This window comes from Miniopterus schreibersii, assembly GCF_964146895.1.
Source record: "Miniopterus schreibersii genome assembly, chromosome: 18".
Lineage (NCBI taxonomy): Eukaryota > Metazoa > Chordata > Mammalia > Chiroptera > Miniopteridae > Miniopterus > Miniopterus schreibersii.
This window is the reverse complement of record NC_138121.1, coordinates 7,152,766-7,429,748: the sequence shown is the minus strand read 5'-3', so window position 1 is coordinate 7,429,748 and position 276,983 is coordinate 7,152,766. Positions and strand designations below refer to the sequence as shown.

Below are 276,983 nucleotides of genomic sequence, written 5' to 3'. Positions count from 1 at the left end.
TGTTCTTTTTTCTCAGATTGCTTTAGCTAATCGGGATCTTTTGTGGTTCCATACAAATCTGATGACTTTTGTGGTTCTAGTTAACTTAAAAACACCATTTGGATCTTGATAGGGATCGTTTTGGGTAATATGGACATTTTCTCTATGTTGATTCTTCCAATCCATGAATATCGAATGCCTTTCCATTTTTGTGTGTGTCTTCTTTAATTTCTTTTAATAATGTCTTGTAGTTTTCAGTGTATAGGTCCTTCACATCCTTCATTAAATTTATTCCTAGGTATTTATTCTTTTTGTTGCAATTGCAAAAGGAATTGTTTCTTTAGATTTCTTTCTCTAAAATTTCATTGAAATTATATAGGAATGCAATGGATTTTTGTACATAGATTTTGTATCCTGCAACTTTGTATTTGTTTATTATTTCTAATAGTTTTTGGTGGAGTCTTTAGGGCTCCTTATGTAAAGAATCACGTCGTCTGCAAGAAGTGACAATTTTCCTTCTTCATTTTTCGAGTGCTGCAGCATTTTAGTAATTAGTTTATGTGTGCTACGAAATGAAAAAGGCTGAACATCGCTCTCCTAGGTGGGTAAAAAGAAGTCTTTCTCTTGTTTTCCAGTTGGTGGCACTGAAGCACAGGTTTTTAAGTTTCTCTTGCACTGCTCTGGCTTCTAGGATCTCTTCAGGGTGGTGGAAAATGCCCTTTATTCCCTGGGGAGATGGTGTCTCCTCTGTGACCAGGTCACTTCCATCTCAGGACAGCCCCCTCCCGTGGGAGAATGTTCTGGGCAATGGGGTTCCAAACCTCTGAAATCCAAGCACTGTCCCCTGCAACCGGATACGAATACCATGGACAATCAGCCATGATGAGTGGGAGTGGGGTGAACTGGGAGAGGCCGGCTGGTGCCTTTGTGGCTTTGTCTCCTCCCAGTAATGGCAACTGCCAGACCTCAGCTGTCTCAGCTCTGTATCTCCACCCCTGTCACTGGGATTGGCCACAGTGCGACCCCCTGCCGCTCAGGAAAAATGGCTTCTGTTGCTCCATTTCTCAAGGTTGCAGATATTGTGCTCTAGAGCCCAGCACTCACTGCTACAGCTCCTTCTGGGGCCTGCTGCTAGCTCTGGTGGTGGTGGTGGTGGTGAGGGGGTCAGGCTCAGTGGCTTTGTTTTTCTGCCTGGCAATGGTGGCTGCCAAGCAACCACAGCTGCACCTGTGCACTGCCTTTCCACCCGCCGGTCCCGGGGCTCAGCTGCAGCCTGTATTGATCACTCCAGCAGGGGAGCTCACCCTCTTTGCTCCCATGGGCTCAGGGAGTGCAGGAGGCCACCTGATTCCTCACCTCTCAGGTAAACTCCAGGCTCCATCTGTGGCACCTGCCTCCACTCTTCTCTCTTCCCTCCTCCCAGGCTCGCCCCCCTCTCCCTCCTTCAGATGTTTCCATGTGTGGATCTCTCAGACATGCTCGTGTGTTGAGCAGAGAATCCTTTGTTGAATTATAGCTGTCCATATTGTTTTAACTCCAAGGGGAGAGATCAGGGGAACCTCTCACACGCCATTCCTCTGATGTCACTAAGAGTAAATCTTAGAAGTTCTCATCAGAAGAAAAACATTTTTTGTAACTATGTGAACTAGATTTATTGTAGTGGTCGTTTTGCAGTATATGCAGCTATCAAATCGTTATGTTGTACACCTGAAACTAATATAATGTTATATGTCAATTTCAATTTTAAAAAATCATAGAATGAGAACAAGAGAAAGTTTTGAGATTTGACTGTGACATGTGCCATATGGGAGCAGAAGCAGCCCCGGACTCCTCTTCCCCCCATAGATACACTAATTCAGCACTAACATAAGAATGAATTCCTTTTGTGAGAAACCCAGAAACTAGTCGAGAGGCTCCTGTACTCTGGGTGAGTGTGAAACCAATCTCATTGAGAATGATAGAAAAACTGGAAACACCGTCTTCCCACAATCCCCAATCCTGGCTCAGTGCTGTAGGGTCACGAGGGAACCCTTAGTTCCAAGGACAGAAGCTGAACCACAAAGCTACTGTGCCAACTTTTGTCAGTGCTCGCTGAGGAACTGGCTTCTGTTTCACCTGTCTCAGAACATTCCCTTGGCCCGACATACACTAGTCCTCCAGGGGTTGCAGAGAACACAGTGGTGATTTGAACAAGTGCATGAGTGCTCACCACAGCTCCTCCCCCAGCTCAGCGCAGAGAGTGGGCAATAAACTCCAGCTCCCAGCTTCTCCCAACGAGGGAAGGGATTCGATCACATATCTAACATGGAAAAATGTTTAAATTTATTTTTAATTATAATTGACATACAATATTATATTAGTTTCAGGTGTACAACATTGTGATTCAACATTTATATACCTTACAAAGTGATTAACATCCTAACTTTTCTGGCTGTTACCTGAAGGACTGGCCTACAGAAAGCAAAGGGGTGGTTTGAATTAGAATGCAGGTCCCCACCACATCCAACTCATCACAGAGTGAGCGGGTGGTAAATCCCAGCTCTCAGGTTCTTGTAGAGAAGGGAAAGAGCTGGAGTGTACATCTAACATCCCAACTTCTCCTTCAGTGCTACCCAAAGACTGGCTTTTATGTCACCTGTCACTGATGGGGCCCAGTGTGCACTAGCCTCCTGGAGGCTACAGAGAGCAAAGTGGCAGTTTGAACAAGTGTGTGTGCACACATGCAATAAGGAAAAGACAGTCTCTTCATCAAGTGGTGTTGGGAAAACTAGGTATCTACATGCAGCAGAATGAAATCGAACCTTTATCCTACACCATACACAAAATCGACTCAAAGTGGATTAAAGACTTAAAAATAAGACTGAAACTATAAACTGCTAGAGGAAAACATAGTGGACGGCTTCATGATGTCGATCTTGGCGGTGAGTTCATGCATGTGACCGCAAAGCGTAAGCAACGAAAGGGAAAATGCACAAGTGGGACCACATCAGAGTAAAAAGCTTTTGCTCAGCAAAAGAAACAATACAAAATTGAACAGGCAGCCCAAGGAATGTGAGAAAATATTTGCAAACCATATATCTGATAAAGCGGTAATATCCAAAATATGTAAGAAACTCCTACGACTCACTGCAAAAAACCCCAAATGACCTCATTTTAAAATGAACTGAGTGCTTAAATAGTGTTTTTCTACAAAGAAGACATAAAAATGGCCAACAGGTACATGAAAAGATACTCGACATCACAAATCATCATGGAAATGCAAATCAAAAACAATAAGACATCCTCTCAGAACTATTAGGATGATTATTAACAAAAGAGCAAAAAGACAAAAAGAGTCAAACATGTGGAGAAATTGGAACCCTTGTACATGGTTGGTGGGAATGTAAAATGAAACTGTTATGGAAACAGTATGGGTAAAATCCTGCATAAATTAAAAATAGGATTACTATATGATCTAGCAATCCTACATCTGGGCATGTATGCAAAGGAACTGAAATCAGGAACTCAAAGAGAGATCAGCACTCCCATGCTCACTGCAGCACTATTCACTTTTTAAGGTTCAAAGTTTCTGCTTAAAGATCTGCAGACTTTAGACTTTTATAGTTTCTACATTTGTCTCTAGATATTAGGAACCACATAAAACTATAATCGCTATATTGTCCCAAACATGTTTTGCAAATGGGCTTAGGGTGGCAGGCTCTATGGGATGAGAGGAAAGGATTGGGAAGGAGAATGGTACCTGGTGCATCCTGACGAGGAAGCAGTCAATGAAGTCCCGAGGGTTCTGTGGGTCGAGGGATTCCTCGTTGACCTTGACCCTAGAGGCAATGAAGTCCTTGAGCTCCTCTACCAAGTGGTAGATGCGATTGTGTCTTCCTGGCAAATACTGCATGATTCCAGAATACATGTCATAGAGCTGTGGGGAACAGGCAAAGGCGGTTGGTTCGTCAGTGATGGGCACCTGGGGTCAGCATGGGCTGAGTCTCTAGTCAGACAGCTGTTCTTAACATCCAGTGCCAAGTCTGAGAATTGGGTAAGTCCATTTGCTTTTTTTAAAATTTATTATTTTTTAATTTTTTTATAAATATGTCTTTATTGATTTTAGAGAGAGGAAGGGAAAGGGGGAGAGAGAGAGAAACATCAGTGATGAGGGAGTCACTGATCAGCTGCCTCCTGCAGGCCCTCTCCTGGGGATGGAGCCCGCAACCTGGCATGTGCCCTGACCGGGAATTAAACCCCGATCGCCTGGATCCTAGGTCGATGCTCAACTGCTGAGCCATGCTCGGCTGGGCTCCATTTGCTTTTTAGAGACTCAGGGCACATTGGTACTTTCTTCTTGATGTCGTGAGGGGAATTAAGTGAGGTATAGGCATGTGATTAATTATCTGAGGCTGGTGGTGGGTAGAGAGGGGACAGGTGGACACCTGTGTCCAGGGCGAGTTCATCTCAGCGAACCTCTCGTTGATCATCTGCAGCAGCTTCAGGAACTGCTTGTCCTTATAGTCGAAGCGGCTTCCAAAGAGAATGGAACTGATGACGTTGGAGACACTGCGGCTCAGGAAGAAGGTGGGTTTGATGGGGGCACCTGGGTGATAGAAATTGTCTATGTTGGAGGCAATGATTAGGAGCATGGGGTGTGGAATCACTTGGATGTGGATATGAGTAATGGCTCTACTTAATAGCATGAGTCATTTCATTTTTTCCTGTTGCATCTAGAAGCCCCACATTTCAGGTTGGATTAGTGTCCACTTCCTTGGTGGAAAAGGATCCTTATGTGTGTAAAATGCTTAGCCCAGTCTCAACACATGTGAGTGGGGATTATTGATATTTTTATTATTTATACGTGTTTGTGGGAAAGAATAACATATTTGGGAAAGAAATTCTAGGCAATAACATAAAAAATAAAAAAAAAGAGTGCCTAATTTCTGCATCTAATGTCTTTGGGGGAATTAGGAAAATCCTTCCCTAGGCATCAGTTGCACCGCCTGTAAAACAGGACGCTGGTGTTAGCTCAGTGCATTGGAAACGATTTCCCCCAAATACTGCAGACATTCACAAATATACAGTTTTACAGATGAACGCTGTGTGTACACGGGCATCCAAACCTTCTTAAGTGAACACTGTTACACATCCACAGAGTTCAGGTGAGACATTTTTTATTTAGAGAAGGTTATTTCATCGATTTATTGATTTGTCTCTATTTCTCAATCTCTGTGCCTTTTCTCTGTAGATCCCAGTGGTTCTTAAACTTATCATTGGTTAGGGAGTGAAGGTAATTCAACTTTGATCCAATCTCCACAAAAAAGTACAAACTCACATGTTGCCAAAGTCTACATGCAATTTCTGGGCTCACAGACTCACTGCCATGCACTGATTAGAGTTTCTGGACAGAATAATCTTGACTGGTCTTTCTTGTTAACTTCTAACATGGACCCTGATTGGGAAAATATGTGAATCCTACAATTAGTCTTTGTTCATCCTCTCACACCGTAACTTTCTCCTACTGAGACCTTTGCTTTGGCAACGGAACTCACTGCAACCACACAGTCCCCTTGTAGCCCTGCCCCTTTTTGCATCCATACCATTGGCCTTACGAAATTCCTCCAGTAGAAAGCTGATCTCCTCCTGGATCTGCTCCTCAATGCTCCGCCTTCCCATCCCGAAGTCCCAAAGGATGGTCAGGCAGAAGCGTCGGAGAATCCTCCATTGGTCTCCATTAGCCAGAACTACACCTGCCAGAGTCTCAGTGTCAGCCTTCTGCCTCCCCTCCGCTTTGTTCCCAACTCTGTGTTGGACCAGGAGGTGGCAGAATCTAAAAGCTTTAGACTGTGCTCTCAGGGAAGCCTCTCCCAGCCTCCCAGGCTCAATGGGGAGACCAAGCTTCCCTCTCTACAGACTAGGGCTGAGGTGAAGAGATAGGGAATCGGGCACAGAACAAATAACACCAGGGAGAGCTTACCGGAGGGCAGATTACGAGCTGGCTGGCTAATGGCATGGATGCGTAGGAAGGTGGAAGGAGCGATAGATACTACTTACACTCCCCCCGACAGGTGCATGCATGATTACACGAGATCGCACCTGGATAGCAAGCTAGCTACACTATAGAATTTCCATGTAGTAAGAAACATTTAAAAACTGCCAAGTTGTGGGGATGGTTCAGTGGATATTTGAAAATTAGTGAAAGGGTGGGTAGAATGATGAATGCCAGTGAGACTTTATGACTGGATTGATGGACAGACAAATTAATAAAGGGGTAAACAGGTGGGAGGAGGAGAAATGGGTACAGTGTTTGAGAAGGGGATCAATGGAAGGTTGGAAGAATAAGTGGATGGAAAGATTAATAAGTTGGCTGATGAATGAATGGATGGAAGAATTATGAATAGATGGAAGGACAGAGAATGGTGTGAGAGTACTTGGAATTGCAGGATGTGGGCTGTTAGGGTTGGATGTATGGGTAACATTAATGCCTAAATGGAGGAAGTAGGGGCCTATGTGTTGGGTATGTGTGTTTGTGGAGGAAGGTTTGAAGTAAGGTTGCCTATGAGGGTTTGGCTGTGTACACAAAGCATGTAGTTAACCCGTTAAAAGTGAGAGCGGGTGTAACACAGCAGGCACTCTGGAGTCGGATGGTTTGGGTTCAATCCTGATTTTTTTTTTTAATAGAGAGTGGAAGGGAGGGAGGGGAAGAGAGAGAGGGAGAGGGAGAGGGAGGGAGGAAAAGGGAGAGAAACATCAATGTGGGAGAGACACATTGGTTGGTTGTCTCCCGCATGCACCCCGACCAGGGCTGGGGATCAAACCTGCTACCCAGGCACGTGTCCTTGACCAGAAATCGAACCCGTGACCCTTCAGAGTGCAGGCCATGCTCTAACCACAGCCACACCTGCCCAGGCTGATCTCTCCTTAACACCTCCTAGCTCAGCAAGGCAGCCTCCACCCCAGACTTCTGCACTAGAACACGGGGCTCCCTCACCTCCAGGTGCCAGTCAGACGGCTTTCTTCCTGGTGATACAAAAATTCCTTTAAATAATGCCACTGAATTCTATGGAAATCCTCTAAGGGGCAGGGCCACAAAAATCTCAGATGTATGTCCCTACAGATATTTCCTACTGTCTTAAATTCACCTCTGCTACCACCATGAAGGGTACAAAGAAAGCAAACCCTCTATTCTGTACATCTAAATTGTCACGTGTTCAAAATACGCCTTACTACTTTGGAAGCTTCTTTCGAGCACCACAATTCCGCCTGTCCAAAGGCAGCCCTTAAGTTGGTCAGCACCTTGAACTTCATTGAGCTGAGTCGTGTGTATTTGCACGTTTGTCGGTGGCAGGCACAGAGACATGACACTCACACCTTCCTTTAAGAAAGAACTTGCCATTTAGCTGCAAGGAGTGCAGTGAGCTGACAGCCTCCAGCGGCAGCACCTTCAGGATCCACTTCAGCTTGGAGCAGAGTCCATGCTCTTCCAAGGAAGCCCTAGCCAGCAACTGAGAACAGCCGGGGTCAAGGGCATGGCCACTTCTTGCCCAACAGGGGACACCCCTCACAGCAATCTTCACCCCAGAGGAACCATTAGATAGCCTGCAGCTCTGCACGGTGGCCTGAGTCTCTCCCTGCCTAATTCTGCTTCTCTCCCTTCCTTTTCTGGGTATCAAACCTGCATCTTGGTCTGAAGGCTTTTTCAAACCCACTCTGCTTCCTTCCTCCATCATATTTAGCATACATTATGCACTCGTAACTGCATCCAAGCCTCCCCTTCCCCCGGCACCCAATTCACATAATGAGCATCTTGGCGTTTGCTGTTTGCTTCGTTCTCAGCCTCAAAACTCTCTTCCAATTTTGGAAAATCCCCTGTTGTGTGACTCTTCATTGGTGGAAAGTCTTTGCCTCCCACCACAGACGTTGAAGGGGCCATTGACCCTTTGGGATCATTCAGTTTCACCAGCACACCCCGAGACCTAAGGTTTTAGCATCTGGCAATGGCTTGGCCACTTGGATCATCATTTATGGGACTATGAATGTTGTTTGAGGAAGTGACAACAAAAACACAGAAACAATTAGGAAGTTGTCCGCAAGGGCAGCAATGGGTCAAGAGCCTATGGCAGTGGCATTCCGGGCCCCAGGTGGGGGCGGGGAGGCAATGGCAGCAACAGCCTGCGGCTGATGGTTCTGGTGATTATCTTGGTTATCTTGACCAGCGTCCTCCTGGCGCTCTCTCTTTTTTCCTTCTCACATTCTTATCCTGACTTCCCATGGATTTTGTGAGCTAGCCATTCTCTTTCCCACAGCCAGCAGCCTTTCCTGCTGAAAAGAGCCAAAGCTATTTTGTGTTGATAAAAACATTGTCGTAGCCCACTTGGTCCTTTCTTCTGTCTCACCACTTCCTTCAGTATATAACAGCCAAAGCGAGCCATTTAAAACATTTCAGTAAATGTCATCTATGCTCATTCCCACCCAGAAACACCCTCCATCTCACTCAGGTTCCCATTCAGTCTGGCACTTGAACTCTCCCCCCCGTCTCCTTTACTCCTACAGACTGTCTTCCTCCTGCACGCCACCCACGCGAGTCTCCGCCCGGGTTCAGGCCCACAGCCTCTGCTTAGACTCTGCTCTTTTTAATGGTCTCCCGGGCACTCTCGCTCCTGGAGATCTGTGTGGCGTTTTCTTCATTGCCTATGCAACCCCAGGGCCACCGATTTAAAATTCTGTGTACTGCTTCCCTACTTTGCTTTTCTAACATATCGTTTATTTATTTATGACGTTTATTTTTAATTATCTACCTTCCCTATTAGAACCTAAACGCCATGAGCGCACAGTCTTGTCTGTTTTGTTCACTGATAGGTCCCAAGTACCTGTGGGACCCACAGGCGCTGGCCCACCTTGGATATTCAATAAATGTTGGTTCAATAAAATGAGTGATGAGGGAAAGCTTTAAACACTGAGTGAGTTGGTAGAGCTGAGAAATGGAGTAACAGAGCTCTGGGCCATTTCACTGCTTTTCAGAGTGCGCTGGAATTGAACGTGACGATGACAGGGAAGCAGGTTGAGAAAGAGATGATGGGGGAAGGAGAGGTCATGAGCCAGCAGATGGCTGAGGCTGGGGAATTACAAGGGGAGCTCCACCACTGGGAAATCTCTGGCGGAGAGCTGGAAGAAAAGATGCTTCATAACAAGATGGTACAAAAGGCCATTTTAAGTTGTTTGCGGTGGCCTATTGATGTCACACACACAATACACAATAAACATGCCACACTCAACAGTATTGAACTCCTTGATGCCTTTTTTGCGGGGAGGGGAGGGATAAAAGAATCGAGGAAATGGGATGTGACCCACATTTTGGTCATGATCGGGGCAAAGACAAAGGAACACCGTAAAGACGTGGAATCTACAACAAGAATTTGATATAGATGCAAACCTAGCCGGAGGTGATCAAGTGAAGGAAAAGTCTGCAGGCTTTTAATGAAATGTCAAACAGGACAAGGCTTTTCTACTGATGTAGATGTGCTACCAGTTTACACGGCATGTTTTCAGGTGACCCTCGCTGACCCGTGGCCCACAGCAGTAGTAACAGTGCCTTCTCTTAGGGTTGTTGAGAGACTTTTGGGAGATGTACATCTGGGAAGCGCTCCGTTCTCTGACGGTTTCTTCCGCACCCAGTAGGGGGCGCTCAGCGGGGCACCAGGCAGAGCTCATAGGTTGGGGGGATGTTGCCAAAGCCTGAGATCTTGGGGGTGATATCGATGTCAGCAGGAGGCACCAGCGGGTGTAGGGAGAAGTTCTGAAGGATGGAGGTCAAGTAGAGGAAGAGTTCCATGCGGGCCATGGCCTCGCCCAGGCAGATGCGCTTTCCTGTGAGCACATTGGAGGAGAGGAGGGTGGGTCACACTTGCACTGGGATAGCAGTCATGGGGAGCCTTCTGACCCCACCACCCACCTGAGTCTCAGCTACTTCCTCAGCATCTCTGGGGTCATAACACTGGCTTTATAGGGTTATTACAAAGACTCAGTGGGTTCCTAGAGATAGTGCTCAGCTAGGGTCTGTTAACACATGGCAGCTACTTCTCTGATGACTTGGATTCCATCAGATTCCAAGAAGGAATGGTTATAAAGGAGCCTCAAATACAAAGATTCTGTGCATTTCAGTTTCTTAAATGTTTATCAGAAGCCTAATTGGTGCCAGATACTGGTAAGGGGAAAAAACCCCAGAAGCACACACTTAAATAGTGTCAGCCACCCTTCCAATGGTTTGGAGAAATTAATCTCCATATTACGGACAGGGAGCTGAAGTAACTCCCCCATTGGGCCCACCATCTGTAAGTGGTAGAGTTTCATCCTATTTCCTAGTCACAATCACTTTTGTGGTACAGTGGTGTATGTGACTAATTCACACTGCATATTGTGGTACATAATATGGGGGAGAAACCATATGACTGGCAAAACCTAAAGTAGTTTCTGTTTGGTCCTTAGCAGAGTAAGTTTGCTGACCCCTATATAGTGCTATTACTCTTCTAATTTTGAGTCAATAATTCTAATAGTCTATGATTCTAGGATTCTTTGAAATAGCACTCAACTTCCCAGATGTGGACCAATGGTTGTGGGACATATCAAGCATGTCCCTGGGGGGCACTCAGACCACAGAAACCTACCAGAAGAAAAAGGCACAAAGGCTTCATTCTTCTTGAAGCGGCCCTGCTCATCCAAGAAGTGCTGGGGATAGAAGGCATTTGGGTAGCGGAAGTATTTGGGGTCTTTGAGGACTGAGCCAAGCAGAGGAAACACATCAGTGCCCTGGGGTGAAAATAGGGAGAGTTAAGAGAACTCGGTGCTGGAATTTGGAGGAAGGAACCAGGAGAGGAGAGGGGTGCAGTGGAGGGAGAAGGGGTGCCAATAAGGGTGCACTCCACCTTGGGCAGAAGGTAGCCTCGGAAATGAGTGTCCCGAACGACATTGTGTGGAATACCCATGGGCACAATATCTGTCAGTCTCTGTATCTCATGGATCACAGCATCTGTGTAGGGCATCTTGACTCGGTCGTCCACACTTGGTATCCGATGTGGTCCAATCACCTGGTCAATCTCTTCATGGATCTTTGCTGGAAGAGGCCAGAAACCGTAACAGACAAGGGCCCAGGATGTGTTTCTAGGGGACGGGGTGGGCCATGTGAACCCTGAGGGAGCAGGCCACCTGTGTTCAGATTGCCTCTTTATGTACCACAAGTGACACACTGGCGGGGTTAGTAAATACTCTTCAGATCCTGGGGAACGCACATAGTCTGGAGCCTTGAATGCCATTTGTGACATTTGGTCTTCATCTTGAGAAGACCAAGGAGCCATGGAGGCTGATGAGTGGGCAGTGCCCTCCTCCCGGCTGGGCTTTCATACCCAGAGTTTGACAGGATGGGAACCAGTTCAGTCAGGATGGAAGTAAATGACAGGCATTATGGGACAGTGATTAAAAACACTTGGCACAGTCACCCCTCTCTGCACTTCCTGGATGAGTAACATTGGGGCAAATGACTTTACCTTCTGAGATTCTCTTTCTTCACCCTTCAAGTAGATGTGACAAGCTCTTAAAATTGTAAAATTTACATAAAATCCATTATGTAAGTGACTAGGACCGTTCCCAGTACATAGAAAGTGTCCATTACCTACGGGAATTCTTAGATTACTAAAAGACGACTTGGACAAGGGAGGAGAAGCTAAGAGAGTTTGAGTGGAAACAAGTTAGTCTTTCCCTTTGTCTGTAGTAGAAAACATTTGTTGGCTTGTGAACTGCATTAGAAGGAAGAGGGGCCAAAATTGGGGATTTTCCTTAAGCAAGTAATGAGCTCCTCATTGCTGGAGCCACTTAGCCAGGCCAGATTCCAATTAACTGGGGATGGATTCTAGTTGATTCTGGCACTATAGTCAACTAAATAATGGCCATCAAAGATATCCATCTCTTGATGCCTAGAACCTGTGGATATGACTTTATTTGACAAAAAAGGACTTTGTAGATCAATTAAGGATGTTGAGATGTGGAGATTATCCAGAATTATCAAGGCTGGCTCTAAATATAATCAGAAGTGTCTGTCGTAGAAGGAAGCAGTAGGGTCCGAGTCAGAGAAGGAGACATGACAACATAACCGAGAGAGATGTGAAGATCTTTGCCTCTGGTTTTGAAGATCAAGGGAAGATCATGAGATCATGGAACACAAGGAGTACAGCTCTAGAACCTGGAAACAGCAAGGAATCAGGTCCCCTCTTGGTTCATCCCAGCGAAAGCCTACTTGAACTTCTGCACTCCCGAACTGTATTAAAATAGATTGATGTTGTTTTAAGCTTCTAAGTTTCTGGCAGTCGATGACAGCAGCCACAGGAAACTAACACAGGCACCAAGTAGAGAACTAAATCAAGTGGCCTTCCAAGACTTAGATCCCAAGACTCTGTGTCCTGAGGTTCTAAAGTGAAGAGTCTAGAGCCACAGGGTGCTAAGGTTTCAAGGTTATGTCTTCTTTCCTGGCGGGACTGGGAGTCACCAGGTAAGCAGCTCAGGTGGACACTCACCTTGCACCTCAGGGTGCTTCATCAGCATCAGAAATCCATAGCGTAGTGTAGAGCTCACAGTCTCTGTGCCAGCAAAGAAGAGGTTGAGAGTGGTGAGGACCAAGTTCTTGAGGTTGAATTCTGTGTGTGGATTATTTTTATCCTGAAAATGAGAGGGATAAGAAATAGAATCACCCTTTTCTGTCTTTATCTTCTTATTTTTTCCTTTGGGTGTGGTAGGCCTTTGTGAAAACACAATAGATGGGACAACCAAGTGGGTATCTGGGAAGGGAAACAGCCAGAGCAAAGGCCCTGAGGCAGGAGCGTGCCTGGTGTGGAAGAGGACAGCAAGAAGGAAGCCAGTGTGACTGGAGTGGAGTGAGCAGTGAGGAAAGTGGGAAGAGACGAAACGAGAGATTGCCTTGTTAGATTAGAATGTCCTATGACATTAGGGTATATGGTTTTAAACTTTCAAGTGCTGCTGTTTTATATTAAAATATCTAGTTCTGAGAATCTATGATATAGAAGTATTAAGCTTCTAGCTTCTACATCTCTATGACTTTTCAGTTTAAAAACTTTAACTAAGCTTCTCAAATTCTAAGGCTCTAAAGACTCCTCTTACTTTTCTACAGCTGTAAGTCCCTGGTGGTTGTAATCATACATGATTAGAAAGCCGTTAAGGGTTTAAGTTTCCATGTTCTTAAAATGTTTAGATTCAAAGTTTACTTTTATAAGTGTAAGAGTTTATGCTTTTACAGTCTTTAGATCTCTATAAACAAAAATACACCATGTGAAACGATGCTTCCTTTTTTTTTTGTCTCTACCATGTGTAGAAATGAGTTTAAAGTTGCAGATACTAGGGATCGAGGAGATGAGGGGAAAGGGTTGGGGGAAGGAGAATGGTACCTGGTGCATCCTGACGAGGAAGCAGTCAATGAAGTCCCGAGGGTTCTGTGGGTCGAGGGATTCCTCGTTGACCTTGACCCTAGAGGCAATGAAGTCCTTGAGCTCCTCTATCAAGTCATAGATGCGATTGTGTCTTCCTGGCAAATACTGCATGATTCCGGAATACATGTCATAGAGCTGTGGGGAACAGGCAAAGGCGGTATGTCAGTGATGGGCACCGAGGCCAGCCTGGGCCGAAGCTGGAGTTAGATAGCTGGAGTTAGATAGCTGGACTCAACATCCAGCACTGGGTCTGAGAACTAGGTGAGCCCATTTGCTTTTGGGAGACTCAGGGCACATTGATACTTGCTTCCTGGGGTTGTGGGGCATATTAAGCAAGATAGGCAGGTAATTAGTTGTTTGGATTGGGGATGGGCAGAGAGGTGGCTGGTGGGCACCTGTGCCCAGGGTGTGCTCATCTCAATGAAACTCCCGTTGATCATCTGCAGCAGCTTCAGGAACTGCTTGTCCCCATAGTCGAAGCGGCTTCCAAAGACGATGGAACTGATGACGTTGGAGACACTGCGGCTCAGGAAGAAAGTGGGTTCGGTGGGGGCACCTGGGTGATAGAAATTGTCTATTTGAAGGCAATAATCAGGAGCACAGGGTGTGGAATCATTCAGTCATGGATATGAGTCCTGGCTCCACTGCCTAAAAGCACATGTTAGCTATTTCATTTTTGTATTTTTGAGGATGTATTATATTTTAGTAACCATTTCACTGGTTCATGAAGATTCAATATAATTATCTATGTAAAATGCTCAACACAGGTTTTCCCATGTAGCAAACAGTAAGAAGATGCTGCTGGACCTCAATCACTACTTTTTGCCATTAGTATTTAATTGCATTTGTGCTGGAGACTCACAGATTTGGGAAAGGAGTTGAAGTAAGAGATATTTTTTAAAAATGGGTGGCTGGAGTCTGCCTGTCTCTCTCAATGATCCCATTTGACCTATTAAGAAAATCCTTCCCTTGGCCTCAGCTGCACCATCTATAAAACAGGATGCTTGTTGGGATAGTGGATTTGGGGATGACTTCCCCAGAACAGTGCCCATATTCACAAATATACAATCTTGGAAGTAATTTCTGGGGATACATGGACAGTTAAAGCTTTTATGTAGACTAACATGCATGGAGTCCAGGTGAGGGATCGCTGACTTATGAGAAATCATCACTGATCCTGTCTCTTAACTAATCATCTTTGTTTTTCTCAGCCCCTGTGTTTTATTTCTCTGGACCTCAGTGCTTCCAGATCTTATTTTTGGGTGGGGACCAAATCCCTTAAAAAGATAATGAAACAGGTATAGAGTTTCACATTCTCAACATGACAAATTTCTAAAGCTCTGTTTTATATCATGTGAGTATATTTAACATTACTGAAAAGGACCCTTAGGAATGGTTAGGATGGTAAAATTTTATGTGAAGTGGTTTTACCACAGTTGTGTGTGTGTAATTACATTTGGCCATGTCCCTAGGAAAAGGCACAAACTGACCTTGCCAAAGTCTGCATATAATATGAGGAGCTCACAAGCTCCCTGAGATCCACTGATTAAAGTTTCTGGACCATGGTCTCTAGTGCTCCTTCATGTTAACTTTTGAAGTGGAACCTGGCTGGAAATTCTTAATCTGTTCCATTCTCTCCCTTTCCAGGGCTTTATTCTCATGACTGAGCTCTCTACAGCCACCCACTCACCTTGTAGCCCCCCCTTGAGGCCCCCATACCCTTGGTCTTCCGTAGTTCCTCCAGCAGGAAGCCAGCCTCCTCCTGGATCCGCTCCTCAACGCTGCGCTTTCCCATCCCGAAGTCCCGAAGGATGGTCAGGGAGAAGCGCCGGAGAATCCTCCATCGGTCTCCATTAGCCATAGCTACACCTGCCGGAGTCTCGGTGTCAGGCTTCCGCCTCCCCGCCCCTTCCTGTGTCCAACTCTTTGTTAGACAAGGATGTGGACTGATCATGAAAGCTCTAGAATCTGCTTTTAGGGAAGCCCCTCCCAACCCCCCAAGCTTGATGGAGAGACTGTTTCCTACATACAGGACCCTCAAAAACTGTCTAGTGCTGAGGTGGAGGAAAGGGAAGCAGGCGAGGAGTGACTGAGGAGATCAGGAGAGTTTCCTATGGGATAAAGGCCTGGACCTGGATGAGTGGGATGGATGCATAGGAATGGGGAGGGAAGTGTAGACAGAATGCCATGTAAGTACCCTGGAATGGGAAGACTGCTTCTGTTTTCTATATACCATTTGGATTCTTTAGAAACACACATACATGTACACAGAAGCTCACATCTGTCCATCACTATACCTACACAAAAGAGTTATCTTGTAGTAAGAAATATTTAGAAATTATCAGATGTGCATGGGTTGCTGAATTAGTGTTTGGAAATTAAATGTAATGATTTTGGTGGATTAATGAAAGGAAGAAAGAGTTTATGACAGGAATGACTGACGGATGGATGGTTGAAAGACTTAATGCATGAGCGAAGGGTTTATGGATGGTCTGAGGTGGATGGATAAATGGTTGGAAGGATGTATGGACAGAAAGATTAATAAATGGATGAATGGTGGAAAGGTTAATTGAGTGGATGGGATGGAATGGTGGATAGATGGGTAAACGGAAACTTAATTGATAGACGTATAGATAAATTGGATAGAAAGATATTTGTATAGAAAATTGAACTAATGAATGAACTTTTTAGTAGATAACTGGATCAATGGAAAATGGATGAATGGAAGGCAAAGTATCAGGATAGATGGATGGATGGAAAGAGTAGTGTGAGGCTCTTAGAATTGAAAGGTGTGGGCGGCTGGAGATGGACATATAGGCAACACTAGAAAGGTACCTAACCAAATCTGGGAGGCAGAGACCTATGGGTTGGGTCGTGTGTGTGTATGTGCAGGAAAATTAGAAGTAAGGTTGGCTGTGAGGGCTTCAGTGTGTACACAGTGTAAACGAATCCATTAAAAATAAGAACAGAATTAACGCAGCAGATACTCTAGAGTCGGATGGTTTAGGTTCAAAAGAAAATGGTCCTACTACTTACCATGTGGTATTACCTAACCTTTCTCACCCTCACCTTCCTCATTTGCAATATTAGTAAGACATTAAAAGTTCGCTGAAAGCAGTCAATGCAATAATTCAGGAGGCGTACTTATCAAAGAACCCGGGGCATAGGAAGTACATTACTATTATTCTGTATTCATTGTTATGGTTGTTGTTGTTACTTACCATGACCTTGGAAGTTTCGCTCTATTGAAGCCAATTCTCCGCGGCCACTGAACTCATCTGCTTGGTCTACCAGAGCCTCCTTCACTGCTTCATGTCCACATAAAACAACTACTGGCCGGGAACCCATGTACACAGTGAAGACTGGGCCATATTTCTCCCTAAGCTGGGGGTGAGGGAAGACACAAGAGGATGGGGCTGACACACCCAGCAAGGATTTTAGGAAATAGAGATTTCAAGGAAATACAAATGTGCGAATAACAGAGAAAGATAAGTCCTGGGCTTGGAAGGACTGTTGAGAAAAAGGCACAGATACCTTGGCTCTTGTGATCCTGGGTAAGCCTTAGTTTCCTCATCTGTGAAATGATGGACCTGGGTGAAATAAACCCCAAGCTCCATACTTCTCTCTCTGAAATGCTAAATTTCTAGATCCTAAGATTTCATGACATTCAGTCCCAAAGTTCTAAGATAACTAGACTGCAAGAATTATGGTGTTTAAGGACATAAGGTACTGTGAGCCCAAAGTCCTGAGGCTGTGAGAGTCTTAAGTTCCAATGTGCTAGGAATCTGTCTTTCCAAGAGTCTAAGATTCTGAAATGTCAGGATTCTGAGGTTCATAGAGTCTATGTTTCCAAGAGTCTGTGTTTTAGAAGTTAGAAGGTTTTACATGTATTTGTCTATAGAATTAGTTGCTTCCAGCTCTAAGAGAAGAGGTAGACAGACTCACCTTCATGAAAGACTGAAAGGTGGCATCCGTACGGATTTGTAACAGGTTCCCCAGGAAGGGTATCGGCGTGGGGCCTGGAGGTAACTTTCCCCCCTTGTTGATCCGCTTCCAGGCAGTGAGTATGAGCAGACAAGACAAGCAGAGTGCCAGGAAGACGGTGAGGGCCCCTCCCAGCTCCATGGCACTAGGCAGAGCGGTTGTACCCGGGGCCTCAGGTCCTGCCTAAATATGTTCTGGGAAATCGGCGGTGCAGAAATCTGAATACCTTCGGGTTCAAGTTTTCCGGGTATGGATACCATCAGGGAAGGGATTGCTTTATTGGGAGGGGCAGTTGTATAACCGATAATCTCCCCCATGAATAAAGGCAGATTGAATTCACCTGGGTAAGTCCACTGGGAACATTCCTCTTTCTTCATGTTTCCAGTGCCTCAGTTGTCCCTCAGCTCAGCCTCATCCAACATGTCTTGATAGGGTGTGGGAAGCACTGAACGTTGTTTTTAGGTTACTGCATCCAGGAAGCAAATGTCTCGGTTCAAATTTCAGCTCCGTCTTTTCTTCATTGGGCAAGAGACCTAACCCTGTTTGCCTTAGTTTCCCCATCTGTCAAAAAGGGTAACCGAACTGCTTTAGAAAGTCTTGATAGAGAACAGGGATGACTCTTTTCTCTTTGCCAGACCCTTAGTAGTCAGTTTTTAAAACTAACAAAAGCAGCAAGATGAAGATTTTGAGTAACAAGAGAACGAAGTTGAAAGGGTTTTATTTATCGAGTTCTCTCGTGTATGTGTAGCCCGAGTCTCTAGAGAAGACCACTATAGAGGGATGGCCTAGGGACTGTTTTCTGTAATAATCTAAATAAATGGTTTTCAACACTTTTTGTACCAGATATTTGTAAATCTTTACTGTCCTGAAACAGAATTCCTGAGATTTATATCCTACTCATACATATTATTAAACAAAACCCAGTGCCCTTCTCATGTGTCTGGATTTTCAGACTCAGAAACTGAATCTCTCGGGGAACTCATGGGTTTTGAAATAAGGCCTGGCTGGCTGGACTGAGGCAGCCTGTGTCTAGAAATGGTGGGAATTCTGGGAAACCGAATGACTGCCAGAGCACCATCTTCCGGATCTTGGATCTCCTGCTAGGATGTCTTTCGTGGAGTAAGAGGCAGCTCTAGGCTGCCTCCTTTGACTCTCCCAGCCGTCATCTCTCTCTTCCATTCTGACCCCCCACCAAACACACAACCCATTCAGAACTAGTCTTTTAATTATCCATGATGGTGCAGAAAAGGAGAGAGAACGTTTCCTTAGAACAGTCCCTGTCACCATCTCACTCCAGGCACAAAGCCAGGAGTGCAGGCACAAAAATCTGTTGCTTCCCACAGTTCCTATGAGCTGATGTAATTTAATGGCATGATCTATGTACTCACTGGGAAGCCTCCCTGGTCCCTACATTTACCCCCAGCTTCTTTTCCACATCTCCTCTCATTCTGAGGCTCCAGCTTGGTGTTCCAGCCTAGAACCACACCATGTCAGAGCTTGAAGAGGCCTTAGAAATATTTCTAGCTCAGAATTCCATCTTTAATCTCAAATGTGTAAAGGAAAGTACAAAACTGTCATTATCTGGGGCATTTGAGATTTTTGTCTTGCTTCCCAGCAACTGTCAGGGGCACCATGGTGACCAAGAATGCCAAAAACAGGGGTGGGTAGTAAAACACTTTCTTCACAACCCGTGCTCCTGAGAAGTCTCAGTTTTGGCTTTCAGACATTGGATGTCCCAGGCCTCTGAATTGGTAGTTTCCCAAAGTTTCCATTAACACCTCGATTCCACTGCTTTGCATCTTTTCTAGCTGCTGGGGGGGGGGGGGCGGGTGCTGCGGCTCGTGCCTGCCTGTCTCCTCTGGGAAGCTCTCCCTGACTGCAGCCTCTGTCTCCTTGTCTATGACGCCCATTCTCTCTGGTCCTGAACTGTTTATCTCTGGCCTGAACTATTTACACAGCCTCCAGGTGAGGGACACAGGCATCTGATCTCTGGGAAGAATGGAGCTGGGAGAGGCATCCACGAGGTCAGGTTGATGAACTGAGGGAGAGAGGGCTAAGAAGGGTGAGAGGGGAGAATTGGCCTCCCCCCCACACTCACACCCCACTGTATTCACAACAAGCAGTTATATAATGAGCTCTGTCCCACCCCTGCCCGGGGCAGTGAGCCAGAAGGGGCGGTGCGAGCAAAGATCATGTGTAAGTAAGGCAGGAGCGAGGGAACGGGTTTCAGGGTGACAGAAAACAAGAGAAAGAGCCGCACTGGGCGGCAGAGGGTGAAGGGGCCAGGGAGCCACAGAAGGAGACAAAGAGTCAGAGAGATGAAAAGAGAGACGTGGTGAGAGGAAGAGAGGGAGGGAGGGAAAGTGGGACCCAGGGAAACGGAGAAGGAATCAAAGAAAGACACAGGACACAGGTAGAGGAAGAGACCGAGCCTGGGATGGAGAGAGACAGATGCAGAGGAAGGAAGAGACAGCTAAAGAGAGACTCTCCCTCGGAGGCGAGAAACAGAGACAGCCTGAGAGAGACATGGAGCGAGACCTAGGAAGCCAGGAAACAGAGATTCAGAGGAGAGAGCCAGAGAAATACAGACAGCCTGAGACAGAAGGTCAGAGAAAGGGGCAAAGAGACACAAAGGGATGTAGAAACAGCCGGGTGAAGGGCACAGAAGTCACCCCCTCAAAGCCCTGCCTGCCCGCCCAGTCTACAGCAGCCGCCCATCCAAGGCCGTCCTGTTTCCCTGTCGCCGGCGGAGGTCATCCTGTTTACTCAGCGTGCTGTTTGCTTGTAGCCGGCCTTGCCCTAGATTTTGCAAGCTCCATGAGGGGGGACTTTGGTTTTTGGGTCCTCTGCCATAGCCCCTGTGCCCCCGTTAACGGGCAGTGTGCGCTCGCTAACCCTTGCTTATCGGAATGAACTCACTGTGCCCCCTCGCTGTGCGGCCCTCGGGGGAAGGGACTGTGGGATCGTCAGGGGGTGTGAAGCCCAGCACAGGGGCCACAGCCAATAAAATGGCAAAACTAGGTACGGTGTCAGTGGGGTCCTGGGCTTCCAGGGCCAGATCACATCGGAAGTTATATAAGTGTCTGATCACTGTGCCGCACACCCGAAACTTAGATAATATTGAGTGTCAATTAAAACTGAAAAACAAATTTAATGATAAGAAAGAGAGGGTTGGTAGCTGTGCCACTCCTGCCCCCCAAATCCTGCGCGTCATCACTCTGGCTAAGTCTAACCTAGAACCGCGCGGGGAGGTGAGACCAGGTAGGTAAACGCACAGCGTAGGAATAAGCGCCCTGCGCTCCGAGAGGCAGAGCAGGACAGAGGCACTCGGTCCCTGAAGAGTCCACGGAGCTGCCATTCTGGCCCCGGCCTGTCTACCTCCAGACAGCCTTAGTGGGGGAGAGAACTGAAATTTCAAGCCATTCTTATTTTGTTTTTCTGTGACAGGCAGCTGACACAGCAGTTTCTTTCTAATGCATCATTTTTCTTGTCTTCGTCAGCTCACTTTGGCCTCTTATCACTTGAAATCCAAATATTAACCAATACAGTCCTACATCAGGGCGACAGGAGCAAAATCAGTAGGATGAGTGGGGCTTACTACACGATGGGCACTGTTTTCAGTTGAGATGTTAATTTTGATCTTATTGAGGTAAAAGTCCTGTAACATAAAATTAAGCATTTTAGAGTGAACTATTCAATGGAATTTAGTATATCAACATAAGAAACGTCCCGTAGAGAACTGTTATGTTTGTTTGAGCCAAGCTGGTGACAATGGTCACAAAGCAAAATCTCAACAGACTGAGAAAATGATCTAGAGAAAGGTAGTTTTGCGATTTATTTTATACATTACAATCAAAAGAGGAGGCATAAGGAGGGTTACATGAAATTCATTGGTGATAGATTGGTGAGGCGGGAGAAAGCAAAGGAGGGAAAGAGTAAAATAGAGGCAAATGCTTCTTTACCTTGGTGGGTACAGGGTAGCTGTTAACATTTACCGCAGAGTTGGTACTCCCCAGAGCAGGATAACAATGGGGGCTCTGTGGTCTCCTGTTCTGGTGGGAGACTGTGCCCTGAGGGGGTCTGGAAAAAAGGGATCACCGGCTTTCCGAAGGGACGTTATCTTAGATGCAAAGTCAACAGACGGGCTCAGGTAAGGCAAAGACTGACCTTTGTCAAGAAAGATCCCACCTAGGACTTGACTACCCGCCGTGATTTGTTTTTACCTATAGTTTCAATTTCAGACCATCCTATGTGGTGACGTTAGGTCTCTGCGTTTGCAAGGTTTGCCATGCCGGCCTCCCCTGAGCTTGTCCGGTTTAGTACCTGGCCCCTTTCCGTCCACAGTATATTCACAATGTTGTGTAATGTCCACCTCCATCTAGTTCCAAAAATTTTCATCGCCCCAGAAGGAAGCTCTGTATCCGTGAAACAGTCATTTCTCACTCCTCCGTGCTTCCTAGCGCCCGGCAGTGAAGGCCCTGCCTGTGTCACCGTCGATGCCTTTGCTTCTCATTACCTTTCTTTGATTCTCTCCCAAACCTTTTTTTAAAATTATTTTTTCATTGAGGTATAGTTAACATACATCATATTAGTTTCAGGTGTACAACATAATGATTTGATATTTGTATATATTCCAAACTGATCACCACAGTAAGTCTAATTAACATTCCTCATAATACATTATTGTTACAGAATTAGTTTTTTTCTTGTGATGAGGACTTTTAAGATTTACTTCTCTTAGCAACTCTCAAATATGCAATGCAGAATTATTGACTGTAGTCACCATGCCGTACATCACATCCTCATGACTTATTTATTTTATAACTGGAAGTTTATGCCTTTTGGGCCCCCTTCACTCATTTTCCATACCCCCAACCCCCATCTCTGGCAACCACTATCTTCTCTCTGTCTATGAGGTTGGGTTTTGGTTCTGTTTTTGTTTTTCAGATTCAACAGGTATAAGGGCTCTGTCCCACGAGACTACCCCTTTATTCCTTTGACTTACAATTCCAGCTCCTTTCTGTGAACGTGCACTGTGACGGAGTAGGGCAAGCAGGAGCAGTCCTACTTGGAATCCTCAGTTCCAAGTTTGGCGTCCATCAGTCTCCTCTGAGACATTGACTATCCACCTCCCTTCTTAGACCTTAATCTCCTGATTAAGAGGAGAGGTGGGGTTGGACTAGTTAACATCTTCCAGAACCAACACTAGTTTATTATATTGACTCACCTCCCAAAGTTAATTAAGAGTCAAGTGTGTTGCCTGGCTGGCGTGGCTCAGTGGTTGAGCATCGACCTAGGATCCAGGAGATTGAAGTTCGATTCCCGGCCAGGGCACATGCCCGGGTTTCAGGCCTGATCCCCAGTGGGGGGCGTGCAGGAGGCAGCCGATCAATAACCCTCTCTCATCATTGATGCTCCTATCTCTCTCTCCCTCTTCCCTCCTCTCTCTGAAATCAATAAAAACCATATTATTTTTTTTAAAAGAGTCAAGTGTGGTGATGACTTCCAAAGCGCTTTGTAAATAGGAGAGCACACTGCAGGTAGCTGATTGCATGGGAAAGGATTATTGCACTGCTCTGTACCTGAGCACGCTCCGAACAAGCTCCCCAACCCTTCGTGGCCACCCTCTGTCACTGCCACCCTGCCCTCTCCCCACAGCACCGATCGCTGTCTGCCATTATCTTGTTATTTTCTCTCCCACCCGATGTGAGTTCCGACGGGCAGGACGTCTCCCTGGTCTGCTGCCTCATCCCCGTCTCAGCAGGTGGCCTGACCCACCGCAGACGCTCGGTGAGCAGTTCTCCAGGGAGCCCTGGGCACTCTCTCGGCTCCCGCCCGGTGGTTGGGGAACATTCTAGCCGTCAGTAAGCGCTGTTCTATTTTGATGCTTTCTGTAGGTGGAAAGTAAAGGTCTTCTTCACAGCAACTTCTTTGTGAACGCTACAAAAGAATTAATAAAAGATGGGGTTATTTTGTAATATGAGAAATCACTTCATAACAATGCATGCGCTAAGATGTTTGGAAACAGAAGTGGTATAAGTTGGGAAACACTTTGTTAAACCACAAAGTGATTATAAATGCTTATCCTGCCTCCCATCTAAAATCTTTGTACAAAATGTTCTGTAAACAAGGAGCTTTTATATCACAGGATACTATGTAAACAGAAAAAGGGTTTTGCTCAGGGCAACACATTTTATAAATTGGGAATTACCTGTCTACATTGAATTGTTTTGTAATTTTAAAAAGCTCTTAAACTCCAAAACACTTTATATGATGTGGGACAACAGATCGCTATATGCTTTATAATAAATTACTTACAAGGGGAAAGGCTCTCACATAGGCAGTAAGCCCCTCCTCCCACTCGGCCCGGCCTCCCTTCTCCTGCGCACCGAGCCTAGCACCCGCCGCACTGCCTGGGGATAGGCAGAGCCGGCAGGAAGGAGAGGGGAGGGGGTTACTTCGGCTGCTTGGCAGCCCCATCCCCACATCGATCCTCCCAGATACAGGGACCATCTGTCTCTCCCACCCTTCACCGAACCAACCTCGCTCTGGACGCGCCCTGCCTGGGCCCCTCAGCAGGGGGTCGGAGGAAAACCAGGGCGCCGGCTGATGGGACAGCCTCCCCTCTCCGTGGCACCCCCGCCTTCCCACCCTATGGGACTGTGCCGTTCATGCCTAAGAGCTCGGCCTGGCAAGTCATCAGGCTCAGATGCCACTGTTCTAGCAACTTTATCCGTTCTGTCCTTTACTCTTCACACTACCTGTGAAGAGCATCTGAGAGGGGTGGTCTGGTCCCATCCTTCCAGATCCTCGGGTCTGAAGGAGGAGACGGAAGAGCCCCTCCCATTACCCCAGCGAAGCGAAGGAGAAACGCAGAACCAGGGCCACCTGTGCACAAATGCCAGCGCAGCTCTGCTCCCGATAACCACGAGGTGGAAGCAACCCACGGGTCAGTCGGCTCCTGACGGGATAAAAAACGTGGTCTTTCCGTACAGTGGAATATAATTCAGCCATGAAAGGAATGAAGCAGCGATACATGCTAGAGTGTGGATGAACCTTAAAATGGAATTGGGAGATGGGGGGAGGTGAGGCAACATCTTTCCTGAGCTGTCAGACAAGCCCCTTCCTGGACCCAGGACCCTGACCCTGGTAGTTGAATCATCCACCTCTGACCCAGGAGGAGGGGACAGACAATCCTGACCTCTTGAATTCAGGGGTGGGACCTGCACTTTCTTAACCTTGGAGGGGTGCCACCATTGACTTACCTGACCCAGGTCCTGGCTCCTACCGAGCTGTGTGATCTGGCCCCCAGTTTAGGCCCTCACTCCAGCCCAGGAATCGCTGATGGGGGAAGTGTAAAGTGCTTTCCCCAGAGTAATTCACTCAGCCCTCACCCCCACTTTATAGATGGGGAGAGTGAAGCATAGAGAGGTTGAGACCTTGACCAAGTCTAAGTAAAAATCAGGTGTCAAAGCCAAACAGTCTAGTTCCAGAACCTGCTGTTTCACCCGCTTCACTGTGCTGCCTTCTGAGAGAGGCAGAGACACGCAGAGAGATGGCAGAGAATGGGAGGCAGACAGAAAAAGCTGTAGAGAGGCCCTAGCTGGTTTGGTTCAGTGTTAGAGCATCAGACCGGGACTGAAGGGTTGTGGGTTCGATTCTGACCAAGGGCACATACCTCGGTTGCAGGTTCAATCCTCGGCCCTGGTCCAGGTGCATGCAGGAGGCAACCATTGATGTGTGTCTCACATCGATGTTACTCTCTCTCCCTCCCTCCCACTCTCTCTGAAAAGCAATGGAGAAAATATCCTCAGGTGAGGATTTAAAAAGAGAGAGAGAGAATGCAGGGCAGAAGAGGACAGTAAGTTCTGGGGAAAGGGGTTCTATGGATAAGTAAGCAACCAAAAGACTGGGTTAAACAAAGGCAAACTGGTATATTTTCTGCAGGACTTCTCAGGGCATTTAGAATACTAATGTGCTCTGTAAATAACTCACCAAGAGGGGAAGGGAGTTGACAGCAGATCCCAGCTTTCTTTTTTGTGGGGGTGGGGGACCCATCACCATCTCCCAGGTCTATGGCTCTGAGGAAGTGCTGTGTGAGAGTAAAGCACTAATTTTTGGACTCAGACTGACTCAGTATCAGATCTTACCTTTGTCATTTATTTGTCATGCCAAAGACACTTGCGCAATTGTCTGTCCCTCTTTGAGCTTCAGCTTTCATCACCTGAAAAATGTGGATATCTAACCTATAGGGTCATTGTGAGGATGGAAATGAGACCCAATATACAAGGGGCTTGGCGCATAGCAAGTGCTCAGTGAATGAATGCATAGCAGCCACAGAGAGAGACAAACTGAGAGACTGAGGATGGGACAGACACGTCCAGAAAGACAGACTCGTGCCGTGACCGAGACAGAAAGAGAAACTCAAGACAAGGTGATCTAAAATAGGTGGACATTCTCACAAGGGCTGAAGTTTGTTTTTGTGGTCAGAAGTGGTGTAACAAATGCCAGGGCGGCCACTAGCCCTCATGGTGCACCTTTGTGAGAATAAAAAAGTTGTTGAGGCAAGTGGCCTGTTGACTGCTTGGTGTGAAGACAAGGGGCCCTTCTTGGATTTCAGTCCTGCTTATGCAAGGCACAACCGTCGTGACCTCAGGTGGTAGCCCTGGTAATAATAACAACCATGTATTTGTTACTGGTGGGTCGAGGCCCTCGCCCCCACCTGTTGCTCGTGGGAGTGGGCTTCTTGCGATGTCCCGAGAAAAGGAACTTTCTGACACTCGCGGGGGGGGGGGGGGGTGTGAAATATTGTAGAGTGCTTCATCTCTGTGGAATGACACCCTGAGCTTCCCTGGTCCCCCTTCCCTTTGTTGGACGGAGGAAGGAGTCCCATTTTGCCTTTAGCGGGGCTAAAATTAGAGCCAGTGTCCAGAGCTCCCGTCCCGTGTCGCCGCAGCCATCCAATCCAGCGTCGGGCTGGCTTCGTTTGTGACCCCACTGCACCGCACTGTCCTCCACGGCCCTGGCCAGTTCGAAGAAGCCTGAGAGGTCCCTGGACGCCAACGGAGTCTTTTGGGGGAGCTGTGCCTCTCTGCCCTTCTCTTTAGTCAGCAGCCAGGCTTTTTTCCGGGGCAGGGACTGTTGTGTGGCTCCAGGGAGGACGCCTTCCCTCTCCGCCCCTCCTTTAACATAGGCAAGTGGGTTTCTGATCACTGGTTTGGGGGACAGATGGGACAGACCAGGCTCGGGTGAGGAGGGCGGATGGGGAGTGCAGATACACCCCAACCGCTGTTACTCCTGAGATTAACCCTCTCTCAGGTGCCAGGCCTGTGAAACACAGACACACAGACACACAGACACACACACACACACACACACACACGAGTGTGTGTGTTTTTAATTTACTATTTGCCAAAAAAAAAAAAAAAATTTAAAAAACCCCCCTAATGCTCTAAATTCTAGATAAAATAAGCAGCAGATTTAATACTGAATACTTTTTAAATCATCACTTTCATTACAGTTATCTAAAAATTAGACAGCTATGGAAACACTGGCTGATGTTTTTTATTTAAACCAGTTTTTAATTATAGTTGATGAAAACACTTGGTAAAAACAAAGTCAGGCGGAGCAAGGTTACAAAGGGAAAGCCAAGTCTCCCTCCCCAGCCGCGCCCGCTGCCGTCCTGCCCCGGCGCGAGCGCGGGCGCTTCTGGGCTTGGCTGGCGGGCGCGAGCGCGTTTTACATACACGGGCGACCCGCGTGCCACCGCCGGCCCCTTTGGTTTCTCTGGCCACGCACCTGTGTTCCCCGCGCACGCGGAGTTCTAAGTCACCCTTCTCAGTGGCCGGGTGGCGTCTCATTGCTGGCGGACCCTAAGGTTTTCATTCATTCCCACGCTCGTGGGCACGCGGGTTGGTTCCCGTTTTCGCGTTGCTCTGCTGTTTATTGTTCTGCGGCGTCTGGGGCCACATCTGGGAGTGCTGGGCGCAGTCCCTAGGGGGGAAGTCCTGGCTCACATACGTTTATTGCAGAAGCTACCGCCCGATCGCACGGGCTGCCATCCAAAGGCCCAACGACGCAGACCCAAGGATGGTCGAAAGCAGGGCTCATCCGCCGTTTCCGTCTGACTTTGCGGCATATTTGAAACGTGGCGCATTCCGGGGTCTTTGAAAGCCACAGCCCTTCAGACATGGTCACTCTGGGAAGATACTGAAAGTGCCACAGTCTGTCCCCTCCTTGGACCAAGGGGCAGCTTCACTTCTCAGAGGGAGCCGGCCACAGACTCTAAGAGGACCACCTAGGATATACCTGCAGGCAGACAAGAGTCTGTGCACCTCGGCTTACGGGAGAATGAAGGGAGACGTTCAAAGAGGAAATCAGGAAAGATGGAGCTGGAATCACAGTTTTACTTAAGACTCAGACATTGGCTCAGGAGTCATCCGTGATCTATTCCCCCTCCCTGTCTCTAGGGGTCCTCTCATCTCTGACCTGTCCCGCCCACCCCCTGCTCTGCCCTCTGTAACTCCCTGCTCCCTCTAGCTGCACACCTCTGACCTCAGGCAGCCCTGGCCTCTGAGGCAGGTTCAGACGGGGGCCTGGTCCTAGAGGTCATTTTATCCAGCCCCACGCAGGAGCGGGTTCCAGGACTGGATTCCCACTCACGCCCTTGCCTCTGAGACGTGGAGTGTACAGGGGAAAGGGCTCAGCACTTTCACTGTTTTTTTGTGTAACTCTCAGTCCTTGAGTAAAACCAGTTGTGCAAATAATGAATCCCATTTTGTAACAGCCCAAAGGTTCGCTCTCTGCCGCCCTTCTATGGAGCGGTGAGTTACGTAAAGCAAGGATGACCCTTGGCCCGGATTGCCTGGGGACAGTCGGGCTGATGGCTTGTGTCCGTGTTTAATTATTAGTAGCACCTCTCAAAACAGTCCTGGTGTGGACAGTGAATGACATGGTCTCTAGTTAAAATGGACTTTGATTTACGTCCCAGTGTCTGGAAAATGGATTTAGAGGCTTTAAAGAGTAAATAGTTAACATCATAAATAGGTCGAACTCCCCAATCCTCCTCGCCCAGCCCCTGAAACCACCTTTCTACTTTCCATTTCTATGAATTTGACTACTCCAGGGACCTCATAGAAGAAGAATCATACAGCACGTGTCCATTTGTGACCGGCTTATTTCATTTAGAGTAATATCTTTAAGGTTCATTCATGGTCTAGCATGTGTCAGAATCTCCTTCATTTTTAAGGCTGTACCGTATTCCATTGTATGGACATCCCACACCGTTTATCCACTCATCCCCCATGTCACATTTATTCAGTCACCATTCACTCACTCAACACATTTTACTCACGTACGTAGCCCAAAAGCTTTAAGAACTGACAAAATTCCCTCCCCTCAAAGTATTGACACTCTCATGTGTTTGGAAACAGATAATAAATAAACAAGTAAAATATATGTTATAGCAGATGGGAATAAATGCTCCAGTCAAAAATAAAGGGTGAGGGCAAAGGAAATGCTAGAGAGAAGGGAGGTCTTTCTGGGAAGGAGAGTATTTGGGCAAAGATCTAGAGGAAGTAAGGATGGGAGCCATTTGGATGTATGGGGGAAGAGCATTCAAAGCAGAAGACCAGCCAGTGCAAAGGCTCTGCGGTTGGTGGGCCTGACAGGAAGAGCAAGGGAGTCACCGGGGTTGGAGTTGAGCGAGCAAGAGGGGAAGAGGTAGGTAAGGGAAGTGAGACTCAGAGGCCAAAGACCTTTCTCAAGGTCACACAAAAGCAACTCTCCCACAGACTACCATAAATTCACTGGCCCGTCCAACTTCTACAGCCGAGTGAGAATTTAAACCACTGTCTACACACCTATCGCCGAGTTTGTCGATTGCCTACACCACAGACATTCCCATTCTCTTTCTTCTGACTGCAAGGGCCTGTGTCCCAGAAAAAAAGTTTGGAAATACTCGCTTTCCCAGCATTCCTTGTGGCTAGGTGTCTCCATGTGTTGAAATTATAGTCAATGAGACATACGGGTATGGTGCCCTCAAAATATTATTCCCCCTCAGTAAAGAGAGAGTGGAATGTGAGGCAAGTCCTCCTGAAGTGCAGGCTGCCCCCTGCTTTCTGTCTTTGGAGAGGGTTATGCAGAGGTATGATGCCTGGAGCAGTGGCAGCCACCTGTGAGCACAAGAGGCCTGAAAGTCAACCAATGAGATAGGGAGCAAAAGAACGCAGTGTGCTGGGCTTTTAGTGCCCTGTGAATTATTGAATAAGCTCTGGCACTGTTTACTTCCCGGCTTGTTGCTTTAGAATTTAATTAAATATCATAATTGTTCACCCAAGATTCTTGCCTCATTGTTTGCTGGGTGACCAAGTTGTGCAATCAAGGTTAAAAGTAAATAAATGCTACCCAGGGAAGAGATTAGCGCATGATTCAAAGTTGCTGGGAACAGACAACAGACACACCAGGCTCAAGTGGTTTCAGTCTTGTGATCCATCCGTCCCCCGCCCGGCCGATCTACTCCACGGCCGAGCTGGCCACATAACTGTGCACACCCCACTTCAGGCTTCAGTGGCAGGCCCTGGACCCCTCCCTCATGGGGTCTGAAATTCAGAAATCTGCAATATACAGATGATGTATTATAGAATTGTCAAAAGAAAAAGAAGAAATAGAAGAGGAGGGGGAGGGGAGGGGGGGAGAACTCTCCAGGTGCACGCCTGAAGGTCATGGACACGTGCATTTCTGCAGAACTAGAGAGTGTTCGCTGAGTCTGAAACAGGAATATTCTCTCCCGTGGCCGGGAGCCCAGCACAGGCTGTGAGGGCCCCTTACCTCTTGGCGAGGAGGTGTTCCAGGCCCAAGGCCCATTCTAATGCAGCCAAGCTGGGCTTGGAAGGCCCGCGCATGAGGCACCTTCCCCAACAATTCTGCCACTTGCAGAAAGCATTCTAGCTGCCAACATCTGGGCAGTGCAGGGACTCCCTTTGACAACCCACATGGCTGCTGCTAATCAGACTCTGAAAGTTACTTCTCTACCCTGTCCCCTTGTCCAGCCGGGGGTGGGGTGGGGGGGTTGGAGGAGAATTTCCCTTCTGGGATTGTGCTGCTTGATTTCTGGTTCCGGGGCCTTACAGTCAACCACAGGCCAGACTCAGGGTCTCTTTGGACAACTCCCTTAAATTAAGCCCACATTAGGAAAATGCTTCAATTCCCAGGAAGTCCACGGAGGTTGTCCATAACACCAGAAACCTTGACAATTCTTGGTTCATGAATCTGAACTCAGGGCCAGCCTTGTGTGATCAGAAAAAGGCCCCCCATCTAGATGGGTGAATTGAAAAAAGGATCTTGTCTGGGCTGATCCAGTCCTGTGTGCAAAGCTCGATGAGTTTAATGTTGATGGCAGCTGCTATTTGTTTACGTCTTGTATTAAAGGTTTAACCTACAATAGCACATTGAATCCTTGTGATCGGTGTATTTTATAGAGAGATACTCATTCTATAAAGGAGGAAACAGAGGCAGACTGATAAGGTCATGTAGGTTATAGGTGATAGAACGAGAATTGAAACTCGGGTCTGACTCACATAACCTCAAATCTTGATCACATCTCAAGAAAACTTGATTTCTAATAGTTCCTCAGTCTCCTGTGAAGACGGCGCCATCTAGTGGCTGAAGGGCTGACCTGAGATTGGTTTGGATGAGGCTGGGGCAGGGAAGAAAGCTCCCTCTCTGCAGCCACTTTGGATTTTCATGATTCTTTGGGCAGTTGGGAGAATCCTCACAGGAAAGAGGAGGAACGCTGGGCCCAGAGGCAGATCCTGAGAGAGAGGTGTCCAGAAAGGTACGCACCAGGTACTACATCAGGCACATCTTTACGTCATTGTGTCTGAATCATCCTAACAACTCAGAATGGATACACTTGCTGTCCCCATTTTAGAAATGCATAAAATATGCCAACCAGGAAGTGGCAGGACAGGGTTCAAACTCCGGGGTAAATTGTGCCTGGCTCCTTATGGATCTGGATGTGGGAGACAGCGCCACCTATTGGTAACTTGTTTAACCTTCTTCTCAACTAGAACAAGATAAAAACTAGTAGCAAATACAGAGCATTGACCGTGTGTCAGGCACTGTTCTAAATGCTTCACCTAGGTTTAATATAAATTAATTTGCTTAACCCCTCCTCCTAACAACCTTTCTGAGGCAGATAATTAATAGCCTCCACCCCTCCCTGTTTTTATTTTATTTTACTTTTCTGTCTTTGAAAAAAGAATTTTACTGTGGAAGACTTTAAGCAGACACAAAAGTAGATATAATGATATATACACTATCCATTTTCAACAATGATGAACTCATGGCCAATCTTGTTCCATCTATACTTCTAACAATCCTCTGCCCAACAGCCCCAAATAACCAGGATTCTTTTCAAGGAAAGTCCAGACATTGTATCAATTCGCCTGTAAATGTGTTCCATTGAGTGTATATACCACTGTTGTGAAATGAAGGTCTGTGTCCCCCCAAAATATATATGCTGAAATCCTAACTGCCTACGTTATGGTATTAGGAAGTAGGGCCTTTGGGAGCTAATGAGGTCATGATGGTGTAGCATACTTATAAAACACACACACACATATATATAATTTCATTTATGTGAAGTTTTAAAGCAGACAAAAGTACTCCAGATGACAAAGGTCAGAACAGTGGTTCCACTGGGGGTTATCAGCTGGAGAGGTGGCAGGACAGAGCCGTCCAGGGTACCAAAAAAAAAATTCTGTATCTCTTCCGAACATGTCTCCTTAAGTTGTATGCTTGAAAGCTTTGCACTTTACTGTACGTAGATTATACCTACATAAGAATGAAGGCAAAGTAGCAGAACAGATGAGTTTCATGAACATGCTCATGAAATGGAAAATGAATGAAATACAGCTCTAAAGGATGAATCTCAAGAACATAATTTTAAGCAAAGGAGCCAGATACAAAACAATATGTATTATATTAATGTTCCATTTATGTAGAGTCCACCACAAAAAAAGACATTTGAGGATGCATGCTTAGGAGGTAAAATGCTAAACACACACATGAAACACTAAAACGCCATGAAAGTCAGGCAGTGCTTTTTGGGGGAAGGAGAGAGGTAGTGGTCATGGGAGGAGCAGTAGAGGGGCTTCCAGGATTCAGGCAACATTGCGTCTCTTCCCCTGGGTTTCACTTTGTAATAATTCATTGAGCGATACTCACTTGTGTGTACTTTACATATGTGTTGAAATGAAATATACATAACTTGCCATCACATCTAAATCATGAGATACTATGGGATACATTTAATAAAATATATCTCACAACTGAAGAAGACCCCACCTGACAGCTGGCCCTGCACAGACACTGGAGATCTTAAAATCAAATGACCTAGAAAGAGAAGCAGCCGACATCGATGTAGACTGCTTCCACCCACACGCTGGATGGAGACTCTCTAGCTGAGCTAAACACAAACCCTGTCTTTTCTTTCTTTCCTTGATGATTCTGTCATTGGCCTGGAAAGATAATGCCGTTGTCTGTATCTCCCAGACCATTGCTAAGAGGGGTAACCTCTGGAATTTAGAACAGTTTTTTATTTCAGGCTAGGAGAAAACCTAACAAATCCTTGCTTTGAATGGACAAATGCGCCCAAACAGGATTTATCCCTGTCTGCAGTGCTTACCATTCTCCTTGGGCCTATGATGCTTAGATTGCCGATGCGCAGCTGGGCGATGCCTCCTGGATGATCTAACTGTGCCCCTAACTGTTCTAGAAATTACCTACCAAGAGGTTTCCACAATTCAGGTTCGCTAACTTTGGTAGAACTGTATTTTCCTGGTTAGGAATAGATACTAATAGGAATATAATCCAAACCCCCTCAACCCTTGGAGACACTGCGGGTTCCATTACTAAGGCCTTCGCTGCCCAGCAAAGATCCTCAGTCTCTGACCATAGGTGTTCTTGATAATAGAATAGCCCTCGATTATCTCCAGTTGAGCGTGGAGGTGTCTGTGCTGTGGCCAACTGTATCTGGATCAGTGTTACTGGGGAAGCTGAAACTCAGTTACATAAGATCATTGAGCAGTCACTTGGCTTAAAAAGATGCCTCCTTCACTGGGTCTTCCTTTGATTGGTTTGGGTCTTGGGAACTATGGCTCCAAAGCGCACTCCAGGCATTGGGAGTTATCCTGCCTGTTGTTATCATGATAATCTCCCTGGCGTGTTCTCTCAAAAGCTTGAAATGCATGTTTACAGCCACTGACTGCCAAGCAAAGGACCTCCCTAAAACTGGAATGTCAAGGAAGGGTGTGAAAAGGAATGGGCGATTTAAGGATTGTAAACCTGGAACCATGACCTGTGCGTGCCACAGAGATTAAGCAGAAACGGCATGCCACGCCCAGGGTCAACAGAGCTGCTGAGGGGAACTGACAGTCACCTAATGCCTAGATTTTTTTTTTAAATCACATCTTTCAGTTAAGGGGGGTGTTGTTAAACACAAAACCACAGGCCCAAAATGGTGTCACTTATGCTAAAGGCCATGAAACCAAACCTAGATTTAATACCTGACCTAATGGCTGTTGCAAGCTCCTTCAGGAGCAGAATCTTAATCGACCAATCTGGAATTTTCCGTTCAACACCAGTGAGATCATCTGTCACAGCGACCCTGGAAGAGAACCCAAGAAAGAAGGGACAATCTACATGATAAAAGCCCTCACCATTTCCTTCCCCCCAAAAGATGTCCTGGTCTAGAAATAATCTTTTCTTTTTCATTTTCTTTTTCTGTTTGGTTCATAGCTCCCTTGCCCCACCCTTCTTTCTATAAAAACCTTCCATTTTCCACAATCTTTTGGAGTGTCTTTCTAGCTGCTAGATGGGATGCGGCTCAATTCATAAATCACTCAATAAAGCCGTTTAGATCTTCAAATTTAATCGGTTGAATTCTGTTCTTTCACAGCAGCAATGGAAAACTAACACAGCCAAGTATCAAGTCCCTGTGATAGGGGAGGAAAGGGAGATTCGTTCCTGAAGGAGCCCCAGCCTCAACCCCCTCCCTCCCACACATTTGCAGTGGATTTTGTGGCAAAAAAAGAGTTGAGGAGTCACTCTGGCTTAAACAGCCCAGTCCCCCCAATCAGACCACATATGTCTCACCTCCTGGTCTTTGTCCCAGGCTCTCCCCCTCCCTGGCTTTTCCCCCCATGGTTGGATTTAGGGTTCAGTGGAGAACCAGGGTTCAGGTTCATTCTGAGGCCTGAATCAGCAGTCAGTGTGTTGGGACTCTGCTGATTCATACTCTCCTGAAGTGTCTACAAATTATGTGAGATTGTCCAACCCCTGCGCATTTGGACCCTGGAAGAGATTCCAAGCTGCTGTAGCATCTGGTTTGGGCTTTCCCTGAAGTCATCTCAGCCACGGCCCTACCTCTAGGAGAAATTTCTCAAAAGATTAAGGCTGTTGCCATAGGTGTTTATCTTCGAAAGAAACTGCCAAAGTCCTTGGTATCAGAATGTCAACAGGGAGAGATTCCCACCAATGGCTCTGGCTTCCCCACCTTGCACTTTGCACCTGTAATACATGGGTGGGTGACCTTTGCAAGCCACTCCCCGATTCTGCCCCAGGCCCTCCTTTGCAAAACAAAGGTGTTGGATGGGAAGGTCTCCACTTGGGTGTGTGGGGGTTTGTCAAAGGTTAAAATGATACAGTTCCCTGAGGCTAGAGTCTCCGGGGCAGTGTGGCACAGGCTTTGGATTCAAACACACCTGAGTTCGAGCCCTAGGTCTGCCAGTTGTTGATTAAAGTGCTTCATTCATTAAATCACTTCATTAATCAAGTGCTTCCTTAGATTAAATCACTTCATTAATTAAATCCCTTCATTAGAATGCTGGGTTAGATTACAGCACTTGGTTAGGTTAGAGCGGGTAATGTGTCTCTCTCGAAATGATGTTTCTCCCTCTCTCTCTCTCTCTCTGCCCCTTCCACTCTCTGAAAAGCAATGGAAAAAATACCCTTGGATGAAGATTAGAAGAAAAAAAACTTAAACAAAAGAGACAGGGACTACCAGACTTTTTTTTTTTTTTTTTTAATATGTCTTTATTGATTTCAGGGAGAGGAAGGGAGAGGGAGAGTGATAGAAACATCAGTGATGAGAGGGTTGCCCCCTGCACGCCCCCGACTGGGGATCAAGCCTGAAACCCCAAGCATATGCCCTGACCGGGAACCGAATCTCGATCTCCTGGATCCTAGGTCAATGTTCAACCGCTGAGCCACACCCGGCCGGGCACTACCAGACTATTTTGTACCAAAACATTTTTTAAAAAATAAATTAAGTGGACAAATTCCTAATTTAAAAAATAATACAACTTGCCAAAATTGACACAAGAAGAAATAATAAATATGAATAGTCCTATAACGATTAAGGAAATTGAATCTACGATTAAACACTTTTCCCTCCAATGATTCTGAGAGTTTTACCAGTGACTTTTACCAAAAAATTAGGGAGAAAATAATGCCAGCCTTATACAAACCCTTTCAGGGAACAGGAAAAGAGCGGCTTTTATGAAGCCAGCAGAAATTTGATACCAAAGCCTGCCTTAGACAAAAAAACTACAGGCCAATTTTACTAATAAACTTAGATGTAAAAATCATGTCAAATATCAGGAAACAGAATCTTGCAAAATATAAAAAGTTCATACAGTTTAGATGCCTTTAAGAAGAATGACTTGCCCGGCCTCCCGTGGCTCTGCTTGAGCGTCGACCTAGGATCCAGGAGATTGAGGTTCGATTCCCGGTCAGGGCACATGCCTGGGTTGTGGGCTTGATCCCCAGCAGGGGGCGTGCAGGAGGCAGCTGATCAATGACTCTCTCATCGTTGATGTGTTGATGTTTCTATCTCTGTCCCTCTCCCTTCCTCTCTCTGAAATCAATTAAAAGACATTTTTTAAAAAAAGAATGACTTAACATTAGAAAATTATTCAATGTAGTTAACAGATTAAAAGAGAAAATTGATACAATGATCTCAGTGGATCTGAAACATAATTTGACAAAATTTAACACCTATTCATGGTTTAAAAGAGAAACTCCTAGCAAACTGAGAATAAAATGCCTTCATCTGGTAGTTTCCTGCAGCAAACTTCATACCTAATAGTGAGATTGGCGGCCAGACAAGGAAGGCTACTCTCACCACTTCTCTTCAACATGCGCTGCAGGACTCGGCCTCTGTACTAAGGCAAGGAAATAAATAAATAAATAAATAAATAAATATAGATAGATAGATAGATAGATAGATAAATAAATAAATAAATAAATAAATAAATAAATAAGGATCGATGAGGAAAAGGCAAACCTGCCATTACCTGCAGATGAGAGAATTTGTGGTTGTAATCCAAAAATTAACAAGTGAGCATAGAAAGACTACCGGATACAAAATCATATCGAGTTTATAGATGAAAGCAACAATTAGCAGACAGCATTTTAAAATAGCGTTTAAAACTACCAAATACCTAGGAAGTTATCTAACAAAAGATATGCAAAAACACTACAGAGAAAAACAGTGAAATCGTATTGAGGTCAATTTTAAAAGGCAAATCCGTGGAGAAAGAAACCCTGTGCCTGAATCCTGCGATGCCCGCGGCCCCTCCGAGGGGGGCACTGGCGTCCCCCGGCTCGCTGCTGAGAAGCCTTTGATCGTTACGGGTCCCTAGGGGCGCGCACAGCGTGAGCCCCATGTACAGTGGGGGAAACTGGGCGGTTGCTAACAGCAGTCACTCTGGGAGGAGAGGTCGGGGGTCCCACAGCGTGACCAGCGAGTTGCCAGGGGCGGAAAGGCCCCCCGGGAGCAGGTCCGGCGCTGGTTTTGCCCGGTGCTGGCACCAGGGGCTGTCTGCCCTTCTGTCCCTGGCTGTACATTGGCCATTTTGTTCAACTGTCTCAGTCCCCTGTTCCACTTGCCCAGGGATTTTCCTAGCTTCTTGTTCACCTGCCTCATATCCACACATAATATTTGGGAAGGTGCTCTTTTGCAGGTTTAAAAACTTTATACACAGGGCGGCACACAGCACAAGCCTATCTTTCTGCATCTGGCCCCTTTTCTTCAGTTTTTGAGATTGTTCAGATCCATGCATGTGGCTAGGGGTGTTTCTTTGGATTCCTGGGAGGTAGTTCACGGAATGACTTCGTTGCATCTCCATCTACTTCCCCTATGGACTGATCTCTAGGTTTGAAGGTGGGTTTTTTTTTCCTCTTAGAGACAGCACTGCATCTTCCTCTGGTGGAGCATTTCCTCATTTCAAATGCCTGAGTCACGGGGCTTCTGGCTTTGAGGCTCCCTTGTGCCCTCTTCTGGGCTCCAGCCCAGTCTTCCCCAGGAGCCCCTGCCCCCAGGTCTGCAGGCTCACTGCCCCCATCCACCGTCCCTCGAAACCAGGGGGTGGGGGGGGGTCTTTCCCTTTGTCTGCCGCTGGCTGCACCTCAGCCCTGGGTGCCATGCCCCACACCGCACCTGGGGTGACACAGACATTAAGTGAAATGAAAATGTTCAGTCTCAGAAGCTGGCTTCGGAATTCCCACAGGGCAAGAACTGTCTTGTTTTATAAAAATATGTGGCTTAGCTGGCTGGTGGAGTGGAAGAGGGGTAGAGGAAGCATCTTAGGAAATGGTTGGCAGGAGCCAGAGCAGCTTAATGGTTCTGCATTCAAATGGAACAGAAAAAGTTTGGGAGATGGGAGGGAAAGGTGTGAGAGGTTCGAGTCTGAGCTCTAGAGGATGCTGCCTTGGGTTTGGAAACAGTCATTACCTGAATCCAACTTTGCCCTGCCACCGCTAAATCTATATTGGGAACCTCTCAATCTTTGCTCTTTATATTTGAAAATTTGGAAACCTTAACTACTTTTTAGATAAATTTGAGAGACTAGCAAATTGTATCATTTACTTAACAAAATATTTATTAAGCATCTACTATGCGCCAGACAGTGGGGACACATCAGTGAGCCAAATAGCCAGAAGCCCCTGCCCCCGTGAAGAGAACATTCTGGTGGGGAAAGGCAGAATAAAAATGTAAATCAATATGTAAGATGCTTTCAGGTGGTGATAATGAGACTATGAAGAAAAAGTTTTATGTATTTAACAAACATTCCAAGCTTACTCTATGCCAGGCACTATTGTAAGTGCTTAAAAATATTAATTAGTCTAATATTTATATAGCATCTTATTTAATAAATAAAAGCAGTGTCTGGGATGGGGAGAGATGCTAATTCAGTTTATGTGGTCTGGGGCAGTTTCTTCTGGAGGGGACAGGCATTTGAGCCTGGGAACAGAAAATGAGCGAACCTCAATCTCCAGGCCAAGCATTTCGGGGAGAAGGTTAGTGCAAAGGCCCTGAGGCTGGCTTGGTGCTTCAGAAAAATGTCACCATAAGTGGAGCATTGTGAGCAGACATTAGAGTGGACCAAGATGATGTCAAATTCAGCAGCCACTGGACAGATCCCGAAGGGCCTTGTAGGCTGCCATGAGTAGCTTGAATTTTATTTCCAGGGTAGTAGGAAGCCTTGTCTTGGAATCTTTAGAATCTTAAGAATGTTTCAGTTTTCATATCTATAGGATCTTGCAGTCATGGTCATCCTTTTTTGTTTGTTTGTTTTGTTTTGTTTAAAATCTTACAGATGTCCCTTTTTCTCCCCCATGACCTGTCGTGTCGTCCCCCCCCCCGTTCCTTCCCCCTTCCCCAGTCACTCTCCCCACCATTGTCCGTGTCCTTGGGTTGTGCATATCTGCATATAAATTCTTTGGTTACTCTCTCCCCCTCCATCCCTCTGACATTCATCAGTCTGATCTATGGTCATCTTAAAACATTAGACTCTTTGCAATCTTGTCATTTTTATTCTAGGCCAGAGCTCCATCCCTCTAAACATGGCTTGAATCTTCCCTGAAGCCTCCTCTGGTCTTGATTCTAGCCTCTGCCATCGCAGGGGGGTGTGCCCTGAGACCGGGCAGGGAGGCTGGCTACTCTTTGTTGTCACGACGGAGGACAGAGGTGCCAGTTCTTAGTTGTCCTTTGTTTGTTCTGGAGGGTGCTAGGAGGTTCTAAATCCAAACTCTAATCCAAACTCCTGGGACATCTAAAAGCACCTCACACTTCCTGGGGCCAAAAAAGAAATCCTGGCTCCCCTCCTTCCTGCAAAACCTGCTCCACCAGCTTCCCACCCTGGCTGGTCCTCATGCCTCCTCCTCCCCCCTCCTCACCTCTGTAAAAGGCACCACCTTTCCACTTGCCAATGTCAACGTAAGAAGCTGTCCAAAGCTGTAAGAATTTGTATGAGTTTATTTGAGCCAAACTGAGGACAACTGCTGGCAAGGAAAATCTCAACAGGTTGAGAAAGTGCTCCAGAGAATGGCAGTGCTGTGCCTTGTTTTACACGGTCCAGTCAAAGGCGGAGGCGTTAGGGGGGCGCCGGGAAATCCACTGGTGATAAATCGGGGGGCGGGAGAAAACCAAGTGCGGAAACCTCTGGGATTGGATTAAAAGTAAAATGATGGACACATACATCTTTTATTAGGTGGGTGCCGGAGAGTTAACAGTCACAATTAACATGATAACAGGAGAGGATTTACGGTCTGGCCAGTGGCTTTTGTCGTGCCCCGAGGAGCCGGAAAAGGGTAGTTACCCCGACATTCCAAAGGGTTATTGTCCTAGACATGGAAGACAATAGACAGGCTCAGTTAAGGTAAAGATTGACTTTTGCCAGGGAAGATTCTAGCCTAGGCTATGACCACCTGCCACAAACTGCTTTTAGTTAAAAAGCTTTAATTTCAGACCACCCTTTGTGGTTACTTTGGGTCTCTGAGTTTGCAAGGCCGCCAGGCAGGCCTCCCCTGAGCTTGTCAGGTTGGCACGTGGCCCCTTTTTGTCCACAGAACTGAGGTAGCCTGGCTTCAGGCAGGATGGTCCTGACCAGTTTACATCCTGCTGAATAAATGAATGATTCGGCCAAGCGTTCAAACGGGCCTGAGTTCAAATCCCAGCTCTGTCGCCTGTTCGCTGTGTGGCCTAGAGCCAACCGATTTACCTCTCTGAACCTCAGGTTCTTTTTTGTTAAAGGTCAGGTCCCTCCTCCTAGTTCGTGGTAAAGATGTCAGGCGCTGGAGGAAATTGGCGCAAAGACACCACCCGGGCGCGCACGGGCGCACCCCGGGGAACGCGCACCCCGATTCCCCTGCGGAGGCAGGTGGGAGCCGGGAGCAGGGCGGGCGGCGCGGGGCGGGCGGGGGCCACGCCGGGCTTGGGGTGTGGCCTCTTGGAGGCTGCCAAAGTCTCCCTCCCGCTTCAGGTTCCTCCAGTTTGTTCACGCCCTGCTGGGGGCCCAAGGCGCTGCCTCCGCGCCCCTGGAACTGAGCGACCGGCGAGAGAACCTTTGGACCGCGCGCGCCCGACCCCGGCGGCGGCCGTCTGGGGGAGACACCGCCCCCGCCCGGTTTCCCGGGGGCAGGGCCGCGGGGAGCGCCTGGGGGAGACACCGCCCCCGCCCGGTTTCCCGGGGGCCGGAGCAGGTGCCGCCGGCGGGATGGAGGCGGCCGGCGCCTGGGCGCTGCTCCTGCTGCTCCTGCTGCTCCTGCTCCTGCCGCTGCTCCTGCCGCTGGCGCTGCCCGGGGCCCGCGCTCGGGGCCGCCTGCCCCCCGGGCCCGCGCCGCTGCCGCTGCTGGGGAACCTCCTGCAGCTCCGGCCGGGGGCGCTGTACGCGGGGCTCCTGCGGGTGAGGCGCGGGGACGCCCCGGGAAGGGGCAGCGCGGGCCCCGGGGCAAAGGGCTGCGGGTTTCCCGGGGGGGGGGGGCGGGAGCCGGGGGCCGGCGGGGGGGGATGGGGGGGCAGGGCCTGGATTGCGGAGTAGGGTGAAAGCAGGAGCCAGGGGGGCCCAGGGCAGAGGAGCCCACAGAAGCCCGGGGGCCGGGGGGGCTGAGCGGGACGGGTCGTGGAGCCGGAGGGAAGCCGCTGCTGTGACCGCGGGGGCGGGGGGGGCAGACACCGCTGAGCTCTCTGGGGACCCGCAGAGCAGAGGAGGGGCCTGGGGGAGTGGGGGCAGAGGCTGGAGGGCGCCGGGACCCCTCTGCGGGGAATCTGGAATAGGGGGCAGGTGGCGCCGGGAGCTCCCGGGACAGAGGAGGGAAGGAGAGCAAGGAAGAAGGGGAAGCGGTCCCAACCTTTGGGGGCTGGGGGCGTGAAGAAGCCAGGGGTTCCCCATTCCACAGGAGCCTGGGGGACTCCCAGGGCATGGGGGTGTTTCCTGGGGAGGGGTGGCAGACGCTCAGCGGTGTGTGCTTCAGAATCTGAGGACTTAGCGGTGCTTGAGAAGGGTGGCGAGTGGGGCGGGGGAGGCTGAGGAGCTGGGGGAGACCCAGGCGGCAGCTCCCCATTTTTGCTGCCTCCTGCCTGAACTGGGAGGGGAGGGGTGGGCTCTGGGTGGTCCCCAGGTCAGAAGTTAGGGCCACGCAGGAGGTAAGAGGATAGGGTGCTGGGGAGGGAGCTGGGGACATGCGGGTGGTTTCTCGGTGGCTCGCCCAGCGACAGGGACGCGAGGGAGAGGGAGCCTGGACGACAGGGACGCGAGGGAGAGGGAGCCTGGACGAGTGCCGCCCCTTCTCCCCTGCCCCAGCTGAGTGGGAAGTACGGACCCGTGTTCACCGTGCACCTGGGACCCTGGCGGCGCGTGGTGGTGCTGGTCGGGCGCGAGGCGGTGCAGGAAGCCCTGGGGGGCCAGGCAGAGGAGTTCGGCGGGCGGGGGACGCTGGCAACTCTGGACCCGACCTTTGACGGCCATGGTGAGTCCCGAGTGGGGCGGCCCTCGGAGCCTGCTTTGCGTACTCGTGTGGGACCTGTGTGCGGGCCTAGTGTCACTGGGCCTGTTTCCTCATCGATAAAATGGAATGATCGTTGTGCCTGTGCCTGCACACAGCGTAGTGAGGCCTGGGCCTTGCACAAAGCAAGCACTGGGAGTCACCAGGGCGCAGCAGTGTCCCCTCTGGTCCAGGCAAAGCCCCAGGGCTGGGAGGGAGGCGCAAGCTTTGAAGGCACTGGGCACTAACTGAGGTGCAAACACAAAATCTAGAAACGATTCTCCCTGCTAAGACCGAAAGCCAGAGTCCCACACAGCAGCGACTAAACAGTCCCCTCTGGCCCTCCCTCAGTGCCTAGACCTGTGGGGAGAAACACCGGTCACCAGACAGTGACAGTCTGGAGAGGTCAGGAATGAGAGACGGACTGGCAGAGGGGTCAGGGCCAGGATGGGGGAAGTCCTGAGACTCTAGGAATAGGAGGAGGGTCTTCACCCAGCCTGTTTGCTGGGAGGTGTCCAGGAACCTTTCCTGAAAGATGGGGTATCTGAGCTGTGACAGAAGGAGCGGGGAAGGTGTTCCCGGCAGAGACCAGCAAGTACAAAAGCATGGAGGTGAGACCAAGTATTCATTCATTCAACTGACAAGTTTGCATTATGCCTGGCCCTGCGCTGGGTACTGGGGACACAGGTAACCGAGACAGATGTGGTGTCCTGTCTCACTGTGGGAGAGGTGGGTTTGCAATAAGACAGTGAGGGGAGAGAACAGAATTCTAAAATGAGGGGTACAGCCTTGAGAGCAGGACATGGGACCTGTACAGGCCTGGGGATAGAGTGGGGGAAGAATGGGAGAAATCTGGAAAGGCTTCTCAGAGGAGATGACATTTGAGTTGTGATGTGAAGGATGAGTGGAGTTAATTCAGGGAGAATGGAGAGCTAGCTGAGTGATCCAGGCAGAGGGAACAGGCCTAGAGGGGGAATCCTGACACCTCTGAGGAAGTGAGAGAAGGCAGTGATGGAGTGGGATGAATCATAAAGTCGAAGTTGGCAGCGCCTGGTCAGGGGGGCCTGAGTCACACAGTGTTTGGCCTTTGGGTGTTCTGGGGAGTGGTAGATATTAAGCAGGGAAAAGGTACAGAGTTAGAAAGATCCCCTGGTTGGGAGCTGTGTGGGAGCCCAGGGAGGGGACTGGGCTGGACCAGGGCTGGGGCCTTGGGTTTGGAAGGGAGGCGGTTTGGAGAGGAATCCACAGCTCCAAGTGGGGCAAAGGGTGGTGGGCTGAGAACAGGGAAGAAGAGAGATGTTGAGGCGTTGGGGACACAGAGGAGGGCCGGGTAGGCAGGGGACACCTGGAAGGAGGCATCCAGGGGGCCACTACAGGCCAAAATTCTACAAGTGGGAAGGAACACTGAGCTCAGAGCAGGGAAGGGTCCGTCCGGAGCGGGTGTCTTGGATCGAGGAGGAACACAGTGCAGCTCCACCTTCTAACTCCCTGTTCAACCTTCAAACAACCTCCCCTGGGGCAAGGGACCAGGTAGTGCTCCATAAATGTTGGGGTGGAAGGAAGGAAGGAAGAGGGGGGAAGGGGACGGGTATGGGTGAGTGAAAAGAAAAATAAAAAGCTGTATGGAAGGAAGGAAGGAAGGAAGGAACCTTCACTCACCTGGTTAATTACAGAACAGGAGCCTGGCTGACCCGTTACCAGCTCCGCAGGAGAATGTCACCCTCTGGCCCGGGGTTAGGTATTTGTTAAGCACCCACGGAGCCTCTGCCCTGGACTGGGCAGGTGTGGACTCAGGACAGGGCCTGAAGAGCCCCCTCAGGGCACCTCACTGGGGGGAAGGCGGTGGTCCTAGGGGATGGGGACAGGAGCCGGCCCTCCTTGAGTCCAGCCTTCCGCGCAGGGGTCTTCTTCTCCAACGGGGAGCGGTGGAGGCAGCTGAGGAAATTTACCACGCTCGCCCTGCGGGACCTGGGCATGGGGCGGCGGGAAGGCGAGGAGCTGATCAGCGCCGAGGCCCGGTGCCTGGTGGAGGCCTTCCAGGGGACAGAAGGTCAGCAGGGCAGGGCAGCCAGGGCCCTGGGGTCCTGCGGGTGCGGGGAGGACCCTCCCACGGTGCCTGGGCTGGGGCTCTATTCACCTCCCCCCTCACCTCTGTCACTGCCCTGCTGTCTCCCCGAGAGTCTGTATTGTCACATCACTTTCTGCCTCTTCTCTCGTTTTCTCTCCTGTTTGTCTCTGTCTCTCCTCCCTATTTGTCTCTGTCTCTCTTCTCTTGTCTGTTTCTCTGTCCCTGTCTGTCTGTCTCTGGCTCTGTGCCTTTCTCTTTGTGGTTGCATCTGGCCCCATGGAGCCAGTCCTCTCCGACTCCATCACCACAGTGCCCCTTGCCTCCTTCCCACCAGGACAGCCATTTGACCCCTCCCTGCTGCTGGCCCAGGCCACCTCCAATGTCATCTGCTCCCTCACCTTGGGCCTCCGTTTCCCCTACGAGGATGAGGAGTTCCAGGCTGTGGTCCGGGCTGCTGGCGGCATCCTGCTGGGAATCAGTTCCCCGTGGGGCCAGGTAAGCGGGTGACACCCCTCTCCAGCCACTTCCCTCAGGAGCTCCCGCCTCCCTCTTCCAGGTGACCCCCGGAGCACCCCATCCACCTGCCCCTCCACCTTGGCGCGGGGCCAGGCCCCCCTAGGAACAGCTGCCCTTCTCCCCACAGGCCTACGAGATGTTCTCCTGGCTCCTGAAGCCCCTTCCGGGACCCCGCACCCAGCTCCTCGGCGACTTGGGCACCCTGGCCACCTTTGCCATTGAGCAGGTGCAGCGGCACCAGGGGGGTGTGGACACCTCAGGCCCTGCACGTGATGTTGTGGATGCCTTCCTGCTGAAGATGGCAAAGGTGGGCAGGTTGGGGTGCAGAGGGGCTCCTGAGCGGGGCTGGTGGCCTGGCTGTCTTCCACCCGGGTGTGGCCGGGAACAGGTCAGGCCATTTCTCTCTCTCTCTCTCTCTCCACGTCTTCATGAATCTGCCTGCACACGTGTGTGCACCTCTCTTCTTTCTGGTACAGTTCTCTCCGCCCCTCCCCACCCCCACCTAACGCGTGGCTGAGTCTCTCGCATCTCTCCTCTCTCTACTTCCTCCAACCTCAGCCCCGTGCCCAGTGACCTGCCACCAGCAAGGCCACCATCGTTGCACCCTGCTCCTCGCTCCCCCTGCCCACACAGGGCACCTCCTGTGACTTAGCCATTTCCTTATGAAACCTTGCAGTAGCAAACTGTGCTAATAAAGTCTGCTTTATTAATTATATAAGAGCAGTATTATTATATGAGAATTAAGGTGACTCCTGTAGAAATAACTAGCTTTGCATTGTACAAACTCTGGAATTATGGAAACTACTCAGGGCCACATCCTTTGAATAAATGCAGCCACCTTGTTCCTGGAGAGAGCATTTTTTCTTATCCGTGTGGCCCCATTTCTTTTCTATTTTTTTTAAATAAAAAAAAATAATTGTAGCCCGGCCAGCACGGCTCAGTGGTTGAGCATAGACCCATGAACCAGGAGATCCACGGTTCGATTCCCGGTCAGGGCACGTGCCCAGGTTGTGGCTCATCCCCAGTCGGGGGCGTGCAGGAGGCAGCCGATCACTGACTCTCATCGTTGATGTTTCTCTCTCTCTCTCCCTCTCCCTTCCTCTCTGAAATCAATGAAAACATATTTAAAGTAATGACGATAATAATTGTAGTAAAATACACATAACATAAAATTCACCATCCTGACCATGTTTGAGCGGACACTTCAGCGTTAAGTGTGTTTCCGCCGCTGTGGAACCCATCTTCAGTGCCCTTGTCAGAGCTAAAGTGCCAGACTCTCAAGGCTGCTCCCCGAGCCCCACCCAGCCCCTGGCGGCACCCGTCTATTGCGTCTTCATGCATTCGCCTGCCCTGGGGACCTCATGTAAGCGGAACCTCACAGTACGAGCCCGTTTTGACTAGTTTATTTCATGGAGCGCTGGCCTCGCGGTTTCTCTACGCTGCAGCCTGTGGTGGGGTGTCTTCCTCTTCAGGGCTGAATTATACTCCATGGGATGGATGGGGCACATTTCATGTATCCATCCATCCATCCATCCATCCACGGGCGCTTGGGTTACTCCCCCCCGTGGCTCTTGTGGTTGACACCACTACGGACATGAGTGCACAAATATCTCTTCGAGACCCTGCTTTCACTTCTTTTGGAGATAAGCCCAGTGGAATTGCTGGATCATGCAGTGATTCTATTTTAGTTTCTCTGAGGAGCTGCCATGCTATTTTCCAGAGCAGCTGCACCATTTTACATCCTCACTAGTGGGGACAGTGGTTCCAGTGTCCCCACATCCTTACCAACACTTGTCATTTTCTGTTTGTTTGTTTATAGTGGCCATTCCCTTTCATTTTTAAAAACATTTCAACCAGAGAGAGTAATGTGAAGAGTCCACTTCCTGACTTTCCCAAACATTTCTTTAAACTCCTTGACAAAGCTTGACCCGGCCATGCTGCACCCCAAGCTTGGCTGCGCGGGGCCCCTGCTCCCTGCAGGTTGTGCTCTCTCTCTGAGCCCCTCTGCCCGGTCTCTTCTCCCAGGACAAGCACGATCCAAACACAGAATTCACTGACAAGAACTTGCTGATGACTGTCATTTATCTGCTGTTCGCCGGGACGGCTACGGTCAGCGCCATGATCCGCTACACCCTCCTGCTCCTGCTGAAATACCCTCAGGTCCAAGGTAGGAGCCATTTTCCACCAGCCAGGCCCTGGGAACAGAAGCGGGGGCTGGAGAGGAAGAATGTTGAGGAGGGTGGACAGGCTGAGCCAGAGCCAGGAGGTGACCATGAGCCCAGCACCTGGGGGCCTGAGGAGTGAGAAGTGAGGGATTGCTGGTTGCCACATGAGGCATAGTGAGAAATGAGGCAGGAGATGTCTCGGGGCCTTGTCACCTAATCCTGAGCAATGGGGAGCCATGGAAGGATGTTGAGTGAGGGAGAGCGGGGCCAAATTAGCATTTTAGAAAAATTCTTTGGGCTGCCATGAGGTGGTAGATTGTAAGGGGTGACAGGGGATGCCAGGAGCCCAAGGAGGGAAGACTGGGTAGGGACCTGGGTGGGAGAGGACTGGGCTGGGTCAAGCTGTAGGGAAAAAAGAAGGGGCCAAGTAGGCAGGTGGTGGAGAATGGTGGGGGAGGGAGACATCCAGGGTTCTGGCCAGGAACTGTGGGAATGTGGGGCTACCCCAAGATGGAGGCAGAAAGGATGAGAGGCTGTTTCACGGGAGACACTGAGGCCAGTTTGGGACACTTTGAGTGTAAGGGGCCTGGGGCCACCTGTGAGGAGGCATCCAGGAGGGTCGGGACTAGAGATGAAAAACAAATTGTGGTCCTGAGAACACAAGAAGGAACTGAAGCTGGGATGGTGGGGGACGGTGCAGGGCTGGTAACAAGCCCCAGGGAGCTCCAGCATCTCACGTCAGGCAGGGAAATGCTGTCGAGCCAGTGCGGTGGGCTGACCTGGAAGATGGGACTTGGGGTGTGGTGGCCTTGGTTGAATGGAGTCAGCTGTGACGTCAGCTCTGTGGGCCTGTTTCCTCATTTGGGAAATGGGGACAGATACTGATACCTAGCTCACAGGATTGCTGCGAGAGTTAAGAGAGGAGAGAAGGAATGCCCAGCACACAGAATGTGTGGGACCCAGGCTTGGCGATGGCTGGGAGACTGTCCTCCTCCCTGCCCACCAGCCTCACCCCTAACCACAGCTGCTCGAGAAGATGGGGCTTCCAAGGAGAGGTCCCCACCCCTCCTCTGGCCTCACTCCTCCTCTTCTTGGGGGCAGAGCGCGTGCAGGAGGAGTTGACAAGGGAGCTGGGGGCTGGCCGGGCGCCAGGCCTGGGGGACCGAGCTCGCCTCCCATACACGGACGCGGTTCTGCACGAGGCGCAGCGGCTGCTGGCACTGGTGCCCATGGGGATACCCCGCGCCCTCACGAGGACCACCTGCTTCCGAGGGTACACCCTGCCCCAGGTAGGTCTGCGGCGCAGCTATGCCCAGCAGTGTCTCTGCCTTGGGCCTGAGTCTTGCTATCTGTGTTTCTCTGACTTTTTCTGGATCTTGGTCTTTCTCTCATATCTCTCCCTCTCTGATCTCCCCCCCTCCCCTCTCTCTCTCTCTCTCTCTCTCTCTGTCTGCATATCTCTTACCCTTTGACTCTGACTCTGGGTCTCAGTTTCCCCATATGTCCGTGGATATCCTAATTCTATCTTGTTCCTGGGTGATTGGGACCATCAGAGGAAGTGACAGGCAGGGAAGCAATTTGAGGACTGAGGGCTAACAGAGGCCCTGACTCTCAGCCCCTGCTGCAAACACACAGTCTCTTTCCTCCCTCTCCACACACTCCCCCCCTATCTGCCCCTCCCCTTCTCTCCTCCCCACCCCTGTTCCTGCCCCTTCGTTGGAGAGCAGCTCTGAGCCAGTACCACCAGGGGGCGATGTCTTCCCAGAAACCCAAGGCACCTTCCCACAAGCTGCTCCCTCCTTGAGCTTCACTGTAGCAGAATCAACCCCATGGCAATTAGAATCCAGTCTTTCAGCAGGGGCCTTGGGCAAATTGCTCTGCCCTCTGAGCCCCCATCCGCCCTCTTCTAAATTGGGAAAGATAATAGTATTAGCCAGGATTGTAGGGAATCTACGAGGCAATGCTTGTAAAACACCACTTGGCTCTCAGTACCAGGTGGGGGTCCTGTGTCCAAGGCAGCAGCAGCCACTATTGTTAATGCAGTGACTGTGCAATGACAACCACTACTGATGGTCACAACAGTAATAACAGGCACCAGTGATTGAGGACCTGCTCTGTGCCAGGTTTGAAAACAAAATGTAAAAATAACAAGCTATGTCCAATGTTGCCTCAGGCAAGTTGCTTAAGTGCCCTGGGCCTCAGTTTTCCCATCTTTAAAATGGGGATCATATTAGCAGCTGCTTCCTAGGCTTGTTAAAATATTTAGTGAGTTTATGTGTGTGGAAGGCATGCACCTGTTACATGTGAGGTAATATACATAAAATGCTTAATAAACTGCTGGCCCGTAATAAGCTTGTTACGTGTCAATGCTATTATGTGTTGTGAACTGGCGTCCACGACAGTGCAGATGCTTGTGTTCAGCCATAGGGACTTGGGCAGGGAAGGGAAGGATATTTGTGATTTTATTGTGACTTCCCCTCAGGGTACTGAGGTCTTCCCCCTCCTGGGCTCTGTCCTGCACGACCCCGAGGTCTTCGAGCAGCCAGAGGAGTTCAACCCAGGCCGATTCCTGGATGCAGATGGAAGGTTCAAGAAGCAGGAGGCATTCCTGCCTTTCTCCTTAGGTATTTGCTGGGCCGTCCCTGCCCACCCCTGGCTGGGGTGTGAGGAGGGCTGGCCCAGCACTATCTCCCTCTCCTCCAGGTAAGCGTGTCTGCCTCGGGGAGGGCCTGGTGCGAGCGGAGCTCTTCCTCCTTGTCACCGCCATCCTGCAGGCCTTCTCCCTGGAGAGCCCGTGCCCGCCAGCTGCCCTGAACCTCCAGCCAGCTGTCAGTGGCCTTTTCAATATCCCCCCAAACTTCCAGCTGCAAGTTCGGCCCCGCTGACCTCCACCCCACCCCATCACGTGGACCAAATAAAGGAGGGGGCTTTGGGAGGTGGTGTCCTCAACCTTGGGCATGGACATGGCTGTGTCCAAAGCCACAAGTCTACACCACAGGAAACCACATTCACACAGGGTCACACTCACAGAGCCACACTCACCGGCCCACACAGCTGTTGAGACATACAACTGTTACATACCCATACACAACCACGAGGCAACTGGGCCACACAAACTTTCTAAAAACATGAGCTTAGTCTGTCTGGAATCACAACCATGTGTCCAGATAACCCACCAACTCCCCTGGACTCACAACACATGTGTGGGACTTCAGCTGCCACCAAAACAGCCACCCTATTCACGGCCTGCACGCCCTCATCACCCACCAAACTTAACTACCACCGTCTCTGGGAGCCTGGTGCAGAGAACATGCACCTTCCTGGGTCATGTCACCTCACAGAGAGGCTGTCCTCGGCCCTTGAGTGACCACACCACTATCCAGGCACGTGACCATCACCAGCCACGCTCCCCCGACCACTGAAACACAGCCAGCTCACACGCGGCCGCGTCCTAACTCCTAAATATCTTCCCACTGAGATAGAGTCACAGCCTGGCCTCCTCGCACCTTCGCCTTTGAGGACGTACCCCTTTCCGAGGATCCTGATCCCCAAATTCTCCCAAATATGGATATACCCCCCCATTGTGCGGTGGTGCACACAGGCCTGGGAACCGAGTAAACTAGGACACACAAGGACCCTCACACCAGAGGGAGCCCCACCCGGGCAAACACATACACACCCCCAGCTCATATACTGTGTTGAAAGCCTCCTGCCCCCTCAGCACACACTGACCCACCGTCCCTACTCTAAGACCCAAGACGACTCGGGAAGGGGCCTAGAGGACCAAGTAGGGGCCAGATTCCAACTCCCCATGTCAGGGAAGAGGCCAGGTCTGCTGGCCTTGTGACTGGAAGGTCCCTGTTTTGCAATAAAAGTTTGTTTCTGGCCTGCGGGCCAGCTCTGTGGCAGAACCTAGTGTGTGTGACAGTGTCTGAGATTGTGAGTAAGGGGTGGGGATGGGGGTGTCCACCCCTCCCTGGAGGCTGGGTGGGAGCTGAAAAACACACGGCCCCCGCCCACCCTGGCTGTTGACATCAGTACCAGATGTGGGGGGGAGGGGCCTGGCCTGGGCTCACTTCCGGTGGGACTGGGGGGGGGCAGGGAGAAGGTAACCGCAGAGCAGCTGGCCTGGGGGGGGCTGGCCAGGGAAAGCCTGAAAGGGACCCATCCAAGCCCTGGGAACTCCCAGTCTGAAAGCAGAGGCTGAAACAAACCCTAACCCCACTCCACCCCTTTCTCAGCCTCTCCTCCTGCCTTCTCTAAGAAAAGAAACCAGAAGCATCGCTTTCTTCGTCAGTTAGAAGGAAGTTTTCAAACGCAAAAGCAGACTAGTTCAGTCCCTGGCCTCATTTGATAACCACCCCTCCCTCCCTGCTAGTTTTACTTCATCTACTTTTCTGCTAGTTTTTGTGACAATTTTCAAAATTCCAAATGTGCAGCCACATTGAGGGAATTACTCGGGAACCCCTGTGTGCCACCGGCTTCAGTTCACTTCAGCACATTTCTATCCACCTGTCCATGCGCCTCACTTTTCTAGGAGTTTCTCTAAGTTTACAGATGTCAGTTTATCTGGCCTTGAAGGCTTCGGCGATGCATGTATGCGTTTTTTTGGTGTTTTTTTTTTAAAAATTGATTGTAGAGAGAAAGGAGAGACATCGATTTGTCCCACTCATTTATGCATCATTGATTGATTCTTGTATGTACCCTGACCAGGGATTGAACTCACAAACTTGGTGTATCAGGACAACGCTCTAACCAACTGAGCTACTCAGCCAGGGCCTAAAGTTTTTAAAATTTTTCCATGTTACCACTTTATTTTTTGGCTTAAGTTCTATAGAGGTAGCCCAGAACAGTGATATAAGAAAGAACTGAAAGATGAGATTGGGATCAGATCCCAACTTCACCGCTTTCCAGCTGATCACAGCCTGACTGAGGATATAGCATCTTAAAGACACTAAATTTCAAAGAGGAAATGTGGAAAATTCTGGGACTTACTAGGAACAAAATATAAGCTAAGTTCTGGGATTTACTATCCTTGTTTTTTCATACATCAGTGTTGTGGACAAAAGAGGGGCCACATACTAAACCTGACAAGCTCAGAGGAGGCCTGCACGGCGAGCGGCCTTATAAACGCAGACGGAAAGTAAAAAGTCCTGACCAAAAGCGGATCGTGGCCTGTTGTCCTGTGCTGGGCCTGTAGCTTCCTTGGCAAAGGTCAACCTTTACCTTCGTGAGCCTGTCTTTTTGCATCCGAGCTAAAGTACCTTCAGCCTCCTCCCCCGACCCTCAGGGCACAGCCATGCAGGGGCGGGGCGCGGAGCCCTTGCTCTCTCGCCTGCCCAGCCGCAGGCCACCCCTCTGCCCTGCCGCAGGCCACCCCTCTGCCGCAGGCCACCCCTCTGCCGCAGGCTGCTCCTGGAAAAGTACTCTCCGCTTAGCTCTTCAGCCAATCCCAGAGGTTAGCTCCCCCCCCTGCCCCCCTCACCTCCCCCTTTGCTTTCTCCTGCCCCCCAAAATCTGCCACCAATAGGCTTCATGCAACCCACCCTACATCTGCTCTGATTCTAAGGCATAAAATAAGCTGCAAAACTGCCATTCTCTGGAGCTTCTCTCAACCCGTTGAGATTTTTATTCCTGGCAAAAGTCATCAGTTTGGCTCAAACACACTCACAAAAATTCTCTACAGGTTTGGACGTGTCTTATGTCGACCGTGTGATGTGGAAAGGAATGAATGATGTTTAAGGTTTTCTTTTTTTTTTCTTTAACCCTCACCCGAGGATATTTTTTTCCATTGCTTTGAGAGAGAGTGGAAGAGAGAAACGCTGATGTGAGAGACACATCGGTTGATTGCCTCCCGCACAGGGGATCCAGCCTGCAACGGACGTGCGTGCCCTTGGCCGGAATCCAAACCCGGGCCCTGCCGTCCGCCGGCCGGCGCTCTAACCACTGAGCAACCAGCCAGGGCTAACTTACTTCTTTAAGGAAGGATGGGCCTTGCACTGCATCAGTGTGAAAGGTGACGTGCATTAGGATGATTTCAGTCACAGGCAAAAGCAAAGATAAACTTAAAATGGCTTAAGCAATAAAAATATTTAGAATTAGTGTAGCCTTCAGTTTGGGTATGTGGTAAAATATGCATAACAATGTTTATCATTTTAACCATAAGTGTACAATTCAGTGGCATTATATACAGTCACAATGTATCTCTATCCAAAATTTCATTATCTGCAACAAAGACTCTTTCCAAAACAATAACTCCCCCCTTAAAATTTGTGTTTTAAAAGTTGCAACCCCAGGCACTCTCCCTCCAGGGAAGAGCCATTCCCTTTCCCCTCTCCTTCCCCCACAGGCACTATCCCCTAACCTCTAAGGGACCCCAGGAGGCTTGCAACCAGGGGAGCAATGGGCAGTGGCAGCTTGCCCTGGGCTAACCCCGAGCCTGTCCCCAAGGCCCCCTCTCCTCTGACTCCGCAGTGACCCAGGCAGCCCAGCCAGGCTCTCCTCTTGCTTCCTCCATGCCCTTCCTTGTTTCACAGTCCTCACTATGTTTTTGCCGCAGCCGATAAATTCGTACTTGCTTTTCTACAAACAAAAAAGAAAGAAAAAAGTTACAACCACAATACCTATTTTCACACCTATTACAATTAGCTTTTCTGCAGTGTCAGTGTTCATGTTTCCCTGACAGGCTCATAAATGTAATTTATAGCTGGGTTTGTTCAAACAAGAACCCAAAGCCTCACCACACAGTGACTTCGTTTAAACCATCTCAGGTTTTAAATCTTCAACCATTCCCCAACCTTTTGTGTGCCATTTATTTCTTGAGGAAGTGCGTTCTTTGCCCTGTACGATTTTTCTTTTTCTCTTTTAAATTTTATTTTATTATTATTTTTTATTTTTTATTTTTTTAATATATTTTTGTTGATTTCAGAGAGGAAAGGAGAGGGAGAGAGAGACAGAAACATCAATGATGAGAGAGTCATTGATCAAGCTCGCAACCCGGGCACGTGCCCTGACTGGGAATCGAACCCCGATCGCCTGGATCCCAGGTCGACGCTCAACCGGTGAGCCATGCCCAGCCGGGCTAAATTTTATATTAGAGAGAAAAGAAGGGAGAAGGAGGGGGAGGGAGAGAGAGAGAGAGAGAAACATTAATGTGAGAGTGAAACAGATCGATTGCCTCCCACACGTGCCCCGACTGGGGATGGAACCCGCAACCTGGGTATGTGCCCTGACTGGGAGTCGAACCCACAGCCTTTTGGTGCACAAGACGATGCTCCAACCAACCGAGCCACACTGGCCAGGGCTGTACAATGCTCCAGATCCTGGATTTGGCTGATGTCATTTTTGTGGTGCTGCTCAAGATACCCTTCCAGTCCCAGGAATCTCCTGTAAACTGGGGATGAGGCCAGACGCTGGCTCATTCTGTCAAGGGCTCCTCGCTGGCGGTGCTGACCCTTCTGGGAGCGTCGCATCACGGTAAACAATGGCCCCGGGTAGTGCGTCCGGGTCCTGATCTCTGGTAGAACTTTTCTGTCAACCTCTCACTTACTGGCCGTGGCAGAGGGACCCTTTAGAACCAAATCCAGTCAGGTGTCTCTCTGCTCAGAGCCAACCAGTGGGGAAGCTGTGCCCTCTTGGTGGGGGTGTAAATGGGTGCAGCCACTATGAAAAACTGTGGAAGTTCCTCAGAAAAGCGAAATATGGAATTACCATCTGACCCAGCAATCCCACTCCCGAGTGTGTACCTGAAACAAAAGAACTCAGTGTCTCGAAGAGGTATCTGCACCCCCATGCTCATGGCAAGGTTATTCCCAGTAGCCGAACAGCAACAGCCTAAGCGCCCTAAGCAGATGAACAGATAAAGAAATGTGCCATACGATGGACTCTTTTTTAAAAATATATATTTTATTGATTTCAGAGGGAGGAAGGGAGAGGGAGAGAGAGAGAAATATCAATGATGAGAGTCATTGATCGGCTGCCTCCTGCAGGCCCCCCACTGGGGATCGAGCCCGCAACCCGGACCTGTGCCCTCACCGGGAGTTGAACTGGGATCTCCTGGATCCTAGGTCGATGCTCAACCGCTGAGCCACGCCGGCCGGGCATAACTGACTCTTGAACAACACAGGGTCTAAGTGAGCTGACCCCCACACACAGTCAAAATCCTCATATAACTTTTGACTCCCCCAGAAACTTAACTGCGAATAGCCTAGTGTTGACTGGAAGCCTTACTGATAGCATAAACAGTTGCTTAACATGTATTTTGCATGTCATATGTATTATATACTGTATTCTTACAATAAACTACAGAAAATAAATGTTATTAAGGAGATCATGAGGAAGAGAAAATACCTTTACAGTATTTATTGAAAAATATCAGTGTATAAGTGAGCCTGCACAGTTCAAACCCGTGTTGTTTGAAGGTCAAATATATATAATGGAATATTATTCACCCATAAGAAAGGAAACCCTGCCACTTGTGTCACCATGGGTGGAACTTGAGAGCATATGCTAAGTGAAGTAAGTTAACTACAGAAAGACAAATACTGCATGATCTCACGTATATGTGGGATCTAAAAAAGCCACACTCGTGGAAAGAGACCGATGTAATGTACAGCATGGTGACTATAGTTAATAATACTGTATTGGATATTTGAAAGCTAAGAGAGTAGATTACAAGAGACAAAAATTTTGTAATTATGTATGGTGATGTATGTTAACTAGATTTATTGTGGTAATTATTTTGCAATATATACAAAAACTGAGTTTCTATATTGTATATCTGGAATTAATATAATGTCATATGTCAATTATATTTCAATAATTAATTAATTAGTTAATTAAAAAGAAATAGGAAGCAGAATGGAGGTTGCAGGGGGCTGGGCATTGGGGGAAATGAGGAGATGTTGGTCAGGGGTATGAACTTTCAGTTATAAAATGAATAAGTCCCGGGGATCTAATGTACAACTTGGTGATTATAGTTAATAATGCTGTATTGCATACTTGAAATTTACTAACAGACTAGATCTTAAATGTTCTCACCACACACAAGAAATGGTCACTATGGGAGGTGATGGATGCCTTAACTCACTTTCTTATGGTGATCATTTCACAATATATTTGTGTATTAAATCATGTTGTACACCTTAAATTTATACAGCTTTATTGGTCAGTTATATCTCAATAAAGCTGGGGGAGGGGGGAGTAGTCCCCCAGTGGGTTACGTCATAATTAACGTAGCCAAGGCCAAGGTCCTCCACGGCCTTACCTACTCCCTGACCTCCACTCCTTACGGCAACGTGGGTCTCCTTGAAGTTCTGCACGTGCTTCCAGGCCTTGCACAGTCTGTTCCCTCTGCCTGGAATGCCCTTCCGTCCGTGACTCACCTGATCGTAACTTCCTCCCCTGCCGCCCTCTGAAATGGCGCTCCCGCCCTCGGCTACTCCCTCCCCTGCTTTATTTCTCTTCACTGCCCACGTTGCCTCCTGATAAGCGCTTATCTAGCTGTTGTTTCCCTTCCCCTTGAGATATGAGCTCCATGAGGGCAGAGGTCCGTCTTGCTCACTGTAGAATCTCCAGCCCCTGGCACGGGGAACGTTTCTATCCACCTGGCCATCTCACTTTTTAAATACATTTGAAAGGAAATTGCAAGCACATGGTAAGTGCTCAGCAAATAGTTCTTGAGGGAACAAACGCAGGTTCCAGCTGACCAAGCGCACAGCCAGGCGCACTGAGCCCTAGATATGTAGGCCCCCGAATATATTCAAACAGGTGGGCAGACCCTTACACATATTTGCACCCCCAAAATGCCATGATAATTGGCCACTTTATGGCAGACCTTTTACAGGGTGGTGGAGGTGTGGTGGTGGCCAAAAGAGACCCAGCCCCTGCCCTCCCAGACCCCACAGACCATGGAGGAGACAGATATGAGACACACAGTCACACCAATAAATATACAGCATTCCCCGCTTACCCCCAGGGGATGAGGCCTGGAGCCATCAATAGTACTGAACTCTATATATACTATGCTTTTTCCTATCCATACCTACCTATGATAAAGTTTAATTGATAAATTAAGGCACAGTAAGAGATTAACAATAAATAATAAAATAAAGCAATTTTAGCACTGTACTGTAATAAAAGTTATGTGACTATTTCTCTCCCCCCTCTCGCAACGACAGATCTGAGAACCCACGGCTATGAAGTGACTAATGGGTGGGGAGCATCCGCAGCATGGATACGCCAGACAAAGGGATGGTTCACGTCCCAGGGACCGCACAGAACTTCATCGCTCTACTCAGAACAGCGTGCAATTTAAAACTTATTGTTTATCTCTAGAATTTGCCATTTAATATTTTTGGGCCGTGGTTGACCGCGTATGACTGAAACACGGAACGTGAAACCGCGGATAAGGGAGGGCTACTGTGTCGTGCCAACCCGTGCAGTGTTGCTAAGAAAAGGACAGTGTTCCGAGTGAATGGCGGGACCTAGATTAGCCTGGAAAGGGCCAGCCCGTGATGCAATGGACGGGGGTGTTGGGATGGGGCTGAGGCATGTGTAGGAGTTGGGGACAAAGGGCTGCCAGAGGGTGCCTCAGACCTGCGAGCAAGGGAAGGAAGTCTGCGGACAGGGAGGGGAGGGCCAAGTGGACATAAGGGGGAACCTGAGGCAAGCTGTCTGGGGTTTTATCTTGAATGGTTTGGGGTAAAGGAGGGAAAGGGTGATTTGGGATTGAGACACATTCCCCTGGCCGTGAGCAAGTTAGAGGAAGGGAGAGCGGAGGCAGGAAGACCAGGGAGGAGGCCAGATCAGGGGAGAGAACAGGGCAGAGAGGTTTGTGAAGCCTAGTCTCCCTGGGCCTAGGTGACTTAACTGCCGGGTGAGAGGGTCCAACAGGACCCTGCAGGTCAGGCTTGGGTGGCAGGTGGATGCTGAGGCCATCACTGAAATGGGGCTCGAAGGAGGCAGCTCAGGGAAGCTGATGGTGTAGAGCCCTGAGTGCCAGGCTAGGGAGCTGGGAGCTCACCCCGAGGGCAGTAGGGAGCGAAGGTCAAGCAGGGGAGGGAGAGGTCAGGTGTGAATTTCAGAAACACCCCTCTGGTTGCTGAATGGGAGATGGTTTGGGGGGAGCAAGAGTGGAGGCCAGGAGGCCAGGGCAGGAGGCCAGGGCAGGGGGCCGGCGGGAAAGGCTGGGGCTGCACTCAGGTGGGAGACGGGCAAGTGGGAGAGACATCAGAAGACTGAAAGGACAGGACTGTGTGATGAGCTGTAGGGATGACAACGCATAAACAGAAGGGTCAAGAGCAGAGAGATGGCTGCCCGGCTCCACCCACTCCCGGGACACGCACAGAGACCTCCATGTGCGAAACGCGTAGGGGCAGGAAGATGGACACGCAGCAGAGCCCACACCCAGGCACCGGGTCTGCAAGGACCAGGGCGCGCAATCCCACCGGAGGGACGCCGGGATACAGGTGACAGAGGAACAGAGATGGCATGCGAAACCTCAAGGAAGCCAGGCCAGTCGTCGTCATCAGCGTGTGCAAAGGACTGCTCGTGCACTGGCCCAGGACGTCCTCCCCTGGCCTGCTTTAGATCTTATTCCCACCTTACAGATGGGCACAGTGAAGCCCAGAGAGGCCAGTCACCTCTAGGATCACCAGCGCCTGGTAGGGTTGGGATTCCAGCCCGGAGCTTCGGGCACCTCCCCCGGGGTGCTCCCACAGGACACCCTGGGGTCCTGGTGTTGTTGTTTTTTAATTGATTTTTTTTTTTAATTTTATTGTTTTTTAGAGAGAGGAAAGGAGAGCGAGAGAAAGACGGATGTGAGAGAGACACATTGATCGGCTGCCTCCCCCACGTGCCCCGACCAGGGATCGAACCCACAACCTGGGCATGTGCCCTGACCAGGAACTGAATCCGCCACCCTTTGGGGGACAGGACGATGCAGGTCCTGTTTCTGTGCCCGGTGGGCCTTGAGGGCACCCCGGGGATGCCCACCCAGCAGGTGCTCTCCGGGTTCTGGTTTCTGAGGCTGCTCCAGGAATGGAGTTCCTGACCCGGCTTGTCTTCTGAGTGTGTCCCATGGGCTGGCAGCGTGCCCCTGCATGTCTTCTCCTGTCCCAGCCTCCGAGTGTCGATGACATCTGCATGTGCGTGTGTGCGTGTGTGTGCCTGTGTGTGTGCGTGTGTGTGTGTGTGTGTGTGTGTGTGTCCTTGGAGGAGGAGGGGCTGGGAGAGGAGCGCTCGGCGGGCTGGGTGGAGGCCGGGAGGGGGCATCCCGGCGCCGGGAGGGGAGGGGAGCTCCGCAGGAATGTTTACCGGACACCAGGAGAGCCCAGGGCTACAGCGCCCAGAGCGGGCCAGAGGGACACACAGCCTCCCAGCCTCTCTGGCCCCGGCTCGGGGGTGAAGCCCAGGCCCTGCCCCTCCGCAGCCTCCCTCCGGGGTCCCTTTAAGGCCGGGCTGGTCCTCTCCTCTCCCAAGTTAACCCCTCGAGGTTCCGGTGGCCCCTCGGCTCCCAGGCTCCCAGCCGGGCGGGTGGAGGCCGGGGAGCCAGGGGCGGGAAGGGGTGGCCGAGGTCCGGGAGGGAGAGGAGGTCGGCGAGCGGGGCAGGCGGCCCCCGAGTGGGGCCGGCGAGGAGCCCTCCCCGTGCCAGGCGGGCAGAGCCAGGGCCCGGGCGCCCGGAGCTGGGGGGAGGGCCGGGGACAGCCCGGCCCTGCCCCCTCCCCCTCCGTGTGCCCAGCAACTTCGGAGGAAAGTTTGGCAGAGATCGCGCGGTGCCCCGAGGATGGGCAGGGTCCCGCTGGCCTGGTGGCTGGCGCTGTGCTGCTGGGGGTGCGCGGCCCCCGAGGGTGAGTGAGGCGGCCTGTGGGCAGGGTGACCCGTGGAGGGGCTGGGTGGGCGGGAGAGGAGGGCGATGGATGGCAGGTGTTGGGGGTGCTCCTGAGTTGCTCCGGGAATTTTCTTGGGACAACAGAGAGGGAGACTGGGAGAGGGGGAGACAAGCCCGGAGAGGCCAGGGGCGCGGAAAGGGGCTCGGAGAGAGGAACGGAGGGGCAAGGAATAGAAACTAGGAGGGTCAGGGACGGGGGGCGATGGACACGCGGAGAGACAGACACCCGGGAGAAGCCGAGGCAGGGGTGGGGCCCGGCTTCAGTGGGGGCCTGGGGAGAGGCTGGGAGGGGGCTGCCAGGGAAGGAATGTTCCAGAAAGGAGCACAGTCAGGCAGCGGGATGGGGCGGGCTCGGAAACCTTAGGGGGAAACCCCCAGCACAGTCATCCCCCCCACATACTTGTCCCTGCCCCAGCGTTGTCCGTCCGTCTGCTCCATCCCTGGACCCGGGCTCTGTCTCAGGCTCCAGCGCCACCCCCTCTGTGGGTCTCCCCTTCTCTCTCTCTCCCAGTCTCTGTCTATCTCTCCCTGTTCTCTAGGTGTCTCTATCAATGTCTCTGCCTGTTTTTCCCTGTGTGTCTCCCCCCCACCCCCCCCATGTCTCTCTCACCCTCAGTCGCTCTCTGGGTTTCTTTCTGTCTCTGACTCCCCATGCTCAGCTTCTCTGTGTCTCTCCTTCCCTGTCTCTCTCTGTCTCTCTGTCTCTCTCTCCTTCCCACATCCCCCCCCTCCCTTTTCTTCCCCACCATCCACCAGCCTGACCTCTCAAGCCTCTGGGGACCCTAAGGGAGGGCAGGGGCAGGGGCAGGGGCTGGCCCGGCCGGCAGTCCAGGACGTGGGAGGCTGCCAGATCGGGGCCTCCCTCCCCAGGGTGAAGGCTGGAGCCTGGACCCCAGTCCCCTGGGAAGGCGGCCATCCTGCCCTCAAAGCCGCCTCCCTCCAGCCCCCGCTGAGGTCACTCTCCAGCTATGCGGGCCTCACGGCCTGGCAGGGTCCTGGCCGCCATAGGCCGGCCCGAGGGGTGGGACTGAGGGAAGCGGTGTTTCCTGAGCCCCGTTTTCCCCATCTCCCTGCAGGCTCGCAGGCTCAGGAGGACCCCTTTGTGAGGAGCCCAGGGAACATCACCGGGGCCCGGGAACTCATGGGGACCCTTCAGTGTGAGCTTCTGGTTCATGGGGAGCCCCCGGAGGTGACCTGGCTTCGGGACGGACAGGTCCTGGAGCTGGCGGACAGCACCCAGATCCAGGTGCCCCTGGGCGAAGACGAGCAGGATGACTGGAAAGTGGTCAGCAGACTCAGGTGACCGGCAGCCCCTGGCCAGCCACAAGCCTGCGTCCCTCCTGAGCCCTGTCCCCCCACCTCCATCACATGGTGGGTGAAAGTCACCAGCGGGAGCACCACCCGGTTGGAATCCCAGCTTGGCCACTCGCGGGCCCCTTCTGCTTTGAGCATGAGACGTAGCTCTGGGTTTCGCTTTCCTCTTTTGTAAAGGGAATTGATCATAGTGCCCACCTCTTAGCTCTGACGTGTTTCCAGTCCAGGCGCCCCGCTTTCAGTGTGAGGCTCCCCTCCCAGGGTCCGGCTCTGATCCCAAACCTCTCTGCCCCGTCAGGATCTTGTCCCTGCAGCTCTCGGATGTGGGATGGTACCAGTGTGCAGTGGTCCTGGGAGGAAGGACCTTCGTGTCCCAGCCCGGCTATATTGGACTGGAGGGTGAGCCCTGGGCGCAGAGGTCATGGGAGGTCAGGAACCTCAGGGGCAGAGGGTGCTGGAAGACTCAGCATGCCTCCCAGGGATGTGCGTCCTAGGGATGTCGGGGATCTTGGGGGATCAGGAAGCTGGGGTCCATAAATTATTGGCATTACATGTCTTGGGGAAGACGGCATCTTGGGGGGGTGCTGGATATCCTGGGGTCAGCCATGGGTGGGGTAGGACATTCTGCGGTCAGATAAGGAGTCAGAGGCACGACTTCACTCTCGGGGGCCCCATCCTCAGGGCCCTCACTTCCTCATTGGTTAAATGGGAGGAGAGGTCAAACATTCTGGAAAAGGGACAGCGGGCGCCACATTGGCTGGGGAAACAGGTATTGGGATCACATGTCCTGGGGAAAGAGGCCTGAGGGGATAAACATAGTTGGTTAAAGGCCCTGCAGCCTCCAACCACCTGGCAATGAGTCAGACACCTGGGGGGCTCAGAGGGACCCCTGCCTGCTTCTACCACCTCCCCCAACCCAGGCTTGCCCTACTTCCTGGAGGAGCCCAAGGACAGGACTGTCACCGCCAACACACCCTTCAACCTGAGCTGCCGAGCCCAGGGTCCCCCAGAGCCTGTGGACCTCCTCTGGCTCCAGGATGCTGTCCCCCTGGCTCCGGCCAAGGGCCACGCCCCGCAGCACATCCTTGGGGTTCCAGGTGAGTCCAGGGCTGAGGCCAGCTCACTGTAGGGGATAGAGGTGGGCGCGGGTGCGCCCCGCATGCCCGTGTGAGCGCCTGCCTGCCCCCCGTCCCTCCCTGTCTGTCTCTGGCCCTCTGAGCCTGTGTCTGCACCCTTGGCGCTGTCTCCCCACTTCTCTCCGCACGCCTTCTCCATCTCCTGTCTGCCCTCCACCGCTCCCTGTTTCTCCGTGTCCTTCTGTCTCTCTGCTCTTTCTCCCTCCGTCTACCCCAGCCTGTCTCTGAATAGAATTCTTTGTCCTGGGTTTCCTCTGAGCTGTTCCACAGCCCAAGTGCGTGTAGGCCCGATGGCCCTTTGTCAGCCCTTGACCCCAAGCAGGGCACTGGAATCAACCGTCCCCTCCTCTCCTCCACCTCCCCCAACCTGCCCAACTGTGTCACTGAAGGGACAGAACCTGAAGCAAAGAGCGGGGGAGAAAGTGGGAGACAGAGAATGACAGTTACGGAGAGAAAGAAAAAATCGGAGACACAGAGAGGGACAGGCCACGGAGGTAACCCAAGATGGGGCAGGGCCTAGCTTGGGGTCACACAGCAGTCAGTGGCAGTTCTGAGGGACCATGGGCACAGGGGCTTCCCCTTCACTGAGGGAGGGGAGAGAGGAACACAAAAGGGGGAGGCTCAATCAGTCAGAGGGAGGTGGCTGGACCCTGGAGGGTATCGGCTTCCAGCACCCCCAGCCTGCTCCTCCGTCTGCTGGGGTGGGGGGGACTCCTAACTGAGGGTCTCCAAGGGTGGAGGGAGGTGCCCACATTCCCAGCATTCCGGGGACCCTGAGTGTGCAAGGAAGAGGCAGTGAGCACGCCAGCTCCCCAGGGCTGACTCAGGCTCGTGGCTCCGGGGCCTGAGTCAGCCTGGCAGGACCCCGGAGAGGGGGAGGGAGAGGAGACTGGTTCCCCCACCCCACCCCAGGAAGAAGGAAAAATGGAGGGACCATAGGCGGGAGAGGGGCCATGTGTATCAGTGCCCGGTGCAGCTGTGAGGGCAGGTCTGTGTGTGTGTATTAGTGTGTGTGGGGGGGAGGTTCTGGGTTTGAATCCATGTCCTTCTGGATCTGTGTCTGTCTGTCAGCATCGTTTTTGTATGAGGGGGTGTCTTAGCAAGGGCCAGCTCCTGTGGCTCAGTGCACGCGTGCCTGTGTGTGTGTGTGTGTGTGTGTGTGTGTGTGTCACCAGGTATGTTTCTGTCCGCTTGGGTATCTGTCCCACTGTTGTTTGGGTCTTTATCGGATGTCTCAGTAAGTTCCTCAGGGGCCGTCAGTGTGTGTCCGTGTGTGACTAAGGTATCAGTGTCAGCCTGCGTCTGCCTTCGTGTTTGTGTGTTCACAGCTGTGACGCACTGTGTGAGGGTGAAGTGTGTGCATATGTGTAGGTGGGGGGAGAGGTGGCAGAGTGAGGGATGGCGGTGCGTTTTGCGGCCGTTTCCCATGCCTTCCGATATAGAGGCGACAGTGTCAGCTCCCAGGTGGGCGCCTGTGGGTGTGAACGTCCTGGTGTGGGCTTGTTTTCTTGCAGAAGTAAATTGGGTCAGTGGACAGCTTAGTGTGTTTTTCAGTGTGTTTCCAGCGTCTGTGGCCGTCTATGTGTATACGTGTCTGTGTCCGTGGATGTCTGTGGTGTCTGTGTATGTCATAGGGTGAGCACGTTGATATGTGACTGTGTGTGTGTGTGTGTGTGTGTGTGTGTGTGACTCACAGCTTGCAGTAACAACACCCTTCTGCCAGTGCCCCCTCGATGGATGAACGTGGGGAGCTTAGGAGCCGTGTGTAGATGTGTGTCTGTGCCCCGTTTGCACGTCTCCCCTTGTGTCTGTGCCAGCGTGTGCTGTTGTGTCTCCCCGTCTGCATCTCGGTCAGTGTCTTGAGCATCCCGGGCGCCACCAGCTGTGTTTTGAAACCTTGGCTGTGTTTGGTGCGAGCGAGCCCACAGGGACTTCTTTGGCTTCTGGTGTGTACCCGTTTGCCCACCGCAGCCTCAGCCGACTGTCCCCTGGCGTTTCATCTCAGCAGGCAGGCAGGTGTGTGTGTGTGTCAGCGGCAGCCTGGGCCTAGGCTGCCTTGCTAGGTGTTTGTAGCCAGTGTGTTCACATTTGATTGTGTGTTTATGTTTGTGTCTTTGTTTATGTGCGTCAACCTGAGTGTATACACGTAAGTTACCGATTGTGTATTTGTGTCACTGCTTATTTTTTGTGCATCAGCCCGGTGCGTAGTTCATCGAGTGCCGCATTCCTTGCTTCTGTGCCAATAACGGTCCCTGTGTGTTAAGCGTGATTCACTGGGGGGGGGGGGGGGGCTGTGTCAAGGAATTTCAGCCTGTTTGTGTGCGCCTGTCCCTTGATCTGACTCAGGGCGGGCCCCCTCTCTCCTTCCATCCCTCGGAAAAGCGGGAGGTTGGGGGGAGCAGGAGCGGGCGGGAGGTGGACAGGGCATCTGGAAAGCACATCTGGCTGGGCCGCTCCTGTGGTGACCGAGAGGCCGCTGGGGAGGGGTCCCGGGCCCCTTCGCCCCTGCTTCCCCACTGCCTCAAGGTGTCGGTGCCCAGCCTGGGAAGGATCCCGGGCCTCTCCCCCAAAGGCCGCCGGAAGTGCGGGGGGGGGGCAGTGACTCACTGGCGGGGGCAGGAATGCTGTGGTCTGAACAGCACCGGGCTCCAGAACCCCCTCCGCCCCAGGGCCCCTCCGGCGGCAGCGCCAGCTCCCCGTCCAGTGACCCTGGCGGCCCCCACGTGCCAGGTGGCTGGAGGGGACCCAGGCTCCCCCCTTCCCGCGGGCTGCCCGCCGCCGGGCCGCCCCGTCCCGCCCCGCAGCGGGGGCTGCGGAGCCGGCGGGCACCTGACCTTGGCTGGGAACTGGCGCCTGGGCAGCGAGCGGAGGAGCTTCCCTGCCCACCCCCTTCCGCCCGCCCGCCAGCCCTTTCCCTCCTTCCACTCCCTCCGCTGACTAAGAAAAGGAAACTTTGTGTCTGCGGTGGACCGTGTGGGAACCGGCGCAGAGCAAACGCAAGAGGCTCAGGCGAGCGCCCGGCCTCCGCAGACACAGGCCGACGGGCACACTTAGGACTCGTCACCCTCACATCCTGTCGCCAGACGGCTGTGTGCGTGGCGTGTGCCTGTGTCCGTGTGGTGGCCTGTCCTTGTGTTTGGGACGGAGGCCTGTGTTCCCAATGCATCGCCGCCCCTTCCCATGGTCTCCCTCCAAGCAGGTGCCCCTGTAGGCTGGACTGGCCCTGTCGCCAGGGCATGGGGGGTGGCCCAGCGTGGCCCCAGAGCCCCTCCGTCCCCTCTCTGACAGTGGACCCTGCCCTCCTGTGACTCCCCAGGCCTGAACAAGACGTCTTCTTTCTCCTGTGAAGCCCATAATGCCAAGGGCGTCACCACATCCCGCACGGCCATCATCACAGGTGACAGAAAAGGGACCTGGGGAGCTGGGTGTCAGCTGGTGTGGGGCTGGGGTCAAAGGTCAGAGCTGGGGTAGAAGGCGGGGTGGGGAGCTCTGGGCAAAGGCCCCTCAGGTCAGTCCTTCCTCTCATCTCCACAGTGCTCCCCCAGCGGCCCCGCGACGTCCACTTGGTTTCCAGCCAGCCCACAGAGCTGGAGGTGGCTTGGACCCCAGGCCCGAGTGGCATCTATCCCCTTACCCACTGCTCCCTGCAGGTGAGACTCAGGCTTTGCTGGCCTCAGTCCCAGCCCCCCTTCCACCCACACCCACAAACCCTCAGCCTCTCCCTGGGTAACCAGCCCTTCCCAACTATGTGTGTGGAGAGGCAGTAGAGCCTTGGGTGAAGCCAGGTGTCCTGGGTTCAAACCTTGGCTCCGCCAGCTGCTGGCTGCATGAGCTCAGGTAGGTGACTTAACCTCTCTGGGTCTCAGTTCTCTCATCTATAAAATGGGCATAATGGTAGTACCTTCCTGAAAGGCTTGTTGTGATAATCCAATGGGTAAATGCAAGTAAGAAATTTAAAATAGTATCCAGAACTTAGGAAATGTGTAATAGACTATTAGCTGTTTCAGGGTTGTTTTTTTTTACTATTAGTGATATTAACTCTAGTCAGAATGGGAACCCTGAGACAGCCATCTCTGTCACCACTGGGTACCCCAACCCTGCTTCTCCCACCTCAGCCCTGATCCCTCTGGGTTGTCACTGTCTGAGGGTGAGTCTGTCTCCCCCATGGACTGAGCTCCTGGAGGGCACAGCCAGGCTGCCTCAGTCACCGCTAGGTCCTCATTATTGCCCAGCTCAGGGCCAGTCAAAAGACTACCTGACGGCTGAGAGGGGCCAGACCAGCCTTCTGCACCCAAGCTGCTCCTCCTCTAGAGTAAGAGAAACGAACACACAGATCTGTGAATACAAGATCCAGCTCTGGCCTGAAAGTTCTCTGTCATTCGGAAGTTGGTGGGACAGTGCGCGTGATGGGAGGTGACAATAATTAATAATGGCCAGCTTTATTAAGTGCCGGCTATGTGTCGGGCCTTGTGTTACGGCTTTACACGCCCGCCCTTGTGTGTTTGTGAAGCATGGTCCATGTTTACACCCATTTGTCAGATGAAGAAACTAAGGCTCAGAGTAGTTAAGCAGCTTGCCCAAGGTCACAGCCAGGAAGCGGCAGAGGTGGGATTCGAAGCCCAGGGAGCCCCGGAGCCAGAGCCTGATTAAACAGCAGTTGCCTTTCTTACACTCACACGCCCTGGACACAGCCTCATTCACGTGTCGTTTTAACCTTAAAAGTAGCAGCTGTTAGCCACCCCGTTTTCAAGGTAAGGAACTGAGGCCCAGGGAGCGGAAGCTCAAGGGGATGAAACTGATTCCGCCCCAGAGCCCGGGTCAGTTGGGGAGACCTCAAATGCCATCAGCTGTCCCCCTGCCCCACACCCGTCCAGTGGCCCCAGGAAAAGCAGAAGTGTGTCTTCTTCCCTCTGCAGGTCTCACTTCCTGCTGCGCGTGGGCTCGGGCTGAAGGGCTCCAGTGAGAGGGTCACAGGCACCCCAGGGAAAAGAGAAGTGGGGGGGCACGGGGAGGCTGACTGCCCGCCTCTTCATCCCCTTTGTCCCAGCAGAGGTTCCTCTTCCTGCCCTTCACTGTGGGTCCAAAAGCGGGCATGGGGACAGCCTCCCCCCGTCCTGCTACCCACCATCTGCCCACCTCCTCCCGAGGCCTCGGGATGGTCTCATCGCCACATGCGGGAGCCACGTGACTTAGGGCAAGGGGCTGAACCTCTCTGGGCTTCTGTTTCCTCATCTATAAAATGGGAATGAAAAAAGAAATTGACCCCATAGGGTGGTGGTAAGAGGTCACGGAGTTCACCCCAACAGGCGCTGGACGGGGCGCTTGGCACGTAGTTAACACCCAAGCGATGTTAGCTGTTGACGTGACGTGCGCACCAGTTTGTGTGCCGCACGGGTGTGTTCCCCAGCTGTGGCCCTGCCGTCCTGACTGTGCCGCGGTGTGCGGAATGGACACTTGTTGCCGGGCAGCCTCACACACAGACACTGCTAATAACGGCAAACACTCAACGACACGGGCACTCTTCTAAACGCTTGGGAGCATCATTTCAGTCAACCCTGCGAAGGAGGGAGCCATTGCTGTACCCATTTTACAGATGAGGAAACTGAGGCCCGGAGAGGGACCGTCTTGCCAGAGGTAGCTCCTGCAAATAATGGCAGAACCGCATCGTGCAGCTGGGTGGTCTCCTTGCTCTGCAAAAGCAGGTGCCCATGGAGCACAAGAATGACGCTACGGGCCACACACACACACACACACACACACACACACACATCCTTGCAAAGCTGTGTAATCACTAGGACCACCCCATCGAGCGTTGTCTGACTGCTCGTGTGAGCGCGTGGCCCTCCGGCCCTCAGGCCCCTCTCCTCTCCCCAGGCTGTGCTGTCAGACGATGGGGTGGGCATCAGGCTGGGAGAGCCGGAGCCCCCGGAGGAGCCCCTCACCGTGCAAGTGTCTGTTCCCCCTCACCAACTACGGCTGGGCAGCCTCCGTCCTCACAGCTCTTATCACATCCGGGTGGCGTGTGCCAGCAGCCAGGGCCCCTCACCCTGGACCCACTGGCTCCCCGTGGACACGCAGGAGGGAGGTAAGAAGAGGCTGGTGGGGGGAGACGTTGCCAGCGGCTCCCTGGGCCTTGCTCACATCAGTGCCACCCCAGCATCTCCTCTCACCCACTTACCCCACGTGGCCTCTATGTCCTTCCCGTCCGGTCCCCACTCCTCAGCACAGCACTGGCACCTCTCCCAGGCCCTGTCCCTGTGCTTCCGCTCCCGGGAGTCCTGCATGAGTTGCCCATGCCCGTGCCCTTTGCACCCTGCCTCTGCTTCCTGGGGACAGGGGGAGGGAGGTCAGGCAGAGATAGGGGTGCCAGCTTCCCCTCTTCCCTGCTTCCAGTCCCCCTGGGCCCTCCTGAGAATGTCAGCGCCATGCGGAATGGGAGCCAAGCCGTTGTGCGCTGGCAGGAGCCAGGGGCACCCCTGCAGGGCACTCTGTTAGGGTACCGGCTGGCCTATCGGGGCCAGGACACCCCCGAGGTGGGTGCTGCTGGCTGGGGTGGGGTGGAGGAGCTGGGGAGGAGGGGGATGGGGTGGAGAGGACAGGCAGACATGGATGGTCATTCAGGTTGGGTAGCATGTGATCACACTGTGCCCAGGACAGCACCTGGTGCCGAGTTACAGAGGTGCAGGGGACCGTCAGGGACATAAGCAGTTCAGTAGACATAAGTTTTTCTATGACGATTTTACAGCAGGTAGTCGTATAGCATCCTGAGGAAGGGGTGCCTTTTCTAATTTGCACAAGGTATTATCCGTGCGAACAGCATCCCTGGGGTGGAGAGAGAGGGTGGGAAAGGGGGGGAGAAGGGGATGGCGAGATGAGGGCGGAAGGTGAGGGTTCAGTTCTTCAACGTAAGTGCTGTGTGCCAGGCACCCTGGTAGGACTTGAGGCCTCGGCACTGAATGAGACAAAGTCCTGTCCTGGGGGAGCTGACATTTTAGCGGGCAGGGAGATGGAGAATGGAGAAGAAAGGGGTGAGATGAAGGGTAGGAAGAGGAAGGGCAGGAGGCGCTAGAGCTGAGGAGAGGGTCTGCAGGAGGTCGGAGGGTTGAGGCCGAGGGCGAAGGCTTTGAAAGTTGGCAACCTGGGGCTCTTCCTTGATGCCACGTCTGGGTGGCCTAGGTGCTAATGGACATAGGGCTAAAGCAAGAGGTGACCCTGGAGTTGCGGGAGGACAGGACTGTGCCCAACCTGACAGTGTGCGTGGCAGCTTACACCGCCTCCGGGGACGGACCCTGGAGCCGCCCTGTGCCCCTGGAGCCTTGGCGCCCAGGTAACTCCAAAGCCATGTCAATCCCTCAACCTGCCCACAAGGACCTTGTCTCTCCCAGGTGTCCCTGACTTGCTCTCTGCACTTTCAGTGTTACCCTAGTCTAGGCTCTGTTCCTACCCAGAACCTCACCGAGCCTCACACCCTCACCCGTGTCACACCAGTCTTGCCCTCCCTGAGCATGTCCTCCTCTGTCCTTTCTCCTCACAGGACAAGGACAGCCAATGCACCAGCTGGGTAAGGGCTTTCGCATCCCCTCTCCTCCCTTCCTTCCCTCGAGGCCCAGAGAGGACCCCATCACCACTCGCATATTCTTTGCACATCTTTCATGTTTCTCAAACTCATTGCTCTAATCCTCTGTTTCTTGGGTTTGTGTGGTCCTTGGTGGAGGTGCCTGGAATAGCCCAGCAGATTGTAGGAACTCAGTGGATGGTGGGTGGGTGGATGGGTGGATGGATGGATGGATGGATGGATGGATGGATGGATGGATGGATGGGTGGGTGGATGGATGGATGGTGGGATGGATGGATGGATGGTGGGATGGATGGATGGATGGTGGGATGGATGGATGGATGGTGGGATGGATGGATGGATAGATGAATGGGCGGGTGGGTGGATGAATAGGTGTGTGAGTAGGTGGGTGGATGGATGGATGGCTGGCTGGCTGGCTGGTGGGATGGATGGTGGGATGGATGGTGGGATGGATGGATGGCTGGCTGGCTGGCTGGCTGGCTGGCGGGATGGATGGTGGGATGGATGGATGGATGGATGGATGGATGGATGGATGGATGGATGGATGGATGGATGGATGGGTAGATGAATGGGTGTGTGGGTAGGTGGGTGGATGGATGGACAGACCAACAGATGAGTTATCCCCCTCACATTCATCCCTCTCAAATATTTCTCAGCAATTTTTGAACATTCCTCCTACACCCATTGTACCCTCCTAGCACCATTACATTCCACCTCTTATAACATCCTGCTACCCTGAAATATTTCTCACATGCTTTCCTGCGTTTCTTTGCAAACCCTTTCCACACGAACCCACCCTCTTTTCATGTTCATACCATTTCCTCACACATGCTTCCCAAACCCAGTGCAAGCCCACACTTCTCATCACAAACTGCATACTTTTTACACACTCACCATACATCCCACATTCAAACACTGGAAAACTTTCAGTCCACACTATCCCACACTCTACAACTCTCCTTGCACACTTATCCAATACTTACATGTTACCCCCCCAGGCAATCCTAACCCATTTCCGCTCTCTGCGCACACCCACACCGAAGTCCCGGCACACTTAGTACATACCCACTCTTCATTTCTTACACACCCACTCCCACCCTGTTTGCACACCATTTCCACTCATCCCCTGCTCCTCATTTACCCTTCCCACATTTTTTACAGGCTCATCGCACACTGTTCTCACACCAAAGTTAATTCTTACAAATCACTGCTCACTCCTTGTATCTGAAACTCCTCGAGTACACCTCACTCATCCCCAATCCCCTCAGCACCCATCCACATTCTGTACACACTCCTTTGCACACCACACCCCCTTTGCACATTTATTTCACTCTCATCCTTGCTTTGCGAAAACCCTTCCATAGTCATCACACACTCGTCAAAAATACTCCTGGGCTGTTTATCCCAGGAGCCTCACAGTTCCTGTATACTTACGGCACAGGCCTCCTGCACCCAGCCTACACTGCATGCATTCTTTCTCCGACTCGCCTGCTTTTCCACACCCAAGTTCTCCCTTCTTGCACAATTATCACACATACCACACACTCCTATAGTACTTGCAGTTTACTCACAGCCATCCCATGCTCATCCAGGCTTCCTTGCATTTTATAACCCATTCCACGCAGGTCTCTCACTCCCGTCGCACCCTCCTTCCACACACTCCTCAACTGTCCATCCCGCTCTCAGGTCACCTCGCCCACCCCACAAGTTTCGTGCTCCCGCTTTAACAGCTCACCCCTGTCGCAGTCACTGCATGCCCGGCCCTGCCCTGCCCTGCCCGCGAATGCATCTGCCGCAGGCCTCAGCAGGCATGGCCACCTCTCTCCCTCCAACATCACCCCTTGGGCCCCAGGGAGATGGACGCAGGGCCTCAGCCATGCATGACCTGTCCCCCGTGCCCCTGACAGTGAGCGAGCCTCCAGCCCCCTCCTTCTCATGGCCCTGGTGGTATGTGCTGCTGGGAGCAGTGGTGGCCGCCGCCTGTGTCTTCATCTTGGCCCTGTTTCTTGTGCACCGGCGGAAGAAGGAGACGCGCTACGGGTGAGTTGGGGCCCCGTGGGTAGGGGGCTCACGTGGACCAGGGTGGAGAACCTGGAGGCAGGGACAGGCTGGTGAAGAGGCTGGTGCAGGAGCAGAGATTGCCAGGAGCTGGAACGAGGGCAGGGGCCTGGGGAATGAATGGAGGGAAGGAAGCGGCAGCCAAGACACGCTCAGCAAACGCAGGAGAGGGAAGGCAGGCTTGGGGTCGGGCCGGCGCTTGTTTTCGCTGCTGGTGGGAGGAGGGGGTTCCCCATGGCTCTACCCTCACCTCCTCCCCACTCCCCCCAGAGAGGTGTTTGAACCAACAGTGGAGAGGGGCGAGCTGGTGGTCAGGTACCGCGTTCGCAAGTCCTACAGTCGCCGGACCACCGAAGCCACCCGTAAGTGAGCCCCGTGCCTCCCCGCCCTGGTCTGGGGATATCAAGCGTAGAGATTCAGGCTTCTGGAGCTGTGTGAGCCAGAAGTTTCTGAAGGCCTTGGAATACTAGGATGTTAGGGCCGCAGACCCTAAGAACACCAGAATGTGGAATCACACAGAACCTCAGAACAATAGAACCTTGAACACAATAAATCTTGGAAGACCAAACCCCAGAGCCATAGGGTCTTAGAACAGTGGGATGATGGTGATGATGGTGATGATGTGATCATGATGCTGCTGACAGCCAACCCTAGCACTTCCTATGTGACAGGAATGTTCTAAGTGCTCTGCACACGTCACTTAATTTAATCCTCAGAGCAACTCAGTGAGGGAGGTATGTTATTACCCCTTCACTTCACAGGTGAGGAAACTGTAGCGCAGAGTGGTTAAGACACTTGCTCAAGGCCACGCAGCTTGTTAGTTGGAGAGCTGGGATTCGAACCCAGGCAGTTTGGCTCTGAAGTTCATCTCCTTTACTGCCTCTTGGAATTAGAGAATGTTAGGGAGGGAGGTTAGATCTTGGCTTAAAAAATTATGGGCTCAGTACTGTAGATCCTTAGGGTCTTGAAAATCATAGAATCTTACAACTATAGGTTCACTGCTAGAGGATTATAGAGTTATGAAGGGTCCCAGCTAAGGAGGACCTCAGAGGCCACCCAGTCAAATATCTTCATCTTTCCATTTGGGGAAACCTAAATCCAGGGGGGGGAAAGGGACAGAGCTAGGTCTCTTCCTAGCACACAGTGAGAAGGTTTCCAGGCCCCAGGGAGATTTCGGAAGGGGCTGGGAAAGCCATTAGTTTAAGAGGAGGAAGAAGAAGCGAGCAGGTCACACGTATCTAAAGGAGTCACATGCGGTGGCAATTCTCAAAGTGTGATCCAGTCCCTGGGGGCCTCTGAGATCTTTGCAGGGGGTCCGTGAGGTCAAAACTATTTTCATAATAATTCCAAGTCAAGTTTTGCCCTTCTGCACTCTCAATCTCTCACAGGGATTCCATGGAGTTTTCCAGAAGCTTCCTAATGTATGACAATGTCATCACTCTGTTGGTTGACGGAATATATTCTTGTGTTTTAAAATGTATTTGCTCTAATTTTGAATACAGTAAATATCGATATATATAACCCACCTGAATGAGAGCTCTTTGCAGCTCTACGTAATTTTAAAAATGTAAAAGGGTGCTTGGCCGGTATGGTTTAGCGGCCGAGCGGTCACCTGCGAACCAGGAGATCACAGTTCGATTTCTGGTCAGGGCACATGCCCGGGTTGCAGGCTCAATCCCCAGTCGGGGGCATCCAAGAGGCAGCCGATCAATGACTCTCTCTCATCAGTGATGTTTCTATCTCTCTCTCCCTCTCCCTTCCTCTCTCTCTGAAAAAAAAAAAAAAAAAATCAATAAAAACATATTTTAAAAAAAGAGTGTAAGGGGGTCCTGGGGCCAATAACTTTGGGAACTGTTTCTGTACAGCAATGAAAATGTATAAGTTACAACTACACACAACAACTACATGACAGCTGTCTCATAGACATAGTGTTGAGTGAAAGAAGCCAGACACAAAAGAGAACACAATATGTGATTAACATCCCCAAACAGAGAAGACGGAGCTGTGGTGAGAGAGGTCAGGAAAGTGGTCACCCTTGACAGGGCAGGTCATGATCTGTTCTTGACCTGGCTGCTAGGCAGACTGCTGGGTTTACATATGAAAATTCATTGAGCTGCTCACTTACGATATGTACCGATGATATACCTCAATAAAACGTTAATAAATATTTTCAACAACCGGTATGGCAGAATGCTAACAAATCAGGATGCCCACTGGGGGGAGAGTATGCGACAGGCTCCAACCCTTTAGCTGTCCCTTTGGGGAAGATTCAAGTGGTCTAGAGGAGGAGCTGGGGTGGGAGTGGGGGGTGCTCAGGGCAGTAGCTATTTTTGAGTGACTGCAGAAGTATTCCAGTATTTTAACAATGGGCATGTGCCTACTCGTGTCGCTTGAATGTCAGCTCAGCACCATGACTCTGCCCACCCCCACTCCCCATGCAGTGAACAGCCTGGGAATCAGCGAAGAGCTGAAGGAGAAGCTGCGGGATGTGATGGTGGACCGGCATAAGGTGGCCCTGGGGAAGACCCTGGGAGAAGGTGAGTGTCGTGCCCCCCCCCCCCCCCCCCCCCGCACACATACACATGCACCTGAGCCTCGGAGTCCTTCACTTCCCCGCGCCCACCCACCCACAAGAAGTGCAGTCCCTGTGGCCCTGCCTGGGGTCAGCGCCTCCCTCTGGTCCCCTGCAGGAGAGTTTGGAGCTGTGATGGAGGGCCAGCTCAACCAGGAGGACTCCATCCTCAAGGTGGCTGTGAAGACAATGAAGAGTGAGTGTGTGCGCGCACGTGGGACCCCCAGCCCCCGGCCTTCACCCCTTCCCTATGCCCCTAGGGAGGCAGAAGAGCAAAAAGTTAACCGCAAATTAGCGCTACCACAGAACCTACCTCCTAGGATGCTGTGAGGCAAAGCACTTAATTCTGCGGATGGAACATGGTACATCCAGTGGATGTGGACTGTGACTATATTATTTCCATCATCAGAGAAGGTGGGAGCCAGTCCAGGGTCACACAGCACAGGAATTCCACTGCAAGAAATCCTTTCCACATGGGGAAAAAGCATAAAGGGTCAGGCTCGGGCTGGAGGGGAGGGAGCCACAATCCTTTCTGAGCCACAGAGGTAAAAGCTTGCGCTGTGGAGTCATCACTCAGCCAGCCACTCATTCATTTTTGAGCACCTCCTATGTACCAGGCTATGTTCTTGGCCTGGGTTTCAGTCCCAGCCGTGTGGCCTTGGGCTAGTCACTTTGCCTCTGTGAGCCAGTGTCCTGAGCTGTAAGACAGGAAAAATCGTGTGGACCCCCACGGCTGTGGTGCGCACGTGGACCCAGAGCCTGACTTTGGATTCCGCCTATTCCACTGTGAGCTGCGTATGCCCTCAGGCAGGGTCCTTAACCATTCTGTGCCTTAGTTTCCCCATCTTTAAAGTGGAGAAAATAGTAGGAACACCTCAGAGGATTAAGTGAGTTAATTATGTAAAGCGCTGAGTGTAGCACCTGGCACTTAGCAATCATGTTCCGCGAGGAAGATGATGATGATGAAGGCGCGGAGGAAGAGGGGGAATACTCCTTCCCCCTTCCCTCCCCTCCTTCTCACCCCTCTCCTCTCCCCCCCAAGTCGCCATCTGCACAAGGTCGGAGCTGGAGGACTTCCTGAGCGAAGCCGTCTGCATGAAGGAATTTGACCACCCAAACGTCATGAGGCTCATCGGTGAGGGGCGCCCCACTCAGGGCCTCCAGGCCTTGGGGAGGCAACACGAGGGGGAGGTCAAGCCTCCAGGCTCCCTGTTCCCCCTCCCTCAGAGCCAGCAAGCTCCCCCTCCTTCTCTCCCTCAGCTTGGAATGTGACCTCTGACCTTTCCCAGAAATAGCCGAAACATCCCTGGGAACAGTGCTGGAAATGGCTTCCCTGAAGCTTGGTCCTTGCCATCCCCACACCAGTTTGGAGGCCCGATTTGAGGGAGGGGCACAGACAGAGCTGGGAGAGGGGGCGGCCTCCCTTCTGTCCAGCTGGAGTGACGGGGTTGCCTGGGGCCCAGGCGTCTGTTTCCAGGGCTCGGAACTAGAAGGCTTCCCGGCACCCGTGGTCATCTTACCCTTCATGAAACACGGAGACCTACACAGCTTCCTTCTCTACTCTCGACTCGGGGACCAGCCGGTGGTAAGGGGCACTTCATCGTCTAGTCTCCAAGTGTCAACTGAGCACCCACCAAGTGCCTGGTGCTACTTAGACACTGGGCAGACCGTGGTGACCACGGGCGGGCTCTCGTGGAGCTGACAGTGGGACAGCAATACACCAGATAACGACCGGACAGGCAAGATGATCTGACAGCTGGGAAGGAACTGCAGAGTGGGATGAATGACAGGAGGCCCGGCAATTCGTTTGGATGGACAAAGAAGCCTCACCGAGGAGGCGACTTGAAGGAGGAGCCGGCTGGTGGGAGGTGGGAAGGTCTGGGAAGAAGCGATCCCGGAGGGAGCAGCATGGCCGAAGCCTCGGAGGTGGAGACCAGAAAGGAGGCCTCTAGAAGGGGCGCATGTTGAGGACAAGGGCAGGAGGAGACTAAGTCCCGGAGGAAGGCAGGTCGGGATTTTATAGGCCTGGTTGGAAAGTGGAGCCATGGGAAGCCGTCACAGGGCAGAGCTAGGCACACACGGGAAGGGAAAGGCAAGGGGAGGGATGGATCTCGGGGCCCGGCTGACCTCCCTCCTGCTCTGGCCCCCCAGTTCCTGCCCACTCAGATGCTGGTGAAGTTTATGGCGGACATTGCGAGCGGCATGGAGTATCTGAGCACCAAGAGATTCATACATCGGGACCTGGCCGCCAGGAACTGCATGTGCGTGTTGAGCTTTCCAGGGACAATCCCTCCCCTTCAGGGAGCTCCTTCCCTCCCGCCCAGGATGGGAGGGGGCCAGACACACACACATCCCCGTGCAGGTCAGAACTCAGCTGGGATGGGGGTCAGCACGGGGGTTGGAAAGGCCTCCTGGAGGAGGCGGCCACGCCCTGAGAGCTTAAAGGAGTATTTGAATGTGGGCGGCAGGAGGTGAGCAAAGGGGCAGAGGTGACCCATGAGGGCGGTGACATGTAAGCTTCATCTCTGTCCCTCTTTACGCTGAGAGTCCTGTCTGGGGCTGCCCTTGGGGAGGTGCCATACTGGATAAGACCAGACCCCCCTCATTAATGGGCGTGTGTGAGTGTGTGTGTGTGTTTGTGTAAACACGGGCTTAGAATATTTGTTTCATTACAATGTTGGACTCATAGAAATTGGAGCTGGAGAATCAGAGAATCTTCTATAAAATGTGTAAATGTTCACAACACTCAGAAATATGGACATTTCCTTACCCCCCCCAACACTTTTTATTTTGAGGAATTCCAATCCTACAGGAAAGGTGAAAGAATTGTACAATGGATACCCACAGGCCTTCTCTGTCTTTCTCTCTCTCTCCCCTCAACCACTTGAAAGTAAGTTGCCAAGATGGTGACCCTTCCCAGTAGCTGTTCCTAAAGGATACAAGGGGTAACCACTCGTCTGGATTTCTGTCACATCAACTTCTGTCCCTTGTTCTTGAATGTCATACAAATGGAATCATGCATTTTGTACTCCTTGGTGTCCGGCTTCTTTCGCTCAGTGTGATGTTTTTGAGATTAGTCCATGTCGTGTGTGTGTGTGTGTGTGTGCGTGTGTGTGTGTCAGTAGTTTGTTGTTTTTCTTTGCTGTGTAATATTCCTTGTATGGATGTCCCACAATATTCTGTTTCTTAATCTGGGTGCTGGTTCCATGGGTGTGTTTTGAGAATTCAGATTTGTGCACATTTCGATATATATATTATACATCGAGAAAACAGTTTTGTGTTGTTTTTAAATCAGAGAGTCGAACCCAAGGAGCTTAGGAAGGACTTTAGAATCTGACAAAAAGCCAGAGCTGGGAAGGCCCTCAGTAGCTTTCTGTCCCACCCTCATTTTATGGAGGAAACAAGAAGTAACACAGTTCTCTCCGCATCTGGGGCAAGGAGGGGAGACAGGCCCCTGCCCCTGAGCAGGACAGCTGGGGGGGAGATAGAGATGTGCCTGGGAGCAAGGGTGGGCTCCTGGTAGAGGGAGCCCGTGTCGTGACTCTTCCTCTCCGCAATCCTGGCAGGCTGAACGAGAACATGTCTGTGTGTGTGGCGGACTTTGGGCTCTCCAAGAAGATCTACAATGGGGACTACTACCGCCAGGGGCGCATTGCCAAGATGCCAGTCAAGTGGATCGCCATCGAGAGCCTGGCTGACCGCGTCTACACCAGCAAGAGCGATGTGGTACGTGCACCTCTGACGGGAGTGCGAACAACAGAAGGCTGTGGCCCGACCATCTCCCACTGCACCGGGGCTCACAGGGGCCATTCCACATGGGCTACGCACGTCTGGGGTATGGGTGACTGTGAACAGAGGTGTGGACATGCTGGGGATACGGACAGGTCCATGTGTGCGTGGTGGCAGGTTCTACATGGGATGTGTGGACAGTTAGGTTAGGAAAGGCAGTGGTAAGTGTGTGTACATGTGTATAGCCAGGGTGTGGAGGGTGACACATGAGACCATGTGTCCATTAAGTGTATAAATGTGTGCATGGGTGAGCATGTCTGTGTGTGCACAAAAGTTACGTCTATGAGGGTGTACCTGAGCCAAAGTGGTTCTGTGAACAGCTGTGATGTACCCACAAAGATAGCTGTGTGCACATGTGTACACAAAGGTGTGTTGGGGGTTGTCTTTGTGCAGGAGAGACTCTAATTCTCTCCCTTCTGCCCTTCACAGTGGTCCTTTGGGGTGACAATGTGGGAAATTGCCACTCGGGGCCAAACCCCATATCCGGGAGTGGAAAACAGTGAGATTTATGACTATCTGCGCCAGGGGAACCGCCTGAAGCAGCCTGTGGACTGTCTGGATGGACTGTGAGGACCCTTAGGACCCCCGCATTCCCACTCAATCCCAGCTTTCAGTCCAAACCCCTGAGCACCCCCCATGGCCCCGACATATTCAGGACCCTCTAAAATCTGTACAGAATCCCTCAGACTGTTCAGGAGGCCACCTGCCCCCTCACCACTGCTCTGCAGGGTGTGAATTAACAAAAGGTGTAACGGTGTGAATTAGCACAAGGCACCCTTTCCTCCTTTACCTTGTGCACGGAGTGCATGCTGGATCAGCCCCCTCAACCAGTTATCCAAGAGCAGTGGATAACTACACAACCTTACCTGGGGGCCCTGCCCCTGGGACTCCCCCACTCTCAAAGAATTCTAATCCATCCCAGACCCCTGAGCACCCATGCTTTCCCCAGATGCTCTTCAACACCCAGGACCTTCTGCAAAACCCTTCAGGTTGTTATACTGAGCTTCTTCAAACTCTCAAGTCTCCTCCTCTGAGATGTCCTTGGGCTCCTTTAGGACAGCGCTTATCAAACTTTGACACCCAGAAGAGCAGAACATTTATCCAGCACAATGTTGCTAGGCCAGGAGGGGACAGCCTGGGGCTGAAGACTCCTCAGGTCCTTCTTGGGTATCCAGGAGCTGAGGGGAACAAGAATAATAGCTAATGTGTCTATAGAACTTACTAGAAAGCACTGTTTTAGGCACTTTGCATGTATTAATTCATTTGGTCCTTAAAATGGCCATATGAGGTAGACTGGTACCACTATTATTCCCATTTGCAGGTGAAGAAACTGAGGCCCACAGAGATGGTAAATCACTTGCCAAAGGCTGCATAGCTGGTGTATTAGTTATCTATACCCCACATCCAGTATCTTAAAGCAACAATCATTCATTACTTCACAGTCTCTGAAGGTCAGAGTCTGGGAACAGCTTGGCAAGGTGATTCTGAATTAGGGTTTCTAATGAGGTTGCAGTCAAGATGGGGCTTCAGCCATCTGAAGATTGGGACTAGAAGATTGTTTTCAAGGTAGCTCACTCGCGTGGCTATGACAAGAGGCCTCAGTTCCTTGCTCTGCAAACCTTGCCATAGGGCTGCTTGAGCTCCCTCACAACATGGTGTTTCGCCTCCCCCAGATGAGCATTCTAAGAGAAAGAGCAAGGAGGAAACCACAGCGCCTTTTCCAGGCTAGTCTCAGAAGTCACACACAACATCACAGCTGCTAAGTCAGAATCAAGTCAAGAAATCCAGCCCACACTCAAAGGGACGGAAATTAGGCTCCATATTTTGAAGGGAGGAACGTTAAAGAATTTGAGCACATATTTTAAACCAACACAGCTTGCAAGTCTTTGATGACAGTCTGTTCTGGGGAGCCACACTGGAAAGCTCTGCTCTAGCAAACTCTCACTAGAACATCACCCCATACCCAGAGAGGTTTCCCAAGTGTCCCAGAAACTCTTGAGAATTCCTAGTCCCCATAGGTGCCCCCAACTGTGATAGTTTCTTCCAGTCCCATGAAATGCCCCTAGTCCCAAGTGCCCTCAATTTCCCCCAAACTCCAAGACTGTTCCCCTTCTAAGTCCCTGCTCAGTCTCCCACACCTCACTTTGTTGTCCTAGGTATGCCCTGATGTCCCAGTGCTGGGAGCTAAACCCCCAGGACCGGCCAAGTTTTACACAGCTGCGGGAAGATCTGGAGAACACGCTGAAGGCCCTGCCCCCTGCCCAGGAGCCTGACGAAATCCTCTATGTCAACATGGATGAGGGCGGGAGTCATGCTGAACCACTTGGAGCTGCGGGAGGAGCTGACCCCCCAACCCAGCCTGATCCTAAGGATTCCTGCAGCTGCCTCACCGCAGCTGAGGTCCACCCTGCTGGACGCTATGTCCTCTGCCCTTCTACAGCCCCCGGCCCCACCCTACCTGCTGACAGGGGCTCCCCAGCACCCCCAGGGCAGGAGGATGGAGCCTGAGACAACCCTCTGCCTGGGACTTCCTCTCAGGACCCAAGCTAGGCACTGCCACTGGGGGACCTCGCCTACATTTCCATTGCAGACCTTACCCCCAACTGCAGCCCTCTCTTCCTACCTATTCCACTTCCATCCCACACAGATCCTCTCCCTTTCCATACCCTAGTGTCCCCATGTGTAAAATGAAGGGGTTGGACTGCAATCCTTAAGGGTCTTCCTAGGTCTAACATTCCAACATTCTGGATTCTAAGGTTTAAAGAGCCTAGGTTCTAGGTTTCAAAGATGCTGAATCTTTGGTTCTAAGGACCTGAAATTCCAAAGTCTCTAAAGTGCTAAGGTTCTAGACATGAAAGTTCTAAGGCCTATATTCTAAAGTTCTGAGATTCTATGGCACTAGGTTTTTCTGGTTTTAAGACTCTTGATAAAACCCATAAGCTTTGGGGTTCTAAAGTTCTAAGATTTTAGGCCTAGGAACTAAGACTCTATGATGCTAGGATATAACACTGTAGATTCTACAATTCTAGACATGGAGGTTTTAAGGCCTGATGTTCTAAAATTTTATGTTCTAAGCCTCTTAGAGTATAAGCCCTCTGGATGACTTGAGACTCTAGAGCATAAGACTTCAAGGTTTTATCTTTTCAAGTTCTAAGATTCTAATGATGGTCAATTAGAGTTTCTAAGGCTTTATGATCCTCGAAGCTCTTGTTATGAGATTCTGGATCCTAAAGGTCTAGGATTCTAGAATCTGCAATTCAAACATTCTAAGAATCTACAGGTGGAGGTTCTAAGGTCTAATGTTCTAAGATGTGATGTTCTAAGACTTAGTCTAAGAACCTAGATTCTCTGTGTCTAAGATTCAAGATCATATGCTTCAAGGTTCTAGATTATTAAACTCTAAGATTCTAAAATGTTCAGTTCCATGTTCCAAGGCACTCTAGATTATATTGGTCCAAGATTCTGGATCCTCAGCATCTAAGGTATAAGACTCTATAGTTAGTTGTGACTAACTAGATACCAAAGTTCTAATCATTTCTAATGTTGGACACCTTTAGGTTCTATGCTACATTCTGCCTTTCTAGGATTTTAGTTAAGGGCCCAAGAATCCACAATTCTAAATCTTAAGATTCTAGGCACTGTAGTTCTAAGATTCAAACATTGTAAGATTTTAAAGGTCTATAGATCTCAAACTCCAAGGTTCCAAGGTCCTAACTTTATAGTATTCTGCTGTGTGACCCTCCCGAGCCACCTCTGCTTCCTCCTCCCCTTCTTGTGGGGGTTTGCCCCCCTCAAGCCTGTGCAATGCATTAGGGAGGCCTCCTTTCCCCAGGGGACAATCTTCCTCCTTTTGGGCCATGCTGCCCCTCTGAGCCAGTCCCTCATACCCCCCTGTACAGAGTGTGGACTCTGGCGCCTCCAGAGGGGCTTAGATCACATAAAACTTTGTAACCACACTTCTGTCTCTTCTTGTTTCTCTCAGCAGTCATGTGGCCTCCCTGGAAATTCAGCTTCCCCATTGATAAAAAAAGCGTTTGATGAAGTCTAGGAGTTCTCCCCTTTCTAAAGAAGGTAGCAATGAACATACACATAGGCTAAAAGTCACGCAAGCAAAGAAAAAGCAGACTCTCCAAATCCCTCCTGAGGAATTGGCCCATAAATACAGGGTCACGCAGAGACACCCGTCCCCTCAAGTAACAGACACTTGAATTAATGGGCATACCCAGGCACACCTGGTCACAAATACAGAGACCCTGAAATTCAGACACAGTAACAGAGACACACAAAATTATAGATACAGACACTTAAAACAGACGATGCACAGGCAGATACCAAGAACAGGAAGAAACTAGAGCAATAGAAAGGGTAAAGCGGCAGAAATGCACAGAGACATAGGGAGTACACAGGTACTCACAGACCCAAGCGTCCAGATTCACACAGAAACACAGGCACAGAGCGGCGCCAAGAATCACCCGCCCCCGGAGCGGCTCCCGCCAAGACCAGCCGGCGCTGGGTTTTGCGCGCAGGGCGGCCGCGAGTTCCCGGGCGTGTCCCGCAGCCCGCGGAGGAGCCCTTGGCAGCGCCCGGGCGCCCCCCGGTGGCGGCTCCTGAACACGGAGAACAGCTCAGTCCCGGCCACAAACTTTTTTAGGATAAACCTGTGGGAAGCTGGGAGGAGGGAGGAAGTCCGACGTGGGCGAGGGGCGGGGTGTCTGGACTGGAACCTCGGCGCCCACGTGAGTGTCTGTCCCGCTTCTGAGTGGGTGCTGTGTGTCTAGGTTCCCGCAGTGTAAGCTTATAATGCAACCACCCCTGTCTTTTTTTTTTTTTTTTAATCTTTATTTATTTCAGAGAGAGGAAAGGAGAGAGAGAGAGAGAGAGAGAAACGTCAATGATGAGTCATTGATGGAGCCCGCAACCCGGGCATGTGCCCTGACCGGGAATTGAACCCCGATCGCGTGGATCCTAGGTCGATGCTCAACCGCCGAGCCGCGCCCGGCCGGGCACTACCCCTGTGTCTTTACCCTTCGATGCCGCCGCCCGCGCAGACCTCAGTGGGCCTGTCTACACTGCAGTGGGGTGTACTGTCCCCTGTGTTGATGCATGTGATCCGAGCTCACGGTCATTTGTTTATCTGTGTTGTGTGTGCCTTTCGTCTACGTAGAGGCTGTGCGGGGCTTTTGTGGGTTTAAGAGAAGGCTCAGTGGGCAGCTAGCGTTTGCATGCGTGTCTTGATTGTGCATCTTACAGACGTTTTGCGTCTTTTCAGTTGGAGGCGACTGGCGGTGCAGGGTTCAGCACTGTGAACCGGTGGCGTTTGCACTTAGCAGCGTGAGGCTTAGCTACCGACCCGTGTGCTTGAGCTTCTCAGTACAGACGTCAAACAGCCAGAGATACACTCAACAGCCATTTAAAGGATTTGGGGTAGAGACATCCCCCCCCCCAACTTCTGGAGGCTCTGTGGTCACGTGCAGAGCGCCCATTCCACATAAGATGCCAACCACAAAGGAAGGAGGCAGCGAAGAAGCTATCGTCGTGGAAAGAGACGCCCTGTGACGTTTCCTATCAAGCGGAGAGGGTGCGATTTCCTTTACACCTTTTCTTCCGTTGTTAGTCTGGCCTCTATTATCAAACCTTCAGGACGCACTGAAGTCGAAGGGTTGCTTTTTGCATAAAGGCAACGAGTATCTTCCAGATCAAGAGTAACTTATAGACTTAATCATATACTTAATCATATACCTCCCTCCACAGTGAAATTTGTGAGGCCGCCCGCTGAAGAATGGTCGGGCTGGTTTGCTTCTCCTAAAGCGATCCAGCGGTGCGAGCTTTAGTAAGATAATTGCGATTGGTGGACAGATTGTTTTGAAACCGCCCTAACGGCAAGGGGCCGGTCCCTCGTGAATTCCTCTCTTTCCGGTTTCTTAAAGGCAATAGTTACGGGGGGGTGTCTGTTGACCCTCCATTTCATTGGTTCTAGTGGATTTACCCGCTTGGGCTCCTCTAGGGGCGGGAGATCTAGACCAATCAGGATATGTTACAGAGACATTAGTTTGATGTAGGGGCTGCTCCGGAAAGGCCGTGGGGCGCGCTCATTCTGAGATCTCATCGCTGATTGGTTCAAATCTTTACTCCCTTTCCCCCATTTGACCCTACGGGAGCGAGCGCAGGGTCACTACCCAATCACCGCTCGCTCCGCCTCCCGTCTTTTCCCGCCCTCCGCCGGGGCCGCTGAATCGACGTAGGCCAACGCTTCCTCCCCGGCAGCTCTTGCGCCCTTTCATTGACGACCTTTTGAAAGCCACTCTCTGATTGGCTGAGTCTCGGGCCCGCGCCCGTTGCCCCCCACGCAGTGGCCAATTGGCACCCGTGTTGCATAGCATGGGCCAAGGGGGGGGGAGGTGGCGGCGGCCATTTTGAGTTGCCTCGGCCATTGGAGTGGGGCCCCCCCCTTTCCCCCTCGCCTCCTGACAGTAAAGGTTTAAGGGGGACAGAGCCCCGGGAGGCCGGGCCGGGCTCGGGGCCGCCCCGGGGGCCCGGGCCATGGATGTGCGCCGTCTGAAGGTGAATGAACTTCGGGAAGAGCTGCAGCGCCGCGGCCTGGACACTCGGGGCCTCAAGGCCGAGCTTGCTGAGCGGCTGCAGGCGGCGCTGGAGGCCGAGGAGCCCGAAGACGAGCGGGAGCTCGAGGCCGACGACGAACCAGAGCTACCCGGGCACAACAACGAGGAGGTCGAGACCGAGGGGGGCTCCGAGCTGGAGGGAACCTCGCAGCCACCGCCTCCCGGGCTGCAGCCGCACCCGGAGCCTGGCAGCTACTCGGGGCCGGACGGACATTGTGAGAGTGCGCGGGGCGGGGGCCGGGGAGCCCAGAGTCAGGGCCGAGAGAGGGCTGTGGGACGCGGGAGCCTGGCGCCTGCGGGATCCCGCTACCCGTCGCGGAAAACGATCTGGGGACAAGGGCCTCGGGACGACTGGAGGGTGGATCCTGGCATTCGGTGCAGGGGAGACACTGGGAATGGGGGCTCTCAGTTTCGGAGATGAGGAAAATCCGGGGGTGGGGGCGGGTGTAGAGGATTCTGGAGCTGAGGGCTCGGAGACCGGAAGCCGTGGTTTCTGGAGCCGAAGGGAGTCTAAGAACTAGAGGTTTTCTCTTGGGGACCAGGGAGGGTCTTGGGAATGGTGATCCTAGGGGTTGGAGCTGGGTGGGCCTGGGGGCCGTGCTAGCCCAGCTTGCGTGTTGAACCTTAGGAGCCGTGCTTTCAGGGCTGGGGAAGGAATGACCAGATGTCCAGGGCTGGGAGTGTTTTGAGGACGGAGGATCCTGGAGTTTGCTGCTGGATGGGGTAACGGGAAGTCTCGTTTCCTGCTAGGATGAGTTGGTGAGATAGAGGTGATGCTGTCTGGCGAGGGAGATTCTGGTGAACTAGGTGCTCTGGTATTTAGCTGATGAGCATTTAGGGGATGTGGGAGACCCACATCTGTCTAAGGATGGCCTGGAGGACTCTTGAGATCCAGGGCTGAAGGCTAACCTTGAAGCAGGGGCATTTTTGATGCAGGGAAACCTGGGGATCTTCTGGTTGACTTCTAGAAGCACAGGGAGCCTTGGTGTCTGAAGCTGGCAAGGGAGGGGAGGATGCTTCACTGAGCAAGGGACCTAGAGGTCTAGAGCTGGCAAGGCTCTGAGGACAGATAACTCAGTGGCCACTGCTGAATGATTTTGGATTAAGAGTGTGGAAAACGGGTGGGGCAGATAACAAGTTGGAGTTTGAAGTTGTTGGAGTATCTGGGGGACAGGGTCCTTGTGTTCAGCACAGGAGTATGTAGCTGGTGTAGCAAATATGGGGGAGGGGAGAGTGTAGGATGTGGAAGGAGAAATAAAAGGGGTGTGTGTGCTGGGTACTCAGGGTGGAGTGGAGAGAGTGTTTCTGTTGCTGAGTGTCTCCCTGGTCCCTAAAGCAGTTATCTGTGTGCCTAGGGATTGGAGGGGGTGGCTGAAGAGGTAGCAGGGAACCTCTGTGTCGCCCAGAAGGTATGACTGGAGTGAGGGGGCAGGGTAGACCTGTGATTGTCTGAAGAGAGGAAACCTTGGGATGGGAGGGAGTAAATCTGGAGTTAGAAAAGGGTCACTTACTAGCAGGATTGGGGAAGGGATCAGAGAGGTTCAGGAGTAAGTAGAAAAGACTCTGGCATCCAGGCTTTGTGGAATTTCTCTGAAAAGAGGGCACCCTGGGTCTGGGGGCTGAGGGAATGAGAACAAGGAACAAGGAGGTCAGGGAAGACAAGACTTAGGGTTAGTACTGGGTACTTACTTTTCACAAGAGATGGGGTCTTCTGGAGGGGGGCAACTTGAGTGTAGATTTTGGGTGGAAGGTGGCCTGGGAATTGTCCAGGACCCAGATGCTTGGAAGAATACTTTCCATTAAAGAGATCTGTGAAGGAAGGAGCAGTGAGTGGCCCAGCGTGCAGGGCTAGGGCAGGAGAGCCCCTGGCAGGAATGCCTAGGAAGAAGGGCCAGTGGCCAGAGGTTTCTCAGGAAAGTGAGTTAGGTGCTTCAGAGCACAGACTCTAGACTCTGACAGGCTTTGTTTTGAATATGGCTCCATGTCTTGGGCAAAAGTTATTTCACTTCTGTGAACCCTGGTTTCCTTGTGTGTAAGATAGGGGTAATAATAGTGCCCCCCAAGGATAGTTATGAATGAGATCACATGTCTAAGGAGCTTAGCACTGGGCTTGCCTGTTATTAGGAGGTGGATGTTTTAGAGAGTGGAGAAGGACCCCAGAATCACAGCTTCTTTCAGCAAGGCTGCCTCTGTAGGCCCAGGAGAGATTATCTGGAAGAGAGATGTGAGGCTTTGTGGGAAGAGCACTGTGCTTGGAGTCTGGGAGAAACATAGTGTGAAAGGGCACCCTGTGTTCCAGTTAAGGAGACACACTATTTCTTTCTCTCCTCTACCCCCTACAACAAAACCCTTGAGCCCCTGTTCATACTCCCCTCTATCCCTTCCTTCAGCTCTGGTAAACAGACCTGTTACAAACCATGTGATCTGTGACTTTCCTCTGTTTGGGCTGCACCTGGTTTGTGCCCAGATGTATTTGTCCTCTGAGAAAGGATCCAATCATTTAGCAAACGGCAGAGTAGTTTCTCCTTCCCTGTAGGTGTGCCTCACTGGTCTGGGCACAGTCACTCACAGGGCCCTAGAAGCACCTAGCTGAGCTTGCCCGTGGGGTGGAGAGCCTGCTTGCCTCTCATCCTAGGTTTCCAAACTTCTTTCTGGGTTTGTCTGCAAGGTTCTTGAGGAAACTTCAGGCTTGCTACTCTGGTTTTAGTCTCACCCCTGAGGTTTCACTTGTGTTATTCCCAACCCCAGGAATGCTCTCTCCATCCTCATCACTTCTCGTTACTTCTCTTTGTCCCTGTCCTAGCTCCTAGTACTTCTTTGTAGCCCTTAACACGGTCATAATTAGTTTTGTGTGTGTAAGTATTTGTTTAATGTGGTCTGTCTCTAAACTGAAGGCTTCAGTGGAGCAAGTTTATTCTCAGCTGTATCCCAGGGTCTGGTCTGTAGTACGCACTCCATGAATAGTTAATATTGTTATTCTTAACCACCCCTCAACTAAGCTCCTCCTGGACCTACAGGACACCCTCCCCAAACCCTTCCCACCAAACTCCAAATATTTCAGGACTTACCTCTGATGATTCTGAAGGCCAGTGTTACCCTGCTTCCTGTTTTCTTAACAATTCTTTCCTTTCTCCCCATTTCCCTTTCAGCTGAGATGGTTATCCCTTATCTTTGCGGCTATTGACAGAGTGGAAGACCATCTTTAAGAGAGTTGGCTGTGCAGGGGGAATAATGAATTGGGCTGGGCAGAGGACTGGTTTGTGCTCTAAACAATCTTAAAGGTTGTTCCCTGAAGGCAGCTCCCTAAGCACTATACCTTGTCAGAAAACAGCTAGGCTGGTGTGTTTTTTAACTATGCTCCAGAGTCCCAGGTGTCTGTCTAGTTGCCTTCTACCCTGGAGTGGGGTCTTAGAGGGCAAGGGCAAGTTGGACCCCTTCTCTGATCCTCCTGTCTCCTGGCTTCAACCAGAGCAGTTCTGCTTCCATTGGTATTGGTATTCTGTAGAACCCAGTCACAGATTGATATTCAACCTTTTGAGGGGTAAGAGGGCACATCCTCAGGCAGCTGTGGCTTCTGACTGCCCAGATAGGTTTCAATCTAAAGGTGTTGTCATACCTGTTAGCCTCTTGCAGACTGACTGTCTCAGGGTAGCATAAAAAAGCCACCTCTAGTCCCAAGAAGAACCCTTCTAACTAGCGGTTTTTTGTTTTAAGATGTCATGGACAATATTACCAGGCAGAGCCAATTCTATGAGACCCAGGTCATCAAACAAGAGAACGAGTCAGGCTATGAGAGGAGACCACTGGAAACGGAGCAGCAGCAGGCCTATCGCCCAGGTAGGAAAGTGCATGTGGTATCTACAGGGTAGGGAAAAAGTAGGTTTACAGTTGTTTGTATGGAAAATAATACAATAATTAATAATACAAGAATAAACTGTGTTTTGCATACTCACAACTGTAAGCCTACTTTTTCCCCACCCTGTATATGTGGCCCTTACCCTCTACCTAGATCCCATCTTGCCAGAGACTTCGCATCTTCCATTTGGGCTTTGTCACTCTGGCAAGGTTCTTTTAAAAGAAAGAACTTAGTCCCTCTCCTAGGTGTTAGGAGAGGGGAATCTTCCTGGTTATGTTTTCAGATGTTAGTGTCAGCACCCTGGAGAGTTTAGACCTGAAAGCAAATACTTGGGTCTTATTTAGAATCTTAGAACATGGAAGCCAGAAAGGACCTTCTAGATCTAGTCAGGTATTTCCCATGCTCTGAAGAATGTTGTTCCAGGACATGTCATTAGGGACTTCTCAGAAAGGGTTCCTTGGCCAAACATCTGGAAATGTGCATATGCTTTACCACCTCTGGGAGAGTCACTGTGCTCATTAGACATTAAACGCTCTGAGAAGTCCTGGATTGAAAAAAATTCTGTCGTGTGGTTTAAGCCCAGGATTTCCTAAACGTATAAATATTTCTTTGCAGAACAAAGTTCTTCGTTATGCCAGTTTGGGAAATACAGGTGTAATCCACTTCTCTCCCTGTTTTATAGATTGGGGATGTGGCTTGTCCCATGGCAGGGCTGGGGTTAGAACCCAGGCAACTGTATTCCCCACCATTTGTGTCCTACTGTTTGGAAAGCTAGGTTCCACTCTTGAGTAATGACAGACTGGACTGACTCCTAGTCTTGTGCTCCTTTCAAAGTGAAATCCCCAGACATTCCTGTGGGTGGGTCAGGATTTTAATAAATGTAGGTTAAACTGCAGATTTATGTCAGGCTCTGTGAGACTTGTGGGATCATTTGGCCCAAGGAGAGTATTTTTTGTGCTATTATCGACAGACATTTATTAGGTCCTCCTGTGAGCTCAGTGCTGTGCCCTCTTCAGAGAGGCCCTGAAGAGGGGTGAGCACCATCCCTGTCCTGGAGAACTTCTCTGAGAAATTTGGTCTGCATGCCAAAGCTAGGGAGTGATCCAAGGTTGTCTTGGGTTGAGGGGTGAGATGAGTAGGTGTAAGGGATCCACAGCATCAGGCGTGGGCACTATGGGAGAAGTGAAGTTAGGCTGAGCCCATGGTTTGCTCTCCATTAGGCACTGATTCTTGAAGTCTGCCTAAGTCCGGGCCATTCCTGTGGTCCACAGCACGTTATCCCATCCTGACATCCTACTTGTAGGGTGATGGGCTGAGGCCATCACACCTAAGGACTGGCTTAAGTGAAGACCCTCCCTTCTGGAGTGATTAAAGCCAGTGGAGTTGACTGCAGGATGACAATACACTGTTAAATTGACACCCCCCCACCCCCCCACCCTTGTAAGACTGAAGAAGCTTTGTAAGAACTGAAACAGAGCAATTCTTTGGGAGGAGAAATTGAAGAATGTAGGTTTGTGGAATCTCAGTTTAAAGGGATCTTAGAAGTCCTCTAGTGTTTCCTCCCACTGGGTGCAGGTCAGGGTAGCTTCCAACTTTCATGGGCCCTTTGGCAAAGTAGCCAAAGGCAGCCATGCCACCTTTTGGTGGGTCCTTAGAGAGCTTGTCCTTATTTAGTGCTGAAGTCTCCTCTATCTCCCCATGAAGCCTGAGTTATCTGACTGATAACTGTCACTTCATCAGCTGCCAGTGCTGATGTGCCTGGCTGGTCATCCCTGGGCTCCCTTTGTCCTAACCCTATCCTTTAGCCCAGCCTTCTGGTTCCCTCTGTGGGCTTCCATGGAACCCAGCAAGCTGCCCGTGCCCAGCCCACCATCAGTATAGTCAGGATCTCGCCAGCATCTCCTATGGTAAAGGGGACCGGAAAACTGATACCAGGAGTTTCCGAGTGTCTTGACCATTTGGAATTGTCCCGACAGTGGAAGTAAAGACAGAGATGAAGCAGGAAGCACCCGCCAGCTTCCTCCCCCCTGAAGCGTCTCAGTTCAAGCCAGACAGACAGCAGTTCCAGAGTCGCAAGAGGCCTTACGAAGAAAACCGGGGCAGGGGCTACTTCGAACACCGAGAGGATAGGAGGTGAGTGTGTGATGTAGTAGTCAGCCTTGTTCCAGTAGGTCTCTATGTCTGTAGCCTAGTGCCTGCTGGGACCTTTGTACGAACCAAAAGGGGCAGGCAGAGCAGGGTTTTCCCTGCCCTCGCCCTCTCCCCCCAGTACCAGATTCAACTTCACAAAACTTTTGGTCCTTCCCATTACCTGCAGAGTCAAGTCCAAACACCTTAGCTTTCACGTGTAAGATGCCAGCCTACCTTTTCAGTCCGTTGCCCCACTGCCCTGCAGTCCTGCACAGTGTCCTCTTCTTAATGGCTGCTCAATATCCCTTAGTTGAAAAAAGATCTATTTCCTGGCCCTTCTCTCAAACACATCCCCTTCATCCATCTACTCATTCATTCATTGTCAATGCTCGTAGTGCTTTCACCTTTGGGCTGGACACTGGGGACAGAAATGATTTGAGCAGTGGGTTTGTCTTTCTATTGTTGCCAATATAGGGACTCAGACACATGCACAAGTGAGCCACAACAGGGTACGCATGAGTGTCAGGAGCTCATAGAAGGGTGTGGCCTCTCTGACCTGATTATTTGCTTTTTCTCTTTTCTGACAAGCCTCCCCTTCACCCCAGGTCCAGTCGTACCCTCCTTTCTTCCCTCCTTTGGCCCCTGTGTGAAGCCTTTTCTGATCACAAAGTAGGAATGACGATTCCTCTATTCATCTGGACTAGTCATATGACATTTTATTTTCTACTGGGGGAGTCCATCTTCTAAGTAGCCGTGACTCTCTTTAAGACAGAGTCTGGGTCTCGTGGGCTATGACTAAAATTAGGACATGGAACTCACCTCTTCCACTTTCTCCTACTGCCCCACAGAGCAGAGGAGGAGAGCTTGCTGTGGTCCAGGCTGGCAGGGAAAGCTTCACCGTGTGATCTCTTTCTTTGATCAGGCTCTGTACTAGCCCTGGACTGGCAGGGCTGAATGGCACTCCACCAGAGGAAAGCCTGCTGCTGAGGGAGTGCCAATAGCCAGGTGGTTGTAGGGTGCCTGATTTGGGCATGCAGTGGACTAGGGTCATCCAGACTGTCCCAGGCAGGACCCTGAGCATTAGACCCCACCCTTCTACCATTCTCCCTTATTCCTATATGTTAGAAACCAGCAGTATTTTAATATAGTCCTCTTTTAGTGTTTTGATAGGAAGATGAATCTTGTTCATAATTTAGGACACTTTTGAAAGAGAAAGAAACTGAAAAATGGGTCATTTCATATCCTTTCAGATGTGGAGTGTAGGAAGCTTGGCATGTGGACAGATTGTAATTCCTGCGGTTTATCTAAGCCTTTGCATGTTCCCCTTCCTTGCCCAGTACCCTTTGGGCTACCGCAGCTTCCCTTCAGTAACAGTTCATTGTGGAGGTGTGCAGAGGGTGTGGGTCAGAATCTTGGGGTGTGAGAGAAGAGTCTTCTTTGAAAAAGTTCTCTAAATGATTCTGATGGCCCTCTTTAGCAGAGCGTGCCCTCTCGGCCCTATCTGTACCCTAGGAGTTAGCAGTCATTGCTCTCATTGTGAGGATATAGTGTTACAGAGGGGGTTTTTGCTAACTTCCGTGGGAACAAATTGAAATCCAGGAAGGCCACTTGTTCTTTCCAGCAGAACCTTCATTTCCCTTCCTCTGTGCTTGTTCAGCTGCTCTCATGTGACTTAACCCCTATTTCTGATACAGGGGTCGGTCTCCTCAGCCTCCCGCTGAAGAGGATGAAGATGATTTTGATGACACCCTTGTTGCCATTGACACATGTGAGTCCTTGTGTGCCTGTCTGATTCTGCTTCCAGTTAGTATTTAGAAACTGTGCCTTGACCTTCACAGAATGAATCTCAGCCTGGCACCATCCAGAGCCAGTGTAAATCCAGATAGGGTGACGGTTTGGAGACAGAAGATCTGCTCCCGGCTCAAACTGTGGGATCCTGGGCAACTCATTCTCCTTCTCTGAGCTTCTCTTCACGGAGGAGCACTCCTACTCTAATACCTCAGAGGGCTTTCAGTGACACTCAACAGAGAATGGATACGAGAGCAATTTGGAAAACCCTGAACACCCTGTACACATTGGGGGTTGTCATCTAATCAGGAAGGGAACCTGAGTGCTGCTGGGGAAACTTAACTCTTTGTCGACCAGTTCCCCAGTTTCCATCAGCTGCTCACGTTCCTGGTGAAACCAATGCCACTTTGTTCTCTGAGGCATTAACCTGGCCGGCCCTGCTCTCTCTCCTCTAGTTCAGTTTTCTTTCCACTGGATAAATGGCTTTCCCTTTGACTACACATCTAAACACTTAGAGGAATGATTATAGAGGTCCTATCCTTCCTCAGACCTCCTAAGACAGAACCAAAATGGTAGAGCTTGTGAATTTGACTTTTTAAATGCACCCAGAAAGCCAAATCAGGTCTAAAAACACTGCACTTTTCAACAGCAGAAAGTAAACAACAGTTTATTCATGTATTTTATTGCATAGCTCATGTTTATAGAGCAGTTCCTTCTATCACAAGATCTCAAAAACAGTATACCCAGAGTAAAGCTCAGCTTTTTTAAAAAAGTGTTGCGTGGCAGTGGTCCATGAAGCAGCATCTGATCAAATGCCAAATGTACAGACCATGGCACTTAGCTTTTAGAGGAAAGAGAGAGCCTACTGGATGGAGTCAAGAAAGATTCTTAGAGGTATGGCTGGCTCCTTGAAGAGTGGGAAGAGTCCAAGCTACAGCAGGAGAGTCCTAGGCCCACAAGAGGAGCTGAGAGCCTGTGGTGCCTCTGTGGCTTGTGTGTCAATCAGGGTCATATTTGTACAGCTACTGAAGGTGGAAGTCTGACTCCCAAACTGGTAGAGTTAGAACGGAGATGGTTGAAGTGAATGGCAGTGGGGATTAGCCTTTTTTTAAATCATAAAATCCTTTGAAACTGGTGAGAATATGGACTTTAACCCTAGCAAGTGTACATCTTCGTAAAAGGCATTTGTGTGTAATTTCCAAAGGTGCCTCCCAATGGCCGTCCTTGGACCCCATCCAGTGAAGAACCCCAGTGTCTATGTGAAGTGGCTGCTTTGATCCTGTGCAGGCCAGTTTGCAGTGGTCCATACTCTTTCTCCTAAAAGGGAGATTGGCTAGGTGGGGTGGCTGGTTTCTCATAAACCTGTCCCCACAGTGCGTCAGCTTGTGTACTCCTGGTTAACACTCTTAGGGAACTTAATTTCTGCCTGTGCATGTCTCTCTGGGACCTTTAAAACATCAACCAACTCCAGGCTTTTTCCTCCACAGATAACTGTGACCTCCACTTCAAGGTGGCTCGAGATCGGAGTAGTGGCTACCCGCTTACAATCGAGGGCTTTGCATACCTGTGGTCAGGAGCCCGTGCCAGCTATGGGGTCAGAAGGGGCCGTGTGTGCTTCGAGATGAAGGTGAGTGGGAACAACAGAGGAGATAGGGACAGAAAGCAGGTCCATCCTTTGGAATAGCCTGTCATCAGCCACCTTGGTCAGACCCACAATTTTAAGAGAATTGATTGAGCATAGACTTTGTGTCCAAGCAAAAAAAGTATAATGAACTTAAGAGAACTATACCATTGCTACACACTTTATCAGAAAGGCAGGCCTACCATACCTTGCTTCATCAAGCAAATTTTTCCTTGATGGAATTTATACAGTCAACCACTCTAGGGGGTGACATGTTTGTAGAACTGAGAAAAGGAGTTGTTTGGAAGAAAAGTGAGCTAGAAAGAATGGACTCATGCAGCACCAGTTAGAGGGAGGCTAGAGGGAGAGCAGGGCAAAGAAATGTTCTGCCACCAGGCCACCCTCTACCGTCATCTCTCCACAGTTCTGTGTCAGGGTATGTTTATGAGAATAATGTGTTTCTGTTTAAAGTTCAGATGGCACAGAACAATATGGGGGGGGAAGCAAAAATTATGCTCACGTCCTTCCAGTCCCCTTTGTACACTGCAGGGATAACTTGTATTAACAATTTCTTGTGTATTCTCCATTGTATATCAAAACATTTTTGATAGCTAATATTTATAGAACACTTTACATGCACTAGATATGCTGCCAAGCTCTTTGCACAGATATCACCATTAATCCTCATGGTGCCATCATGAAATAGGAACTGTTACCCCATTTTTTAGCGGTGGAAGCTGAGACCTAGGGTTATCACTTTTCATTGACTATTAGACACCATTGATTGTAAGGTACTCATTTTGTGTGCTACTTATAGAAGAACACTACCAATGAAATTGACAGTGCTTTCTTATCGCATCCAATGTATATCCTGATTTTGGAGATGTTAATGTGTGAAAAATGGGCATTTGAAAGTCAATGAAGTAGGTTACCTTTGCAGAAGCCACAAACTAACTCAAATAGATACCATTATTAGGCAGTATAATTTCTAACTTAGAGGTTAAGTCAGAAGGCGCTTTTTAGCCTTTCTGCTTATTTTACTTGAATACTATTATTTTGGACATTTCATTTCAGTGCATTAGGTTTGTCTCTTTTATAAACTACAGCATCATATTCGGTGGTGTGGATGTGCCATAATGTGACCAGTGCCTTATGGATGGTTGTTTCTGTTGTTGTTTCTGGTAATATAAACAATGCCGCACTAAACTGCTGGGTTGTACAACCTTGTGCACTTGCGGTTTTAATAGATACTGCCAAATCGCCCTCCAAAGACACTGTACCAATTATCCTTCTACACCAAATATTATGAGTACCTGTTTTCCCTGCAGCAAGTAATAGAACTAACAGTAACTGTATTTTGAGCCCTGGCCGGTGTGACTCAGGTGGTCGGGTGGCGTCCTGTGCACAGAAAGGTTGTTGGTTCGATTCCCGGTCAGGGCACGTGCCCAGGTTGCAGGCTTGATGTAGGGGGCGTGCAGGAGGCAGCCGATCAATGACTCTCATTGTCAATGTTTCTATCTCCCTCCCTCTCCCTTCCTTTCTCTGAAATCAATAAAATATTTAAATAAATAAATAAAAATGACTGCATTTTGACATATCTATCTCTCTGGTCCTGCACTGCTGAGCCCTTCAGAGGCCCTGGTTTCAGAACAGCTGAGACGCCTTTTCCCCAGCAACAAAAATCATTGCTGTTTTTAATGTACTTGTGCTTCCCTCTGTATTGCTTCATAAACCACCAGCCTCCAGAGAATGAATCAGTCTGAGCCCTCTTGTTCTCTGTCCCTAGATCAATGAGGAAATCTCCGTGAAGCACCTTCCATCCACAGAGCCTGACCCGCATGTTGTCCGTATCGGCTGGTCCCTTGACTCCTGCAGCACCCAGCTAGGTAAGGGGAGAGCAGCCAAGCCGTCCAGAGGAGAGCAGTTGCCTCTATCCCTGGATTCTTGAGCTTCCTAAATTTCTCTTCCCAGTGTCAGAATCAACAGAACTAGCCTGAGGTGGAACAGATACAAGGATTACATATATGCCGCTGCCCATGTGGGCAAACAAGATTCAACTGGGTGGACCACAGTTATATAACAACTTTTCTATGAAAAATTTATCCTTCATCTTTTAGGATCAGGTCCAAAGTTCTCTTCAGAAAACTATTTTCTTTCATTAAAAAAAGATCAGTTATCTCCTGTCCTCAAACCATGCTGAAAATAAAAATAAGTTTCTCAAGCACTGTTAAGTTCTGTCTAGGATTTTCTATCCAGAGCCTAACCCAGAGTAAAAGGGAAGCAGGGAATAGTGGAGCCCTGCAGGGCTGGTTGGCAGAGGCAGGGGCTGCCCAGTGAGAGGTTTTGAATTTCCTAGGACCCCAAGCCTCAATGACTGTCCCCAAGTGACTGATTTCAATGACCAATGCTGAGACCTTCTGCCTTGGTCATATAAACATCTGATTACAAAAATAATATATGCTCCTTGTAAAAATTCAGGCCATACAGAGAGAGGAAAAATAAAAAACCTAAACCTGAGAGATAATCAGGGTTAACATTTTCATCTACTGTGTTCTTTGTGTATCTCAAACTGGGTCACATACTAGTTTGAAGCCTAATTTCTTTTCCCTACTTAATATACAGTGGGCATATTTTCGTAAATAAGTATAGCTTTTGACCACTGCATGATTTTCCACTTTATAGTTGTAGCACTTATTTATTTATAAATGTTTTGTAGGTCATTTAAGTTGATTGATTGCAATTTTTACTGTTAGACAGCTAAGCTGTCCTTGTATGTAATTGTTCTGACCACTTAAGATTGATTCTTGAAAGTAAAAATGCTAGGTAAAAAGGAGTATACAGTTTTCGTTTTGATACATATTGATGCTTTTCATTTAAGACTTGCTTGTCATCTCGTTTTATCTTTGTCTCAGTTTTGAGGTGTAAGTGGTGGGTTGTTGACACAGATAAAGATACAAAGCTCAGAACAGTCAAACAGATGTCCAGGGTCACACAGCTGGTTCATAGAAGAACTGGGCCTGGAATTCATGCTTGTTGGCTCCTGCTTTTCTGGCAGGATGCTCCTTGGATTCCTGGCCAAGGATCTCTGTATAATCCAGGTGTCATCTATGGCTCTTAGGATCTCAGTCAGAGTGCGTTAGCCCCCAGTTCTGTAGCCTAAGAAAATCCAGTGTCTTTCCCAGGAGTTAGACTTTGTGGTTTCCAGAAGCAAAACCCAGCCTCTTGACTGATTGCTGCCCAAATTCCCTGGCACCAAAAATGGATGCCATTAGATTTGACTGAATATTGAGTGTAACGGGGAAGGGTTGCATCTCAGCACACAGTCTTCCTCTGTCCCAGCTCCTCTCTCCCCCTCCCTTTCTTTCCATATTCTCCCTTTCTGTGCAGAACAGTTCAGTTCAGCTCCTATTCCCAGACTTAACATTTAAACCCATCAAGCCCTCAGTAGTTCTTCATATGCAATGAAGGGCTTCCCTTCAATAACCTTCCTCACCTTCCCCCCCAAAAGCATCTGCTTAGTAAACTAGTAAAGAAAATTATTTTTTTCTTTAAAAGCGTGTAACAACCATACAGGCTGTTGTGACCATCGCAGGTTTAACCTGCCTTTGCCTATTTCTTTCGTCAGGCGAAGAGCCTTTCTCCTATGGCTATGGAGGCACTGGGAAGAAGTCCACCAATAGCCGATTTGAAAACTACGGAGACAAGTTTGCAGAGAATGATGTGATTGGCTGCTTTGCGGTGAGTGCTGGCAGCCTGTGGGAGTTGGCAGAACCAAATGTTGGTCCTATCAGGCGGACCTGCAGACTTTTTTTTTCCCAGAATACCTCTGTCCATTGTCTGCACCATGTCCAGCCACTCTCGCCATACCTCTTTGTCTCTCTTTGACAGACTGAAATGTTTACTGTCATTTTGTGCAAAAATCTGCCATTCTACCTGCCTGCCTGGCCTTTTGTGCAAACCTGTCAGATGGCACCTTGAAGAGGTTTGGGGTTGTCAGGTGTGCACATCCTTTCTCCATCCCTAGATACCAGAGTGACATTTTTTAAACCCAGGAATTTCTTATCTTTCTTTGCTACCGAATAGCCTGTCTGCTCAATGACAGTGGTGTTGGTCTTGCCCCACTGTGGCATCATTCTCATCCCTAAACTTCTCTCTTCCTTCACCTCACATCGGATGAGGCAGGCTTCCTACAGTGCACTGCCTTACGAGGGCAAGGGTGGTGCAAAACAGAACAAGATAGGGGTGCCTGAGCTGCTGCCAACCTTCAGTGCCTGAGAACAGTGACCCACACAGCACTATAGACTGGCTGTCAGCTCTGGGGCCAGTCTCCCTAGACCCAGGCCCTGCCCTTCCACTCACAGCCGAGGGCAACTAGCCCTGCCCGTATTTCAGTCTACTCTAAGTGAGAATCTATGCACCTACCTCAGAATTTCGGGTGGGGTCATTAAGTTAACCTACCAGAAGCACTTAAAGTAATGTGTGGCACATGGTGTGGACTCAAAAAATCCTACTTACTACTGTTATCTTAGGAGTTACAGATGTTTGTAAAATGTGCCACGAGACCCTAGCAAGGAGTGGCTACCCAGGTGGATGCTTCCTCTTGGTCTTGTCCTCTCCTTCCCTCAGATTTATACACATGTACTCCTTTTTCCCCCTACTCTTACTTTAAAAATAATTTCAAACTTAAAGAAAAGCCCTAAGAACTCTCATAGAGCCTTGTCCAGATTATAACATTTGCTTTACCATTTTCTCAAATATATATGATTTTGTCTGACCTGTTTGGGAGTAGGTTTCCCGCACCATGTCTTTATTTCTAGATATTTCAGCGTACATTTAACCACAGTACAGTTATTAAATTTAACATTGATGTCATGCTATTATATACTCCTCAGTCCACATTTACATTTGTCAGTTGTCTTGACAATATTGTTTGGAGCAGTTTTGGTTCTGGTTCAGGATCTAATCCAGGATCACTTGCTATATTCTCCTGTCATATCTTTTTAGTCTGAAACAGTTTCTCAATCTTTGTCTTTCATGACCTCATTGTCTTTTTTAATAAAAAAACATGTTTTCTTAACCATTTTTATACTCTATCTAAACCTTGAATTTTTTTCCACTTAACAGTAAATCTTGGCTATCTCTCCCTGTCTGCCTGACTATATAATCAGTCCCCTGTTAGTGTAACTGAGTTAGAGACATTTTTGAATAGTTGATAAATTCACATGGTTTGCAAAAATGCCAAGAAATTTAAAAGGTATGCAGTATAGTCTTCTTCAGATCTTCGCCACCACCCATTGTTTACGTATACCTTCCTCCACTGATATTCAGGATTTCTTCTTTTACACAAAAAGTAGTGTGGTTGTACGTGTTACTCTGCATTTTTTTTTCTTAACTGTATATCTTAGAGATCTTTTTTATATCACTGCCTAGAGGACATCTTTGTTCTTTTGTATCATCTGTAGTCATTGTGTGGATCAACCATATCTATATAATCAGTCCCCTATTAGCGGACATTCACTCAGTTTCTTGCCTAGTGTCTACATAGTATTCTGATGAAGGTGTCAGTTCACCCTGGTTTAGTTCATCCAGACTTCTATTGGTGGTTCTGAAAGTTATTTGCTGAAGTGGTTGATGCTGCAGTGACAGCTTATCTTTCTCCCATGTAATCAGAATATTTTCGAGATCTTTTTGTCCCCACACATGGTCTCCTGTGTGGCCCATTTCCCACTGGAGCATGCTTAGCAGTGCTGGGATGAGCAGTTTGCACATCTCTACATTTTTGTTGGAAATATAGTTGTATTTATTTCTAAAAGTGTAACTTCTGGGTCAAAGATACAGTTTTAAATCTTGATATCTACCACCAAGAGTGCACTCCAAAGAGGTTGCCACAATTTAACACATCACTAGTGTGTGACAGTGTTCCCCAAACTCTGTCCCATCTGAGTGTGAGGTTCTGTCAGTGTGGCAGTTTGGAACTCCAGGCCTTGACTTGTGCTTCAACCATATCGTCTCTACTTCTGGTTTTAAGATTGCACATGCAGTTTCCTCTGTTCAAAGGATGCCGTAAGTTTTAAAAAGGCTCAGGGTGAGAGGTTGGAGGAGGTGTAAAAATCAGTGACCTGAGGGAACCTGGGGCAGGACATGTGTCAGATCTCGAGTTACGAACATTCACAAAACAAAAGGGACAGCAGCCTTCCAGGTAGAGAGAACAGTGTAGCCCATTTCAGCCTTGACATGTGGTACCTCGGGGATGACCACAAGGAGACATGACAGATGAGGCTACAAAAATGGCGCACTCTGAATAATGCCTGGCCTAAGGACTTTGGATCATGAAGCCTTGGACTGGCACCAGGACTTTTAGCAAGAGTAACAGGACTACACGTGCCTCTTGGACAGAAGGCCCTGTCATTGGTAGATTTGTTGCATGGATTATGTGTAACATAAGTTCCTATAGTAAAGCTGGTGGCCATAAGGAAGGTTAATCCCCATGATGTTCATTTCCATGTTAGAGCAAAGGTGACCTGGGCCACTTGAGCTCAAGTGAGCAGACATGGCAAAGACTATGCCGCAGGGATTGGGGCAGGATTCAATCTGGCAAATGATTGCATGTCTGCCCTGTGTGGTCTTGAGCTGTGTGGATACTTAGAGGCAACAGATATAAAGGACTGTGTAGAGCTGTGCCCTGTGAGCACTGAGGAGGGTGGTAAGGAAGCTCCTGGGGAGAAAGGGCTTTTACTTCCTTAAAGGGCAAGTCATAAGGAAAGAATACCACGTCTTGTACTTTAAATCAGGAATCTGAATTTGTACTTTGCTTTAGTCTGCTGTCTGGTTCCAAGTTTTGAGCTTAATTATAAACCTTTACCTTGCACCCAAAGCGATCTTTCTGAAACAGTTTTGACCAGGCCACTTCCTTATTTGAAACAAGTCAGGGACTCTGCTCTGCCATCAGCATGAGGTCCTAACTCCTGAGGTGACAGAGAGACCCTCACATTTTGAGTCAGGGGCCATGTCTCCTCGCCACATTCCAGCCCAGCACAGTGCCTGGCATCTTGGAGTGAGAGCCCCCATTCATTGTGTGCTCACTGTGGAGTAAACGTGCTAACCCACTTACTCTTTAGGACAACCCTGTGCACTGTAGAATCTTATCATGGCCTTCCCTTTTTATTTTTTTTATTTTTTATTTTTAAAATATATCTTTACTGATTTCAGAGAGAGGAAAGGAGAGAGAGCGAGAGATAGAAACATCAATGATGAGAGAGTCATTGGTCGAGCCCACAACCCGGGCATGTTCCCTGACCGGGAATTGAACCCCGAACGCCTGGATCCTGGGTTGACGCTCAACCGCTGAGCCATGCCCAGCCGGGCGGCCTTCCCTTTTTAATAGTAAATGGTAGAGCTGAAGCAGCCCACCTTCCAAAACAGAATGTCAACCACTAAATTTCAGCTGCGCATAGGAACTCAGTGAATAGTTACTGAATGAAGGTATGTGGTCCCTGCCTGGCTCTCCAGCTGTACCTGAAACTACTTCCCCTCATCCTTCATTTTGCAGCCAGTCTGACCCTGTGTTCTCTTACTGCCCTATTTGTACACAAACAACTTCTCTTTAGGGCTTTCCTCCTGCCCCAACCTTGGCTCATTTCATTTTGTTATTTAGGACTTGTCTTACAGGCCCCCTCCTTTCAGAGAATCTTGCTCTTCTGTAGTCACTCTTACTGAATCAGGATAGTGCCCTTACCTGGTTCCCCACTAGGCCCTGATCTTTGTCAGATCCAGATCACGATAGACATGCGCACCAGGAAGAGCAGGAACTTGGAGAACACATGTCAAACAAGTGAATGCATTTGTGGACTTGACTTAAAAGGCCCTGCCATGGCGTTCTTTCCATCTGTTATCTTCACAGTCTGCCTTTGCTGGGTTGAAGATGGACAGGATCGCCTTTTCCTTCATCTTCGTCCCAGGCGAGGCACAAGGCTCAAATACTTGGACCTTTCTAATATTACATGCTTCGCAGCCACCAGCCTTTGGGTCTTAGGCAAGGACTTTGGGCTGCACATTATCTGAGCTGTTCCCTGGTGCTGTTCATTGTATCTGTGTGTTGAGGGGTGGGGTTACAGCTAAATCAGGGAAGCCGGCTGTGTTTCTACTCCATGCATCTGCTCTAACTTGTGGTTCCCAGTGTCTTCAGCTGAGCTTTGGCTTAAGGTTCTCTTCCTTTGTCTTTTTCTTTTAGGACTTTGAATGTGGAAATGATGTGGAACTTTCCTTCACCAAGAATGGGAAGTGGATGGGCATCGCTTTCCGAATTCAGAAGGAAGCCTTGGGGGGCCAGGCTCTCTACCCTCATGTCCTGGTGAAGAATTGCGCAGTGGAGTTCAACTTCGGGCAGAGGGCAGAACCCTACTGTTCTGTCCTTCCTGGCTTTACATTCATCCAGCACCTTCCCCTGAGTGAGCGGATCCGGGGCACTGTCGGACCAAAGACCAAGTCAGAGTGTGAGGTGAGTTGTCCTGGAAGACTAAATAGATGGCTGTCTCTCCTGGGCCACCTTACTGCTAAGGCAGAGGGGAGACACGGCTGCTGGGTGTGGTGAAAGCAGCACCACCTCCCTGCATGAGTAACCTTAGAGAAAGGGCCCTCATCCTCCTGGCTCCTCAGGGCTGGACTCAGTTGAAAGCTGCATCGAGAGTGAGATGAGGGCTGTGGGTATGGTTTAGGCCAAAGAAGGAGGGGATATAGTAAGAGGTTTTAATCTTGGAAAGGTTCCAAAAGGAAGTTGCCACATTGTTCCTTGGGTGAGGTCAGAATCTTGGAATAGGAGGCTTTCCTCCTGGCAGAAAAGGCTATGAAGGCATTTCCTGGTAGAGTGTCCTTCAAGGAGGTTGTGCAGCTTCACACATGCATTCGAAGCTGTCCTAAGAACAAATGACAACTGGCTTTGGGAATGATTTGGCTGCAGAAGCTGTACTGGTGATCTTTGTTCTCAAGTTTTCTGACATATAAGTGATTTTATGTTTACTTTAGAAAATTAAGAAATACAAAGAAAATTAAAGTTTCTCATTCCACCATTCACAAATAAGTTTACTTCTGAAGTTTTAGATTTTACCCTGTTTGTTGTGCTAAGTGCTTGTTTCATACACAGACACATTTATAATTGAGGTCTTACGGTATAAACATTTTGATAGCTGACCCTTTTCACTTAACATTATTTTGTGAACACCTATTTTTGCCATTTCCCTCTTATTGGGCATTTAGGTTGCATCTGGTTTCTGCAAATCCTCAATGTACTAATTAGATATGATGCTTGTCCTTATATGTAAATTTTATCACCATCTTAGACTTTAGGAAGGTTGTACCACTTTCTGTGCCCACTCCGTGCTCCAGTCCCAGTGCATGGCCCTCCCTGGGCTTTCCCTGTCAGAGGCCACTGAATCCTGCTAAACAAAATGTAAATGCTCATGACAGCCCTTGGTCTTGTGCTCGTCCCATGCCAGGCCATCTACTGAGGATTTAATGAGCCTCATCTCTTTGAATCCCAAGAACACTGAGGTAGAAGCTATTACTTTCATTTCCTAGAGATGGCCATGAGGTTTAGAGTCACCTTCATGGTCACCAGCCAGTCAGGGTAGTGCCAGGCTGCCAGGCCACAGCCTGCTGCTGCTTCAGTGCCCTTCCCTGTGCTGTTCTTACAGATTCTGATGATGGTGGGCCTTCCAGCTGCTGGTAAGACCACGTGGGCCATCAAACATGCAGCCTCCAACCCCTCCAAGAAGTACAACATACTGGGTACCAATGCCATCATGGATAAGATGCGGGTAAGGGCAGCCCCTGGTCTCTCCTTAGCCACCTCCCTCACCCCACCCCCCAGTGCTGCCCTACAACCAGCACCACCCACCCCTCACCACCTCTTGCCCACAGGTGATGGGCCTACGCCGGCAGCGAAACTACGCCGGCCGCTGGGATGTCCTGATCCAGCAGGCCACCCAGTGCCTCAACCGCCTCATCCAGATTGCCGCCCGCAAGAAGCGCAACTATATCCTAGACCAGGTACTTACTGTGACCCCTGTGCCCCTTGAGAGGGAAGAGGCCTGTGGGTGCCTGGATGTCACCCTCTTGTCCTTTTAGTTTTCACCATAATGCTCTTGGACTGCAGTGCTGGTAGAGGGGTCAGCCACACGTGATGCACAGCTCTCTGAGCCTGTGTGTGGGTGGGGTCGGAGGTGGTGATCCAGGCCTACCAAAGGCTCTCAGCAGCTGAGACAGAACATCATCAGCTGAGAGCTATTTAGTGAAATGGAAAGGGAATGGGTTTCTGAGCCGGAGAGACCTGGGCTTAAATCCCAGCCATGCTACTTCCTAGCTGTGTGTCTGCAGACAGCTGACTTCATCTGTCAAATCTCAGTCTCCTGGTCTGTAAAATGGAGATTATGATGCCTGCGTACCTAACACAGGGTCTGGCACACAGTAGCTGGAGATTATTAATTACTCTATAGAATATGTATGTCCCAGTTTCTCTTAGCATGTTTTTATGACTGTCAGGTACATATCTAAGTCACGTATTTTGTGCCTGTGTTTAAATTAAAAGCAGGGTTCTTTACATTGGGCTATCTGGGATCCTTGAAATTAAACGCAATTTTGTATGCAGGTGCAGGTGTGTCCTTTTTTAAAAAAAAACAACTACTAGACAGTTTTGAGTTAGAATGGGAAGATCATCTGTGGCATTCAATATTCTCAAAAGTAGAAGTGACCCAAACATAGTTAAGGATTAGTTAAGGATCCCTGCCTTGGGGTGAGGAGTTCCTCATGTTTACCACCTATGAGACCTCATTCTTGACATGTGTCCTGAGGGTTTCTCTTGTAGCACATCCTGTGTTTGGGGATCTGTGAACAAACCTCCGTCCCCCAAGCCTTGCATTCATCCTTTCTTAAAAACCTGTGAAAGTACAAATATGCAAAGTGAGTAGCACCCCTGCCCTGGCAGCCTTACTGGAGTGCTTCTATACATGTAGCCCTGGATAGTTGGTTACTGGGAGTTGAGGGCTCCTGGTGAGGGTAGAGCTTGTGATGGTGCTTGGCTCACCAGAATGGTGGTTGGAAACTCCAGGGGACCAAGTTGCCTGTGCATAGGAGTAAGCATCTTATACAAAACAACTGAGCAGGAGCTTTAGGTCATGAACATGTGGAGATGTGGGAGAGTGGTGGGTGCACCCCTTCCCGCGTAACCTTGCCTTATGCATCTCTTCCATCTGACGGTCCTAAGTTACATGTTTTCATAATAAACTGTAATCCGTGTTTACAGTTGAAGAAACAATCGCTTGTATCCAGCATTTGAAAGGAGCACATAGTAAGAACTTAGTTCTTCAACACAAAAAAGAAAAAATGCTGTTGGATAGTTCTTGATACACAAATTAATTTATAATTTTTTAAATCTCCATCTAAGGATTTGTTTGTTGATTTTAGAGAAAAGGAGAGAGAGAAAAACATCGGGTTGCCTCCCACATACATCCCAACCAGGGATCGAGCCCACAGTCTTTTGGTGTACAGGACGATGCTCCATCCAACTATGCCACACCAGCCAGGGCTAGACAAATTAATTTAAATGATCTCGCCAGGCAGTTAGGTGTTGGGAGAGGAAATCTGCTCAACCCTAGCCTGAAACAAACCCAGAGCGAGAGCAGAGGCCCAGACCACCTCTTATTGGCAGGCATTGGGAGAAGGGGGTGTTTTTTTCCTTCACCCTCCTTGTCCCCAGGGCCTTAGCCAGTTCCATCGTGACACTCCAGCTAGTTCTCACACTGCACATGGGTTTACCTTACTGTGAACCCAGACTGAACTCTTTATCACCAGCGTTAAATTTGCTCCTCTGGGATCCAGCCAGGTTTCTCCCACTGCCAGCCTGATCCCACTGAGCTGTGGAGGAGAGGGACAAGTGAGAGTGGACATGGGTCAGGGGACTCTTATAGAATCTGGCTGTGAGCAGCCTGCTGTGTTCCCTTACTCCCCCAGGCTGTCACACCAAAACTACCAATCCAGCTCCTCTGAGAAACCAAACTCCTGTCCTTTGGCCGACATTGCTGGAGATTGGGGGTGGCCAGGAGTCAGGGAACACAGCCCCAGCAGACCTTCTTAGAGTCAGCATCTTCAAGCAGGGTGGGACTGGCAGAAGTAGAAGCTAGGCAGGGGGAGCTCACACAGCTGGAAAAAGCTGATCTAGCTATTGTGCTGGTCTCTTAGCAACAGACACTAGCAGCCCCCAGTGACCACAGCAGTCCTGGGCCAACCCAGGGTCTCTGACCTCATTGTGTTTGCTGTGGCAACAGCTGCCGGCAGCTAACTCCCTTTTTTCCAGGAAAGGCAAGTATTCGCATTTCTGCTGGTGTGGTTTAGACGTTCTTCCTTTCCCCAAGCCAACAAGTATGGGGAGGGAGATGCAGTCTAGGAAACGGTCTCCAAGAGGGTTCTCCACACCTCAGTTCCAGAGTGTCCTACAAGGCATCCTTCAGTCTAGCCACTTCCCAGGACAGAGGCCAGCTCTTTAGAAGTGCAGTGTGTTCCACCCCTGTTCCTCCCATCCCCACTGGGCAGGAGAGCTTCCTTAAGTGGGTGCTATGAGGAGGCCTCCAGAGCAAGAGCCACCTTGACCAAGGCAGGCCTCGCAGAGGGATGGCCTGGCACACCCCGGCTGTAATCTGAGTTGGCCACGTCACACCCGTGTGGCACTGGGTGAGTGACTTCCAATGAAAGGCCTTGTGAAGCTGTTGCCTTCTCAGGTCTCCTGGTTAGAAACTTATGGGTGAGGCTGATGTTTTAGAGAATAAACCATTGTTGATAAAAACAATCCACACAGTTGTTAGAGGGACTGGTTAACTATGATATCCATTCTATAAATATTATGCAGCCACTAAAAGAAAACACTGGGGCCCCGCGGGTGTGGCTCAGTGGTTGAGCATCGACCTATGACCCAAGAGATAGCAGCTTGATCCCCAGTCAGGGCACATACCTGGTTGTGGCTCCATCCCAGTAGGTGGCATGGTAAAGGCAGCCGATCAATGACTCTCTCATCATTGATATTTCTATCTCTCTTCCTCTCTCTTCCTCTCTCTGAAATCAATAAAGACATATTAATAAAAAAAAAAAAAGTTAAAAAAGAAAACACTGGGACAGAAAAATGTTAGAGGAATGTTAAGTGAAAAAAACTTCAGAAGAGTATGTATAGTATGTAGAGTATGTATAGTATGTATAGTATGTTAAAAACCACACAGATGTTTTTAGAAATACATTTAATAATTCATCTCTAGGAAGTAAAACGCAGTAGGTGGATGAAGAAATTCTTACTCTAACCTTTATACCTTGTACTCTGAATTTTTATGATGAGCACATACAGGCATTCCTCTGAGATACTGCGGGTTCTGTTCCAGACCACCGCAATAAAGCAAGTCATGATCTTTTTGCTGGCTGAGGGTCTTGCCTTCAATTAGTAAAACACACAACATCTGTGAAGCTAAATAAAACAAGGCCTGTATTACTTTGGGGGATGGGTTTGTAAATCGAAGTGTCGAGAACAAAGAGGATTAAAGTGCAAAGCCCAACCATTGAAAGCCCTTGTCCTGTGACTGTCCGCAGTCGCTTTCCCAAGTCCATTCAGTTTCTGAAGGTGGAGTCAAAAACCTTAAAGGAAGACTTGCTGTTCCTGGCTCTCTGCTGAGAACTAGTGCTGTCTGCTCAGTCCTTGGCCAACATAATGCCCCACGGGTGAGAAAACTGTCCTGTAATGCGCCGTCTCGTGCCTCTTCTGTTACCCATTCCTAGACAAATGTTTATGGGTCAGCTCAGAGACGAAAAATGAGACCATTTGAAGGCTTCCAGCGCAAAGCTATTGTCATTTGTCCCACTGACGAGGACTTAAAAGACCGAACAATAAAGCGAACCGACGAGGAAGGGAAGGATGTCCCAGATCACGCTGTCTTGGAAATGAAAGGTAGGAGATGAGTGATCCCAGAGGAACGTCTCAATAGGGTTCTTTAAGAAAAAGCTCCTTGCAGAGTTTTTCTCTCCCCCAGCTCCTTTTTTTTTGCTTCTGCTTTGTCCCTTCCCTGTCTAGTGCAGCTGTGAAGGGGAAAGTTGTTCATCTCTCCCTTGTGGCAAGGTTTTCAGACAGGGGGCTGGGACAGGATGATGGAGGGAATGTGGGAGCAAATGCTAGAGACCTGCATGCTACCTGCCTCTGGCCCCCACTGAGTGGGCTGGCTGAGCAAGTCTCAGTTTGCTTCCCAGGTTCTACCTGTCTCGCCTGCTCCTTGGGGTGAGGCTGGAGGGAGCATTTATCAACACTGGTTTGGTGGATCTTAGCTGCCTCTTCAGGAAATGGAGAAGACGTCTTTGTTAGCCACTGGCCATTGTCAGAGAGGCTGAGGTTGGGATCCTGTCTCGTCTCTCTTGCTTACTACTACAGTGTCCTGGTTGTGGAGGGGGCCGCACCTCCAAAGGCACTGACCTACTTGTTCCCTCTGGGGCCGTCCCTTCCTCCTAGCCAACTTCACGCTGCCAGATGTTGGTGACTTCCTGGATGAGGTGCTGTTCATTGAGCTGCAGCGAGAAGAAGCAGACAAGCTGGTGAGGCAATACAACGAGGAAGGCCGCAAGGCCGGGCCACCCCCTGAAAAGCGCTTTGACAACCGAGGTGGCAGTGGCTTCCGGGGCCGCGGGGGTGGCGGCGGTTTCCAGCGCTATGACAACCGAGGCCCGCCTGGGGGCAACCGAGGCGGCTTCCAGAACCGAGGAGGAGGCAGTGGTGGAGGAGGCAACTACCGAGGAGGTGAGCTCCCTGCACTTCTGGTTCCAGGGTCAGGGCTGGGCTTTGTGACTCTTTATTCAGTCAGTAGGTGAAGGTTCCCTAACCCCGGCCCGAACTCCGAGAGAACCAGGGTGAGACAGGCTCAAGGGCCTCAGGGAGATGCTCCCACTCCTGTTTCCCCTGGGCGCTTGCCCATTTGTATGTCACATTACTGTCATTTTTGTGACTCTTCCCATCTGACCTTTAGCTCCTTGAGAATGGGGGCCAGAGTTTACTGCCAGTCCTGCGTCCCAGCTCAGGACCTGGTGTAAGTCAAACATTAGGATTGCTTTTGGATTTTGATTTTAAAACAAATGGAGAAAGGGGCTTAGAGAGGTTAACTTACCCAGAATTTGCCCAGCTAAATCTAGAGTTGGGATCAAGTGACCCAGAGTCCAAGTTCTTAGTCACTTAAGTTCTACTGTCTCTGCACTAAAGTGTATGATCATAATTGAACAAGCATGCCCTACCATGTTTTGGTCATGTGCTGGATAGTTCAGGGACACAGCCATGACTCAGACAGACACATCATCCTGTAGTGACAATCCAGAAGGATTCTGGGCTTAATAGGAAAGCCCAGGGGAACTGTGACCTTAGGTGGCACCTGACCCAATCTGTAGGGAAGCAGGGCTCAGGAAAGTCCTTTTGAGATGCCTAAGCTAAGGTCCAGAGGCCAGTAGGACTTGGAAAAGGGAAGGGTCTCAGGTTCAAGAAACAACTGCATGAGGGCTCAGGAGAGACTGGCCCATTTGGACAAGGCTGACGAGGACTGTCCCCAGTGCTTGGCATCCCCCCTCTTCCAGAACATCTCTTCCAATTTATTCAACAGCTGTCGAGATGCTGAGGACGCCATAGAAACCAAGACAAACCTGTCAGCCAACAGTGATGACCGAGTGTCATCAGGGCTGTGTGGTGGAGTATGCCCAGAGGGGCTGCTTTGTTCATTTGGCTGAGCTCCTGCTCTGAACCTGGCCACACCGGGGCTGCAGCAGTCACCAAGTCAGCCCAGCTCCTGAGGAGCCCAATTGGAGAATGACAGGCCTCTCTGGTTTCTCCAATGCAGGTTTCAACCGCAGCGGAGGTGGTGGCTACAACCAGAACCGCTGGGGTAACAATAGCCGGGATAACAACAACTCCAACAACCGAGGCAGCTACAACCGAGCTCCCCAGCAGCAGCCACCCCCTCAGCAGCCACCACCGCCACAGCCACCACCACAGCAGCCACCGCCACCACCCACCTACAGCCCTGCTCGGAACCCACCAGGAGTCAGCAGCTACAGCAAGAACAACAATATCCCTGGCTCAAGCGTCAGTACCAGCACCCCCACTATCAGCAGCTACAGCCCTCCACAGGTAAGAAGAGGTGGGGCCAGGGAAGTCGCCAACACCCGCTTCAGCCCATCTCCACTCCTACCTCCAATCCTGCCCTTCTTTCTCCCAGACAGTGCTTATGACGAGGATGGACCCTAGCCATCTCCAGGTCCCTCCAGCAAGTACATTTCTCTTGGCTGTGTCACTGGTTCACTGAATCCCCAAGAAAGCACTCAGAGTTGCCCCTCGCCCAGGCTGGAAGGGGCTGATTCCCTTGTCTTCAGGATGTGGAGACAAGGCCCTAAGGTTAATAAGGACTTGGCCTTTGCTCTGAGACCTTCATCCCGAGCAGCTCCAGACTCAGTTCCAGTTCTCAGAAAGCCAGTGCTTGGACTCTGGTATGCACAGGCCCCTGTCAGCCAGAGCAGTCTCCTTTTATTGCGCAGCCGTTGCCTGAATACCTTTCACATGCCAGGCCTGGGAACAGCTGCCAGGAGACAGATGAATGGTTCCCCCGCCTTGGTCTAACAAGAATATTTTGTAAAACAGTAATTGAGCTGGCACAAATTCAAGCCCCTGCCCTGAAACATCCTGGGTTTGTGACCTTGGAAGGACAGCCTCACCTCTCAGACCTCCTTTTCCTCATAAAGGACTAGAGTTGTTCATAGAACTCACATCCAAAGTTTTGTGGGAGATGGGTGGTGGCATTATAGCTTCATGGGGAAAGCTCTGGAACTAGGCAGATCTGGGGTCAAGTCCTGGCTCTCTGCCACTATTTAGCTGTGTCACTTGGGCCCAATCAATATTTTACCTCCCTGAGTCTTTGCTTCCTTCTCGGTAAATTGAGGCTAATGGAACGTACCTCTCAGAGCTGGTGGGGGGATTGGGTGAGTTAATGATACAGTCTGGACATGGGAAGCACTTAGGAAATTGCCACTGTTTTTCTCAGCAGCTCTTCTCATAACAACTACCACGACTCACTGAGAACCGAGTGGCTCGCGCACAAAAGCTTATTGAGTACACAGGGCAACCAGAGCGCAGTTCTGTTGTAATTTTCACTTTACGGGGGAAACAACACCCTGGAATTTCAAGAGATGCCTGTGCTTTGTTCCCCAGAGTCTCAGAGTCCAGAGCATAGTTCTGTATCCTTTCCTACCCACCTGCCCTGCCATGTCGCTACCCCACCTCCCCCTCAGTCCTCAGACTCCACCAGGGAAGTTCCTTTGTGAGCCCGCTGCTTACAAAGGCCCTTCCTTCACCCCAGCTGAGCTGGCTATTTCACCGAGCCCTGGTTTTTCCCCCCACTTTCCAGCCAAGTTACAGCCAGCCACCCTACAACCAGGGAGGTTACAGCCAGGGCTATACAGCCCCACCACCTCCACCTCCACCACCACCTGCCTACAACTATGGGAGCTACGGTGGCTACACCCCGGCCCCCTACACCCCACCGCCACCCCCCACCGCACAGACCTACCCTCAGCCCAGCTATAACCAGTATCAGCAGGTAGGTGCCAGATGGGGCCACGGGTTGGAGAGGCTGGGGGCAATGGAGTGGAGAGACTTTCAGGGGCCCTTGTGGGTGTGTATTCCCAGACTTGAGTCCTTGCTTATCCCAAGAAGATGAGCAGCCTGCCAGGGATTCACCTGATATTGCCAGTCCATTTGGTGAACATTTTGCACTGGCTGCTGAATAGCTGGTGTCCTAGCCCCTCCATAGTGCAGCAGGAAAGGGTATAGCAGCACCATGGCCAGTGTCCATTCCAGTGGCTGGTGCTAAGCCACCACACCTGCGATTAAGTATTTTGAATGTGGTACTTACCTAGACCTGAAAAGGGCCTTAGGTTGGCAAGCCAGGAGACCTGGGCTTTAGTCCCATACTGCCCACCCACCCAGGTGGCATCAGGTCAGTCCTTTGTCCTCCCTAGGTGCCTTGATTTCTCTGTCAGGGGACCCATGTGTCAGCTGTTGTCACTGTACCCATCTCCACCCTGGGTTAGAGTGGGGTGAGGGGAGGAGCCAACTGTAGGTCTGGATGAGGGACAACTTGGTACTTTTGGTTTCTCCCCAGTATGCTCAGCAGTGGAACCAGTACTATCAGAACCAGTGGCCACCGTACTATGGGAACTACGACTACGGGAGCTACACCGGGAACACACAGGGGGGCACAAGCACTCAGTAGCCAGTGTGCCCCGGAGGCCCCCACCGGCTTCCTCCACCAGCGCCCACCTCGGCCCCTCATCTGCCCCCACTGGGTCCTGTGGTGCTGGGGGACAGGTCATCCCAGGGCTGCCTCCCTCTAGCCCGCCGCCTCCCCTCTGAGGGGCTTCTTCCCCCACAGGGCTGGGCATTTTTCTCTGGATTCAAACAGGCAACGACGACCTTCATTTTCTTTCTCTCCCCACCTCCTTCCTCCTCCTCTTCCCGTCCTCCTCTCTGACTAAATACACCCCTCCCTCAGTCATGCAGTGAGGCTACAGTGGCTGAGGGGAGGACCTGTTTCTGTCCACTCTTCCCAGCCCTGCTCCAGCCCCTCAGCTTCCCAGACCCTCATGCAGTTGGTTGTAAATTCTTCCAGGAGCTGTTTTACTGTCTACTTTTCAGGATTTAAAAAAAAAAAAAAATCAAAAAATTTTTTAAAAAAAGTTTAAAAAGCAAAATTTGGAGGGAGGAAGCAGTGACAGATATTTTTTTGGTAATTATGCTTTTTTTAATTTTTAGAATTTGTCTGTTTTTACTGTGGGTCGGCTATTGATATTTCATCAGGATAACCATTTCTTTGCTGAGTTCAGGCAACCATCGAAGAACCACACCCTCAAAACAAAACCACAGAATCATCTTTAACCTAACTTTTTATACAATGTCTCAGTTTCCCATAACTTTGCACACAAGCTTCTGTGTTGAGTTGAATTGTAACTGCTTTTTGTATTTGGAGAGAGTGTGACTATTGAACTTGAAACCTTTTATTCCAGGCGTCTTGGTAGTTTCTGGTGGGATTGAGCGGGCGAGAAAGGAAAGGGGGGGGGGGCTCCTTCTCTTCAGAATATGAAGTTTTCCCTACTGCCTCCTCTCCAGAGATCTCCCAGGTGCCAGACCTAAAGGTTTTTCCTACGGTGATCCTCTGATTATTTTTACTTCCCCTTGACCCATATGTTTTAACAGGATTTTAACAAACTGCACTTATTAAGAAATGTGTTTGCCCTGTTTTGTTTTGTTTTGTTTTCTTTCAATAAATGACATGGCATCTCCTAGCAGGAAGGAAGAAGGGTTGAAACCTTGAAGTGTTACTGCAATTGGCCTTTAATTGGGGTGGGGGGCCTTTTCAAGGGGACATTATTTACCATTCATTAAACACTTAATGAGGGATTTGTGCCTGGCCCTGTTTTTGGTGCTAGGGATGCCCCCTTAGAGCTGTGGCCCTCCGTTTAAAACCCACTAGTTCATTTTTGAAGTGGTTCTCTGGTCCCTGCCCTTTCCAGTCCACTCAGAGTCCCAAATCTCCAAGAATTTGTTTAGAAGGCATGGAACCAGATCCCTGGGTGTGGAGGGTAAGTAGGGCCCTAGGAGGAGACCAGAGCTAGACTCTTGGGGGTCATTACTGGGTGTGACTGCTCATCTACCTCAGGTCTGGCCTGTGAGCTAGACTTAGGGTAGTCCCTGCCTGTGCATCTGGGTCCAGTCAAGTGGAGATTCCAGGAGCTTCTTTATCCAGCCAATAGGTTAGGTGCTTGCTCTGTTCTTCACCCAGTCTGGGTGGTGCTGAGGAACAGCATGGCCAAGGCAGTCCTGGACCCTGCCCTCCCAGGGCTCCCAGTCCACAGGTAACATGGGCCCCTCATCAAATGGTGATAGCACCAAGCAGTCAGCTGTGAGAGCCTGGGGTGGGGGTGGGGGGGTGGCTTCCCTAGAGAAGGGACAATATTTTAAAATAGGGAGTGAGGACATTCTCATTGCATTCCCACAGCCCATCCTCCTCCTCCTCCAGCAATTTGAGTCAGTTCTTCATTCCCTCTGGACATGCTGTGTTCCTGGCCCTTGGTGAGGGACAGTGCTGGAGCACAGGAGTGGCCAGGTCAGCCCCATCCCTTCATCTCAGCCTTGTGGAGGAGACAGTACAAAAGAGGCTGAATCCTTTTGAGGTCAAGGTGGGATGTCTGAATGTAATAAGGAGCCAAGGTTGGTGGCTACTTGGACTAAAAAGGACGCTGGAGTAAGTGTCCCCTCTCCCTGCTAAGGGAGGGCCTCCTGCCTGGGAAGTTCCCTTACCAACGCTGGTCCATGTGTTGGGCAACAGCGCCCTCTGCTGGCATGGTGATAACGTTTGCGTGTAGTCCCCACCTATCCTGTGGGAAATATCCTGGGAATGCAAACTGCTCCTGGCCAGTGTCTGGATTACTGCACCAGCCTCCTGACATCTCCCTTACCTCCAGTCCCTTACCCTGATACCCCCTGCCCCTGCCCCACAGGATATAAAGGAGCTCAGACTACTTAATACGGCTTACAAGGCCCCATGCCTGGCCCCTGATGACCTCACTAGCTTATCTTTTGCTGCTCCCCCTTGGATCAGTGGTTTGTTCTGGGGAAGTCACAAGTCCCTTGAAGAATCTACAAATGCCATGAGCCAAATCCACATGTATGTGGAATTTTGCATAAAGATTTGTGAGGTTCTAAGTCCTCTGCAGCCCAAACAAGGCCTTCAAGTTAGAATTCTTCCTCTTCCTGGGCCATCCTGCAGTCCTTATAGCAACCAGAACTACCCATGTGTATCCTCCCCTCTGGATCTTTGCCTCGCCCATCTCCCTGCCTGACACCCTTCCCTACCCCCCTTCCTCTAGTCCTAAGTCATCTTTCAAGACTTAGCTTGGGCATCCCGTCCTCCCAAAAGAAGCCTTCCCTGGCCCTCCAGAATGGGGTGGCAGCTCCCTTAGCCCTTTCAGTCCATCATAGCCCTGGACACTCTGGGTGATCACTGATGACATGTCTGTCTACTTTTGGTAAACACCTGAGTCCCTACCTAAGGCAAATCAGTTTTCTAAGTCCACGGTTTTCTCCCAGGGAGACATCTGCAGATTGTCCCAGTTCTCACCACCCATCTCATGCTAGCAGGGACTGGGTGTGATGACAGTGCAAGAGACAAGACTTAAGTTATTCTTTGACGTGGTGAAGAAATAAAGGGGTAGACGCGGCTCTAAACTGGAGGACAAACCCTTTGAGGCACTGAAGGGTTTCTCAACCAACCAACCATCCATCCCAAATCAAGTATGCCGGGCTCTTGGAGTCACAGCAGTAAACAGGTTGAACAACAATTCATCTCCCTCCTGATATTCCAATTTCGTAGCGATTCAGCTTGGGGGTGGGGGCGAACGGAACGGAAGGGCCTCTCTGACCCTGGAGCCCTTTCCCTTCCTGGCTACGGAGGGTGGGACCTGAGGGAGACACGCATGCGCTTAGGGAGGTCAGCCTTCGGTCCGGAACTTTGGTTCTGGGCGCAGCGGAGCATCGGGACCTCAGGTTGTGTGCTCAGCCGGAAGGGGCCGCTGAGGGCGTCGGGCCGAGTTTACCGCGGCGGTTAATAAGCGTAGAAGACCAGGATGGAGGCTGTGGCGACTGCGGCGGCGGCGAAGGCACCCGATGAAGGTGAGGTCCAGGCGACGCGGAGGCAGCGGGAGGGTGGGGCTGCGGGGTCTTTGGGAAGTTATTCCCAGAGCGCGAAGGAGGACTGTTTATAGGGGGACACCTGCCCTCGGCCTTACCTGCCCCTTCAGCACTTTGTCCAGAGTAACCCCTCTCGCTGCGGGCTGACCTGTACTCCATCCCCTTCCCGGAAATTAATCTGTTCCACGTTCCAGGCCAGCCTTTTCCTTGTCCCAGCCTAACCCAGTTCCTTACCAGGCTGATTCTCAGGTTAACGTAAACCTCGCCCCTGTCCCCAGCTTACTCTACCTTTGCATCGGCCAACCTGTTTCTCAAGTTACCTTCTTCATTTTGACAAATTGACCCTTCCCTTTCCCCAGACTAACCCTCCTCCTGCCCCATGCAAACTCTACTTGCCTCAGACTAACGGCTTCCTCCATTTCATTCCAATTCTTCTTCCCCCAAAGTTCACAGCCCCTTCTGCCACCCCGGGGTGCTTAATCCATTTCTGTGCTCCCCCGATCTCTCTCTCCTTGGAGTTTTAAATCTATTTCTCCTAATGCCTTCCTATGAATATCTAAAATGCTGTTGTTTTGCTCATCTTAAAATTCCATCCCGCTGCTTCAGAGTAATGCCATGTGGGGTGAGGTGTGTTTGGGAAGCTGAAACATGACTGGCCAAGAACTGATCACTGTTGAAGCTGGCTGACTGGAGTAGGGGTGGGGGGCTCTCTATTTCTGTAAAAGTTTGAAATTTTCCATAATTAAAAAAAAATCTTTTAACCTAAAAAGAAAATCTATCCCTTAATCCCATGCTGCCTTCCAGAAACCATCTATCTTTTCCAAAGAGTCATCCATACTTGTTTCCATTTCCTCACCTCCCACCCACTGCAGTCTGGCTTTTACCTTTAGGTACTGCCCTGCTTAAGGTCCCCAGTGACCTCCCTGTGTCACCCCATTCAGGCTTTTTCTTGTTAGATGATACGGAGAATACAATGCTATTGACCCGCTCTGTCCTTTTTTAAAGTTTTCCCTTGGTTTCTCTGACACCCCTCTTTCCGATTTCCTTCCTATTTCTCAAGCTCAGCCTCTATTGCTGTAGCAAATTACCACAAACTGGGTGGCTTAAAACAACAGAAATTTATTCTCTCACAATTCTAGAGGCCAGAGTCTGAAACCAGTGTCACCAGGCTGATATCTCCTTACAGGCTGCACAGAGCCCAGTTCTGGGCACTGGGGGGAGCTAAGCTGGAATCCGGTTCCACCCAAACCCCTAGACAAGGTGGAAGCAGTGGAAGGAGTGCCAAGGGCCCTGGACAGTGATGCCCCTGAGGCCAAGAACACAGCAGTGAGTGCTATGCTGCATGCCGTGGCTGCCAGCCGCCTGCCTGTATGCAGCCAGCAGCAAGGAGAACCGGACCTGACTGAGCAGGAGAAGGTGGCCATCCTGGGCCAGCTGTACCAGGAGAAGCCGCTGGTGTTTCTGGAGCGTTTCCGCACAAGCCTCCGCGAGGAGCACCTGGCCTGCTTTGGCCACTTGCGTGGTGACCACCGTGCAGACTTCTACTGTGCTGAGGTGGCCCGACAGGGCACAGCCCGACCCCGCACCCTGCGCACCCGCCTGCGCAACAGGCGCTACGCCGCCCTGCGTGAGCTCATCCAAGGTATGGGGGCAGATGGGCTGGACAGGAGGGGAAACTGAGGCAGAGTAAATAAGAAGTATGCAAGAGCAGAAACACAGAGATCCTGGGAGATAAGTGTTGAGACAGGGACACAGGGAGAGACTGAGACAGATGTGAAGTGACAGGTGAGATAGGGCTACACAAACAGGGACCCAGGGGAAGAGAATGGGAATGACAGAAGTACCATTTCACATCTATGAGCCGAGGACAGAGTGCCTAGCACCATGATAACTGGTTATCCTTCGGGAAAATTAGATCCCTCCCTCATACCAAACACAAAGGCATTGCTGGAAACCTAGGAGAGTGTGTTTATGACCCTGGGGACACAAAGGCCCTCTCAAACAAGACACACGTGAAAAGCATGAAGGAAAACATCAGTACCTGTTTGACTGTGACATGACAAGTGTTTTTGTGACCAAAGACACCAGAACTAAAGCCAAAAGATGAGAGCAAATGAAGCAGAGAGTGAATGAAGTTTCTAGTTAGGGCGAAGGCATGGGCTGACGGAAATGGAAAGAGTGGGACACAGCGACAGATGAGCAAAATGAAGACAGGAAAGAGAATGAATGAAGGGGGTTGGGTGACAGAAACTGAGTCAGAGAAGGAGAGGGAAAAACAGACCCAGAAAGAGGGTGACAGTCAGGGAAAAGGAGGGAGAAAACAGAATCTGTTGAGAAACATAAAAGCTGGGCGTAAGAGAGGGCAAGATGGAAGGTAGGACAGGGACATTCACCACTGGTGCTCCAGAGGCCAGGATTTGGGTAGATTCCCACCCTGGGCTCTGAAGGTAGGGCTAGGACCAGTGGGTGGGAGGGGCCAAGCTTGGTTTAACTTTTCTGAGGGACAGAGCTGCCCATGCAGGAACAAGCAGCCAGGAGAGATGCAGAGGACCTGGGTTTGGGGTGATGGGGATACCAGGCCCACCTGGGGGGTGGCTGCAGAGAGGAACACTAGGGAGAGGTGAGGTCTGGGGTCTGAAAGACCACCAGGAACGGTACACCTGGGCAGAGGCCCTGGCCTACCTTATCCCATGCACACATGTGCCAGCTCCACACAGATGTACACTTTCGTGCCAGATGTGTGCACCAACTGCCAGAATGAGGCTCAACAGACAGGCCCACACAGCTTATAGACTGCCCATACATCTGCCTGTAACATCCTGCTCCAACTCCAGTTACACAGGTACCCATGGCAGTGTGCTGACAGCCGTGGGAGGGTGCGGGCAGGAGCTTGTGAGTCCTGCCTGGCGCATTGTCCAGGGGCCCCAGGCCACTAGGGGCAGATGTTCATGGGCCTGACTCTGCACACATGCTTGGACACATGAGTACACATGCAGATATGGGCCTGGTCACACACATGTGCTCAGAGGCATGCGTGAGTACTGGTGGCCACAGGACCTCAGGCATCTGTATATTTTCCTACATTTTTGAATGTGTACACACTCACACTTAGGCATTCATGTCTTCCTACCAGCCTGATCACACACACGCATGGATATACGTCTGCTCAGACACCTTCACCCTACATGCAGCCCCTGACCTCATCCACGGGCTCCTCACCCCACCCTGTCTCTGTGCAGAGGGCGAGTACTTCAGTGATGAGCAGATGCGGTTCCGGGCCCCACTGCTGTATGAGCAGTACATCGGGCAGTACCTAACCCAGGAGGAGCTTAGTGCCCGCACCCCGGCCCAGCAGCCACCCAAGCCAGGCTCCCCTGGCACGCCTGCTTGCCCGCTGTCTGACCTGCTGCTCCAGTCCTACCAAGAGCGGGAACTGCAGCAACGGCTGCTCCAGCAGCAGGAGGAGGAGGAGGCCTGCCTGGAGGAGGAGGAAGAAGAGGAGGACAGTGACAAGGAAGGTGAGAGCCAGCAGCAGGGGGCCCCAGTATCCGAACTTCACAGTCCTGGGCCTGCCTGTCTCCCAGGCTGGGCCCCATCTGCAAGAGCAGACATCGAGTCCCTCCCCTGCCTGACCCAGGTGCCCTGTGTGCCCTAGCCTATCCCATCCTCCTGCATCTCTGCCCCCAGTCCTCAAAAGCACCAAGGAATCCCTCACCTCCCAGCCTTTGCTCCTGTCCCTATGCCTTCCCTTCACCCCCCTTCATATGTCCAGTTCTGACCCTGTTCTCCAGCCCCCGGAAACTGGTTGTCATTATGTGCTTGGTGTGTTCTCCAGGAGGGCAGGGACTACAGGCTTTCTGGTCACTGCTGTGTTCCCATTGCCACCCAGTACAAAGGAGGCAGCTCTCTGGACTGTGTTCAGTGCCTACCTGAGTGTAGCCCTCACACTCCTGCACTGTGGATGTCTCCTCCACAGACCAGAGTCCTGGCAAAGACTCAGAGACCTGGGTACCTGACTCAGAGGAGAGGCTGATCCTGCGGGAAGAGTTTACCAGCCGCATGCACCAGCGCTTCCTGGACGGCAAGGACGGGGACTTTGACTACAGGTGCTTTGTGCCCCACCTCCCCATCCCCTAACCCAGCACCCTACAGCCCTCAACCACATGCCAGATCCCAGGCACCTCCATGGAGGGCCTCCCTTTGTGGTGCTAGAAGGCCCCAGAACAGTTCCAGGCTGTGGGCCCTGGGGTCAGACAGCCTCAGGGTTTTAGATCAGCCAAAGATCAGTGGGTGACCTTGGATGAGCTTTGTCCATCTGAGAGCCTCTGTCCTCCAAATGTGAGGAAGGGATGAGCAGGGCTGACATTCAACTCGGTATTGATAAAGCATTGAGACATTCCTACTCTGGCAAGTGGGGTGTTCTGGCAGGGTGCCACTACCCCCAGGCCTCCCAAGTGTCCCCCAGGACCCCACACCTCCTCATGCTGCAGGAAGTGATCCCTGGCAGAGCTAATGTGTGGCGGGGAGGAGCCTGTGGTGAGTGCCCCTGCAGTGCTGGTAGATAATTTCTCCAGTGTAACCCCAGGGGCGAGGTGCATGGCCACCTGCTTTGAAAAGGACTTTGCCACCAGGGAGAAGGGCACAGCGAAACATCAGAACCAGAGAGAAGTGGTTTGTCTGCGGCAGTCTCGCCTTGTGGTCCCCAGTGGCGGTGTGGCAACAGAGGGCCCTGGTTTCAAACCAGCTCTGATACCATGTGAACAAGCAGACTTTGGTGGCACATCAGTTGAATGGGGATCACAACAGCCCCTGGCCCACGCAGAGCCAGAGACAGTATCACTGGCCCAATCTCAGTGCCTGGGCTCTGGAGTCTAGTCCAGCTGATCACTTCCAGCCAGGGCCAGCCTCATAGCCTGAGTTTCCACAGGGCAGTGAGCGAGCGCCTGGGCCATGGGAGCCCTCAGGGAACCATTGCTGTCGTAAAACCCACAAGGAACCTGGGCCTGGCGTGAGGAATGGGGAATGGTAGGGACTGAAGCCAGTCCCCTCTCCAGAGGGCGCTGCTGGGCATCATTGCCGCATGGTCCCTCCTGGTTTTCAGCCACCTCATGCTGAGTGGCTGCTGTGTCCAGGCTGGGGATAAAGCAGGGAACAAAAGCTATGAGAAGGTTCCCTGCCCTGAAGGGGTTCCCACTATAGTAAGGAAAACAAACAGCAAGCATTTGTTGGTGATGGGCCATGAAGAAAAGTGAAGGGAGAAGGGGGAGATAAGGTAGCCGGGGAAGGCCCTCTGAGCAACAAGTGAGGGGTAAGCAACAAATATCTGGGGGAAGAGTGTTCCTGGCAGGGGGAACAGCAGATGCAAGAGCCCTGAGGTGGCACAGAGGAGTAGTAAGGCTCCCCGAGTGGCGGGACCAGGCAGGGCTAGGAGGTCTCATTAGAGGGGGCAGCAGATCAGACAGTGCTTTCTGCATGGAAGTGAGCTTGAGAAGAGCTGAGGGAGAATTTGGAGTGGGGCCAGGCTTGCAGTTTAGGATCACTTGTCCCCTTAGTGCAGTTTCGGGCCTCAGCATAATTCTTTGTGCAGGGGGCTTTACTTTGTGCACCAAAATGCTGAGTAATGCCCCTGCCTCCACCCTCTGGGTTCCAGTCGCAGCCCTGTAGTTGTGATAACCAAATGTCTCCAGTTATCACCAGATGTCGTCTCGGGGGACAAAGCCTTCCTGGTTGAGAACCACTGCCTTGGGAATGTGGGCCCCAGTGTCACCACACCACACCTTCCAGCTTTTCAAGAGAAACCAGAAGTTTTTATGTAAAATCTCTGATTTCAATCCCTGAGATACGCAACATCCCTCACCAGGGGTTAGCTGGGACTTAGAGCTGCCAGCATATGGGCCTTTGATCTCAGGGGTCCTGAGCCATGTCCCCAGCTTCTCCAAAGGCTGAGGAGCAGATAGGTGGAGACTGGGGCGCAGGGGAGCACCAGACTGACAGCCCCCCTCTCTGCAGCACTGTGGACGATAACCCCGACTTTGACAACCTGGACATCGTGGCCCGGGATGAGGAGGAGAGGTACTTTGACGGAGAGGAGCCTGAGGACGCGCCTAGCCCAGAGCCAGACGGGGACTGATGGCCTGGCCCCCCGCCCTGCCCCACTGAAACAAGGCAGCTGACCGGAGGCTGGCTCGGACTTTCTCTAGGGGCCCCAGCGCAGCTGCCCACCCGCCAGCCTCACAGGGTCTGGTCCCATCTCCCGCTGCCCCTCCCACTGTGTCTGCAGTTCCCTGCCTCCCCCAGCCCAGCCCTGCTTCCCCGCCTTCATTGCTGTTTCTCTGGCTTTCTTTCTCTGTCTTTGGTCTCTTTTTCTCCCTGCCTTTCTGTCTTCTGCTTTCTGTCTCTCTCTCCACCTCAGTCTCTTTTTTTCCTCTTTGCCTTTGTTTTTCTCCTCACTCTGTGCCTTGGCCTCTCTCCCCACAACAGAGTGAACCTCCCCTTGCCCAAGGCCAGCAGGGCCCTTTGTAGCTAGAGCCAGCCAGGTCGACACCAGTGCCCAACTTGGGGGCAGGCTGATCCCTGGCCCCAGAGCAGCTCACTGTCTCCCCTTCTGGTCCCGGCCTGTCATTCACCTGTCCTGTGTGTGTCCAGCCCTCCTTGCCTCTGTTATGTTCCCTTCTTTCCGTCAGCCTTGTGGGCCTATGGTTCTTCCTGTCAGTCCGTTTCCATCTTGGCCTCTGTGCTGTCTCTGTCTGTAAGCCTTTATCTCTGGGGTTCAGTGCCATTCCCAGGCTGGCTGCTGAGTATGGCCTCACTGCAGGCAGGGGGGAGACCACAGAGGTGGCCACAGCTGTTACCTCTCCATCAGGACCCAGGCCTGGGCGGGGTGGGCAGGAGAAGCACTGGGAATCATGGGCCTGCCAGCTTGGGTGTGGGGGGAGGGGTATAGGGAGGTCGGGGACTTTCCCCTCCCAGCCCACGGCCCCCCTCTGCCCAGCCACAATTTTCCCTTTCTTCACTTCCTCTGCCTCCCTCTCCCTCCTGTTTACACTCCCCAAATACGCACAGGCTGTTATCATGGGTCCTGAGTCATCCCCCACACACAGGCTGCCCCTCGTCTCTGCCCCAGCCAGCCACAGGGCCCGCCCCACGGAGCCCCCTGCCTCCCCGGGCTAATGGGAGCCAGATGGCCGCCTGGTGACTCAGCCCCAGGCCTGTGGGAACCCAGGCATCCCGCCTTCCCATGCCCCCACACCCAGCTCATGCTCCTCCGGTAGACACACATGGAAAAGGGCCGTCTGCTGGAGGAGGGCACAGCCAAGGGTCAGGGAGGTGGGGTCTGGGGACCTCTCAGTCTTGTGTGCAGGAGTGGTGGCATCCTTCCAGAGCCAAGCCTGAAGGACTCTCCCAGCTGCCTCCTGGGCCCAGAGTGAGCAGAGACCTTGAGACCACCTAGGGGCATGGCTCTTGACCCTCCTAGACTCAGCTGCGCCTTCTGGGTCAACCAGAATTAGAGCCAGACACAGAAAGTGAGAGCTGGACGGGCGCCGAGGGACATTCAGGCTGTCCAGTGAGACTTAAGAAAAGGAAAGTTCTGGTTTCTGAGCAGTTCTATTCTATGCCAGGCCCAAGTGAGGTGCACCGAATCCTCCAGACAGCCCTGTAAACTAGAGACTCAGCTCATAGAGGGGTCAAGGGAGGCCCAGGAAGGAGGGCAGCCATCGGAAACGCAGGTCTGAAAGCACAAGTCCTGGAGAGCTCTCCGGCCTGCCTGTCAGCTGTTGGGCCACTAGGTGGGCGGATGCACAGACGTCCTCAGATGGGAAGACAGAAGAGTTAGCTGTGGATAGCAGCTAAGCTTTGGGGACCTCTGGTGCCAGGCACTGTCCTCCACATAGACATGACCGAATCATCTTGATGGAGAAGTCAGTATTTGAATCACAACCATCACAGCGTCCTGTGTGCCTCCTGCTCTCAGTATTGATAATCCCCTCCCAGAGGGGCCAGGGCAGTCCAGCCAGGCTGACTCAGGAGAGACCTCTCCTGGTACTTGTGCCCGTGCCCTCAGGTTGTGAGCGCTCGTATTCCAGGCATCAGCCCTTCGTGCACATTTTTCACTGATCATTCGATCATTAAATTTGTGATGTACTTTGCCGTACGTAAATTTGTTAGGTGTTTTTTTTTAAGTGAACACAGCCGTTGATTAAGAATTAGGATGAGTCAGGTGGTGGAGATGACAATTTCTAGCTGAGATGGAGGTGGGGCCGGTCAAGAGGGATGGAGAGACCTCCCGCAGGTCACAGCCTCAGACCTGGAGGTGCCCCAGTGGCCTGTTCCTAGCTCCCGGGTCTGGGGTTGGGGTGGGTGGAGAGGCTGAGTCAGGGAGGGAGGGCCCTGCCTGAGGAGAGCCCCTCAGTGCGCATCCGGCCCCCACCCCCAGTCTCCTGTCTGTCGTGGCTGCCACCCCCACGTCTGCCACCTCTGCCTCCTGCCAAAGTGGACATGAACTCCATGAGCCTCTGCTCCATTGCCTGCTCTGTCCTCTGTCCTGCTTCACTCCTTCCTTTGTCCCCCACCCTGCTCTCCGTCACCCTTTCATTCTGTCTCTGCACCTCTCCGGCTGTCACTGTCGACCTTTAGTCCCTTCTCTTCCTCATTGTTCCTGGGCCTCTGCCTTGTTTCTCTCCCTCGTCACTCCCTGCATCACAGGCCTGAGCTTCCGTCACTGTCTCCTGACCCCGTTTCCCCTGCCTTTCTGTCAGGGCCTCCCCTCCCTCTGTCACTCCTGCTCCTATTTGCCCTCATTTTTTCCTATCCCTCCTCCTGCTGTCTCTCTTGGCCCACGCCCCCCCCCCCCAAGCCCATCTCGATCTCTGTCCCCTCTTCTCTGGCTCCCAAACCCTGGGAGCCCAGAGGGGACGTCCAGGTTAGAGGTTCACTGGTGGCTCCTGGGAGCCCAGAATGAGGGGTAACCCCCACCCAGAAAGGGGGCGGGAAGGGGCAGTGAGGTTGCGGCCTGTCTGGCCAGAAGGAAGTGTCTGCGCTGTGGCCTGGTCACCACCACCCCCAACCGGCCCCCAGGACCTGCTGGGCTGCCGCCACCCCCAGGCTGGGACAGAGTAAACACTGCCGCCGGCAGCCTGGGATATTTATACCGAGGGCTGGGCGCGGGTCCAGTGCCCACCACAGCCCCTGCCCTGCCCTGCCCGCCGCAGTCAGCCCCGAGCCAACGTGGCACCAGCCAGCAAGGGGACACCGCAGATGCAGCCTCCACTCAGCCTGGAGGCCACTGGGCCCGCTGCCCAGGATGCCAGCGGCTTCACTGAGGATGCACGATTCCCCCCTCCCTGGAAACACCAGCATAAAACACTCATGAACATGAACACACACACCCCACTGAGAACTCAAAATGCCCTGGAAAGCGAGGCAAAACAGAGACCCACACAAGTGCTCACACACAAGCCACCAGCCCATGTGGGGACACAATACAGACACCACCTGCTCAGAGACAACTGCAGAGGCTGAGAACACCAGTCCCCGCAATGGGCACACTCACACACACACCATCCAGGAGAACGGCAGCAAGTATGCTGGAGTCACACCCCGTGGACACACAAACATACTCAGAACCCCAGCAGCGTACACACTGGGCGCACAGTGTAGCCCAGAAACAGCTCGCCCACAGACTTCAGGAACTGTTACACACACTGAAAACACAGCTCATGTGTAAGAAACAAAACACACACCTCTGGAAACACCTTTCTCACAGGCCCAGAAACACACAGAAAACCCACATTTCAAGTGAAACTTACTGAGGATGCACAAACACACCCGAAGGTGGAGAGCAAAGATGACAAGAAAACAATCCAGACATACAACACGCCCCAGGCATGCGACCCTATGGTACACACAGACCTCCCAAGTCGCACGTGTCAGGACACAGAGCCCAGAGAGCATACCAACTTGCACAGCAGCCGCACAGCAGGAATGCGCAGTCACCAACACGGCACCGAACGCATGCTGGGAGCACACACACGGAAAATCCCCTCCCACACCCAACAGCCTGCGGGTGCTCAGCCTACCGGTATGTTAGCGACCCCCGTGCTAGACACACAACTCACCCCACAAAGCTTGGGGACACACACAAATGGGTCCTGAACACATTCAAATTCACATTAAAAACACTGGAGACCAACACTCAGATTTAGGGGGCAGGGGGCTGCCTGTCTGTCTGTCTCTCACCCACTGACCCCAGTCCCAGGCCTGTCTGGGGGAGGGGGCAGGAAGGCCTGAGCTGGCCTCCCCTGGCCCTGCTTCCTGCCTTGTGGGGGCTGGATAGGAAGCTGGGGCTCCAGCCGGAACCCAGGCTCTCCCCCCACGACTTCCCTCCCCGCGCCTGGGCTGCTCGCAAGGGTGGGGGAGGGGAGCTGGGCGCCCTGAACCCCCTGTCCTGCCCCTGTGAGTTGGCTGGGGGCCTGAGCTGCCTTGTCCCTACAGGGCCTGGCCACCCCGGTGAGGAGGGTGGGGGCAGGAGCAGCACTCACGTGGTGAGAAGGGTGGTGAGAAGGTGCTGAGCCCGAAAGTTTCTCTGGCAGCAGGCAGGTGGGCGGGGTGTGTCACGAGGGAGTGGCCAGGACTCGGCACTGGGACTGTGAGTGAATCCCCAGGGTGCAGCCAGAACTTGTCCTGGGGCCCAGGCACGAGCTGGGCGTGTGAGGGCCACGACCCTGGGGGTGTGTCTGGGGGTGTGGGACTGCTCCGTCTGGGACCTGGGTTGTGACAGTGTGTCTGACTATGGCCGTCTGCAGGGCCGTGTGGGACTCCCCGGGCTTGAGTGTGTGGGGCTGTGAAATGTCAGACTGAGTGGGCATGACTACCTGGCAGTCTGTGTGATCGTGATGTGTCAGATCTCCCTGTGTGGTGTGTGTCTGGGTGGGACTGTGACGGGTCAGGTCGTGTGCCCATTTGTGACTATGACCCCATCCATAGAGGATGTTTGTGTAAACTGCTGGTGGCCCTGCCGGAGCTTGTTTCATTTCCTTGTGCTGTGAGGTGTCTGTGTGCGGCACTGTCTCTGAACCTGTGTCTGGTGTGTGGTGGTTGTGACCGTGACCCTACAGGATGTATTTGTGTGGGTGTGTTTTGCTTTATCCCTATTGACATCTCTGCTTGCGCTGGGTCCTAGTGAGGCTCCAGGCTGGGCTGTGTATGTGTGTGGCACACGTGGGCCGTGCCTGCCGCCAGGTGTCCTGTAGGAATTTCGGAGTGTTCATTGTGGCTGAGAGGTGAGTGTGTTTATGTAGCTGTGGGACACTGTCCATACTTCAACCCTTGTATATGTGAATGTGTGCACACAGGTGCCCCATCTCACAGGGCTGCAATGACTACATGTCCTTGTCTCCTTTCAAGCGTCCCCACACAGGAGGCCGGTGACAATGGCTGCATTTCCTTGCATAGTGAACTCCTCCTGCCCCCACCCCACCCAGCCCTCTGTGGCTCCCAGACCTGGGCTGGGCTGGGCTGGGAGGATCCCAGGGCCCACTCACCCAGACCTAGTGCTGCCCACGAGCAAAGGAACCTCAAACGCACACAGCCCTCCCCCAGGGCACCTCTGGACAAGGCAGTAGTTCAGGGCAGGGATCTGGGAAGGGTAGGGGACAGATGAAGGAAATGAAACCTGGGAGGAGGAGGGGAAACCAAGATGCCAGATAAAGAGGAAGCAAGGGAGAATTCACAAGCAAGACGACAGCAGATGAGAAGAAACAAGGCCCAGAGGGAAGCCCACCCTGGCCGGGGCACCAGCATCTCTCACCTGAACCACTGTTCTTCCTGCAGTCACCTGTGGCCCCATTCAGTCTACTCTCACCCATCAGCCAGAGGGATCTCTGAGCACCTAAGTCAAATCACACCCCTCCTCTGTACAGAATCCTGTCATGTCTCCCAGCTTCCCCAGGTACAAAGTCTCACAGGTTCCCACATCCCACAGGGCTGATGTGGTCTGGGAAGCAGTACCAGTGCAGAGACCGTTAACTCCTGCTGCCTGGTTCAAGTCCCAGCTCTGCTGCTTGTGAGCTAACAAGTAACCTCTCTGTGCCTCAGTAGTCCCATCTGTAAAGTGGTCTCTATAGCAGGAGTTGGCAAGATTTTTCTATAAAGGGCCAGATAGCAGATATTTTTGACTTTGCATATAGCTTCTTCTTGACTTTGCCCTTGTAGCACTTAAACAGCCAGAGATGATCCGATTCATGGCTGTGCTCCAAAAAAACTTTATTTACAAAAAGAGGCAGCGGGTCAGAATGTGCCTGCAGGCTGTAGTTTGCCAACCCTGCTCTGCTGCACTGTGGGGAGAGTGCAGTGAGCTGGTAGATTCATACCTGGCATGGAGGATTGTTATTACTCTCTGGCCTGTGAGTGTTAGCATCTGACTCAGCTCCCAACACCCTTCCCCTTGCCCCTCCCTTTCAACCACACTGGCCCTGTTCCTCTTCCCCTCACCCCAAGTTCATCCTCACTTCCAGGCCTTTCCTTCTGTCCTCCTACCAAGAACTCTCTCCCTCATCCTTCCCTAAGCTGCCTTCAAGTCCCAAAAGCCACCTCCTCTGAGAAGCCCTCCCTCCTCCATCTCTCACTCCATCCATCCTGCTTTCCTGTCTTCATGACACTTACCATGCCTGTCTCTTCCCCAGAAAGTAGGTTCCTTTCTGAGGAAGCAACTACTAGTTCCTTTCTGGGCAGGAACTATTCTCTTAACCTCTCTGGGCTTCAGTTTCCTCACCTTTAAAGTGGGCATTATTAGAGTCCCAAGTATCTCAGAGCTTTGTTATGGTGATTAAGTGAGTTAATTGGTATAGGCACTTAGAACAAGGCCCAAAGTGCTCAATAAATAAGTCTAGTGTTTACCAGGAGTACGTGAAACCTAACAAGTGCTTGCTAAGTGTCTGAGGCGGGGCAAATGAATGGTGGAGAGAGACAGGAGGTGGCAGATGGAGCGGGAGTCCGGGAACATTGGTAGAGAGACCCCGTCAGGCGCCCAACGACACAGAGACCCCAGTCCTCTCTCCACCTTTAATGGGCCCCGAGGTGGGCTTGGGGGGGGGGGGCCGGTGTCCTTAAATACAGCCCGGCGCGGCGGGCGGGGGGGCGGGGCCGGGCCTGCCGGGGGGCGGGGCCTGCGGGGCGGGGCCTCAGCTGCACTTGCAGGAGCGCACGATCATGTTGGACAGCTGCTCCACCTTGGGCTTGCGGCCCACGTAGTACACGATGGGCAGCGGCTCCAGCGCCTGCGGCACGCAGCACGGGGCCGCCGACGCGCCCGGGTTGTGCTGGTTGTACAGGGCCAGGACCTGCAGGCGGGCGGGCGGGTCAGGGCCGGGGGCGCGGGAGAGGGCCCGCACCCTGCCGGCGCTCCCATCTCCCTGCGTCTCGTCTCACCTGTTGGGTCCCAATCTCCGCTCTCCCCATTTCCCACCCTTGATTGCATCTCAGTCTCCCTCTCTCCTTCCATCTCTGTATTAGCCTGTGCCCTCTCATTCTGTCTCATTAGCTTTTTTCTCTCTCATTCTGTCTCGTCCCGCGGTTTCTCTTTCTCCTTCCGTCTCCTCGCCTCTCCCGGCAACAAGCTACTGGGTCCCCGCGGGTCTCCCCCCATCCCGCTCTCCCTCCGCGCCGCGTCTCTAACTGCGCAGACCCGGTCTCTAGCTTCTCTCCCATCTCTTTATCACCCCCCAGTCTCCCTGTCTCATGTCCCCCCTCTCCTCACTTCATCTCAGGGTGTACTTCTCTCTGGCCCCTCCCTCGGTCCCTGCTACCTTCAGCCGGTGGGCCACACGCACCTTGCTGTACTGCGTGTCCAGGCTCCAAATGTAGGGGCAGGGGCCCAGGCAGAAGTTGGCGTGGTAGCCCTTGGGCTCGTGGATCCATTTCCAGCCCAGGTCCTTGCGGAAGTCGATGTAGAGCTGCCGCACGCAGCAGTTTTTCTCTGTGGAGCTGTGGGCGCGAGGTAAGGAACCCAGGTCAGGAAGGCAGAGGGGCCGCCCGCAAGGGCTGGCCATGCCCCTTCTCCCCGGGCGCGCTTGTGTGTGTGTGTGTGTGTGTGTGTGTGTGTGTGTGTGTGTGTGTGTGAGTCACCCTGTCCCAGCACCCTCTCCAGCTTGGTCTCCCTTGTACCCGCTGTGGTAACACGGATGAAGCACTTCCACTAGTGCAGCACTGTGCTAAGCGCATCCTAATAAACAGTCTCTCATGCAGTGCCCGAAACAAGCCTTTAAGAAGCCAAGTGACCATCCACAGAGGACAGCTAAATAAATCATGGCACATCCACACACTGGAACATAGAAACAGAGTGCACTGATCCATGTGTACTGATACGTTCTATGTGTGCAACAAATGTTTATTGAACTATTGTATGCGAGGCTGGGATCTACAGGGGACTCAGTACAGGCAAAACAGGAAGAAATCCCTGCCCTCTGGGGCCAAATGCTAGAGACTACCATGTCGCTCCTCTGCTCTGAACACGGCTCCATTTCACTAGGGACAAACGCCAGAAGTCCTCAGCATGAACCACGAGGCACTACTGGATCTAGCCAATCTCAACTCTCTCTCCATTCTCACTCTACTCTAGCCGCACTAGTGTCCTCACTGTTCCTCAAATGGTCCTACCCCAGGGCCTTTGCACTTGCGGTTGCCTCTGCCTGGCTTGCTATTCCCACAGATTTCTGGTCTGGCTTGTTTCTTCACTTCCCTGAAATGTATGCTCAGCTGTCTTTCACTCAGGGAGCCTCAGTCCTAGAACACTGCCTGGCATGCAGTGGGTGCTCAATAAGTAGTTAAACAAATGAATGTTCAGAGAGTCCTTCCTGGACTATCCTCTCCAAAATACCAATCCAAATGACAGTTCCATTCAGTGTAACAACAGCATTGCAGGCATGCCAGAAAATATGAAAATGTCTGAATTAGAAGTGGAACAAAATCTTAAAACCTGTGGAAGCTGGATGAGAGTTCATTGTATTATCCTGGTTGCTTTTATATACATTAAAAATTTTTCATAACAAAAATCAGAACAGGAAAAATACTCTCCAGTATCTCTTTCTCTCTGTCCCTTTCCTATGATTTATTTTCCGCCTTAGAACTTACAGCCACTTGCTCTTTTATTTGAGATTGATTTATCTGCCTTCCTCTGAGGATAGGCCTTTTTGTCTGTTTTTTCCCCTAATGTATCCCCAGTGACTACAACAGTGCCTGGCACACAGTAGGTACTCTGCAAATATTGGATGTATAAATCAATTGCTCAATGCGTTAGGAATTTAAAAAGCACATTGGAGAATAGTGGTGTATAAGATGCTACTGTTCTGGACTCATGATCTCTGTCTGTCCCATGTTCACATCCAAAGGCCAGTCCTCCTGAGCTGAGGCCCAGACTTCTGCTCATCTGAAAGGACCTGGGCATTCAATGTGCAGGCCCCTGGAGCCATGGCTGACATGGACAGGGAGCTTGGCTCAAAAGCTTGACTCATGGGCAGCCAAGAACACTTTATATTTCGTGTAAAATTGGAACAAATAAGGTGTTGATAACCCGAGGGCCAAGGAGGTATCAAGAAGTCTATGTATGGGCTCAGGGAGGGTCCTGAGCATATGTATGTGCACACTTCTGGGGGAAAAGGTGCCTGGCTTTTGGCTTCTCAAGGGGGTCCTGGACTCACAAAAGTGGAAGAGCCACTATCCAGAATAATCTTTCATTTGTGGTCCAACTCTGGCTGGGGTTCTGAGGTGCTAAGATTTGACCAGTCTGTGATTCTATCATCCAGCTCAGCCATTCTCCATGTGGGGTCCCAGGATCAGCAGCAGCAACACCAGGAACTTGTGGGGAATGCAAATTCTCAAGCCCCACCCTAGACCTCCTGAACCAGAAACTGAAACTGGGGGTGGGGGTGACAGATAGCAGGCCAGATTTAACAAGCCCTCCAAGCCACCCTGAGGCACTTACACTTCAGGGGCCTGCTGCATTCCGGGCCCTGTGATATACACGGTCCAGGCCTTTGCAAAGCTCTCTCCCTATCCAGTCAGCCCATCAGGACCCAACAGAACCTGATGAGTAAAAGAAACTCATCACTTGGGGCCCCAGGGCAGGCCGAGGGGCCTCACATCCACCTCAGATGCTGGGGAGGGGCCAGGGAGTCTTCCCAGTGGAGATGGTGCTTAAGCTAAGAACAAGGTGATGTTTGAACCTCAAACATACACAAAAGCAGAGAATATTATATCGAAGCCTCATGTCGCCATCACCCAACCTCAACACTCAGCAAGTCATGACCACCCTCACTGTATCTCCACTCCTACCCACTTCCTCTCCCCATATCATGTCACCCAGAAACATTTCCATATGTATCTCCAAGAAAGTCAGGACTATTTTAAAACATAACCACAATACCACATAAGAAAAATTAACAATAACTGCCTGATATCATGAAATATCTAGTTAGAGTTCACATTTCCCCAACTGTCTCATAAACATCTTTTCTTTTTTGAGCCTGTACAAATAAAGATCCAAATAAGGCTACACATTGCAGTTGGTTTTTAAATCTACAGAACCATCTCTCTATTTCCCGCCTCGCATTGTATCTGTTGAAGAAACTGAGTCAGGTTTCCCACAGTCTAGATGTTGCCAACTGCACACCTGTGGTGGTGTTTAACACGTTCCCTATATTTCTAGAAAATTGGTAGTTAGATCTACCATCCTGATCAACTTCAGGTTCTTTTTTTTTTTTTTTTTTTGCAAGACTTCCTAGGTGATATTGTGTCCCTCTGAACGGAGGCTCGCACGGCTGGCTGCCTCTCTTTGTAATGTTACTAGCTGTTGGCACTCAAGACCTCAGTGTGTTCATTCACTCACAGACTTGCTGGGCTGAGGGTAGGATCTGGAAGGAACTTGGGAGAAGAGCTGACTTTCCAGCTGGGGACTAGCATGTGACAAAGCCCAGAGGCACCATCAAAATATTAAGCAGGGGAGGGACAGGGTCAGATTATCATTCTAAATCAGCAACATTCTAACTGAATTTGAATATTCTAGAAATCCAACCTTTCAACTTTCTTGGACTGCAGTACACCAGCATCTCAAGACTAACACTCCAATAGCATTTCCAGCTTTCTAGGAGTCCCACATTCCAACTCTCGAGGATCTTGGCATTCTTGAATTCCAATATTTCGATACGGCATTCCAACATTCCACAGTTCTGAGCCCATCATCACTCAAGAGGGCCAAGCTGCCACTGCCTAAGATCCCGGCCTTCCAAGAATGCAACATCCCGACACTAGCCCCATCGCTCTGGGAGACCAGCATTCTGGCTTTCTCCAACTCCGCTTGTGATGCTAATATTTTCACACAGGATTCCATCCTTCTGAGCCCACGATTCGAGGACTGCAATCTGCCAGCATTGGAGACGCCAATCTGCCAATGGTACAGGAATCCAGCAAGGGCAACCTTCCAATTCTGATTCTCAGACTCTAGGATCCCAACACTCCTTCAGTCCAACACTGTCAGATTTCAATAACTAACGCTGGATTCTACATCTTAGAATCCCAACACTCTAGGAAGGACTCCAGCCTGCCAATAATATCAAAGACCTTCCAACACTGAATTCCCACATTCTCGGTGTTCAACATCCTCATAGCCTCTGATTCCCACACACCAGCAAGAAAACAGGCTGATCGCGACATCCTAGGACTCCCAGGTCACACATCCCCGCATTCTAGGACTCAAACCTCATTCCCTGAGCTTTCCAGGCTGAAGGAGACGCCAGCCCGAGCGCAGTACTGGCCAGGTGCCTGCCCTGCAGGTCAGGCCCGAGGCTGGGAGGTCTCAGTCTTCACCTGAAGCAGTAGTTGGTGTCCAGGGCTCGGCGGTGCCGGGGGCTGTGCAGCTGCTGGGCTCTCTCCAGCGGGGTGGCCATGAGAAGCAGGAAGGGCCGGTTTATGCTGTGAATGGTGGCCAGGTCACCACGGCGGCCGACACTGATTCCTGTTTTAGTTTAGGAGTCACAGGGTGGGGGGTGGGGAGACATACACACTCAGACAGTGAATGGGGGGACGGGTAAGGGATAGAGGACAGACACACACACTGCACGGGGCACCGGGACAGAGGGATGGGCCTCACCGTTGATTTCCACATGGAGTACGTTATCTTTGTTGTCACAGGAGCAGTGGGCATTGAGGCGAAAGCCCTGGATCTCACCTGTGGGGGTAAGGAGAGGGGAGCCAGTGTGAGGGTGCGGCTCCCCCAGCCCGGGGGAGGAAGGAGGGAGCAAATCCGGCTGCCCCCTGCCGCACCCTTTCGCTGCAGTTCTCTGCCTTGCTGCCTCCTCTGTCACCTCCTCCAAGAGGCCCTGCAGGATTCAGACCCCACTCCCACTGTAACATCGCTTTACTTTCTCCATAGCACTGACCCTGTCTCTGGGGCCTTTGTATTTGGCTATTATTTCCCTCACTGTCCTCAATGGAGAGCAGGATGCATGGGGGCTGGGACCCTTGTTTTCTTGCTCCCTGCAGGGCCTGGCCCACAGTCATAAAAACAAACATCTACAGAGTGCAGGAGGGCGCACGGGGTGCCAGGCCTGTTCTTAACAGTGGCTTTATCTCCTGTAACCCTCACCAAAGCTACCCACTTTAAAGAGGATGCCCGGGAGCACAGAGAGGGGGTGACTTGCCCGAAGAGGGAAAAGACACATTCGCTCCGGCCTCTTGCCCCAGGGCAGCTGTGGGAGAAAGGCTTCCTGAGTGAATGAGTGGATTTTCTAAGCTCCTACTATGTGCTGGACCCTGCCTTGGGTGCTGTCGGCTCAACAGTGACCCCAGACACTCCTCCCAGCACCCACCTGCTCCTTAACCTCCATCTTTTCATCTGGCCAAACCACCACCTATCCCGTGAGTCTCTACACAATCCCCCTTACCTTGGGGAGGCCCTCCAGGACTACCTCCTCCAGATGGGTTTGGGTGTCTGCTTCGGGCTCCCCCATCCCAGCCCTGATCACTCTAGTCATCACTGCCTGCTAGGGCTTTAAGACTTCCTAAGTGTCTAGAAGTAACGGTGAGGACAAGACCCAAGAGTGGTCTTGGCTATCCCTGTGTCCCTGCACCACCGGCACAGCGCCGGGCACAGAGCAGGGACCTGCCAGCACTTACGGAATGAAGGCATGAGTAAGAGGGCGGTTAGGAAGGGAGATGTGGGTGCTGTGGACTCAGCTGGGACAGGACAGACCCCATCCTCTTCCAGACACACTGCATGTGTCAGGCTCGCCCCGGAATAAGGTCCTTTGCATAGCCTGTCCTTCTGCCTCTAACAGTATTGCCCCTCCTTCTTTCCTGGGCTCGTTCCCCTCCCTCCTCCAGGAAGCCCTCCTTGATCCCAGGCTGGGCAGCCACCTCCTTTGGGATCCCCATTCCAGGCCTGCCCTCTCTGGGTCATTACGACCTGGCTTATAGGTCTTCCATCCCCTTCCCCCACCCCAGCAATGGACCATGAGCTCTGGGAGGGCAAAGATGGGCTTGTTTTTGTCACTGCTGTGTCCCCAGAATCACCCAGCACAGGGCCGGTGCTCAGGAAATGGATCAATCCATTAATCACTCAGGTTTGAGTGTCTAGGAGGAGGGTCAGGTCTCGGCTCTTTGGCACCAACATAGGGTGGGGATGCTAGGCAGGGTAGTCCCAGGACAAACAATGGGGTCAAACCCATTGCAAAACAGGGTGGGGCAGACAAATGGTCCTCACCTCTGTGGCTCAGCCACTGCCGCACAACTCCAGTGACCTCAAAGGACAGCCACTCGGGCGAGTCGCTGGGGGCCAGCAGCTGGTTGCTGAGGTAGCGCCAGGAATTGTTGCTGTATTTCTAAGGGATGGTGAATGGGAGGAGAGAGATGGTGGGTACATGCTGCCATGTACCCGCACCCTCACTCCATCTGCTCCCCTAAATGGGCCCTCGGACAGTCCCTTGGACAGTCCCCTCCCAGACACCCACACCGTGGGGGCCTGCAGGAACCACCTGCCCCACAGGGAGCTCCAGGCTGGGGGTCAAGGCACCTGAGCTGCTCAGCCTCGGCCCCTGGTCCCCTTTGGGGCCATGGACATTCTTTCCTCTCTCTAGGCCTCAGTTTCCTTGCTGGTGAAATGCCAGCCCCCTTTGAGCTTGGACAGCCCGGTGCTCAGATTTTCCTGCAGACATCCCTGGCTTCACTCAGCACACAGTTCTGCACATCCGACACCCTGAGTTCTGAGTCTGTAACTTTCTAGGGGCTCATGTTAGAAGCCATTCTATAACTCCAGGGCTTGACAGCATCCCAAGAATTCCAGTCAATGAGCCTAAGAAGTTCGAAGTAAATAATGTTCCACAAGTCCAGGAGTCTGACAGGACACACCACACACCCAGAGGCTGCAGATGCCTGACCTGACATCGTGTGGAATGTTCGCCTGGGGCTGGACAGACCGCTCCAGGGGCTGGCAGCACGAAGCTGGATTCTCTGGACGCCAAGAAGTTAACATCAGACAAAATTCCCTTGTTGTAAGATACTATCTGCCGTCAAGTCGGAAGTCCCATATATGACTTGGATAGTACACCACCTGACCTTCTAGAGGCCCCAGCCCTTCCAGAGGCCCTAGTCTTCCTGAAGACTCCAAATTTTCTAGAAGAGACCTCTCTGTGACGATGGCGTCCAAAATAGCCACTAACCACATGTGACTACGCCGCTTGAAATATGGCCGGTGGGCCTGAGGAATTGAATTTTTGCTTTCAGTTGTAATCAACTGAACTGGCGATATATGACTAGTGTGGCTTCCCTCTGGGATGGAGTGGGTGAAGAACCCTGAACCATTCTAGAGACTTCAACATTCGGCAGTCCTGCATTCTAGAACCCAGTTGCTAAGATTCCAGCCTTCCAAGCGGTTAACAGTCTAGGCTGCTAGGAGTCTGAGGGTTTCAAAGAGCCCTATGATTCCAAGGTCTGTGCTCCTCCATCTCTCAGGGTCTGTGTGAACCTTACAGTGACCTGCGGCCCGGTGGCCCACCTGGCCCATGCCCCCACCTGGTACAGCTCCACGTGCTGCTCCACTTTCAACTTGTGCCTCTGCAGGCGCAGCTCTGCCCGGGAGAGCAGCTCGGGTTCCGGCACAGCTTCCCGGAGATCCGACGTGTTGAAGAACATATATATGCTGTGTGAGTTATGCTTGTATGTCTTATAGATTTCTAGGCAGAAGGAGCGGAGAAGGGGGATGTCAGGAGTGTGGCAGGGGAGCTGATGCACCCCAAGTGTTAAGAGCGTGAGCTCCAGAGCTGACAGCCCTGAGTCGGAGTCCGACCCTGACCTTGGGCGAGTGGGTTTGTTTCCTCCTCTGTAAAACCCTTCTCTCCCATCATCTGGGAAGTGCCCACTCAGTACAGGCTGGCGCCAAAGGCGTCTGCTTTGCTTGCTCAAACTTCCCCAGCGCTTGGAGCCTCAAATGCAAGTTACATGGCAGTGTAGGGTCAAGGGCATTTGGAGCAGTCCATGCCTCTGCTGCCTTCAAGCTCTGTGACCTTGAAAAGTCACATCCCCTCTCTGAGCCTCAGTTTCCTGCCATTCTTTGGAAAGTGGCAACCACATCAAGCTCCCTGCCTTCCAAAGCAGGGTCTCCTAACTGAGTCGCTGTGTGACTTTCAGCAAGTGAATTCCTGTACCAGATTCTCGCCTGTGAAACAAGGAAGGATTGCAGGGTGAGAGTGTGAAGTGAGATGAGGCAGATAAAGCACGTAGCACAGCCTGCACACAGCGGTCTCTGTAATGTGTGTTAAAGAGCTCACTATTTGCTAGGAGCTGTTCAAAGCATTTTGCATGTAAACTTCACAACAACCCCATGAGGAAGATACTATTATTATATCCATTCTATAGGTGGTGAAACTGAGGCACAAAGAGATCAAGTAATTTGCCCCAAGGTCACCCAGCTAGGAAGCTGCAGAATGAGAATTCTAACACAGGCAGTCTGGTTCCAGAGACAACCCCTAGGCTAATCCACCTCCCAGCTAAAGTGATATTATTATTATTGTTGTTATTATTAATTACTTCCTCCCTCAGCTAGTTAGAAAAGGCAAAGTTCATTCTAGGTAGGAATGGCTTGGGGGTGGGGGGGAGGAAACTTGGAAGTGTTTTTTAGTCTAGGAAAAGTTTGGGGTTGAGGTTGAGGGGTCAGCGCATGAACTCCTGGATAAACTGGGGCATCTGCTTCAGGCCTCTGCACGGGGAGAGGGGGGCGCGTAAAAAACGGAGACAGGTTCCCAAGAGAAATGTCAGAGGAAACCCCTTCCGTGGGCCCCTGTCCTCCACTCCTCCCAGCTCTAGCCAGGCCAGTCCTGCCCCCTGCAAATAAGTACTATCTTAACCCAGGGGTTACTCAGCAACCCCCAGAGGAAGGGTAGAGCCCAGGGTGGGGAGACAGAAGAAAGGGCAGGGACTGGCGGAGGGAGAGAGGGAGAGGCAGGGAGAGGCGGGAGAGGCAGGGAGGAGGCAGGGAGACGGAGATTAACAGGGATTCGGGAGATGGAAAGACAGAGATGGACGACAGACACACACATACACCACACACACACGAAAAGACAGAGATGGACGACAGACACACACATACAACGCACACACACACGGAGAGAGACACACACTGGGCTTGGTGGCCAGGTGGAGAGAATTGAAGGTATCACTTAAGTCTCTACAACAAGGTGAGCCGGCGGAGGTGAGAGGGACGTGTGGGTGGGGATGGGCGTTATTTGGCGGGAGCCACAACTGGGCAAAGGAATGGGCTGGGGACCCACAAGTCCACCGCCCAAGAGGAAAAGTGAAAGGAGGGGGCCCGCCGCAAGTCACCGGGCCACTTGGGTCTCCCGGGTCCCCCGTGGGCGCCGACGGGGCGGGCCCACGGTAGCCCCGCCCAGAACTGGGGTGAAGAAGGCGGGAGGCGCCGCGGCCGGGAGGGCGGGGACCGGACCTGCCTCATCTCGCCCCAGGCTCGGAGAGCGTCCCCCGCCCCCGGGGCAGGGGAAGGGAAGGGAAGAGGGAGGGCGGGCGAGGCGGCCGGACGCTGGGGCTTCCCCAGCCGCGCCGAGAGCAGCTGGCGCTGCGGGGTCTCGACTCCCAGCCTGTAGCTCGGCGGGGTCCTTCTCCCCCTTCCGGACGCGCGGCTCCTCCCCCCGCGCGTGGCACCCACGTGGGGCTTCCTCACCCGGGTCTCGTAGAGTCGCGCCCACCACCTCTCGCCCTGCGGCGCCACTCCTCGCTCAGCCCACTCCCTTCCAGCCCGCGGCGCGGGGGGCTCCGTGCTCCCAGCGGGGCACCTCTCCTCCACGCCCCTCCAGGTCCACCTTTCCCACGCCTGTCTCCCCTCCCTCCGCAACACCCCTGCCCACGAGCCAGGGTTCTAGGCTTCCCGGGGGCTCGCTTCCTGCTCGCACGTCCATCTGCGAAACACTCGGGGCACCTCAGCGCGCGCCCCCGGCGTCCCCCGGCGTCTCAGCTTCTCTCCCGCTAGTTTCCCCAGCTTCCCCCTCCCTACGGGACCTCGCGCCCCTTTCTTCCCCGAATTTCTCACCCCTCACCGCTCCTCTCTCTGCACCCCCCAATCCCGCGCGTTCCTCGCGCCCTCTGCAAGCCGGTCCGCTCTCCATTTTCCTGGCACCTCCAAAGGGCCTTGCATGTTGGGGGCCCTGGGAGCTAATTTTCACCTAGCTTTTCTGCCCTTCTAGAACCTTCCCGTCTCCCGACCCCCGAGCGTCGGGTCAGCTTTCCCCACTCCCTCTCCTTGCCCCAAACGGGGGTCTTCGCTTCTCCCAAAGCGGACTCCCTCTCTGCAGCCCCCACCCCACAGCCCCGGAGTCTAGTGCACTCTTTTTCTACCCCGTCCCCTCGATTGCTTCTCTCGCCCTAGGGGACTCCCCCCACGATCCCTGATGTTCCTGTCGCCCTCTAGAAGAGGTCCACTTCGCTCACTATCTCCTCTTCAAGACCGGATACCTGGGGGGTAGGAAGCTCTGCCCTATCCTCTGGGGGGGCCTCCACCCACGTTCCCGCCGCCCCAGGGGTCCTCTTCCTCCAGCCAGTTTCCTCCCCCGGTAATTCCCTCCCCCGGCCCGAGCGTGCCGGCGCCCCCGGGGGGCTCCCGTCCAGGGTCCCCCGCCCCTCCGAGCTCACCGTGGTTGTTATCCACGGTTAGCACGCGGGTGACCTCCTTGGCGTAGTAGTCCGTCTCGGGCTCGGGCTCGGGCTCGGCGCTCTCCCCGGCCACCCGGTCGCGGGTACTGTTGTAAAGCGCCAGCACGGCCTCGGGCAGCGGCCCGGGCGGCACCTCCCCCTGGCTCGGGGGGCTGGCGAGCCGCAGCTTGGACAGAATCTGGCCGCGGATGGCCTCAATGCGCTTCCGCTTCACCAGCTCCATGTCGATGGTCTTGCAGGTGGACAGTCCGGCGGCCGGCGGGCCAGGCGTGAGCACTAGTAGCCTCAGCAGCGGCAGCAGCAGCGGCAGCAGCCGCAGCCGCAGCCCGGAGGGCGGCATGGGGGAGGCAGCGCCCCCCGGCACTGCGAGAGCGCGAGCCGAGCTGGTGTGAGAAAAGGGAGGCCCCACTCCTACTGGGGCTGGGAGGGGGGTGTCTTCGGACGAAAGGTAGGAGAGGGTGGGGGGGAGTTGAGGTCCTCAGGAAGGAGGGGAGGCTCTGGTGAGTGGCTTCTTGTTACCCTACGGAAAAATCCGAGATGGGAGCGATCTGGTACCAGAGTTGGGTGGTCTTGAGTAGGGAAGCTGAGACAGGTCTGAGAGTCCGGATCCGGGGAGAAGGGTTCGTGGACGCGTGGGGGCTCAGGAGAGAGGTGGGGGTGGGGAGCGTGCGGGGGGTGCGCCCGAGGTCGAGGGTCAAGCCTTCGTGGTAGTCGGGTTTGCGTTTCCTGAGGCTGGTCCGGAGCGGGGGCGCCTGGGGGACGCCGCGTAGGGGGCAGGGAGGGAGCAAGCGTCCGAGGCAGTGAGGGGGGGAGGCAATCTGGGGTCCCCAAGTCCCGTCTCCTCGCCGGGCAGCGTCGCACCAAGCGGTCCCCGCGCCTCCGGCTCCCAGCGGCAGCGGAAAAGTCTCAAAACTTTTTTTCCTCTGCTCCCAACCAGCTCGTCCCTCCTCCCGCTCCTCCTCCCCTCCTCCCCGCGGCGGCGGCGGCGGCGGCGGCGGGGGCGGCTCGTCTCAGACTCTGGGGCCTCGGGCTGCTCCTTCCTCCGCTCCCGGCAGAGGCCGGCTCCGCGGGTGGCTCCGAGCCGGGGGGGTGCCCCGGAGGGGGCGTCCCCCCTGCCCCCGGCCCGGGGCCTCGCTGTCTGGTGGATCCGCGGCGGGAGGAGGGAGTGGGGCGGCCCGGGGCGCGAAGGGCGGCGGCGGCGAGGACCGGCTAGGGTGGCGGGGGGTTTTGAAGCCGCCCCGGCCCCACCCAGGAAGCGCGGGGCGGGGGCGGCCCCCAGGGGAAGGGCATGGGGGGGCCGGGCCGCGGCCCTCAGCTAGCGTGGGCGGGCTCCGAGGGGGGTCCCTTAAGCCACCCGGGAGGGGGCGGGCACCCCGGCCCCGCCCCAAGGACAGGGTGCTGCCTCCTGGCGGCTGACAGCTACCAAAGCCGGCGACCAGGACCCGTGTGGCTTTGATGGCTGTGTGGGGAGCGGGGGTGGGGTGGGGGTGTCACCCAGAGAATGAAGACCCGGCCAGGAGGGCTCAGTCACAGGATAGGGACACAGAGTACAGGGGAGCAGAGGAGGGGACCCAGAGCGGAAAGAGTGGGAGCCGGGCAGAGGGGTACAGTGGTACAGAGGATGAACCCCAAGAAGAGGGGTTCCTAAGGGGGCACCCAGAGTGGGAGGGGGTCAGAGTTTGAGTCAAAGGATGGGGGAGTCGAGTCAGAAGGTGGGGGATCTGAGAAAGGAGGGTATCAGTGGGAGGATGGGGCACAGGCCATCTGACAGGGAAGGAGTTCAGGAAGGCACCACACCTCTCAGCACTGCTCTCCTTTATTTACACTTCCATGTGCCAGGCAGCCTCCTCTCCCCAAAGCCCTGGGACCCCACACACTTGCTGCCCCCATTTCACAGATGGGAAAACTGGACTTCAGAGGGACAGCTACCCGACTTGAGGTGCTAGCCAGGACAGAAGCAGCCCCATGCCTTGGCTGGGGTCATATCTGGCAGTCTCCAGAGCCTACGCTTCTGACCACTGCACCATCCTGCCCCTCATGGGTGTCCAGGGATGGGGATGGGGGCGGTGGAGGCAGAGTCCCTCAGCATTCCACACCATAGCGGTCAAAGTGGCGCAGCAACAGGCTCAGGTCAAGGTGCACAGTGCCACCCGCAGCTGTATGCAGGCGATAGCGGTCGGCCCCACTGTAGATGGCATCCCCATGGAGTAACTGAGGCCCACCACCCACAAAGGCCCGCGCCAGCTGCTCCCGCCAGCTGCCCAGGGGCCGCCATGTGGGACAGTCCAGCTGGTGGGTGCCTGGACTGCTGGGCACGTGGCAAAAGCCGTAGCCTGCAAGCTGGCAGCGGCCAAAGCTATCCTGGGACCACACCTGGAGATGAAGCCGGGGCCAGCCTGCAAGAAAGGAGGGAGAGGGATGGGAACAGCCTGATCTCCCCCTCTTAGAACCCCACCCCCTTTATCCCCACTGGAGACTCCAGGCTCAGTCCTTTCCCCTCTGGGTTTCCACCCCAGCCTCCTCTCTGGATTCCCACTCCCACACAGCAGCCAAAGGGATATTTCTGAATCAATGTTCCTCCCCTGCTCAAAGCCCTTCCATGGCTCCCCATTGCCTTCAGGATAAAATCCAACCTCAAGGTTCAAGGCCCTTTGGATCTGGCTTCTGCTGATTTCCTTCTCTGTGGCCTCTCCATGTCTCCATCTCAGGGCAGCCCAGTCCCCAGGTGAGCGAGCACCTTGGGCCTTGTCCTAGATGCTTCTCCCATTCCCACCCTGTGACCCACCCTGTCCTCTCTGGGCTCAGGGACTTCTTTCTTGCCCTCTCCAATTCACCTTCCACCTGGCACCTGGAAGCATCTTTCTCCTCCCATAGGTTTCCCAGTGTCCTAAGAATAGTCAGCTCCTCAGCCTGGTAGGCAAAGCCCTTGGAGATCCAGCCCCATTTCACTCTTCTTTCTGAGCCCCTCTGTGCTAGGCCCTGTTCTGCAAGCTGGGGACACAGAAATGAACAGAGCAGAGCAAAATTCCTGCCCTTGTGTAGCTGACATCCTAGACAACGAACATAGTAAATAAGCAAATTATAGGGTATGTCAGATGGTGATAACCGCTCTGGAGAAAAGTAAAGCTAGGTAGGTGGGGGTGGGTGCAGTTTTAGAAAGGGAATGGTCAAGAAAAGCTTCACTAAGGGACACTGAAGTGGATGTTTAAAGGAGGGGAGGGAGGAGGGAGCAGGCCATGTGGACATCTAGGGAAGAGCATTCCCAGCAGAGAGAACAGCCTGTGAAAGGCCCTGAGGTAGGAGCTGTCTGGTGGGACCGGTGGAGGACTTGGGGTCTGAAGAGTGAAAGGACAGTTGTCTCTAATCCATCACCCACAAGCAGCCAGAAGGTCTCTTAGAAGCAAAACCTGACTTGTCAGTCACCTGCTGTGGCTCCCTAGTGCCTTCAGGGGATGGCCTTAGCATCTCGGCCTCGGATTCAAGGCCCTGTATGACCTGTCCCTTGCCACCTCACCCCCTGCAGTCTCCCTGCTTTCCCTCCATCCACCAAATGCCCCGGTTCACTTTCCCTTTAAGCCTTCCACACACAGCTGTCCTCATCCTTCTTCCTTCCCTTTGCATTATTAGCTCCAACTGGCCCCTCACAGCAAAGCTCAAACATCCCCTCCTCCAGGAAGTCCTCCCGGAACTCCCTGGCAGAGTCAGGAGCCTCCTCTTGGCTCCCATAGCTGGCTAGAATTCCCCATCCCATCCCTGCCCACTCTGGGCTACCACTGGCTGGGGACAGCTCTGTTTCCCCCATGGGATGGTGAACACTGTGAGGACAGGACTGGGGACTGTCTCAATCAGTGACATCTCCCTGCATCACCCACCACAGGGCAGGCCCTCAGTAAATATTATTTATATTGTTGAAATATATGGTATATTTACCTAGGCTATTTCCTGGAATTCACTCCTTTCCAATGACCCAAATTTTCCACCAGAAAAGATTTTCTGATACCCTTCCTCCCCCGCACACTCATTTCTCCTCTGAACGGCCCAGGAGCCCTGCCTGAGGACAGCCACCTGCCCTGCTTCTCTCTCTCATAACCCCCCCAGCTTCCTCCTGATTGAAAACTCTCCTGGTTTCTCTTTGAAAGCCACCGCCTCTCTCCCCCTGGTCGCCACCTTCCCCTTTCCCCCTCCACCCTGGCCTCTGAGGCACTCTAGAGCTGGCCATAGGAGGCCTCAGCTCACCCTCTCCAGGGCCCTGCCTGGCCGGGAAAGGGACTCAGAGGGCAGGGGAGCAGGGACAGGACTTGGTGTTCCCAGTCCCAGCCCCGTGGGGTGCTGCTAACCCCCGTCCCCTCAGCCTGGCTCAGGGCCCAGCCAGGAACCCACCTTGGAGGCCTTTGGTGGCGAAGTGCAGGTCAATGGGGTGGGACCAGTAGGCCATGTCTCCTATTTGGGGGGTGTCCACTTGTGTTTGGCCCTCCCGGACGCCTGACAGGAGCTTCCATGCCGCCCCTGCAATGAGAGCCAGGACACTGACAGGGCAGGGAAGGGTGGGAGGCAGCCATCAGGAAGGGGATGCCATTGTGGCTGTAAGACTCCATTTCTCCCTGGCACTGGGGGACAGGGGCTACAAAGCATGGACTCGAGCCAAAGGACTGGGTTCAAATCCTGGCATTACTTCTTCCTGCCTGGGCAAGCTAAACTTCTCTGCCTCGGTCTCCCCATATGTCAAAGGGGTGTAATAATGCATTCCTGGTCATTTTGTGAGCAGACTAAATGAGCTGACATACACAAAGCACGCAGAACAGTGCCTGGGGCATAGTGAGTGCTGGATAAGTGTTGGGTATCATTTTCTTACTATTCTCACCCTGCACTTAAGAGGCCTAGCCCGGGGACTAAGACGGGACCAAGGGTGCCCTTCAACAAAGAGCATGAGCACACTGTGAAAGATGCATAATAATACCAGTCCAACTAGGGCGATAATAGCAAAAACGCTCTGACTGCTTACCAAATGCCAGACGCTGTGCTAAGCACTTTAGTGATGAATTCATTTAATCCGCCCTCTAGGACTGTTAATCTCCACCCCACCCCCAGTCTACAGACTCTCCCCACAGCCCACGGAGCCCTGTATCTGGACTGTGTCCCCCTTCCTGAACTCAACTCCCATCACTTTCCCTATCCCTCACTACCTCTAGCCTCACTGGTCCTATTTTTGTTTCCTTCCTCAGGGCCTTTGCACTGGCTGTCCCTTCTGCCTAGAAAGTGCTGCTCCTGAATGTCCCCGTGCCTGGCTTTTATTCATCCTTCTGGGATCAGCTCAAGTGCCACTTCTACAGTGGGGTTCTCCCTCACCCTCTTATCTAAAACTAAGCCCTATCACATCATCTCATCTAATTTCTTCCAAGTACCTACCACCATCTGTAATCTTTATATTCATTTCTTTACCTACTTATCTATTTTGTCTCCCCTCCTGTGAGCCCCAGGAGAGCAGGGTTTTTGCACACTGCTGGATCCCCAGACCTCAAACCTAGATCTTAGTATACAGAAGGTGCTCAATACATGCTTGTTGGACCAACAAATGGGCCTGGGAGGTGGGTGCTAATATAAGCCCCACCTTACAAGTAAAGAAACAGATTCTGAGAAGGAAAGTCACTTGTCCATTCAATTCACAAACATTTACTGAACACCTATCAACACTGTGCTGCCTCTCAGTTATTAGCTTATTAAGAACTCAATAAATGGAGACTGTTAAGCAAAGAATTAAGATGGGGGAGGGCCCCAGGACACCCCTAAGACATTGAATGACATCCAAATAGTGAGGTTAAGGCTGTCTAGTGTTCTGAGGATTGGGAGTGTGGGGGGGTCTAGCCTATGGTCTCTTATCCTTAGGGGCTGTGTGTTCAGAGAGTAGGAGCCAGAGCCCCAGAGATGGGATGGGAAGGAATAAGGAGCATTAAACACACGGACACAGTGTGCTCAGGGCTAGGAGCCCTGAGAGCCGATGGAAGGTGAGGATCAGGGAATGGGCCAGGGGATCAAGGAAGGAGGGTGGAACCTCCAGGCTGGTAGTGTGGTGGGGAAATGAACCAGGCCGGAATACCTGTGTGGATGCCCCATTTGCAGAAGAGGCTACTTTCGGAGAAACCGGTGGCCCCTACGATCTGCCCGATCACGTGCACCTCAGCCATGGCTCTGAGAGGGAAAAACAGAATCACAGACAGCCCTGTGAGGTCAGTGTACTGTTATTTTCATCTGACAGATGAGGAAACTGAGGCCCTCCAAATAAGGAACAGTACTGGGATTCCAAAGTAGTTTCGTCAACCCACTGAGGCGCTGGGGTCTTAACAACAACCCTAAACGGCTCTCCAGGAGAGCCTGGAAAAAATGAGGGGAGTAGGGAGGCCTGGGCTGAAGAACAGACATCTAACTCAAAAAATAACTTCTTGCTCAGTGCAGAGGAAAGCCCCGCCCAGGGCCATGGCTCCGCCCACAAGCACAAAGCTCCGCCTCCGCATGCATTTTAAGGGCTGGGCGCAAAGCCCCGCCTCTGAGCGTACGCATGCGCCATTCCTACCTCAGAACAGCTAACGGTTGTTAGCAGGGGCGAAAGCGGCATCGGGATTGGAGTTCACGGGTCTGACCTGTCCCTCTCCCGCGGGCGCTGACTTCCCAGGCCTGGCTCGCGCCTCTCTCAGGACCTTTCCGGCAGCGAGAGATCCGAGGCGCCGCGATCCCTCCGAGGCCGCGCCCGCCTTCGTTCTCCCAGGTTGTTGCTAGGGCAACAGCAGCCTCCTCCCCTGGCCTTACACCCGCCCTGCGGGTCGCTAATTGGCCTTCGCTGTCCACGGGGGCGGGGCTAAGCGCTCGATGGACGTTCTCTTCCCTCGCTCCATTTTGGGAAAAGCGTCTCCCCAGCCATTTGCGGCGTGGCCGGGCTCCCGCCGTCTGGAGTGTGGCTGAGGAAGTTCGAGAGCCAACCGTTTCTCCCAGATACCCGCTTCTTAAAATTAAAAGTAAACCCATCGATGCCCCATGACCCCCGAATCTGTCTCCCAACGTGGACCCCAAACCAGAGATTCAGAGATTTGAGTCAGAACCAAGGGGGACTCTTCCTTTAGCAGAGTGTGTCCTCCTGCCTCAAAACTAGAAAAAAAATCCTTCCTCATTCAGAGATACTCAAGAAGCTGGGGAGGAGGTTTTCCTTCCTTTTTTTTTTTTTTTTTTTGCGTTCCCCAGGCTTCGTGGAACTAACAATCCAACTTCCTTCTCAGAAAAACTGCCCAGCTCTTCGTGGGGCTGGTTCTGAGCACCGACGGGGGCGTGGGGAACGGGTCTGAGAAATGAGGAACCGAGGCCCTGCAGAAACTCCTTTTTCTTGAAAACCGGACTCTGCTAGTAACTTGTCTCGTGACCCTGCCCGGCTCTAGGTTTCCGTTTTCTCACCCGTGTAATGGGCATGCGCAGAATGACCGAGTCGCGCATTCTGACTTCCCGAGCGGTGAGCGCCTCCGTCCCTTTTCCTCCAGCCCAGACCTGTGAGAGTCACCAACTCAAAGTTACAGGGAGGGGGCAACATTTCAATAGGATACTATTGATATAAATGAAATCATTCAATGGGATAGTTCACAAATAAGTATACCCGAAAGCTACCATTTATGGATGATTCTGGGTGGAATCTCAGTGTTTAATATTCCAGGACCTCACAAACCCTAAGAGGTTGGGTCTCTTGTGACCTCTTTTATCTTTTTTTAATATATCTTTATTCATTTCAGAGAGAGGAAGGGAGAGGGAGAGAGAGAGATAGAAACAGCAATGATGAGAGTCACTGACCCCTTGCCTCCTGCAATTGGCTGCCTCCTGCACGCTCCCTGCTGGGGATCGAGCCCACAGCCCAGGCATGTGCCCTGACCAGGAATGGAACCTCCATCTCCTGGATCCTAGGTCCATGCTCAACCGCTGAGCCACGCCTGGCCCAGCTCTTGTGCCCTCTTGAAAGGGGTGGGATTGGCGAGGCTATACAAGGCTGATGGTGGCCAGAGAGATCTAAATGGAAGTGTATGAATCGCTAGGGTGGCCTAGGGGGATGAGGGACCCACAGAGCTTAGAGGCTCAGTGAAAAACTGGCGCTGGTGGGAACTCATGCCCCCATCCCACAAATACACATGAAGGCCTACTCTGTGCCAGGTGCTGCTCTAGGCCCTGAGGCGCAGCCGTGAACAAAATGGGAGCAAGTCTCAGGCCTCCCGTAGCTGACACTGATGTGGGAGGGTTCACACTACAAACAACAGAAACATGTACAGCGGTCCCCGCCTAATCCCTGGTTTTTGCTTTCCACTGCTTCATTTACTTGAGGTCAACCACAGTCTGAAAATATTAAATGGAAAATTCCAGAAATAAACAATTCGTAAGTTTTAAATTGCGCGCCGTTTTGAGCAGCGTGATGAATCCTTCCCAGAATATGAATCATCCCTTTGTCCAGCGTATCTGAGCTGTATGAGCTGCCCGCCCGGGAGTCACTTAGTAGGCCTCTCTGTTATCAGCCCGACTGTCGTGGTATCAAAGTGCTTGTTATCATCAGAGGGTCCGTAGTAGCCGGACCTTAAGTCACAAAGCATTTGTGATTCACTCGATGCATCTCATCACGTAGGCACTGAGTCATCTCACATCACCAAGGAGGATGAGCAACTTACAAGATATTTTGAGAGAAGACATTCACACAACTTTAATGACAGTATATTGTTATGTGTTCTTAACAGTATATTAGTATATTAGTTATAGACAGTATATTAGTTATTGTTCTTAGTCTCTTACTGTGCCTAATTTATAAATTAAACTTTATCATAGGTATGTATGTACATAAAGGAAAAAGCATTGTATATATAGGTTTTGGTACTATCCACAGTTTCAGGCACTCACCCAGGGTCCTGGAACATATCCCCCATGGCTAAGGGAGACTACTGGCATATGTTTCATAGTGATAAATGGGGTGAAAACCCAGAGAGAGGTTAAGTAGACAGAGTAACAGGGTATTTCTCCCAGATAAAACAGTCCCTACCCTCCCATGGGTCTCCCAGCCTGCCTGTCATCTGCCAGAAACTCTGGCTGATTCAAGTGCTATCCCTGGGAGTGGGGCTGGTGCCAGCTCCAGCGTCTGGACTCTTGGCACGGAGCCCTGGAACCCTCAAGTGAGGGAACTCTGACTGGCCCCACATCAGGCAGGGGAAGTCTCCAGTTTGGCTGATTGGGACTGGCGAAATGGAGGGCTTCTGGGAAGGGGAAGCCAGTGCAGGCTGGGTGGGCTTCCTGAAGGAGGTGGAGGCCAGCAGGGTGAGGAGAGTCCCCTAATCAGACGGATGGAGATGGATATAAATAATAATATTCATAAACACAATCAAACATGTTTCCAGTGCTTTCCATGCCCGGCTTTGGGTAAATGTTGGACATTTTTACCTCAGGTAATTTAAGTGGTATATGTATCTTATCACCTCTAAGAGGCAGGGAATATTTACACCATTTTACAGATGAAGAAATTGGGGTTCAGAGAAGTGATGCCATTTTCCAGAGGTCACACAGTGAGTGACTTGGAAAGCCTGGAAAGGAACTCAGGTCCCTGTGGGTCCAAACACTGACTCAACCACCACCTGTACCACCTGACAACCAGCACATCACCCCACCCCCGCCCACTCCCACCTCAGCCTCCTTTCCTGGAAGCCCCCACCCCACCTTCTGCCTCTGCGTCCTCCGCTCCCCATGGACCAGCAAGAAATACAGCTCTGGGTTACAATCCGCCAGGCCTAGCTTCAGTTAACTTTGGCCAAGCGAGCACACATCTCCGAGCCTCTGTTTCTTGATCTGCGACGGCACACTCGCAGAGTCCGGGGCCCGCGGCCCGCGCTGACGTCGGCGTTCAAGGCCACCTTCCTGGCCGCCGCGGAGGGTGGAGCCCGGAGGCCGCCGCCCCGCCCCCGTCCCCGCCCCGCGCGCTGCGGGCGGGGCGGGGAGAGGCGAGCGAGGCCAGACGCGCAGACCGGGCGCCCCCAGGCTGGGGCCGGGAGCGTGGGGCTCACTGAGGTCCCCGCGCCCCGCGGCAGGGTCGGGGCGGGTGTCAGTGCAGGGGCCCAGGAGGCCCCGGCCTCGGGCCGTGGGCAGTGAGTGGGGGGCGCAGGTAGGAGCACCGCCCCTCGCCCTGGGTCCCGCGCTGGGGATGGGTAGGCAAACCCTTGGTGAGGAAATGGGCCCAAACCAGGTTTGGAGTGAGGGCAGGAGCCTTGGAGGGGGAGCCCAGGGGGCTGTAGGGCGAGGAGAATATTCTTTGTCAAATACGTACGAGTGTGTGGTGGTTTGGGGTGTTATGGGGTAGGTGTGCCAAGGTGGATTCTGGTAAAACGGGAGGTGCCCGGGATCTGGTGGGTGCGCAGGGGGTTGTGTGGGGTCATTGATGTGAGTGGAGTAGGCCAGGGGTGTATGGGCCGGATTTGGGGGCAGGTGTGCAAGGGAAGTGATGGGAACAGGGGAGAGTGTCCCCGGGTGCATGTGTGGGAAGCTTGTGCGTATGTGTGCACATGGGGGGATCTGATGCTGGGGAGATTAGGAGTGTGCAAGGAGCCACTTAGGATGAGTGTGTAAGAAGGTTGGGGGCTCCAGAGGGTATTTTCTGGGAGCTGATGTTGCCTGGGGCAAGTATGCAAGGAGTCCCTTGGGAGATGAATGCATGTAGATGGAGGTGAGGGTTGGGCTTGTCCGGAGGGGTATCTGGGCCAGGGACTTGGGTATTGAGAGCCTGCAGGCTTGGGGGGCACAGGAAGAGTGAACTATAGTAAAGTGCAGTGTCATTGGGTAAGGTATGGGGAAGACGGATGGTATGTGAACTGAGGATGGTGTGTAGTTAGTTCAGGGGGCAAGTCAGTGTGTAAGGCATGGTTTGGAATAAGTGTGCCACAGTTATGCGGCTTTTGCCTGAGGACAGAGAAGCCCAGAGTTGAACGTCCAGACCCCTGAATTCTCTTTATAACTTGGGCCAGCCTCTTTTACTTCCTGGGCCTCAGTTTTACTATCTGTAATATGGGTCTGAGGGTTGAACTAACTAGTCTCTGCCTGGAGTCTTTCTGGGGTCAGGAGTCGGGGGGACGGATAAAGGTGAGATTTTTACAAATTGTTTTTTTCTTTCCCCTACTCCAGGAAGCCCCTCTGGGAGTCTCTCCAAGGCATGGACAGCCCCAGTCTTCAAGAACTTCGACACCCTCTGCTGGCAGGTGTAGGCTCCAACCCCCCTGTTCAGAAGCCTGGCGAGCCTGAGCTGGGGCCCCCCTTTGGAGAGACAGCCTTTGCAAAGTCCCTAAGGGATTGGCAGTTTCTTCCGCCACCTCTTCCCTCTGTGAGCGCTGGTCTGGGGCAGCCGGGGCCCCCTGACCTGGAGGTAGGAGCAGCAGGCCTTAGTGGGAGTAGGGGGAGGGGGCTGGAGGAGATTCCAGCTGTGGTCAACATCGGATAGGCTGGGGCAACTAGGGTACCTGCCTTTGGCCTGAAGTCTCACTTCTGAGCTGCACGTGGGCTTCCTAGATTTCCCGTTGTGTTTTTCCTGTTCCCCTTCTCCCCTGGGTTCTTTAGCTTTTCCTGTCCAGATTTGCCTGTCATCTTTGTTCCCTCGGCTTTGACTCTGTCTTCGCTCTGATTTCGACTCCCTTGCTCTCTGTGTGTCCATCTATCTCCAGATCCCATGCACCACTGGCCTCTGTCTGTTGTGATCTCTTTTGTTTGTTGGTTTGCTAACCCTCACCCAAGGATATTTTTTTCCATTGATTTTTAATGAGAGTGGAAGGGATGGAGAGAGACACATCGATTGGTTGTCTCCCACACGCGCCCTGACAGGGGCCAGGATGGAACCTGAAATTCAGGTATGTTGCCTTCAACTGGGAATCTAACCCACAACCGTTCGGTGCATGGGCCGATGCTCTAACCGCTGAGCAACACCAGCCTGGGCTGCTGTGGTCTCTTTTTAAAAAAATGTCACTTTTATAATTGCTTTTTTCTTGTCTTTTATTTCTTAAATTGGGTTTCCTGGTTACTATGGCTGTATAAGAAATCACTGCAAAACTTAGTAGCTTAAAACAACAGCCATCATTATTATCACTCACGGTTTCTTTGGGTAAGGAATTTGGGAAGGATTCGGTTGGGTGGTTCTGCCTCAAGGTCTTTCATGACGTTGCAGTGAGCCAGTGGCTAAGACCTGGAATAGTCAGGGGCTGGTTGGTATCTCTCTTCATGTAGTCTTGGGGTCTCTACATGCGTCTCCCCATGTGGGCTGCTTTAGGCTTCCTTCCAGCATGTTGGTTTCAGGGCAGTTGGACTCCTTATGTGTCTCCTGTCTCCAGCACGAGTGTCTAACCTTTCTGACTTAGGAAGTCATGTGGCATCACTTCCACTACATTCTGTCAATCATAAGTGAGCCATAGCCCGTCCAGATTCAAGGAAAGGGGACATAGACCTCTCCTTGATAGTAAGAGTATGAGTCACACTTTAAAAAGAACATGCGGCCAGCCGGTGTGGCTCAGTAGTCGAGCATTGACCTATGATCCAGGAGATCGAGGTTCGATTCCCGGTCAGGGCACAGGCCTGGGGCTTCGGGCTCGATCCTCAGTGGGGGGCATGCAGGAGGCAGTGGATCAATGACTCTCATCATTGATGTTTCTCTCTCTCCCTCTCCTGTCCTCTCTCTGAAATCAATAAAAACATTTTTTTTTTTTTTTTTTTTTTTAAAGGAAGAGCACGTGGGATGGGAGAGATGGTTTTGGCCATATTTGGAAAACACAGTCTGCCACATTGTAGCAGTAGGCATCCCGCTGACGTTGTATGTGCCTGAAAATTGTGAAGGTCTTACATTTTTGTTCATTCTCATTCCCGATTCCTTATGTACCTGGTTATCTTTGACTGCATGCTGGTCATCATATTTGGAAAATTTTTTTGAGGCCTAGAATGAAGGTACCTTCCCTCCGGAGAGGATTTAGTTTGCTTCTGTGAGCTGCCTGGAGGCATTAGCAGTTAAAGATCATTTTTAATCTAGTTCAGGGTTTGATTAAAAGGCTAATTTTTCTGGGATTGGCAAATGCCCTCCCAGAAACAGCAAAAAGAGGCTGCCTCTGTTCATTCGACCTCTCTGTTAACTTTGATATTCATTTCACTTTTGGCCTTGCAGTGACTCCTTAGTCTTGAGCTGTTTGATGCAAGATTAAAAAGAAATTTTTAATCTAGGATCAACAGTTTCAGGAAGCAGGTTTGTCTGAGTAACTGAGGCCACCAGAGCTGTTTCTCCTAATGTCCATCTTCTTGCAGGCTCCTGTCCCCACTGGTGTCTGTCTCTAGTTCAGGGGCATTTGTCTCAGAGATCATATGCAGTTGCATCTATGATTGGACCTGTGAACTCCAAAATTGACCTCAGAGCTTTGGATGTGGGTGGGGCTCTTCTCTGGAGACATGGACCAAGGCTTCCCCTCAAAGGGATCCAGGATACAGAAAAGTCAAGAGCCTGTCTCCTGGAACATTTTTATCTTGGTGTTTCTGGGGAGGCCCTGGTACTGGTCTTTGGGGGCTATGGGGAACAGGGCAGCAGAGCAGGGAAGGTGAGTGGAGACAACCACCCAAGCCCTCTCCTGCTTGTAGGATGCATCAAGTGACAGCGACTCAGACTGGGATGGGGTCAGCCTTCTCTCCCCACTCCTACCCCATGACCACCTCGGCTTGGCTGTCTTCTCCATGCTGTGCTGTTTCTGGCCTGTGGGCATCGCTGCCTTCTGCCTGGCCCAGAAGGTCAGTGGGGGGGGGGGGCTGGGAGGGGACTGGATAAGAAAACAAAGCAGAACAGCTATTCCCAGGGGACAAAAATGGAGAGGATTCACATGGAAACATTCTGGGGTAAAATGAGGTGTTTCACAGAGGGCTGCCAAGTGGTGGTTAAAAACCTGAATTCAGATCCTAGGTCTGCCACTCCCTGTGAGCAGTTTACTTAACTTCCTTGTGCCTCATTTCCTTATCGGCAAAACTGGAGTAATTCCTGCCTCTGGCTCATTGTGAGGATCAAATGAGTTAGAGCGGTGCCATACACTAGCATATGTTTTATTAGTCACCTAGTATCCCCAGTGCCCAACTGGCCTGACCCCCATTGATGCTCCGTTTTAGAATACATGAATGAGTGAATGCATGGGTGTGTCCCGTGGGGAAGGGGCTGGGGCTGCAGGAAGCAGGGAAGGCAGAGGGGATGCCCGAGTCCCTGATGCTCAACACCTCCACAGACCAACAAGGCTTGGGCCAAGGGGGACGTCCAGGGGGCAGGGGCTGCCTCCCGCCGCGCCTTCTTGCTGGGGGTCCTGGCCATCGGGCTGGGCATGTGCACATATGTGGCAGCCCTGGTGACCCTGGCTGCCTACCTCGCCTCCCGAGACCCGCCCTACCTGCCCCTGCGGCCCCCACCGTGAACCAGAGGCCGGTGGCCGAGAGCGTACTGGGACAGAATGGAGAATCCGGGTGGATGTGGCAGCGTTGGCATCCAGCACTGGGACTGAGCTGGACAGCGCCCTGCCCTTCCCGGCCACTGCAGCGTGAGATTAAACCCCAGAAGCTCTTGCAGTCAAACCTGTGTCAGTCTGTGCGCGGTGGGAGGTGGGGCTCGGGGCCCCTGAGAGGCTGTCCCCAGGGTGCTCCGGGACACCTCAGAGCTGGATAAGGGAGAAGGCGAGGGGCCCAGGGTTTTCAAGTTGCAGAATGTTCTCTTTGCAACTGAGGGTGGTCAGCAGAGAATTCAAGCCAGGCGCCTAGGACTTACTCCACGCGTTAGCGGTGTGACCTTGGCCCGAGTGACTTCTTTGGGCCTCGCTTTTGCCATCTACAAAATGGGACTGAATTTTCCCCACCTGGGAAATGGGTCACACATGTAAAAGGCAGTGTCCCTCTGAGCTCTTTCAACAAGTGGCAGAAACTCAACTCGGGTTGCCTTACACACATACAGAAAGGGAAGAAAGATGAGAGGACTTGGGGCTCAAATATCCCCATCCTCAGGGCTTCATTCCATGCCGGCTCTCCCTTCTGGGGGAGAAATGGCCCCAGCAACTCAAAGGACCCCAGTGGTCACCTTTCCCAGGGGCCCACTCAACGGCAGCTCCCACTGAATCTCACAGCCTGGCATTGGGGGGATGGAACTTTACTTAAGGTGGTATCAAAGCGCTGGCTTCTGGCAGGCAAACCCGAGTGTCTGCCATGAGCAGCGCTTCCGAGGGGTGAAGACGTGCTCACTAAACAGAGCTTGATATTACCAGCTAATGAGTGACAATTTGGTTCTCTCACTGTTTAATGCTATTCGAGTGCCTCTTCCTAAAACACTTCCCCATTTGGCTTTCCGCTGAGCGTTTCATGGAGCATAATTGCAAGCTAAACATATTTATTCATTTCCTGGGAAGAAAATGACACCGCTCAAAGAGGCAGTTATGGGAAATGTGTAAACTAGTTCAAACACATGAAGCATGTGGCACAGGGCCCATCACAAACCCCCAAACACCAGTGGCTGATGGGATCCAGTGACCACGTGGCCCGGTTGTGGGAGCCATTCCTTGGTTGATGCTCACATAGTCTTGGCTCCTGCCCACTAAATAAAAGAATCAGGAGCAGTCAGATGACAACTAAAAATGTCCCCCTGTATTTCCAAATGCCCCCTAGGGGGTGCTACCAGCCTGATAACCACAGGACTGTCACTTCCCTGCGCAGATGGGGAGCTGCAGTCCAGAGCGCGCTAGCCTCTCTCTGGGTTTGTGTGAACTGCGAGGTCCTGGGGCCAGGCTGAGTGGGACCCATGTGCCTTTGCTGACTAGCTGGTGACCTCTGGCAGCTAACTGGTGTCAAAGTTTGTTTCTTCATCTTAAAATGACTGTAACAATAGCCCCACCTCCCTGGGTTGTTGGGCCTGAGAGACAGCTCCCTGCCCCCCAAACCCACACTCTCCCCAACCATCTGCCCTCATGCTCAGCTCCAGCCACACTGGCTGCCTTGCTGGTTCTCCACCTCCACAGGTTTCTCTCTGGGGCTTGTCCCCATGTGTCCATAAGCTTACTGCCTGGCCACCTCCTAGCTTCCCTCAGATGTCCCCCTCTCCGTGAAGGTGTCCCTGACTGTATAAATTTGCCTTCCCCAAACCTGCCCAAACCCTTCTTCCCTGCTTTTATGTTTTGTCACAGCATTCACCATCATCTGACAAACACCAATTTTATTTGCCCACTACCCCACTGCTCCTTGAACCTGGGACCTGGGTTTCTCATTCACTGCCGGGTCCTCAGGACCTGGCAGGGCCTGCACAGGTGGGTGCTCCACAGATATTTGTTAGACTAAGTGAATTCATTCAGTAAACGTGCAATCCTAGTTGTGTTTTCCCAGTGTGTGTGAGGGTGTCTGTGTCCCCTCAACCCTGGGGGCTGCAGTCAAGTGCTCTCCTGGGGGGGTTCAGGTCAGGGGCCCTGCAGTACAGGCCCACAAGCTCCCCGGGTACACAAGGACAGAGCAGCAAGGCTGGGCCGCTGGTTTATTTTGCTCTGGAGGTAGTGGGTGGTGGCGGCGGGAGGGGCACCATGCCCCAGCTTGCCTCAGCTCTTGGAGTAACGCCTCTGCAGCGATTCCCGGTAGAAGCGGAAGACGTGTTGTGAGGCAGCCTGGGCTGCAGCCAGGCACTGCTGGAGCTGGGCAGGGAGAGGCTGGTCAGTGCAGGGCCCATCCCTGCACCCACACAGGACCTGGCTGTCCCACCTGATTTCTAGGGCCCCCAAACCTACCACCTCCCTCTTCACCTGGGCACCTCATCCCCAAGGGAGAGAGGTGGGGAGGGGATTATTCCAAGTGCATCTCCTTCCCCACTTCAGGGCCTCTTATAGGGGAAGAGAAGGAAAGAAGAGAAGGTGAGGGATTCAGGGGCCAGTTTCCGGCAGCTCCAGGGACTCACACCAACAGAATCAGGCATCCTGACCTCACACCAGTGGAATCAGGCATCCTGACAGCTGGGAGAGATTGGAGCTCTGGAAACTCAGAGCTCCTCTTCTCTTCCTATCTCATTAATTGGGCTTCCCTTTTAAAATTCCCACAGAGGTTTCTGTGGCTACAAATTTACAAACTCCTATTTGCAGAAGGGATGCAAGGAGGGGGCTCTCCTTGAACCAGAGTGCAGGGCAGAGTGGGGACAACACGTCAGGGGGAAGGAGCTGGGGTTCCCTTGCATCCACACGCTGGTACCTCAGCATCAGAGTAGAGCCCCTTGGTGGTGGACATGAGCAGCTTCTGGTCTACGCTGTCGAGTGCAAAGGTCAGGACTGCCCGGGCCTCCTAGGGATGAGGGACAGAAGGTGAGGGACCTGGACTCTCCCCTGACACAATCTCGGCTGATCCCAAAGAATGGACTCGCCTTTCCTGCAGCCGGGCAATCCTGCGCAGAGTGTGGTTGTTTGTCTACGTACGACCCCCTCCCGGCTTCCCTGACTTTTCTCTGGATTCATTCCATCCATGTGGTTCTAACGGGCTTCCAAGCAGTATTACTGCCCTGTAGGGGGAGCCATAGTGCACATCATTTACCAGGTGCCTCCTAGCCTCTCTGCTGGGAGACTGGCAGGAGGGACACCAGCATCCGGGTCCTCACTCTGACAGTGGCAGCTGCTGTGGTTGTGGCTGCTGCCACAGTAGCCATAGGGTGCGGTGGGTTCTGGACTTGGCAGCCAGGGCAAAGCCAGGACGCCTGTGCACCCAGAACTGGCCACAGCGATGCCTCCAACAGCACAGGCAGGAGCTGGCTACAGGCTCCTGACCTCCGGGTGACCCCCCTTTTTCTTTTGCTCCCTCAGCTCTTCCAACACTACTGTAACCAGTTCCCTGCATTAAACTCTCCGTGGGAAACCCCCAGGTGGTTTCTGCTTTTCTGACTGGATGTGACTGGGCAAATCACTCAGAGAAACCACAGCCTCAGGACACTGAACGTGAGCCAATGAGGACCGCTCTCTCCTCTGCTTCTGAGCCTCTTAGGATGTAAGCACGGAGCTTAAGGGGCCAGTTGCAGCCTCAGGAGAGATGCTGGCCAGAGAGAATGGAGCAGATATGCAGAAAAGAGCAGGACTAGGAAAGGAAGCAAGGAAATCCTGACGGCATTTGAGGCCCTGGCTCTGGCTCAGTTTCTGATCTGAGTTTGGTAGTGAATGTCAGTCAGTTCCCTTTTTGCTCAAGCAGTTTGAGTTGGGTTCCTAGCACTTGCCCTGAAGAGCAGAGCAGAGACTGCCAGTTGGGACTAAGCTGGTTTGAGCCAACTGTTGTGGAGAAGCGCGGCCTAGAGGAGAGGGACAGGGTCTGCCCACGGCCCTTCACCATCCTGGCTTCATACCTACCTTTTCTTGCTTGGCTGTGGGGTCCAGCACAAGGGTCCCATCAGAGTCCAGGGCACAGGTGACACCACAGAAGAGAGCCCGCATGGGCACACCTGCGTCTACCAATGCCATGCAGGCAGCGTTCAGGCAACAGGCCAGGAGCTGAGTGCCACAGGGAGTGGTTAAGAGTTTCTACTGCAGAGCTGGTCAGCAGAGCATGTCCTCCCTCCTCCCATCTATGAAGTGCCTGCACCAGTGAGTCCTTCTAGAAATGTCTGTTTCTGGTCTTCAGCCTCACCCTGTTGCCCAAACCATAGGGATCTTGCAAGGATGAGCTGTTGGCCCAACTCCTCTGCTTGCTCAGGGCTCCCCCAGGGTCAAACCTCAAATCTAAGCTCAGGGTAAGAATGGAGGTCAATGGCACAGGCTTTGGAGTCAGGAGTGGGCATGAGTTTTGTCTGCTGCCTTCAGCTGTGTGACCTTGGTCAAGTGACTTCCCCTCTCTGGATCTGTTTCTTCACTTGCAACATGGGAACATAAGAACATTCATCTGCCAGGGACCTTGGGTTGTGGAACCAGATGGCTTGCATTTAAGTCCTGGCTCTACCAATTACTAGTTATGTGAGTTGACTCTGCTGTGCAGATTAAATGGTTAACGTGTGTAAAGCACTCAGATTAGTGCTTGACACACAGTAAGCACTCAAGCTATTTGTTATTCTTTTTCAACAAGTTGGTGCCTTTCAAGTGTTTGGAGGTCTTCTCCATCAGCAAGGGAGGCGATTAGGGAGATTCTGGAGGACTTCCTGGAGGAAGCAGTTTGGGGGAAAGGATACAGAGCCAGCATCGCTGATGACCTGCAGCACGATGGTGATGGAGGTGCGGGGGTGTAGCGCCCCCAGCACCACTGCTTCACACGTGTTCCTGATCAGCCGCTCCCGGCTCTTCTCCGCTACACCTGGGGAAATCGGGTGGAGAGGGGTCAGTTCTTTTCTTCCTGCATATGCCCCACCCAGGCCTCTGGAAAGGACCTGCAGTCTCAGTCTGGGTTGGTGCAGGACCCTGCATGGATGACAGAATTCCGAGTGGGCAGGAGGCAGGGCCTGGCTGCCACTCACCCCACTCCTGCCACCTCCAGCATCTAGCAAGGGAGCCTCCTGGAGGAGGACAACCCCAGAGTTCCCGTGTCCCATGCTGCTGCCCTGGCCCATCCGAGTGGGCCCAGTCCCCAGCAGTGAGGGAGATAGGGGGTAAAAGGCAGAAAAACAAGTTAATGTAAAGAAGGGGAGATGGAGCCAGGAAAGAGGAAGGGAAGAGAAGACTCAGAGAGACAAAGAGAAAAGTTAACAGAAACACAGACTCAGAGACTCAGAGGCAGAGTTGGAGTAAGAGACAGAAATAGCTGAGGGGAAACAAGGGGATAGTGGAGCCAGGCCAGAAGTCCCAACAGAATGGACATGTGGAGACCCAATTACCAGGCAGCCCGATCTTTGGTCTCAAGATCACTTCCAGTGTAGCCTTGTTGAAGATCTCTTTGCTGACCTTCACCTCTGCCGGCCCATACACGCCTGCTAGGACGGAGGTATCTCCTGAGGAGAGTATGGATGTCTCACTCACATGTGGGCCCCGCCTCTGGGGCCCACTATGAGGCACTTAACAGTGTGGGCAGTGAGCCTGATGCCCAGGGTTCCCCCCATCACTCTAGCCCACCATTTGTTGGCAGTGATTGTTTGAGTACTTGCTTCATTCTCTCCCTCCACTTCCTCATCTGTAAAATCCTCACCTGATGAGAATTAAATGAGAGAATCCAGGACAATGTCTGGTACATGTTGAGTATGCGACAGACTTTAGCTCATATTATTAACTTTAACAGGAAGTTCTTCCTGAGAGCTAAGCTTCCTCTCTCTTACTGCAGCTGGTCTTGCCTTCTCCCAAAGCTTCCTTCAGCCCCACTTTCTTCTTCCCTCCCTCAGGCTCTTGTCCCCAAACTCTGTAGCAGTCAGGACACCTGAGAAGGACTGCACTGCTGCAGAGGCTTCCAAACTTTTTTAGAAAACTTCTAAGAAATAATTTTTTTTGGGAAAATGTTTTTTATTGTTTTCAGAGAGAGGGAGAGGGAGAGGCAGAAACAATGAAGAGAGAGAATCATCAATCGGGTGCCTGGGGCATTGGCTGCCTATGCTCCAGCAGGTGCCCTACTGGGGGAGAGAGCTTGCAATCCGGGCAAGCGCCCTGACCTGGAATTGAACCTGCAACCCCTCTAAGAGCATCAGCCTTAAGCCTACCTCCAGAGGAATATTTACCTGGGTCAGGGAGTTTGAAAGTATTTAGCTAGAGGAAGGGGATATTTACCCAATAGGTAAGATCAACCCCAATCTTCGGGATATTTATTCATGTGGAGAGAAGTGTATTCCCGTCAAAGGGATATTTACCCAATTGGCGGGGCAGGATGGGGAAAATCTTTCTCAACCCAGGGTGTGGAAATCACCCTCAATCTGAAAAGTTATGTACTTGGGTGAAAGGTCTGCCATGGCAGGGAGTAATTAAGCCGGTCATGGTGATCTGCCAGTCCACGGGGTATTTATGCAAACAGGCAGATTTGCTTCGGTCTGGGATGTACGGACCCAGGGTATGTGTGTGTGGGAGGCGGAGGAGGAATGTAATTAAGGGGGTTATTTACTCTGGTGAGATTTGCCCCCCTATTCTGGCGTATTCATGCTTGTAGGGAGGTCTGCCCCTCTCTCCTGATACCTTCTCCCTTCAAGTCGGGAGGGATGGAGAGAGACGTACCCTACAGTCTCTAGTAGTATTCACCCGGGGAAGAAGTTCTGTACGAGTCCAGGAGGGGCATTTACCGGCTAGTGTCGGAGGAGATGGGCACTCCTTTGCATGGTACACCGTAACCGTTCCATAAAACAAATACGACCTCGATGAACGTGGCCCCGGCAGTATCTAGCTGGATTAAGTTCTCACCTTGCAGGAACGAAGCAGAGCCATCCGGCCGGGACAGCAGGTTCTGTTCGCAAGCAAAGTGCCGGAGGCTGCAGCCGGGGCCCCGAGGGTAGGAATCTGTCCCGTACTCAGCGCGCATCTTGGCGTCGGTCTGCATCGCCCGCTCCATGCGCCGACACCACGCAGGCAGTCGCTTCCGCGCGGAAGCGCGCGCCGGCGTCCCGGCTGCGTACCCAGTGCGCACGCGCCAATCCGGGTTCGCCAGATTCTTAGGCCCGCACGTGTCTCCCAGTTTACTAACAATTTGACCCCACCCACTCCCGCCTCAAAATTCCAGGAAAGCCATTGGACAGTAGCGAAGAGGGGGCGGTCCTTGGCAAGGGCTTGTCCTACCCGAGGCCCCCGGGCCTTAAAATCTTGAGCCACTGGCCAGGTTGCCCTCTTCTCTGCCTGTTACAAAAACAATTACGACGAGGCCATCAGGGTAATTTTTGGGAAACTAGTTGTTTTGTCCACTCATATGTATCCTAGAGACCTCAGGACTAGTAGCAGGTGCTTTCTTTGCAGGGTGGTGCTGGCATTTGAGTCAGGCTCGTGAAGGGGCAGCCCCCAGTCTGGCCGAGGTGAGGGGCGGATCGCCAAAGGGGTTGTTAGTCAAGATGGCGTTGGCTGCTGGTGCGGCTCGAATCTGGGGACCCAGTCGAGGCTTGGGCCCGGCTGGCCTTCAGCTCCTGCGGCGGCTTGGGACTCGGGGGCTGGCTATATCTGTGAGTATCTTGAGGCACCTGGGAGTTTTTCCCGGAGGGGAATAGGGGTGTCAACGCTGTCTTCAGAATGTGGGACCCCTGCAGGGAGTGAAGGAAGGGCTGTCACAGAAGGGACAAGGGTTGGGAAGACCACTTGGAGAGGACACTCAGGCAGAACTTCCACTTCCTTAGGAGAGGAAAAGTGAGGCAGCTCCTTTGGGGGCCCCGAGAGACAGAGACAGCTTGGAGAGAGTGAGGGGGTTTCTCATTAGTTGCCATCCCTCCCCCAGGGGAGTGATGGCCGCTTGGAGGGACCTGGGAAGAAGCGAGACCTTTGCCTCAGGGGTTGGGGAGTGAAACAGACTTATTAAGACGAGAGACTTTCTTGTTGTTAAAGACCCCTCCCCTTCAAAGAGAAAAGAGATCAGATCTCCCGTTACGGGCTTATTAAAATAGTGCCCCGTACTTCTTTGCTCTTTTGCTACAGTTCTGATTTTAAGATGACTTGCATAAAAATGTCTTTTGATCCTGTGTCCCCTAATCAAATGCCAGGGCAGGGACCATGTCATCTCCTCACACTACAGAGGAGATGATCCATTAAATATTTGTTGAATTAATGGGAGGAGGAGAAGAAGAAAAGAGGCCGACAGAAGCACTTGGCCACATTTCTTAGAAACAGAAATCTTATTGGAAGCCCCCGTGGGCTGCAGTAGGCTCTGAACTAAAATCTCACAATAAGAGAGTGGTTATTTAGAAGGTTATGAAGCTCGATCACGTTAATTCATACCCCTAATCTGCCGCTTTCCAGCTTTGTAGCCTTGGGCAGGGACCTGCTGCTCTCTGCACCTAATTTCCCCCTCTGTAAAATGCTAGCAGTGGCACCTCATAGGGTTGTTGGGAAAATTAAATATGTAGAATGCTAAGAACTGGACCTGGCATATGATAAGGGCAGTAGGAATGTTGGCTGCTTTTGAAAGTGAGGGTGGAGGGAAGGGAGGGAGAAGAAAGGTGACTTTGGGAGGGAAACCTGTCAAGAACTTGTGGGATTGGGCTTGACCCTCTGACCCTCCAGTCCAGAAGGAAGGGAAGCTAGAAGCTGTGGGAAGAAGCTCTAGATGTGAGGAGAAGCTGGAGGAGGGTGAAGAGGATGGGCCAGGGGTGGGTCACTGTCACTTTTTTTTTTGAGCAATCAGATCCTTCATAGCTGATCTCAGTTCCAGGAGCCCATTGGCTGGACCAGTGGGGCGGGAGGTGGGCAGAACTGGGGCAGGTGTAGGGAAAGGTCATTTGTGACTGATTAAATCAGCTTCCTTCTGGTTCAGTCTCCCTGACGCCCTTCCCTCTTGACTTCCCTCCTTCATTTTGGGGGCAGGAGTGGGGGAAAGGAGGAGGTCTTCCAGAATCCTTCTTTTTATGTACGTATATTTAAAAATTTATGTATTTTTGGAGTCTTGGTTTTTCTTCTCCACTTTTATTTCTCCTACTTGTCCTTTCTAAAATTAAAAATGCTACTTTTTTTTAATCCTCACCCAAGGATATTTTTTTCCATTGATTATTAAAGGGGGAGAGGGGAGAGAGAGAGAGAAACATTGATGTGGGAGTGACATCCCACACGCTCCCAGACCAGACTGGGGATCGAACCTGTAACCCAAGTACATGTCCCTTGACAAGGAATTGAACCTGCTACTCTTCCATGCGTGGGCCAGTGCTCTAACCACTGAGAACACTGGCCAGGGCAATATTTTTTTAAATTTTTTTTTTAATGGAGGGAAAGAGTAGTAGCATTTAGTCAACGAAGATTTTAGGTCAGAGCTGTCCTAGAACTTCTTGTGATGATGGAAGTGTTCTATATCTGGGCTGTCCAGTACAGTAGCTACCAACCACATGTGGCTACTGAGCACTCGCAATGTGGCCAGTTCCACTGAGGAACTGAAATTTTCACTGTACAGATAGTTTCCAACTTATGATGGTCTGACTTACAATATTTCTATTTTACAATGGAGTGAAAGTGATACACATTCATTAGAAACCTTACTTTGAATTTTGATCTTTTCCCGGGTTAGCAGGATGTGGTTGTGCTGGACAGAGGCAGCAGGTTACAGCTCTCAGTCAGCCACACGATCACGAGGGCAAACAACCACAGAGTACTATGTGACCAGCGTATTTTGGATATTGTGTTTTGTGTTTTGACGTCCCGTTATGTCTACAAAAAAGCTTTTTTTGTAGGTTGATGCTAAGCCACTGAGCCATGCTGGCTGGGCTTTATTTAATTTTAATGAATTTAAATTGAAATAGCCACAGGTGGCTGCTGACTGCTGTATTGGATGGTGCAGTTTTACCTGATCAAGGTGAAGCCAGGAGGTAGTGCCTTGGGAGAAGGTTGGGAGGCTGTATTGTAGCAGACAGGTTGGGTTGTTGGGGCAGGCGGGGCACCCTTCTCCCTGCCTGCTTGCCCTTCCTTTCACTTGGGAGACGTTTGCCTGACTCTGCCTCCCTTCCTGTCCCCTCAGTTGCAGGCAGATATGTTAGTGCTCAGGGAGAAGAGGAGGAAGGAAACCTTGATTGTCAAGGTGTCCTGAGTCGGTTTCTCAGCCTCCACCCCAAGAAGCAAGTGGGTCCTTGGCCAAGTCACTTCACTTCTCTGAGCTTAGCAAGTGGGTAACTGGAGTCCCTGCCCCGTTGGAAATCAGGGAGCACCTAGAGCTTGGTCTGTGCAAATTTGCAGTAATGTTATTTCTCTGATCCAGCTGTTGGGCAGCCTTACCAAGGGTGCCAGTGTCCTGTCCAGTGTCCAAGTGGTTGGTGTCCAGTGTGTATTGTGGGATGAATGGAGATGGATATTACTGATCTCCTAACTGTATGTGTCCATCTCCCTCTTGGCTTGTGTCTTAAGGAACCCAGCCGCTTTCATTTTATGAAGCACTTTATAATCTACAGTGCCCACTCACTCATTATTTAATATAGCCATACTGCAAGGTACCTACTGGTAGTTTTCTCTCATCACAGGTGAAGAAACTGATGCTCAGAGAGGTGAGGTCTGAACTTGGAGCTCTGGAGTCCAAAGCCCAGTTTCTTTTCATAATACCAGGCTTCCAGGAGGAGAGTATTAGGGCTTTGGTTTAGGTCTTGCAGCATTCTGCTTAGTCCAATCTTGACTTGTATCACCAGCCTCTGCCCAGGCTGGCTGGTGGGAAGCTGGGTGACAGGGCTCGCCTTTCCCTCCCTCCCTCAGCTCCACTGGCCATTTTCCCCCTCTTTGGATCAGCCCCTGCTACCTGGAGGTCTTTGTGGGGATATGGTTCTTTAGATGTCAGCTGACATGCCACATCCTCAGAGAAGCTTTCCCAACATCAACACCAGTCTCCATCTGTAAAATAGGGACCACAGTTGTACTCCTTCAGAGAGATGTGAGGATGAAAGGAAATGGTTTTGATGAAGCACTTATCATGTGTACTTTGCGCTCAGTAAGGGCTCAAGAAATGGCTACTGTTTCTCTCCAGAGACAGTGAATCTGGGGTGGCCATGACTGATGCTGGGGAAGGATGGCCTCCCTCAGGGCTCCACACCTCCAGTGCCTGGGAGACCATATCACTGCTCAAGCCCTCTGGTCCCCGGATCTACGAAGCCAGAAAAAGCCTGCTTAATCACACTCCCTGGCCTCCCTGGCCAGCTCTCCCAGGAGGCGAGGTCTCTGATGAGGCTGCTGACATTTCTGAGCTGGAAGCAAAGCCAGGTCTCAGCACTGGGCTGTTTGAGGGCACAGTGCCTCAGACCCCAGGAGGGAGTGGCTTTGGGTGGCCTTAGTATCCTACATACAGAGGACTCAGTTAACTGGTTTATCTGCTGTGCCTCATGGCTGGACCCCACCTTTCTTACCAGCCTCCCCAGACAGTAGTGGTCAGGCTGCCTCGCTTCGTATGCTGACATCACCACTCATGATCTCTGTGGCCTTGGACTAGTCAACCCCTCTGAACCTCAGGGCCACCTCTGTGTTACTGTAGTGTGATAACAGCACCTGCCTCACGGGGCTGCTGTGTGGGTCCAGTGAGCACACAGGCAAAAAGAAAGTGCATTGTGTGGCGCCCAGCACCACGCTAGTCAGCTATTAGTGTGCTACAGCCGTAGTGGTCTCCAGCGTGCCAGGGTGCCAGGCTTTCTTCTCTTGCCCCAGAGCCTTTGTTGTTTCCAGGGACTGAAGTGTTCTTCCCCCAGCCTTTGCCTGGCTCGCCTCTGCTGGTCCAGCAGGTCTCAGCTTCATCTGATGCTGGTAGTGAAAGGTTCTCCCAGAGCCGTGACAGGGCTTTATACCCATCTCACTACCCTGCGTGTGGAGTAGCAGTTCTTAATTTCTCCATAAGGGGGCGCAGAGTCAGGGCGACTGTCTCCTGCCCAGGATGACATAGCTGGAAAAGGACAAAGTCAGGATCTCAACATGGGCAGTTTAACTCTAGTGTCTCTCATCCTACCCCACACTGTGTTAACCACGAAGCTATCCCGACTCCTCTGAGCTCGCCCTTCTTTATTGTAACTCATGTGTTCAGTGTCTGTCATCCACCTCCAGCCCTCAGTTCAGGCCTGACTTAGAACAAGTATTCAGTTATCTACCGGTTTGACAACAATTGTCAAATATACTAGTTAGCTACTCGTGTGTATTGCGTGTTCAGTATGTGCCAGGCGCTGGGCTGAGCACTCTACACACATTTACTCATTAATCCTCATGACCACCCATGAGCTAGGTACTCATACTGTCCTCTGTTTATGCATGAGGAAACTGAGGCTCAGGGAGCTTTAGTTACACAGCCAGGGGACAGCAGTTTGCTCAAGTCCATGCCCTTAACCTTGGTGCCATGAGGATTGACTCCATGAGGGGCCACCCCAACACTGACCTACTGGGCAGACCAGACCATCCAGAACAGGCTTTCCTGTTTCCTGTGTGGTGTGAGAGGATGTGGCTTCAAGGCTCTGTGTAAATGCATGTAACCTCTGCCACTGTAAGTCCCTGGCCATCAGGACAAACCCACCCCCCTCCCCAAAAACAAAAGAAGAAGTTGGTGGAGCTGCATCCTTCCTCTGCAGGCATTTACCACCCACTCCCACAGTGGAGCATTTCTTCAGGACCAGGCCCTGCTGAGCCCTTCACAGAACTCACTGAATCAGCACAGTAACCCTGGGGTGGCACAGCCCAGGCTCAACACCAGTGTGTGGGGTGTGCCATGGTGTCCTTACAGTAGCTCCCAGTCTTCAGGGACAGAGTCCTGTCCTGACACCTTGGCTTGTTCTGAGCCCTGAGATCCTATGGTCCCGACCCCTGCCAGCCTCTGGACTACCCTCTTAAAGGCCCTGCACAGATCACAGCCCTCGTTCCATCTGTGTCTCCCCTGGGCCACAGTCCTCTGGAGTGTCTGCCAGGACCATGGTCTGGCATCACAATCAAGTTTGAGGTGCAGCTAGCCCTTCTCCCCAACTCCTCTTTTCCCCACCTTCCTCCTGAGGTGCCAGTCATTTCCCCTTTTCCCATTTCCTAACCTTCTAGATGTTTTTTCCCTCATACCAGTTTTCATAGCATATCCCACACCTGTACTGAACTCTTTGTGTGCCTTATCTTAGGAACTTTTCCCAGAAGCCTGCTGTAGCCTTTTTACAAAGGGAGAAATTCAAAGAGACACACAGTGAGCTAAGAAATTAGAACCCAGGTCAGTGGGACTCCAAAGCCAGTGAATGTAGCCACTTATCCATCTGTTTGTTCAGTAATTGCCTCTGGAGTGTCCACTCTATAACCAACCTGGCCATGACCTTTGCTTTCGGGGAGCTTGTGATGTGTGTGGGGGACAGACATAACACAAAAGGATCCTGTAGGTGGACAGAAAGGTCGGGCCGTGTGAGAGCTCAGAGGGGGAAGCACAGTCTGCAGAGTTTGGTCTGCAGAGTTTAACTGCTTCCCTCGCAGGCAGAGGGGAAGTCTGCTGTGATGTCGAGCCTGGACCTGCCCTGCTGTTGGGAGTGTAATTTCCTGTATTTCCTCACAACTATAATGGCAGGTAAACGCACACATGTTCATGCTCCCCCCTGGAACCTTGGATGGCTTCTTCGCTGCAATTAAAGGAGAGACGGAGGGGGAATACACTCGAGCCGCATGCGTGAGGTCCAGCTCATGGCAAACCCAGTCATTCTTCTTCAGTTCCTGTTGGAAGTGAGGCCACCATTCTGAGCTAAGAGGGATCTGGCGACCAGTGGAAAGCACAGATGTAGATGTGTGGCAGCCAGGCCAACGATCGCAGTTGGATTAGGAGCATGGTTTTTGTCTGAATGTTAGCCTGGCCCAGGTTTGAAGCCAGTCCTTATTTATTTAGCTTTAGCTCTGTGGATCAGGGCAGGTTCTTTTTTCTCCCTGAACCATGTTTTCTCATCTACTCAAGGGTAGTATTAAGATTATGTGTGCAGAGTTGAGCCTGGCACCCAGCAAGTGCTTAATCAAGGGGAGCTGTTGCCATACTTGACCAGTTCAAGGTTAGCTCAAGAGCTAGAAATGGAATTGGTTCATATCTTGTCACACACGTAGGCTTCTTATGGGCTTTCCCAGCCAGGCCTCTGATCTGAGCAGGTGTGATGCTCCTTGCAGAACTACTCCAGCCACTCCGAGCTCCTTCCAGGTTCCACAGGGGGCACGCTACTCCTCACATTTTGCCTTTAGCTCTGTTCCCCTGGTATCAAATGCCCTTTCCCTGACTCATAGATGTCCTTCAGGCCTCAGTTCTCATGTCCCTTCCTCAGGGAAGCCTGCCCCTCTTTCCACTCTGCTGTGCGGATCCCCATGGCTTCTAGGAGAATGTGACTCACCTTCATCGGTACTTGGTCAGCATCTGTCTTCCATGCTGGGTCCCCAGGGAATGAAGCAGGTGCTCAAACATTTGTTGAGTGAGTCAGGCTGGGCTTGTGGGGGGAGTTAGGCCTGGCATGGGGAGGGCACTGATGTGTGTGGAGCAGCTTGCCAGGTTATGGGGGAAGAGGTAGGGAACAGAGGAGAGCAGTGGTAGAAAGGATAACCAAGTTTTTTTGAGTGTTTACTGTGTGACTTATAAGTGCTCTGCTAACATTTTCTACAAGTGATCTCATTTTAGCCTTGCAACGTTTCCATGAGGTGCTCTCCATTTTACAGATGAGAAAGGACCGACTTGGAAAAGGGAAGTCACTTTTTCCCATGGTCACCCAGCAAGAGATTTGAACCCAGGCAGGCTGACTCTTAAGAACTCAGACTTAGCTCTATTCCAGGTGGCCTCCCTGGTAGATAGAGGGGTCAGTAAAGAACTCCTCTGGCTGACTTGAGGGCACCATGCAGGGGTGTTTGTGCCTGTGGTAGCCATGGGTGATTGAAACTGGGGGGTCTCTGTGGCCAGACTGGGGAGGCCCTGAATGCTGGGAGGAAGAGTTTGGGCCTCTGATAATAATAATAGCTGCCAGTTCTTGAGCTGCCTGCCACTTTATTGAGTCATTTAATCTTTACAACAACCCTGTGGGATAGATGTTGGATGAGGAACTAAGATATAAAGATGGTCTAGTAACTTGCCTGAGGTTACGCAGCAGGGAAGTGGTGGAGCTGGAATTCACACCATGTGTGTCAGGCCCCAGAGTCCTCCTGAGCCACCTAGGGCATACCGCCTGTCCCAATGGGGTTGAGCCAGTGGAACCTGGGTGCTGCTCCTGACTCAGGTGTCCTCAATTCCCTCCAAGCACCCCCAGAGGCAGCAGCAGCACTTCTCATCCCTGGATGACAAGCCGCAATTCCCGGGGGCCTCAGCAGAGTTCATAGACAAGCTGGAATTCATGCAGCCCAATGTCATCTCTGGGATCCCCATCTACCGTGTCATGGATCGGCAGGGCCAGATCATCAACCCCAGCGAGGATCCCCAGGTGAGAGGTCGCCTCCCCTACCCCCTGTCTCCCATGCCCAGACCCCTTGCACATGTCCTCTCTGGTTCCAGTGGCCCCATGTCTCTGTTCTTCCATCTGCAGCTGCCGCAGGAGAAGGTGCTCAAGTTCTATAAGAGCATGACGCTGCTGAACACCATGGACCGTATCCTTTACGAGTCCCAGCGGCAGGTGCGTGGGGACAGGCTGAGGAGGGGAGCTTGGAATCACTAGAGGTCCCCCTACCTCTTGTGGGTCAAAAGACAGCTCCCAAGGAGGAGAAAGTGGAATGGTGATCCTTTGTCTTGGGATCCTTAGAGTTTTTGGGGTCCTCTTGAGTCTGGAGGGAGAATGGGGGAAGGGCCCTGCCTAGGGGCAAAAGGATGGACCAGATCACTGAAAACACCTACTGTGTGCCAGGCTGGGGGCTTAGCTGTGCAGGGAGAGGGCAGGTAGGAGATGTGAGGCCCCTTCTTCTCCGGTGCTCACAGTCCTGAGAAAAAGGGTGATCCTCGATGTTTCCTGGTGTGCCCATGTCAAACATGCTGTGATCCTCAGCGAGCAGAGACCCAGTCAAAGAGGGAAATAGTGACACAAGTAGCTACAAGTCCAGAGGACACAACTGGGCCTGGGGGCTCGAAAGATGTCACCAGACCTCTTTCTCCCTCTGTGTGTCTTCTCTCCTTTGCCTTGGCTTTCTTCCTTCTCAAGCTGTGGTGGGCTCTGGAAGTTCCAGGCTCATGGAGAGGTGGCAGAGAAAGGGTTCGGGGTATGATTGAAGTCCTCTTCTGCTACTTTCTGGCTTTGCGGCCCTGGGAAAACTGCTTATCCTCTCAGTGCTTCAGTTTTCTGGTCTATATGGGGCTGCTGTGAGGATTGATGGTGGCATATGTAATGGCCTTAGGAACAGTGAGCTTGGCATTTAGTCAGCCCATGGTAAATATTAGCTATTATTTGTCATGATCTTACCAGCCTCAAGATAATGAAACCTGCTCCTTAGCAGTGGAAAGTGGTCCCTGATGTTCCAGCAGAAGGCTCGGGCTGATGCTCATTGGCTAGGCTTTGGTCACAGGCCCCTCCCTGAACCAATCCCTGTGACAGGCCAGGCTGGGGCCTTGTACCCAACCTCAGAAACGAAGGGAATAGAGTAGGAGTAGACTGAGAGCGTGGGTCCCAGGGTTCCTGTTAGAAAAGGGGGAAGAATTTGGGCATGCGGGTCCTCAGATGTCACCACCCCTGCTGGGTGAGGGGTGGGGGTGGGCTTGGAAATCAGTATTTGCATCAAGCCCTCAGGTGACTCTGCCATGGTCTAAAGCATGAGGCCCATTGGCCTAGAGGACAGGACTGAGCAGATCAGGCAGGCAGCCTACTCCAGACTCTTGCTCTCAGGAACATTCTGTATGGGCTCTCCAGGTTATGGTAGTGTCCCCACTCTGCCCAGAAACTTCCTTTGGCTCCCATGTCCACAGGCCCTTCCTGCCCATCCTGTCTCTTTTTCCACTGTGGCCTTGGCAGTCCATGCCCCTCTCCACAGCCTCAGTGCCAGGAAAAAACTCTTTTTTTCTCTTCCCACCCTCACACATGCCTGAGCTCCTTCCTGCCCCTGCATTGGCTGCACAGACAGGGACTTTGGAATCCCACAGATGTGGGTCAATCACAACTTTGTGACTTTGGGCAGATGATTTTTCTTGTTTTTGTCTCAGTTTCTTCAGTATATTAAAAAATGGGGGTAATAAGAGAACCCACTGGGTAGGGTTGGGGTAGGAATTCTGTGAGAACCAGCACATAAAGCCCCTTGCCCATTGCCCACAGGAAGCCCTCCATGAGCTCAGCTCAATGAATGAGCCATCAAGGTTCATCCCATTAGGATTACTGTCACCTGCAAGTAACAGACCTCCTCCAGTCCTCCCCCCCTCAAAAAAAATCCTAACCAAAATAGAAGCAGTAGCTTCAACAGATTAATAGTTTTTTCTCTTGCATAAAAGAAATCTGGAAACAGATGGTCTGGGCTAGTATGGTGGCACCACAATGTCATTGGATATCCAGTGTTAGCTTCTAGCCTTGAGGCCCCCTCATGAACCTAATGGCTGCTAGGGCTCCCTCCATCACATCTCATTCCAGGCAGGAAGTAGAAGGAAGGTCAGACATGGCACTTATCAGGTATCTCTCACAGCCACCTTTATAGAACTTTCCAGGTAGTCCTAATAATACCTCATATTTCATTGGTCACTCCCAGCTACAAGGGAGAATGGGAAATGTAGTGTTTTAGTCTGGGCAGTTGCTGCCTGCGGTGGAACGAGATCTCTGTTAGCAAAGAGCAAGAAGGGTAGGGTACCGGGTGGCAACCAATGACCTCTGCCAGTAACCCAGGTCCTGTTTCCTCAGGGGACCCCTGTCAGGCTCCTCCCCTCGCCAATCTCACAGCCCTGCCAGGCACTCAGCACCTGGCATCCACCCACTCAGTCGGCTCTGGGAGGTCAATTAACTTTTAATTGGCTCCCCACTTAGAAGAAAGCATTATTCATCTGGTTCCCCCACCAGGACAGAAAGCCAGGCCTGCAGAACACACGAGGACTGTGCAGAGGGCATCCAGCAGGGGCTCGCCTGCGCCCTCCCTGTCTACTTTGCCTGTGGTCCTGGGGAACTCATTTCTCTCTCTGTGGCAGGGGCTCCTCAAATCTCTAACCAGACCTCACCTCTTAGCCCCACATCTACTTGGCTTCTCGCCCTGGTGCCCACACCAGATTCGGCCTCTAACCTTCCTCCCAGACCTGCTCCTTTACTTCCCCTAGGTCGGCTCTTGGTGAGGGGCGCCCCACCATCCCCCCATTTGCCCAAGCTGGAGACCTGCATTTCATTCTGTCTCCTTCCCTCTCGCTGCCCTTCCTCTCTCATTCCCTCTGTCCCTGGGCACTGAGCGGGCGGGTTGGCTTTCATCGTTGCCATTCAAAGATGGCGGCCACGGGTACGGGCTTCAGGGCCTGTGCCAGGCAGGAGGAAAGGCGGGGCAAGGGCTGGCACCAGCTGCAGTGGTCTTCTTTTATCAAGAAGGCAAAAGCGGACTTCCACTTAAGTCTCTAGCTAGAGCTGTGTCCTGTGGCCACCTCTGGCTGCGAGGGAGGCTGGGGACCTAACATTTGGCTTTTCCAGGTTCTGGGATTGGGCACCAGTATAGCCAGCCAGGGGTTTTCTGCCATTCCCTGGTACCCCTGACTACTGCTTTTCTTTTCTTTTTTAAATTTATTTTTAGTTAATCCTCACCCAAGGGTATTTTTTCTATTGACTTTAGAGAGAGTGGAAGGGAAGGAGGGAGGGAGCGGGGAAAGAGAAATAGAGGGAAAGAAAGAAACATCAGTATAAGAGAGACACAGCAATTGATTGCCTCCTACAACCCAGGTACCTGCCCTTGACTGGTAATTGAACCCTCTACCCTTCAGCCCTCTGGCCAATGCTCCAGCCATTAGGCCAGAGCTAATTTAATTTTTAAAAAATTTTATTTTTCAATTACAGTTGATAATCAGTATTTTATATTATTTCAGGTGTACAGCATTGTGGTTAGACAATTATATAATTTACAAAGTGAGCCCCCCAATAACTCAAGTACCCCATCACACAGTCCCTCACTCTGGCTCTTGCAGTTCCTCCGTGAAGGGTGAAACCTCGGTGTGGCCTAGCCCAGAGCTGCCTTCAGGAAGTATATGCTGATTAACAGAGCCATCAGGTCAGGATTTGGATGGTTTTCTGTGGTTGCCCAGCATAACTGAGCCGGGGCCTCTGGGCTCCCCTCTACCCCCAGGGCCGGATCTCCTTCTACATGACCAACTATGGTGAGGAGGGGACACATGTGGGCAGTGCAGCAGCCCTGGACAGCACGGACCTGGTGTTTGGCCAGTACCGGGAGGCAGGTACGTTTGCCCATGACCTGGCCCTGCAGAAGCACATGCCAGAGGCCTGGGTCTGTGGTCCCCATCGAGGCAGGTCAGGCCCAGTCCCTTCTGGTGTTAAGATGCGACCCACATTAGTTACTTCATGTGCTCTTCGAGGGGCGGCATGATGCTAGGGGGATCCAAGGAGCTGGAGAAAGGGCTTTCCAAGCAAGAAAGAGCCATGTCAGATACAGGAGTTTGGAGGGGACTGGCTTCCCCTCTGTGGAGGCCAAGCACTGTTGTGATGAAGAGCCTGTGCTCCTAACTGGTCCATGGCTACCAGTTGTCAGATTTGGGGCAAGTTGCTTCCCTTCTCTGAGCATCAGTTTTCTCATCTCCAAAATCAAGATGATGATGACCCAGCCAGTGTGGTTCAGTGGTGGAGTGTCAACCCAGGAACCAGGAGGTTGAGGTTTAGACTCGATCCCCAGTAGGGGGTGTGCAGGAGGCAGCCAATGGATGATGTTTTTCTATCATCAATGTTTCTACCTCTATCCCTCTCCCTTCCCCTCTCTCTGAATATCAATAGAAACATTAAAAAAGAATAAGATGATGATGGTATTGAGGGTAGGCCTAGCTGCAGGCGGGGCACATACTGTGGGACCCCTGTCCACACAGTGTGGGCTCTGCTGGCCTCTCTCCAGGCGCTGCAGCCTTCAGAGAGCAGAAGCAAATGGGAAGGCTTGGCCAGGGAGCTGGCTCACTTCTAAGTGAATGAGTACAGGGAAGGAAGGATCGAAAGTGAGGACTGAAAAAAATCAGTGTGCATAAAAGAGTGATTAAGGTCAAGGAGTTAGCCCAGGGAGCTGAGGGGGGTGGTTCCAGGCTAGTTGTTGGTATGGGGACCCTGTAAGGGAGCCTCCCTCTGGGGGTAACAGGGAGGCAGATCTTGAGCCTTCCTCTTAGGTACTTCATGATTGTGGGCAAGTTAATTAACGGCTCCTTAGCGTATTGTGTATAATGAGAGATGGTGGATCTTCTTAACATGGTTGTTGAGGGGTTTCATGGGACAGATGACACAAAGCCAGTAGTACAGGGCCTGGTGTGGGGTAAGCATTCAGTGTCAGAGGTGATGTTGTGACCGGAGCCGCACAGGGTTGGTCTGCCCCTCCTGGACCCCCCTCCCCACTAACTGCTGCCCCCTCCCCACACAGGTGTGCTGATGTATCGGGACTTCCCCCTGGAACAGTTCATGAACCAGTGCTACGGCAACGTGAACGACCTGGGCAAGGGGCGCCAGATGCCTGTCCACTATGGCTGCAAGGAGCGTCACTTCGTCACCATCTCCTCTCCACTGGCCACACAGATTCCTCAGGGTGAGGATGCGTGTCCCAGGCCTGGAACACCCAACCAATGGTGTACCCCTGCACAGGCCCCAGGCCTTTTCCATCCCAGCAGAACTTTTTGGTTGGTGACAGTCAGCCAGCACTGGCCTGGCCTCAGACTTTCAAGACCCCTCCTGTCTGGAACCCTTCAGAGGCTGGCTGTGGTGGCGTCCTCACCCGTTTGGCAGGCTTGAGCCAGCATGACCACACTCTTGGGTTCCAAAACTTGAGCCCACCTCATTTGTCTGTGCACAAACATAGCCAACTGCGTGTGACTGAGCGTGTGCTAGGTTCCTTACAGGTCATCTGGCAGGTAGTGAAAAAAGGACTCATGGGCTGTGTAGCTCTAGAGCCTGGGTTTTCGACCCCGACCTTGCTCTGCCACAGTCCTCGGAGTCAGCTCCCCTAAAGCGTACTCTGGAAGTCCGCAGCTCTTGGAGAGGGGATCGCTTCTGTTAAAGGCATCTGCTTGGGAAGTAGGCTCACCAGGGCTGGGCCTCCTGCCCGCACAGCAGGGGAACATGGAAGGGGACCTCCCTCCCTGCCTTCTGGAGCCTGCTCTTGGTTGAGGGTCAGTCTGGCTTCAGCTCTCTCTGCTCAGGGCAGCCCAGATACATGAGTTGCTGTGTCTACACAGTTTTAGCAGAGTGCCTGGCACGTTGGAGGGCCCCATGCCTGTTCACTCATAGCGTTGTTTGGAAACAAGGAGTGAGCCGTTCATGCCTGAGGTGGGAGGTGAGCAGGACAGCCTTCTAGGTGGAGGTGACATTTTTGCTGAAGGTAGGTAGGATTTCCATAATGTGGGACCCTGGCCCTCACCTTCCTTTTGAGTGACCATTAATTCACTCAGTTGCAAATGTATGGAGTCCCCACTATGTGGGTGCCATTCTAGGTGCAGTGAACAAGAGACAGACACAACCCTCTGCCCTGCTGGTGCTGGTGTGGGGTAGGGAGATGGACAGTAAACAAGGTGAAGTGACCCGTGGAGCATGTCAGGGTTTGATAGGTACCATGGGGAAATGAAGCTGGGAGGGAGTGGTGTGTAACAGGGAAGGTGGGTGGCATCATTAGGTCACATTTTGGGGGGGAGGGGGAGAAAGCGGGGATCTTGAGGCGGGGCCTGCCTGACATGTTTGAGGTGCAGGGAGGAGCACAGTGTGGTAGCAGTGGATGGGGGTAAGGGGTGTCAGGGAGGTATGGGAGGGTGCAGATCTGCGGGGCCTCAGGGCCTTTGACTTTAAGCCACAGTGGAATGGGCACCATGAGGCCGTGGGGGAGGAGTGGTCAGCTGTGCAATGACTTGGCCTGGCTCACAATTGAACAGTCCTCTGGCTGCCCTGAAAGTAATAGGAGGGGCCTAGGTTGGGCCACTGAGGTGAAGGAAATGGGGAGAAGGGGTCAGATTCTGGCTCTGTTTTGAAGGTGGAGTAAGCATGGGGATGACAGAGAGTTAGGAATCAAAGACGGAGCTGACATTTTGGGCCTGAAGAGTTGAAAGGATGAAGCTGCTGTCAGCTGAGGGGTAGGTTTGGGGGGACAGTCAGGTTATTAGGTGTTTTTTTTTCTTTTTTTAAAATGTTTTTATTGGTTTTTAGAGAGAGAGGAAGGGAGAGGGAGAGACAGAGAAACACTGATGTGAGGGAAACATCGATCAGTTGCCTCCTGTATGCATCCAACCAGGGATTGAGCCTGCAACCTGGGCATGTACCCTGACTGGGAATCACACAGGTGACCTTTCGGTGCACTGGACGATGCTCAGCCAACTGAGCCACACTGGCCAGGGCCAATATCAGGTGTTTTCTTTCCCCTTGGAGCCTGGTGACAGCCAGCCTGAACTCTGGAGCCTGGGATGAGGGTGATGGGGGTGAGTGTGAGAGGGAGAGACGAGCGTGCGTGGGGCTCTGCTCCTGCTTACCACCCTCTCACTGCCTGCAGCGGTGGGGGCAGCCTACGCGGCCAAGCGGGCCAATGCCAACAGGATCGTCATCTGTTACTTCGGTGAGGGGGCAGCCAGCGAGGGGGATGCCCATGCCGGCTTCAACTTTGCTGCCACCCTTGAGTGCCCCATCATCTTCTTCTGCCGGAACAATGGCTATGCCATCTCCACGCCCACCTCCGAGCAGTACCGTGGGGACGGCATCGGTATGGGCCTGCGTTGTCTCCTCTTTCCCCTCCTGTTCCCTTCCTGCGGTGTCCGGCACGAGGGAGGTCGCAGGAGACAGTGAACGGAGCGCTGCTCTGTTTGCTTTCTTCTCCCATTTCCTTCCCTCTCCCTTTCCCTGCTCATTGTCCTCCCTGAGCCACGGGGTCTGAGCTGCCTCTCTGTCCCCACAGCGGCTCGAGGCCCTGGGTACGGCATCTTGTCGATCCGCGTGGATGGCAATGACGTGTTCGCCGTGTATAACGCCACCAAGGAGGCCCGGAGGCGGGCCGTGGCAGAGAACCAGCCCTTCCTCATTGAGGCCATGACCTATAGGTGCCTGCCTCCCATTCTCCCACCAGCCTTGACAGCCACCACCTTTACCATCTTCCCCACATCCATCACTGGGGTCCCCAAAACTTGACCCCATCACCCCATGTTGTATTCCCTTCCTTGCCTTGAGCAGGATTGGGCACCACAGCACCAGTGACGACAGCTCGGCATACCGCTCCGTGGACGAGGTCAGTTACTGGGACAAGCAGGACCACCCCATCTCCCGGCTGAGGCACTACATGCAGAGCCGGGGCTGGTGGGACGAGGAGCAGGAGAAGGCCTGGAGGAAGCAGTCCCGGAAGAAGGTGAGCGGCTCCCTCTGTTGGAAACCGATGCCCCAGGGGTGTGTCTGGGGGTGTATCGTGGGGAACCCTGGAAGGATGGAGACTGGGATTTAGGGGACATTGAACTGGGAGACTTGGGGTCTCCCCAGTGATATCTGGTAAGTGTGGCCTGTGGAGCCAGGCTGCTTGGGCACATGCTCCTTGGCCATGTCCTTGGCATGATGTCTGCCCTCTGCTCTTTCATCTCTGAAGAGGGATCTTGGGGTACCTGCATCAGAAGGTTGGGGATGAGGTGACTTAATCCGCATGTGGTGTAAGTGTGCCACCCACAGCCAGCCCGTTGCCCTCCCTGGCCCTGGTCATTAGGAGCCAGAGGCAGTTGCAGACCAGAGGTAAGGGCAGATCCTGGCATCAGGTAGCAGTATGTCCAGATCTGCCCCTGACTACATTATCATGGGCAAGTCTCTTCTCTGAGCCTTGGTTTCCTCATCTCTAAGCTGCCTGCTTTTTAGGGCTGCTGAGTCTGACACCATTCCATAGGCTTAGGTCAGTGCCTGGTCCTGCGAAAGATGGAGGTGCTGGGATTGGGGTGTTGATGGGGATGTGAACTGTATCACCACGGTGATGGTGATCGTCTTCGTTGTCCAGTTGGGAACACAAAGGATCGGGGTTAACGCCTCACCGAGGTCCTACAGGTAAGAGGCAGGGCCCTGGACAGGAGGCCAGCTACCTGCCTACCGTCCCATGTCCCCCAGGTGATGGAGGCCTTTGAGCAGGCCGAGCGGAAGCTGAAGCCCAGTCCCAGCCTGCTCTTCTCGGATGTGTATCAGGAGATGCCTGCCCAGCTCCGCAAGCAACAGGAGTCTCTGGCCCGTCACCTCCAGACCTATGGCGAGCACTACCCCCTGGACCACTTCGAGAAGTGAGGCCTGCTCGCCCCACCCCACCCATCTCAGGTACCCTGAGAGGCAGTCCCTGACTGAGGAGTGGAGGGAGCTGGCAGGACACCACCCCCTTCCCCAGCCAGCACCCTCCAAGATACTCGGGACATGGCAGGGCTGAGATAGTAAGGGCAGGGTTTCCGCTCACCATCCCTGCTCCTCTAGGCTGTTACATTGTGGGGGGCCCTCTCAGCCCCCACATTGACAGTGGTTACAGTGCCTTCTCCCAGGGGCTAGATGGAGGTGCCTTCAGGACTGGAAGCGCTTCGGACTGGGGACAGGCATGGCAGGTTAGCCTGTGGAACTTTCTCAAAGCAAGAGGTGGTCAGCAAGCAGTGAATAAACTGTGTGTCTCTACCGTTGGCTCTCTGCCACTTTTGGTTCTGTTTCCTGGAGTTTTGGGAGGGGAGGAGAGTCCTGCATGACTGGTTTGGGACCCTGCCCCTTCAGTTAGATGATTAGATGATTAAGGCCAAGGCCGTTGAGATGCTTACTTCCCCTGGAAACTTGCGCAAACTGGAGGGCCAGCTTTAGCAGACAGAGTGGGGTGGGGTGTTCCAGAGTTGGACTCCTGCTCTCCCATGGAGTGAAGCAAACCTGGTGTCCAGCAAGGTGACCAGGAGGCTGTCGGAGCTGGCCCTGTCCAGTAAGGGTGGGAGGGTGTCCAGTGTAAGGGACAGGGTGTGCAGGGTACGGGTGGCTGAGCTCAGCTCTTATAAACTTCCTGGGCCCCACAGGCACAAACACAACTCCAGGCCTCAGAATGGGAAGCTCATATTTTCTAAAAACAAAAAGTAGACAAAAAGTCTTCTGCCTCCTGCTGCCCAGTCCCATAGCCTGGACCAGCCCAGGAGCGGCTCAGGCAGCCTTGATTCCAGGACCTCCCTCACACACAGGCCTGGAAGGAGAGGCTGAACAAGGGGCAGGCAAGAGGCTGGCACCCAGGCCCGCCCAGGACCCAAGCCAGGTCAGCCCTCCCCTCTGGACCCCATTGAGGCTCAGCATTGCAGCTGAGGGTCCTGCAGGTGTTTCCAGAGCCAAATGCTGTCCTGGGGCCTAAGGGGTCGCACCAGTAGCAGGTCACGGAGAATGCAGGGGTCAGCCGGGCGGTCTGTTGGCCAGGTTGTGAGGAAGCCTTTGTGGGCCCTGGGTGCCAGGCCCAGGGCTTGGAAGCACAGGCCAATGTAGACGTCATTGAAGGGGAACGGTGCCACACGGGCTGCCGCCCGCAGCAGCCAGGGTACCAGGTGCCCAGCGATGATATAGCCACCCCCACTGGCATAGGCCGGGTAGTTGCCTTCAAAGAAAGACCCGGGTACGTAGAAGGGTCCTCCAGGCTTCCGGAGGGGCTTGGCCTGGGTAAAGACCTCCCCCATGTAGAGGCCTCGGGCCCAGCGGGGTGGCAGGGCCAGCAGGTAGTCCAGCAGGGCTGGGGTGTGCACGAAGGCGTCATCCTGAGCTTGCAGGACGAAGCGCACACTGGCGCAGTGGTGGCCAAGCCACGACAGCAGCAGCAGGTCCTTGAGTGTCTCGTTGAAGGGAACGTCCAAGAAGTCCCAGACCAGCAGGTCACTGTAGCGATGGCTCTCCCAGGCCACCAGAGGGCCTAGGTGAGGACCCCCCTCACCCACTGGGGACCCCAGGAGGAAGAGCAGCCGGATTCCAGGAGTCGGACCACCCCAGGTCTCCCTCACAGCCTGTCTCTCAGCAAAGCGCCCCGGTTCTGACTTGACAGCCAGCAGCAGGTAGGTTTCCCCACAGCTGGGCACGTGGCCACTGCCACCTCCAGGGAGCCACCGAGGGAAGCTCCGGCAGGCTGCTGACAACAAGAAGCGGCGGAGGTCTTCAGGGTAGGAGGTGAAATCGGGGATCTCAGCAGCAGCGGCAGCCCCCCAAGCCCGGCAGTCTCCCACCTCAGTGCTATTCCCACTGGGCAGGGCCCCCAGCCGCCACTGCTGCTGGTTCCAGTAAGCCAAGGGCAGTGGGCCAGTCTGGCCCAGACGGGCTGAGAGGTTAGCCGGCAGGGTGGGCTCAGGGGCTGGTGTGGGGCCTGGCAGGGTGCCCTGGGGTCCCAGATAGGCCTTGCTCAGCCGAGACTCTGATGTCCACTCGATGTACACTTTGAGGCCCAGGAGCGTGAGCAGTGCTGACAGGCAGAGAAGGCACTTGGGGCAGCGCATGACCCAGCCCAGGGAGGGGGTGGCCGCGGGAGCTGCAAAGGAGCCACAGAGGCTTTTGGAGTGCAGGATGAGCCTTCACAGTCCCCACCAACCTTTGTAATAGCCTCTTAGTCCAGACCCTAAACTGGCCCCTAACCAAAGACCCAGATCTTCCCCATTTCTGGACCCAGAATCACTGCTCCAATCCCATTCCAGCACCGGCTCTTTCCACTCAGCCCAACCCTTTCCACCGGCCTGTTCCCCACTCTCCATTCATCCCCCTCACCGGGAATCAGGATCCCGGGGGTTCAGCCCCTCCCTGTGTCAGAGAAACCCAGCCTCCCTCACTCCAACTGTCCCCATGCCAGGGACTGAGGAGCCAAGGATCTGCTCCCTCTTTACCTCTGGGTCCCGCTCCAGCGCCCCGGGCTCCCTCCCTTCTGCCCTGGTCCGGCTGTGGCTGCGTCGTCTTTCTTCATGAGCCTCGTCGTCCAGCCCAGCCCAGCCAGTCCAGAGGGGTGGGGCGGGAGGGCGAGCAGGCGGCTGGGAGGGCCCCAGGGGCTGGGAGGGGCCGGGGCGGGGCTGAGGGAGGCTGGGGGGAGGGAGGGCAGGAGGCCGACCTGAGAGATGGGGCTCTGGCGTGTTGGGGCTGGTTTTCTGGTGAGACAGAGGAAAAGGTGCAGAGTTGGCTGCAGAGACAGACTGGGCACCTGGCAAGGCCTGGGAGAGTCCGAGGGAGGGTGAGACAGCCAGGCCTGAGCCCGGGCCAGGTACTGTTGGAATGGCCCAGAGATAAACACGGTCCCAAAGTTGCAAAGCCGGGAGGCGAGGGGCTGGCGCCTGGTCGGAGGAGGCGGGAGGAGAATGTGCTGAGGGAATGGGTCAGCTTGCCAGAGATGGGAGGGGTGCTGCCAGAGTCAGGGCGGGCTGGGTTAGGGGGCTGGTTAGGAGAGACAGCCAGGGAGACCTCAGGCGGGGGCCGAGAGGAGACAAGAATGCGGAGAGCACTGCAGGGAGAGGATGAGCAGAGAGACAGTGAGCCAGAGACAAGGGGTGGCCAGGAAGCCGGAGGGGAGCAGAGAGGGGAAGACTTAGAGAGGCAGGTGGAGGGACTCAAATGGAGTCGGAGGAGGGAGTCTGCAAACAGAGCCAGGCCCAGGGAGAGGCGGAGGAGGGAGCCAGGGAGGAGCAGCAGGGGACCAGGTGGAAGGAGAAGGGGCAGCTGCAGGCGCAGCCAAGCTAGAGGGCAGTAGAGGGCTGGGGGCGTGGGGAGCCCTCAAGCGGAGCCGACCCTGCACCTCCATCCCCTTTGGAGGCTGGCTGCCTGACCAGCGGGGTGGGGCCCCCACTCCAGCTCTTCCCGCAGCTGCACTGGGACTTGGGAACACTAACATCCTACCCCCAGGGACCTGGGGGGGGAGGGGGGGTCTGCCTGTGTTTACACTGGATGTGCTCCCAAGGATTTTGCTGTTGGGGCTGCATCAGCTGTCTTGGGAGGCCGGTAGGTGGAGCCTCCTGATCCCAGACCTTCTGGAACCTGGGGTGGGACTAACCCTGGCCTGACCCCCTTCACTCCACTCGCGGTGGGGGAGGACGGCCTCAGGGACCCTGTCTGTTAGCCATAGCAGTTGATTATCTGTCCAGTGCTGATTTCCTCCCCCTCAGTTTGAATAATAGAGCCTATGGAACCAGCTGGAGGAAGACAATGTGGAGGAAGTGGGGAGTACAAACGGGTAAAAGCTAGAGTGGGAAATGCCAGCCACGGTCTGGGGCCAGGGGCTCCTCCCCCAGGGCTGGAGAGAGGGATCCAGGCCCCTGGGCTCTCCCGGCTCAGCTAGCTACTCCCAGGGGTGCAGAGATTCTCCATAGGGGGTGACAGTGCCCCTCCTGGGGTTGTTGGAAATCTCGGAGGGTACAATTTTGGTTGCTATGTGCATTAGTCTGGGTCCAGTCAGGAGGGAAAGCACACAGCAATGGGAACAGGGAAAGTTGAATATTGAAGTGACAAGGGGGTCACTGACAAGGTGCCTTGGAATTTACTGGAAATCACCTCTGGGGTGTGGTGGAGTCATTTACAGGAGGTGCTGAACAGAACTCCTGTTCCCTTACATAACAATGGGAACAGGGATAGTTGAACTGGCCCTGGCTCAGCTGTTGAGCATCGACCTAGGATCCAGGAGATAACGGTTCAATTCCCCTGCAGGACACATGCCCGGGTTTCAGGCTCGATCCCCAGCAGGGGGCGTGCAGGAGGCAACCGATCAATGACTCTCTTTCATCATTGATGTTTCTCTCTCTCTCCCTCTCCCTTCCTCTCTCTGAAATCAATGAAGATATATATATATTTTTTAAAAGTGCCTTAAGAGGTGCCTTCTTGTGGAAGAGTTGGGGGGAAGATGTGCAACCCAGCCCAGCATCCCTGCCCCCCTAAGCCTTTGGATTCCTTCTGGCTTCTTGCCTCATTAACTGTAGGCCTCTGTTGAGGCCATGTCACCCAACCAAGACAGCTGTTAGAACCACCCCCAGCTGCATAAGCCAATCACTAAATCCAGAATCTCTAGTACATTCCCTTGTACCAGTGAACTTGGCCTGATCCAGCTTACATCCACCCTCACCGGTCTCACACCCCAGGTCTACTCCACGGGTTCCCCAGGTTTCTGACTACAAGTATTTTAGTGCACAAGCTGTTGGCCTCCTGGGTCACAGTGAGCACCTGCCCCCTGGGCACTGTGATTTGGCTCCAGGTGTTTATGGGTCTAGTGACAGCAGGGGTGCTTGTGATGCTCCTAAGAGTGGACACTCTCAAGGCATCCACCCCATCACATCTTAGGGGTTTTGAGCACAGGAAGGCTGGTAGTCTCCGACGCTACTAAGGAGGCTGAGTGACATGGGGGTCCGAGACAGTGTTTCTTTTGGTCCAACCAGACATCCCCATTCCAAATGTCATGATCTCTCTCTACACCAGTCCGCGCCCTCACTCACATAAGGCTGGAATTCAACCACCAACCTGCAAACTGAACTGCTGTGTTGTTTCCAGTACTATCAGCCCTGGGGCTACAAGAACTTTTGGGGGCTGTCACAGAAGTGCTCCAGTTCTCAGACCATGACTGGAGCTGAGGCAGCAGACCCAAGCTTGTCTTTGTCTATCTGTAAGCACTCAAGGGCACTGCAGAGGATCCGTCCAACGCCTATCTTTAGAATGGTCATTACCGCCACAGCAGTCAAGTGCTGCAGCCAGAGGGGCTCCCGGGGCACGCGCTTCAGCTGGCACCTCATGGCAATAAACCCGTGATGGCCTGACTGTGAGGCGGCCGCATACCGTGGATTTCTGGCAGCTCAGCCCCAATCCCCTCTCTGAGCCTACCTCCTGGAACACTCTGGACACCAATGCTGTATCAGTTTGGATCCAATCCGGAGGGGAAAAAACACACAGTAATTTGAACAGGGCAAGTTTAATATAAAGAATTAATAACTTTAACAGTGAATTGAAGTGACAAGGGGGTCACTGGTAAAGTGCCTTGGAATTTACTGGGAATCACCTCTGGGGTGTGGTGGTGATTCACAGGAGGTGCTGCAGTGGAAGCACTCCTCTAGGAAACTGCTAGGTGGGGCGGGGTGGGGCAGGGTGCCAGGGGAGGCTGCTGACCCCCTGGCGATGGAGAAGCCACCAGGGAGACAGGAGCCGCACACCTGAACAGGAACCAGGAACCAGGAAGTAAAAGCCTTGCCTCCGGCAAAGTCTCTCTAGCGCCTCCTACTGACAGTCTTATGCCAGTTAGCAAAGGAAAGTATTTCAAAGGCCCAGATCAGTTTTTACAGTGCAGATAAGTTGAATTTGGAGCTGAGTCAAATCGATAAGCCGGAACACCACAGGACTTGGGCGCTACTGGCATTTAGTGAGTGTGGGCCAGAGATGCTGTACCCTGCCTGCGGGGAGCTGACTAGTCCCACATGGAAGAACCATCCCTCTGGAACGCCAGGAGCACCTCCTATATCAGTAGGGTCCCGGGAGGAAACAGAAGCACACCTAAATGAGGTTAACTTGAGAACAGTCTCTTGACATTAGTGGGCAAGGTGCGGTGGCCACAAGGGAGAAGGCAGCTCCCTGGGGCTACTTGCAGCCAGGAGTCTTTACCTGCCCCTGGCTTGGAGAGGCAGGAGGAGGTTACCAGAACTTGAAGTGTGTGGCAAGGGCTCCGTGACAGGCTGACAGGAGCTGTGACCTTCAGTCTAGAGTGCAGCCAGCTAAGGCACCCATGAGGTGGGGACCACATGCTCTCCTTCCCCAATCTGCCAATGCCACACCCCTCATCCCACCCCAGCCCCCAGAATGAGAAAGCCCAACTGGAAGCCAGAAGTAGAACTGTCAGGCACTCAACACAGCCCAGCTGAGATCCAGCTGGATGGGGACAGGGCGTGACTAGGCAGGGGCGGGGCTGGCTGTGTCCTGAGACTGCTCCCGCAGCCCCAACTTCAGGCCCTGGGCCCACTCGGTCCCCAGAACCTCGCAGTTGGGTAGCATCTCCTCCACCAAGATCTGAGTGAGGCCTGGGTTGGACACGGCAGGGAGGTCTGAGATGTCCAGCCTGCGGAGGTTCCTGAGAGGAAGCAAGAAGGGAGGAGGCCCGTATAAGGACAGCATCTGTATAAGTGTATGGAGGGGGTGTGCCAGCCCCCATTCCAGCCCTAGCTTCTTAAATAAAAATCTTTAACTGTCCAGAGAATGTTAGAGCTGTCCAAGTCCATGAAATCCACCGTGTTAATTAAAACTAGGGAGTCCTTTAATTCCCCCTGAGACTCACTGCCACTGCTCACTTTAGGTTTGTCATGGAGACAGGGAACTGCCTGACACGGCCCCCTCCCCACTTTCCTGTATGTGAGCTGGGTGGGAGCCCCTGCCCTGGCTCGGGGCCCAGGCTGAGCTGAGGTCTCACTGGAGGTGGTGGAGGCAGGCAAGGCCCCGTTCGGAGATTCGGGGGCAACCAGCCAGCGAGAGCTCCTGCAATGAGTTGGCCAGCTGGTGGAGGCGGCTGAGACACCAGTCATCCACATGGGGACAGCGCTGCAGAGACAGGGACTGCAGCTCCTTCAGGGCCACTGCAGGGGGGAGAGGGCATATGGCACCAAGGGCCCTTCTGGAGCCCACCGTGAAGGGAAAATGCAGAGCCCCACCCATCTCTACCCCACCCACCGCACTCACAGAGGTTGTCCAGGCCTTCATAGTTGATGGCACAGCCACTGGCATCCACAGCCTCTACAGGTACTGCCTGGAAATCCAACAACTGGAGAAAGGAGTGGCCACGCCCAGGGGACCGAATCCACTCTTTGCCCTGGAACCTGGAAAGGAGGGAGAGAGGGAATGTCAGTGGGTACCCTGTGTGTCCCCAAGCCTCCAGCCTCCGGAGACCACTCCTCTGCCCCGTATAATACAATGATGGTACCATGTCTGCACTAGTTCTACGGCCCTGTTGTCAGGGGTACACGTGCTGGTCTCATTGGATCTCCTGATAGACCCATCAGAGACGGAATGTTTGGCCAGTGTTACATACCGGAAGCTGAGCGCTGAAGACATGACTGATAACGGAAGAGAACAGAGCTGCAACACAAGAACCTTTGCACATGGCAAAAGTTGAGATGTTTTCGGACACGCACACTGTTTCTAAGGGAGGTGCTGGGGGCAATGCTCAGAGCAAGTAAAAGCTTTAATTAGAACAAAGATGAGAGGTAGGTGAAGTCTACGTGAGTTCTGCTTTTCAAAGAGAAGGAAAAGGGGAAAAAACCCAAACATTGGAGGAGGGAGGAAGAGGGAAGGAGACGAGAAAAGAAACTAGTGTTTATGGAGCATGTGTGCCATGCCGGGCCTCCCTACAAGCGTTTCCACTGCAAAATGTGTTTGTAGGTTAGACACAGCTACCATTCCACTTTACAGATGACAGAAATGGAAGCTTGAGATCAAGCCCCAGCCACACAGCCAGCAGGGGGCAGACTGGGGAACTCCAGGGAAGCCTGCCCCACTGAGGAGCCTAAGGCCTAGAGAACAGATCTTCGGCCTCCCCCCACCCGTTCTGACCCCTTTGCTGTCATACTTGACTGCGCCTCCCTGCCTCAGGATGAAATAGGCTCCTGCGACGTATGGGCCGTATCTCTCCTTCATGTGCGTGAAGGACCTGCAGAGAGAACAGTAGCTGAGGCTGAGGCCTGGGGACCACCAACCCCTCACCATGCCCGGTGCTGCTGGGAGGGTCAGAGTCCACAGTATCAGGACTGACAGGCACACAGACAGACAAAGTCAGGCTGCAAATATTTACTGAGTGCCTATTAAGTGCTGGGCACAGGGGGGCAGTGGTGACCAACGCATATAACTGTCCTTGCCCTTCAGATGTTAATTTACAGGGAGAAACAATAATAAACCAGGAAATAAGAGCGAACTGCAGACTATCAATTCCAGGATTAAAACAGAACATAGGGACTGACTAGGAGTGTCTGGGGTTGGGTGGGGATGGAGGAGGCTAATTTAGTTTGGCTGATAAGAAATGCTTCTTGGGGAGGTGACACTTCTGCAGAGATCTGAGTGGGAAAGACTGCAGAAGTCAAGGCAAGACCCTGCCAGGCCAAGGGAACAGCCAGTGCGAGGCTCAGAGGCTCAAATTAGGACAGTGGAACTAACGGCAATAAAGACGCCATGTTGCAGGGGTGAGGGGAGTCCCTGGTAGGCATCTCAAAGCTCAGTAGGTACCAGGTTTTAGGTTTTGAAGTTTGGCCTTCATTCTAGTTGCAATTGGAAACCATTTCAGGGTTTCAAGCAAAGTGGTAATGTTCTCTATTTTGCTTTCTTAAGAGTCCTTTGGCTGCTTTGGCCTATTAATAGTCTGTAGGGGGCATATGGTGACCAGCTAGATTACTGCAGTAATCCAACCATAAAATGAAGGGGTTCTGCTCTGGCTACAATGAAGGAGGCGAGAACTGATCAGATTTGGGATATTCTAGTATTTTATTGATGGACTGGATGTAGAAGGCAGAGAAGCAAAGAGAGGACTCAGGGATGACTCCTTAGAATCTGGCCTGAACAACTGGGTGGGCAGTGGTGCTGTTTACTGGGATGGGGGAGGTTTGGAGGTGAGCAGACTTTTTAGGGGGAAATCAAGGGTGTGCTGTTAACCATGTTAAGTCTGAGGTGCCAGCTAGGCCAAGAGGAGCTGGTGGGCAGCGGGCTGCCTACATGAACTGGAGTCCTTGGGAAGGGTATGAGCCATAGACAAAGATACAAGTTGGCACGGCTAGTATTGGAAGCCACAGGGCCACCTGGGAGTGGCAAGGGCAGGATCTGGGTTCTGACCAGTGAGGCCAGAGCAGTAGGGTCTTGCAGGCCAGGGTTCTCACCGATTTTCCTTGTGCACTTTTGACATCTGCTTTTGGAGCAGGTACTCCCTCAGGGCTTCCACGTCATAGAATCGGTCAGTAAGGAACTTGAGCAGCATCCTCCCCTTCCTCTGATTGCCCTCTGGGTCCACTGTACTGCTCAGACCACGGATGCCCCTGGTACCCCTATTCCATATTGGGGCCACCAGATGCAGGGACTGGGGAGGAAGAGAGGAGAGGTTGAGCCTGGAGAGCCTCCTGTGAGACAGAGCTGGACCCCTCTGTTCTGTTCTTGGTCCATGAACACCCCCCCACCCCCACATGCTTCCTGATTCACTAAATTCTCCTTTCAGAACTTCCAAATTCTGCATTTGGGACTCCCAAGTTTCCCTCCATGTTTTCCACAAGTTCTTCCTCTTAATCAACCCTAAATAGTCTCTTTGATTTAGCCAGACATTCTTGGTTTTCCCAAATTCTCCCCCTATCTCCCCCCAAATGCTTATTTTCTCTCAAAACCTCCATTATCTGACTTCTTAATTTCCTACAAATTCTCCCCTTAATTTTACCCAATTATCCCTGGAGTCTTTCTGAGTAACCAGTTTCTTTCCCTAAAATGTAATCTTAGTCGTTTCCAAACCACCCTTAAACTCTCCTTTCAACTTCTCCTCAAAGTCTTCTCTTAGCCTGCCCCCAATTTCCCGTTTCCCCCCAAAACTTTGCCCAAATCTTTATTTTCCCTCAAAATTCCTCAGAAGTTCCCAACCTCTTCCCCTAAATTCATTCTTCATTTTACCCACTTTCTAAATTCTCTCCACAAATACTGCAAATTCTCCCCAGGAGCTCCCCCACCTCTTGGCTCCCCCACCCCACCATCGTGCCTTTGGTTTTCCATCAAAATTCCTAACTCTCCCATGAGTTTCCCTCACCTGCATTCCTTGGAGTCCTTCCCTTGGCCTCTGCCTGTCCCTTCCAAACCCTCCATCCCTGCAGGTCCCACTCTCACTCTCTTTTTCCCTTTTTATTCTTTTTTCTCTTTTTGGTTAATCCTCACCCGAGCATATTTTTTCCCCTAGAGAGAGTGGGAGGGAGGGAGGGATTGGTTTGCCTCCAGCGGGGGTCGAATCAGCAACCCGGGTACGTGCCCCGCCGAGCATCGTACCCGCGGGGCCGATGCCTTTACTACGGATCCACACCGGCCAGGGCACGGGTTCCACGCCCCAGCCCGTCGACTCCCTCGTCCCTCCCTCTGATTGGCTGGGTGCGCCATCACCGAAGGCGCTCCTTGCTTCTGCATTGGCTTCTCTCTGCCAAGTCCCCGCCCCCTCTTCCTCTCGGAAGCTCCTCGGCAGCCTGCGACCCGCACTCGTCCTTCCTGGCCCCCCAAAGCCGCATGTCTACACGGGCAGCGCGAGGCCTAGCCGGGGGCGTCCTGCTGCCCCGCGCTCCTTGCTTCCTGGGCACAGACAGAGGCCGTGAAGGCAGAGGCAGCAATTTCGGGGCTCTAGGAACTCCGACCACCTACCGCCCTGGGCGCCGCCATCTTGCTGAGATTACGTCACCGGACGGGGCCGGTCCTTTCTTATCCACCCACCTGGCTCTGTGTTTAACGTGTTGTTGTTTTATAGGGTCACGCGCTCCTCTTAAAGGCGCACGCGCTGTTTAGCTTGGGTTTGGGGATTGCTCTGAGCTCCCTCTCCGTAGACTTTATAATGAGACTCCAGCCTGTCCCCAGGGGAGGGTGGGCAGGCCTTCCTGTTAGAGCACCTCCCCTTCCTCTGACTGGGTCAGGGCTCGCTCGCCGCCGTCTTACAGCGGGGAACCATGTGCCTAAAGAGCTGACCAGCGTTCTTTTTTTCCAAGGGAAAATGGTCGAGTGGGTGGTGAGATGGAGGTGAGATCTGAAGATTAGCATTGTGGCCCGGCCAGGAGTGGCTCAGCAGTTGAGCATCGACCTAGGATCCAGGAGATCGCCGTTGGATTCCCGGTCAGGGCGCAGGCCCGGGTTGTGGGCTGGATCCCCAGCAGGGGGCGTGCAGGAGGCAGCCGATCAATGACTCATCATTGATGTTTCAACTCTCTTTCCCCCTCTCCTTTCCTCTCTCTGAAATTAATAAAGATATATTTTTTAAAAAGATTAGCATTGTGATGTGTTTGTGATTTCAGTTTGGAGCTCAGAGTGAAGATTTGATGTGAAGTCTTGTGGATAGAATTATTCATCCATTCATTCCACAAATATTTACTGAGCATGTACCATGGGGCAGGCCCTGCTCTGGGCGCTGAGGTTACCACGGAGAACCGGACATACCCAGCCTCTCTCAGGGAGTCAACATTCCCGGCAAAGAGAGGATGGATAAGAAACACATGAGTAAGCAAGATAATTTCAGATAATGTTTGATAAGAGGCAAATAAAAACAGGTAATATAATAGGGAGTGACTGTGGTATAGGGCCATCGGCAAAAGCCTCTCTGAAGAGGTACCTTTACGTGGAAGATAAGAAGGAAACAGCCATTCAGAAATCTGGGAGGAAGGTGTTCCAGGCAGAGTAGTAGCCTGTGCAAAGGCCCTGAGGTGGGAACCGTCTTGAAGAGAGAGGTAGAAGACCAGGTCAGGCAGGTGGGCAGGGAGCTGACTGTGCAGGCCTGGTAGGGTTTTATTCCATTCTCAGGACAGTGTCGTCTGATTTACATTTTGTAAAGATCATTTCTGCCAGGCTGGAAACAGATTTCAGAGGGCAAGGGTGGTGGTGGGGGCAGCAAAGAGGCTACTATACTCTTCCAAACCAGAGATGAATGGAGACAGGAGCAGGGATGGGGCACCGGAAATGGTGAGAAGTGCTCAGATTATGAGTCTGTTTTGGAGGTTGAGCCAACAGCTTCTGACCTCTAGAACTGTAAGAATAACTTTGTGTTGTTTTAAGCCACTAAGTTTGTGGTGATTTGTTACAGCACAGCAACACCAGGAAACTCATACAGTGGGGTAGGTCCCAATTGAGAATTCTGTTTTGACAATATTCACCTTGCGACATCCAGGTGGAGATGCTGAGAGGGGTCTGAAGCTCAGGAGGGAGGTCGGGACTGGAGCCAGGGACTTTGGAGCCATTGACATGTCGAAGGAATTTGAACATCCTGGGCCCGACAGAGGGGCTCTAGCAGAGGGAGGCCTGCAGTGTGTTCCAACCTTTTCCCTGGCAGGGCCCAGCACTGACAGTGATAATACCTAGAGTCAGCAGAATTGGCTGCTCAGTGAAAGCCAGCAGCCTGGATACTAAGGCAGCCTAGCTGAGGGATCATTCTCTTGGAAGCCACTCCTGGCTCCTCAGGCACACTGGTTGGGAAGCCCTGGATGGCTTGAGTGGAGAAAGGCAAGAACCAAGCTGGGGTTTAAGGATGAATGGTGGGAGGGACCCAGGAGAGAGACAGGCAGGATGAGGCCAGGCATCAGTAGATACCAAACACAGGGAGGGGTTAGGCCTGGGAAGAGGCAGGGAGGGGTAGAGTTGGATCTTTGTACGCAGAGTTAAAGTTAGACTTCAGAAAGAAAAAATATGCTGATTCTCACTGAAGAATGGACTTTGGGATGCCATGTATGACCCTCCCATCACCCTTCCACTGCCCTTTACTCCCCCCACCCCCCAGGTCCCCAGGGGCCTGGGTCATTCTGGACCTTGCTACTTCCTGCTGCTGGCAGCCACTGTTCAGAGACTATGGAGCTGTGGAAGCAGCTGAGGGAGGCTGGACTGGTGCCTCCAGGGCTGGGTCCACCCCCCAGGGCCCTGAGGGATGTCCCCCCATCAGGGAGAGCTGACCAGACCCTCATGTCCCCAGGGGCAGACCCTGAAGGTGCCAAGGAGACACTGCTGTTGATCTGGGAGGAACTGGTGAGTGAGGAATTTGGAGGGCAGGAGATAGAGTAGGGGTGGAGGGAGAATTAAATGAATGAATGAATGAATGAATGAATGAATGGCAGTGTATGAAAATAGAAAGGGCCAGAGATTGAAAGACAGAAATTGAGAGACAAGAATAGAGAAGTAAAGACAGAGACCCACAGAGAGACCCAGAAAGAGAGACAGAGGTTGAGGACAGCAACAGAGAAAGAGAGACTCAGGTTAACACTTAGAGAAAGAGAGATGGAGACAAAGGCAGAGAAATACAGACACAGAGAAAGGCAGATATGAAAAGACAGAGACAGAGACAGGTGGAAACAGAGATAGATAACAAGAAAGGGAAACGAGAGACAAAGAGGCTGAGTCAGACATACAGAGACAATGAAATGGAGAGACAGTGACAGAGACCAGGAGACACTGTGAAGCCCAGCTGGCATGAGCATCGACCTGCGATCTAGGAGATCGAGGTTTGATTCCCGGTCAGGGCTCAGGCCCTGGTTGCGGGTTCGATCCTGAAAATCGGAAATCGTGCAGGAGGCAGCCAATCAATGACTTTCTCATCATTGATGTTTCTCTCTCTCTCTCTTTCTCTCCCTTCTTCTCTCTGAAATCAACAAAGACATATTTAAAAAAAAAAAAAAAAAGACACTGAGAAGCAGAATGGCAGTTAGGGTCCAGGGACACAGCGAGGACCTGCCCAAGAACACATTCCAGGTAGTAAGGTGATGGGGACAGGGAGCACTGTGATGGGAGTTGCAGCAGAGGAGAGAGATCAGGCTCGACTCCGAATACAGCTCGGGCGAGTGGGCATTTCCAGCCGGGTAGCAGCTGGGGGTCGGCGGGTAGAAAATTACATCAGCCGGAGGCGGGCACTTTGGGTAAGCTGACTGAGCAGGTCAGCTGGAGACTGGCCCGGGGACGGACATCACCTGGGGGGGGGGGGGGGGGGGGGAAGAGCCTGATTAGATTAGGTGTGGAGCGTGCTCCGGGATGGAGGGTGGGGATTCTTGCTGAAACTGGATTTTGCAAGGAGGTGCGCAGATGTGCCTGGGAGAAGGTTCAGGAGCCTGACTAAAGTTTGGTCAAGCGAAGAAACTTTCTCAGCTCTTGAGCTGGGACCTGCACCCACCCAGGTTGGGGGGGCATGCTCCCGGGGGTGGAATGCCCACGACTCTCCCTTCCCTCCCGCAGGACAGCCTTCGCCGAGTGGATGTCCAGCTGCTGGGCCAGCTGTGCAGCCTGGGGCTGGAGATGGGGGAGCTTCGGGAGGAGCTGGTTGCCTTCCTGGAAGAGGAGGAGGAGGAGCCTGAGGGGAAGCAAGAGGAAGGACACCTGGGGGTCTCCTGCCCAGCCTCAGGCCACCGCCTCCCGGACTTTGAGATGACTATCTGAGGCCCTGCCTGAGTGCTTCTCATCGGCATATGCAACTTTATGCAAATTAGTGTAAATTTATGTAAATTTATGCAAAGAAGGGTGGTTTGCAGGTCAGGTCAACCTGCAAAGGTTCTGAAGGTGCCCGAGATGAGATTCAGGGCCGGGCCTGTGAGCTGTGGGCGCGTTTGAAGATGACGTGGGAAGTTTGCAGAAAAACTATATTTGCAGATGAGCCGCAGGACAGTTGAGGGGACATTCGGGTCTTCGCAAGTAGAATGGAGACACTGGCAGATCAGGGCTTAGATCAAGGCCGTCCACTGGCTCCACCTGGCTGCCGAGCACCTGGAATTGGCGGCTGTAGTTGCGGTGCACTGTCAGAGCTAACTTTTCCAAGGCTTTGGTATAAGAATATAAAACATTTCAATAATCCTAAAAAGTAATTACATATTGAAATGATAATATTTTGAGTATATTGTGATACATAAAATATTAAAAAGAATTTCACTTGTTTATTTAAGAGTTTTTTATTGTGGTAAAATATACATTAAAAATTAACGAAATAACGATTTTTTTTTTTTTTTTAATCCTCACCTGAGGATTTTTTTTCCTTTGCTCTTCAGAGAGAGTGAGAGAAACAGAAACATCGATGTGAGGGATGTGAGGGATTGCCAGGGGCCGGGGATTGAGCCTGCAACCCCCCTGGCAAGAATCGAACCCGAGACCCTTCTGCCCGAGGGCAGACGCTGTAACCAGTGAACCAACCTGGTTAGGGTGCTGACGAACTTTGAGGGATACAATTTGGGAGAGATGCAAATATCTCGGTCAAGGAAAGTTCCTAAGGCCGAGCTCTGGTGTCCTCTCCCTGTGGAGGGAGGATGTTGCCCTCTCCTGGCACAGCCCTGTGTTCACCACCCAGGACCCTCGCTCTGTCCCCCGTGTCCAGAGTTTTTACTGGGGTTACATCCCGGAGACATGATTTTTCATTCTCAACCATGTGATGGAAGCCAGTCTGCAGCTTCCCCTACCCTCTGTGGAGGTCAGGCTGACCCCAAGCCCCAACCTTCTTGTCACTCGATTAGTCTTTCTGGGGACCCACCCCCTCCGGGATCTTGTGGTATGAACTCAGGTGTAATCGAAGAGGTTCGTGCGCAACAAAGGCACTGCTATTATGAGAAAACGCCAAGAGTTTTAGAAGTTACCTCCCAGGAGCCAGGGAGGAAGACCAGATAAATCATTGTACAAAGCCCAAGCCTGCACTTTCGGAATCCATTTGGCATTCATTTACTCCAAGCTTCCAGGGGCTGTCTCAGCGAGCCTACACCCTGGGGCCATTGCCAATGGGCTAAAAAGGCACAGGGGACAGGAGCTTGTCCCTTCTTGGCAAACTCTCCTTTATTCAGGTTTATGGTTCCTCACCCTTAGGATCCTCAGAACCCCGGCTCCCAGGATACTCGCCCGACCCTTCTAGCGCCTGTTAGCCTGCTTCTGTAATCCCCTTGCAGTACAGCCCCCCTTCCTTTAGCCAATGCAAGAGTTCCTTCTGGTTACCCTGAAATTTGGCGCTAACTGTGGGTGTGGTGACCAGAAGGGCTGGTGGGCCCAGCTCGTGATGGGTCCAGCATCGTCTCCTAAGGCACCTTGTCTTGCTTCTTTGGAGGCAAGTCTTTCAAAAAGCAGGGCGGGCCTTAGCCGGTTTGGCTCAGTGCTTAGAGCGTCGGCCCCAGGACTGAAGGGTCCCAGGTTCAATTCCGGCCAAGGGCATGCACCTGGGTCGCAACCAATCGATGTGTCTCTCTCTTTCTTGTTTCCTCTCTCTGAAAAGCAATGGAAAAAATGTCCTCAGTTGAAGATTTTAAAAAAAGAAAAAAAGCAGAGTGTATTAGTTTTCTATCATTGCTGTAACAAATTATCACAAATTTAATGGTTAAAATAGCACAGATTTACTAGCTTACAGTTTGGGCGGTCAGAAGTCGGAAATGAGTCTTAGACGGTTATAATAAAGGTGCTGGCAGGGCTGATTTTTTTTTTGGAGGGTCTAAGGGCAAATTCTTCTCTTGCACTCATTGGATCATGGCCCCTTCCTCCATGTTCAAAATACAAAAACCAACCTCTGCCTCCACCACATCCCCTTTTGACATTGCCCCTCCTGCCTCCCTCTTATAAAGTCCCTTGTAGTTATATGGGGCTCACCAGGATAATCCAGAATTATCTCCACATCTCAAGATCCTTAATTTAATCCCATCTGCTGTTGGGGGAAAGCCCCAAAAGTCTAAATTCAGGATTGACTCCGAAGAACTGACACATAGGCTCATTCAAATTCATAAGAGCTTTAATTGGAGAAATTTATATACATAGCAAAGCAGCGGTTCCCAGTAGTGGCTGGTGGGGAAAAGCTGTACCCCTCCCAGGACAGGATTCCTTTTACAGGGGGTTAATTATACAATCAGATGGTGGGTAGTCATAGACCACCACAAAGAACAATGCATTTCTAAGTTAACAGATGACATCAGGCAGTTATCACACTCTATACATTCATTAACCTCCTTCCTGGGGACATGATGTTTGTCTTGGGCAACATTTGGGTTTTCTGGGTAGTCAGCCCAGCCTGAGGCTACAGAGAGTTAAACAGTCACAGAGAGGTCAACATTCCCCAGACGCCTTGCTGTTGAAGCCATATTGCATCTCTAAGGTGATCTCCCCTGCACTCCACCCCAGATGTGCTATGTGTCCTTCCATTCTACACGACAATCTTCCTCGAATTCCCTCGGATACTTTGTACCACATGGTTTGGAGTCTGAGGGGACAACTCCACGGAGGCCTAGCATAATCAACAAGCAGGTGACAACTCCTCTTAGAGCCCCCTTCCCAGGTAATGATAAAGACTAAACCAAGCGGACAGAGGGTCAATCCCTAACCGCTGAATGGTAGAGACTTGGCTCTTCCCTGGGAGTCTGAAGAAAGCATTTCTCCACGGACCCGGTAGTTCTCCCTATGGAGTGAGGCCAGCGTGTGAGCCCGGGTGGCAAATAGGTGACCTTGCACACTTTGGCTGGAAAGACAGACATTGCAGGCACAAGCAATGGCAAATCACAAGCTTCAGGCAAAATACAGGCTACTTTGTCATCTGTACTGAGAACCGTGGCTGGGGGCGGTTGTGTTCTGGTTTGCAACACCACATCGAGTTCCCGGCTGGGGATGGGGCAACTGTGGGCCCTAACGTATCCGGGGGAATGATAATACAGTAAACCCTCAATTTTGTGAACCTCAATATAACACACTTTGGATTTAACAAATTTTGGATTTAATGGACAACATTTCCAGTCCATATGTCACATGTGACAATTAACACTTTGTTAATTTTAAAATGCTTTTAACCAAGATTTGCTTATAATTAAATCAACAGGTTATTTTTTTGTTATTAATCCACTGTTATTTTGAGCAAATTTTAGCAAATAGGCTATATGTTGATAAAAACACTGTAGTAATTTCACCGACATAAGTAAATGTTACATATCTACGACTCGTCTACATATTTAAATCCAAGAGTCACTGCTCTGAAACGATGTTCGGGGGAATGAACAGCACGTGACCACCCAGCCTCGCGTGTGGTGACTGGTTCCGCTGTCCCGTGGCGTGACTTTCTGCAGCGGCTTTAACGCAAACCAACCAACATTCCGATGTGCGCTCAGCCAGGTCCCAGCCGGGTGCATTTAACTCCCGGTGACTGGTGAATGCACATAGTTACTAGACCTATCCGTATACATTTAAAATTATAGTAATACATATAGAAAACTTATCTGTGAAATTAAACTTTTCTAACATACCTAATTTTAATTACACTAACATGTCTACATACATAAGTAAAAACAGATAAACTAACTTGTCAATTTTTTAACATACTCATTCAGAAAACCTACTTTATTATATAACAGACTTTTAGCTTTAATAGATATACCCTCGCCAGAACTGATGTATTATATCAAGCTTTTACTATAATTCGAATCAAGATTTTATCCCTCCCTGTAGGAGCCAATGAGCCCAGACCATCTGGGGGGAACCTGCCATACCCAAGGTACCCGTAGGTGACTGGTCCCTGGCCCTAGGTCGTGTGGAGCCATCAGTAATATGGTATATGTGGCCCCAGTTGCAGAGTCCATTCAACAGTCGAGCTCTCAGCAGAATCCTCGTCGCTGTCAGCAGTCTGCTGGTTAAGAGATGACATGCACTGGGACGGGCTTGCCTGGCGTAACTGTTGAGTCCCGTCAGAGCTTATGACAACCCATCCCTGTCCTTCTAGGTGCTCCAGCAGACTCTCCGCCGCCGTATGTAAAATAGCAAGGTCTTTACCGGTTAGCATAATGTTCTTGTCCATATAATGATGTAATGCCACCCCCTCCCCACCTTTCCATACAGATAACCTTCTGCTACTAACTGTAACAGATGGTGGGGTTCTGAGGTGGCCCTGCGGCCACACCTGAAACGTCCAGCGTTCTCCATTCCAACTGAAGGCGAATTAATCCTGACTTTGAGGGTCTATAAGACTACTGAAGAAGGCGTTAGCAAAATCTAATACAAAATGGCATGTGCACAGAGATTCAATAACTTCATTTAGTAATTGGGTGCTATAAGGTAGAGCAACGTGGACTGGGGTCCCGGGAGTCCACAGGCACCCGCCGTGACCTGTCTGGTTAGTCCTGAAACTGCTTATGGACTAACCAGACGGGTCTATTAGAAGAGCTATGGGTGGGGCAGACAATGTCCACTCCATGTAGCTCTTTCACCATAAACGACACCGTCTCTCATACATAACCTCCCTGCAGGGAGCCCCCGGCGATGTCAATCATCTCGTCATCCTCAGACAAAAGGAATGAGAGCAACGAAGCCTCCGTGGGCCTCCCCGAAGTTTGGGGATCCCAATTTACCTTGATCATGACTGTTGAGACAGGAGGCTACCACGTAGGCTAAAGTTTCGACCTTCTAATCGCTTTCCCACCAACACAGTGAGAATCCTCCAATAGGTCTCTAATCGGAGGTCATCTTCCGAAGGGCGATGCCTAGCAGACATGACTAGTGCTTCGCCTCAAGAAAACCTCCAAGTGCAAAGGGAGGGCCAGACTACAGTGGCATTGGCATCTTTTCTTTACATATCTCCAGCCTCTCCCATAACTCCTACCTTGGGGTGTGTTGGGGGTAGCCCCATACTCACGCACAGATCCCCAAGTCTCCAATGTTTATGCCAACATATCTACTATAGTCTACGTACTTAAATCCAAGAGTCACTGCGCGTAAACAATATTCCACAAATGATTAGCACGTGATCACACAGCACTGCACGTGGTAATTGGTTCTGTTGTCGCCTGGTGTGACTTTCTGCAGCAGTTTCAACACGTGCCACCCGATATGCTTACGTGCACTAAGCCACACCCCAGCTGTGTGCACTGGTTTACTCGCAGTGACTGGTGAACACACCCATTTACCAGACCTATTCAGTATAAATTTAAAATTAGGTCTGTAATGCCCGGCCGGTGTTGCTCAGTGGTTGAGCGTTGACCTATGAACCAGGAGGTGACAGTTGGGTTCTAGGTTGGGGGCACATGCCCGGGTGCGGGCTCAATCCCCAGCGGGGGGCGTGCAGGAGGCCGCCGATGGATGATTCACTCTCATCATTGATGTTTCTCTCTCTCTCCCTCTCCCTTCCTCTCTCTGAGATCAATAAAAACATATTTAAAAAGAAAAGAAAATTAGAAGTCATACAAAAGTTGGAGTCGGAAGTGCCTGTGTCTACTATGTGAGAGCAATATGACATAAAAAGCAAACTGCTTTTTCAAAATTTCAAAATTGTGTTAATATGTGATGTAGGTGCAAACGCCAACCCCAGAAAAACAGGAAATTGGCATGTGAAACTTTGGGTGAAGAAGCACTGTTGGGGTGGTAGGCACAACAGCGTTCTTGTGGGGTTCCAGTGGGAGGTTGAAATGAAATATGCAGCAGTGGAATTAGCGCTTCGTACGCAAAGCCAGTGACGGATGGCTTTGGCGCTTTCGCAAAAGGCACGCAATTATGAACAAACAACCTTACGGTGAAGCTTCAAGCGCTCCAACGGAACATACCGAACTATCTAGGCAACGGTTAACAGAGTGTGTAACTAATAAAACGCTATTACAGTCTCGGATTTACAATGCTGACGAAACTGGTTTGCTCTGACCTCTTGCTTGAACACACACAAGCCTCCAAATATGAAAAATTGACGCCCGGGAGAAAAACCAGCGCTGCTCTGTGCCAACGCCGATGGATTGCATAAACTGACACCTGTAACTGTTGCAAGTCTCGTAAACGTAGAATTTAAAAAAATGTAATGAATCGTCGGCACTGCTTTCCAGCTGTGTGAGGACTTGTCTGGTGGTGAGTGATACAAACCAGGAACTATCCTTGGGGCTGGCTTTCGGGGACCACTGCTGATGTAGATGACCTCTGGTTACGTTTCCTAGAAGAACAGGAGAGAGGATTTAGGAGGTTAATGGAGGGGGTGCTGGAGGGAATCAAGACAGCACACAGCCAGGCAGCTAGGAGGGGTCAGGTCTGCAGCCTGACCATGGGGGCTCTGGAGCACACACAGCAACCGAGTCACCTTACTTTGGGCTTCAGAGCCATGTGCCAGGCTGTCCCTGGCTGCTGGCTGTTGTCAGGAGTGGCTGTGGGGCAACCACTTGGGGAAAAGACTTTGGCTGAGCTGAGGGAAATCTATGTTGCAGAAGTATCTGCGGGATGAATGAGCAGCTTGGAGTACAGGACCTGAGCAGGGAACCAAAAGCATTCACTCTACTGTGTAACTACTTTGAAGAAAACTATCAGGTGCTTTAGGGGGAAATCAGCTACTTTGGAAATTAGAAGTGGCAGTGAGTGGTGATAAGGGAGGCTGGGGTTCTGGGCAGAGGTGAGATGGGAGACTGTGAAGGCACCAAAGCATAATCAGGGTTAAAGGGAGTTATAGTAAGAAAAGGGAAGACCCTCCACACCCACCCCAGAGGGAAGTGATTTTGAAGGAAGGGATCTAGAGCTAAGGGGGAGAGCCCTCTGGGCTGTGAGTGTGTGTGTGTGTGTGTGTGTGTGTGTGTGTGTATGTCTGCATGTGTTGAATTACACAAAGGGGCACAGAGGTGCAAACTCCAGGGGTGCAGAAGCTAGCAGGTTGAGGAGTAAGACTCACTGGAAAGACTGGTGGGGACAGAGGACAGGGAACAAGATGAAGAGGGAGATTCAATTGCAGATGGAGCTAGAAATCCAGAGTGTGAGCAGGGACTGGAAAGTGAGATCAGGACCCTGTGGAGACAGAAGGCCTGAGCTGAGGGTGTTGGTCAATTCCAAACAAGAAGAGTTGTGTGGAAGCAAGGGTATTGTGCAGAAATGCCTTTCTGACCATCAGATGGGGACAAGAAAAATCCCTTGTAGTTTCCAGAGCCAGGGCAGTGTTTCCAGTTCCAACTGCCGAGCCGTGAGCAGTTGATCTGAAAGCCAGGTATGGGCTGGGTAGTTGTGGCATCTCTGGTTGTGTGTGAGAAAACTACTGTCAACCTCCAAGCTTCAAGATGTCCTTCAGCCCGGCCGGGCGTGGCTCAGCAGTTGAGCACCGACCTAGGATCCAGGAGATTGCGGTTTGATTCCCAGTCAGGACACATCCCTGGGTTGGGGGCTCGATCCCCATGGGGGGCGTGCAGGAGGCAGCCGACCAATGACTCATCATGGATGTTTCTCTCTCTCCCTCTCCCTTCCTCTCTCTGAAATCAATAAAGATATATTTTTTTAAAAAAATGTCCTTCACCGACACTTTCAAGTTAGCAAAATGCTAAGATCTGTGAGTGAAATTAACCGAGGCCCCATATGGAGGCTGAAAAGGAGCCCGCGAGGGGGCGGGGTGCTCTGAAGGCAGAAGAATGCACAAAACCAGGCGGGTGTGGCCAGGGGAACCGAGGACCAGGAAGACCTGGGGTGCGGGGAGCCCAGAAAAATCTAGAACGCGGAGGCGGGAGGAGGGTGCTGTGGGGGGCGGGGATGGGCGGAGCCAGAGGAGTATAGGAAAGAGAGGGAGGGGGGAGGGCAAGAAGAAAGGAGGCGAGGGGACGAAGAAGGGCCACTGCCCTGCAGAGGGGGCAAATCTCGAGGGGAGGAATCATCCTACGGGCTCGCGACCACTTGTCCAGAGGCCTCAGCCGCGTCCTGGGCGGTTCAGACTGTAGGTCTGCAGCCCTTTAGGACGGCCCCGGGCTTGCTCAGGTCCACACCCGTCCCAACCAAGGCCCGGCTTTAACCTCCGGGGACCCTGCAGCGCGGCGCCGCGTCTCCCGCTGTCCCTACCGCAGCTTGCCCCTTGGGGGCGCCCTGGCGCAGGCTCCGCTCGGGCCCCGCCCCGCCGACGTCCTCCGGCGGCCATGTTGTGTCCGCTCCTCCGTTTCGTGTTGACTCAGACCTGCAGCCCCGGGATCTGCCCTCCCACCGCCCCTCCCGCTCTTCATGCTGAGGTGGGGGGGTTCAAAGCCCCCTCAGGGCCCCACTCCAGGATTTCACCCCCAAACCGCCCCACCCCCCGAGCCTGCCCCTCCTGCCCAGGGAGAGGCCTTCCCGGCTCCTCGTGGTTCCCCCAGATCCCAGCCGCGCCCCCCCCCAGCCCAGGCACTCACCTCAGAACCAGAGGGAAGTCCCCACAAAGCCAGCCCTGGGACCACATCCTGGCTGCTTGCGTCCTCTCAGCCTCAAGGGGGGGGCGACGTTGACAACAAAGCTCAGGATCCGAATTTCCCGCCTGCAGTGTTTGCAGGCGCAGTTGAGGACTTGGGCCCCGCGGCCAAGACAGGTGTCGGCGCCTTCCTGAAGACGATGATTGTAAAATACCAAAACTATATTTCGCAATGAAGCTGCAACCTCCTCTGTTAACTTCTCACAAAGTCTGATAAAAATGTCAGGTTCTCTTTTAAGAATTCACAAGGATTGTGTAGACACAAGCAGGATTCATGAGCAGAAACTAAACCTTAATCACGCGTGCTGGTCGGGCTTCTAAAGAAATCCGTGACATTTGGGCTTAAACCTTGCACATCCATCAGGTTGTATGCTGAAAGTAGGTTGTTGAGCATAAGCCTCAGAACACACTTAATTAGTTTTGGAGCCAGTATGTCTAGAACGGGCATGACTGCCACCATCCTCTGTACAAAGGGGTGAGCCCTCATGGAGCTCCATACGTACTCAGAGACTTTAGCCAACACAACTTCCTGTATGTATGGGAGAATATTCATCAGAGTTTCGCTCATGGCTGTCTCCATTCTCTGTGCAAAGAGGTGAGCACTCACGGATCTCCGTATGTACCCAGAGACTTCAAACAACACAGCTTCCCATACGTCTGAGGAGAGTATTAATCACAGTTTCACTCGTGGTCGCGCCTTGGAGATTTCGGTCCCAATTATGATCGCATTGCCGGAGGCCCGCCTTTTTATAGAGAGAGCAGGGCTCCTCCTACCCTGGAGGAAGCCTCCTCACCAATGGGCGTGGGACCCAGAACCACTTGCCATTTGGGGTCACTTCCGTCACGTGGGTGAAGGTGCCCTGATGACTAACAGTGCAAATGCAGGAAGAAGTGAGAGGCCATGAGACCGCCCCCCCCAACACACACAATGCTGGGGGAGCATAGAGCAGTTCTACTACAGGACCAGCATTGTTTATATAGGAACAATTGTTGGGCTAAATAAGGGTCCTCAAAGAGCCAGCCTGGTCCCCACCAGCTGAAGCCTGCTGAAGTGGTAGAGGCCTGGAAGGGCGCAGTGCCGCAGAGGCCCTAACAGAGGCCTGGAAGGGCGCAGCGCCGCAGAGGCCCTAACAGAGGCCTGGAAGGGCGCAGCGCCGCAGAGGCCCTAACAGAGGCCTGGAAGGGCGCAGAGCCGCAGAGGCCCTAACAGAGGCCTGGAAGGGCGCAGCGCCGCAGAGGCCCTAACAGAGGCCTGGAAGGGCGCAGCGCCGCAGAGGCCCTAACAGAGGCCTGGAAGGACGCAGCGCCGCAGAGGCCCTAACAGAGGCCTGGAAGGGCGCAGAGCCGCAGAGGCCCTAACAGAGGCCTGGAAGGGCGCAGCGCCGCAGAGGCCCTAACAGAGGCCTGGAAGGGCGCAGCGCCGCAGAGGCCCTAACAGAGGCCTGGAAGGGCGCAGCGCCGCAGAGGCCCTAACCGCCAACATTGTTCACTTCCCTTTGGGGAACAGGATCACACAGATGTTAAAAGCTATTCTGTCATAGCCCCGACAGCCCATTTATTGTAACAACCCCTTAAAAAGCCATGGGCCATCACCCTCTGGTGGAGTAAGGATCGCGGCTGCTCTCAGCTGCCCCATGGTCTCACTGCAGGCTCACTCCCCAGTGTCCACCTGGGTTCCCACCTCAGGGCTGACATTTGTGTTCTCAAGTATATGCTTTCTCTGTTTATTTCACAAATTCGGTGTGCCTATCTGAAACAGAGTGCAAAAACCACCCGGAAGTTGAGAAAGAGCTTCTATCGTATGAGCTGTCTTGCTTTCCCCTCATGATGGCCAGTGAGCATTGGGTTGAATCCTAGAGGATCTGCCCCAGAGGTGGGGAGCTGAAACCTGACATGGGCAGCAGGGAATGGCATGGAGGAAGGGGCTCTGCGCAGAGTCGGGATAAGCAAATTGTAAAGCCTGGGGGGGGTTGGGATGTTGGATAGATTTGGGATTAAGTGAATCCACTGGTGCCAGGGAGGAGGGCTTTTGGGGGGAGGGGCTTAGGGGTGAAGATGAAGGCCCTGAGTGAGGGGTGGACCAATATGGAGAATGGAGCAAAGGATAAGGGCTTGAAAACTCACATTAGCCGGGCTGGTGTGACTCAGTGGTTGAGCATCGACCTATGAACCAGGAGGTCATGGTTCGATTCCCAGTCTGGGCACATGCCCGGTTGTGGCCTCGATCCCCAGTAAGGGGCGTGCAGGAGGCAACTGACCAATGATTCTCTCATCACTGATGTTTCTCTCTCTCCCTTTCCTTTCCTCTCTCTGAAATCAATAAAGATATATTTTAAATAAATAAATAAGTAAATAAATGAATAAATAAATAAATAATAAAATAAATACTGGTAGGAAAGATGGGAAGAGTGTGTGTGTGTCAGTGATGGGGAAGAAAGCAGCTGAGTCTCATCTTCCAGCAGAGGGACCATCTTAGATAATACCTAATATGAAAAAGAGGAATATCTCACCTGGGAGTAATTGTATGCTGGGAAGCAGGTAACGTCCCTTCAGATCTCACACACTTTTTCGTCGTAAAACTGAAAAGCTACACCCACTGAAAAACAATGATCCATTTCCTCCTCCCCCAAATACCCCACAATGACCAACCTTCTTTGTTTCTGTACATTTGAGTGCTTGAGAAACCTCTTAAAAGTGGGACATACCGTCTCTGTCTTCCTGCGACTGGCTTGTTTCACTTAGCACCGTATCCAGAACGACCTTCTGCCTAAGGCAGAGTGACAGTCTGCTGTAGATGTATATACCACATTTGTGGATAATTGGGTTGCTCTGCCTCTTGGCTTTTGTGAATAATGCTGCAGTGAACATGGGTGTGCTAATATCTCTTCAAAATCCTGCTTTCCTTTTTTTATACAGTGGTACCTTGGTTTTCAAATGTAATCCATTCCAGAAGACCATTTGAGTTCTGAAAAGTTCGAAAACTGAGGCGCTTGTTCCAGGGGTGTTTTTGATGAGGTTAGCATGCAAATGTACAGCTTTTTCACAAATCGTGCTCTCAGAAATGCTGTCACCGGCCAGCTGTTTTTCATGTCTCCATATGAAAAGCAATTTTCCCACTTCTTCGATTGTCTGTGTTCTTTGTCTTCTAAGTGTTTTAAGACCTCTTGCAACATTGGCTCCTTTAGTGGCTTCTTTATTTATTTATTTATTTTATAAATATGTCTTTATTGATTTCAGAGAGAGGAAGGGCGAGGGAGAGAGAGAGATAGAAACATCAATGATGAGAGAGTCATTGATCGAGCCCGCAACCCGGGCATGTGCCCTGTCGGGAATCGAACCCCGATCGCCTGGATCCTAGGTCGACGCTCAACCGCTGAGCCACGCCCGGCCAGGAGGCTTCTTTATTTTTTAAGATGGTACAAATTGTAGACTTGGCTATACCAAACTGTTGCCAGATCACATACACGGACGGCGGGAGAGGGGGGAGAGGGGAGGGGCTGCCCCACATCTCGGCATTTCTGTGGTGTCACCTGGGCATCACAATTTTTACAAATTCCACAGGTGATTCTGATGCACACCGGGGATGACATTGCTGTGACAAGAGTTCCTGATGTGGCCCCGGCTCCTGTTCTGAAGGGAAAAGTCCCACGTGATGAGAGGGGGCTCTGGGGGACACCTGGGACTCTGACACCACAGGCTTGTTCTTGTCCTAACAGGGCGTGTGTGTGTGTGTGTGTGTGTGTGTGTGTGTGGTTGAGAATCGCAGCTGAAGGAGCCAAAGCCCCAGCAGTTCCCAGGAAACAGAAATGTAGACGGAAGAAAAAGTGAAGGAGGGGACGGGGGATTCAAGAATGAGAGGGTAGGGAGAGGAGGGTCCCAGGGGGAGACCCCGCCCTCCCACGTGACCTGGGAAGGGCTCCTGCCCTGGGAGGAGGGTCCACACCCAGGGTGAAAGGACAGCACATCCCATGGGTCGGGACAAAGGTGCCTGTGAGCTTTTCTGCAGCCCAAGCTCTTCTCACAGAGGGAGGGACAGAGCAGGCAGCAGACGCCATGGAGTCCCCCTCAGGCCCTGGGCTCAGAGGGCGTGTCCCCTGGTGGGGGCTCCTGCTGGCCGGTAAGGAGGGGACAGTCCCTGGGGGTGAACAGGAGGAGGGGAGACAGAGACTGGCTGGGATCTCCTTGGGAGGACAGGGCTCTGAGAGGGGACAGAGGACTTCTGTGTGGACCTGAAGGGAGAGGACAGGGGAGCAGAGTAGGACGGGGGAGGGGGCTCAGCAACAGGAAAATCTCGTGATCTGGAAGTGGAGAGGGGCAGGAAAACCTTGATTGCTATGTCTTTAAAGTTTATAATTTCTGAACAATAAGTTTTAGAACCTGATGACAATAATCACAATTTATGTCAGGGGTGGGGTACTTAACCAGGGGCGCTAAACATTGTCCTCACCACCAACCTCAGAAATGGGCAAATGTACCCCAGGAGGTGCAGGCCCCTGGGAGCACTCACTCCTTCACCCCCAGGTCTTTGCAGCCTGTTGCAGGCAGTGGGGGTGCAACAAGGTCAGACAAGCCCCGGCCCCAGGGAGCTCACCTTCTATGGGGAGGAGACAGACAAGGAAAGATCTACATGTGATGTCAGGGACCCACAAGTGCCATGAAGGGAACAGAGCAGGGACAGGTCAGGAAGTGGAGAAGGAGGGTCTTTAGAGGAGGTGGTCAGCGAAGGTGTCTCCTAGGGACACCCCCGAGTGTCAGCAGGGGTCTGAGGGCAGTGAGGGGGTGAGCCAGGCAGACACCTGGAAAGAGTGTTCAGAACAGGAAATTGCAGGTTCAGAGGAGCTGAAGTCATGGTGGCCACGCTGCTGACCTGGACCATGGGACACACACACACACACACCCCAAGACTGAGAGATGAGACCTGCTCAGGACCCAGGGCCTCATCTCTCCATCCCAACACACAGATCCAAATATTGACCCATTTCTCTTCCCTCCTAGTCTCACTCTTAACCTTCTGGAGCCCGCCCGCCGAGGCCCAACCCAGGGTTGAATCAGTGCCGCCCAATGCTGCCGAAGGGAAGGATGTGCTTCTCCGAGTCCACAGTCTGCCAGGGTTTCTTGCAGGCTACGTCTGGTTCAAAGGGGAAAGTGTGGACAGCAGCCATCAAATTGCATCATATATAATAGACACTCATGAAATACACCCAGGACCTTTATACAGCGGTCGAGAGACAATATACCCCAATGGATCCCTGCTGTTCCAGAAGGTCACGCTGAAGGACACAGGATACTATACTCTACTAGCCATAAAAGGAAACTTTCAAAATGAAAGAGCAACTGGACGGTTCCGTGTATACTGTGAGTGACTGCTCTCGGCCTCTGGGTGTCGGGTGGGGTGAATTCTATTTCACACACAGGACTGACTGCCCTGGACTCGCCTCCATCCACCTCTCATCGCGTCCCAGGCTGGGTTTGGGCCTTTAGTGCAGGTCACACACAGTGGACACAAACTTCCTAAGATCAGAGCTCCCTTCCCAGATGCTAGCCCTGCAGACATTCACCACCCCAGACGGAAGGACCAGCCTGATGGGGTGACTCAGCAGAGGGAGACCAGTCTCAGTCCAGCCCCCTGGGCCCCTCTCCAAGACCATGACCCTGAGAATGACCTCTCTGTCAGGGCCTGGCCTGAGGGGACCCTGGGATCCTCACAGAGAAGCTCAGCCCCATCCCAGGGCTCCTGACTCCAGGGACCCTGGGCAGCTTGAGTCAGGTTGGGTTTGGCCTCCTGGGAAAGGCTGGCGGGGAGCTACAATCTCCCAGGTGCCCAAGTCACAGGGCAATGTTCTCTCTGTTATCTGCACAGTGGAGTTACCCCAACCCCACATCACAAGCAACAACTCCAACCCCAAGAGTTCTGATTTGTGTTTTCCTAATAATAGCGATGTTCACTATCACTCTGGAGAAATGCCTGTTCAAGTGTTTTGCCCATTTTCTACCCGGTTATTTGGCTTTGTTGTTGCTGTTGAGTTGTAGGAGTTCTTTCTATATTCTGAACATTAACAGTTCATCCTATATATGATTTTCGAAGTATTTTCTCTCATTCCTTTCACTCTGTTGATTGTGTCCTTTGATGAACCATTTTTCATTTATCATTTTTTTTCTTTTGTTGCCTGTGTTCTTGGTGTCATATTCAAGAAATCATTGCCAAACCCAAAGTCAGTAAGCTTCCCCGTATATTTTCTTCTGAGTTTTAGTTTTAGGTCTTACCTTTAGAATTAAATCCATTTCAAATTAATTTTTGTCCACTGTGTAAGACAGTGGTCCTCTTCATTCCCTTGCATGTGGGTCACGTTGTTTACCACCATGTGTTGAAAAGACTGTCCTTGCTCCATTGAATGGTCTTGGCTCCTTTATTGAAACCATTTGATCATGTAACGGAGGCTTTATTTCTGGGTCTCTGTTGTGTTCCATGGTCTGTGTGTCTGCCTTTATGCCAGTGCCACACTGTTTTGGCTACTTTAGCTCTTCAGTACATTTTGAAATCAGGAGATGTGAGACCTCCAATTTCGTCCTTTAAAAAAAAAAAGATTGTTGCAACCATTTGGGGTCCCTTGAAATTCCATATGAATTCTAGAATGGATTTTTCTATTTCTGCAAAAAAAGTCATTGGGATTTTGATAGGGATTGTATCGAAGATGTAGATAGTTAGGGGTCTTCCAATCCATGAACATGGATGTCTTTCCATTTGTTTCCTCTTTATTTTCTTTCAAATATGTTTGGTGGTTTTCAGTGTATACATCTCCCACATATGGGTTAAGTTTATTCCTAAGTTATCTATTCTTTCTGATGCTATTGTAAATGGAACTGTTTTCTTAATTCCATTTTAGGATTGTTCAACATTGTTGTAAAGAAAAAGAAATGACGCTGTGTTGATTTTGTCTCCTGCAACATCACTGAAATCATTAGTTCTAACAGTTTTTTTCTGTATGTGGAATATTTAGGATTTTCTATATATAAAATTATGTCACCTGTTAAAAGAGAGAATTTTCTTCTTCTTTCCCAACTTGTATGCCTTTTATTTCATCTTCCTGCTTGATTGTTCCAACCAAACTTCCAGTACTGCGGTGAGTAGAAATGCGGAAAGCAGCGTCCTTGCCTCGCTCAGGATCTTAGCAACGTTTTCCGAGGGTCTCCATGCAGAGCTGTGTTAGCTCTGGGCTTTCATGTGTGGCCTTGACCATATCGAGGAGTTTCCTTCTGTTCCTACAGTCCCTGCCTTTTGTTAAAATCTCTCCTCTCTAGAGATTTCCTTCCCGGAGACAGCTAATCACAGACCAGGATGGAACCTTTCCAGATCCAAGGTCATGAAGACGGGGTTGGGCTGTTTTATTGCCTAATAAATTAGTTAACAAGAGGTGAATGCCCGTCCACTTTCTGTAGAGCTTCCTGGGCCCCGGAGACGGACAGAGGTGCTAAACCCGCCTTCTCCAACATGCATGAAGTTTACATGAGGAGCAGGAGCTGATCTTTTTGAAGTCAAAGAAAGTTCTAGGAAAGGATCAAAAAGTTCATAGAAAAAAATTCCACCTAAGAATGAGGTTGTAGGACACATGGGCTGAAAAGGGGTTCCCAGTGTTGATATATAGATATGTCCATGGGGACAGGTCAGGGATCATCCTGGGGTGATCTAGGGTGCAGCTTTCTCCTTACAGATTGTCACCTGAACAAAGACACTCATCCTGCAGCGGTCAGGGCCATCCTCTGGTGACCTTCACAGAGCTCACTGTGGCCTGGGAGTGGCTGAGATCTCTGAGGAAGGAGCCCACTCTCAGTCAGCCACCTCTTGTTTCCCCACAGAGCCCGTGGGAAAGCCCTCCATCCGAGCCAGCAACACCACAGTCACAGCACATAAGGACACTGTAGTCCTGACCTGCCTCACAGATGACACTGGGTCTCCATCAGGTGGTTCTTCAGTAACCAGAGTCTCCTGCTCAGAGAGGGTGAATTTGTCCCGGGACAACAGCATCCTCACCATAGACCCCGTCAGGAGGGAGGACGCTGGGTATTATCAGTGTGAGGTCTTCAACCCCGTCAGTTCCAGGAAAAGTGACCCGCTCAGGCTGGATGTCAGTATCACCCTCTTCCCTCCTCTATGTTATTAAACCCTGAATAAATATTTTCTTACCTGAAAATGATGGCTATGGTGCACTTTCTTTTTCTTTTTTTAAAATATGTCTTTAATGATTTCAGAGAGAGGAAGGGAGAGAGAGAAACATCAATGATGAGAGTCATTGATCAGCCGCCTCCCGCACGCCCCCTGCTGGGGATCGAGCACGCAGCCAGGGCATGTACCCTGACTGGGAATCGAACCCCGATCGCCTGGCAGGGCTCATGGTATTGTTTTAAATATTTGAAGTAACAATCAATTAAACCCTAGGCAAGAAAGTGTGTTTTGAATGCACATCACCTCTTTCGAATGGAATGAACACTAAGGAAAAGCCCGTTTCAAACGTTACTATGTCTCCATTTAGATGAGCAAATGTCAGCTCCTCGAAGGGAAGGCGGATGGTAGGGGGGCAACTTTTGTTCTGAGAGGTGAGCCTGGGGGAGGGGAAAGAAGAAAAAGGAGAGAAAAGCCAGGAGGAGGAACAGAGGAGGAGGAATGAAAGCAGGGAAAAGAGAGCCGATGAAGACTTGCTCCGCTCTCGCCCCAGGGGCCTCGCCTGGGGACAGGCTGGGGGACCCTGCCTCTGCCACCTCCTGGCCCACCGGGCCTCTCAAACCTCGGGGCCTCAGGATGCTTTATACTGTTAAAAATTATTAAGGACCCCAAACTCTTAGTTATGTAGATAATATCTATCGGCATTCACTGCATTAGAAATTAAAACAAAATCTGAAAATATTTACATAAATACCATTTTAATGAAAAGTATATTTAATGCCACTTATTCATTATAAAATTTATGAAAAGGACAATCGGGTTGTCTTTCTGTAACCAGATGGCCCACGACTGGTTGAGCCAGCCCCGCCTGCCCTGGTCTTTTGGCCTGTGCTTCTGTGAGATGGTTTAGCAGATAGTTTCTATCGCTGTGGGAAATATCTGCTGCCTCCTGATGGCGTCTCAGTTGAAGGAAAGACGAGGGGAGGTTGACTGGTGCTGGGACACTGGGGGGGGGAGGAGAGTCAGTGGAGATGCCTGGAGTCTTTCGGCTTAATTCTCCCAGCTCTGGAAAATAGGAAACTCTCCGGACTCCAAGCAGCAGGCTGAGGGCAGGGTTCGGAGGAGGCTCTGGGTCCTCCTACCAGCTGCCCTCCCTCGGGCCCTGGGGCAGCCAGAAGCTCTCCATGAAGTCCCATGACCTTGCCTCTGTTCACCTCCCTCGGGAAACTGAGGGACGTCATTCTGGGTGGGAGGAAATAAAGCCTCCAAGTCCGACCTGTGTTTATGGGAACCTGACTCCAGCTGCATCTCCTCCAGGCCTCGGTCAGCAACGTCCAGGGTCAGTAGGAGACCCTGAGCTGCTTAAATGCTGCCCCAAGTAGCACTTGGGAAGGAACGTTGGCTACGACATGGCTCCCACCTCCCCTCCTGGGGGTCAGATGCATCTCCTAAGAGGACAAGTTGGCAAGATGGAGAGGTGAGCGATTGAACCAGCCACCCACGAACCCTCCCACCAGCTTCCTCCCAGGTCTCCCCATTGCCCTGCGGCCCTGGGGCCTGGGCTGAGCCTCTGAGAACCCAGCCTTACCACTGCCCTGGGCAGGGGGCTGGAGAGCTCTAGGGGACAGGACCGCTGTCCCTGGCCCCAAGGAGCTGGGTCCTTGGTTTCCTTCCTTGGGTGGACACTAAACAGCTCTGTCCTTGGTCAGTCCTGTCTGAGATGCTGGTGCCTGGGGGACCACAGGCCATGGAGAGCAGAGAGGGGCTCAGAACCGGGGCTAGTTGGGGCCCCAGATGTTTCCCAGAGAAGTTTCCGAACCAAAAAGGGTGCGTGTGGCCCAGGGTGGTGTTCACAGGGGCAGGCCGCTTCTGTGGCCCTGAAGACTTTAGGGTGTGCTCCAGGCGGCCCTGCTCCCCGAGCCGCAGAGGTCTGGCATCATGCCAGCGGCCCCACAATCATTCTTAGCAGAATCTTCTAGGCCACTGAGCAGGAGACCAAGGGCTTCTCATCCCCAAAATACAAGAGTCTGCAGGTCTCTGGCAGGAACACCGGCCCAGAGTGTCCCTTTATCCCGTCAAGAGGAGGGAGGGACAGGAGAAGGGGCGCCAGTCACAGGTGTGTCTTCAGAGCACAGCTCCCCCGGGCAGGAAGGCGGTTATCAAGACTGAGACCCCTGCAGGGGCCAAAAGAAAGTACAAGCCTGGGTCCCGAGCACCCCAGACTGTGGCCAGGAAGGCCAGCCCAGGATGTCCCCTAGGAAGGCAGGCAGCTGTGTGATTTGTGAGTTTTCAGGGGTCCCCCTCCCCACACTCAGTCAGTACTCCTAAGACTCACCTTTCGAAGGGGAAGAAGGGAACGAGCTGCTGATTTTCGGGGGTCCAATCTCGAGCTGTCTGACCCAGCTGGGCAGGCAGAAGAGTTTAGACATGGGTTCCCCCATTTCTGGCCAGTCTGGCCTTTTCTTGCTTCTGTCACGATTGGGAAGCGGGAGTAGCCCTGGCTGCCCCGGGGCCTGCAGGGAGGGGAGGAAGGAGGGTGTGGAGGTCCTGAGGCCTCAGAGAGGCCCCTCCGACAGCTCTCACCCCCAGCTGCAGCTTTCTCCCACACCCCCCAGAAGCCTACAGCTGTCCCGCGGAGGCTGTGGAAACACAGTCCTGACCCAGCTACACTGTTGCTCAGCCAACTGCAGAGCTCAGCAACTGCTCTGAGTGCCCAGGACCACAGCGAACAGGGCACTTTCCCCCAGAGGGGTCCCAGGCCTCCCCAGCCTCCAGGCCCCAATACCACAGCAGGGCTCCACCTCCTCCCACTGCCACTGTCCCCCACACCCAGGCAGTCTTTGCTTTGCCAGAAGGCCCCTAGTCACTGTCTCCTGGGGAGGCTGGTTTGGGAGTGGGGTTTGTACCAGGCACAGGGCACAGTGCCTCTTTCTGAATGAGGGGACTGTGCCTGGCCACGTGGAGGGAAAGCGGCCTGCAGGGAAAGATGCCCCGAGTCCAGGTCCAGCCACCCCTTTCTAATGGCAGCTCAGAGGGCCTGGAGGGGCCCACGTGTGGATGCACAGGAACTTGTTACATTTCCTTTGGCCTGTGGATCAATCCCCAGGAGGGACATCCACCTGGTGACTCAGGCGAGATGCCCAGATGGCAGAGAACTCACTGTGGAGATGGGGCTTCCTGGAGCGCTGGAGGGCCCACCAGGATTACCTGTAGCTGCTGCCCACGGTGCTCTGCTCCCTGTGCCCAGCAGGTGCCCGACTCATGAAGCATCGAGAGGTCCAGGTTCCCACTGACAGGGACTCCAGGTCCCGGGGACAGTTTGCAGGATGGCCCAAGAGAGGGGAGACGGTGGGAGGAGGTGACTGGGAAGGGGGAGAAGATGGGCAGGTGAACCGGCTGCCCAGGCATCTGGAGGCCAGAGAAGGTCCAGGAGGGGGGTGCGGGGCAAAGGAAGAGTGAAGGGCAGAGAGGGAGGCCAGGTGGACAGGGCGGAGGGAAGGAGGGGAAGGGGGACTGGCAGGGCAGGGGCGGCAGGGGACCCCAGGGGGCCTGTGGAGGCTGTAGGCCTTTCGGGCTCCCAAGTGAGGAGGGTGCCCGCTGGTGAGAGGTGGGAACTTGGTTTGGCAAGGTGGGGGGGCAGGGGCAAGGTTAGGCCGGGGGCCCAGAATGGGGGCCTCCCAAAGGCAGTGGGGGAAACCCAGTGAGGAGGGAGAAGCAGGGGAAGTGGGAGGGGGTGAGGGTGGGCTGGGGACAGTAGGAAAACAGAAGGGCTTTTTAGTCATTGCTGCCAATGTGCAGAGTGAGAACCGGCCCAACCGTGGGTTCTGGAATCTGCCTCTGTCCTTGTGACCTCAGAGCAGAGAGTTCTAGAGAGGCCTGGGAGCCCTGCCTGAAGCACAGCTGTGTGCTCTGTAGAGATGAGCAAACCAAGGTCTTTCTTTCTCGATGCAGTTTATTTTCAACACTATTGTGTGTGAGTCTCAGGTGTACAGCATAGTGGTGAGACAGTTGTGTTCTTTACAAAGTGTCCCCTTGGATATTTCCAGCACCCACCTGGCACCATGCATAGTTCTTACCATATTACTGACTCTCTTTCCTACGCTTACTTGGCATCCCCATGACGATTTTGTAACTGCCAATGTGAATGCCTTCGCCTTTTCCACCCAGCCCCCAGCCCCGTGCCTCTGGCAGCCATCAGTCTGTTCTCTGTGTCTGTGAGTCTCATTCTGTTTTGTTTGTTTATATTGTTCTTTAGATTCCACATACAAGTGAAATCACACGGTATTTGTCTTTCTCTAACTGACTTGTTTCACTTAGCGTAATACTGTTTATGTCCATCCAATCTGTTGTAAAAGGTAAGATTTCATTCATTCTTTTTTATGGCCGAGCAATATTCCACTCTATATAGGTAGAACATCTTTATCCACTCTTCTATTGAGGGCACTTGGGTTGTTTCCATAGCCCGGCTATTGTAAATAATGCTGCGATTAGCACAGGGGAGCATATATTCTTTCAAATTAGTGTTTTGGGTTTCTTTGGATATATACTCACAGCTGGAATCCTGGGTCATAAGGCAATTGCATTTTTAATTTTTTGAGAAACTTTCATACTGTTTTCCATAGTGGCTGTACCAATCTGCATCCCCACCAACAGTGAGAGAGGGTTCCCTTTCTCCACATTCTTATCAACACTTGTTTGTTGATTTATTTTTTTAAAGTTTTTTTTTTTTGTCTTCACAAAGAAATCAGCGCATCTTCATGGGCAAGGCAAGTAAGGACTCCATGGAACAGGTGTCTAGAATATTTCACCTGTCTAATAGGCATCTCAATGTTTTATGCCAATAGTTAATACCGACATGACCGGGTCTCTGGGCCGCCTTAGCTGTAACAGATGGGACAGTGCTGCCACCAGCAGGGCATACAGGAAGCAGCACTACGGGCTGCAGCCCTGGAAGGCGCTGGTTGAGGCCTGTGAGCTTCCCACTGCCCATCAAACTCACCTACATCTTGTATGCCTAAGGGCCTCAAGGCTCGGGTCAATACGCATGAATCATGTCACGCTGGGCAGACTGCACCCACTTCCCTCTGGCCTCTCCTCTAAGCTAGGACCATGCTCAACCAGTCAAACTATTCAGCCTCCACCATCTTAACTGCACACACAATTGAGAAGTTTAACTCCGGCCTCCACGCAGGTGCACTCTGCATACGTCTCACTCCAGTAAAGGCCTTTCCATCCACCTGGTGGTTCAAGCGAGAGTCATGGGAGTCACAACTGATGCTCTTCTTGCGCTCCAGCCCCAAATATGGAAACATCTGCTTACTGGAGGAACCTGTAATTTATACTATTTTTTTCTTAATTGAATTTATTGGGGTGACATTAATAAAATTATACAGGTTTCAGGCATTCAATTCTACAATGCGTTATGTGTATACTGTATCGTGTGCTTAGCACTCCGTCCAGTCTCCTTCCGTCACCATTTGTCCCCCTTTCCCTTTATCTGCCTTCCCCGCCCCCTTCCCTCTGGCACTCAAAACACTGTTGTCTGTGTCCCTGAGGTTTTCTTTTCCTTTCTTTGCTTAGTCCCTTCCCCCTTCGCCCAGCTCCCACCCTGCCCTCTGACAGCTACCGGTCTGCTTTCTGTACCCATGAGTCTGTTTCCACTTTGTTAGTTTATTTTGCTCCTTAGATTCCACATATGGTGAAATCATACGGTCCTTGTCTTTCTCTGTATTTCACTTAGCATAATGCTCTCCAGGTCCATCCACGCTGTTGCAAAAGGTAAGATTCCCTTCTTTTTTACAGCAGAGTAACATTCCATTGCGTTGAAGGGAAATCCTCTCAGGGGACAGAGCTTGAGGCAGTGAAACCAACTGTTCCCTTTGCTTGGGAGGAGAAAAGGCCAGATGTGGGATTTGACCAATTCATGGGCTGTGACCGATGATTTGTCCGAAGGGTCAGGGATGTGAACTTGATTGGAAAACTGGTGATAAGGAGGTCTGGGGGAGAAGTATGTGGATAGACGTCTCTGAATGCCCACCGTGTGCCTCAGGAGAGGAGGATTTTAATAATCAAGTGGGTAGGATGACCTGTTCTGTAGATGCCGGTCAGACCCTTTCCCAGCCATCCCTGTCATCACTTGGTGGGATCATGAGCAAAGTGGCCATGGAGCAGGGATGGAGCTTATGCGTGGGCTCAGCACCATGGACTCCCACCCAGCAAGGCCAACGTGGCTATGGCCACCACTAAGTGCCCAATCTGTCAGCTCAGACACCAACCCTGGGCCCCTGACATGGCACCACTGCCCAGGGGGACCAGCAGCTCCCTGGGGGCAGGCTGACGACACTGGGCTGCTTCCATCATGGAAAGGGAGCGTTTTGTTTCATTGGAGCAGACACGTACTCTGGATAAGGATTTCCCTTCCCTGCACACGTGCTTCTGCAACAGCCGCCACCCGCTGACTCACAGGATGCCTGTCCTCCGTCATGGTGCTCCCCACAGCGTTGTTTCTGCTCAAGGGACTCCCCTCACAGCAGACGAAACGCAGCAGCGGGCACCTGCCCGCGGAGTTCACTGGTCTTACCATCCTGAAGCAGCTGGCTTGATAGAGAAGTGGAATGGCCTTTTGAAAGGCAGCGACAGCACCAGCGAGGTGACAATACCTTGCAGGGCTGGGGAAGGTCCTCCAGGAAGCCATATATGCTCTGAATATGTGATGATGTTTCTTCCAGACCCAGGAATCACAGACCCAGGAATCAAGGGGGAGAGATGAGAGTGGCACCACTCATCATCACCTCTAATGACCCACTAGCCGATGTCCTGCTCCCTGTCCCCAAGACATTGTGCTCTGCTGGCTTAGAGGCCTCAGCTCCAGGGGAGAAGTGCTTCCCCCGGGAGATGCAGCAATGACTCCATTGACACATCAGGGTTCCTCACTCTCAGGCTACCCAGAGAGTGCAGAAGCTTGGAGAGCGCCAGCCTCAGCTCCATCCTTCTTCCCTCTGTCCCCACCCCAGGGGCCAGGGGTCAAAACAAATGAGGGGCTAGTGAGCCCAGAGATTGTGAGGGGGCAGCTACCACAGGGAAGCTGCCTGGGATGGGAACAGGAGAGGCTGTCCACAGAAGCCCACATATGTCCTTTCTCTGAGTTCCAGGAACCAACACAGGGCCTGACACATCACAGATGCTCAGTAAATACTCATTAAATGGAGGAGGAAACCACACGACAGATGCCTGTCACCCCATGTGACCCCCAGGGTTGGAGCACGTTCCTTATAGACACAAAGGCATTGGTGTCAGCATGGGAAGAGGCCACCAACTGCCCGTGGTTGTGGCAGGGACAGGCCTTGACCCCTTGTAGAGTCATCACGAAGGACAGGGAGCTCTCAGAGTGAGGGCTTCAAACCCCCTTCATTCCTAGAAAGTCACATCCCTCCTCATCTTTACCCTGTGAGTGACTTCTCCTGGGGTGAGGGGAGCTGGGCAGGCAGCCTGTGTCCTTCCTCTTCTCACAGACACCTGGCATGGTACAAACTCTGGATTCTCCACCCCAGCTGGAGTCACCACCAGGGAAGGAGAGAGTCCACCCTGACCACAAAGGAATAAGGGGACGACTCCCCATCCACAGGGACATCCTGGTCCACAGGGACACCTGCCAGGGGTCCTCAGAATACAACTCACCAGCGAGCCCATGGTGTCCTGGGGAACAAGGGGAACTTCCCATGCAGGATGGGAAAGGGGAGCCCAGGATCTGTGGTTGCTTCCATCTCAGAGGGGCTGAGGGTCACATGTGGCCGCATTACCCCCTGGCTGAGTCTCCATGGGGAGCTTCTCCAGCTCCTGGGCCTTGTGGAAAGGCACAGAGCAGAGAGGGACCATGGATGCAACACCCCAATGCTGTGATGAGGGACACGCAGTGCAATCTGTGGACCAGCCCCCTAAGCTGGTGTCCTCTCCTGAAACATTCAAGGGGACCTTCACCTGGCCCTTCCTTTGAAACCTTTGGGACAAAGAGCTTCTCCTAAGAAAACACATACCTGGGGGGGGGGAGGGTAGTTCTCCTGACACTGGATCAGGATTCCTTTGGACAACACCTGTGTTCTCACTGGGCTCACTCTGCACCGGGATGGGATCGGCCAGCCTGGGACCCACAGTGACCAGGCTCTGGGGCGACTGGCCACTCAGCCTGGAGGTCAGAGCCCACCTCTGCCCAGGGCTCAGGGTCAGCTCACACCCTCTGGAGCCTGGTCAGCATCCCTGGTGCAGCCCCTGACATGGGCCACAGGTCTCCTTTATGCCCTCCAGGTGGCAACACTGAGACACAGACAACACACAAAATTCACACATGAACCAGCTTTGGCTCAGCAGGTGGGAAAAGAGCCTGATTTCCATTCCACAGACCCTCTGGGCCCTTCCACATGCCTATTCTCTCCCACCCACTCCTTCGAGGGGCCAGGAGCACCTGCTCTGCCAGGGGTCCCTGTGCTGCTCCCCACTCCCTGCCTGGCACCACTCATGGGCAAGGTGGGGGTGACCACAGGAAAGCCCCCCAGGCAGAGGACAGAGGCTGCCCCAACAGTCAGGGGGCACAAGGACAGGCTCAGCCAACAGACACGGAGAGAGAGGGTCTCCCTGAAATTGTCCTCGAGGGCCAGGGAGGCCACAGCACCTGACCTCCCATCAACATCTTTATTCCCAGGACACACAGGACACCTCTCCCTTCACACCCAGGAACTGCAGGTCCTTCTGAGACACCCAGCCTGGGACATAGAGGCCTGGCTGGTGACACCTGGAGATAGAAGGTAGGTCCACTCTTCAATCATCACTCACTTGCCCCCTCTCACCCCCAGAGCCATCTCTGTGACCTTGCTGGGAGGAAATCCAACCTTCCCAGCACATTTAAAAATGTGGAGAAGACCTGGTGCCCCGCTGAGTTTAGTGTCACAGATGGAAATAATCCCCAGGTTTGGGGACCCCAGGGGCTCTCTGTGCAGAGCTGACAGACCCAAGACCAAGACACAGCAGAGACCAATGCTGGGGTGAGAGGGTCATCCTCTCAGGGGAAGGGGTCTCCATCAACCTTACTATTGCAAGTGCGCTCCAATGTTCTCATGATTTTTAAACGAACAAATTTAGATGTTTACAAAAAGTGTCAAGTGAAACACTGATGGATGTATTGATAAGCATTGGATTTTCAATCATTGGATCTCATTCTGGCGGGGCACCCACCTTAGCTGGGCAGCTGATGACGCATCATTTCTAAGGTGTCCCCTGGGGCATCACAATCTTTACCAAGTTCCACAGGTGATCCGATGTACAATGGGGCGACATCCCTGTGACAAGAGTTTGTGATGTGGCCCCAGGGCTCCTGCTCCGAAAGAAAAAGCCAGAAGCGGTAAGAGGGGCCTGAGGGGGGCGCTATTGAGCTCTAGGGAATGCCCCTACCTGACGTCCAAGGCTCAGGCTTGTCCAAAAATGTCATGCGGGCATGAGGGTGGGGGCGGTGAGGTAGAATCACTGCAGAAAGAGAGGCCTCAGCAGTTCCCAGGATCTGAAACCCAGATGGAAGGTTAACCGGAAGATGGGCAGACACGAGGCAGAAATGAGGGGCGGCAGAGGGAGGGTCCGAGCACTGACCCCGCCCTCGGGCCATGTGACCAGTGAAGTGATCTTGCCCGGGTGGGAGGCTCAGCTCAGCGGAGGAGAGACCGCAGATCCCACCAGTCCCCAGAGAAGTGCCTCTGAGCATTTCGGGACCTGAAGGTCTTCTCACAGAGGGAGGACAGAGCAGGCAGCAGACACCATGGAGTCCCCCTCTGGCCCTACCTGCAGAGGGTGTGTCCCCTGGCAGGGGCTCCTGCTGGCCGGTAAGGAGGGGACAATCCCTGGGATGGACTGGAGGAGGGGAGACAGAGACTGGCTGGGGTCTCCTGGGGAGCACAGGGCTCTGAGAGGGGACAGAGGACTTCTGTGTGGACCAGAGGGGAGAGGACAGGGGAGCAGAGTAGGCTGGGAAGGGGGCTCAGCAACAGGAAAATCCCATGATCTGGAAGTGGTGAGGGGCGGGAAAATCTCAGTTATGGTAAGTTTTACAACTTGTTGGTCACTGAGAAGCAATTTACAAAAACTGATGGTAATAACAACAATTTATCAGGATGACATAAAACATTGCCTTTACCACAACCTCAGAAATGGGCACATACGCCCCAGGAGCTGCAGGCCCCTGGGAGCACTCACTCACTCACCCCCAGGTCTTTGCAGCCTGTTGCAGGCAGTGGGGGTGCAACAAGGTCAGACAAGCCCCGGCCCCAGGGAGCTCACCTTCTATGGGGAGGAGACAGACAAGGAAAGATCTACATGTGATGTCAGGGACCCACAAGTGCCGTGTAGGGGACAGACCAGGAACAGGTTACAAAGTTGAGACAGAGGGTCTTTTTAAAAAATATATATCTTTATTGATTTCAGAGAGAAGAAAGGAGAGGGAGAGAGGGATAGAAACATCAATGATGACAGAGTCAATGATCGGCTGCCTCCTGCACGCCCCCCGACTGGGGATCGAGCCCGCAACCTGGGCGTGTGCCCTGACCGGGAATCGAACCTCAATTGCCTGGATCCTAGGTCGATGCTCAACCGCTGAGCCGTGCGGGGCCTGGCGAGACAGAGGGTCTTTAGAGGAGGTGGTCAGCGAAGGTGTCTCCCAAGGACGCCCCCGAGTGTCAGCAGGGGCCTGAGGGCAGTGAGGGGGTGAGCCAGGCAGACACCTGGAAAGAGTGTTCAGAACAGGAAATTGCAGGTTCAGAGGAGCTGAAGTCATGGTGGCCACGCTGCTGACCTGGACCATGGGAGACACACACACACACACACACACACACACACACACACACACCCCAAGGCTGAGAGATGAGACCTGCTCAGGACCCAGGGCCTCATCTCTCCATCCCAACACACAGATCCAAATATTGACCCATTTCTCTTCCCTCCTAGTCTCACTCTTAACCTTCTGGAGCCCGCCCGCCGAGGCCCAACCCAGGGTTGAATCAGTGCCGCCCAATGTTGCCGAAGGGAAGGATGTGCTTCTCCGAGTCCACAGTCTGCCCGGGAGTCTCGTAGGCTATGCCTGGTACAAGGGGGAAAGTGTGGACAGCAGCCATCAAATTGCATCATATATAATAGACACTCATGAAATACACCCAGGACCTTTATACAGCGGTCGAGAGACAATATACCCCAATGGATCCCTGCTGTTCCAGAAGGTCACGCTGAAGGACACAGGAAACTACACCCTACTGGCCACAAACAAAGATTTTCAGCATACACAAGTAACTGGACAGTTCCGTGTGTACCGTGAGTGACTGCTCCCTGACCTCTGGGTGTCGGGTGGGGGGAATTCTTCACACACAGGACTGACTGCCCTGGACTCGCCTCCATCCACCTCTCATCGCGTCCCAGGCTGGGTTTGGGCCTTTAGTGCAGGTCACACACAGTGGACACAAACTTCCTGAGATCAGAGCTCCCTTCCTGGATGCCAGCCCTGCAGACATTCACCACCTTAGAGAGGACCAGTCTCATGGGAATAACTCAGCAGAGGGAGACCAGTCTCAGTCCAGCCCCGGGGCCCCTCCCTGTGACCAACCCCTGAGAACAACCCTGCAGGGCTCTGTCAGGGCCTGGCCTTAGGGGCCCCTGAGATCCTCACAGAGAAGCTCCCCAGGCAGCCTCTCCACAGACTTCTGTCCCAGGGCTCCTGACTCCAGGGATCCTGAGGACCCTGGGTCAGGTTGAGTTTGGTCTGTGGGCACGGCTAACTGGGAGCAACAATTGCCCAGGGGCCCAGGTCACAAGCCTCCTGAGCTAGTCACCAGCCAAGGCCCAGCCTCTAGAGCCACATCTGGTGGGGTGAAGCTTGGTCCTTCACCTGAGACTGTGAGTGGAGAGCACAAGTGGACGAGTCCCCAAGGCCATTAGCCAACTGCCCTGGGGGACACAGGAGACTCCAGAGAAAGGTCAGTGTCCCCAGGAGGAACAGAGGAGAGAAGATGCTCCTGGCAGCAACTCATTCACCAGGGATCAGGCCAGGGAGTCCTCTCTCATGGACACAAATAACAGATGCTGTTACTTGGGCAGCTCCTCTATTCCAACCTTTAGGTTAGAAAATTGTGAAAGATTTAAGGTTCATTCACAGGCAACATGGTAGGCCTGAGACCATTTACCATGTATCCTATTCTGTTCAGAGGAAACTGAGTTACAGGGGGATACAGTCACTCATTCAGAGTCACATAGACCATGACCAGACAATGGGAGTCACGCCAAAGTCCTTCTGCAGTTACAGCCCCTCCTCTCCTCCACTCCAAGCACCTTATTTTGCACATGTGGACCCTGAAACCAGCTGTTAGGTCAGGTCTTTCCTTTTTTTTTCAATCCTCACCATAGGATATTTTTTCCATTGCTTTTCAGAAAAAGTGGTAGAGACAGGGCGGGATGGGGGTGAAGAGAAGAGAGAAACGTCAGTGTAAAAAGAAACATTGATTGGTTGCCTCTTGTACACTCCTGACCAGGGCCAGGGATCGAGCCTACAAACGAGGCATGTGCCCTTGGTCAGAATCCAACCCAGGATCCTTTAGTCCTTGGGCCAACGCTCTAACCCCTGACAACCAGCCAGGGCAAGATCCTTCCTTCTTAAAGGTCACCAGCACAAAGGGAAAGATTCTGGTCTGGAGAGTGATAGCAAATGGAGAATTAATCTGTTTCTACTCCAGAACAAAATTACCTGCAGTAACAGAGTCAGTGCTGGGAACAGCCCTTGTGTATTTGCTATTGTCTGAGTGTTTGAAGCAGGATCGTGTCCTCTGCAGTGGCAGAAAGGACATTAAAGACCAAGGGCAAACAGCATGGCTCTGCTGCCAAAGCCAGGCAGTTCCCGCTGTCCCTCACTCTTTTCTAAATCATTCCTGGACTCTGCTCTATCCTTTCTGGGGTCATTGTCTCATGTCCGTCACCAGTGACCTCCTGGGCACACAGCCCCACCCCATGGCCCTGCAGCCTGGGTACTGAACTGACTGCCAGACTTGCTTCTGGTCTCCCATGTGTTGTTTCTGCTCAGACTCCCAGTTCCAGGCCACGCTGCCCAGTCCTCTCGGGGCTTAAGGACTATGGGATGGCCCATCATTACTCATCTCTAGGATAACCCTGAATGTGAGGCCTCAGCTGTGTGGGTCTGTGTAGCTGGAAGGGACTCAGCACCCGCAACTTCCAGGTGAGGCCCCAAGGTCAGCCAGGCAGTGAGCTGGTCAGTGAGGAACCAGGACAGGTGCCGGGTGGCCTCTGGCTCCCAGTCCTACGTCTTTCCATGAACAAACACTGATAGTTCCCTGACACCTGAGAAAGTCTGTGCTTTCCCCCAGACATAGAGCAGGTGGCCTTCCATCTCTGAGTGCTCAGGTCCTCATGCTTTTATTTGTCTTGTGATACACAGACCTGCCTTATTCTTTTAAAAATTGGGGTTGGCTGAGGGGTGAGAGGTGTCAACTCTGACTGAAGCCGCCTTTGGAGGAGTCAAAGGCACCACACAGGGCAATGTTCTCTCTGTTACCTGCACAGCGGTGTTACCCAAACCCCACATCACAAGCAACAACTCCAACCCCGAGGAGCACAAGGACCCTGTCCTGTTAACGTGTGAACCTCAGACTCAGGACACCACCTACCTGTGGGTCATCAACAGTCAGAGTCTCCCGGACAGCACCAGGCTGCAGCTGTCCAAGGACAACAGGACTCTCACTTTACTCCGTGTCACAAGGAATGACACAGGGCCCTATGAGTGTGACACCCAGAACCCAGTGAGTGTCGGCCGCAGTGACCCAATCACCCTGAATGTTCTCTGTGAGTAACTTCTTTCCCTGCCTGGGCCAGGCTGACCCCAAATCCACACTGCCAGAGGCCAGGCTACATCTGTCCCTCTCAGGTCCAAGGACACAGACCCTCACTCTGAACACCCAGGTGGCCATGACTTCCTGTCCCAGGCAAATCTGGGCAGGCCTCTGGGTTGGGACAAACAAGTTAATGTGTCAGACTTAGGCTCAGTGCACACAGGGGGTTCTGGTTGGGACTTTTAAAAACCAGGCTGGAGGTGGGGTGGGGGTGGGGTTGAAGGGGTAAGTGAGAGGGAAAGGGGGGACATCTATAATACTTTCAACAATAAATGTAAGTTTAAATACATATACTGTGAGGTAGAATTTCAGGATAGCTGAAGCTGGCCCCACACCTTCCGTCTTTCTGCCGTGGCGGGGTAGGTAGAGTTGTTTGGGACAGAGAGGGTTTGGCGCATAACAGCCATTATTTCCAAGGACAGCAGTTCTCATTTATTTTACAGCTGATCTCAGAGTAGAAATACTGGCAGTGATGGTATCTAATCAGAAGGCAGTACACTGAGGAGGTTACAAAAGGCAGGTGCTTCTCTGTATTTCAGTAGCAAAATTAAATAGCAGAGAGATGCATTTGGGCAGAGGTTTCTTATATTACATGTCTCCCAGTACCTGTTTCATTTATTGCGAGTTGTGAAATATATCTGTCAAAAAGCTGCACACATATGGTGCCAATTGTTCTGTGGTCACAGTTTGAAAATTTTGTGTTTTTCCCCCAGATAAGGAAAAATCATCTATTTTCACACTAGTGTTAGGAAGTCTTTTATAGACCCAGAAAGAGAATTTGGGTGGGGTTTCTGCATAACACTTATGTGATTCAAATTGATTGTTTGTGGAATTGAATTGCATCTATAAAAAAAAACCACAACAAAAAACCCAGGACCTTGTGGCCTTTACACAGGTCAGGGGTTTCCCCTTCCCTCTGATTGCATCATGTGTGGCTTTGTTCTCTTTGCTCCAGATGGCCCGGGCACCCTTCCACTTCCCCTCAGACTCCCATTACCCACCAGGGCAAACCTCAGCCTCTCCTGCCACGCGGCCTCTAACCCGCCTGCACACTATTCTTGGTTTATCAATGGGAAGCCCCAGCCACCCACACAGGAGCTCTTTGTCCCCAACATCACTGTGAATGATAGTGGATCCTATACCTGCCTGGCCCGTAACAATGTCACTGGCCTCAATAGGACCACAGTCAAGACTATCACAGTCTCTGGTAAGTGCCCCCTGGACCATCGGCACCAGGCTGTAGGGTGCATACTGTCTAGTTTTCAGAAAAGAGCCTAGAAGATGTTGTCTCCCATCCTGTGGCCATGGACAAAGCAAACCACAAATTCTTCCCCTGAGCCCTCCCACTACAGCCCTGTAGACTCTCCTCCCCTGGCTGTTCTGATTTCTCATGGGGGAGCAGGGGTCCAGCCTTGAAAAGTGAGGAGGGGGTTCTCTCAGCCCCAGAAAGCCCCATGTGGTAGAGGGGGCTACACAGAGGGGGAAAAACACCTCTTTTGTTACCTGCTCCGTGTGCTACAGGGAATATACAAGGCTTTAAATCAATCTCAGTTCTTGTTTTCCTAAGAGAAGGAGGAAACCACCTCCGAGGAGGGGTGAGCAGGACAGACCCCTGCTCTCTGCTCTGCTCCAGGCTCACCTGGTGACTGACTCTGCTCTATGTCATCTGTGTTGGGGCAGGGGTCTGTGGCGGGGTTGCATGCATGTCCTGTCCTCAATCTGGCCATATGGTGTCACTCACCAATACCACCCTCAGGCCAGGCTGCATGGTAATGGGAAGAGAGCAAACCATAGAGGAGACTCCTCTGAGCTGTGTCCTGGCTCTGAAGTCACCAGCTGTGCGACGCTGAGCGACACCAGCATATATGATATTCCAAAGGGGAGCAGTGAGCCATGGTACATACTTGACAAATAGGTAGGTTCATCCATGAAGTCCCTTCATGGGACAGAAGGAGCAGTGGCACAAAGTTTGTAGTTTATGGAGGAATACCAGCCTTCTGTTAAAACTGTGACTATTTCTCTCTAGAGATTTCCTTCTCTGTGATATTCAATCCACGGGCCAGGAAGGGGAAGTCCTGTTCAGACTGAGAAATCCTTTAGGTTAGAATTTCTCCAGGTCCTAAAGTCATGGAGACTGGCTGAGCCACTCATTCTCTAATAAATCATTTAACAAGAAAGAAATGCCGTCCCATGTCTATGTATAGTCAACGTACAAGAGGGGGGTATGATTTTTTAGAAATTCGCAGAGAGATCTGGGAAAAAGTTGCACAGTAGTCAGTGGGTAGCTATGGCCAATGTTTCTCAGTGGTTAGAGTGTAAGCCTGAGCACCGAAGGATTTCGGGTTTGATTCCTGGGCTAGGGCATGTACCTGGGTTGCAGGTTGATCCTGTCCCCAGTTGGGGCCCATGCAGGAGGCAATCAATCACGTGTCTCACATCGATGTTTCCCCCCCCCCCCCTTCTTTCCACTCTAAAATTCAACTGGAAAAATATTCTCGGGTCAGGATTAACAAAAAAATAAAATAAAAGGAGGGAAGGAAAAAAATCAGTGGGTAAAAAATTCTACCTAACGATGAAAATGCTGGACACGTGGGCTGAGAAGAGGTTGCTGGTGCTGATACTAGATGTCTAGGGAGACAGGTCAGGGGTCATCCTGAGGTGGTCTAGAGGTAAAAGGGGAGGTATAGCCCTCTCCTTACAGATTGTCACCTGAACAAAGACACTCATCCTGCAGAGGTCAGGACCTTCCTCTGATGACCTTCACAGAGCTCACTGTGGCCTGGGAGTGGCTGAGATCTCTGAGGAAGGAGCCCACTCTCAGTCAGCCACCTCCTGTTTCCCCAGAGCCAGTGGGAAAGCCCTCCATCCGAGCCACAGGGGGTGAATGTCAATTGGGAGACATTACAAGAAACAGAAGGGCAAAGCGGTTAGGAGCTCAGTTTCTGACCCTGGGGCTGGCATTCCCTGTGACCTTGCACAAGGGGGTTTTTTGTGATCATTTTCTATGTGATAAACTATACATAAAATTTACCATTTTAACTATTTTAAGTGTACAGCTCAATGGCATTAAGTACATTCCCAGTGCTGTGCAATCATTACCACTATCCACTGGGAACTTTTTCATCGCACCATACTAAAACTCTGTACCCATTAAACAATAGCTCCTCGCTCCCCCACTCAACCCTGGAAACCATCATTCTACTTCTGTCTCTATGAATATGACTATTTCAGGTACATTGTATAAGTGGAATCATAGGATATTTGTCCTTTTGTGTCTGGCTTGTTTCACTTAGCGTAATGTCTTCAAGTTCATCCATGTTGTAGCATATATCATAATTTCATTTCCTTTTAAGGCGGAATAATATTCCCTTGCATGTATCCATGACATTTCATTTATCATACATCCACCCGTGAACTTCTGGGTGGTTTCTACCTTTTGCCTGTTGTGAATGATGCTGCTGCGAACAAGAGTGTACAAATACCTGTTCAAGTCTCTGCTGTCACTTCTTTTGAGTACATACCCAGGGGTAGAATTATTGGATCAAATAGTAATTTTTGTTCAATTTTTTTGATGAACTGCCATGCCATTTTATGTGGCTGCACCATTTTCTTTTCCTGGCAGTAATGCACAGAAGTCCCAGTTTTCCCCATCCTGCCAACACAGTTTTCTGGGTGGTTTTCGGTTTGGTTTGGTTTTCCTCAGTAGGAGCCATCTCAATGGGTGTGAGGCGGTGTCTCATTGTGGTTTTGATTTGTATTTCCCTAACGATTAGTGATGCTGAGCATCTCATATGCCTATTGGCCATCTGCATATCTTCTTTGAAGAAAAGTCTATTCAGTTCCTCTGGCCACTTTTTTAATTGGATTTTGTTGTTGTTGAGTTTTAAGAGTTATTTATATATTCTGGCTATTAATCTCTTATCAGATATATGATTTTCAAATATTTTCTCCCATTCTGTGTGTTGCCTTTTCACTTTGTTGACAGTGTCCTTTGATACACAAAATTTTCTAATTTTGGTAAAGTCCAATTTATGTTTTTTTCTTTGTTGCCTGTGCTTTTCGTTTCCTATCCAAAAATTAAATGTCAAACCCAATGTCATAAAGCTTTCACCATGTGTTTTCTTCTAAGGATTTTTTAGATTTAGCTCTCACATTTAGATCTTGATCCATTGTGAGCTAATTTTTCATATATGGTGTTAAGTGGTTCAAATTCATTTTGATGGATACCCAGTTTTCTCAGTACTGTTTCTAGAAAAGACTGCCTTTGCCTCTTGAATGGTCTTGGTACTCTTTTTTTCTTTTTTTTTAATTGGTTCTAGAGAGGAGAAGGAGAAGATAAAGAGAGAGAGAGAGAATCATTGATCAGCTGGCTCCTGCACCCCCCCTCCCCCGGGGGATCCAGCCAGCATCATTGGCGTGCGCCCACACCTGGAACTGAACCAGTGACCTTTTGGTGCAGGGAACGATGCTCCAACCACTGAGCAACACCAGCCATGGCTGCAATGCCTTCTAAGAGAGTATCTGCAAGGCTGCTGGGGGTCCTGAGCTCAAGTCACCCATCAGGGGAAAACCGATTCTCACAGCATTGGGCTTATTTCCTATTCCTGCTGGGAGCCTGTGGGAAGCGTGGTCTCTGTCAAAGGAGGTGGTGCATTCACTACAGGAGACCTGAGTGGCACATATTCGTGGCTGCCACACCTCATACTGAAATACACACAACCCTGAGATGGTGAAAACATATAACTTACAAAAAGGGCCATCACCCTTTCCCACATTTCCAAAGCTCCAAGAATATCTGAGTGCAGAAAGGCCAGGATGGAATTGTGGCAAGTCTGACCACCAACCTAGAAACACGGTGAGAGAGAAATTACAAGGATATAGTCAACTAACCACCTCACAGGACACCCTCACTGTAAAATAATGTCACTTCATTCATTCTTCTCTTTTCTAGCCATGACAGATGATCCAACGCCACAAAGTCCTGGCCTCTCAGATGGAGCTATCGCTGGCATCGTGATTGGAGTCCTGGCCGGCGTGGCTCTGATAGCAGCCCTGGTGTACTTTCTATACATCAGAAGGACTGGAGGGTATGCTGGCCTTTCCTCCCGTCCCCCTTCCTCCAACGCTAACCACCATGCTTGGGAGAGGGAAGGAGACTTCCTCCTCTGTCTCTGGGCCTGGATCTGTTCCTCCTCCTTCCTAAACCCTTGCTTCTCAGCACTGACTCCAGCAGCCTCTTCTTCCCTGGTCTTCAAGCTTCCTGTACCCACTCTCCCTGGGACATGGTTATTCCCATCCCCACTGGGCTTAGAGGGGGCAGGTCTGATTCCCCAAGTCAGGGAAACCAAGGTCCAAGAGGGAAAACAAAGAAGTGAAAAGAGGAGCAGGAGAAAGTGAGTCCTGTGCTCTGTCAACCACAGAAACAGGAGAAGAGAGGGCAGGACAGGAGGGGAACCTAAGGAAAAGCAGAAACCGAAGGGCCCTTGGGCAATAACGAAATAAGAAGAAAAACAGCATCTACAAAAGGGAAAGGTGTCAGGGTAGGAGGAGGCTCCGAAGCAGTTGACAAAGAATGGACCTCTGTGAACGTCAGGCCAGCAGGAAAGGAGTGCACACTAGGAGGGATGGGGGGTACACTGCAGGGGAACCCAAGGAGGAAAGGCAGTGCCGACCCTGGTATAGATGAGCACCGAGGAGCCCCAGGAATTATCTGCTGACAGTGTCCTTCCTGCTTCAGGAGCAAAGCTCCTGTGCTTGGAGATAGCAGTCACAGTGTCTGATATTTATTTAGGGCAAGTGACCAGCGCGATCTCACAGAGCACAAACCCTCAGCCTCCAACCACAGTAAGTAAAGCCATCACCAGTGAGAGCTGGTGTGTTCCACCACGTGCCCTGCCCGGCAGGGAGCCCGGGTACCTTCTGATTTTTAGATGGGATCTCCATTTCCCAACAGTAGGTTGATGGAAGTCCTCACACCCTTCTTGCCACAAAAGATTCCCCTGAGAACAGCCCTGGGGGAGAGACATTGGGCCTGACCAGGCAGACCTGCGTAAGATGGACACGTTTTCCAGAGCCATTCCTCATCTTCCCCTTCCCCTCTTTGTCTCTCTTACGGATGTGGGCACTGTCCTTTGGTGAGACTTTCCCTGTCTTTTGGTGCTCTGGGTGCCGTGGGTTTCAATACCCCTCCTTGCCACTGGTGCCTGGTGCTGAGAAACACAACTGGGCACAGACCAAGGCCTTGTCAACTGGAAAAAACTCCTCACAAGTGAACTGAGGTCTCCATGGCTCTGCTGCTGCCTCCACCCCCGCCCCTAGCTGCTGGTACTAACACCCTGGGTCTGGACCAGACTCTGCCGGAAGCTATTTCCTTAAGTGCTCATGGGCCACCTCCCCGCCCCACCCTCTCACTTGACCTGCCACCTCCTTCTGCTAGAAAGCACAACAGTTTAGGAACACCAGGGCTGTAAGGCCTTAAATCAGCTTTGCATTTTCATGGATTGCTACTCTTATTATACTTCCCCAGGTCAGGTTCCCTCTGACAAGTCACCTAAGAAGGTAAGTACAGCCAGTTTCACTGGCTCCTTTTCTCATGGAAATAACTCCGTGTAGAAAGGGTTACTCTTGAATTCACAAATGAGATATAGTTTGAGTCAGAGTTCCTCAATGCAGCAACAAACCAGTCTATGTTGGTTAACTACTCCCACGGGTCGACCTCATGCAAGAACGTGGGCTCTAGAGTTATTCCCATCCTTTGTTTGAATTCTGTTATGACTCTTAGTAGCTCTGTGACCTTGGGCAGGTAACTAACCTCCCTGATCCTCAGCTCTGTTATGTGTAAAATGGGCATGCTGCCTACTTCAGACAGAAGCTGAAGGAGTGAAATGAGGTAACACATGCAAAGCACCAGCACAGTGCCTAGTGCGAGGAAGGCGAGGAAGGCACCGGGTGTTCTCCCTCCTCTACCCTCAGTCTGACCCTGCTCCTCCTGTCCAAGGAAATGTCCATTCCAGTGGGTCTGAGGTCTTAGTTCCTTTACTTTATAATAATTTTGCCAAGCTTCTCTCATTTAGCCTTTCCATAGGCACATGTATATATTGAAAAGTGCTTAAATCATACGTATATGCTAACAATGTATAAATTATTATGAGCTGAACATGCCCGTGTGAGCAGCACTGATGTGAAGAAACAAAACCTGCCATTCCTGCAAAATGAAGCCCTCTGGTCCCTCCCTCCAAAGAGTAAGCATAGCCTGACTTCCAATGCACTAGATTAGTGTTGCCGTTTGTGCCCTCACATTGAAAAGGGCGGCATGCCCTCATCTGTGTCTGCTTTCTTTCATTCAAAATGCTTCTGTGCGACTCATCCAGACTGTTGTGTGCATTTGTAGCTGTTTGTTCTCATTGTTGTATCATCGTCTTCGGCTGTGTGAACACCATAATCTATCTCTTCTAATGATCATTCCAAGGTGTCAGCACACAGGGATAGTGGGTTAGAAAAGCCCTTCTCCCAAGCTAGAAGTTTCAGAGCAATGAGAGCAGGTGGTGCCGAATGACACCAGGCAAGGTGAGGGCCTGACCTATGACACTGATTTAATTGACTGCTGCTCATGCCTTTCAGGTCCCTGAAGTTACATATTCTTTGCTGACCTTCAATGGCCAGGAATCAAAGAAACCAACCTCAGCCTCTCTGTCCCCAACAGCCACGGAAACGGTTTATTCAAAAGTAAAAAAGAAGTAATGCAACTCTGCTCACTGCACTGCTGACTGATGCCAAGCTTCTCATCTCATTTCCATCACTAGGAGACCCCTTTGCCCTCAGGGGAAAGGAGAAGAAGCCCCCCCCCTTCACTCCCTCCTGAGGCACCTCCAAGGCTCCTGGTCACAGCCTGGCCCTTCAGTGTCAACTGATGGAAAGATACATCCAGGAGTCTGTAGGCAGCCCAGCCTTCCTTGTCTTTGAAATTTGGCTTCTTAAATTAGCGTTAGAACCAACAAAGTCTAGAGATGATTCTTTAAAAAGCAAACTTCTGGTAGAATTATTAAGAAAAAATGAGAGTGGGCACACTAAGCAGATGGGAGTAGAAAAGGGAACAGTGACAGACAACAGGCAATAGGAGGACATTAGGGGCATCCTTACTGCAAACATTTGAAAAATTAGATAAAAGGAATAAATACCTAGAAAAATACAATGAAACCAGAACCGAATCAAGAAGGAAGAAAAGTGTGAGTAGCGCTATTAACCAATGAAGAAATCGAGTTAGTATTTTTAATCCTCCAAAAAGGGCTATGCGGATGAAAGGCCGCCTGCTAGCCTGACAAGCTCAGGGGAGGCCTGCTTCGCAGCTGAATTTAAAACTTTTAAACCAAAAGCAGCTTATGGTGGGTAGTCAGGTCCTAAGACAGTATTTTCCCTACCAAAGGTTAATCTTCACCTTAATTAAGCCTGTCGGCTGTCTTCTGGTATCTAAGATAACATATCTGATAAATGCGCCTTTGCAAAAACAAAGTCATTTCCCCCTTTTTCAGGACCCCTCAAAGCACAGAGCTGCGACCACAAACCCCCTGGTTAATTGTTGACTTAACTGTCCTGCACCCACCTAAGTAAAAGAAGTGTGTCTATCGTTTCACTTCTTACCCAATCCCAGAGGTTCCCCCCCAGCCCCCCACCCCTGTACCCCCGCTTTGCTTTCTCCTCCCTCCCTAATCTATCACCAATGGATTCAAGTGACCCACTGGCCTCTGCCCTTTTGAATGTAACGTAGAAAATACGGTGCCAAACTGCCATTCTTTGAGCATGATCTCAATCCATTGAGATTTTGCTTCCGGGCAGTTGTCAACAGTTTGGCTCGAAATAAACTCAGAGAAATTCTTCACCAGTGAGTGTTTCTTACGTTGACCTTTGCTTGGTGTAGTGAGGCAGGATTCCAAATCAGCTCACCCAGGACCACCTGCAGACCCGGACCCAGGGCTATGATCCAGCAAGGGGCCCATTGAGCCTGCCTGTTCCCACCCATTGGGTGAAGTTGGTTGTCTCTTGGATCCAGGACCTTCCCTTGCTTGTGATGGAGTGCCTGACTTCATTTGAGCTGTATTTTTAAACCCTCAAGGTGGAACTACGGTTGAAGGTTGACAGAACCCGAGGCTAAGGTGAGACAAGAGGAAAAATGGGTGGCTGGTTTTTAACTCTGGCTTTTCCATTGGAATTGCTTTCTGAGAGTGAGCAAAAACCCTTCCCTGTATAAATGAGTTGAACTCTTTCAGCTCTGAAGATAAAGGGGCACGTCCTCCCTCCAGCCAGAATCTTGAGTGTTCTTAGGCGACTAACAATCTTTGTGGAGGTTTCAGAGGTCATTGTGCAGGAGCCCTGTAGGGAAATTCCAACTCCATTGTAATTAAACTGACTGGCTTGTCCCAGGAAGCACTCATGAAGATTGGCCACCCAGCGTCCCAAGCCCTTCTGGTTGTTTTAGAAGGCTGGGAGAGAAACCAAGGCATGTAAGAGGGTTGAATATGACTTGAGGGTTGAGAGCCTTGTGGAGTTCAACCCATAAGCAGCATACTTCAACCCACTACATAACACCCCTAGAAAATTTGCTCAGACTCTGCAGATATCCAAAGAAAAATCTAAAATTAACATGGGAAAGTGTGCCTCCAAGGCTGGGAACTCCCCGACCCCAGCCCAGGAAGCCTTTACTTGCAAGTGATTTACAGAAATGAGGAGATTTAACTAGAAATGATATCAACTGAAAATGGCGAGAATGCAGTTGTCTTTGGGTGCCTAAATTAATAGTTTGCATGCAAAAATTAGAGAGATGCTGGCTCTAAAGTTAAACTGAATGAATGGGAAGCCTATCTTGATTTGGAAATTAGAAGCACAGATAATCTAAAAAAAAAGAAAGAAAAGACATTAATAAGAAACTTTAGAGACTGTCCGAACTCTTCTGAAGCCAATCACGCCTACACCCCATCCCTCCCCTAAGGAGCCTCTTCTATGGCTCCTCTTCTCTATCCTGTGCTCTCTGAGCCTCTGAGCCTGGACTTGCCCCTCCCCTCCCCTCTTCTTCTCACTCCTCTACTTCCCCTCCCTACCGACTTGAGGGAAAATGAGAGTAGCAATTCTAACAGCTCCCTCTGGAGAAAAGCTGGACTCACCAGAGAGGAACCAGCAATTGTTCCTGATTTTATCCAGGACCCTGATGGGTTTGCAAAGAAATTTAACTGTTAGAACATGTCATCCTGGCTTTTCTAAACTATTCCAATTAATATACCTACTGGTTTCTGGGAACAAAAGCAACAGAATTACTAAATAAGGTTCGCAAGAAAACTCCTGTAGAGAAGTCTGTCCACTTTAAGGATTACAGGAAATGGAAATAGGACAAAAAAACAAAAACAAAAACCAGAAGCAAGCATAGGGCTGCTCTGAGGACTACCAGAAGGCATTTCCCTACTTTTTAATGGCTTAGGAGAAATTACCAAAAAAGAGCGAGCTTATAATTCCATGTATGAGCTCCCATAATTCTGTCCTTCCAGTAAGTAAATAAAAAAGATGGAGATTTGGATAAAATCTCAGAGCTATAAATAAGCTAGTTATTGCCAGATATCCTGTGGTTCCAAATCCACATACCTTATTATCAGCCATTGGTATAACTGCCAATATTTTTTCAGCAATAGATTTATGTAGTGCCTTTTTCAGCATTCCAGTAGGAAAAGACAGTCAATATTTTTTTGTGCCTGGCCGGTGAGGCTCAGTGGTTGAGTATCGACCTAGGATCCAGGAGATCAAGGTTTCATTCCCAGTCAGGGCACATGCCCGAGTTGTGGGCTCGATCCCCAACGGGGGGACATGCAGGAGGCAGCTGATCAATGACTCATCATTGATGTTTCTATCTCTCCCTCTCCCTTCCTCTCTCTGAAATCAATAAAGACATATTTTTTAAAACACACAAAAAACCTCTTTGTTTTCACCTAGGAAGATTACAAGTTTACTTGGACCACAATGTCCCAGGGATATAGGAAGAATTCCACCTATTGTCTTAGATACTAAAAGCTGATTTAAATGGTGCTAAATTTTCTAGATATTCCACTTACTCCTACATGTGGGTGATTTAGTTTTATGCTCTAGGAAATTACTAGACTCCCAGAAGAACACAATATACCTATTACAACAACCAGCTATGAAGGGACATGGACGTCAAAGAACAAGCCCTGACTCTGTTTATCCCCAGGTAAAATACTTGGGTTATGATACCTAAAGATGGGCTACTAATCAACCCTGAAAGACTCAGAGGAATTCTATATTTTCCTCTTAAAACACACATGCACAAAAAAGCAGCTTAGAGGATTCCTATGTTGGACTGAAAATTGTCACAATTGGGTCCCAATTTTTTTATCAATGGCCCAACCTCTATATGTCATTAAAATCAAATTGACCTGATTCAATTCAGTGGAACCCAGAAGGAAAAGAAGCTATAAAAATCTCTAAAGAATTATCTAAAGCTTCCACTCTGGGACACCTTAATTATAGAAATTTTAACTCAAAAATATAGATCATTATAGACCTATAGGCCATTATAGTAAGCTACTAGACTCATTGGCCAGAGGGCTCCCTCCCTGCACGAAGCCATTTCTGCTATCAATGTTTTATGCAAACCAACAATAGATAGTTCTGGGCTCTCCTTTGTTTATGGTGCTCATTCTGTTCACTCTCCACTGAGTTCTCATCACAGTCAACACTTCTGTCATCTGACTGGCTCTTGTCTTCTGCAACTAATTTCACTTAAACTCGATATAACAGTCTCAGCTCAGCAACTGTGCTGCCTTCTCTGCAGGGTAAGGACATCCACAAGTACGTGTTGCTTACTGACCACCTTCTCTTTCCCAGGAGTGGTCTGTGGAAAACTCCTTAACATTGCTGACTTAATTGACTTACAGATGGATTTCTAAAGGGTCAGCAGCAATGTTACTGAGCTGGATAAATAATAACTTCCAAGTGGACACAATTGAGGGTTCTTATTTACCTGAATAAAATCGGCCCAACAAGCCTAATTCTTCTTTTTTTTAAAAAAAAAAAATATATCTTTATTGATTTCAGAGAGAGGAAAGGAGAGGGAGAGAGAGAAACATCAATGATCAGAGTCATTGATTGACTGCCTCCTGCATGCCCCCGAATGGGGAGCGAGCCTGCAACCCGGGCATGTGCCTTGACCAGGAATTGAACCCCGACCCCCTGGATCCTAGGTCGAGCTCAACCGCTGAGCCACGCCCGGCCTAGCCTAATTATTCTAATTTGGGCTTGTCAATTGGCCAAAGATCAAATGACCAATATTTACACTGATAGTAGCTATGTCTTTGGTGTAGCTCACAACTTTAGAATGTTGTGGAAGTGTTGTAGGCAGCGGGAGCTGCAAGAGGTGGTAGACCCGGGGGATCAGACTGGACCTGGGTTCAGCAACCCTGGTACTTGAGTTCTGGCTGGGAAAGAATTCAGAGCCAAGGCTCAAACCGTAAGAGAACATTTATTTATAAAATCACAGAGGTGGAAGAAGTAACTCTTAGAAGAAATGGGCTTAGGGAACAAGTTATAGAGGTAAAGACAGGGCCCTTCGAGCTTGGGGGTGAGGAAGGTCACCTACCTGGGGGCGTGGGAGGGAAAAGGAAAGGGAAAGGTTTGGGCCTGCTCCTGGGAGGGAGAGTGTGCTTAATCATTTTAATAAGGGTTTTAAGGGTGGAGATTTTAGGGGAGGTCCCAGGAGAAGATCTTAGAATATTCAGCAGCTGTCCCAGTGTGTCCTTTCATGGTGTAGTATCCATTGATTGGTGGTGCCATGGCAGGGGATCATTTTCCTGAGATAGGCCATGGGGTCGCTGGTCTGGTTTTGTTACTTTTCTGAGCCTGGAGCTGAACTACAACTGTCTAAATGTTATCTCTAGGGAGGAAAGGTCAGGTGGTACAAACTGCAAGACCAGCGGAATGCTAGGAGAGGAAAGATCACCCTGGGGGCAAGGTCCCACCCTACAATTGTTCATTGCTAGGCACCTGGGGCTTTCCAACCTGATGATCTGCCTACCACAGAGGCAGCGAGGCTTCTTAATTTTCTAAGGCAGCCCAGAATGAATGGAAAACAGGTTGCAGAATTATTAGATGTCATACAGAAATTAAAACAATTGGCAATTATCAAAATTCCAGGACATTTTAAAGCTGCCACCACGGAAGCAAAAGGAAATTATTTATTTATTATTATTTTTTAAATCGTCACTGAGGATTTTCCCCCATTGTTTTTCAGAGAGAGTGCAAAGGAGAGAGAGAAACATCAGTGTGAGAGAGACACATCAGTTGGTTGCCTCCCTCACACACCCCGACCGGGGCTGGGGATCGAGCCTGCAACCGAAGTATGTGCCCTTGGCTCGAATTGAGCGCAGGACTCTTCAGTCCACCGGCCAATGCTCTACCCACTGAGCTAACAGGCGGGGGCAAAAGGAAATTAGCTGATGCTGCAGCTAGACCTGTCTTACCAATCCCAAAGGAAATGGACAAAGGTTACATATATCCAAGCCTTTATGGCTCTCGGAGGTGATCCTAGGCTATGTACTGTCTGTAAAGTAGAAAAATATTCCCAGCTGGATAGAAATGTGACAGGCACCTCTCACAGACACCGGAGAGGTGTTATCAGAAAGCCCCTGAGTCAACTGGGAGAGGCCTGTTCCCAACCTCGGTTCTTGTTTTCTCATATAAATGATTTTATATGAGAGGCCTTGATTGCGTTGTGATGAAATGAATGTATTAAAACATTAAAGCAAGTGAATTAAAAAATTAAAGCATACACATTTATCAGCGAAACAAGGCTAGCAAATCTATAAATCTGGCTTATGAAGCACAGACGGGCTCTCAGCTAATGTAAGAGCAAGTGGGATGGGAGGTTTCTGTCTTATATACCTTCTTGTCTATGAATTTTTAAATTTCTCTGCCAGATATCCTGGTACAGGTTAACTCTTTGTTATGGTTTTCCCACCATTTATGAGAAGTACCTGGTAACTTTATCTTGACAAACACAAGACCACTGACTTCACTGTTTAAACAGTGGGCACTCTCTTTCCCTCCTCCCTGCTGTTATAATAGTTTCTGGATGATTCACACTAAGGAGTCTCGCTGAGCAGTTTGAATTAAGATTCCTCCTCTCCCCCTTCCTTTCCTCCCTCCTCTCCTGCATTCTTCAGTGAGGAGAGGTTTTAACCCTTTGCTCTCAAGATAAGGTCCTGCTACAAGTGGTCTGCAAAGCTTTTTGGCTTTAATTTTCCTGCCTGTTTCCCTATTCCTCCTGCCCTGAAACTTTCCTAGCCTTTTACTGTCCTATAACAGAAACACTACAAAAATGGGTGAATAGATTTGTCAGTCCATTGCCAATATTTGGCTGGCAACCCAGTCCTTGAGGTATTAAAAAAAAAAAAGATGAATTTTTTAAAAAGTACTGTCCTTGTTTTACAAATGCAGCCTGTACAGGGCCAAAGGTGAGGCTCTAGGACGTCAAAAGCCCACCAAATCCTTTTTCCTTCCCCAAACCTCCCCTACGAGTCTCAAGAAGCTTATAGATAATTGGCTTTATGAAACCAAAATCCTAGGGCCTTTGAAATGCAAGTATCTGGACTTCACTGAGAACTCGTATCTGAGCCATCTTTTTAAAATGCAAATTTTTGGAACCTAATACTTATCAAAAGAAAAAAACCACCATTCCATCTAAGCATATCAGTTTAACTTATTTCAGCTATTCCTTTCTAAATTAGTAAATTTGATAAATTATTAAATATCTAGATATTTTGAAATAATATGAAATACTAAGACACTGATTGCTAAACAAGTCTTGGGTTCACCTGCTTTTGGCTTTCGTTGCAGAGGAGCTGTTAATAAGTGTCTAGTGCTTTGTTAGAGGTGTGTTTCTTGAAAGTGTGTTTGCCAATGGAGGAACCTATTTCTAAAGGTTATGGAATGTGTTCATAAAAGTCAATCTAGGGAATAAATTGCTTACTTTTTGGTTATCATTGGGAATTGAGGTTTCTAAAAATTAGGAATTCTAATTATGTTGGTAAGAAATTATATGGCCTTGGTAACAGAAAGCATGAGGTATGGAGATTCATTTTTTTGAAGGAAAATACAGTTTTTTTAAGGATAGTTATATCTGAATGGGCAAGAAAGCTTTGTGAAAATTGTAGAAAGGTTTGTAAAAGGCTGTGAAGGCTATAAAAGTTTGTGAGTTTTAAGTTTATAAAGAAAAAAACCCCAGAAACCCAGCCTGGCTCTCTCCTGTTGCTTAATTTCTCATGCCGTAGGCAGTTAGGCAGACATGAGCAGAGCCAAGCACCAAGGGCCATATACAGAAGGTCACCAGGGCAAAAAGCCCTGGGTGCCTAGCAAAGGATAATTGTAGGGTGGGACCTCATCCGAAGAGTGACCTTTCCTCCCCTAGCATATCACTAGTCATGTGGTTTGGACCTCCTGACCTTTCCTCCCTAGAATCCTCAGTTATATTTCAGCTAAAGGCCCAGAAAAGCAGCAAAACTGGACAAGCAACCCCAAGGCTGACCCCATGACCAACTGCATTGAATGACGACCACCTGCTCTGGCGCCCCATCAATCAATCAATGGAGATCTACATCTTGAAAGGACACACCTGCTGAATACTAATCTTCCCTTGGACCGCCCCTAAAATCACCCTTAAAGCCCTTAGGACATAGGACCCAGGGAGCTCTCCCTCCCTGGAGCACACAGAGCCTTTCCCTTCCCCATGCCCCCAGGCACATCGTCTTTACCTTCCTCACTTCTAAGCTCCAAGTGCCCCCACTTTGCCTTTATAACTTGTTTCCTAAGCCCATTTCTTCTAGGAATTACTCCTTCTACTTCTGTGATTTTATAAATAAATGTTCTCTTACAGTTTGAGTCTTGGCTCTGAATTCTTTCCTAGCTAAACTCAAGTACTGTTGGATGGCTCAGGTACAGGAACCCAGTACAGAAACCGGGATACGGGGTGACTCACCAGGGCAGGAAGCCCCAGAAGCCTAGCAAGGGGTAAAACTGGGAAAACAAGAACCTTGTCCCCAGGGTAACCTATCCTCCCCTAGCAGATCGTTGGTCATTCGGTTTAGACCCCCTGACCCTTCCTCCCTAAAGATAACACCTAGATTTCAGTTATAGTTCAGCTCCAGGCCCAGAAAAGCAGAGAAACCAGACAAGTGGCGCCATGGTTGCCCTGGGAACAGCTACATTAATAACCCCCTGCCCTGGCACCGACCAATCAGTGGAGGCCACGACCCTGAAAGAGCTCACCTGGAAAGCTGATGAATATTCTATTGAGACCCTCCCCTAAGGCGGCCCCTGAGATTTCCACCAGCCAGAGATAAATACGCTCAGGACAAAGGACCCAGTGCGCCCTCCCCAGTAGGGGGTCGCTCCAGTGCCATCTCCATCACCCTTCTTTCCTCCAAGGGGGACCCCAGAGACTTGCAACCAGGGAGCAATGCGCAGTGGCAGCTCATCCCGGGCTTACCCCCTTCTCTCTCTCTGGCTTCTCAGTGAGGCTCTCCTGTTACTCCTAAGCTCCTCGGTTCACTGTCCCAAGGATATTTTTGTTGCCATCAGGGATCCAATACCCTTTGGCTCAGTGCTGTGAGCCCTTCCCTTTATATCCCCAACCCCCAGATCCTTTCCTTGAATAAATTCAGTGTTTCTTTATCCACCATCTAAGGTGGCTATTTAGCTGCCCCTGCACCACATTAACCTTTCAAGTCCCGAGGTTGCCGAACCTAGGTCTGGTCTAACACCTGGCGCCGTTCCAGGCACCCCAGCACTTAGATTGGAGCCAAGGCTTTGTTTCCACCCCTCATTCACAGCCCTTGAGGCTTTTACTGAGAGTCTCCACAGATCTTCCTGCTTGGTAATTAGGAATTTCCCCCCCCTTTTCCAGTCTTAAGAATTATCAAGGGCAGCCCAGCCGGGCGTGGCTCAGCCGTTGAACATCGACCTAGGATCCAGGAGATCGTGGTTCGATTCTCGGTCAGGGCACAGGCCTGGGTTTTGGGCTCGATGCCCAGCACAGGGCGTGCAGGAAGCAGCGGATCAATGATTCATCATTGACGTTTTCGTCTCTCTTCCTCCCTCTGAAATCAGTAAAGATATACTTAAAAAAAAATTAATTAGGCCTATTTTATATGCTTGAAATTACATGGGAGGCTTTGTCAAATAAATAATAACTTCTATTTATATACACATACTTTTATTAAAATGGATGTTCTAAAGATTTCAGTCTGCCTTAGGGGGGAACTTGCAAAGATTAAAAGCCAAGTTCAAACAGGAAGCTCCCAGGGGTGGCAGGTGTCCCTCAGTGACACTGGCCAAGCCAAAAGTGGTGTTTCCCTGTGAGGGTGTCCCGCAGTGGCACTTTGGACATTGGGAGTTTATAAATTATTTCCAGTGCTCAATGCACACTTCCAATAAGCCGTGTGCAGCATTTTAAAATCTTGTGCATTATTTGTTCTTTATATATTGAAATTGTGTATTGAATCTAAGAAATATATATATATGGACTTTATATTATTCTCTATGTCATTTTTACAGTAATTATTATTTACCAAGAAATTGTTGTTTTGAGATGTTATATCTTACAAAAAAGCAAAGGTGTTTTTGTTGTTGTTTTTATCAATTTTGTTATAATCAAATCTATAACCATGCCACTTTAAGTTTTGCCATTTATAGACATTGTTTTACTCTGATGCATTTGCAAATGTTACATCTTCAGAAAAATCCATGAAAAGGACTCTGACTTCCTCTAAATTACAGGTTTCTAAGCAGGTCATATCTTTGAACAATATGAAGATTTATAGAATTCTAAGGAATAACTGAATTCATGAAAATATTGGCAAGTAATCAGAATAAACAAAAAAATGGTTATGGAACTAAATGAACTGAGAATAATTATTATTCTTATGTCTCTTTTAAATATTGCTGCTTTGTTGCCTACCCAGTGTGGCTCAGTGGTTGAGGGTCAACCTATGACCCGGAAGATTGCAGTTTGCTTCCCGGTCAGGGCACATGCCCGGGTTGCGGGTTTGATCCCCAGCAGGGGGTGTGCAGGAGGCAGCCAATCAATGACTCTCTCATCATTGATGTTTCTATCTCTGTCTCCCTCTTCCTTCCTCTCTCTGAAATCAATAAAGACACATTAAAAAAAAACACACCCAGCATGGTACCGGCATGAAAATACACACACACATCAATGGAACAGAATAGAGGGCCCAGATAAATACATGGTCAATGAATATATGACAAAGGAGGCGAGAACATACAATGGGGTAAAGACAGTGTACTTAATAAGTGGTGTTGGGGAAATTGGACAGATACATGCAAAAAATGAAACTAGACCACCTTTTCACATCATACACAAGAATAAACTCAAAATGGATTAAAAACTTAAATGTAAGACTCAAAACTATGAAATTTCTAGAAAAAGATATAGGCAGTAAAATCTGACATTTTTCTTAGATATTTTTCCTGACATATCTCCTTGGGCAAGGGAAACAAAAGAAAAAATAAAGAAATGGGACCACATCAAACTAAAAAGTTTGCACAGCAAAGGAAACCATCAACAAAATAAAAGACACCCTGCTGAATGGGAGAAGATATTTGCCAATGACTAAAATTTATAAAGAACTAATACAATTCAACACCAAAAAACCCAAATAATCTGCCCTAGCTGGTTTGGCTCAGTGGTTAGAGGGTCGGCCCTTGGACTGAAGGGTCCCGGGTTCAATTCTGGCCAGGGGCACGTGCCTCAGTTGCAGGCTCGATCCCCTGCCCGTCTCCCCTTGAGTACAGGAGGCAACCAATCAACGTGTCTCTCTTCACATAGATGTTTTTTCTCTCTCTCTCCCTTCCACTCTTTCTGAAAAGCAATAGAAAAAATATCCTTGGGTGAGGATTAAAAAAACAACAAACAAATCAAACAAACAATCCAATTAAAAAATGGGCAGAAGACCTGAATAGACACTTTTCCAAAGAGGACATACAGGTGGTCAATAGACATGAAAAGATGCTCAACATCACTAATCAGAGAAACTCAAATTAGAACCATCAGAGGGACAGTGTGGCCCTTACACAGACCAGAGGCTTCGCCTTCCCTCTGATTACATCATGTGTGGCTTTGTTCTCTTTGCTCCAGATGGCCCGGACGACCCCACCATTTCCCGGTCAGGCTCCCATTACCCACCAGGGGCAAACCTCAGCCTCTCCTGCCGCGCGGCCTCTAAACCCTCCTGCACACTATTCTTGGCTTATCAATGGGAAGCCCCAGCCACCCACACAGGAGCTCTTTGTCCCCAACATCACTGAGAATGATAGTTGATTCTGTACCTGCTTTGCCTATAACAATGTCACTGGCCTCAATAGGACCATAGTCAAGACTATCACGGTCCCTGGTAAGTGCCTCCTGGACCATCGGCACCAGGCTCTCCCTCTCCTGCCTCCCTCTCTCCTTTATGAGGAAAAGACCCTTGTGATTATCATGGCCCACCTGATGAGCCACCATAACCTCCCGGACATATGACCCTTCATCTGTAAGTTCCCTCATCAGGCGACATATTCACAGAGTCTGGGGACGTGGATGGTTTGGGGCCTGTCCCAGCCACACCTCTTCGGGTGCGTCCATCGGCTTCCTTCCCAGGAGTGGCCTGTGGGCAGCCTGGACCTGGTCATGCTGACTGTGGGCTCAGTTCCTGCAGTGATGCCCACGGCACCCTCACGCCCCTAGTGATGGAGGCAGAGGCCCCTCCACACTCTCGCAGCCCTTGCCATCTCCTCTTCATCGGTCATGCTCATTGTTAACAAGGAAAAGAAAGCAGATGCAACTCACAGCTCCGAGACCACAGCTCACAGCTCACAAGCCCCAGCTGGTGCTCCGTCAGCACCGCAGACAGGGTCCCAGAGATGCTCCTCCCTCGGACTGCAGCGGGGCACAGGCAATGAATGAGAAGGGACTGCGGGAAAGGCCATTTGTTTCTATTCTACAAGAGAAAGACACAATGAAGGGGGTGTCATTATAGTGATAACTCGATTCTGCTCTAATTTACAAATCGCGAACCCACTGCACGTGTCTGGACATTAGTTGCTGGCATGTCCATTACACTCCCCACAAGGCCGACTGCTGTACCCAGAAGGTGACCTCTGGGAGGCTGACCCTGCTGCAGCCTCTCTGGGAATCTCTCTGCCTCTGAGGGTCAGGGCACTGTCCAGCATACAACACAGAGATGATGTTTCATGATTAACTTCTGACTCTTGGTGCCTGACCTTGGAAATGTGCCCATCACCCAGCCTGGAGCACCTCTGAGCAGGGCATCCTGCTCCCCGAGCACCAGCTGAGCCCCCTGAGCACCAGGGCTGAGCCAAGCCCCTGGACTAGTCTCCCAGCTCCTCCAGGCTGAGCGCAATCCTGATGTGAAGTCCTTTGCTGTCTGCCCATCATTCCCAGAAGACAGCACAGTGCTCCCTGGAATAACTGGGGCATGAAGACCATTCTTCCAGGGTAGAACCCAATACCTGTGACCCCCAGGGGAAGCTAAAAGACTGAGACCCTGGCAGTCTCTTCCATCTTCCTCATTCGCATTGGAGCCATTCTTCCAGACCTGGGTGTAGTCTTGAGAGACAGGATGGCTTTTTGGAAGAAAGAATAAGATTCCTTTATTTTTTCTAATCCTCACCCGAGGATATTTTCCTATTGCTTTTCAAAGAGAGTGGAAGGGAAAGAGAGAGAGAGAAACATCAGTGTGAGAGAGACACATCGATTGGTTGGCTCCTGCACATGCCCCAACCCGGGCTGGGGATCCAGCCTTCAACCGAGGCACACACCCTTGGCTAGAATCAAACCCGGGACCCTATAGTCCTCAGGCCGACACTCTAACCACTGAGCCAAACCACCTAGGGCTCAGGGCTCATTTTCAATTTTTTCAGGACTTTCCATACTGTTTTCGATGGTGGCTGCACCAATCTGAATTCCCACGAACAGTGCATGAGGGTTCCCTTTGCTCCACATCTTCTCCAACACTTGTTGTTTGTTGATTTATTGATGATAGCCTTTCTCTTTTTTAAAATATATTTTTATTTATTTCAGAGAGAAAGGGAGAGGGGGAGAGAGAGAGAAACATCAATGATGAGAGAGAGCCATCGATCGGCTGCCTCCTGCACCCCCCTGCTGGGGATCGTGCCTGCAACCCGGGCATGTGCCCTGACTGGGAATCAAACCGCGATCTCCTGGATCCTAGGTCAATGATCAACTGCTGGGCCACACAGGCCGGTTGATGACAACCTTTCTGATAGGTGTGATATCTCATTGTGGTTCTAATTTGCATTTCTCCAATGATTAGTGATGTTGAGCGTCCTTTCATATGTCAATTGGCCACCTGTATGTCCTCTTTGGAGAAGTATCTATTTAGGTCTTTTGCCCATGGCTTAATTGGACTGTTTGGTTTTGTTGGGGTTGAGTTATATAAGTTCCTTATAAATTTTGGATATTAAACCCTTCTCAGATGTATCAGCAAATATGTTCTCCCATTCAGTAGGTTGTCTTTTCATTTTGTTGATGGTTTCCTTTGTTATGCAAATACGTTTTAATTTGATGTAGCCCCATTTCCTTATTTTTTTGTTTCCCTTGCCCGAGGCAATATATCAGAAAAAATATTGTTACAAGAAATGTCCGAGACTTTACTACCTATGTTTTCTTCTAGGAGTTTTATTGTTTTGAGTCTTTTAAGTGTTTAATCCATGTTGAGTTTATTCTTGTGTATGGTGTAAGAAGATGGTCTAGTTTCATTTATTTGCATGTATCTGTCCAGTTTGTCCAGCACCATTTATTGAATAGACTATATTTACCTTATTGTATGTTCTTGCCTCCTTTGTAGAATATTAACTGACTATAAAGTCGTGGTTTTATTTCTGAGCTCTCTCTATTAAATTACACTATTTGGGGAAATGTTTCTTAAATTCTCAGTGTTTTTGAGAATTACCTGAGGTGCTTTTTGATATGGAGATCCTTGGACTCCACGTTCTTAAGGCCAAGCCAGAGATAAATGGGGCTGGGGTGGGCAAGGGGTAGGCAAAGGGATGGGTGTGTCATTCTAACTTCCAGAAGGCAGGAGGTTAAAAAGAGAGATTGCATCTACATCATGAACTATTGTTAGATATAGAAGACCTAACCATGAATCCTTGCATTTGAAATAAATATTTGTTAAATGACTCCCAAATTCCCTTCCCTGGATACTTCACAGGTGTGCAGGGGCCCATCACACACACATGCACACACACACACACCCCTCAGGCAACCTTCACGGTCACAGACAGCACCAGGCAGGCAACAGGAGCACAGGAAAGAGGGTGAATGACCCACATGCTGTTCCTGGGGCAGTCAGCTTAGAATCTGCTATGAGGGCTGGGGGAGGGGCAGGGCCTGCAGGGAGTGGGGAGGGTACCAGGGGGCTGGGCACTGCTGTCCAGGAAGGAGCACTATTCCCAACAGAGAACACATCTTTCTGCAGCCCTATGAATATAGAGGGGACCGGGCCAGCTGCCAGTGCCCTGCCCCAACACCAGTCCTGCTCCGGGGTGCAGACTTTTCAGTCTGTGCCTCAAGTGGGTGGGACTGAGGTTGACATTGACAACCAAGGGAAACATGGAATTCCAAACTCAAAAGCTGTCCTCCAAAATAAAAAAATGTCCATGCATTCTCCATTAAATTCCCAAGGCATACACTACTGACATCTAAATTAGCAAGAAGTTCTGTCATTTCCTGGGTTCTTCCCCCACAGGTCCACTTGCAGACACACAGGATGACAACTGTCCCTGCATCTCTCTGTTCAGCTGTTGCCACCTCATGGCAGGTGACTGGTCATCAGGACATGGAGCATGAGAGTCTGGTCCCACAGCTAACCAGGAAGGCAGGACTGGGCCTCCAGACTGGAGGGGTCAAGGGCAGCAATGACCATTCTGCAGCAGGGGGTACTGGGCAATTGGGCAGTCAGTGCTGCCTGAGTGTGAGGGGAACAAGTTGATGTAGGGCTGAGTGGGGGAAAGGACTGAGGGGCCTCAGCTGGAAGCACTGAAGCTGAAGTTCTTGGATGTTTGCAGGGAAAAGGTTGAGTTCTGCAGAGGAAACGCTCTGGGCACTGACTCAGCTACAGCAGCTAAGCAGGCTGTGTGCTTCCTGTCTGCCTGTCATCTTCCAGCTCCCACCTCCAGGAATAAAGTCTCTCCTCACATCCACCTGCCCTACCTCACCTGCTCATTCATGGTCAACTCTGCATGAAAGGGCTCTGGGTCCCTCTCCCCAACTGCAGGGAGGGAAAGGGGAGGCTGAGTTCCCTACAGACAGCCCAGCAATGGTGTCCTGAGGGAAGGGGTCAGGAAGGACCTCACACTCCCACATCCTGGGTCCTGATCTGGAGTTGATGGTGAAGCCCAGACCACCTGTTCCCTCAGGTCCTGAGAGAACTTCCCTTGCCCGCCCTGAACACACCTCCACCTTGAGAGCCGTCATCGTTGCCAGCAGCACTTGGACACTTTCTTTTTATGGTGGTCAGATGCTTTCCAGCTCTAGAGGAACACGTGGCTCTCTGTGTACAGGGACAAGTAACAGAAATGGACAGAGAAATCGCATTAGTGTTCACGGGAGATGATCTAAATGAACTTAATGAAAGCTTAAAATCATAGGAGCGTCTACATAAAATCAACATTTCGAGCTAAAACATGAATTGTAGGCAGATTTCACCATTTCCTTAAGAGCACAATTGGCAAAAGTGACATTAATAATGAACTAAAAGTACACGCATCAACGTTACTGGTAAGACGAAGCTGTTTGTCTTGAAAGAGCATCCCAGGGGCTTATCTTCATTTTCACACATAGAGAGGGAATGCCTTTCAGTCAGTACGTCTTCCCTCCATCCTGAAGCAGCTGCCTGTCTAAAACTGTTGTGATGGATAGAAATCATCCTTTCTCCTTTTAAGTATCAAATAGGAGATGAGCGACAGCTCCTGACCCCCCTCCCAGAGCCAACCACTTGCAACTGCATTCTTTTTTTTCTTTTTTTTTTTTTAATATATCTTTATTGATTTCAGAGAGAGGAAAGGAGAGGGAGAGAGAGAGCTAGAAACACCAATGATGAGAGAGTCACTGATCGGCTGCAGCCTACAACCCGGGCATGTGCCCTGACCGGGGATCGAACCCTGATCGCCTGGATCCTAGGTCGACGCTTAACCGCTGAGCCCCGCCCGGCCGGGCGCAACTGCATTCTTGAGCTGCCCTGCACCCTGCCTTCTCCGTGTCCAGGAGGGCACCAGGGGCCTGGTGTGTCCTAAGCACCATTACTGGACCCCTGCGTGCCTCACTTAGGCCACACATGTAGTCTCATTGCCTGAGTCAATCCATACACCCTCTAGTGCCTGTTGTGCAGCTAGTGAGCTGGCAAATACGTTTTCTCCATAGCTGTTAGTGAAGACCCGCCAGTCATTTTGCTTTCAGTTGGCAAGCCCAGCCTTATACCTTCAGTGTCCTATCTCGGGGGTCTATCAGCTCTCCAGCCCTGTGTCATAACCTAGTTCACAGGAATCTTGACCACCGTTCCCTTTCCCATTGATGACATTATGCTGATTGGACGGAGTGGGCAGAAGTAGCAACTACTCTAGACTTATTGGTAAGACATTTGCATATTAGAACATGGGAAATAAATCCACCACGGGAAATAAATCTAAAATAAATCCTGTACCTCAGTGACATTTCTCAGGCTCCAGTGGTGAGGGGCATACTGAGACATCTCTTCTAAGGTGAAGGGTAAGTTGTTGCATCTGGCTCCCCTACAGCTTCTGAGAGGCACAAGGCCTAGTGGCCTCTTTGAATTTTGAGGAAACATACTCCTTATTTGGGTGTGCTACTCTGGCCAAGTGTGCTACACTTACCAAGTGACCCAAAAAACTGCTAGATTTGAGTGGTGCCCAGAATAAGAGAAGGCTCTGCAACAGGTCTACACTGGGCAAACTGCTCTGCCATTTGGGCCATATGATCCTGCAGAACCAACAGAGCTTGAGGTGTCAGTGGCAGATAAGGCTGGTGTTTGGAATCTTTACCAAGTCCACATAAGTGGTGCATGCCCTTAGGATTTTCAGCAAAGCCTTGCTATCCTCTGAGGAAAACTACTCTCCTTTTGAGAACCAGCTTTTGGCTTAATAGGCCTCAATAGTGACTGAATGCTTGACCATGGGCCACCAAATTACCATGCAACCTGAGCTGCCCTGTGCACTGGGAAAAGAAACAATCAGACCTTCTAGGGGTTACTGGATACAGGCTCTGAACTGACACTAGTTCCATCATGAACTGGGTGTTGTCTGACCACCGAGCCACTAAGCTAAGCATGGATAGCAGCACTCCATCACCAAATGGAAGTGGTATATACACATGTGGCCTGAGCAAGCCCTGAAGGCACAAGTAAGTGACATGAAGTAGTAGCTTAAATATCCATGGTCCTCACTCCTGCTACACCATCTTCTCTCTCCCCATACCTATGGGGAGTTCCCTACAATTGGCTGATGAAGAAAGAGAAAACTTGGGCTTGGTTTACAGATGGTTCTGTGTGATATGCAGGCACCACTGGACAGTGGGCAGCTGCAGCACTACAGCCCTTTTTGGGACATCCCCGGACAGTGTTGAAGAAAAATCCTCTCAGGGGACAGAGCTTGAGGCAGTGAAACCAACTGTTCCCTTTGCTTGGGAGGAGAAAAGGCCAGATGTGGGATTTGACCAATTCATGGGCTGTGACCGATGATTTGTCCGAAGGGTCAGGGATGTGAACTTGATTGGAAAACTGGTGATAAGGAGGTCTGGGGGAGAAGTATGTGGATAGACGTCTCTGAATGCCCACCGTGTGCCTCAGGAGAGGAGGATTTTAATAATCAAGTGGGTAGGATGACCTGTTCTGTAGATGCCGGTCAGACCCTTTCCCAGCCATCCCTGTCATCACTTGGTGGGATCATGAGCAAAGTGGCCATGGAGCAGGGATGGAGCTTATGCGTGGGCTCAGCACCATGGACTCCCACCCAGCAAGGCCAACGTGGCTATGGCCACCACTAAGTGCCCAATCTGTCAGCTCAGACACCAACCCTGGGCCCCTGACATGGCACCACTGCCCAGGGGGACCAGCAGCTCCCTGGGGGCAGGCTGACGACACTGGGCTGCTTCCATCATGGAAAGGGAGCGTTTTGTTTCATTGGAGCAGACACGTACTCTGGATAAGGATTTCCCTTCCCTGCACACGTGCTTCTGCAACAGCCGCCACCCGCTGACTCACAGGATGCCTGTCCTCCGTCATGGTGCTCCCCACAGCGTTGTTTCTGCTCAAGGGACTCCCCTCACAGCAGACGAAACGCAGCAGCGGGCACCTGCCCGCGGAGTTCACTGGTCTTACCATCCTGAAGCAGCTGGCTTGATAGAGAAGTGGAATGGCCTTTTGAAAGGCAGCGACAGCACCAGCGAGGTGACAATACCTTGCAGGGCTGGGGAAGGTCCTCCAGGAAGCCATATATGCTCTGAATATGTGATGATGTTTCTTCCAGACCCAGGAATCACAGACCCAGGAATCAAGGGGGAGAGATGAGAGTGGCACCACTCATCATCACCTCTAATGACCCACTAGCCGATGTCCTGCTCCCTGTCCCCAAGACATTGTGCTCTGCTGGCTTAGAGGCCTCAGCTCCAGGGGAGAAGTGCTTCCCCCGGGAGATGCAGCAATGACTCCATTGACACATCAGGGTTCCTCACTCTCAGGCTACCCAGAGAGTGCAGAAGCTTGGAGAGCGCCAGCCTCAGCTCCATCCTTCTTCCCTCTGTCCCCACCCCAGGGGCCAGGGGTCAAAACAAATGAGGGGCTAGTGAGCCCAGAGATTGTGAGGGGGCAGCTACCACAGGGAAGCTGCCTGGGATGGGAACAGGAGAGGCTGTCCACAGAAGCCCACATATGTCCTTTCTCTGAGTTCCAGGAACCAACACAGGGCCTGACACATCACAGATGCTCAGTAAATACTCATTAAATGGAGGAGGAAACCACACGACAGATGCCTGTCACCCCATGTGACCCCCAGGGTTGGAGCACGTTCCTTATAGACACAAAGGCATTGGTGTCAGCATGGGAAGAGGCCACCAACTGCCCGTGGTTGTGGCAGGGACAGGCCTTGACCCCTTGTAGAGTCATCACGAAGGACAGGGAGCTCTCAGAGTGAGGGCTTCAAACCCCCTTCATTCCTAGAAAGTCACATCCCTCCTCATCTTTACCCTGTGAGTGACTTCTCCTGGGGTGAGGGGAGCTGGGCAGGCAGCCTGTGTCCTTCCTCTTCTCACAGACACCTGGCATGGTACAAACTCTGGATTCTCCACCCCAGCTGGAGTCACCACCAGGGAAGGAGAGAGTCCACCCTGACCACAAAGGAATAAGGGGACGACTCCCCATCCACAGGGACATCCTGGTCCACAGGGACACCTGCCAGGGGTCCTCAGAATACAACTCACCAGCGAGCCCATGGTGTCCTGGGGAACAAGGGGAACTTCCCATGCAGGATGGGAAAGGGGGGCCCAGGATCTGTGGTTGCTTCCATCTCAGAGGGGCTGAGGGTCACATGTGGCCGCATTACCCCCTGGCTGAGTCTCCATGGGGAGCTTCTCCAGCTCCTGGGCCTTGTGGAAAGGCACAGAGCAGAGAGGGACCATGGATGCAACACCCCAATGCTGTGATGAGGGACACGCAGTGCAATCTGTGGACCAGCCCCCTAAGCTGGTGTCCTCCCCTGAAACATTCAAGGGGACCTTCACCTGGCCCTTCCTTTGAAACCTTTGGGACAAAGAGCTTCTCCTAAGAAAACACATACCTGGGGGGGGGGAGGGTAGTTCTCCTGACACTGGATCAGGATTCCTTTGGACAACACCTGTGTTCTCACTGGGCTCACTCTGCACCGGGATGGGATCGGCCAGCCTGGGACCCACAGTGACCAGGATCTGGGGCGACTGGCCACTCAGCCTGGAGGTCAGAGCCCACCTCTGCCCAGGGCTCAGGGTCAGCTCACACCCTCTGGAGCCTGGTCAGCATCCCTGGTGCAGCCCCTGACATGGGCCACAGGTCTCCTTTATGCCCTCCAGGTGGCAACACTGAGACACAGACAACACACAAAATTCACACATGAACCAGGCTTTAGCTAAGGAGGTGGAGGAGCCTGATTTCTATACCACAGACCCTTCTGGGTTCCTTCCATGTGTCTGCTCAGTCCCACATGCTCCCTCTAGGGGACTAGGAGCACCTGCTCTCCCAGGGGTGTCTGTGTTGCTCCCCACTCCCTGCCTGGCACCACCCATGAGCAAGATGGGGGTGACCACAGGAAAGCCCTCAGGCAGAGGACAGAGGCTGCTCCAATGGTCAGGGAGCACAAGGACAGGCTCAGCCAACAGACAGAGAAAGAGGTCTCCCTGAAATTGTCCCCTGAGGACCAGGGAGGCCACAGCCATCAGACCTCCCACCCAGGAACTATAGGTCCTCCTGAGACACCCAGTCCTGGGTCTCCATCCCTGGAAGAAGATGCCAGACTGGTGACACCTGGAGATAGAAGGTAGGTCTACTCTTCAATCATCGCCCATTTGGCCCCTTCTCAGCCCCTGAGTCACCTCTGTGACCTTCCTGCTGGGAGGAAATCCAACCTTCCCAGAGCATTTGAGAACACAAGGAAGACCCAGTGTCTAGCTGTGTTTCTGTGTCACAAATGGAAATAATCTCCAGGTTTGGAGACCTCAGGGGCTCTCTGTGCAGAGCTGACAGACCCCAAAAAGGACACAGCAGAGACCAATGCTGCAATGAGAGAGTCTCCCTCTCAGGGGAAGGGGTCTTCATCAGCTTTGCTATTGAAAGTGTGCTCCAATGCTCTTGTGTAATTTTTTTAATGAACAATTTAGATATTTATAAGAAATGTCAAATGAAATATTTTGATGAATTTACTAATAAGCATCAGAGCCAGTGTGAATCAGTGGTTAGAGCATCAGTCCCTGAACCGAAGGATCGTGGGTTCAATTTCTCATTAAGGTAACGTTCCTGGGTTACAGGTTTGATCCCAGGTCCCAGTCAGGCGCATGCAGGAAGCAACCAATCTATGTGTCTCTCACGTCGATGTTTCTCTCTCTCTCCCCTTCCTTCCTCCCTTCCACTCTCTCTAAAAAAGGCAATGGAAAAAATATACCCAGGTGAGGATTAACAAACAAAACACAAAAAGAATAAGCATTGGATTTACACTTCTGTGTTTTGTTCACTGTTGTATGGCCAGCTTCTAAAAAGGGCTTGGATGAGCAGTATAAACTCAATAAATATTTGGTAAATGGGAAAAAGAGAGAGGAAGGGAAGGGAAGGGAAGGGAAGGGAAGGGAAGGGAAGGGAAGGGAAGGGAAGGGAAGGGAAGGGAAGGGAAGGGAAGGGAAGGGAAGGGAAGGGAAGGGAAGGGAAGGGAAGGGAAGGGAAGGGAAGGAAAGGAAAGGAAAGGAAAGGAAAGGAAAGGAAAGGAAAGGAAAGGAAAGGAAAGGAAAGGAAAGGAAAGGAAGGGAGCCTCACAGGGTAGTAAGATTACCTTCCTCTGAGAGCTTGTTAGAGGCAGGGTTACTGGTCCACCACACACCCGGGGAGTCAGAGTCTGCATTTTTAACAGGATCTGCAGACCCTCCCTGTGAACAGGAGGAGAGGGACTGCCCCATCCCCACATCATGAGGTCTCGTTCTGGAGGGGCATCCACATTAGCTGGGCAGCTGCTGAAGCTTCATTACTAAGGTGTCACGTGGGCATCACAATCTTTACCAAGTTCCACAGGTGATCCGATGTACAATGGGGTGACATCCCTGTGACAAGAGTTTGTGATGTGGCCCCAGGGCTCCGGCTCTGAAAGAAAAAGCCAGAAGAGATAAGAGAGGCCTGAGGGGGGTGCTACTGTGCACCCAACGTGGACCTGTGGGGAATGCCCCGGACCCACGTCCCAGGCTTGTGCTTGTCCAAACAGGTCATGCGCACACTTGAAGGTGGGGGGTGGAGGGGTGGAGAATCACTGTGGGAAAAGGCAGAGGCCTCAGCAGTTCCTAGGGTCTGAAAAATAGACGGAAGGTAAACAAGAAGCAGGGAAGGCAAGGGTGAGGAGAGGGAAAGGGAGGTTCCTGGGCACAGACCCCGCCCCTGGCCCACGTGACAGGGGAAGCGTCATGACCCCGCGGAGGCTCAGCACTCCGGGAAAAGGACTGCAGACCGCAAGCTTCAGGAGAGGAGTACTTGTAAGCGTTTCTCACAGAGGGAGGGACAGGGCAGCCAGCACACACCATGGATTCACCCACAGCTCCTGCCCACAGAGGGTGCATCCCCTGGCAGGGGCTACTGCTTGCTGGTAAGGAGGGGACAATCCCTGGGGATGGATAGGAAAGGGGGGAGACAGAGACTGGCTGGGGGGGGGGGAGCTCTCTGAGAGGGGACAAAGCGTTTCTATTTGGACCTAAAGGGACAGGACAGGGGAGCAGAGTAGGATGGTGGAGGAGGCTCAGCAATGGGAAAATCCCATCATCTAGAAGTGGTGAGGGGCAGGAAACCCTCAGTTACTGTGTTTTACAAGTTATTCATCACTGAGAAATAATTTCTGAAAACTGATGATAATAATAATTTATCAGGATGACACAGAAAATACTTAACCAGAGGCACTAAACATTCTCTTTAACACAACCTCAGAAATGGGTTGATACATCCCAGGAGGTGCAGGCCCCTGGGAGCACTCACTCCTTCACCTCCAGGTCTTTGCAGCCTGTTGCAGGCAGTGGGGGTGCAACAAGGTCAGACAAGCCCCGGCCCCAGGGAGCTCACCTTCTATGGGGAGGAGACAGACAAGGAAAGACCTACATGTGATGTCAGGGACCCACAAGTGCCATGAAGGGAACAGAGCAGGGACAGGCCAGAAAGTGATAACAGAAGGTCTTTAGAGGAGGTGGTCAGTGAAGGCGTCTCCCAAGGATGTCCCTGAATATCAGCAGGGGTCTGAGGGCAGTGAGGAGGAGAGCTGGGCAGAGAGGTGGGAAAATTTTCAAAACAGAAAAAATAACAGATTCAGAGGAGCTGAAGTCATGGTGGCCATGCTGCTCACCTTGACCATGGGAGACACACACACACACACACACACACACACACACCCCAAGGCTGAGAGATGAGACCTGCTCAGGACCCAGGGCCTCATCTCTCCATCCCAACACACAGATCCAAATATTGATCCATTTTTCTTCCCTCCTAGTCTCACTCTTAAACTTCTGGAGCCCGCCCGCCGAGGCCCAACCCAGGGTTGAATCAGTGCCGCCCAATGTTGCCGAAGGGAAGGATGTGCTTCTCCGAGTCCACAATCTGCCTGGGAATATTGGAGGCCATCGCTGGTACAAAGGGGAAAATGTGGACAAGAGCCGTGAAATTATATCATATATAATAGACACTCAAAATATTTCCTACGGACCTTTATACAGCGGTCGAGAGATGATATATCCCAATGGATCCCTGCTGTTCCAAAAGGTCCCCCTGAACTACACAGGAAACTACACCCTACAAGCCACAGACAAAAATTTTCAGCATACACAACTAACTGGACAGTTCCGTGTATACGGTGAGTGACTGGTCTCTGACCTCTGGGTGTCGGGTGGGGTGAATTCTACTTCACACACAGGACTGACTGCCCTGGACTCTGCCTCCATCCACCTCTCATCGCGTCCCAGGCTGGGTTTGGGCATTTAGTGCAGGTCACACACAGTGGACACAAACTTCCTAAGATTAGAGTTCCCTTCCCAGATGCTAGCCCTGCAGACATTCACCACCCCAGACAGAAGGACCAGTCTGATGGGAATAACTCAGCAGAGGGAGACCAGTCTCAGTCCAGCCCCCTAGGCCACTCCCCATGACCATAACCCTGAGAAAGACCTGCAGGGCTTGGTCAGGGCTTGGCCTTAGGGGACCCTGGGATCCTCACAGAGAAGCTCAATCCTGTAAGCCCCTCCCTAGACCTTAGATCCAGGGTTCCTGACTCCAGGGATCCTGTCAATCCTATGTCAGGGTGGGTTTGGTCTGTGGGCAGGGCTGACTGGGAGCAACAATTCCCCAGGTACCTGAGTCACGAGGCTCCTGATCTGGTCACCCACGAGGGCTCAGCCTCAAGAACCACATCTGGGAAGGGGTGGAGCGTGGTCCTTTACCTGAGAATATGCTTGGAGAGTACATGTGGACGAGGCCCCCAGGCCATTAGTCAACAGCCCTAGTGGACACAGAAAACTCCAGAGAAAGGTCAGCATCTCCAGGGGAAAACAAAGGAGAGAAGATACTCCTGGCAGCTCCTTGTCCACCCTGGATCTAGCCAAATAATAACACATGCTGTTAACTTAGGAACTCCTCTGTTCCAAGCTTTAGGTCAGGAAATTGTGAAAGATTTAAGGTTCATTCACAGGCAACATGGCAAGCCTGAGATCTTTTACCATGTATTCTGTTTTATTTAGGGAAAACTAAGTTATCAGAGGATACCGTCACTCAGTCAGAGTCACACAGACCATGACTGCCCAATCAAAGTCATGCCACGGGCTTTCTTTTTTTTAAAAAAAAAAAATCTTTATTGGGTTCAGAGAGAGCAAGGGAGAGGGAGAGAGAGAGATAAAAACATCAATGATGAGAGGGGGCTGCCTCCTCCATGCCCCCTACTGGGGGGGATAGAGCCCGAAACCCCAGCATGTACCTTGACTACAAATCGAACCACAGTCTCCTGGATCCTAGGTCAATGCTCAACCACTGAGCCTCGCCAGCTGGGGCACGCCAACGTTTTTCTGTAGTCACAGTCCATCTTCTCCTCCACTCCAAGTGCCTTATTATGCACATGTAGACCCTGAAACCAGCTGTTGCTTCAGATCCTTTCTTTTTAGGCCTCACTAGCACAGAGGGAGAGATTCTGGTCTGGGAAGTGAAAGGAAATGGAGAACCAATTTGTTTTACTCCAGAACCAAATGACCTGCAGTAACATCAGAGTCAGTGATGGAAATGCCCAGGCCTCCCTTCAGGTGGCCAGTCCGCACCTCCTTGCACTGGACTTGAAATCGCTTATTTGTTTCCTGATGTGTTGGCGTCACTCCCACTGGATATGAAGGAAAGGGCTTTGCCTTCCCACTCCCTGCTCTATACCTGCAGCCGGCTCAGGGCCAGCATGTAACAAACACCCAACTGCTTGTGATGAAGGAAAGAATTGTGGTCAGTGAATGAATGATTCATAATCTCTACAGAGACTGGCATCTGGATGCAGAGTTCTAGGTGGTTTTGCCCAATTTGAATGAATTTAATCAAACTCCAGTTCTCTTTCCTGAGTTAGAAAGAAAAGGAAGACCACATGTCAGATGTCCAGGTGGGGGTCCTCCCCATCTGCCTGACTATCCATAGAAACTGGTGACAGGGACCTTCTTCCTAACTTACTAACATAACACACGTCTTTTCTACCAGCTTGGTGTCATTCCTCCCTTTATACAACAGAGACACCCAATTTGCCCTCTGATCACTTCTGTTCTCTTAGCAGGACTCACATTCTCTCTCTCCCCAGGGAGTCAGATTTCAAACCCATGGTAGGTCTTTCTTTCGTCACATGTGACCTGGTTGGGCTGCAGAACTTGGTCTATGACCTGCAGTGCTCTCCAGAGAAGAGTCCCCCAGAAACTGGTCTTAGATCTTTGGGACATGAGTAATGATTTTCACATATTCTTTCACAATTTAACTCAAAATCTCACAACTGTTAAAAATGAATGGTCCATGAGGGCCTTATTTTCAGCAACTTTATGCTCCCCCACCTTCTGCAAGTCACCCCTTCTGTATTTGCTATTGTCTGAGTGTTTGAAGCAGGATCGTGTCCTCTGCAGTGGCAGAAAGGACATTAAAGACCAAGGGCAGACAGCATGGCTCTGCTGCCAAAGCCAGGCAGTTCCCGCTGTCCCTCACTCTTTTCTAAATCATTCCTGGACTCTGCTCTATCTTTTCTGGGGCCATTGTCTCATGTCCGTCACCAGTGACCTCCTGGGCACACAGCCCCACCCCATGGCCCTGCAGCCTGGGTACTGAACTGACTGCCAGACTTGCTTCTGGTCTCCCATGTGTTGTTTCTGCTCAGACTCCCAGTTCCAGGCCACGCTGCCCAGTCCTCTCGGGGCTTAAGGACTATGGGATGGCCCATCATTACTCATCTCTAGGATAACCCTGAATGTGAGGCCTCAGCTGTGTGGGTCTGTGTAGCTGGAAGGGACTCAGCACCCGCAACTTCCAGGTGAGGCCCCAAGGTCAGCCAGGCAGTGAGCTGGTCAGTGAGGAACCAGGACAGGCGCCGGGTGGCCTCTGGCTCCCAGTCCTACGTCTTTCCATGAACAAACCCTGATAGTTCCCTGACACCTGAGAAAGTCTGTGCTTTCCCCCAGACATAGAGCAGGTGGCCTTCCATCTCTGAGTGCTCAGGTCCTCATGCTTTTATTTGTCTTGTGATACACAGACCTGCCTTATTCTTTTAAAAATTGGGGTTGGCTGAGGGGTGAGAGGTGTCAACTCTGACTGAAGCTGCCTTTGGAGGAGTCAAAGGCACCACACAGGGCAATGTTCTCTCTGTTACCTGCACAGCGGTGTTACCCAAACCCCACATCACAAGCAACAACTCCAACCCCGAGGAGCACAAGGACCCTGTCTTGTTAACGTGTGAACCTCAGACTCAGGACACCACCTACCTGTGGTTCATCAACAGTCAGAGTCTCCCGGACAGCACCAGGCTGCAGCTGTCCAAGGACAACAGGACTCTCACTTTACTCCGTGTCACAAGGAATGACACAGGGCCCTATGAGTGTGACACCCAGAACCCAGTGAGTGTCGGCCGCAGTGACCCATTCACCCTGAATGTTCTCTGTGAGTAACTTCTTTCCCTGCCTGGGCCAGGCTGCCCACCCAAATCCACACTGCCAGAGGCCAGGCTACATCTGTCCCTCTCAGGTCCAAGGACACAGACTCTCACTCTGAACACCCAGGGTGGCAGTGACTTCCGGTCCCAGGCAAATCTGAGCAGGCTTGTGGGTTGGGACAAACAAGTTAATGTGTCAGACTTAGGCTCAGTGCACACAGGGGGTTCTGGTTGGGACTTTTTAAAACAAGGCTGGGACCCAGCTCAGAGGGACAGTGTGGCCCTTACACAGACCAGAGACTTCCCTTTCCCTCTGATTACATCATGTGTGGCTTTGTTCTCTTTGCTCCAGATGGCCCGGACGACCCCACCATTTCCCCGCCAGACTCCCATTACCCAACAGGGGCAAACCTCAGCCTCTCCTGCCACGCGGCCTCTAACCCGCCTGCACACTATTCTTGGTTTATCAATGGGAAGCCCCAGCCACCCACACAGGAGCTCTTTGTCCCCAACATCACTGTGAATGATAGTGGATCCTATACCTGCCTGGCCCGTAACAATGTCACTGGCCTCAATAGGACCACAGTCAAGACTATCACAGCCTCTGGTAAGTGCCCCCTAGACCATCGGCACCAGGCTGTAGGGTGCATACTGTCTAGTTTTCAGAAAAGAGCCTAGAAGATGTTGTCTCCCATCCTGTGGCCATGGACAAAGCAAACCACAAATTCTTCCCCTGAGCCCTCCCACTACAGCCCTGTAGACTCTCCTCCCCTGGCTGTTCTGATTTCTCATGGCGGAGCAGGGGTCCAGCCTTGGAAAGTGAGGAGGGGGTTCTCTCAGCCCCAGAAAGCCCCATGTGGTAGAGGGGGCTACACAGAGGGGGAAAACAAGGGTCCTCAGGGTTAAGTTGCTTCTTCTGTCACTAATACCTTCCTTCTGTCACCTCTTTTCTGTTTCCTGCTCTGTAGGCTACAAGGAACTTACAAGGCTTTGAATTAGTCTCAGTTCTTGTTTTCCTAACAGAAGGAGGAAACCACCTCTGAGGAGGGGTGAGCAGGACAGACCCCTGCTCTCTGCTCTGCTCCAGGCTCACCTGGTGACTGACTCTGCTCTATGTCATCTGTGTTGGGGCAAGGGTCTGTGGAGCAGGTGCATGGGTGTCCTGTCCTCAATCTGGCCATATGGTGTCACCTACCCACCCACAACCTCCCTCAGGCCAGGCTGCATGGAAATGGGAAGAGAACCAGCCACAGAGGAGACTCCTCTGAGCTGTATCCTGGCTCTGAAGTCACCAGCTGTGCAATGCTGAGTGACACCAGCATATATGATATTCCAAAGGGGAGCAGTGAGCCATGGTGCTTACTTGACAAATGTGTAGGTTCATCCATGAAGTCCCTTCATGGGACAGAAGGAGCAGTGGCACAAAGTTTGTAGTTTATGGAGGAGGCTAAGAATACCAGCCTTTTCTCAAAACTGTGACTACTTCTCTCTAGAGATTTCCTTCTCTGTGATATTCAATCCGCAGGCCAGGAAGGGAAAGTCCGCTTCAGACTGAGAAACCCTTTAGGTTAGAATTTCTCTAGCCCAGCCAGAGGGGCACAGTTGATTGAGCATCATCCTCTGCATCAAAAGGTTGCCAGTTAAATTCCCTGTCAGGGCCCATCCATGGGTGGTGGGTTTGAGTCCCGGTTAGAGTGTGTATGAGGGGCAGCTGTTTGATGTTTCTTTCTTACATCGATATTTCTCTCTCTCTCTCTCCCCTGCCCCCTCCTCTCTCTAAGTATGTCCTCAGTGAAGATAAAAAAATAATAATTTCTCCAGGTCTTAAGGTCATGAAGACTGACTGAGCTAGTCTCATTCTCTTACAAGTGATCTAACAAGAAAGAAATGCCTTCCCATCTCTATGTAAAGCTACCGTACTAGAGAGGAGGTCGCATCTTTTAGAAAGTCACAGAAAGCTCTAGGAAAGAGGCACACAAAAGTCACACAAAAGTCAATGGGAGTTGCCTGGCCGGTGAGGTTCAGCGGTTGAGCATCGACCTAGGATCCAGGAGATTGTGGTTCCATTCCTGGTCAGGGCACATGCCCAGATTGCGGGCTTGATCCCTAGTCGGGGATGTGCAGGAGGCAGCCGATCAATGACTCCCTCATCGTTGATGTTTCTATGTCTCTCTCTCCCTCTCCCTTCTCTCTGAAATCAATAAAGATATATATACACATATATTTAAAAAAAAAAAAAGTCAATGGGTGAAAAATTCTACTTTATGATGAAGATGCTGGACACACGGGCTGAGAAGAGGTTCCTGGTGTTAATGCTACAGATATCCAGGGAGACAGGTCAGGGGTCATCCCAAGGTAATATAGAGATAAAGGGGTAGATATAGCCCTTTCCTTACAGATTGTCACCTGAACAAAGATACTCATCCTGCAGAGGTCAGGGCCATCCTCTGGTGACCTTCACAGAGCTCACTGTGGACTATGAGTGGCTGAGATCTCTGAGGAAGGAGCCCACTCTCAGTCAGCCACCTCCTATTTCCCCACAGAGCCCGTGGGAAAGCCCTCCATCCGAGCCAGCAACACCACAGTCACAGAACATAAGGACACTGTAGTCCTGACCTGCCTCACAGATGACACTGGGATCTCCATCAGGTGGTTCTTCAGTAACCAGAGTCTCCTGCTCACAGAGAGGATGAATTTGTCCCGGGACAACAGCATCCTCACCATACACCCTGTCAGGAGGGAGGACGCTGGGTATTATCAGTGTGAGGTCTTCAACCTTGTCAGTTCCAAGAAAAGTGACCCGCTCAGGCTGGATGTGCAATGTAAGTGGCCCATCCGACATTTTCTGGGAGAATTGCTCTACCAATGATGTGAGAAATGGACAGAAGTCACAGGGGGAAGAATGTAGTCAGGAGACGTTACAGTAAACAGAATGGCAAAGTGGTTAAGAGCTGTCTCTGAACCAGATATAGTTTCTGAACCTGGTCTGGCATTGACTGTGTGACGTCGCCCAGGTTCTTTTTCTTCCTATTACCATTTTTCATGTGGTAAAATCAGGTAAGAGTTACCATTTCCTAAGGCTGAATAATATTCCCTTGTATGTATACATCACACTTCGCTTATCATTCATCCGTCTATGGACTTCTGGGTTGTTTCTACCATCTGGCTCTTGTGAATGATGCTGCAGTGAACGTGGGTTATGAAAAACAGATATGAACAAATCCACATCTGTTCAAATCTCTGCTTTTAACTATTTGGGGGGTATGCCCAGAAGTAGAATGGCTGGATCCAATGGTAATTCTTTGCTCAGTTTTTTGGTGGACTGCTGTGCTGTTTTCCATAGAGGCTGAACCATTTTACAGTTCCACCAGCAATGCACAGAAGTTCCAATTTCTCCACAACCTTTGGAACACTCGTTTGCTGAGCTTTTTAACAATTTTTTATAATAGCCATCCTAATGGGTGTGAGGTAGTATTTCACTGTGGTTTTGATTTTCATTTCCCTAATGATTAGTGATGTTGAGCATCTTTTCATGTGCTTATTGGCCATTTATTTATCTTCTTTTGGAGAAGTGTCTGTTTGAGTCCTTTGCCCAGTTTTTGATTTTTTAAAAAATTTATCTTTATTGTTGAAAGTATTACCTCTGTCCCCTTTTTTCTCCATTGATCCCTCCACCACCCTCACTGCACTATTGTCTAGTTAAAGGTTTCTCGTTGATTTCGCTATTGCTTTTCCATTCTGCATTTTATTTATCTCCACTCTAATTTTATTATTCCCTTCTGCTAGCTTTCAGTTTAGTTTGTTCTTCTTTATATAGTTCCTTCAGTTGTAAAGTTAAGTTGTTGATATGAGACCTTTCTTCTTTTGTAAAGTAAGCAATTCCAATTATGAATTTCTTGCACAAAATTCTTAACCTTCTGAGCCTCATTTCCACTACTCACAATTACAATAACAGTACCTGCTTCATGGTATTGTTTTATTTTTTTATTTTTATTTTTAAAATATATCTTTATTGATTTCAGAGAGAGGAAGGGAGAGAGAGAGAGAAAGATAGAAACATCAATGATGAGAGAGTCATTGATTGGCTGCCTCCTGCACGCCCCCAACTGGGGATCGAGCCCGCATCCTGGGCATGTGCCCTGACCGGGAATCGAACCCTGATTGCCTGGATCCTAGGTCGACGCTCAACCACTGAGCCACGCCTGGCAGGGCTCATGGTATTGTTTTAAATATTTGAAGTAACAATCAATTAAACCCTTATCAAAAGTTCCATAAGTGTTAGCTGCTATGATTACTACTATTATCATTGGCCTCCATAAAGTCAGATGGCTCTAGAGTGAAAGCCCAGATCCACCTCTTACTAATCTTATAACTTTGGGTAAATTTTTCACCCCAAAATTTACTCTATGCCTCAGTTTTTTCATCAATGAAATGGAAATCATGTCTATCTGACAGAGAAATTATATGAATCAAACGAGATATGAGTAAAGTATTTAGCACAGAGCCTGGCACATAGTAAGTACCCCATAACAGTAGCTAACATTAATAATTGTCAATCTTGAGTTGACTAGTGAGGGAAATGGAAATAAAAAAGAGGAAACAAGATGCAAAATGATTTCTATTTGGGGGGCAGGGGAGCATTACACACAGAAATCTTTGGGACGTGTTTACTGACAAAACAGAGGAAAAGGAAGAAAAGAGTTGAGTGCAATCACAAGCCTAGTTTGTTGCTTTTCATCCCCTGAAATGCAGCCAAGATGGGATTAGACATAGAAATATTTATTGGAAAAATGCCTGTCAAGGAAAGTGGGATGGAAGTGGGAGGAGCCTGGGAGATTCCTCAGACAAGGATGTAAAACTGATTCCTGGGAAGGAGAAAGAGAAGAAAGTTGTAGCTTGCAGTGCGGTTCTAAGAGAGTATCTGCAAGGCTGCTGGGGGTCCTGAGCTCAAGTCACCCATCAGGGGAAAACCGATTCTCACAGCATTGGGCTTATTTCCTATTCCTGCTGGGAGCCTGTGGGAAGCGTGGTCTCTGTCAAAGGAGGTGGTGCATTCACTACAGGAGACCTGAGTGGCACATATTCGTAGCTGCCACACCTCATACTGAAATACACACAACCCTGAGATGGTGAAAACATATAACTTACAAAAAGGGCCATCACCCTTTCTCACATTTCCAAAGCTCCAAGAATATCTGAGTGCAGAAAGGTCAGGATGGAATTGCGGCAAGTCTGACCACCAACCTAGAAACACGGTGAGAGAAATTACAAGGATATAGTCAACTAACCACCTCACAGGGCACCCTCACTGTAAAATAATGTCACTTCATTCATTCTTCTCTTTTCTATCCATGACAGATGATCCAACGCCACAAAGTCCTGGCCTCTCAGATGGAGCTATCGCTGGCATCGTGATTGGAGTCCTGGCCGGCGTGGCTCTGATAGCAGCCCTGGTGTACTTTCTATACATCAGAAGGACTGGAGGGTATGCTGGCCTTTCCTCCCGTCCCCCTTCCTCCAACGCTAACCACCATGCTTGGGAGAGGGAAGGAGACTTCCTCCTCTGTCTCTGGGCCTGGATCTGTTCCTCCTCCTTCCTAAACCCTTGCTTCTCAGCACTGACTCCAGCAGCCTCTTCTTCCCTGGTCTTCAAGCTTCCTGTACCCACTCTCCCTGGGACATGGTTATTCCCATCCCCACTGGGCTTAGAGGGGGCAGGTCTGATTCCCCAAGTCAGGGAAACCAAGGTCCAAGAGGGAAAACAAAGAAGTGAAAAGAGGAGCAGGAGAAAGTGAGTCCTGTGCTCTGTCAACCACAGAAACAGGAGAAGAGAGGGCAGGACAGGAGGGGAACCTAAGGAAAAGCAGAAACCGAAGGGCCCTTGGGCAATAACGAAATAAGAAGAAAAACAGCATCTACAAAAGGGAAAGGTGTCAGGGTAGGAGGAGGCTCCGAAGCAGTTGACAAAGAATGGACCTCTGTGAACGTCAGGCCAGCAGGAAAGGAGTGCACACTAGGAGGGATGGGGGGTACACTGCAGGGGAACCCAAGGAGGAAAGGCAGTGCCGACCCTGGTATAGATGAGCACCGAGGAGCCCCAGGAATTATCTGCTGACAGTGTCCTTCCTGCTTCAGGAGCAAAGCTCCTGTGCTTGGAGATAGCAGTCACAGTGTCTGATATTTATTTAGGGCAAGTGACCAGCGCGATCTCACAGAGCACAAACCCTCAGCCTCCAACCACAGTAAGTAAAGCCATCACCAGTGAGAGCTGGTGTGTTCCACCACGTGCCCTGCCCGGCAGGGAGCCCGGGTACCTTCTGATTTTTAGATGGGATCTCCATTTCCCAACAGTAGGTTGATGGAAGTCCTCACACCCTTCTTGCCACAAAAGATTCCCCTGAGAACAGCCCTGGGGGAGAGACATTGGGCCTGACCAGGCAGACCTGCGTAAGATGGACACGTTTTCCAGAGCCATTCCTCATCTTCCCCTTCCCCTCTTTGTCTCTCTTACGGATGTGGGCACTGTCCTTTGGTGAGACTTTCCCTGTCTTTTGGTGCTCTGGGTGCCGTGGGTTTCAATACCCCTCCTTGCCACTGGTGCCTGGTGCTGAGAAACACAACTGGGCACAGACCAAGGCCTTGTCAACTGGAAAAAACTCCTCACAAGTGAACTGAGGTCTCCATGGCTCTGCTGCTGCCTCCACCCCCGCCCCTAGCTGCTGGTACTAACACCCTGGGTCTGGACCAGACTCTGCCGGAAGCTATTTCCTTAAGTGCTCATGGGCCACCTCCCCGCCCCACCCTCTCACTTGACCTGCCACCTCCTTCTGCTAGAAAGCACAACAGTTTAGGAACACCAGGGCTGTAAGGCCTTAAATCAGCTTTGCATTTTCATGGATTGGTAATTCTTCTTTCACTTTCCCAGGTCAGGGCCACTCTGACAACTCACCTAACAAGGTAAGTACAGCCGATTTAGAAAGGGCTACTCTATTATTATTTTTTAAATATATCTTTATTGATTTTAGAGATGATGAAAGAGTCATTGATTGGCTGCCTTCTGCAGGTCCCCTACTGGGGATGGGGCTCGCAACCCGGGCATGTGCCTTGACTGGGAATGGAACCATGATCTCCTGGATCATAAATCGATGCTCAACCACACCAGCCGGGCAGAAAGGGTTACTCTTGAATTCACAAATGAGATATAGTTTGAGTCAGAGTTCCTCAATGCAGCAACAAACCAGTCTATGTTGGTTAACTACTCCCACGGGTCGACCTCATGCAAGAACGTGGGCTCTAGAGTTATTCCCATCCTTTGTTTGAATTCTGTTATGACTCTTAGTAGCTCTGTGACCTTGGGCAGGTAACTTAACCTCCCTGATCCTCAGCTCTGTTATGTGTAAAATGGGCATGCTGCCTACTTCAGACAGAAGCTGAAGGAGTGAAATGAGGTAACACATGCAAAGCACCAGCACAGTGCCTAGTGCGAGGAAGGCGAGGAAGGCACCGGGTGTTCTCCCTCCTCTACCCTCAGTCTGACCCTGCTCCTCCTGTCCAAGGAAATGTCCATTCCAGTGGGTCTGAGGTCTTAGTTCCTTTACTTTATAATAATTTTGCCAAGCTTCTCTCATTTAGCCTTTCCATAGGCACATGTATATATTGAAAAGTGCTTAAATCATACGTATATGCTAACAATGTATAAATTATTATGAGCTGAACATGCCCGTGTGAGCAGCACTGATGTGAAGAAACAAAACCTGCCATTCCTGCAAAATGAAGCCCTCTGGTCCCTCCCTCCAAATAGTAAGCATAGCCTGACTTCCAATGCACTAGATTAGTGTTGCCGTTTGTGCCCTCACATTGAAAAGGGCGGCATGCCCTCATCTGTGTCTGCTTTCTTTCATTCAAAATGCTTCTGTGTGACTCATCCAGACTGTTGTGTGCATTTGTAGCTGTTTGTTCTCATTGTTGTATCATCGTCTTCGGCTGTGTGAACACCATAATCTATCTCTTCTAATGATCATTCCAAGGTGTCAGCACACAGGGATAGTGGGTTAGAAAAGCCCTTCTCCCAAGCTAGAAGTTTCAGAGCAATGAGAGCAGGTGGTGCCGAATGACACCAGGCAAGGTGAGGGCCTGACCTATGACACCGATTTAATTGACTGCTGCTCATGCCTTTCAGGTCCCTGAAGTTACATATTCTTCCCTGAACTTCAATGGCCAGGAATCAAAGAAACCAACCTCAGCCTCTCTGTCCCCAACAGCCACAGAAACGGTTTATTCAGAACTAAAAAAGAAGTAATGCAACTCTGCTCACTGCACTGCTGACTGATGCCAAGCTTCTCATCTCATTTCCATCACTAGGAGACCCCTTTGCCCTCAGGGGAAAGGAGAAGAACCCTCTTCCTCCTCCCCCTTCCCTTCACTCCCTCCTGAGGCACCTCCAGGCTCCTGGTCACAGCCCCGCCCTTCAGTGTCAACTGATGAAAAGGTACATCCAGGAGTCTGCAGGAAGCCCAACCTTCCTTGTCATTGAAATCTGGCAAAGCTGACCTTGTGAGAGAGTTGCCAGAACCTCCAGCCCCTCCCCATTCCCTGACCTGGATTTGTTCTAAACTTACCTGTTCAGCGCACCCTCCATCCTCCCCACCCCAGCCGTGTCCCATTGACGTCTCGCTTGAATTTGCCATAACCTTGAGAGCTACCTCCTCATCCACAGCAATGCGTGTGCCAGAGAAGAAAGAGAAACGGGAAGCTTCTCCTATCTCTCCAAAGCCCAGTGTGAACAGGCCACACAGGAAAACAAATATATAACCAAGTCTCAACAGGGAAATTCTACACCTTTGCCCATTGTCAGGGTGTCTAAAAACATCTTGCTGCTTGGCTAGAATACCACCTAAGCCCACTGGCAAACCTGTCTTCAGAGAACCCACTAGAAGCAACTAGGAAAACTATAGGTGATTCCCAATGGGAAATGAACATATGTTTTAATAACTTTGTGGGCTTTTATTCAGGGAAATGCTTACAGAGGGAGGGAATTACAGCTTTAGGGACACTTAGCTCCCAATAAGAAACAATCTGCTGGGAATTTCAGAAAGGAAGCAGAGAGTTACCATTCAGAGATTATTTAAATAATTATTAAAGAATGCACAATTTGGGGTATTGGTTTTTTTCCTGTTTCTCTGAGACATTTCACCATTTTAATTTTTGTAACTCATATGTGTGAAAGGGGTTATTTTTACTTGGCTTTGCTCTGTAAGCTGATCTGAGGGCTTCAGGTGAAAGAAGCCACCAAAACCCCAGAAGTCCCCTTGGCCAGGAGCTCCTTCACAGCTATTATGACAGGGGCTCCAGATGGGAAAGAAGAACCAGTTTCCCTCATTCTCAGTAGATCTAAGTCAGTGTCCAGGCATCTCAGGCTCATCGTCAACCACCTTTCAATTACATGTTTCTGCCTGTACACGATCTGTCCGTTTGCCCCACTCACTGTCTCAGGAAACCTGGGCCTCTGCTAAGGTGTATTTGGTCCTTGAAGTGAAGGGAACACTCACTCATGCTGTTGCCATGGTTTACAAGCCAGAAAGCTGCACTGGTGCTGATGCTCCTTAGGACACAGGGGAGGAGCATAACTGGGCCCCAGGCTTCTTGAACAGCCTCTGAAATTTTTCTCCCATGGGGTTTATGAGTCCAACATGTCAGAATAAAAAGGAAGGGCAGGGGGAGGAGAGGCAAACTACTATCCACCCAGCCTTCCACACACATGACTCTCTTTGGGGCTGTTGAAAGAATCTATTCAATATTGATTACTCAACCTCATGCTGTGTCTAACAGGCCCCTCAGAGAGGGTAGTTGGGAGTTCTCTGTACTCAGGTACCTCTTTCAAGGTTTTCTAACCCCAACACAGACTGTATATACTTCCCCTCATTTGTGCTATTCTGTGTTATTTAATTTTGCCTGGCTAAGTCCACTTCTGAATTATTTGTAAAATTTGCTCTGTATTTATAATAAAAATTATTCATCAGATCTCAACATGCCGCCTCACAGTTGATACTACTTTAGACAATGTCTTCTTTACAGGCAGAAGAAAGAGAAATTACCTAACTAGGAGTCAAAGCCTATTTCTAAGTCTACAGATATTGAATCTAGTAATCAGAAAAGTCGCCAATTTTAATTTGCACACCAGCTAACAAAATGAGTCTATCTAGAAGCAATAGCCCATAGTTGCAAACTGCCTGGAAGAAACTGCCAGTTTTCCTCTGGGAAGGGAGGTGATTTCATGAGTAAAAAATTTCCCAGCCTTGCCTGGCCGGTGTGGTTCAACGGTTGAGCATCGACCTAGGATCCAGGATATCGTGGTTCCATTCCCAGTCAGGGCACATGCCTGGGTTGCAGGATCCATCCCCAGTGAGAGGCGTGCTGGAGGCAGCTGATCAATGACTGTCTCTCATCACTGATGTTTCTATCTCTCTCTCTCCCTCTCCCTTCCTCTCTCTGAAATCAATAAAGACATAGTTAAAAAAAAATTCTCAGCCTCTTTATTAGGGACAAATAACACTTCCCACACCAGTGGCTCCAGTGAATCAGATGCAGCAACTGAGTTTCACTGACAAGAGTCTCCATGGGTTCTGCCCCATAGAAATCTCTCCAGCACCTTCTATCTTCCTGTCCCCAGGTCATTCTTTCTGCCACTTCATAGGGTCAGAGCTCTCCTAACCTGAATAACTTTTGTTCATTAATTCCACTAAGTATTAGCCTGTTATCTCATTTCCTTCATTTCCAAGTGATTGAAGCATGTGCTGTCTTTCCCTTCCCTCATCGCTGGCTGAGTTTCTCCATCCCCAAGACACTGGAAGCAGGATAAAATCAGGATCCATCTCTTGGCCAAATTCAAAGGTCTCTTCACCGTCCTCACATTGTTCACTTTTACAGCATCTAAGACCACAGACAACTTTTTCCCTCTTGGGCATTTTCAAGATGATATTGATTACTTGATCTCATGCTGTGTCTAACAGGTCCCTCAGAGGAGGTTAGTTGGAAGTTCTCTGTACTTAGGTACCTCTTTCAGGGTTTTCTAACCCCAACATAGACTGTATATACTTCCCCTCATTTGTGCTATTCTGTGTTATTTAATTTTGTGTACTTAAGAGCACACATTCTAAAGCCAGACCATCTGCACCAGGAGTTGCTGCTCCTGAGTGCCTACTAGGAGACTTCAGGCAAGCTATTGGTAATGTTTCTGTGCCTCGTCAATGAGTTAATTCCTGTGTAAAATGCTTATAAGGTGCTGGATAAACAATAAATATTAGCTGTTAGTAATGGTAGTAGTATCTCAGCCCACAATACCACACATTTTGAAAATCTCATCCAATTTCTATTTTTTACTTGTTTTCTTTTTGTTAGACTGTCTACTCGGAAAGCAGGGACTGTCTTATTTATCTCTATATCCCCAGGACCTGGCCTAAGGCCATGCCCATAATAGGCACTGTAGGGGAGCTCAGAGATGCAGTATGTCTCCAGCAGTAAAGGCGTCTGGGAAATGTTGGACTCTGTTTAACCTTCTGCGACTGTTTAACTCTCTATAGCCTCAGGTTCAGCTGACTACCCAAAAAAGCCAGAATGCTGCCCAAAGATAAAGTTCAGACACCAGGAAGGAGGTTAATGAATGTATAGAGTGTGATAACTGCCTGCTGTTATCTGTTAACTTAGAAATGCATTGTTCTTTGTGGTGGTCTATGACTACCCACCATATGGTTTTACTATTAACCCCTGTCCTGGGAGGGGGTGGATCTCTTCCCAGCCGGCCCCCTTTGGGAGCAGGCAGCTGCTTTGCCCATATATGTACGTTTCTCCTATTAAAGCTCTTATGAATTTGAACAAGGCTATGTGTCAGTTCTTTGTAATCAATCCTGAATTTAGACTTTTGGGGCTTTCCCCCAACAGGTACACATCAGGCAACTCTTCTTTAAGGCAGCAGGGGAAGAACTACCTTTAGCTTCCTTCCTTGTTTCCACCTCCTCCCTTACTCTGCTCCAGAGATGTTCATTTGCTGATGGTGCTCTCTGATCCCTTCTCTGGCAGGTGTTCCAGTGCTTCCTTTCTCTCTCCCCACAGCTACATTCTTGAAACAGCCTCTGTGTCACTTATTCTGCAATTAATAAAGGGTGAAGGGCAGCTGAATTTCTGGACCACTGGCTTCATGCCTATTTGTGAGAAGTAGAATCCTCTGGAAAAGAGAAAAGCAGATAGGATGGTAGTCAGCATATAAAGCCTTCAAATAAAGCCTCATCTTTGAAGAAACCCTGTAGCCATGTTTGTATAGTCAGCTAACATCTCACTGGGGAGGAGGAGAGATGACAGGAAGGGAGCCCAGCTTTGTGTTAATTTTTGCTTTGTAAACTTCTGGGTTTCTTTTCTCTCACTAATAAACATCCTCATTTTCTACCCAGAGCAGAGAGACTCAAAGAGGAAGATCCAGAGACTAAGAACTGAGAAGCCATGAAACCATAGGTGGCCGTAGACTCTAAAAATGAAGTAGGAAGGTTAGATGCACATCTCTCTCGAATCACAACTCTCTGTACAAAGTGCTCTTTGCCCTGGGCAGTGATGTGATGCTGGAATCTGATACTGGTCTCCCTAAGAGTGGGAATTGCTGGTAGAACATTAACTAGCTGCCCAGGAGCAGAAGGAAATGGAGCCCTCTGAAACACCTCTCCCTACCTATTCTCCCAAGTTTCCTCTGAGAGGAGGACAATTCAAGGCTATGTTCCCAACCCTAGGATTTGATGGTTCTTTTCTGTAAAATAAAAATAAATTTTAAAAAGCCAAGTTGGGGAGGGATCACAAAGCAGAAATGGGACATGGGCAAGAATGTACTAAAAAGATAGTTAGAGCATGCTTTGTTTAAGGTCAAAGTCTTCAGAAACATGCCAATCTCCCTCTGCTGCCGCCTGGGCTCCATACTTGGAGCCCTATCTGAACTTGAACTAGAGCAAGAAAGGAAAGGGGGAACTGGGAACAGGAAGACAAATAAATACAGAGTGGCAAGTTCCCTGAAATACTAAGTGTGATTATACAGAAGTGAAACTATTTTGTAGGGCTCAGACTGGTTTTAAGAACAACTCTACATGATAAGTGACAAAAATATTTCAATTAACGACAGAGCTATTGGAATATATGTATAGCCACCCAGGACAACTACTCTTAAGCTGCCCATTTTTATCTGGATATGATATTGAGACAGGCCAGTAAACCAGGACAAATGAAATGGGGAAATTGAGACAAATAGTAGAACAAACTGGCTGAGCAATTTACAGCCACATACAAAAGGTCATCTCCCCAGAGATAACATCTAGACCTCAGATGTATTTCAGCTCCACGCCCAGAAAAGCAACAAAACCAAGTGGGCAACCCCAGGACCAGCTGTAGTGACTAACAACCGCCTGCCCTGGCACTAATCAGTAGAGACCATGACCCTGAAAGAGAGAGTACACCTGGAAAACTGATGAATATTCTGCTGAAACCCTCCCCTAAGATTCCTGCCCTAGCCAGTTTGGCTCAGTGGTTAAAGCATCAGCCCTCAGATGGATGGGTCCCGGGTTCGATTCTGGCCAAGGGCACATACCTTGGTTGCAGGCTCAACCTCCACCCTGGTTAGTGCTTGAGCGGGAGGCAACCAATTGATGTGTCTCTCTTACATTGATGTTTCTATCTCTTTCTCTCTCTCCCTTCCACTCTGAAAAAGCAATGGAAAAAAATATACTTGGGTGAAGATTAAAAAAAAAAAAAAAGATTCCTGCCTGCAAGAAAAGTAAAAGCCTCAAGACATCAAATGGGGGTGGGGGGTGGGGGGTGGGGGAAACAGGAGTAGAAGGTGGTCAATGGGGGGGAAAAGAGATGATCTGTAATACTTTCAACAATAAAGATAATTTTTTTTAAGAATAGACATCAGCCTTAGCCGGTTTCGCTCAGTGGTTAGAGTGTTGACTCACAGACTGAAGGGTCCAGGGTTGGATTCTGACCAAGGGCATGTACCTCAGTTGCAGGCTTGATCCCCAGCCCTCGTTGGGCTGTGTGCGGGAGGCAACTAATCGATGTGTCTCTTTCACATCAATGTTTCTCTCTCTCTCTCTCCCTTCCACTCTCTCTGAAAAGCAATGGAAAAATATCCTCGGGAGAGGATAAAAAAAAAGACATCAAATGAAAAAGCTTCTACACAACAAAAGAACCATCAACAGAATGAAAAAGGGAGCCCACTATATGGGAGAACATGTTCGCCAATGATACAACTGATAAGGGGTTAACTTCCAAAATATATAAAGAACTTATACAACTCAACACCAGAAAGACACACAACCCAATTTAAAAATGGGCAAAGGACCTGAATAGACACTTCTCCAAAGAGGGCATACAGATGGCCAAAGGACATGTGAAAAAATGCTCAGTGTCACTAATCAGAGAGATGCAAATTAAAACCACAATGAAGTACCACCTCACATCTGACATAATGGCTACCACCAATAAATCAACAAACATCCCCTGGCCGGCTTGGCTCAGTGGTTAGAGTGTCTGCCTACAGACTGAAGGGTCCTAGGTTTGATTCCAGCCAAGGGCATATACCATGGTTGCAGGCTCGAGGTGCATGTAGGAGGCAACCAATCAATGTGTTTCTCTCACACTGATGTCTCTCTCTCTCTCACTCTCTCCCTTCCATTCTCTCTGAAAAGTGATGGAAAAAATATCCTTGGATGAGGATTAAAAATAACCAACCAATCAATCAATCAACAAACAGTAAGTGCTGGCGAGAATGTAGAGTAAAGGGAACCCTGTTGGTGGGAATGCAGACTGGTGTAGCCACTGTAAAAAACAGTATGGAATTTCCTCAAAAAATTAAAAATGGAACTGCCTTTTGACCCAGCGATCTCACTTCTGGGAACGTACCGTAAGAATCCCAAAACACCAATCAGGAAGAATATATGCTCCCCTATGTTCATAGTAGCATTATTTACAATAGCCAAGTGCCCATCAGTTGATGAGTGGATAAAAAAGCTGATACATTTACACCATGGAATACAATGCAGCTGTAAAAAAGAAGAAACTCTTACCCTTTGCCACAGCATGGATAGACCTGAAGATGAATATGCTAAGCAAAATAAGCCCATCAGACAAAGACAAACACCATACAATCTCAGTTATATGTGGAATCTAATGAACAAAATAAACAAACAAAATAGAACCAGAGGCATGGATACATGGAGCAGACTGACAGAGGTGAAAGAGGAAGGGGTGAGGAGACTGGATAAAAGAAGGTGAAGAGAGTAGCCAAAGAGCATGTATACAAATCCTATGGACACACACAACAGAGTGGTGAAGGCCAGGGGAGGGGTGACAGGGGCTGGGTGGAGATGGGCATCTGTAATAGTGTCAACAATAAAAATAAATAAAAATTTTAAAAAGCCTCAAGACAAAGGACCTAGCTGGGCAAAACCCTTAATTTTTATTCCCATTAGTATACCCAGTGCCTAATATAATGCTTAATATCTAGTAGACATTCAGGAAATGAAATACTTATTAGGGAAATGAATGAGTGAATGAATGGTATCAAACATTTACTAGAATCCATGTGTGAGACGCATGGAAAAGTCTTCAATAACTATTTACTGGGTACCTATAACGTAAGTAGTATCTTGCCAGATAGTTTAAAAATCAGAAAAAAACCCACAGTTTCTATCCTTAAGTTGCTTTCAGAGGAGCATGACAAATCAAATATGTACTCAGATAAAGAACAAGGCATAATGACAATACAATAGGAACTATTAGCTATGGTGTAGCCATGGTTACCACCACCTGTTTCTAGAGTTGCTTTTCCACCACCCTAGTTATGCTGGCTAGGTAAGAATGAATCTTTTCTACTTAGTTCAACTAAAACTAATTTTTCAGTGGGAACTAACAACAAGAATAAGAAAAGAAAAAATACAAAAGAATTTTTTCTTAAGACAGAAATTTTCAGCCAAGGGATAATTGAAGCCTAACCAGAGAAGTCTCATTGGATACCATATGCTTAAGTCTAAACTTCCTTGGATAACAGATCCAGGTCCTCAGGCCCCTAACCAGCTTCCCAAGGGTCCATTTTCCCAAGATCTTCCTCAAGTCCACCCTTGCCAAAAAAAAAAGAAAGAAAACAGTTTCTTTTCCCATCTCTCTTTTTTTTTTAAATATATCTTTATTGATTTCAGAGAGAGGAAAGGAGAGTGAGAGAGAGAGATAGAAACATCAATGATGAGAGAGTCATTGATTGAGCCCACAACTTGGGCATGTGCCCTGACCAGGAATCAAACCCCGATAGCCTGGATTCTAGGTCGACACTCAACCGCTGAGCCACGCCCGGCAGGGCTTCTTTTCCCATTTCAAAATCACTTGACTCATATCATGTCAATGGGAGTATAGATAATTCTAACAAGTTTTGGGAAAAAAAATTTTTTTTTTTTAATCCTCACCCGAGGATATTTTTTCTATTGCTCTTCAGAGAGAGTGCGGGGGGGGGGGGGTACTGGAAACATGGCTGTGAGAGAGACACATCAATTCGTTGCCTCCCACAGGAACCCCAACTGGGGCCCAGGATTGAGCCTGCAACCAAGGTACATGCCCTTGACCAGAATCGAACCCAAGATCCTTCAGTCCGTGGGCCAATGCTCTAACCACTGAGCCAAACCGGCTAGGGCTGGAAAAACAATTTGATAATATTTAATAAGAGCCCAGGTAAATCCTTTAACCAAATTATCTTTTTACTTTGAGAAATATAGCCCCGGGAAATAACTAGTCATTTTTAAAGGTTTTATAAAAGTTTAATAAATATGAGAAAATTCATAACAAGTAAAAAAAATCAATATACAAAGTTATATATATAGTATGATCTCAATAAGTACAAAAATGGGCAAAGAAAAAAATCTAAACATACCTATAACTCCAGGTGGTGCAATCAGAGGAATCCTTTCCTCTACTTCACAAAATTTCTATAATAAACATGTATTGTTTTAACACTCAGCAAAAGATTTTTTCTTTAAATACACATCCTCTTGCGGGCCTCATATTAGTAGAGTACCTGATATATTCTGGGCATTTAAT

General features: G+C 51.1%; 17 protein-coding genes across 35 annotated transcripts in view; 10 read left to right on the top strand and 7 right to left on the bottom strand.

Annotated features, from left to right (window-relative positions):
• LOC308548026 (cytochrome P450 2G1-like) overlaps positions 1–3,871 on the bottom strand; it is a gene marked incomplete at both ends in the record, with an annotated part of 10,923 nt that extends 7,052 nt beyond the window's left edge. The window contains one exon of the mRNA XM_081119042.1: positions 3,719–3,871. Coding sequence (XP_080975168.1) covers positions 3,719–3,871 — 153 coding nt within the window. The remainder of the gene's footprint in view (positions 1–3,718) is intronic.
• The window catches only part of CYP2S1 (cytochrome P450 family 2 subfamily S member 1), a 53,215-nt gene extending 2,289 nt beyond the window's left edge, over positions 1–50,926 (top strand). The window contains exons 1-10 of one of the 4 annotated variants that reach the window (XM_081119149.1): positions 4,455–4,545; positions 40,534–40,660; positions 42,083–42,248; positions 44,164–44,313; positions 44,666–44,826; positions 44,975–45,154; positions 46,873–47,014; positions 48,114–48,301; positions 49,495–49,636; positions 49,716–50,926. In XM_081119149.1, coding sequence (XP_080975275.1) covers positions 40,565–40,660; positions 42,083–42,248; positions 44,164–44,313; positions 44,666–44,826; positions 44,975–45,154; positions 46,873–47,014; positions 48,114–48,301; positions 49,495–49,636; positions 49,716–49,897 — 1,407 coding nt within the window. In that variant the 5' untranslated portion in view covers positions 4,455–4,545; positions 40,534–40,564 and the 3' untranslated portion in view covers positions 49,898–50,926. Of the gene's footprint in view, positions 1–4,454; positions 4,546–40,531; positions 40,661–40,969; positions 41,186–42,082; positions 42,249–44,163; positions 44,314–44,665; positions 44,827–44,974; positions 45,155–46,872; positions 47,015–48,113; positions 48,302–49,494; positions 49,637–49,715 lie in introns of those variants that run through there. The other 3 variants (XM_081119151.1, XM_081119150.1, XM_081119148.1) reach the window with 3 other exon arrangements.
• Positions 9,414–17,897, bottom strand: LOC308548120 (cytochrome P450 2G1). 2 transcript variants are annotated; one of them, XM_081119153.1, is made up of 10 exons: positions 17,776–17,897; positions 17,397–17,629; positions 16,673–16,835; positions 15,171–15,320; positions 13,847–14,007; positions 13,410–13,586; positions 12,525–12,666; positions 10,884–11,071; positions 10,626–10,767; positions 9,414–9,828 (listed from the first exon to the last, which is right to left on the bottom strand). In XM_081119153.1, exons 2-10 carry the CDS (start codon positions 17,574–17,576, stop codon positions 9,647–9,649), a joined length of 1,485 nt encoding a protein of 494 aa, XP_080975279.1. In that variant the 5' UTR covers positions 17,577–17,629; positions 17,776–17,897; the 3' UTR covers positions 9,414–9,646. The 2 variants fall into 2 exon arrangements, with proteins under 2 accessions (XP_080975279.1, XP_080975280.1); XM_081119154.1 differs by having other exon boundaries at positions 17,397–17,618.
• Positions 50,927–59,509: 8,583 nt separating the features above from the next.
• AXL (AXL receptor tyrosine kinase) lies at positions 59,510–82,302 on the top strand. 2 transcript variants are annotated; one of them, XM_081119639.1, is made up of 20 exons: positions 59,510–59,860; positions 60,978–61,200; positions 61,514–61,614; positions 62,136–62,312; positions 65,668–65,748; positions 65,886–66,001; positions 68,226–68,436; positions 68,745–68,884; positions 69,528–69,678; positions 69,886–69,912; positions 71,835–71,967; positions 72,256–72,347; positions 74,427–74,522; positions 74,676–74,753; positions 75,600–75,692; positions 76,021–76,142; positions 76,709–76,818; positions 78,124–78,283; positions 78,776–78,912; positions 80,503–82,302. In XM_081119639.1, the coding sequence occupies exons 1-20, from the start codon at positions 59,797–59,799 to the stop codon at positions 80,852–80,854; spliced, it is 2,664 nt and encodes an 887-aa protein (XP_080975765.1). In that variant the 5' UTR covers positions 59,510–59,796; the 3' UTR covers positions 80,855–82,302. The 2 variants fall into 2 exon arrangements, with proteins under 2 accessions (XP_080975765.1, XP_080975764.1); XM_081119638.1 differs by lacking the exon at positions 69,886–69,912 and having other exon boundaries at positions 59,704–59,860.
• A 2,450-nt stretch (positions 82,303–84,752) lies between these two features.
• Positions 84,753–113,780, top strand: HNRNPUL1 (heterogeneous nuclear ribonucleoprotein U like 1). The gene is made up of 15 exons (XM_081118871.1): positions 84,753–85,181; positions 88,681–88,803; positions 90,799–90,955; positions 92,647–92,720; positions 94,228–94,367; positions 96,148–96,247; positions 97,987–98,099; positions 102,592–102,858; positions 104,051–104,173; positions 104,277–104,405; positions 108,168–108,336; positions 108,889–109,173; positions 110,255–110,544; positions 111,815–112,006; positions 112,571–113,780. The coding sequence occupies exons 1-15, from the start codon at positions 84,887–84,889 to the stop codon at positions 112,679–112,681; spliced, it is 2,568 nt and encodes an 855-aa protein (XP_080974997.1). The 5' UTR covers positions 84,753–84,886; the 3' UTR covers positions 112,682–113,780.
• Positions 113,781–116,001: 2,221 nt separating this feature from the next.
• CCDC97 (coiled-coil domain containing 97) lies at positions 116,002–124,306 on the top strand. 2 transcript variants are annotated; one of them, XM_081118869.1, is made up of 5 exons: positions 116,002–116,136; positions 117,341–117,796; positions 119,394–119,672; positions 120,131–120,260; positions 122,164–124,306. In XM_081118869.1, exons 1-5 carry the CDS (start codon positions 116,091–116,093, stop codon positions 122,282–122,284), a joined length of 1,032 nt encoding a protein of 343 aa, XP_080974995.1. In that variant the 5' UTR covers positions 116,002–116,090; the 3' UTR covers positions 122,285–124,306. The 2 variants fall into 2 exon arrangements, with proteins under 2 accessions (XP_080974995.1, XP_080974996.1); XM_081118870.1 differs by having other exon boundaries at positions 116,014–116,136; positions 117,294–117,796.
• Positions 124,307–128,400: 4,094 nt separating this feature from the next.
• On the bottom strand, positions 128,401–141,298 carry TGFB1 (transforming growth factor beta 1). Its single transcript, XM_081118868.1, has 7 exons — positions 140,338–141,298; positions 137,212–137,372; positions 135,905–136,022; positions 134,294–134,371; positions 134,011–134,158; positions 129,981–130,134; positions 128,401–129,491 (listed from the first exon to the last, which is right to left on the bottom strand). Exons 1-7 carry the CDS (start codon positions 140,696–140,698, stop codon positions 129,333–129,335), a joined length of 1,179 nt encoding a protein of 392 aa, XP_080974994.1. The 5' UTR covers positions 140,699–141,298; the 3' UTR covers positions 128,401–129,332.
• An 860-nt stretch (positions 141,299–142,158) lies between these two features.
• On the bottom strand, positions 142,159–147,178 carry B9D2 (B9 domain containing 2). Its single transcript, XM_081118837.1, has 4 exons — positions 146,927–147,178; positions 146,453–146,544; positions 144,739–144,864; positions 142,159–142,754 (listed from the first exon to the last, which is right to left on the bottom strand). Exons 2-4 carry the CDS (start codon positions 146,538–146,540, stop codon positions 142,441–142,443), a joined length of 528 nt encoding a protein of 175 aa, XP_080974963.1. The 5' UTR covers positions 146,541–146,544; positions 146,927–147,178; the 3' UTR covers positions 142,159–142,440.
• Positions 147,179–150,343: 3,165 nt separating this feature from the next.
• TMEM91 (transmembrane protein 91) lies at positions 150,344–158,377 on the top strand. Of its 2 annotated transcripts, none has more exons than XM_081117989.1 (4): positions 150,344–150,517; positions 151,531–151,768; positions 154,009–154,155; positions 154,638–154,974. In XM_081117989.1, exons 2-4 carry the CDS (start codon positions 151,559–151,561, stop codon positions 154,818–154,820), a joined length of 540 nt encoding a protein of 179 aa, XP_080974115.1. In that variant the 5' UTR covers positions 150,344–150,517; positions 151,531–151,558; the 3' UTR covers positions 154,821–154,974. The 2 variants fall into 2 exon arrangements, with proteins under 2 accessions (XP_080974115.1, XP_080974116.1); XM_081117990.1 differs by lacking the exon at positions 154,638–154,974 and adding an exon at positions 158,214–158,377 and having other exon boundaries at positions 150,445–150,517.
• EXOSC5 (exosome component 5) lies at positions 155,765–161,927 on the bottom strand. Of its 3 annotated transcripts, XM_081117986.1 has the most exons (7): positions 161,697–161,920; positions 160,199–160,312; positions 159,560–159,681; positions 158,748–158,888; positions 157,612–157,701; positions 156,971–157,064; positions 155,765–155,983 (listed from the first exon to the last, which is right to left on the bottom strand). In XM_081117986.1, the coding sequence occupies exons 1-6, from the start codon at positions 161,842–161,844 to the stop codon at positions 156,972–156,974; spliced, it is 708 nt and encodes a 235-aa protein (XP_080974112.1). In that variant the 5' UTR covers positions 161,845–161,920; the 3' UTR covers positions 155,765–155,983; position 156,971. The 3 variants fall into 3 exon arrangements, with proteins under 3 accessions (XP_080974112.1, XP_080974114.1, XP_080974113.1); XM_081117988.1 differs by lacking the exon at positions 155,765–155,983 and having other exon boundaries at positions 156,897–157,064; positions 161,697–161,927; XM_081117987.1 differs by lacking the exons at positions 155,765–155,983; positions 157,612–157,701 and having other exon boundaries at positions 156,897–157,064; positions 161,697–161,922.
• A 152-nt stretch (positions 161,928–162,079) lies between these two features.
• BCKDHA (branched chain keto acid dehydrogenase E1 subunit alpha) lies at positions 162,080–179,633 on the top strand. Of its 4 annotated transcripts, none has more exons than XM_081117580.1 (10): positions 162,299–162,442; positions 170,150–170,329; positions 170,432–170,518; positions 174,123–174,231; positions 175,407–175,568; positions 177,513–177,719; positions 177,912–178,053; positions 178,184–178,355; positions 179,090–179,290; positions 179,506–179,633. In XM_081117580.1, exons 1-9 carry the CDS (start codon positions 162,335–162,337, stop codon positions 179,258–179,260), a joined length of 1,338 nt encoding a protein of 445 aa, XP_080973706.1. In that variant the 5' UTR covers positions 162,299–162,334; the 3' UTR covers positions 179,261–179,290; positions 179,506–179,633. The 4 variants fall into 4 exon arrangements, with proteins under 4 accessions (XP_080973703.1, XP_080973706.1, XP_080973705.1 ...); XM_081117579.1 differs by having other exon boundaries at positions 179,493–179,633; XM_081117578.1 differs by having other exon boundaries at positions 179,441–179,633.
• Positions 179,634–179,636: 3 nt separating this feature from the next.
• Positions 179,637–181,937, bottom strand: B3GNT8 (UDP-GlcNAc:betaGal beta-1,3-N-acetylglucosaminyltransferase 8). Its single transcript, XM_081117582.1, has 2 exons — positions 181,837–181,937; positions 179,637–181,487 (listed from the first exon to the last, which is right to left on the bottom strand). Exon 2 carries the CDS (start codon positions 181,453–181,455, stop codon positions 180,274–180,276), a length of 1,182 nt encoding a protein of 393 aa, XP_080973708.1. The 5' UTR covers positions 181,456–181,487; positions 181,837–181,937; the 3' UTR covers positions 179,637–180,273.
• A 2,935-nt stretch (positions 181,938–184,872) lies between these two features.
• On the bottom strand, positions 184,873–190,574 carry DMAC2 (distal membrane arm assembly component 2). Of its 7 annotated transcripts, none has more exons than XM_081117576.1 (6): positions 190,385–190,574; positions 188,815–189,011; positions 187,521–187,601; positions 186,635–186,771; positions 186,369–186,531; positions 184,874–186,032 (listed from the first exon to the last, which is right to left on the bottom strand). In XM_081117576.1, exons 2-6 carry the CDS (start codon positions 188,910–188,912, stop codon positions 185,855–185,857), a joined length of 657 nt encoding a protein of 218 aa, XP_080973702.1. In that variant the 5' UTR covers positions 188,913–189,011; positions 190,385–190,574; the 3' UTR covers positions 184,874–185,854. The 7 variants fall into 7 exon arrangements, with proteins under 7 accessions (XP_080973699.1, XP_080973702.1, XP_080973697.1 ...); XM_081117571.1 differs by lacking the exon at positions 190,385–190,574 and adding an exon at positions 190,316–190,360; XM_081117570.1 differs by lacking the exon at positions 190,385–190,574 and adding an exon at positions 189,953–190,344.
• Positions 190,575–192,441: 1,867 nt separating this feature from the next.
• ERICH4 (glutamate rich 4) lies at positions 192,442–195,904 on the top strand. The gene is made up of 2 exons (XM_081118627.1): positions 192,442–192,670; positions 193,868–195,904. Exons 1-2 carry the CDS (start codon positions 192,497–192,499, stop codon positions 194,066–194,068), a joined length of 375 nt encoding a protein of 124 aa, XP_080974753.1. The 5' UTR covers positions 192,442–192,496; the 3' UTR covers positions 194,069–195,904.
• A 10,841-nt stretch (positions 195,905–206,745) lies between these two features.
• On the top strand, positions 206,746–210,940 carry LOC308548024 (cell adhesion molecule CEACAM21-like; the record flags this gene model as incomplete). Its single annotated transcript, XM_081119040.1, is given in 6 exon segments — positions 206,746–206,898; positions 207,777–208,136; positions 208,456–208,548; positions 210,636–210,728; positions 210,731–210,770; positions 210,772–210,940. Coding segments are annotated over 6 exon segments (819 nt in total). The 5' UTR covers positions 206,746–206,834.
• A 9,760-nt stretch (positions 210,941–220,700) lies between these two features.
• Positions 220,701–232,617, top strand: LOC308548023 (cell adhesion molecule CEACAM6-like). Its single transcript, XM_081119039.1, is given in 10 exon segments — positions 220,701–220,802; positions 221,920–222,279; positions 224,533–224,811; positions 225,814–225,835; positions 225,837–225,862; positions 225,865–226,065; positions 229,810–229,945; positions 230,650–230,702; positions 231,385–231,416; positions 232,479–232,617. Coding segments are annotated over 10 exon segments (1,293 nt in total). The 5' UTR covers positions 220,701–220,738; the 3' UTR covers positions 232,599–232,617.
• A 22,551-nt stretch (positions 232,618–255,168) lies between these two features.
• Positions 255,169–269,891, top strand: CEACAM1 (CEA cell adhesion molecule 1). Its single transcript, XM_081119147.1, has 9 exons — positions 255,169–255,326; positions 256,215–256,574; positions 259,595–259,873; positions 260,218–260,472; positions 262,409–262,687; positions 265,224–265,350; positions 266,055–266,107; positions 266,791–266,822; positions 268,045–269,891. Exons 1-9 carry the CDS (start codon positions 255,263–255,265, stop codon positions 268,162–268,164), a joined length of 1,569 nt encoding a protein of 522 aa, XP_080975273.1. The 5' UTR covers positions 255,169–255,262; the 3' UTR covers positions 268,165–269,891.
• The last annotated feature ends 7,092 nt before the right edge of the window (positions 269,892–276,983 follow it).

Bases quoted from the DNA above. Each gene is read 5' to 3' on its own strand.
- AXL (XM_081119639.1), top strand. From the start codon at position 59,797: ATGGGCAGGGTCCCGCTGGCCTGGTGGCTGGCGCTGTGCTGCTGGGGG. The intron at 61,201-61,513 runs GTGACCGGCAGC...CTGCCCCGTCAG, and splicing joins AAAGTGGTCAGCAGACTCAG to GATCTTGTCCCTGCAGCTCT. The intron at 68,885-69,527 runs GTGGGTGCTGCT...TGGGTGGCCTAG, and splicing joins GGGGCCAGGACACCCCCGAG to GTGCTAATGGACATAGGGCT.
- ERICH4 (XM_081118627.1), top strand. From the start codon at position 192,497: ATGGAGCTGTGGAAGCAGCTGAGGGAGGCTGGACTGGTGCCTCCAGGG. The intron at 192,671-193,867 runs GTGAGTGAGGAA...TCCCTCCCGCAG, and splicing joins TGTTGATCTGGGAGGAACTG to GACAGCCTTCGCCGAGTGGA.
- CCDC97 (XM_081118869.1), top strand. From the start codon at position 116,091: ATGGAGGCTGTGGCGACTGCGGCGGCGGCGAAGGCACCCGATGAAG. The intron at 116,137-117,340 runs GTGAGGTCCAGG...ATCTCCTTACAG, and splicing joins GGCGAAGGCACCCGATGAAG to GCTGCACAGAGCCCAGTTCT. The intron at 117,797-119,393 runs GTATGGGGGCAG...GTCTCTGTGCAG, and splicing joins CCTGCGTGAGCTCATCCAAG to AGGGCGAGTACTTCAGTGAT.
- LOC308548120 (XM_081119153.1), bottom strand. From the start codon at position 17,576: ATGGAGCTGGGAGGGGCCCTCACCGTCTTCCTGGCACTCTGCTTGTCT. The intron at 16,836-17,396 runs GTGAGTCTGTCT...CCTCACCCCCAG, and splicing joins CCTTTCAGTCTTTCATGAAG to CTTAGGGAGAAATATGGCCC. The intron at 9,829-10,625 runs GTAGGTTTCTGT...ATGTGCTCACAG, and splicing joins CTTTGTGCCTTTTTCTTCTG to GAAAGCGCATCTGCCTGGGC.
- HNRNPUL1 (XM_081118871.1), top strand. From the start codon at position 84,887: ATGGATGTGCGCCGTCTGAAGGTGAATGAACTTCGGGAAGAGCTGCAG. The intron at 85,182-88,680 runs GTGAGAGTGCGC...TTTTGTTTTAAG, and splicing joins CTCGGGGCCGGACGGACATT to ATGTCATGGACAATATTACC. The intron at 88,804-90,798 runs GTAGGAAAGTGC...TTGTCCCGACAG, and splicing joins GCAGCAGGCCTATCGCCCAG to TGGAAGTAAAGACAGAGATG.
- B3GNT8 (XM_081117582.1), bottom strand. From the start codon at position 181,455: ATGCGCTGCCCCAAGTGCCTTCTCTGCCTGTCAGCACTGCTCACGCTC.
- CEACAM1 (XM_081119147.1), top strand. From the start codon at position 255,263: ATGGATTCACCCACAGCTCCTGCCCACAGAGGGTGCATCCCCTGGCAG. The intron at 265,351-266,054 runs GTATGCTGGCCT...ATATTTATTTAG, and splicing joins TACATCAGAAGGACTGGAGG to GGCAAGTGACCAGCGCGATC. The intron at 266,108-266,790 runs GTAAGTAAAGCC...TCACTTTCCCAG, and splicing joins ACCCTCAGCCTCCAACCACA to GTCAGGGCCACTCTGACAAC.
- DMAC2 (XM_081117570.1), bottom strand. From the start codon at position 190,087: ATGCAGAAGCAAGGAGCGCCTTCGGTGATGGCGCACCCAGCCAATCAG. The intron at 187,602-188,814 runs GTGAGAACCCTG...TTCTCTCTGCAG, and splicing joins AAAGTGCACAAGGAAAATCG to GTCCTTCACGCACATGAAGG. The intron at 186,033-186,368 runs GTGAGACCTCAG...GCTTCCTCTCAG, and splicing joins GCCTGCCTCCACCACCTCCA to GAACCTCCGCAGGCTGGACA.
- BCKDHA (XM_081117577.1), top strand. From the start codon at position 162,335: ATGGCGTTGGCTGCTGGTGCGGCTCGAATCTGGGGACCCAGTCGAGGC. The intron at 162,443-170,149 runs GTGAGTATCTTG...ATTCCCTCCAAG, and splicing joins CTCGGGGGCTGGCTATATCT to CACCCCCAGAGGCAGCAGCA. The intron at 174,232-175,406 runs GTACGTTTGCCC...CTCCCCACACAG, and splicing joins TGGCCAGTACCGGGAGGCAG to GTGTGCTGATGTATCGGGAC.
- EXOSC5 (XM_081117988.1), bottom strand. From the start codon at position 161,844: ATGGAGCGGGCGATGCAGACCGACGCCAAGATGCGCGCTGAGTACGGG. The intron at 160,313-161,696 runs GTGAGAACTTAA...TACTCTCCTCAG, and splicing joins CTCTGCTTCGTTCCTGCAAG to GAGATACCTCCGTCCTAGCA. The intron at 157,702-158,747 runs GTAGGTATGAAG...CCTCATCCCTAG, and splicing joins CCACAGCCAAGCAAGAAAAG to GAGGCCCGGGCAGTCCTGAC.
- B9D2 (XM_081118837.1), bottom strand. From the start codon at position 146,540: ATGGCTGAGGTGCACGTGATCGGGCAGATCGTAGGGGCCACCGGTTTC. The intron at 144,865-146,452 runs GTATTCCGGCCT...CTCTCATTGCAG, and splicing joins CAAATGGGGCATCCACACAG to GGGCGGCATGGAAGCTCCTG. The intron at 142,755-144,738 runs GTGGGTTCCTGG...CCTTTCTTGCAG, and splicing joins CGCCACCAAAGGCCTCCAAG to GCTGGCCCCGGCTTCATCTC.
- TGFB1 (XM_081118868.1), bottom strand. From the start codon at position 140,698: ATGCCGCCCTCCGGGCTGCGGCTGCGGCTGCTGCCGCTGCTGCTGCCG. The intron at 136,023-137,211 runs GTGGGGGCATGG...ACCATCCCTTAG, and splicing joins AGCACGTGGAGCTGTACCAG to AAATACAGCAACAATTCCTG. The intron at 129,492-129,980 runs GTGCGTGTGGCC...GCCCGCCTGCAG, and splicing joins TGGACACGCAGTACAGCAAG to GTCCTGGCCCTGTACAACCA.
- TMEM91 (XM_081117989.1), top strand. From the start codon at position 151,559: ATGGACAGCCCCAGTCTTCAAGAACTTCGACACCCTCTGCTGGCAGGT. The intron at 151,769-154,008 runs GTAGGAGCAGCA...TCCTGCTTGTAG, and splicing joins CGGGGCCCCCTGACCTGGAG to GATGCATCAAGTGACAGCGA. The intron at 154,156-154,637 runs GTCAGTGGGGGG...ACACCTCCACAG, and splicing joins CCTTCTGCCTGGCCCAGAAG to ACCAACAAGGCTTGGGCCAA.